At 63.3% G+C, this 227,225-nt stretch overlaps 10 protein-coding genes and 1 long non-coding RNA gene across 12 annotated transcripts in view; 6 read left to right on the forward strand and 5 right to left on the reverse strand.

Moving 5' to 3' along the window:
* The window catches only part of KIRREL3 (kirre like nephrin family adhesion molecule 3), a 474,640-nt gene extending 471,865 nt beyond the window's left edge, over positions 1-2,775 (forward strand). For both annotated transcript variants that reach the window (XM_054176072.1, XM_054176071.1), the window contains 2 exons: positions 124-210; positions 2,330-2,775. In XM_054176072.1, coding sequence (XP_054032047.1) covers positions 124-210; positions 2,330-2,773 — 531 coding nt within the window. In that variant the 3' untranslated portion in view covers positions 2,774-2,775. The remainder of the gene's footprint in view (positions 1-123; positions 211-2,329) is intronic.
* Positions 2,776-8,909: 6,134 nt separating this feature from the next.
* Positions 8,910-61,246, reverse strand: ST3GAL4 (ST3 beta-galactoside alpha-2,3-sialyltransferase 4). Its single transcript, XM_054176151.1, has 12 exons — positions 61,199-61,246; positions 37,019-37,088; positions 18,590-18,668; positions 16,986-17,055; positions 15,855-15,935; positions 14,484-14,581; positions 13,334-13,394; positions 13,103-13,198; positions 10,831-11,020; positions 10,572-10,715; positions 9,308-9,451; positions 8,910-9,017 (listed from the first exon to the last, which is right to left on the reverse strand). Exons 3-12 carry the CDS (start codon positions 18,603-18,605, stop codon positions 8,931-8,933), a joined length of 987 nt encoding a protein of 328 aa, XP_054032126.1. The 5' UTR covers positions 18,606-18,668; positions 37,019-37,088; positions 61,199-61,246; the 3' UTR covers positions 8,910-8,930.
* Positions 61,247-72,837: 11,591 nt separating this feature from the next.
* On the reverse strand, positions 72,838-92,795 carry DCPS (decapping enzyme, scavenger). Its single transcript, XM_054176011.1, is given in 7 exon segments — positions 72,838-73,113; positions 75,516-75,626; positions 78,727-78,840; positions 81,328-81,473; positions 89,885-90,053; positions 92,612-92,746; positions 92,748-92,795. Coding segments are annotated over 7 exon segments (999 nt in total).
* Positions 92,796-93,158: 363 nt separating this feature from the next.
* Positions 93,159-94,828, reverse strand: TIRAP (TIR domain containing adaptor protein; the record flags this gene model as incomplete). The annotated part of the gene is made up of 2 exons (XM_054176012.1): positions 93,159-93,570; positions 94,189-94,828. Coding segments are annotated over 2 exons (684 nt in total), but the record flags the coding sequence as incomplete, so codon positions are not given.
* Positions 94,829-96,870: 2,042 nt separating this feature from the next.
* LOC128898873 (uncharacterized) lies at positions 96,871-102,642 on the reverse strand. Its single transcript, XR_008463007.1, has 3 exons — positions 102,497-102,642; positions 97,062-97,129; positions 96,871-96,926 (listed from the first exon to the last, which is right to left on the reverse strand). It is a non-coding gene; the product is annotated as an uncharacterized LOC128898873 (long non-coding RNA).
* Positions 102,643-102,866: 224 nt separating this feature from the next.
* FAM118B (family with sequence similarity 118 member B) lies at positions 102,867-123,620 on the forward strand. Its single transcript, XM_054176013.1, has 8 exons — positions 102,867-102,982; positions 109,145-109,224; positions 117,770-118,022; positions 118,367-118,594; positions 120,332-120,460; positions 121,591-121,876; positions 123,266-123,327; positions 123,426-123,620. Exons 2-8 carry the CDS (start codon positions 109,154-109,156, stop codon positions 123,618-123,620), a joined length of 1,224 nt encoding a protein of 407 aa, XP_054031988.1. The 5' UTR covers positions 102,867-102,982; positions 109,145-109,153.
* A 1,560-nt stretch (positions 123,621-125,180) lies between these two features.
* SRPRA (SRP receptor subunit alpha) lies at positions 125,181-139,659 on the reverse strand. The gene is made up of 14 exons (XM_054176052.1): positions 139,468-139,659; positions 138,421-138,504; positions 135,749-135,912; positions 135,496-135,656; positions 135,237-135,390; positions 133,873-134,026; positions 133,611-133,717; positions 133,340-133,461; positions 131,453-131,539; positions 131,198-131,370; positions 130,136-130,349; positions 129,095-129,258; positions 128,044-128,142; positions 125,181-125,323 (listed from the first exon to the last, which is right to left on the reverse strand). Exons 1-14 carry the CDS (start codon positions 139,591-139,593, stop codon positions 125,195-125,197), a joined length of 1,938 nt encoding a protein of 645 aa, XP_054032027.1. The 5' UTR covers positions 139,594-139,659; the 3' UTR covers positions 125,181-125,194.
* Positions 139,592-152,305, forward strand: FOXRED1 (FAD dependent oxidoreductase domain containing 1). Its single transcript, XM_054176014.1, has 11 exons — positions 139,592-139,728; positions 140,931-141,088; positions 142,882-143,123; positions 143,224-143,334; positions 143,429-143,547; positions 143,651-143,745; positions 144,223-144,324; positions 144,401-144,474; positions 144,566-144,714; positions 147,359-147,488; positions 151,946-152,305. Exons 1-11 carry the CDS (start codon positions 139,592-139,594, stop codon positions 152,303-152,305), a joined length of 1,677 nt encoding a protein of 558 aa, XP_054031989.1.
* A 2,915-nt stretch (positions 152,306-155,220) lies between these two features.
* Positions 155,221-165,492, forward strand: EI24 (EI24 autophagy associated transmembrane protein). The gene is made up of 11 exons (XM_054176174.1): positions 155,221-155,330; positions 156,782-156,929; positions 158,179-158,324; positions 158,896-158,956; positions 159,970-160,036; positions 160,244-160,368; positions 161,257-161,376; positions 161,588-161,699; positions 161,776-161,887; positions 164,973-165,047; positions 165,180-165,492. Exons 2-11 carry the CDS (start codon positions 156,888-156,890, stop codon positions 165,367-165,369), a joined length of 1,050 nt encoding a protein of 349 aa, XP_054032149.1. The 5' UTR covers positions 155,221-155,330; positions 156,782-156,887; the 3' UTR covers positions 165,370-165,492.
* Positions 165,493-166,126: 634 nt separating this feature from the next.
* Positions 166,127-182,004, forward strand: STT3A (STT3 oligosaccharyltransferase complex catalytic subunit A). Its single transcript, XM_054176156.1, has 19 exons — positions 166,127-166,201; positions 167,424-167,507; positions 167,667-167,788; positions 168,084-168,144; positions 168,519-168,640; positions 169,702-169,847; positions 170,823-170,913; positions 173,171-173,277; positions 174,334-174,498; positions 174,762-174,942; positions 175,737-175,892; positions 176,001-176,092; positions 177,793-177,948; positions 178,062-178,250; positions 178,832-178,948; positions 179,064-179,166; positions 180,574-180,762; positions 181,695-181,810; positions 181,892-182,004. Exons 3-19 carry the CDS (start codon positions 167,701-167,703, stop codon positions 181,928-181,930), a joined length of 2,118 nt encoding a protein of 705 aa, XP_054032131.1. The 5' UTR covers positions 166,127-166,201; positions 167,424-167,507; positions 167,667-167,700; the 3' UTR covers positions 181,931-182,004.
* A 1,664-nt stretch (positions 182,005-183,668) lies between these two features.
* Positions 183,669-201,491, forward strand: CHEK1 (checkpoint kinase 1). The gene is made up of 12 exons (XM_054176067.1): positions 183,669-183,755; positions 186,398-186,621; positions 188,802-188,866; positions 189,914-189,983; positions 191,040-191,228; positions 193,785-193,889; positions 194,726-194,821; positions 194,905-195,013; positions 197,790-197,967; positions 199,073-199,204; positions 199,301-199,402; positions 201,375-201,491. The coding sequence occupies exons 1-12, from the start codon at positions 183,691-183,693 to the stop codon at positions 201,468-201,470; spliced, it is 1,431 nt and encodes a 476-aa protein (XP_054032042.1). The 5' UTR covers positions 183,669-183,690; the 3' UTR covers positions 201,471-201,491.
* Positions 201,492-227,225: the final 25,734 nt, after the last annotated feature.

Raw genomic sequence — 227,225 nt, forward strand, 5'->3', positions numbered from 1 at the left:
GCAGTGGCCCTGGGCACAGCCTCTCCCCCAGCCGAGTCCCCTGGGTGCCCTGGGGCTGGGGGAGGGGGGAGGGCTGGGGCTCCCCCCAGGGAGCTGCTGACCCCCAGCTGCCTCCTTCCCCAGATGGAGAGGGGGGAGTTCCAGCAGGACTCGGTGCTGAAGCAGCTGGAGGTGCTCAAGGAGGAGGAGAAGGAGTTCCAGAACCTAAAGGTGAGCTGGACCCCAGGGCCATGGCCTCCCCCTGCCCCTCTCTGTCCCATTGGCAGCTGCGGCTCTGAGCCCCCCCCGGGTCACTCCTGCAGCCCCTGGCTGAGGTGGTGGCAGCCTGAGGTGCTGGGCACCCTGCCCTGTGCCCACCATGGGGCAGGAGCAGCTTGGCCCTCACCCAGCTGCGCTTCTGCCGCTCCTGGGCTCCTGCTGTGTCCCCAGTCCCGGGCCAGGGAGGGTCTGGCCCCTCTGGGCTGCTTCTGTAGTCTGGAGAACAGGAGAATGGGGCAGGGGGGATGGAAGGAGCCCCCTGGGGCTGTGCCCCTGCTTGGGAGGCCCTGGGGGCATGAGGAGAGGCTTTGGGGCTGAGGGTCTGCTCCTGCACTGCTGGGAGAGGAGAAGGCTGCAGGCAGACCTCAGAGCAGCCTCCCAGTGCCTGAAGGGCTCCAGGAGGGCTGGGGAGGGACTCTGGACCAGGGGCCAGGCTGAGGAACAATGGCTTGGAGCTGGGAGAGAGGAGATTGAGAGTGGAGAGGAGGAAGGAATTGTTGAGAGTGAGGCTGGGGAGAGCCTGGCACAGGCTGCCCAGGGAGGCTGTGGCTGTGCCCTGCCTGGAGGTGCTCAGGACCAGGCTGGATGAGGCCCTGAGCAGCCTGTGCTGTGGGGAGGGGTCCCTGCCCATGGGACTGGCTGAGCTTTGGGGTCTCCTCCAACCCCACCCAAGCTATTCTGTGACTCTCTGAACACCCAAGCCCCAGGCTGGGCCTGGGGGCTCCTTCCTGAGGGGCAGCAGCAGGAGTTGGGCACAGAGGAGTGGTGGACACCAGGTTGGGTGGCAGCAGGGCACAGAGGAGTGGTGGGCACCAGGTTGGGTGGCAGCAGGGCACAGAGGAGTGGTGGACACCAAGGGTGGATGGCAGCAGGGCACAGAGTGGTGGACACCAGGGTGGGCACCAGCAAGGCACAGAGGAGTGGTGGGCACCAGGGTGGGCACCAGCAGGGCACAGAGGAGTGGTGGACACCAAGGGTGGATGGCAGCAGGGCACAGAGTGGTGGACACCAGGGTGGGCACCAGCAAGGCACAGAGGAGTGGTGGGCACCAGGGTGGGCACCAGCAGGGCACAGAGGAGTGGTGGACACCAAGGGTGGATGGCAGCAGGGCACAGAGTGGTGGACACCAGGGTGGGCACCAGCAAGGCACAGAGGAGTGGTGGACAGCAGGGTGGACACCAGCAGGGCACAGAGGAGTGGTGGACACCAAGGGTGGATGGCAGCAGGGCACAGAGTGGTGGACACCAGGGTGGGCACCAGCAAGGCACAGAGGAGCGGTGGACACCAGGGTGGGCACCAGCAGGGCCCAGAGGCTCAGTGACCCCCAAGGGGGACACCAGCAGGACACAGAGGCGCGGTGACCCCCAAGGGGGATGGCAGCAGGGCACAGAGCAGTGGTGGACAGCAGGGGGGACACCAGCAGGGCGCCGAGGCGCAGTGACCCCCACGGGGGACACCAGCAGGGCACAGAGGCGCAGTGACCCCCACGGGGGATGGCGCAGGGCACAGAGGGGCAGTGACCCCCACGGGGGACACCAGCAGGGCGCCGAGGCGCAGTGACCCCCACGGGGGACACCAGCAGGGCGCCGAGGCGCGGTGACCCCCACGGGGGATGGCAGCAGGGCACAGAGCAGTGGTGGACAGCAGGGGGGACACCGGCAGGGCACAGAGGCGCGGTGACCCCCACGGGGGATGGCGCAGGGCGCCGAGGGGCAGTGACCCCCACGGGGGACACCAGCAGGGCACAGAGCAGTGGTGGACAGCAGGGGGGACACCGGCAGGGCGCCGAGGGGCAGTGACCCCCACGGGGGACACCGGCAGGGCACAGAGCAGTGGTGGACAGCAGGGGGGACACCGGCAGGGCACAGAGGGGCAGTGACCCCCACGGGGGACACCGGCAGGGCACAGAGGGGCAGTGACCCCCACGGGGGACACCAGCAGGGCACAGAGCAGTGGTGGACAGCAGGGGGGACACCGGCAGGGCGCCGAGGCGCAGTGACCCCCACGGGGGACACCGGCAGGGCGCCGAGGGGCGGCGCTGACCCCCGCCGCGCTCTGCCCCCCCCGGCAGGACCCCACCAACGGCTACTTCAGCGTGAACGCCTTCCCGGAGCGCCGCTCGCCGCCCAGCCTCTCGCTGTCCGGCTGCCCGGCGGAGCTGCGCCCGGCCGCCAAGCAGCGGGTGCCCACGGGCATGTCCTTCACCAACCTCTACAGCACCCTGGGCGGCCAGAGCCGCCTCTACGACTACAGCCAGCGCTTCGTGCTGGGCATGGGCAGCAGCTCCATCGAGCTGTGCGAGCGGGAGTTCCAGCGCGGCTCGCTCAGCGACAGCAGCTCCTTCCTGGACACGCAGTGCGACAGCAGCGTCAGCAGCGCCGGCCGCCAGGACGCGGCCGCCCTGTCCGACAAAGCCAGCAAGGCCTCCGCCTCCTCCTCCCACCACTCCCACTCCTCCTCCCAGAACTCCGACCCCAGCCGCCCCCTGCAGAGGAGGATGCAGACGCACGTCTGAGACACCCCCCCCCGGGGGAGCTCCGGCTTCGGGGAGCCGCCGGAGGGCGATTGGATGCCCAGGATGCTCCACAGCCTCCCAGGGGGATGCAGAACCTCGGGAGGGGGCTTGAGACCCTTCAAGGGTTGGTTGGGACCTTCTCTGGATGCTCCACAGCCTCCTAGGGGGATGCAGAACCTCGGGAGGGGCTTGAGACCCCTCAAGGGTTGGTTGGGACCTTCTCTGGATGCTCCACAGCCTCCCAGGGGGATGCAGAACCTCGGGAGGGGGCTTGAGACCCTTCAAGGGTTGGTTGGGACCTTCCCTGGATGCTCCACAGCCTCCCAGGGGGATGCAGAACCTCGGGAGGGGCTTGAGACCCTTCAAGGGTTGGTTGGGACCTTCCCTGGATGCTCCACAGCCTCCCAGGGGACTGCAGAACCTCGGGAGGGGGCTTGAGACCCTTCAAGGGTTGGTTGGGACCTTCCAAGATATGCTCCAAGGGATGCTTGGGAACCTCCAGAGGGTGTTTGGGACCTTCCCCGGATGCTCCACAGCCTCCCAGGGGGCTGCAGAACCTCGGGAGGGGGCTTGAGACCCTTCAAGGGTTGGTTGGGACCTTCCCTGGATGCTCCACAGCCTCCCAGGGGGCTGCAGAACCTCGGGAGGGGCTTGAGACCCTTCAAGGGTTGGTTGGGACCCTCCAGAGGGTGTTTGGGACCTTCCCTGGATGCTCCACAGCCTCCCAGGGGGCTGCAGAACCTCGGGAGGGGGCTTGAGACCCCTCAAGGGTTGGTTGGGACCTTCCCTGGATGCTCCACAGCCTCCCAGGGGGCTGCAGAACCTCGGGAGGGGCTTGAGACCCCTCAAGGGTTGGATGCCCCACAGCCTCCTAGGGGGCTGCAGAACCTTGGGGTGGGGGGGGGGAGGCTTGAGACGCTTCCAGGGTTGGTTGGGAGCCTTCAAGGGATGCTCAGAGCCTTCTGGGATGTTTGGGAACCTCTGGGGGTGCTCAGGATCCTTCCAGGGTTGGTTAGGACCTTCCAGGATATGATCCCAGGGATGCTTAGGAACTTCCAGAGGGTGCTTGGGACCTTCCCCGGATGCTCCACAGCCTCCGAGGATGCTTGAGAACCTCTGGGGGTGCTCAAGACCCTTCCAGGGTTGGTTGGGACCCTCTAGGATATGCTCCAAGGGATGCTTGGGAACCTCCAGAGGTTGGTTGTGGCCTTCCCTGGCTGCTCCACAGCCTTCTAGGCTGTTTGGGAACCTTGGGGGGTGTTTGAGACCTTTCCAGGGTTGCTTGGGACCCTCCAGAGGGTGCTTGGGACCTTCCCCAGATGCTCCACAGCCTCCTAAGGGGCTTCAGAACCTCTGTGGGTGCTCAGGACCCCTCAAGGGTAGGTTGGGACCTTCCAGGGTATGCCCCAAGGGATGCTTGGGAACCTCCAGAGGGTGTTTGGGCCCTTCCTGGCTGCTCCACAGCCTTCTAGGATGCTTGAGAACCTCTGGGGGGGTTTGAGACCCCTCCAGGGTTGGTTGGGACCTTCTAGGCTATGCTCCAAGGAACACCTGGGAACCCCCAGAGGATGTTCAGGACCTTCCCTGGCTGCTTGGGAACCTCTGGGGGTGCTCAGGACCCTTCAGGGGTTGGTTGGGAACTTCCAAGGGATGCTCAGAGCCTTCTGGGATGCTTGAGACCCTTCAAGGGTTGGGGGACAGCTCCCAGGGGGTGCTCCAAGGGACACTTGAGACCCTCCTGGGGATCCTCCTGGGTTGCTTGAGAGCCTCCAAGGGATGCTTGGGACCCTCCATGGAAGCTCAGAAGCCTGTGGGGACACTTGGGAGCCTCTGCAGGAGCCCCAGGGGCCCTGGGCATGCTTGGGACCTGCTGAGAGGTGCTCAGGACCCTCCCAAGGGGTGCTTGAGACCCTCTGAGGGATGCTCAGGACCCTCTGGGGACACTTGGGACCCCCTGGAGGTTACTTGGGATCCTCTGAGGGATGCTCAGGACGTGCTGTGGGATCCCCCTGTGTGATGCCCAAGCCCCTCCAGGGGATGCTGGGACCCTCTGGGGGACACTCAACTCCCCCCCCCAGGGTCACTTGGGTCCATCCAGGGGTGCTCAGGCCCCTCGGGGGGCGCTCGGGACCCTCCCCTGTGGCGCTAGGACGCCGGCAGCCGCCGGGAGCGACAGTGGCAGGAGGTGGGGCCCAGGACCCCGCCCCAGGTGGAGCTGAGGGGTGGGGTCCGGCCAAGCATCATTCCCCTCCCCTCCTTCTCCTCTCCCTGGTACATGCAAAGCACAACCCCCCCGAGGCCGCTCCGAGCCCTGGGGCCCTGCCCGGAGCCGAGCCCGGAGCCAGCCCTGAGCCGAGCCCGGAGCCAGCCCTGAGCTGTGCCCGGAGCCAGCCCTGAGCCGAGCCTGGAGCCAGCCCGGAGCCAGCCCTGAGCCGAGCCTGGAGCCAGCCCGGAGCCAGCCCTGAGCCGAGCCCGGAGCCAGCCCTGAGCTGTGCCCTGAGCCGAGCCCGGAGCCGAGCCCGGAGCCAGCCCTGAGCCGAGCCCGGAGCCAGCCCTGAGCCGTGCCCGGAGCCGAGCCCGAAGCCGTGCCCGGAGCCCGGAGCTGAGCCCGGAGCCAGCCCGCAGCGGCCCCAGGCAGCCGCTGGCCTCCCGCTGCCCTCCCCCGGCCCCTTCCCTCCCTTCGTGCTGTTCCGTGTCCATACTTATCGAGTCCGTGGGGGGGGGTTCGGGGGTCCTGCCGGGCGGGGCGGGGCCGGGGGGGGGGGGGGGGAGCCGGGTGGGCTGGGGACCCCTCCCCCAGGCAGGGGCTCTCCGCGCTGTACGGCGGCGCCGCGCTCAATACAAAGGTGTTTGTCGCACGCCTGGGCTGGGGACACCGCCCGGGGGGGACACCGCCCGGGGGGGACACCGCCCCGGGGGGGACACCGCCCTGGGGACACCGCCCGGGGGGGACACTGCCCCGGGGGGGACACTGCCCCGGGGGGGACACCGCCCTGGGGGGGACACTGCCCCGGGGGGGACACCGCCCCGGGGGGACACCGCCCCGGGGGGGACACTGCCCCGGGGGGGACACCGCCCCGGGGGGACACCGCCCCGGGGGGGACACTGCCCCGGGGGGGACACTGCCCTGGGGACACTGCAGGGGGCGCCCGCGGGGGCCTCCCAGCCTCGCAGGCTGCGGCAGGAGGGGTCCCGGGGTGGGGACGTGAGTGGCCCCAGGGGAACTGAGGCAGGGGGCAGCCTGCAAGCCCCCACCAGGGGAGAGGGATGGGACACGGGGACAGGGCTCTGAGCCCAGGTGGCACAGGAGGACATGGGGGCAGGGCATGGGCTGGGGACAGGGGGACAGAGAGAGCTGGGGACAGGGGCACAGCATGGGCTGGGGGCAGCTGGGGACAGGGGGACAGAGAGCTGGGGACAGGGCATGGGCTGGGGGCAGCTGGGGACAGGGGGACAGAGAGCTGGGGACAGGGCATGGGCTGGGGGCAGCTGGGGACAGGGGGACAGAGAGAGCTGGGGACAGGGCATGGGCTGGGGGCAGCTGGGGACAGGGGGACAGAGAGCTGGGGACAGGGCATGGGCTGGGGGCAGCTGGGGACAGGGGGACACAGAGAGCTGGGGACAGGGCATGGGCTGGGGGCAGCTGGGGACAGGGGGACACAGAGAGCTGGGGACAGGGCATGGGCTGGGGGCAGCTGGGGACAGGGGGACAGAGAGCTGGGGACAGGGCATGGGCTGGGGGCAGCTGGGGACAGGAGGACACAGCTGGGGGCAGGGCATGGGCTGGGGGCAGCTGGGGACAGGGGGACAGAGAGCTGGGGACAGGGCATGGGCTGGGGGCAGCTGGGGACAGGGGGACACAGAGAGCTGGGGACAGGGCATGGGCTGGGGGCAGCTGGTGACAGGGGGACACAGAGAGCTGGGGACAGGGGCACAGCATGGGCTGGGGGCAGCTGGTGACAGGGGGACACAGAGAGCTGGGGACAGGGGCACAGCATGGGCTGGGGGCAGCTGGTGACAGGGGGACAGAGAGCTGGGGACAGGGGCACGGCCTGGGCTGGGGGCAGCTGGGCATCAGCACAGGGGCAGGGCCAGGCAATGTGGCAACCTGGGCTGGGGCAGCTGGGGACAGGAACCTGGGTATGAGTGCAGGGCAGGGGGCAGGGCCATGGGCTGGGGGGACAGGGACACAGAGCAGGAAGAGGCTGGGGGCAGGGGGCTGGGCATGAGCACAGGGACAAGGCCAAGGGCAGCCATGGGGCAGTTAGGGACAGGGATATGGTCAGGGACGCAGGCTGGGGGCAGCTGGGGCAGAGGAGAAAGGAGCACAAGGACAGGGGCTGGGACATCTGGGGACACAGGGGGGCAAGGGGATGGGGACAGGGGGTTGGGCAGGAGCTGGGGGCAGGGGCAGGGGAAGTTGGGGACATGGGGGGACAGCCTGGGACATCTGGGGCCATGGAGGTGCAAGGGGATGGGGGCTGGGGGCAGGGACAGGGGAAGTTGGGGACATGGGGACACAGGGCCTGGGACATCTGGGGACACAGGGGTGCAAGGGGATGGGGAGAGGGGGCTGGGCAGCAGCTGGGGGCAGGGGAAGTTGGGGACACAGGGGCAGGGGAAGTTGGGGACACAGGGGTGCAAGGAGAAGGGGGCAGGGGAAGTTGGGGACACAGGGGCAGGGACATCTGGGGACACAGGGGGGCAAGGGGATGGGGACAGGGGGCTGGGCAGGAGCTGGGGGCAGGGGAAGTTGGGGACACAGGGTCAGGGACATCTGGGGACACAGGGGGGCAAGGGGATGGGGGCAGGGGGCTGGGCAGGAGCTGGGGGCAGGGGAAGTTGGGGACACAGGGGGGCAAGGAGAAGGGGGCAGGGGAAGTTGGGGACACAGGGGCAGGGACATTTGGGGATGCAGGGGGGCAAGGGGATGGGGACAGGGGGCTCGGCAGGAGCTGGGGGCAGGGGAAGTTGGGGACACAGGGTCAGGGGAAGTTGGGGACACAGGGGCAGGGACATCTGGGGACACAGGGGGGCAAGGAGAAGGGGGCAGGGGAAGTTGGGGACACAGGGGCAGGGGAAGTTGGGGACACAGGGCCAGGGACATTTGGGGATGCAGGGGGGCAAGGGGATGGGGGCAGGGGGCTGGGCAGGAGCTGGGGGCAGGGGAAGTTGGGGACACAGGGCCAGGGACATCTGGGGACACAGGGGTGCAAGGAGAAGGGGGCAGGGGAAGTTGGGGACACAGGGCCAGGGACATCTGGGGACACAGGGGTGCAAGGAGAAGGGGGCAGGGCCAGGGGAAGCTGGGGACATGGGGACACAGCCTGGGACACCTGGGGAGCTGGGCCTGAGCAGAGGGGCTGGGCCATTAGGGGACACAGTGGGGACACCATCAGCCCCTCCCCTGGGGGGCTGACCCCCCCCCCAGGCCCCATCCCCACGCAGCCCTCCCCCCTCCCCCCATCCCCCCACGGCACAGGGCAGGCTGGGTGATAAATAATCATTAAATTAATTAAATTAAACTGCTCCCCCCTCCTCAAACTGGAAGGGGGGGAGGGGGGAGGGGGCTGGCAGAGCCCAGGGGTGCCCCCAGCCTGGGGGGGGCCGCCGTGAGGAGCCCCCCTCCCCCCACAACGCCAGCGCTCAGGCAGGGGAGGGGACCCCATAGAAACAACAACAGGAAGTTAGAAAAGGGGGAGGGGGGAATTAAATACCTGGGGGGGGGGGGGGAACACCAGGGCAGGGAGGAGGTGACACAGCCCCCCCCAAAGTCCTGCTCCCTGAGGGGAGGTCCCAGGACCCCCCAAAATCAGCCCCTCCTCGGGGCCGTCGTCTGCATTGAGAGCCCAGGGCCTGAGCTCGAGACACCCCCCCCCCCAAAGCCCCCCCAGGCCTGCTGGGAGGGACCCCCCCCAAGCTCAGAGGTCCTCTGGAGGCCCTGGGTAGCTTCAGTGCGTGGCTGGCAGGAGGTGACAGCCCCCTGGGGCTCCCAAAAGCCACCCCCACAGCCGTGGGGACCCCCAGGCCAGCGTGGGGACCCCCAGGCCAGCGTGGGGACCCCGGCCCCGCCGGCTCCAGGAGCCCCCCCGGGGGACAAGCAGCCCTGTGCTTGGCAGGTGCCCTCCAGCGGGGGGCGCTGCGGGGGGCAGAGGCCTCAGAAGTAGGTGAGGTTCTTCACCAGCCCCAGCTCCAGCATCCTCTTGATGGCCACGGCCTCGTGGGACACGTTGTGCTCCGAGGCCTGCGGGGGACACACAGCGGGACAGGGCCACCCCTGCCGGCCCCCAGCCCCAGCCTGCCCCTGCCCCTGCCGGCAGGAGCCCCTCACGGGGGGGGGGGACACGGCCCAGGCTCAGCCCCCGGGGCCGCAGGGCCGCAGGGAGGCTCCGGCCAAGCACCACCCCGAGGCCGGAGCTCAGCCCCCGGCGGCGCCCCCGAGGGGACCCCGGCAGGGCACTGAGCACAGCAGCGCTGCCCCCCCCCGGGGCTGGCACCACCCCAGGGGGGGCAGAGAGCAGGGGAGCAGCTTACAGCCATGGACTTGAGGGTGATCTGCTCGTAGTAGTGGATGGTTTGCTTCTTGTTGGCGGAGTCAGGGTAGCCGAAGCCTGCGATGTGCACCAGGTCACAGAGGTGCAGGGCCAGGGTGATGGCCAAGAGCCCTGTGGTTGGCTTCTGCAGGGGGGCACAGAGAACACACAGCACAGGCAGCTGGCACAGCCTTGCAGCAGCTCCCCCAGCACCGAAGGCTCAGCGCCAAACCCTGGCCCTCAGCACCACCCCCAGGGAGGGAGACTCCAGCCCTGCCCTGGGCAGCCCCTGCCAAGCTTTGGGAACCCTCCCAGGGCAGAAAGATCTCCTGAGAGCCAGCCTCAGCCTCCCCTGCTGCAGCCTGCAGCCATTGCCTCTGCTCCTGGCCCTTGGCACCAAGGAGCAGAGGCTGCCCCCTCCTCGCTCCAACCTCCCTGCAGGCAGCTGCAGAGAGCAAGGAGGTCTCCCTCAGCCTCCTCTGCTCCAGCCTCAACCCCCCCAGCTCCCTCAGCCCTCCTCCAGCCCAGGGGCTCCAGGCCCTTCTGCAGCCTGGCTGCCCTGCTCTGGGCAGGCTCCAGCCCCTCAGTGGCCTTCCTGCAGGGAGGGCCCAGGGCTGAGCACAGCCCTGCAGCTGTGGCCTCCCCAGTGCTGAGCACAGGGGGATGGTCACCTCCTGGCCCTGCTGCCCACCCTGCTTCTGCCCCAAGCCAGGAGGCCACTGCCCTGCTTGGCACCTGGGCACTGCTGGCTCCTGGGCAGTGACTGCCACCCAACCCCCCCAGGGCCCTCTCCAGGCTGCAGCTTTCCAACCACACCTCCCCAGGTCTGGAGCCAGGGGCAGGCCCTGGCCCTTGGCCTTGCTGAGCTTCACCCAAGGAGGCTTGGCCCAGGGCTCTGACCTGCCCAGAGCTGCAGCTGCACTGAGCTCAGAGGGAGGGGGAGCAGCAGAGGGAGGGGGAGCAGCAGCCCAGCACCTGCCCCAACACTGCCCCCAGCCCCTGCCCCAGCCCCTGCCCCAGCCCCGCCCCCAGCACCACCCCCAGCCCCTGCCCTGTCAGCCCCTGGCACCCTCCTGGCACCCCCCTGCCCCCAGCCCCCAGCCCCTGCCCTGTCAGCCCCTGGCACCCTCCTGGCACCCCCCTGGCCCCAGCCCCCAGCCCCTGCCCTGGCAGCCCCTGGCACCCTCCTGGCACCCCCCTGGCCCCAGCCCCCAGCCCCTGCCGCCCCTGGCACCCTCCTGGCACCCCCTGCCCCCAGCCCTCACCTGCTTGGCCTTGCGTGGCTGCTTCATGGGCAGGTGCAGCAGCTTGGCAGCAGTGACCTCCATGTAGTAGGGGTTGAGGATCCTCACCTGCTGCGGGTTGGCCTCCCAGATCAGGGGGGGCTGCTTCCAGAAGCCCTTCCTCACCTGCAGGAGAGGCCCAGGGCTGTGCCAGGCAGAGCAGCAGGGCCCAGCCGGGGGGGTGGGGGGAGGTGGGGGTCGGGCACCAGGCCGGGCTGGGAGCAGGCTGCAGGCCTCCTACCCTCTTCTTGTCGTTGAGGATGGCCTCCATCCACTGGAAGTCCATGGGCTTGAAGGGCACCAGCACCAGCAGGGTGTCAGGGTTGTTCTCGGCCCGGGGGTCGAAGTGGGCAGACTCAGGGTAGAAGAGGCGCAGGGTGGTCTTGGAGCCCACGTCCTGCTCGTAGCCATGCACAGGAGCATTGTTCAGCCTGCCCCGGGGGGGGACACAGGGATGTCACAGGGGCAGCCCCACGGGAGGGGGCAGCGGGGGGCAGGGGGAGGCAGTGCAGAGCAGGGGGAGAGGGAGGAGCTGGGGGAGGAGCAGGGGGGAAGAGGGGAGTGGCAGGGGGGAGAGGAGAGAAGGGGACAGTGGGGGGCAGTGCAGAGCAGGGGGAGAGGGAGGAGCAGGGGGGAGTGTGGGGATGGGGGGACACAGGGGACAGTGGGGGGCAGGGCAGGGGGAGAGGAGGAGGCAGGGGGCACAGTGCAAAGTAGGGGGGGAGCGGGGAGCAGAGGGCAGCAGGGGGCAGTGGAAGGCAGGGGAGCAGCAGGGTGGGACAGGGGTGAGCAGGGGGTGGGTGGCACAGAGAGGAGCAGGGGGAGCAGGGGGAAGCAGGAGGGGGCGAGGTGGGCAGGAGGACCATCAGGAGGAGGCAGGAGGGGGCAGGGAGGGCGGGGGGGCAGTAGGGTGGGACAGGAGGGAGTAGGGGGTGGGGAACAGCAGGAGAGGGCAGAAGAGAGCAGGGAGGGCAGGGGGGGCAGCAGGAGGGGATGAGGAGGGCAGGGGGCAGCAGCAGGGGTCAGGGCAGGCAGAGGGCAGCAGCAGGGGTCGGGGCGGGCAGGGGGCAGCAGCAGGGGTCGGGGCGGGCGGGGGGGGCAGGGGGCAGCAGCAGGGGTCGGGGCGGGCAGGGGGCAGCAGCAGGGGTCGGGGCAGGCAGGGGGGGCAGGGGGGCAGCAGCAGGGGTCGGGGCGGGCAGAGGGGGCAGGGGGCAGCAGCAGGGGTCGGGGCGGGCAGAGGGAGCAGGGGGGCAGCAGCAGGGGTCGGGGCGGGCGGGGGGCAGCAGCAGGGGTCGGGGCGGGCAGGGGGGGCAGCAGCAGGGGTCGGGGCGGGCGGGGGGGGGCGGGGGGCAGCAGCAGGGGTCGGGGCGGGCAGAGGGGGCAGGGGTCAGCAGCAGGGGTCGGGGCGGGCAGGGGGGCAGCAGCAGGGGTCGGGGCGGGCAGGGGGGGCAGGGGGGGCAGCAGCAGGGGTCGGGGCGGGCGGGGGGGGCGGGGGGCAGCAGCAGGGGTCGGGGCGGGCAGGGGGGGCAGGGGGGCAGCAGCAGGGGTCGGGGCGGGCAGGGGGCAGCAGCAGGGGTCAGGGCGGGCGGGGGGTCAGCAGCAGGGGTCGGGGCGGGCAGGGGGAGCAGGGGGGCAGCAGCAGGGGTCGGGGTGGGCGGGGGGCAGCAGCAGGGGTCGGGGCGGGCAGGGGGGCAGCAGCAGGGGTCGGGGCGGGCAGGGGGAGCAGGGGGGCAGCAGCAGGGGTCGGGGCGGGCAGGGGGGGCAGCAGCAGTGGTTGGGGTGGGCGGGGGGGCAGGGGGGCAGCAGCAAGGGTCAGGGCAGGCAGGGGGCAGCAGCAAGGGTCAGGGCAGGCAGGGGGCAGCAGCAGGGGTCGGGGCGGGCGGGGGGCAGCAGCAGGGGTCGGGGCGGGCAGGGGGCAGCAGCAGGGGTCGGGGCGGGCAGGGGGGCAGCAGCAGGGGTCGGGGCAGGCAGGGGGGGCGGGGGGCAGCAGCAGGGGGCGGGGCGGGCGGGGGGCAGCAGCAGGGGTCGGGGGGGGCAGGGGGGCAGCAGCAGGGGTCGGGGCGGGCAGAGGGGGCAGCAGCAGGGGTCGGGGCGGGCGGGGGCCAGCAGCAGGGGTCAGGGCGGGCGGGGGGTCAGCAGCAGGGGTCAGGGCGGGCGGGGGGGCAGCAGCAGGGGTCGGGGCGGGCGGGGGGTCAGCAGCAGGGGTCAGGGCGGGCAGGGGGGCAGCAGCAGGGGTCGGGGCGGGCGGGGGGTCAGCAGCAGGGGTCGGGGCGGGCGGGGGGTCAGCAGCAGGGGTCGGGGCGGGCAGGGGGCAGCAGCAGGGGTCGGGGCGGGCGGGGGGCAGCAGCAGGGGTCGGGGCGGGCGGGGGGTCAGCAGCAGGGGTCGGGGCGGGCGGGGGGCAGCAGCAGGGGTCGGGGCCGGCGGGGGGCAGCAGCAGGGGTCGGGGCCGGCGGGGGGCAGCAGCAGGGGTCGGGGCCGGCGGGGGGCAGCAGGGGGCGCTCCGGGCCCGCACCTGATGACGACGTCGTAGCCGTCGATGGTGTCGCCCATGGAGCTGTTGCGCAGCCGGTGGCCGTTGCCCACCACCGCACACCGCCGGCACTTGAGGCTGCAGGGACAGGCTGCGGCTGCCGACAGCTTCCCCCCGGCCCCGGCCAGGCCTGCCCGGAGCCCCCTGCTCGCCGCAGGTCCCTCCCTCCCAGCCCGCAGCGAGGGGAAGGGTCCCGGCCGGCCCCAGCCCTACCTCTGGATGCTGTCGGGCAGGGAGTGGTGAGTGATGGAGAGCAGGCGCAGCAGCACGTCCTCTGCAAGGCCAGGGGGGAGAAGCTCAGCTCCTGCCTGCTGCAGGCTGCTGGGAGCTCAGCCCAGACCCCTCCAGACCTGCACACAGCCTCGGGGAGGGATCATTAAAGCCTCCCACAGAGGGCTGGGAAGGGACCCCCGGAGCTCATCCAACCCAGCACCCCCAGCAGCTTGCCCAGGGGCACAGTGCCCAGGGGGGGTTGGAAGCTCTCCACACCAGGACACTCCACAACCTCTCTGGGCAGCCTGCTCCAGGCCTCCAGCACCCTCCCAACAAACAACTTTCTCCTCCTCTTCCCCTCCAACCTCCTGGGCTCCACTCTCTGCCCACTGCCCCTTGGCCTGGCCCTGGGCACCACTCAGCAGAGGCTGGCCCCAGCCTCTTGCCCCCCAGGGGCCCTTCAGCTCTTGCTGAGCATTGCTGAGCATTGCTCTGGGGCTGCTCTGCTGCAGGCTCTCAGCCCCAGGGCTCTCAGCCTTGGCTCCTGCCAGAGCTGCTCCAGGCCCCTCAGCAGCTTCCCAGCCTCCCCTGCCCTCTCTCCAGCACTTCTCTGGCCCTCTGCCCCTGGGCAGCACACAACTGCCCCCAGGGCTCCAGAGGTGGCCTCAGCAGGGCAGGGCAGAGGGGCAGCACAACCTCCCTTGCCCTGCTGCTGCCCACACTCTTCTCCATGCCCCCAGCACAGCCTTGGCCTTCTTGGCCCCCAGGCCACCTTGCTGCTGCTGGCCAACTCCTTGGCCCCCAGCACTGCCAGCTGCTTCTGCTTGCAGCTGCTTGCCAGCAGCTTCCCCCTGCCCTGTGCTGCTGCAGGAGGTTGTTCCTGCCCAGGGCCAGGACCCTGCCCTTGCCCTGCTGCCCCTTCAGGAGGTTGCTCTCCCCCAGCTCTCAGCCTGGCCAGGTCCAAACCCAGACCCAGAGCAGGGAGAGGCACAACACAAGGTTCAACACTGCAGGCAGGGAGGACATGAAATGAAAGCAGCCCCCCCCAGAGAAATCCTGCTGGAGGTGGTGTTAGGAAGGGCTGAGGGGAGGCCCTGAGGCGCAGGGGGAGGATGGGGAGAGGGCAGGCAGCGCCCCGGGGAGCTCTCACCGCTTCCCTTGGTGCCGTAGGGCAGCTCGTAGGGCGAGGCAGGCTTCACCCAGAAGTAGTCTCTCAGCTGCAGGAACAGAGGCTGGGCCCTGGAGTAGCTGCCAAGGAGCAGAGGGGTGAGGGCAGGCTGGGGGCTCAGGGGGGGGATGGAGGGGGCTCAGGCTGGGGGCTCAGGCTGGGGGCTCAGGCTGGGGGCTCAGGCTGGGGGCTCAGGCTGGGGCTCGGGGGGTATGGAGGGAGCTCGGGGGGGGATGGAGGGGGCTCAGGCTGGGGGCTCAGGCTGGGGGCTCAGGGGGCATGGAGGGGGCTCAGGCTGGGGGCTCAGGGGGGGATGGAGGGGGCTCAGGCTGGGGGCTCAGGGGGGATGGAGGGGGCTCAGGCTGGGGGCACATGCTGGGGCTCAGGCTGGGGCTCGGGGGGTATGGAGGGAGCTCAGGGGGGGATGGAGGGGGCTCAGGCTGGGGTCTCAGGCTGGGGATCAAGGGGGCACAGGCTGGGAGCTCAGGGGGGGGATGGAGGGGGCTCAGGCTGGGGGATGGAGGGGGCTCAGGCTGGGGCTCAGGCTGGGGGATGGAGGGGGCTCAGGCTGGGGGATGGAGGGGGCTCAGGCTGGGGGCTCAGGCTGGGGCTCGGGGGGTATGGAGGGAGCTCAGGGGGGGGATGGAGGGGGCTCAGGCTGGGGGCTCAGGCTGGGGATCAAGGGGGCACAGGCTGGGAGCTCAGGGGGGGGATGGAGGGGGCTCAGGCTGGGGGCACAGGCTGGGGCTCAGGCTGGGGGATGGAGGGGGCTCAGGCTGGGGCTCAGGCTGGGGGATGGAGGGGGCTCAGGCTGGGGGATGGAGGGGGCTCAGGCTGGGGCTCAGGCTGGGGGATGGAGGGGGCTCAGGCTGGGGGATGGAGGGGGCTCAGGCTGGGGGATGGAGGGGGCTCAGGCTGGGGGCTCAGGCTGGGGCTCGGGGGGTATGGAGGGAGCTCAGGGGGGGGATGGAGGGGGCTCAGGCTGGGGGCTCAGGCTGGGGGCTCAGGGGGGGATGGAGGGGGCTCAGGCTGGGGGCACAGGCTGGGGGCTCAGGCTGGGGGCTCAGGGGGGGATGGAGGGGGCTCAGGCTGGGGGCTCAGGCTGAGAGCTGGGGGCTCAGGCTGGGGGCTCAGGCTGGGGATCAAGGGGGCACAGGCTGGGAGCTCGGGGGGGGATGGAGGGGGCTCAGGCTGGGGGCACAGGCTGGGGGCTCAGGCTGGGGGCTCAGGGGGAGATGGAGGGGGCTCAGGCTGGGGGCACAGGCTGGGGGCTGGGGGCTCAGGCTGGGGCTCAGGCTGGGGGCTGGGGGCTCAGGCTGGGGCTCAGGCTGGGGGCTGGGGGCTCAGACTCACTTCCCGATCAGCTGCGCAGCCTTCCTCTGCACCTCGCCCCGGGGACAGGAGGTTCTGTTGTCTGCCACTGGGAAGTAGAAGCTGGCAGGGAGGAGCAGGCACAGGCACAGGGTCAGAGGGGCTGTGGCTGGGGAAGCCCTCAGGGGTCACCCAGCCCAGCCCAGCCCTTCTCTCACCCTGCCAAACCTCCCTCCCCTGGGGCTCAGCCATGGCCCTCAGCACCCTCAGCACCACAGATCTGTGGCTCAGGAACCCCCCCAGGGCTGCAGCCTCCTCCCTGGGCAGCCTGAGCCAGGCCTTGAGAACCCTTCCAGTCAAGAAGTTTCTTCTCCTGGCCAACCTGAACCTCCCCTGGGGCAGCCTGAGGCCATTGCCTCTCCTTGTCCTGTCCCTGGCACTAGGGAGAAGAGCCCAACCCCCACCTGGCTCCAGCCTCCTCCAGCTTCTCCTCATCCTCACTGAACCTCCTGGGCTCCACTCTCTGCCCACTGCCCCTTGGCCTGGCCCTGGGCACCACTCAGCAGAGGCTGGCCCCAGCCTCTTGCCCCCCAGGGGCCCTTCAGCTCTTGCTGAGCATTGCTGAGCATTGCTCTGGGGCTGCTCTGCTGCAGGCTCTCAGCCCCAGGGCTCTCAGCCTTGGCTCCTGCCAGAGCTGCTCCAGGCCCCTCAGCAGCTTCCCAGCCTCCCCTGCCCTCTCTCCAGCACTTCTCTGGCCCTCTGCCCCTGGGCAGCACACAACTGCCCCCAGGGCTCCAGAGGTGGCCTCAGCAGGGCAGAGCTCTGAGCATCAGGGGTTCAGGGGGGGTCTCCCGGGGGGGGTCTCCCCGGGGGCAGCTCTGCTCAGTGCCTTGCTCCCAGCTCATTCACCTGAGCCTGCAGCCCTGTGTCAGGAGGGGGCAGCTCCTCTCCTCCTCACGAAGCTCTCCCTCTCCTCCCCCGGCCCTGGGAGCAGAGTGGGGTCCTCCCAAGCCCCCAACCCCCCCAGTGCAGGCCACCCCCTGCCCAGCACACACCTCACACCGTGTGCCCCTGCCCTGGGGCAGCCACCAGGGCTGCTGCCACCTCCCAGGGGCCCCCAGCAGGAGGGCAGGAGGGCCACAAGGACAGCCCCCCCCCCCCCCAGGGCCCTACCTGTCCTCCCTGTAGATGGAGTACCAAACCATCACCAGGAACAGTGCCAGCACCCCCAGCAGCTTCCCTCCTGCGGGCCAGAGACAGGGGGGGAGGGGGGAGAGACACCATCAGGGCAGCTGGGATGTGGGTGCTGAGGACCTGCAGCCCCCCCAGGGTGTCCTGGCAGCTCACTGGGGACCTGCAGCCCCCCCAGGGTGCCCTGGCAGCTCACTGGGCACCTGCAGCCCCCCCAGGGTGCCCTGGCAGCTCGCTGGGGACCTGCAGCCCCCCCAGGGTGCCCTGGCAGCTCAGTGGGCACCTGCAGCCCCCCCAGGGTGCCCTGGCAGCTCAGTGGGGGCCTGCAGCCCCCCCAGGGTGCCCTGGCAGCTCAGTGGGCACCTGCAGCCCCCCCAGGGTGCCCTGGCAGCTCAGTGGGGACCTGCAGCCCCCCCAGGGTGCCCTGGCAGCTCAGTGGGCACCTGCAGCCCCCCCAGGGTGCCCTGGCAGCTCAGTGGGGACCTGCAGCCCCCCCCCAGGGTGCCCTGGCAGCTCAGTGGGGACCTGCAGCCCCCCCCAGGGTGCCCTGGCAGCTCACTGGGGCCTGCAGCCCCCCCAGGGTGCCCTGGCAGCTCAGTGGGGACCTGCAGCCCCCCCCAGGGTGCCCTGGCAGCTCACTGGGGACCTGCAGCCCCCCCAGGGTGCCCTGGCAGCTCGCTGGGCACCTGCAGCCCCCCCAGGGTGCCCTGGCAGCTCAGTGGGGACCTGCAGCCCCCCCAGGGTGCCCTGGCAGCTCAGTGGGGGCCTGCAGCCCCCCCAGGGTGCCCTGGCAGCTCACTGGGCACCTGCAGCCCCCCCAGGGTGCCCTGGCAGCTCACTGGGGACCTGCAGCCCCCCCCCCCAGGGTGCCCTGGCAGCTCACTGGGGACCTGCAGCCCCCCCCCCCCAGGGTGCCCTGGCAGCTCACTGGGCACCTGCAGCCCCCCCAGGGTGCCCTGGCAGCTCAGTGGGCACCTGCAGCCCCCCCAGGGTGCCCTGGCAGCTCACTGGGGGCCTGCAGCCCCCCCCCCAGGGTGCCCTGGCAGCTCACTGGGGACCTGCAGCCCCCCCCCAGGGTGCCCTGGCAGCTCAGTGGGGACCTGCAGCCCCCCCCCAGGGTGCCCTGGCAGCTCACTGGGCACCTGCAGCCCCCCCAGGGTGCCCTGGCAGCTCACTGGGCACCTGCAGCCCCCCCAGGGTGCCCTGGCAGCTCAGTGGGGGCCTGCAGCCCCCCCAGGGTGCCCTGGCAGCTCAGTGGGGACCTGCAGCCCCCCCAGGGTGCCCTGGCAGCTCAGTGGGGACCTGCAGCCCCCCCAGGGTGCCCTGGCAGCTCAGTGGGGACCTGCAGCCCCCCCAGGGTGCCCTGGCAGAGCTGTGGAGCTGTCCCCCCAAAGCCTCTGCAGGCAGCAGCAGGATGCTGTGCAGCTCCAAGCTGGGGCAGGAACCCCAAAGCCTCCTCCCCCCCTCCCCCCCAGCTGTGCCCTGGCCAGGGCCCAGCAGCATCCTGCCCCCAGCAGCCGGCTGCGCCCCCCCCCGGCCCCCCCGAGCCGCAGGGGAAGGGGCGCTGGGGGTCCCCCCGCACTCACGGCACTTGTTGATCATCTTCCTCAGCAGCAGAGGCTTCAGGCCAGGGCCGGAGCGCTCATCGCGGCTGCCGCGGCGCCCCTGCCGGCAGGGGGCAGCACTGCGGGCAGCCGGCACGGACCCTGCCCCCAGGGCAGCTCCCCCAGCACCCCCCCCCGGACAGCAGGGTCACCCCCAAACAGCAGGGACCCCCCCAGACAGCAGGGACACCCCCAGACAGCAGGGACCCCCCCAGCCAGCAGGGACCCCCCCGGACAGCAGGGACCCCCCCGGACAGCAGGGACCCCTCCGACCAGCAGGGACACCCCCAGACAGCAGGGACCCCCCCCGGCCAGCAGGGACCCCCCCAGACAGCAGGGACCCCCCCAGACAGCAGGGACCCCCCCGGACAGCAGGGACACCCCCCCAGACAGCAGGGACACCCCCCCAGACAGCAGGGACCCCTCCGACCAGCAGGGACACCCCCGGCCAGCAGGGACCCCCCCCGGACAGCAGGGACCCCCCCGGACAGCAGGGACCCCCCCAGACAGCAGGGACCCCTCCCCGGCCAGCAGGGACAACCTCCCCCCCGGCCAGAGCAGGACCCCAGCAGCCAGCAGGGACCCCCCAGCCAGCAGCGACCCCCCCCGGCCAGCAGGGACCCCCCCCCGGCCAGCAGGGACACCCCCAGACAGCAGGGACCCCCCCCCGGCCAGCAGGGACCCCCCCCGGCCAGCAGGGACCCCCCCCCGGCCAGCAGGGACAACCCCCCCCCGGCCAGAGCAGGGACCCCCCCTGGCCAGAGCAGGGACCCCAGCAGCCAGCAGGGACCCCCCCCGGCCAGCAGGGACCCCAGCAGCCAGCAGGGACCCCCCCCGGCCAGCAGGGACCCCCCCCGGCCAGAGCAGGGACCCCCCCTGGCCAGAGCAGGACCCCAGCAGCCAGCAGGGACCCCCCCGGCCAGCAGGGACCCCCCCCGGCCAGCAGGGACCCCCCCTGGCCAGAGCAGGACACCCCCAGCCGGGACACCCCCAGCCAGAGCAGGACACCCCCTGTCCAGCAGGGACACCCCCCCCAGCCAGCAGGGACCCCAGCAGGGACCCCCCCAGCCAGAGCAGGACCCCTCCAGCCATCAGGGACCCCCCCAGCCATCAGGGCCCCCCCTCAGCCAGAGCAGAGCCCCAGCAGGCCCCCTGCAGGCAGAGCAGGACCCCCGCAGGCCCCCTGCAGGCAGAGCAGGACCCCTGCAGGCCCCCTGCAGGCAGAGCAGGACCCCCGCAGGCCCCCTGCAGGCAGAGCAGGACCCCTGCAGGCCCCCTGCAGGCAGAGCAGGACCCCCGCAGGCCCCCTGCATGCAGAGCAGGACCCCTGCAGGCCCCCTGCAGGCAGAGCAGGACCCCTGCAGGCCCCCTGCAGGCAGAGCAGGACCCCCGCAGGCCCCCTGCATGCAGAGCAGGACCCCTGCAGGCCCCCTGCAGGCAGAGCAGGACCCCTGCAGGACCCCAGCAGGCAGCAGGACCCCTGCAGGCCCCCTGCATGCAGAGCAGGACCCCTGCAGGACCCCTGCATGCAGAGCAGGACCCCTGCAGGCCCCCTGCATGCAGAGCAGGACCCCTGCAGGACCCCTGCAGGCAGAGCAGGACCCCTGCAGGCCCCCTGCATGCAGAGCAGGCTGCTGAGGGCCGCAGGGGTCTGCCCTGCGGTGCCGCCGGGGATGCAGCCCCCAGCCCCTCTCTGCTCCCTCACCCCGGAGCTCCCTGCCGAGGCCCAGCCCTGACCACCCCGGCAGGGAGGCCTCCCCCTGCCCTGCCCCTTCCAGCTGGTTCTGGAGCCAGGTCATAGCCTCCCAGCATCACTCAGGGCTGGAAGGGACCCCAAGGCTCAGCCAGTCCCAAGCCCCCTGCCATGGGCAGGGACACCCCACACCAGATCAGCCTGGCCAGAGCCTCATCCAGCCTGGCCTTAAACACCTCCAGGGCTGGGGCCCCAACCCCCTCCCTGCACAACCCATCCCAGGGCTTCACCACTCTCATGGGGAAGAACTTCCTCCTCCCCTCCAGCCTGACTCTCCCCACCTCCAGCTTCCTTCCATTCCCCCCAGTCCTATCCCTGCCTGAGATCCTGAGCAGTCCCTCCCCAGCCTGCTTGGAGCCCCCTGCAGATCCTGGGAGGCCACAATGAGGTCACCTGGGAGCCTTCTCTTCTGCAGACTGAACAGCCCCAACTCCTTCAGTCTGTGCTCACAGGAGAGGTGCTGCAGCCCTCTGCTCATCCTCCTGGCCCTGCTCTGGACACCTTCCAGCCCCTCCAGAGCCTTCCTGGCACAGAGGCTCCAGAGCTGGCCCCAGAGCTGCAGCTGTGGTCTCAGCAGAGTGGAGCAGAGGGGCAGAATCCCCTCCCTGGCCCTGCTGGCCACACTTCTCTTGCTGCAGCCCAGGCTCTGCTTGGCTCTCTGGGCTGCAAGTGCTCCCTGCTGGCTCCTGCTGAGCTTCTCCTCCCCCAGCACCCCCAAGGCTCTCTCCTCAGGGCTGCTTTCCAGCCAGTCCCTGCCCAGCCTGGATTTGTGCCTGGGATTGCCCTGCCCCAGCTGCAGGACCCTGCCCTTGGGGGGTTGGATGGTGCCCAGCTCTGCAGCCTGCCCAGCTCCCTCTGCATGGATCCCTTCCCCCCAGCCTGCCCAGCTCCCTCTGGATGGATCCCTTCCCTCCAGCCTGCCCAGCTCCCTCTGGATGGATCCCTTCCCTCCAGCCTGCCCAGCTCCCTCTGCATGGATCCCTTCCCTCCAGCTCCCCCTGGATGGATCCCTTCCCTCCAGCCTGCCCAGCTCCCTCTGGATGGATCCCTTCCCTCCAGCCTGCCCAGCTCCCTCTAGATGGATCCCTTCCCCCCAGCCTGCCCAGCTCCCTCTGGATGGATCCCTTCCCTCCAGCCTGCCCAGCTCCCTCTGGATGGATCCCTTCCCCCCAGCCTGCCCAGCTCCCTCTGCATGGATCCCTTCCCTCCAGCCTGCCCAGCTCCCTCTGGATGGATCCCTTCCCCCCAGCCTGCCCAGCTCCCCCTGGCTGGATCCCTTCCCCCCAGTTGCCTGCTGCCCCACACAGCTTGGTGCCATCAGCAGCCCTGCTGAGGCTGCACTCAGTGCCACTGTCCCTGGCCCCCCCAGAGATGCTGAACAGGACTGGTGCCAAGGGCACACTGCTCTGCCCCACAGCCAGCAGCAGCTTGGGCTGCAGAGCTCCTGGGAGGCAGGGCAGAGCCTCCCCAGGAGCCACCTGAGCTGAATCCATTCCAGGAGGAAACAAAACTGAGTTTAAAAGGAAACCCAAAGAGGCAAAGAAAGCCCCTGGGGGGTGGGGGGTTTCCAACCCCAAACCCCCAAAGCAGCTCCCAGAGGGTGTTTGAACCCCAGCCCTGGCTCCAGCAGCCAAGCAGCACCACCCACTGCAGGCAGGGACCCAGCCCCAGGGCAGGCAGAGAGGGACAGGAGCAGCCCAGGGGCTCAGAGCATCACCTCCTGAGGCACCTCCAGCACTTCCCTGTCCCCCACCCCAGGAGGGAAGGGGCAGCCCAAGGCCAGCCAGGGGGGCAGGGGGGCTGTGTCCCCCCTCCAAACCCTCTCCCTCCTGGGCTAAGAACCAGGAGCTGTGGTGGAGCCTCCCCGGGGCCACCCCAGCCCCATCCCAACAACAAGGTGGGGAGGGGGCAATGAACTTACCAGGTGGGAGAGGTTTGGGGTCCCTGCTCCCCCCAGGATGAGCCTCACCCTAAGGCCAGCTCAGAGCTGAGCCCTGAGCTGCTGCTCGCTGGGGCTGGGCAGAGGCTGAGGAGGAGCCCAGTGCCCAGGCAGGGGGAAGGAGCACACCCAGCCTGGGGAGGGCATTCCTGGGCACCCCACCCTGCCCAGCCAAGCACCCCAGCGAGCCTGGCACCTGCTGGCCTCCCCCAGCACAGGAGGAGCCAGGAGCAGAGAGAGAGGGAGGAGGAGAAATGGCAGCCAGGATGGTCCTGCAGGGCAGGCTCTGCCCCCCTGGGCAGGGAGGGCAGCTGGGGGGGAGAGGGGCAGCCACAGCAGGAGGAGAGCAAGGGGGAGGCAGGGGAAGCCTCACAGGGGGCTGGGGACAGGGTGGGGATGGGGATGGGGGCAGGGATGGGGATGAGGGAGGGGACAGGGAAAGGGATAGGGACAGAGATAGGGACAGGGGTGGGAGCAGGGAGAGCAGTGGAGGAAGGGATGGAGGCAGGAATGGGGATGGGGAAAGGGATGGAGACAGGGACAGGGGTGGGGGCAGGGATGGAGAAGGAATGGGAACAGGAATGGGGATGGAGAGGAGGGTGGGGATGGGGACAGAGATAGGGACAGGGGTGGGAGCAGGGAGAGCAGTGGAGGAAGGGATGGAGGCAGGAATGGGGATGGGGAAAGGGAGAGGGATGGAGGAAAGGATGGGGATGAGGATAGGGAGAGGCATGGGGCTGGAGGTGGGGACAGGGGAGAGGGATGAAGAAGGGGCCAAGGAGAGGGGAGGTGGCCCCCCAGGCATGTGCTGTCTCCCCCTGCACCACTTCCCCTCCTGACACAAGGCCACCAAAGCCTCTCCCAGGGAGCTGCCCAGGCTCAGGGAAGGGATGCAGGACCCTGCCCCCCACCCTGGATTTGCCCCCTGGCTCCTCCTGTGTCCCTGCTCCTTGAGTCCTCCCAGCCTGGGGGGGTGAAAGCCAGGAGCAGACCCTGGTGGGGGGCAAGGAGGGGAAGGCAGGCAGCAGGCTGTGCTGGCTCAGGGGATTTGAGTTCATCTCCAAGCCACCCCAGTGCCTGAGGTGAAATCTGTCCCCTGGGGTGGGGGCTGGGAGCTGAGCAGCTCCTGCTCACCCTGCCTGGGCACTTTCTGGGTGCTGGGAGCCAAACTGAGCAGCAAATTCCCCTCCCAGCTCTGCCCTGGGTGCCACAAGGCCCAGCCCAGGGCAGCTCCTCTCACCCCAGCAGCTTGAAAGGCTGGGGGCAGAGGGGGGGGGGGTGGGGAAGCTGCTGCCCCCCCCCCGGGGGTGGCTTTCAGATGCCAGCTGTGAATCACTTCATTTCCTGCCTGTTAACTGTGCTGGGTGCTGAGCTGGTGCCCAGCCTGGAGGGCACAAGCTGGGCCTGGTGCAAAACTGCAGCTGAGGCAGGCAGGGGGAGGAAGGTTCTGCAGCAAAGCACTCAGGGAATGTTAAGCACAACACAGCACACCCAGGCTGCACCCATCCAGCCCCAGCCCAGCACAGCCTGCACCCATCCAGCCCAGCCCAGCACAGCCTGCACCCATCCAGCCCAGCCCAGCACAGCCTGCACCCATCCAGCCCCAGCCCAGGCTGCACTCCCCCAGCCCCAGCCCAGGCTGCACCCATCCAGCCCAGCACAGCCTGCACCCATCCAGCCCCAGCCCAGGCTGCACCCATCCAGCCCAGCCCAGCACAGCCTGCACCCATCCAGCCCAGCCCAGCACAGCCTGCACCCATCCAGCCCCAGCCCAGGCTGAACCCATCCAGCCCCAGCCCAGCCCAGCCTGCACCCATCCAGCCCCAGCCCAGGCTGAACCCATCCAGCCCCAGCCCAGCACAGCCTGCACCCATCCAGCCCAGCCCAGCACAGCCTGCACCCATCCAGCCCCAGCACAGCACAGCCTGCACCCATCCAGCCCAGCACAGCACAGCCTGCACCCATCCAGCCCAGCCCAGCACAGCCTGCACCCATCCAGCCCCAGCCCAGCACAGCCTGCACCCATCCAGCCCAGCCCAGCACAGCCTGCACCCATCCAGCCCCAGCCCAGCACAGCCTGCACCCATCCAGCCCAGCCCAGCACAGCCTGCACCCATCCAGCCCAGCACAGCCTGCACCCATCCAGCCCAGCCCAGCACAGCCTGCACCCATCCAGCCCAGCCCAGCACAGCCTGCACCCATCCAGCCCAGCCCAGCACAGCCTGCACCCATCCAGCCCAGCCCAGCACAGCCTGCACCCATCCAGCCCAGCCCAGCACAGCCTGCACCCATCCAGCCCCAGCACAGCCTGCACCCATCCAGCCCAGCCCAGCACAGCCTGCACCCATCCAGCCCAGCCCAGCACAGCCTGCATCCATCCAGCCCCAGCCCAGCACAGCCTGCACCCATCCAGCCCCAGCCCAGCACAGCCTGCACCCATCCAGCCCCAGCCCAGCACAGCCTGCACCCATCCAGCCCAGCACAGCACAGCCTGCACCCATCCAGCCCCAGCCCAGCACAGCCTGCACCCATCCAGCCCCAGCACAGCACAGCACAGCCTGCACCCATCCAGCCCAGCCCAGCACAGCCTGCACCCATCCAGCCCCAGCCCAGGCTGAACCCATCCAGCCCCAGCCCAGCACAGCCTGCACCCATCCAGCCCAGCCCAGCACAGCCTGCACCCATCCAGCCCAGCCCAGCACAGCCTGCACCCATCCAGCCCCAGCCCAGCACAGCCTGCACCCATCCAGCCCCAGCCCAGCACAGCCTGCACCCATCCAGCCCAGCCCAGCACAGCCTGCACCCATCCAGCCCCAGCCCAGCACAGCCTGCACCCATCCAGCCCAGCCCAGCACAGCCTGCACCCATCCAGCCCCAGCCCAGCCCAGCCTGCACCCATCCAGCCCAGCCCAGCACAGCACAGCCTGCACCCATCCAGCCCCAGCCCAGCCCAGCACAGCCTGCACCCATCCAGCCCCAGCACAGCCTGCACCCATCCAGCCCCAGCCCAGGCTGAACCCATCCAGCCCAGCACAGCCTGCACCCATCCAGCCCAGCCCAGCACAGCCTGCACCCATCCAGCCCCAGCACAGCCTGCACCCATCCAGCCCAGCCCAGCCCAGCACAGCCTGCACCCATCCAGCCCAGCCCAGCACAGCCTGCACCCATCCAGCCCCAGCACAGCCTGCACCCATCCAGCCCAGCCCAGCCCAGCACAGCCTGCACCCATCCAGCCCAGCCCAGCACAGCCTGCACCCATCCAGCCCCAGCCCAGGCTGAACCCATCCAGCCCCAGCCCAGCACAGCCTGCACCCATCCAGCCCAGCCCAGCACAGCCTGCACCCATCCAGCCCAGCCCAGCACAGCCTGCACCCATCCAGCCCCAGCCCAGGCTGAACCCATCCAGCCCCAGCCCAGCACAGCCTGCACCCATCCAGCCCAGCACAGCCTGCACCCATCCAGCCCCAGCCCAGCACAGCCTGCACCCATCCAGCCCCAGCCCAGCACAGCCTGAACCCATCCAGCCCCAGCCCAGGCTGAACCCATCCAGCCCAGTACAGCACAGCCTGCACCCATCCAGCCCAGCACAGCCTGCACCCATCCAGCCCAGCACAGCCTGCACCCATCCAGCCCAGCACAGCCTGCACCCATCCAGCCCAGCACAGCCTGCACCCATCCAGCCCCAGCACAGCCTGCACCCATCCAGCCCCAGCCCAGGCTGAACCCATCCAGCCCCAGCCCAGCCCAGCCTGCACCCATCCAGCCCAGCCCAGCACAGCCTGCACCCATCCAGCCCAGCCCAGCACAGCCTGCACCCATCCAGCCCAGCCCAGCACAGCCTGCACCCATCCAGCCCAGCCCAGGCTGCACCCATCCAGCCCCAGCCCAGCACAGCCTGCACCCATCCAGCCCCAGCCCAGCACAGCCTGCACCCATCCAGCCCCAGCCCAGCACAGCCTGCACCCATCCAGCCCAGCCCAGCACAGCCTGCACCCATCCAGCCCCAGCCCAGCACAGCCTGCACCCATCCAGCCCCAGCCCAGCACAGCCTGCACCCATCCAGCCCAGCCCAGCACAGCCTGCACCCATCCAGCCCCAGCCCAGCACAGCCTGCACCCATCCAGCCCAGCCCAGCACAGCCTGCACCCATCCAGCCCAGCCCAGCACAGCCTGCACCCATCCAGCCCAGCCCAGCACAGCCTGCACCCATCCAGCCCAGCCCAGCACAGCCTGCACCCATCCAGCCCCAGCCCAGCACAGCCTGCACCCATCCAGCCCCAGCCCAGCACAGCCTGCACCCATCCAGCCCAGCCCAGCACAGCCTGCACCCATCCAGCCCAGCCCAGCACAGCCTGCACCCATCCAGCCCAGCCCAGCACAGCCTGCACCCATCCAGCCCAGCTCAGCACAGCCTGCACCCATCCAGCCCCAGCCCAGCACAGCCTGCACCCATCCAGCCCCAGCCCAGCCTGCATCCATCCAGCCCCAGCCCAGGCTGCACCCATCCAGCCCAGCCCAGCACAGCCTGCACCCATCCAGCCCAGCACAGCCTGCACCCATCCAGCCCAGCACAGCCTGCACCCATCCAGCCCAGCCCAGCACAGCCTGCACCCATCCAGCCCAGCCCAGCACAGCCTGCACCCATCCAGCCCAGCCCAGCACAGCCTGCACCCATCCAGCCCAGCCCAGCACAGCCTGCACCCATCCAGCCCCAGCACAGCCTGCACCCATCCAGCCCAGCCCAGCACAGCCTGCACCCATCCAGCCCAGCACAGCCTGCACCCATCCAGCCCAGCCCAGGCTGCACCCATCCAGCCCAGCACAGCCTGCACCCATCCAGCCCCAGCCCAGCACACCCTGCACCCATCCAGCCCCAGCCCAGCACAGCCTGCACCCATCCAGCCCCAGCCCAGCACAGCCTGCACCCATCCAGCCCAGCCCAGCACAGCCTGCACCCATCCAGCCCAGCACAGCACAGCCTGCACCCATCCAGCCCAGCACAGCACAGCCTGCACCCATCCAGCCCAGCCCAGCACAGCCTGCACCCATCCAGCCCAGCACAGCACAGCCTGCACCCATCCAGCCCCAGCCCAGCACAGCCTGCACCCATCCAGCCCAGCCCAGGCTGCACCCATCCAGCCCAGCCCAGCCCAGGCTGCACCCATCCAGCCCCAGCCCAGCACAGCCTGCACCCATCCAGCCCCAGCCCAGCACAGCCTGCACCCATCCAGCCCAGCCCAGGCTGCACCCATCCAGCCCAGCCCAGCACAGCCTGCACCCATCCAGCCCAGCCCAGCACAGCCTGCACCCATCCAGCCCAGCCCAGCACAGCCTGCACCCATCCAGCCCCAGCACAGCCTGCACCCATCCAGCCCAGCCCAGCCCAGGCTGCACCCATCCAGCCCCAGCCCAGCACAGCCTGCACCCATCCAGCCCAGCCCAGGCTGCACCCATCCAGCCCAGCCCAGCACAGCCTGCACCCATCCAGCCCAGCCCAGGCTGCACCCATCCAGCCCCAGCCCAGCACAGCCTGCACCCATCCAGCCCAGCACAGCCTGCACCCATCCAGCCCAGCCCAGCACAGCCTGCACCCATCCAGCCCCAGCACAGCACAGCCTGCACCCATCCAGCCCCAGCCCAGGCTGAACCCATCCAGCCCCAGCCCAGCACAGCCTGCACCCATCCAGCCCAGCCCAGCACAGCCTGCACCCATCCAGCCCAGCCCAGCACAGCCTGCACCCATCCAGCCCCAGCCCAGCACAGCCTGCACCCATCCAGCCCCAGCCCAGCACAGCCTGCACCCATCCAGCCCCAGCCCAGGCTGCACCCATCCAGCCCCAGCCCAGCCTGCACCCATCCAGCCCCAGCCCAGCACAGCCTGCACCCATCCAGCCCAGCCCAGGTTGCACTCCCCCAGCCCCAGCCCAGCACAGCCTGCACCCATCCAGCCCAGCACAGCACAGCCTGCATCCATCCAGCCCAGCCCAGCACAGCCTGCACCCATCCAGCCCAGCCCAGCACAGCCTGCACCCATCCAGCCCAGCACAGCACAGCCTGCACCCATCCAGCCCAGCCCAGGCTGCACCCATCCAGCCCAGCCCAGGCTGCACCCATCCAGCCCAGCACAGCACAGCCTGCACCCATCCAGCCCAGCCCAGCACAGCCTGCACCCATCCAGCCCCAGCCCAGCACAGCCTGCACCCATCCAGCCCAGCCCAGCACAGCCTGCACCCATCCAGCCCCAGCCCAGCACAGCCTGCACCCATCCAGCCCAGCCCAGCACAGCCTGCACCCATCCAGCCCCAGCCCAGCACAGCCTGCACCCATCCAGCCCAGCCCAGCACAGCCTGCACCCATCCAGCCCAGCCCAGCACAGCCTGCACCCATCCAGCCCAGCCCAGCACAGCCTGCACCCATCCAGCCCAGCCCAGGACAGCCTGCACCCATCCAGCCCCAGCCCAGCACAGCCTGCACCCATCCAGCCCAGCCCAGCACAGCCTGCACCCATCCAGCCCAGCCCAGCACAGCCTGCACCCATCCAGCCCCAGCCCAGCACAGCCTGCACCCATCCAGCCCCAGCCCAGCACAGCCTGCACCCATCCAGCCCCAGCCCAGCCTGCACCCATCCAGCCCCAGCCCAGCACAGCCTGCACCCATCCAGCCCAGCCCAGGCTGCACCCATCCAGCCCAGCCCAGCCCAGCCTGCACCCATCCAGCCCAGCCCAGCCTGCACCCATCCAGCCCCAGCCCAGCCTGCACCCATCCAGCCCAGCCCAGCACAGCCTGCACCCATCCAGCCCCAGCCCAGGCTGCACCCATCCAGCCCAGCCCAGCCCAGGCTGAACCCATCCAGCCCAGCCCAGCACAGCCTGCACCCATCCAGCCCAGCCCAGCACAGCCTGCACCCATCCAGCCCAGCACAGCCTGCACCCATCCAGCCCCAGCCCAGCACAGCCTGCACCCATCCAGCCCAGCACAGGCTGCACCCATCCAGCCCCAGCCCAGCACAGCCTGCACCCATCCAGCCCCAGCCCAGCACAGCCTGCACCCATCCAGCCCCAGCACAGCACAGCCTGCACCCATCCAGCCCAGCACAGCACAGCCTGCACCCATCCAGCCCCAGCCCAGCACAGCCTGCACCCATCCAGCCCCAGCACAGCACAGCCTGCACCCATCCAGCCCCAGCCCAGCACAGCCTGCACCCATCCAGCCCCAGCCCAGCACAGCCTGCACCCATCCAGCCCCAGCCCAGGCTGCACCCATCCAGCCCCAGCCCAGCACAGCCTGCACCCATCCAGCCCAGCACAGCCTGCACCCATCCAGCCCCAGCCCAGCACAGCCTGCACCCATCCAGCCCCAGCCCAGCACAGCCTGCACCCATCCAGCCCCAGCACAGCACAGCCTGCACCCATCCAGCCCAGCACAGCACAGCCTGCACCCATCCAGCCCCAGCCCAGCACAGCCTGCACCCATCCAGCCCCAGCACAGCACAGCCTGCACCCATCCAGCCCAGCACAGCACAGCCTGCACCCATCCAGCCCCAGCCCAGCACAGCCTGCACCCATCCAGCCCCAGCACAGCACAGCCTGCACCCATCCAGCCCCAGCCCAGGCTGAACCCATCCAGCCCCAGCCCAGGCTGAACCCATCCAGCCCAGCACAGCCTGCACCCATCCAGCCCAGCCCAGCACAGCCTGCACCCCCCCAGCCCCAGCCCAGGCTGCACCCCCCCAGCCCCAGCCTGCACTGGAGGAGAGCTCAGCTCCAGCAGCAGCAGCCCTGACCCCCAGCCCATGGAGGCTCCTGGAGGCAGGGAGCTGTGAGTGCCCCGAGGGGAGCAGGAGGTGGGGGGAGGGCAGCCAGAGGCTGCTGCAGCATCCCTGCAGCCCTCAGAGCTCCACAGCACCACAGCCTCCTGGCTGCCCCCAGCCTTGCCAGCAGAGTGAGATCCAGCACTCAGCCTGAAGGCCTCTCCCAACCTGCTGAATTCTGTTCTGTTCTCTTCATGGAAGGCCAGAGCCCAGCATGGGGCTGGGGAGGGACCCCCGGAGCTCCCCCAGCCCAGCAGGGCTCCCCCAGCAGCCTGCCCAGGGGCACAGTGCCCAGGGGGGGTTGGAAGCTCTCCACACCAGGACACTCCACAACCTCTCTGGGCAGCCTGCTCCAGGCCTCCAGCAGCCTCCCAACAAACAACTTGCTCCTCCTCTTCCCCTCCAACCTCCTGGGCTCCACTCTCTGCCCACTGCCCCTTGGCCTGGCCCTGGGCACCACTCAGCAGAGGCTGGCCCCAGCCTCTTGCCCCCCAGGGGCCCTTCAGCTCTTGCTGAGCATTGCTGAGCATTGCTCTGGGGCTGCTCTGCTGCAGGCTCTCAGCCCCAGGGCTCTCAGCCTTGGCTCCTGCCAGAGCTGCTCCAGGCCCCTCAGCAGCTTCCCAGCCTCCCCTGCCCTCTCTCCAGCACTTCTCTGGCCCTCTGCCCCTGGGCAGCACACAACTGCCCCCAGGGCTCCAGAGGTGGCCTCAGCAGGGCAGGGCAGAGGGGCAGCACAACCTCCCTTGCCCTGCTGCTGCCCACACTCTTCTCCATGCCCCCAGCACAGCCTTGGCCTTCTTGGCCCCCAGGCCACCTTGCTGCTGCTGGCCAACTCCTTGGCCCCCAGCACTGCCAGCTGCTTCTGCTTGCAGCTGCTTGCCAGCAGCTTCCCCCTGCCCTGTGCTGCTGCAGGAGGTTGTTCCTGCCCAGGGCCAGGACCCTGCCCTTGCCCTGCTGCCCCTTCAGGAGGTTGCTCTCCCCCAGCTCTCAGCCTGCCCAGGGCTCCCTGGGTGCCAGCACAGCCTGAGGGCTCTCAGCCACTGCTCCCAGCTCTGTGCCAGCAGCAACCTGCCTGAGCCTCCACTCTGAGCCTTCAGCCAGGTCCCTGCTGAAGATGCTGAACAAGACTGGGCCCAGCCCTGGGGCACAGCAGGAGCTGCAGGCCTCCAACCAGACCCTGCCCCACATCCCACAGCCCCTGAGCTGTGTCTCTCAGCCACTCTGCCCCCATCCCAGGGAGGGCTGCAGGCAGCTCTGCACCACCCCAGCCATGGGTTCAGCCCAGGCCTTCTCCTCCCCTGCTGAGCCCTGGGGCTGGGGGAATCCCAGGTGTGTTCAGCTCCCCACGCTGGGCAGAGGCTCCCAAAGCCTCTTGCTTTGATGTCTGCAGCTCCCCAGCGCCCCAGGCTGACTATCAGCACCGCACAAAGGGCTTCAAAGCAGCACCCCCCAGAGCCAGGCAGGCAGAGCCTCAGCCCTGGCTGGCTGCAGAGGCTGCTCAGGCTGCAGCTCCTCCTGGAGCCTCTCCCCTGGCCCTGGGCTGGGCTCCCACCCTGTGCTGGCAGATGCAGGCCCAGCCCTCCTGCTGCCTGGGGTGACCCCAGAGGGTCCTCTCCCTCTGTCCCCATCCATCCCCATCCCCCCCTACCACCCTGCTGGCTCCACTCAGGCTCTCAGTGCCACAGAGCCTGCAAGCAGCAGCAGCCAAGCTGCCCCCAGCCCACCCCTGGGCACCCCCCACCAGCAGCCAGGGAGCAAGGACAGAGGGGGCAGAGCCCATGCCAGAGTGGGTGCTCAGGGACCCCAGCTGCCAAAGCAGGCCTGGGCCAGCAGAACAGGCTCTGGCAGCTCCTGAGGCTCTCCTGCTGCCAGGGCAGCCCTGGGCAGGGACAAGCAACAGAGACAAGGCCAAGAGAGCTCTGCCATGCCCCCAGCAGCCCACCCCAGGGGCCCATGGCGGGGAGAAGGATGAGCCTGGAGTGGTTCCCCCCCCAGACCACCCCTGGATGGCAACAGGGGCACAGCTGGGTGCCAGGCAAGGCAGGGCTGCAGAGCAAGCCCATGGGATTCAGGCCTGGCAGCAGGAGCCAAGGGGAGAGGGCAGAGCTGGGATCAGCCCAGGGGGATGAGCACCTGCCTGGAGCCCTCAAGGCAGCACAGGGAACCCTGCAGGGGCAAGGAGCATGGTGCAGAGCCCCCTGAGAGGACAGCCCCCAGCAGCAGCCCCCAGGGAGCAGCTCCCAGCCCTGGGATCTCCCAGCCCCCAGGGAGCAGCTCCCAGCCCTGGGATCCATCAGCCCCCAGGGAGCAGCTCCCAGCCCTGGGATCTCCCAGCCCCCAGGGAGCAGCTCCCAGCCCTGGCATCTCCCAGCCCCCATCCCAGGCCTGGTCTCCCTGCAGGAGCCTGGGGCCACATCCTGCCCAGGCAGAGGCTCTCCTGCTGGGGCTGAGTGCCCCCTGGGGGCAGCCCCCCCCCGGAGCTGCAGCCTGGCCCTGGCAGGGCAGCACATGCAGTGCAGCCCTCAGGCTGGCACCCAGCCCCTGCCCAGCCCCCTGCTGCCAGCCCTGCTGCCCAAGGAGCACTTCCAACCCCTGCTGGGAAAGCACAGCAGCCCCCCCAGCCAGGGGCACAGCACCCACAGCCCACCCTGCTCAGCACCAGGCTCCATCCAGGGCATGGGCACCCAGCCCCTGCCACCTGCACCCTCCTGGGCCTGCCCTGGCTGCCCTCAGAGGCCCTGGAGAGGATCCTTCCTTTGCCTCCTGCTGAGGGGAGGGTGGGCAAGGACCTTCATGAGCCCAGCCCTGAGCCAGCCCTGCCAGGGCACTGCCAGGCCATGGCCTCAGCACCACAGCCCCAGGGCCTCCAAAGCCCTCCAGGGATGGGGACTGCCCTGGGCAGCCTGGGCCAGGCCTGGGCAGCCCTCAAGGGGAAGAAATTTTTCCTCATGGCCAAGCTGAACCTCCCCTGGGGCAGCCTGAGGCCATTGCCTCTTGTCCTGTCCCTTGTTCCCTGGGAGCAGAGCCCAAGCCCCAGCTGGCTCCAGCCTCCTTGCAGGGAGCTGCAGAGAGCAAGGAGGTCTCCCTCAGCCTCCTCTGCTCCAGCCTCACCACCCCCAGCTCCCTCAGCTGCTCCTCCCCAGCCCTCTTCCCCAGACCCTTCCCCAGCTTCCTTGCCCTTCCCTGGCCCTGCTGCAGCCTCTCAAGGAGCTGCTGGGAGCCAGCAGCCCAGAGCTGAAGGCAGCACTGCAGGGGTGGCCTCAGCAGTGCCCAGCCCAGGGGCACAATCCCTGCCCTGCTCCTGCTGCCCACAGCATTGCTGCTGCAGGCCAGGCTGCTGGTGGCCTTCTTGCCCAGCTGGGCACCCCCTGGCTCCTCTGCAGCTGCTGGCACCCAGCACCCCCAGGGCCTTTGCTGCTGGGCACTTTGCAGCCCCTCTGCCCCAGCCTGGGGAACTCTTGGGGTCCGGCACCAGGGGATTCTGCCCCTCTGCTCCACTCTGCTGAGACCACAGCTGCAGCTCTGGGGCCAGCTCTGCAGCCTCTGTGCCAGGAAGGCTCTGGAGGGGCTGGAAGGTGTCCAGAGCAGGGCCAGGAGGAGGAGCAGAGGGCTGGAGCTGCTCTGCTCTGCAGACAGCCTGAGAGAGTTGGGGTTGTGCAGGCTGCAGAGGAGAAGGCTCCCAGGAGACCTTCTGGTGGCCTTCCAGGAGCTGCAGGGGGCTGCAAGCAAGCTGGGGAGGGACTTTGGAGGGGGTCAGGGAGGGATAGGGGTCTGGGACACCTCTGAGGGGGGCAGGAATCAGGCCTGGGACAGAAAGCCAGCAATGGGCACTGGCAGCTGAGCTGCCCTTGGCCTTCTGGGCTGCCAGTGCCCATTGCCAGAGGTGGAGGGAGAGGATCCTGCCCCTCTGCTCTGGGGTGTGAGGGAGGGACAGGACTGGGGGGGATGGAGCAGAAGTAGAAGTGGGGAGATTGAGATTGGCTGTGAGGAAGAAGTTGTTGCCCAGGAGGGTGGTGAGAGCCTGGCCCAGGCTGCCCAGGGAGGTGGTGGAAGCCTCCTGCCTGGAGGTGTTTGCAGCCAGGCTGGAGGTGGCTGTGAGCAACCTGCTGTGGTGTGAGGTGTCCCTGCCCATGGCAGGGGGTTGGGATGGCTGAGCCTTGAGCTCCCTTCCAGCTCTGGCAGCTCTGTGGTTCCACATCCAGCACAGGGTGCAGCTGCTCCTTGCTCCTCTCAGCTCACTCCCAGGCACTCTCATTGCCTCTGCTGGCAGCAGCCACACTGAGCTCCAGCTGGCTCTGCCCCTTCTCCTTTTCCCCTCCTGCACTTCCTGCCCCCCTTCTGCAGGTCTGGAACTCCTCTTCTTCTCCTGAGTTCCATCCAAAGCTCCCTGCTCAGCCAGGCTGGGCTGCTTCCCCCTCCATCTCACCTTTCAGCCTCCTGAAGTGCATCCAGGGACCCCTTTGCCCTCCAGATTTGCCTCCCAGGGGACTCTCTCCACCCAGGGACTGCTTCCTCTCCTCCACTGCCAGCTGAAGTCCCCCACAAGAGCCAGAGGCTGACCATGGAGAGGCCTCTCCCAGCTGCCCACAGAGTGTTCCTTGCCCTGCCTCTCCCCCCCTGCTTGGCTGAGCAGCCCAGCCAGGATCAGCAAGGAACACATCAACCCTCCAAGCTCTCAGCAGCAGCACTCAGCCCCAGGCCAACCCAAACACTCCTGGGCTCAAGCAGGAGAGGTAGCTCCAAGGGCATCCCAGGCATGCAGGAACCTGGCCAAAGCTTTCTGAGAGGGGTGAAGGACCACTCCTGGGGGGCTCAGGAGCCTCCAGGAAAGCTCTTCCCCACAGCCAGGATGAGCACAGCCTGGGGGCACATCCCCAGAGCACATCCAGGCTGCTCCCAGCTGTGGTTTGGGTGCCCTCAGTGGCAGCAGCTGGCTCAGGCCAGCCCTGCCACCATCCTCTCTGCTCCTTGCAGCAGGGACACAGGGATGGGCCTCAAGCCCCCTCCTGGGCCCCCAACCCAGGGGTGGCCTGGGGCACAGCTGAGCCTCTGGGGTAACCCCATGCCCCCAGAGGGGCTGCAAGGCTCCTCCTTGGGGGGTCACAGAACGGGGTGGGGGTGGAAGGGACCCCTGGGGCTGATCCAGTCCAACCCCCCTGGCCAGCTAGGACAGCCCCCCAGGGCCACCTCCAGCAGGGGCAGGAGCTGTCACTGACCCTGGGGAAGGCCACCAGCCCAGTGCCACCCTGCTCTCCAGGGCAGGGAAGGGACCTCCCTCTCCTCCTGCCAGAAGAGTCCCTTCAAGGCCCTTTCCTGCTGGCTGCAGCTCACCACAGCCCCAGGAGGACTGAGCCCCCCCTGGGGGGACAGCCAGGGGGGCTGGGCAGCCACCAGCACTCATTTTACATCCCTTGGAGCCCCCCAGCACCGACCCAGCTCCCCCCCTCCTCCTGCCTGTCCCTTTTGCTGCCACTGTCACCTCCTGGCTGTGCTCAGCCAGGGGCTTCTCCAGGGACCACCCAGGGGACAGCAGCTTGGGTCTGCCCCCCCAGGAGCAGCAGAGGGGAAGGCAGCAAGCTGGGGGGGGGCTGGCAGGGAGGAGGCAGCTTCCCCCTGCTGCCCTGGCAGAGGGCACAGCACATCCCCAGGGGGCATCCAGTCCCTGGAGTGGGAGCTGAGCAGCCCAGGGAGGTGCCAAGGAGCCCCCTGAGGTGCTGCAGCACATCCCCAGGCCCAGCTGCAGAGGAGTGAAGGGATCTGAGCTGCCCCTCAGGCAGCTCCCATCCTGGGAAGGGTCAACTGCCAGGGTCCCATTTGGGTGGCTGAAAGCCACTGCCCAGTGGCTGTGCCCTCTGCAGGGCTCCAAGTGCCACCTTAAACCTCTCCCCACAGCAGCCCTGTGGTTTCCTCTCCATTTCCTCCTCAGCTCCTGGGGTGCACCAGCAAAGGGGCAGGGCCCAGGCAGGGCTGAGGGCAGGGTAGCTCCAGGGTAACCCCACCCTTGGGGCTGGGCTGCCACCCTCACCTCCTCCACCCTAAAACCCCCAGGGTGCAGCCATCAGGTAGCTGGAAACCCCCTCCCCTCCCCTCCCCTCCCCTCCCCTCCCCCTCAGGAGGACAACCTGCTCCAGCCCTGTGCAGCCCTCACTCCTCCTGACCCCATCAGCCACCTGGGACACAGGAGCAGAGGAGGTCAGGGGCTGGAAGGGACCTCTGGAGAGCTCCCAGCCCAACCCCCTGCTGCCAGAGCAGCAGCACAGAGTCCAGCCCAGGTCACACAGAACACATCCAGGCAGGGCTGGGAAGGCTCCAGGGAAGGAGACTCCACAACCTCTCTGGGCAGCCTGCTCCAGGCCTCTGGGAGCCTCCCAGGGCAGAAGTTCCTCCTCCTGCTGAGCTGCAACCTCCTGGGCTGCAGTTTCCATCCCTTGCTCCTTGGCCTATGCCAGGGTGCAGCTGAGCAGAGCCTGGCCCTGTGCCCTCCCTCCTGACCCCCAGCCCTCAGCTCTTGAGAGACATTGATCAGATCCCTCTCAGCCTTCTCCTCTGCAGCCTGAGCAGCCCCAGGGCTCTCAGCCTCTCCTCCCCAGGCAGTGCTGCAGTCCCTTCAGCATCCTTGCAGCCTCCCTTGGCCTCTCTGCAGCAGATCCCTGTCCCTCCTGAGCTGGGGAGCCCAGAGCTGGAGGCAATCTTGCAGGGGAGGTCTCAGCAGGGCAGAGCAGAGGGTGGGGAGAAGCTCCCTGGCCCTGCTGGCCACACTCTGAATGCCCCCCAGGAGCCCCTTGGCCTTCCTGGCCCCCAGGGCTCATTGCTGCCCCAAGGAAGCTCAGCTCAGGCAGATCTTCCCCGGCAGAGGCTCAGAGCAGTCCCAGCTGGGCGGTCAGCAGCCAGCAGGTCACAGCTACTTACTGTCCTTCCTCTTGGCCCAGGCAGAGCAGGCAGGAGCTTGGTGGGATCTAGGAGGCCATCCTCTCTTCCCCTGGGAAAGGAAGGACATCCTCAGGACCAGCAGCAGCACCCAAGGGCTGCCTCCTCCAGCAGCCAGCCACCTCCAGACGACCCCGCGGGTCCCTGCGGACCCCTGCCCGGGCAGCCCCGGGGGGGAGCAGGGAGCCATGGAGTGGCCCAGAGGAGGGCTGCTCCTCACAGCCACACACCTCCTCCCCCAGCACCAGCAGCACCCAGGGCAGGGCTGCCAGCTGCTTTTAAGGAGGAGGAGGAGGCAGCAGCGAGGCTGAGAGGCCACAGCTCACCGCAGGCTCCCCAGCACCTCCTGACCTTCCCCAGCAGCAGCCCTGCTGGGAGGCTCTGGGCCAGGCAGGGAGCAGCCATGCCCTGTGCCCTGCTCCCCCTGGGGTGCTCTCAGCCCCTCCTGCCTCCCCACACAGGCCACTGCCCAGGCCCACCCCTCCAGCATCCCCCTTCCCAGAGCCTCCTGAGCTGCACAGCCTTGCCCCGGCCTGGGGGAAGCAAAACCTCTCTGCTGAGCAGCAGAAGCCTCCTGCTGGGCTGCCCTCCAGGAGCCCACTCCAGGAGCAGCTTCAGCCTGGCTCAGGGCAAGGCAGGGGGAGGCAGGACCAGCAAAGCCCTTTCCACAGCTGGTGCTCAAGCCCTGGCACGGAAGATGCTCCCAAGGGGAAGCTCTGAGGGCTTCCTCTCCTCTTCCCCCTCCCCCAGCTGGGAGAAGTGAGAGAAGCTGGAGGCTGCTGCAAGCCTGCTCAAGGCATGGCTCAGCCTTGGCAGCCTGCTGATTTTAACCACCAGGCCCCTCCAGGATGGTTTCTCCTCTGATCAAGGCTGGCTGCCTCTCCCCAGGGCTCTCCTGAGGTGGCCAGGGATGGCTCCTGCCCCCTCCAGAGCAGCTCTGCCTCCTGCCTCCACTGTTAGCTGAGGGCCACCAACAGCCAAACCAGATCCACCTGGAGCTGCCCTGCAAGCCCCAGCAGCTCACTTGCCTGCACCAGGGTCTTGCCAGCAGCCCTGAAGCCACCACAGCATCCAACACGAAGGAGTAACCTCCTGAGGAACCACCAACAGGGCCACAGGAGCCTCCAAGGAGGCTGAGCTCCCCAGGGGGCTGCTGCTGAAGCACTCCAACATCAGCCCCTGCCCATGCAGACGAGGAGGAGGATGGTTGGAGCTGCCTGGGGGTGGGCAAGGAGATGTCTCCTCCCCAGGAGGACACCACAGCCCTGGCTGAGCAGGAGACCACAACCCTTCCAAGCATGCCACTCTCCCACCCCGGGCCTGGCCTGGAGCTGGTCTTTCCAGCTCCACTGGCAGAGCCAGGAGCTGCATCCCTGCTGCTCCCCCAGGAGAGCTGCTCCCTCACCATCATTCCCAGCTCAGGGTCCAGGCATCCACCAGGTCAAGAGCTGCCATCCCCACCAGCTCAACCCAGCTGGCAGCTGATCCCAGCAGGAAACCAACATCCCACACCCCAGAGCCCTCAAAACCGCTCCACAAGCTGAGTTTTGCTCTTCTTCCCCTCCCAGGCTCCTGCCTCAGTTTCCCCTCCTGCCCTGTAAGTGATTCCAGGGAGAAAAGGGCACCTTGTGCTTGCCCCTGGGCCAGGGTGGAAAGGCAATCCCTCAGGATGCTGCTGGCTTTGAGTGGGAGCCAATGAAGCCCCCAAAGGCTCCATCATCCCTTCCCTGATTTCAAGGCTGAACCCAGGGGCTCAGCCCTGTGGCACAGGCAGGAGGGGACACACAGAGGGTAGGGGTGAGCCACCAAACCCCTCCCCTCCACCACCCTGGACTGGACCTGCTGGGGGGGGGGGGGGGGAGTTAAAGAGGAAGGGGAGAGGAGCAGCATGGTGGACAGGAGATGGAGATGGAGACCTGGTGCAAGGCAGCTGCCTGCCCATCTGCCCCTCCACTGCCAGCCTCAAACCACCTCCCAAGGTGGGGAGAGAGCAGAGGCTGGGCTGGGAGGGGAAGGAAGCCCAGGGTGAGCTCCCCCTGCTCTGGAGCAAACCTCCCCCCCGGGTGCCAGCCAGGGGCTGCCGAGCCTGGCACACCGCTCACGGCGCCGCCGGGCACCGCCAGCATTCCGGGGAGGGGGGGGGGACAACCCCAACTGCTTCCTGCTCAGCCTTGGGAGGAGCAGTTCCACGTGGGGTGAGCTGGAATTCCATGTGGGATGAGCTGCAATCCCCTGTGGGATCAGCTTGCTGCTGGAGGAGGTTTCCCTGCTGACCTTCACCCCAGTAAGCCAACGGGCAGCGCCGGGCAGTGCTGGGGAGGCCACCAGCAGCAGAGGAGCTGCTGGGGGGGAAGGTGGAGTCAATCAAGAACTTAAACACACAACAATGCCACCCCTCCACTCCCAAGCCATCCCAGGCAATGCAAAGCCCCTGCCCCAGCTGCAGGCACCAGACCTAAACCTCCCCAGCTGCTATGGCAGGAGGAGCACCCCCCAGAGACCCCCCCCAGGAGGAATGCAGGTGGTGAGAGACACAGAGCAGGAACCAGCACTGTGGCCAAGCTGGGATGGTCAGCATCACCCCCCCAGGCCTAAAAAGGTCTGTTTTGGGGGTCAGCATCACCCCCCAGACCTAAAAAAGGTCTGTTTTGGGGGTCAGCATCACCCCCCCAGGCCTAAAAAGGTCTGTTTTGGGGGTCAGCATCACCCTCCAGGCCTAAAAAGGTCTGTTTTGGGGGTCAGCATCACCCCCCCAGGCCTAAAAAGGTCTGTTTTGGGGGTCAGCATCACCCCCCAGACCTAAAAAAGGTCTGTTTTGGGGGTCAGCATCACCCCCCCAGGCCTAAAAAGGTCTGTTTTGGGGGTCAGCATCACCCTCCAGGCCTAAAGAAGGTCTGTTTTGGGGGTCAGCATCACCCCCCCAGGCCTAAAATGGTCTGTTTTGGGGGTCAGCATCACCCCCCCAGGCCTAAAAAGGTCTGTTTTGGGGGTCAGCATCACCCTCCAGGCCTAAAAAGGTCTGTTTTGGGGGTCAGCATCACCCCCCCAGGCCTATAAAGGTCTGTTTTGGGGGTCAGCATCACCCTCCAGGCCTAAAGAAGGTCTGTTTTGGGGGTCAGCATCACCCTCCAGGCCTAAAATGGTCTGTTTTGGGGGTCAGCATCACCCTCCAGGCCTAAAAAGGTCTGGTTTGGGGGTCAGCATCACCCCCCCAGGCCTATAAAGGTCTGTTTTGGGGGTCAGCATCACCCTCCAGGCCTAAAGAAGGTCTGTTTTGGGGGTCAGCATCACCCTCCAGGCCTAAAATGGTCTGTTTTGGGGGTCAGCATCACCCCCCAGGCCTAAAGAAGGTCTGTTTTGGGGGTCAGCATCACCCTCCAGGCCTATAAAGGTCTGTTTTGGGGGTCAGCATCAGCCTCCAGACTAAATAAAGCCTATTTTGGGGGTTCAGCTTCAACCACAAGCCTAAAAATATTCTACTTGGGGGTTCAGCATCACCTTCCAGACCTAAAAAAGCCTCTTTTAGGGTCCAGCTTCACCTTCCAGACCTAAAAAAGCCTATTTTGGGGTTCAGCATCACCCTCCAGGCCTAAAAAAGTCTATTTTGGGGTTCAGCTTCACCCCCCAGGCCTAAAAAAGTCTGTTTTGGGGTTCAGCATCACACTCCAGACCTAAAAAAGCCTATTTTGGGGTTCAGCTTCACCTTCCAGACCTAAAAAAGCCTATTTTGGGGCTCAACTTCACCCACTAGGACTAAAAAAGTCTGGTTTGGAGTTCAACACCATCCACCAGGCCTAAAAAAAGTCTATTTTGGGGCTCAGCTTCTCCTTCCATAACTAAAAAAGCCTATTTTGGGGTTCAGCATCACTCTCCAGGCCTAAAAAAGCCTCTTTTGGGGTTCAGCTTCAACCACAAGCCTAAAAATATTCTATTTTGGGGTTCAGCATCACCTTCCAGGCCTAAAAAAAAAGCCTATTTTGGGGCTCAGCTTCTCCTTCCAGACCTAAAAGAAACTATTTTAGGGTTCAACATAACCCACCAGACCTAAAAAAAGTCTATTTTGGGGTTCAGCTTCTCCTTCCAGACCTAAACCAACCAATTTTGGGGCTCAGCATCATCTTCCAGGCCTAAAAAAAGCCTATTTTGGGGTTCAGCATGACCCAGCAGACTTTAAAAAAGCCTATTTTGGGGTTCAGCTTCAACCACTAGGCCTAAAAAAGCTATTTTGGGGGCTCAGCTTCAACCAAAAAAAGCTATTTTGGGGTTCAGCATCACCCTCCAGACCTAAAGAAGCCTCTTTTGGGGCTCAACTTCACCCATTAGGACTAAAAATGCCTGGTTTGGAGCTCAACACCATCCACCAGATCTAAAAAAGTCTATTTTGGGGCTCAGTTTTACCCCACTAGATCTAAAAGAAGCTATTTTGGGGTCCAGCTTCAGCCTCCAGACCAAAAAAAGGCCTATTTTGGGGCTCAGCTTTACCTTCCAGACCTAAAAAAGCCTATTTTGGGGTTCAGCATCACCCAGCAGACTTTAAAAAAGCCTATTTTGGGGTTCAGCATCATCTTCCAGGCCTAAAAAAGCCTATTTTGGGGTTCAGCATGACCCAGCAGACTTTAAAAAAGCCTATTTTGGGGTTCAGCTTCAACCACTAGGCCTAAAAAAGCTATTTCGGGGGCTCAGCTTCAACCAAAAAAAGCTATTTTGGGGTTCAGCATCACCCTCCAGACCTAAAAAAGCCTCTTTTGGGGCTCAACTTCACCCATTAGGACTTAAAATGCCTGGTTTGGAGCTCAACACCATCCACCAGATCTAAAAAAGTCTATTTTGGGGCTCAGTTTTACCTCACTAGATCTAAAAGAAGCTATTTTGGGGTCCAGCTTCAGCCTCCAGACCAAAAAAAAAGCCTATTTTGGGGTTCAGCTTCACCTTCCAGACCTAAACCAGCCTATTTTGGGGCTCAGCATCATCTTCCAAGCTTAAAAAAGCCTATTCTGGGGTTCAGTTTCAACCACTAGAGCCTAAAAAAGCTATTTTGGGGTTCAACATCACCCTCCAAGCCTAAAAAAAAGCCTATTTTGGGGCTCAACACTCTCCACCAGACCTAAAAAACTCTATTTTGGGGTTCAGTTTTACCCCACTAGATCTAAAAAAAGCTATTTTGAGGTCCAGCTTCAACCTCCAGACCAAAAAAAAAGCCTATTTTGGGGTTCAGCTTCTCCTTCCAGACCTAAACCAGCCTATTTTGGGGCTCAGCATCATCTTCCAGGCCTAAAAAAGCCTATTTTGGGGTTCAACATCAGCCACCAGACTTAAAATAGCCTATTCTGGGGTTCAGCTTCAACCACTAGGCCTAAAAAAAAAGCTATCTTGGGGCTCAGCTTCAACCAAAAAAGCCTATTTTGGGGTTCAGCATCACCTTCCACACCTAAAAAAGCTATTTTGGGGCTGAGTCTCTTCTGGCCCCTGTGAAGGGGATCACAGTCCTGGTACCACCCAGTCTCTGCTGTTCTGGAAGCCAAGGGGGGGCACTGGTGGTCTCCACAGCTACTTTCCTCCAGGGAGGTGATGGAGAACCAGTTACCCACAACTGCTTGGAAACAACTGAGGCCATTTACTCCAGCAGCCCTGGCCTGAAGGAAGAAGCCCTGGATAAAGGCAGCCCACAACTGGCACACTGATGGAAGCAGCTTTGTGATGCAGGGAGAAAGCAGAGCTGAGTATGCTGCAGCTGGAAGGTGTCCAGAGAAGGGCAAGGAGGCTGGGGAGGGGTCTGGAGCACAGCCCTGGGAAGAGAGGCTGAGGGAGCTGGGGTTGCTTAGCCTGCAGATGAGGAGGCTCAGGGGAGACCTTCTTGCTCTCTGCAGCTCCCTGAAGGGAGGTTGGAGCCAGCTGGGGGTTGGGCTCTTCTCCCAGGCCCCCAGCAGCAGAACAAGAGGACACAGTCTCAAGCTGTGCCAGGGGAGGTTCAGGCTGGAGGGGAGGAAGAAATTCTACAGAGAGAGAGAGAGATTGCCCATTGGGATGTGCTGCCCAGGGAGGTGGTGGAGTCACCATCCCTGGAGGTGTTTAGGAGGAGACTTGATAGGGTGCTTGGTGCCATGGGTTAGTTGATTAGGTGGTGTTGGGTGAGAGGTTGGACTTGATGATCTCTAAGGTCTCTTCCAACCTGGTTAACTCTATTCTATTCCATTCCATTCTATTCCATTCCATTCCATTCCATTCCATTCCATTCCATTCTTCCATTCCATTCCATTCCATTCTATTCCATTCCATTCCATTCTGTTGAAGAGGTAATCAGGTTCATTCTATTCTATTCTATAGAGGAGAAGAGGTAACCAAGGCAGAAGCCCTGCCAAGAAACACCTCTGCTCAACAGGCAGCGATGAGAGCCCTGACCAGAGCCCTGGAGCTTCCCCGAGGGAGATGTGCAAACACAGGGGCTGACTCCAAGCATGCCTTTGGGGTGGTGCATGCCCAGGGAGCCATTTGCAAAGCAAGAGGACTGTTGGCATCTCAAGGAAAAGCTATCAAACCCGTGGGAGGGATACTGAGGCTGCTGGCAGCAGTGCAAGAGCCAAGCAAGGCACTGCAAAGCACCCCAAAAAGGGAACGCCGGGCAAGAGAGGCAATCCACTGGCAGGTGAAACGGCTCAAAGGGTGGCCAGGGAGGGGAGGAAGGTGGCAGAGTCTGCTTTGATGCCAGAGGGTAAACTGTCAGTTGAGCCAAAGGAGCCAGAAGCTGTGTACAGCACAGAGGATCAGACATTACCCAAAGATTAATTAGGGCTTAGGATAGGAAAGGGCTGGGCCAGGACACCGGATGGGAAGCTCATCACACCCACTAACCTCCTCTGGGCTCCTGTTCAGGTGGAACATGCAAAGACTCACTGGGGAACAGAAGCCCTGTGTGGAAACTTGGTTCAGGAGTGTCCAGCATGAAAGTCATACAGCACAGCAGAACAGGTAACCCAGCAATGTGAGCGTGGCTTAAGGCTAAGCCCGAGGTAAGGAGAGGAGTTAGCCTGGGCCAGGTTAGCAAAGGAAATGATCCAGGACAGCAATGGCAAGTGGATGTCACTGAGCTCCCAAGAAAGGGGGGATCCAGGTACCTGTTGGTACTCCCTGACACCTTCTCTGGCTGGCCAGAAGCACTTCCCTGTCGCACAAAGAAAGCAGCAGAGGTTACTACAGCAGTGTCACAAGAGAGGATACCTCGCTTTGAGGCACCTCCTGCTGTTGCCTCAGGCAGGGGACCTCAGTTTGTGGCCAAGGTGGTACAAGCAGGTAAAATCTTAGGGGTTGGTTGGCAACTCCACACCCCCTATAAGCCACATTCAAGTGGAGAAGTGGAGGAAATGAACCATTTCATCAAAAGGCAGACAGCAAAAATCAGGCAGGAAGCAGCAAACCTTCCTTGGCCACAAGCATCACCAAGGGCCCTGCTGCAAATTCAAACTGAGCAAAGGACAAAGGAAGGGTTGAGCCCATTTGCAATCCTCTCTGGAAGACCTTTTGCAGTAGGAGCTATGGACCCCTGTGAACCAGGGCAATGCAGAGAGGCAACGTTGAACAAGTAAGGTCAGCAGCTTTATCAGAACCTGAGCACTGTTATCAAACAGGTGACAGGAACCCATGGGAGAGGGCTAGACAGAGCAGGCCACGGTGTGGAGCCCACAGACCATGCCAGACCTCTTTCAGAGACCCCCTCTGGAGCCCAAGTGCACAGGACCATCTCAGGTGTTCCTGACATCCTTCACAGCCATTGAAATCGAGGAACAAGCTGCCTGGATCCACCACACCTGAGGCAAGAGGACCTCAGTGGGAGAAGGGAAACTCGAACCCCAGGGCCCCCTGAAGCTCAAGCTCTGTGGATAACTCTGGCCTGGTGGTTGGTGAATACTGTTGAGGGATCAGAGAATCAATAAGGCTGGAAAAGACCTCAGAGCTCATCAAGTCCAAGCTGTCACCCAACACCTCCTGACTCAGCCATGGCTCCAAGTGCCACATCCAACCCCCTCTTGAACACCTCCAGGGATGGGGGCTCCACCACCTCCCTGGGAGGGGAAGGCAGTCTGTATTTAAATGCTAGCCAGGAACTGGCTTTGCAAGCTAATCTTTCTAACTGTGGGGCTTGGGGGCCACCAGTCTGGGTGACTACATCTGACAGTGGTTACCAAAGCTGGGAAAGGTGGTTCAGAAGCCATTGCTCAGCAGCTGACATCCAGCTGGCAGCCAGGCACCAGTGGTGTGCCCCAGGGAGCAGTGCTGGGCCCCAGCCTGAGCAATATCTTCACTGATGATCTGCAGGAGAGGATGGAGTCCAGCAGCAGTGAATGTGCAGAGGACAGCAAGCTGGGGGCAGGAGCTGAGCTGTCAGAGGGCAGCAGAGCTCTGCAGAGGGACCTTGCCAGGCTGCACAGCTGGGCAGAGGCCAACAGGATGGCATTGAACAAGTCCAAGTGCCAGGGGCTGCACTTTGGCCACACCAACCCCAGGCAGTGCTGCAGGCTGGGGGCAGAGTGGCTGAGAGCAACCAGGCAGAGAGGGACCTGGGGGGAGTGGTGGAGAGCAGCTGAAGAGGAGGCAGCAGTGTGCCCAGGGGGCCAAGAAGGCCAAGGGCATCCTGGCCTGCAGCAGGCAGAGTGTGGCCAGCAGGAGCAGGGAAGTCCTTGTGCCCTGTGCTCAGCACTGCTGAGGCCACCCCTGGAGTCCTGTGTCCAGCTCTGGGCTGCTCAGCTCAAGAAGGACATTGAGAGACTTGAAGGTGTCCAGAGAAGGGCAAGGAGGCTGGGGAGGGGTCTGGAGCACAGCCCTGGGAGGAGAGGCTGAGGGAGCTGGGGTTGCTTAGCCTGCAGAAGAGGAGGCTCAGGGGAGACCTTCTTGCTCTCTGCAACTGCCTGAAGGGAGGTTGGAGCCAGCTGGGGGTTGGGCTCTTCTGCCAGGCACCCAGCCCCAGAACACGAGGACACAGTCTCAAGCTGTGCCAGGGGAGGTTTAGGCTCGAGGTGAGGAGAAAGTTCTTCCCAGAGAGAGTTGTTAGCCCTTGGGATGTGCTGCCCAGGGAGGTGGTGGAGTCCCTGTGCCTGGAGGTGTTCCAGAGGGGCTTGGATGTGGCACTTGGAGCCATGGTTTGGTCATGAGCTCTGTGCTGCCAGCTTGGACTTGATGATCTCTGAGGTCTCTTCCAGCCTTGGGGATCCTGTGGTGCTGTGATACATGGTGCAGGATCTGCAGGAGGAAGTCTGTGAGTGGTGTCCATCCAAACCAGGCTGGGTCTGGATATCAGCACAGCTGCAGTGGAAGGGGGCTGTGCCTTGGTTAACACCACTTAGAATCACAGAATCAATAAGGTTGGAAAAGGCCTCAGAGCTCATCAAGTCCAACCTAGCACCCAACACCTCCTGACAACTAACCCATGGCTCCAAGGGCCACATCCAATCCCCTCCTGAACACCTGCAGGCACAGGGACTCCACCACCTCCCTGGGCAGCACATCCCAAGGGCCAATTCCTCTTGCTGGGAAGAACTTTCTCCTCACCTCCAGCCTGATCCTCCCCTGGCACAGCTTGAGACTGTGTCCTCTTGTTCTGGGGCTGAGTGCCTGGGAGAAGAGCTCAACCCCCAGCTGGCTCCAACCTCCCTTCAGGCAGTTGCAGAGAGCAAGAAGGTCTCCCCTGAGCCTCCTCTTCTGCAGGCTTGTTGCACTTCCAGAGGTAAGTCAGGGCAAATTAAAACTGATGTACAAAAACTATGGGAACAAGGGAAAGAGAGGTGAGCAAGGATGACACATCACATGGATATTCAAACCTCTGGGAAGAACTGACCTCATGGATGCCCAACATTGCCTGGCTGCTGGTAGGAATTGTAATCACCATCATATTAATAGTATTAGAATAGAATAGAATAGAATAGAATAGAATAGAATAGCATAGCATAGCATAGCATAGAATAGAATAGAATAGAATAGAATAGCATAGAATAGAATAGAATAGAATAGAATAGAATAGAATAGAATAGAATAGAATAGAATAGAATAGAATAGAATAGAATAGAATAGAATAGAATAGAATAGAATAGAATAGAATAGAATAGAATAGAATAGCATAGAATAGAATAGACCAGACCAGACCAGACCAGACCAGGTTGGAAGAGACCTTCAAGATCAAGTCCAACCCATCATCCAACACCACTTGATCAACTGACCCATGGCACCAAGCACCCTATCAAGTCTCCTCCTAAACACCTCCAGGGATGGGGACTCCACCACCTCCCTGGGCAGCACATCCCAATGGCTAACAACTCTCTCTGGGAAGAACTTTCTCCTCCCCTCCAGCCTGAACCTCCCCTGGCACAGCTTGAGACTGTGTCCTCTTGTTCTGCTGCTGGCTGCCTGGGAGAAGAGCCCAACCCCCACCTGGCTCCAACCTCCCTGCAGGGAGTTGCAGAGAGCAAGAAGGTCTCCCCTGAGCCTCCTCTTCTGCAGGCTAAGCAACCCCAGCTCCCTCAGCCTCTCCTCCCAGGGCTGTGCTCCAGACCCCTCCCCAGCCTCCTTGCCCTTCTCTGGACACCTTCAAGTCTCTCAATGTCCTTCTTGAGCTGAGGAGCCCAGAGCTGGACACAGGACTCCGGGGGTGGCCTCAGCAGTGCTGAGCACAGGGCACAAGGACTTCCCTGCTCCTGCTGGCCACACTCTGCCTGCTGCAGGCCAGGCTGCCCTTGGCCTTCTTGGCCCCTGTGAAATCCTTCTGCCACCCTTAGCCAGAGAACCTCAGTGCAGATGGGAAGCTCCTGGATTTGCTGTGCAACACCAACCCCCCCCTGGCACTTCAGCCATGACTTACAGCACTGAAGCCTCTGGGGGGGCACAGGGGGGGAGGGATCCCTGTGTCCAGCGCTGTCAGCACAGCACAGCACAGGAAACTGACTGAGGTTCTCCTCCCTCTCTACATCAACACCATCCACCTGACCTAAGAAAGGCTATTCTGGGGCTCAGCTTCACCCACTAGACCTAAAAAAGCTTTTTTTGGGGTCCAGCTTCACCCTCCAGGCCTAAAAAAGCCTCTTTTGGGGTCCAGCTTTACCCTCCAGGCCTAAAAAAGCATCTTTTGGGGTCCAGCTTTACCCTCCAGGCCTAAGAGAGACTATTTTAGGGTTCAGCATCACTTTTCAGCCCAAAAAAAAAGCCTATTTTGGGGCTCAACTTCACCCACCAGGCCTAAAAAAGTCTATTTGGGGGGTTCAGCTTTACACACCAGACCTTAAAAAGTCTATTTGGGGGTTCAGCTTTACACACTACACCTTAAAAAGCCTATTTTAAGGTTCATCTTTACCCTCCAGACCCAAAAAAAGCCTATTTTGGGGCTCAGCATCACACTCCAGGCCTAAAAAAGTCTATTTGGGGGTTCAGCTTTACACACTACACCTTAAAAAGCCTATTTTGGGGTTCAGCTTTACCCTCCAGACCCCAAAAAAGCCTATTTTGGGGCTCAGCATCACCCTCCAGGCCTAAAAAAAGCCTGGTTTGGGGCTCAGCATCACCCACCAGACATAAAGCAAAACTATTTGGGGGCTCAACACCATCCCCCAGACCTAAAAAAGTCTATTTGGGGGTTCAGCTTCACCTTCCAGGCCTTAAAAAGGTCTATTTTGGGGCTCAGCTTTACCCACTAGACCTAAAAAAGCCTTTTCTGGGGGGTTGCCATCACCCACCAAGAGCTAAAAAGGTTTATTTTGGCAACCAGCTTCACCCAACAGACCTAAAAACGTCCATTTTGGGGTTCAGCTTTACCCTCCAGAGCCAAAACAGCCTCTTTGGGGGCTCAGCATCACCTGTCAGGCCTAAAAATGCCTCTTTTGGGGTTCAGCTTTACCCTCCAGGCCTAAAAAAGCCTCTTTTGGGGCTCAGCTTCACCTTCCAGACCTAAAAAAGTCTATTTTGGGGTCCAGCTTCACCCACCAGGCCTAAAAAAGACTATTTTGGGGTCCAGCTTCACCCACTAGGCCTAAAAAAGTCTATTTTGGGGTCCAGCTTCACCTTCCAGACCTAAAAAAGTCTATTTTGGGGTCCAGCTTCACCCACCAGACCTAAAAAAGTCTATTTTGGGGTTCAGCTTTACCTTCCAAGCCTAAAAAAGCCTCTTTTGGGGCTCAGCTTCACCCTCCAGGCCTAAAAAAGACTATTTTGGGGTCCAGCTTCACCCTCCAGACCTAAAAAAGTCTATTTTGGGGTCCAGCTTCACCCACCAGGCCTAAAAAAGTCTATTTTGGGGTTCAGCTTTACACACTAGACCTAAAAAAGTCTATTTTGGGGTTCAGCATCACACTCCAGGCCTAAAAAAGTTTATTTGGGGGTTCAGCTTTACACACTACACCTTAAAAAGCCTATTTTGGGGTTCAGCTTCACCCTCCAGACCCCAAAAAAGCCTATTTTGGGGCTCAGCATCACCCTCCAGACATAAAGCAAAACTATTTTGGGGCTCAACACCATCCCAACAGACCTAAAAAAAGTCTATTTTGGGGTTCAGCTTTACCCTCCAGAGCCAAAACAGCCTCTTTGGGGGCTCAGCATCACCTGTCAGGCCTAAAAAAGCCTGTTTGGGGGTTCAGCTTCACCCACCAGACCTAAAAAAGCCTCTTTTGGGGTTGAGCTTTACCTTCCAAGCCTAAAAAAGCCTCTTTTGGGGTTCAGCTTTACCTTCCAAGCCTAAAAAAGCCTCTTTTGGGGTTCAGCTTTACCTTCCAAGCCTAAAAAAGCCTCTTTTGGGGTTCAGCTTTACCTTCCAAGCCTAAAAAAGCCTCTTTTGGGGTTCAGCTTTACCTTCCAAGCCTAAAAAAGCCTCTTTTGGGGTTCAGCTTCCCCCTCCAGACCTAAAAAAGTCTATTTTGGGGTTCAGCTTCACCCTCCAGACCTAAAAAAGACTATTTTGGGGTTCAGCTTTACCCTCCAGAGCCAAAAAAGCCTCTTTTGGGGGCTCAGCTTCACCCACCAGGCATTAAAAAAAAACAACCCTATTTTTGGGCTCAAAACCATCTACCAGACCTAAAAAAAAGTTTATTTTGGGGCTCAGCTTCAGCCTCCAGAACTAAAAATGTCTATTTTGGGGTTCAGCATCACCCTCCAGGCCTAAAAATGTCTATTTTGGGGTTCAGCATCACCCTCCAGGCCTAAAAATGTCTATTTTAGTGTTCAGCATCACCCTCCAGGCCTAAAAAAGTCTATTTGGGGGTTCAGCTTTACACACTACACCTTAAAAAGCCTATTTTGGGGTTCAGCTTTACCCTCCAGACCCAAAAAAAGCCTTTTTTGGGGCTCAGCATCACCCTCCAGACATAAAGCAAAACTATTTTGGGGCTCAACACCATCCCAACAGACCTAAACAAGTCTATTTTGGGGTTCAGCTTTACACACTACACCTTAAAAAGCCTATTTTGGGGTTCAGTTTTACCCTCCAGACACAAAAAAAGCCTATTTTGGGGGCTCAACTTCACCCACCAGCCCTAAAACTATTTGGGGGCTCAATACCTTCCACCAGACCTAAAAAAGCCTCTTTTGGGGTTCAGCTTCACCCTCCAGACCTAAAAAAGCCTCTTTTGGGGTTCAGCTTCACCTTCCAGACCTAAAAAAGCCTCTTTTGGGGTTCAGCTTCACCTTCCAGACCTAAAAAAGCCTCTTTTGGGGTTCAGCTTCACCTTCCAGACCTAAAAAAGCCTCTTTTGGGGTTCAGCTTCATCTTCCAGGCATAAAAAAGCCTCTTTTGGGGTTCAGCTTCACCTTCCAGACATAAAAAAGCCTCTTTTGGGGTTCAGCTTCACCTTCCAGACCTAAAAAAGCCTCTTTTGGGGCTCAGCTTCACCCTCCAGACCTAAAAAAGCCTCTTTTGGGGTTCAGCTTCACCCTCCAGACCTAAAAAAGCCTCTTTTGGGGTCCAGCTTCACCTTCCAGACCTAAAAAATGTCTATTTTGGGGTTCATCTTCTCCCACCAGACCTAAAAAAGCCTCTTTTGGGGTCCAGCATCCCCCAGCCCTCCCTCCCCACGCAGCTGGGGCACCACACTGCTTTCTCCCTGCCTCCCTCCCTCCCTGCCCCCCTTCCCCAGGAGCTTCGTGCCCCCTCCAGCACCAGACCCTTGGCTCCCCCCACCCCACCAGCCCAAGCAGCCAGGAGGAGCCGTGGGGGGCAGGATTTTGGGGGCCAACCCCCTTCTGGTCTGGGCCCCCCCGGGGCAGGGGCTGCCCCCTCCCGGCGCAGCGGCAGCTCCGTGCTGCCGGGCTGGGGAGGGCTCTGCTCTGCTCGGCGGGGGCTGGGGTCTGCTGCGGTGCCTTTTCTCTCTTCCCCTCCTCTGTTCCGAGTTGGGTTCTCGGGCAGGGATGAGCCTGAGGACTTCCCGGCCCTTGGCTGGGCTCCTGCTGCCCTGCCCAAGCCTTAACCCCTGCGGCGCTGCACCTCCCGCAGCGCTCAGCTCCACCGCCTGGCTCTGCCTCCGTCCTGCACCGCCACGACCCGCCCTGGCCACTTCCCCCTCCCCCCTTCCTTCCTTCCCCCCTTCCCTCCCACTTTTCCCCCTTCCTCCCTCCCTTCCCCTCCACTTTTCCCCCTCCCTTCCTCCCTTCCCCCTCCACTTTTCCCCCTCCCTTCCTCCCTTCCCCCTCCACTTTTCCCCCTCCCTTCCTCCCTTCCCCCTCCACTTTTCCCCCTCCCTCCCTTCCTCCCTTCCCCCTCCACTTTTCCCCCTCCCTCCCTTCCTCCCTTCCCCCTCCACTTTTCCCCCTCCCTCCCTTCCTCCCTTCCCCCTCCACTTTTCCCCCTCCCTCCCTTCCTCCCTTCCCCCTCCACTTTTCCCCCTCCCTCCCTTCCTCCCTTCCCCTCCACTTTTCCCCCTCCCTCCCTTCCTCCCTTCCCCCTCCACTTTTCCCCCTCCCTCCCTTCCTCCCTTCCCCCCCCACTTTTCCCCCTCCCTTCCTCCCTTCCCCCACTTTTCCCCCTCCCTTCCTCCCTTCCCCCCTTCCCCCCCACTTTTCCCCCTCCCTTCCTCCCTTCCCCCCCCACTTTTCCCCCTTCCTTCCTCCCTTCCCCCCCCACTTTTCCCCCTTCCTTCCTCCCTTCCCCCTTTCCCCCCCCACTTTTCCCCCTCCCTTCCATCCCCCCTTGCCCACTTTTCCCCCCTCCCTCCCTTCCTCCCTTCCCCTCCCTTTTCCCCCTCCCCCCTTCCTCCCTTCCCCTACCACTTTTCCCTCTCTCTTCCTCCCTTCCCCCTTTCCCCCCCCGACTTTCCCCCTCTGGTGCTCTCCTCCATCCCCACCCTGGCTGGGGCTGGATCCACGATCCCACCCCCTGCACCCCATGCCGGGGGGGGTTGGATGATCCCCAGAGCCTTGCAGACACCAGGGTGGAGCTTAAACACCCAGCCAGGGAGGGGCTGTGCTCCACCACGGGGGGCAGCAGCAGGACTCCAACTTCCAACCATCCTCAGCCCTCACTCAGCACCCTCCTGACTCAGTTTCCCCTCATTTGGGGTTCAACATCCCCCTCAGGACCTAAAAGCACCAATTTGGGGTTCAGCATCCCACTCCAGACCTGAAAGTGCCAGCCCTGGGGTTCAGCATCCCCCTCCAGACCTAACTAAGCCAATTTTGGGGCTCAGCACTGCCCACCAGAGCTAAAAGAGCCATCTCTGGGGTTCAGGAGCACCCTGCAGACATAAAAGAAACCAATTCTGGGGCTCAGCACCACCCTACAGATAGAAAAAGCCAATTTTGGGGTTCAACATCCCCCTCCAGACCTCAAAGCACCAATCTGGGGCTCAGGCTGCCCCTCCAGCCCAGCTCATCCCTGGTCTAAAGGAAGCCTCAACCCGAGCCCCTCCTCCCCTTCTCCCCCTCCATGGCAACCTCTCAAGCAGCTCAACCCCAGGAGCAGGATGCAAGGGGGGGGCCCAGAGGCCAAGCTGTGGCCAGCAGCAGCAGCAGGCTGTGGGCTGGGGGGGCCAGCAGCAGCAGCAGCAGGCTGGGGGGGGGCAGCAGCAGCAGCAGGCTGGGGGGGCCAGCAGCAGCAGCAGGCTGGGGGGGCCAGCAGCAGCAGCAGGCTGGGGGGGGGCCAGCAGCAGCAGCAGCAGGCTGGGGGGGGCCAGCAGCAGCAGCAGCAGGCTGGGGGGGGCCAGCAGCAGCAGCAGCAGCAGGCTGGGGGGGGGCCAGCAGCAGCAGCAGCAGCAGGCTGGGGGGGGGCCAGCAGCAGCAGCAGCAGGCTGGGGGGGGGCCAGCAGCAGCAGCAGGCTGGGGGGGGCCAGCAGCAGCAGCAGCAGGCTGGGGGGGCCAGCAGCAGCAGCAGCAGCAGGCTGGGGGGGCCAGCAGCAGCACCAGCAGCAGGCTGGGGGGGCCAGCAGCAGCAGCAGCAGCAGGCTGGGGGGGCCAGCAGCAGCAGCAGGCTGGGGGGGGCCAGCAGCAGCAGCAGCAGCAGGCCGTGGGGGCCAGCAGCAGGCTGGGGGGGCCAGCAGCAGCAGCAGGCTGGGGGGGCCAGCAGCGGGCGGGGGGGGGGCCACAGGCGCAGGCTCGGGCGGCTCAGCCCTGCCGGATGCTGCGCTGCGGAGCGGATCCGGCCGGGAGGGGAGGGCTGGAGGGGCAGGCAGGAGCAGCAGGGCCAGCATCTGGAAGCCATTGGAGGCTGCGGAGCCTCTCCCAGGAATTCCAAGGGCGTGAGCTCAGGTTGAAGCCTCCTCCGGAGCGCTGGGACTGACCAAACCCAGAGCTCAGCACTTCCTCGCTGCCAGCCCAGCGCCGGGCAGCTCCCAGCCGGGCAGCTCCCAGCCCGGCAGCTCCCAGCCGGGCAGCTCCCAGCGCCGGGCAGCTCCCAGCGCCGAGCAGCTCCCAGCGCCGAGCAGCTCCCAGCCGGGCAGCTCCCAGCCGGGCAGCTCCCAGCGCCGGGCAGCTCCCAGCGCCGGGCAGCTCCCAGCCCCGGGCAGCTCCCAGCGCCGGGCAGCTCCCAGCGCCGGGCAGCTCCCAGCCGGGCAGCTCCCAGCGCCGGGCAGCTCCCAGCGCCGAGCAGCTCCCAGCGCCGAGCAGCTCCCAGCCGGGCAGCTCCCAGCGCCGGGCAGCTCCCAGCGCCGGGCAGCTCCCAGCCCCGGGCAGCTCCCAGCGCCGGGCAGCTCCCAGCCCTGCAGCTCCCAGCCCTGCAGCTCCCAGCCCTGCAGCTCCCAGCCCTGCAGCTCCCTGCCCTGCAGCTCCCAGCGCCTGGCAGCTCCCAGCGCCGAGCAGCTCCCAGCGCCGAGCAGCTCCCAGCCCCGGGCAGCTCCCAGCGCCGGGCAGCTCCCAGCCGGGCAGCTCCCAGCCGGGCAGCTCCCAGCGCCGGGCAGCTCCCAGCCCCGGGCAGCTCCCAGCCCCGGGCAGCTCTCAGCCCCGGGCAGCTCCCAGCGCCGGGCAGCTCCCAGCCGGGCAGCTCCCAGCCCCGAGCAGCTCCCAGCCGGGCAGCTCCCAGCCGGGCAGCTCCCAGCGCCGGGCAGCTCCCAGCCGGGCAGCTCCCAGCCCCGAGCAGCTCCCAGCCCCGAGCAGCTCCCAGCCCCGAGCAGCTCCCAGCCCCGAGCAGCTCCCAGCCGGGCAGCTCCCAGCCCCGGGCAGCTCCGAGCCGGGCAGCTCCGAGCCGGGCAGCTCCCAGCGCCGGGCAGCTCCCAGCCCGGCAGCTCCCAGCGCCGGGCAGCTCCCAGCCGGGCAGCTCCCAGCCCCGAGCAGCTCCCAGCCGGGCAGCTCCCAGCCGGGCAGCTCCCAGCCCCGAGCAGCTCCCAGCCCCGAGCAGCTCCCAGCCGGGCAGCTCCCAGCCGGGCCCTACCTGCCCTGGGCGGTGGGGCTCGGGGGGGTCTGGATCAGCCCTGGAAGAGCTCCAGAGAAGAGGAGAAACAACTGCAGAGGCTCGGTGACAGCACCCTGCAGGCGTGGTGTGGGCAGCAGAGCCCTGCCCCGCGCTGGGCGCTGCACCCCCAGCCCCCCCGGGACCACCCTGTCCCACCGCCCGGCACCCCGCACAGGCACAAGGGCAAATGGCCTCAGGCTGCCCCAGGGCAGGCTCGGGTGGGACATGAGGAACAATTTGTTCCCCTTGAGGGTTGTGCAGGCCTGGCCCAGGCTGCCCAGGGCAGTCCCCAGCCCTGGAGGGGGTTGGAAGCCCTGGGGAGCTGGCTCAGCGGTGCCTGGCAGGGCTGGCTCAGGGCTGGGACTCTTCGAGGACTGAGATCATCTTAAAGGTCTCTTCCAAGCACAGTGACTCTGTGATTCCATGATTCCACCCTGCAGGGTGGCAGGGAAGAGCCAGGGGCTGCTGCCATCCCAGCTCACAGGGAGGGGTCCCTCACAAAGGCCCTCTCCAGCCACCCTGCGGCACAAGGGGCAGCAGCACCCATGGGTGCCCCATCCCAAGCCTGCAGGTGTCCCCCAGCCACCCTCTGCCACCCGCAGCAGGGGCACAGGCAAGGCTGCCTGCTCCATGTTTCTCCTCCATGCCCTTTGGCACAGAGATGGAGACCTCACAGCCAAAGACACCCAGGGGCACACCAAACCCACCTGGACATCGCCTAATTAACTGCTCCTTAATTAACAGGAACCAGCCCAGCAGCAGCCAGGAGGCCCCAGGTGCCCCAGCAAAGCTGGGCCTGGCCCTCTCTGGGCCAGAGGAGGTTCTCCAGCAGCAGGACCCAGCAGGAGCTGCAGAGGTTGGCACCCTCCAAACCCTCCTGCCCCCAGGCCACTGCCCTGGCCCCCAGCTCCCAGGGCAGGAGCTCTCTGTGCCCTCCACAGAGTCACAGCAGGATGGAAAAGCCCTCAGAGCTCATCCAGACCAACCCTGCTCTGACTGAGGCCAAGCCTCAGCACCACAGCTCTGCCTCCCTGAAACCCCTCCAGGGATGGGGGCTCCACCACTGCCCCAGGAGCCTGGGTGGCCAAGACAGTCCTCAAGGGGAAGAAATTGTTCCTCATGTCCCACCTGAACCTCCCCTGGGGCAGCCTGAGGCCATTGCCTCCTGTCCTGTCCCTTGTTCCTGGGAGCAGAGCCCAAGCCCCACCTGGCTCCAGCCTCCTTGCAGGGAGCTGCAGAGAGCAAGGAGGTCTCCCTCAGCCTCCTCTGCTCCAGCCTCACCACCCCCAGCTCCCTCAGCTGCTCCTCCCCAGCCCTCTTCCCCAGCCCCTTCCCCAGCTTCCTTGCCCTTCCCTGGCCCTGCTGCAGCCTCTCAAGGTGCTGCTGGGAGCCAGCAGCCCAGAGCTGAAGGCAGCACTCCAGGGGTGGCCTCAGCAGTGCCCAGCCCAGGGGCACAATCCCTGCCCTGCTCCTGCTGCCCACAGCATTGCTGCTGCAGGCCAGGCTGCTGGTGGCCTTCTTGCCCAGCTGGGCACCCCCTGGCTCCTCTGCAGCTGCTGGCACCCAGCACCCCCAGGGCCTTTGCTGCTGGGCCCTTTGCAGCCCCTCTGCCCCAGCCTGGAGCCTTGCTGGGGTTGTGGTGAGCCAAGGGCAGGACCCAGCCCTTGGCCTTGCTGAACCTCATCCCCTTGACCTTGGCTCATCCATCCAGGTCCCTCTGCAGGTCCTCCTGACCCTCCAGCAGACCCCTCCCAGTTCAGCCAGGTGCCTGAGGGTGCCCTGCTCCCCTTGCCCAGAGCACTGGCAGGGACCCCGAGCTGTGCTCCCAGGAGCTGGGTGGTCCCCACGCGGCTCCCACCCGGGCACGGCAGCGCTGCCAGCCCTGGAGCTCAGCAGCCTCCAGCAGACACTGAGACACAGCCTGGAGAGGATCCACAGCCTGCACCAGCCCCAGCCCATCCCCAGGATCTGCCAGAGCAGAGCCAAGCCAGGCTGGGGCAGCTCCCACTCCTGGCTCACCGCATCCCACCGCCCAGATCTGCTTCGCTTTGCCCCGGGGAAGCTCCTCCAGCCCAACCCCAGCCACATGCACAGGGCCAGCAGCTGCAGACCACAGAGACTAGCACCGACCAGGCCTTCCCCCTCCTCCCCTCTTCCCTCCCAGGCAGCCTCAGGATGTTCCCAGAACAGCTCAGCAAGCAGCAGGACGGTGGCCAGGGGAAGGAGAAGCCAGCAGTGGCCAAGCGTGAGAGGAAAGGGAGAGGAGGTTTGGAGCTCCAAGAGCAAAAACTGAGCCAGGAGCTGCAGAGAGAAGCCTGAAGGCAGCAAAGGATTCCCTCTGCTCCCTGCAAAACCAGCAGTGGAGCAGAACCAGCAGTGGGGAGCTGGAGATTGGCTGTGAGGAAGAAGTTGTTGCCCAGGAGGGTGGTGAGAGCCTGGCCCAGGCTGCCCAGGGAGGTGGTGGAAGCCTCCTGGCTGGAGGTGTTTGCAGCCAGGCTGGAGGTGGCTGTGAGCAACCTGCTGCAGTGTGAGGTGTCCCTGCCCATGGCAGGGGGCTGGGGCTGGCTGAGCCTTGAGGTCCCTTCCAACCCTAACAGCTCTGTGATAGTGTCCCAAACAGTTCCCCCCAGGGAGGTGGCAGAGTCCCCACCCCAGGAGGGGTTTAAAAGCTGCCTGGCTGTGGTGCTGAGGGCCCTGGGGCAGGGGTGGGCTTGGGAGCTCTGGCTGAGGGGTTGGGCTTGATGAGCTCAAAGCTCTCTGCCCTGATCAGAGAACCACAGAAGGGTGGAGGTTGGAGGGGACCTCTGGAGCTCATCCTTGCCCAACCCCCTGCCCAAGCAGGACCAGCCAGGGCAGGTCCCACAGCAACACATCCAGGTGGGGTTGGAAAGCCTCCAGAGAAGACTCCAGAACCTCTCTGGGCTCTCTTCCAACCCTGGGCTGCCCAGGGAGGTGGTGGAAGCCTCCTGCCTGGAGGTGTTTGCAGCCAGGCTGGAGGTGGCTGTGAGCAACCTGCTGTGGTGTGAGGTGTCCCTGCCCATGGCAGGGGGTTGGGAGCTGGCTGAGCCTTGAGCTCCCTTCCAGCCCTGGGCAGCTCTGTGGTTCTCAACAGCTCTGATTCTATCCCACCAGGGACCCCCAGCCTCAGGGGAACCCCAGGTTCATCCACCAGCCCCATGGGGACCCCATCCCAACCAAAGGTTGGGATGGGGTCCCCATGGGGCTGGTGAGTGAACCTGTGGTTGGGATGTGGAGAAGGCTCAGCCCCCTCCTCCTCCTCACACAGCCACCCAGCTACACCCCCAAAGCCTCATGGGCAAAGCTCTTGAGGACCTCCAGCCCAAACCAGCCCCAAGGTGCTGGGAGGCTGAAGCAGCAGGACCAGAGCCAAGGGAAGGGAGTTTGAGAGGTGGCCAAAGGATTGCTTCGGGATCCAAGCCTGAGGACCACTGCACCCCACTCCCCCCCCCAAAGCCAGGTGTGTGTGGAGGGCCCCAGGGCTGGGGGTCCCACAGGCTGGCTGGAAAGTGTGGGGATGGCACAAGCTGAGGAGCTCCAGGCTTGAAGCATGGCCCCTGCAGAGCTCAAATGGCCTTCAAGGGCTGCTGCCAGCCCTCAGGTGGAGCAGGGCCCAGGAGGATGTCCTGGGGGCCATTATGGTCCCAGCTCTGGAGGGACACTCGAGCCACAGCTCACTGACTTCAGGGAGGGCTTTGGGTTGGGAGAGAAAGGTCATCCAGTGAGCAGGGACACCCCCAGCCAGGGACACCCCCAGCCCCAAGCAACCTGCCCTGCCCTGCTGCCAGCCATGGGGCAGCTCCACCTCTCTGGGCAGCCTGGGCCAGGCTCTCCCCAGCCTCAGGCTCAACCATTTCTCCTTCTCTCCCCTCTCAAGCTCCCTCTTTGCCTTCCCAACCATCCCCCCTTGGCCTGGCCCAGCAGGCCCTGCTCCAACCTCTGTGCCCAGCTTGCTTCAGGTGCTGGGAGGCCACCAGAAGGTGTCCCTGGAGCCTTCTCCTCTGCAGGCTGCCCAAGGCCAACTCTCTCAGCCTGGCTCCCAGCAGAGGGCTTCCAGCCCTGCCAGCACTGCTGTGGCCTCCTCTGGCCCTGCTGCCCCAGCTCCCTGCCTGTGCTGTGCTGAGGGCTCCAGAGCTGCCCCAGCCCTGCAGGGGGGGTGAGCAGAGCCCAGCAGAGGGGCAGAATCCCCTCCCTGCCCCTGCTGCCCACCCTGCTGGGGCTCAGCCCAGGCTGGGGCTGGGCTGGCAGCGCTGGGTGCCGGCTCCTGGCCAGCTCTGCACCCCCAGCACCCCCAAGGCCTTCTCCTCAGTTTTCTGCCTGTCCCCCTTCAAGGCCACAGTAAGGTCTCCCTGGAGCCTTCTCCTCTCCAGGTTGATCTCTGTGGTCCACAGCCAGATCCTCCTCCTGTGCTTCCACCTCCAGAGCCCTCAGCCCTCCTCCTCCCAGGGCTCAGAGCCCTGCTGGAGCTGCTCTGTTCCATCCTCGCCTGCAGCTGCAGGAGCAATCAGCCCTCCAAGGATGGAGCTAATTAAGGGAAGGTCAGGGAAGGTCCAGGAAAGCTCCATGATCCCATCCCAGAGCCTGGAATGCTGTCAGGAGCTCACCAGAGGTTGGACACGTCGTTAGGAGACAAGGTAGAGGAGGACAGGAGTGCCAGTGCCAAGGCTGAGGGTGGCAGCTCCTGGGCTGAGTCCACCTCTGCTGGAGCCCCTGGCACCTGCCAGGCTGGGATCTGGAGCCTGCTGTGGAGAGCTGGGACGCAGTGGGGATTGTGCTGCACCTGGCAGAGCCCCAGTGCAGGCTGCCTGCACCCCGAGCTCCAGCCCCAGAGCTGGGAGCAGCCTGGGCCCTGCCCCTGCCCCGAGCCCAGGGAGGAGGCTCCCTGTGCACACCCGAGGCCAGCAGCTCCGTCCCCACCCAGGGCTCTGTGCCCATCCTGTGCCACCCTGCCCCGGAGAGCCGCAGAGCTGGGGACATCCCTGCCCCACCACCAGCCCCTCCAGCTCCAGGAGCAGCTGGGGAGGCAAAGCCCCAGCAGAGAGCCCAGGCCAGGCCTGCCCAGCAGCTCCACCACCAGCTCAGCTCAAGGAGCAGGGGCACCAAGCAGCCTGGCAGCATCCCACCGGGCAGCAGCACCACAGGGGCATCGCTCTGCACACCCGGGGGCAGAGACAGGCCCTGGCCAGCAGGGAGGCTGAGGGGCAGGAGAGGCCCCGGAGGAAGATGTGCCTTAGCTGAGCCTTAGCTGAGCCTTAGCTGAGCCTTAGCTGAGCCCTAGCTGAGCCTTAGCTGAGCCCTAGCTGAGCCTTTGTTCCTTGCCTCCCAGACCAACACAGCCGGCAAGAGTTCCTCTCCTGCCGCCCTGGGGCACTGCTGTGGCCTGGGAGCCAGCCCGGCCCATGGGAGAGGGCAGCTCGGGCACACAGGGCAGCCCGGGCTGGGATGCCCCAGTCCCACACCCGGCGGCTCCCATCCAGCCCGGGCAGGCTGCCCCCCGCCCCTCTGGCATCGCCAAGCCGGGGGAGCGCTGCCAGCAGGCAGCCAGGGCCCGATGCGGGATGGGGAAGGGAGGAAGGCTCCGAGCGCCGATAGATCATCGCAGCTGCCGATGGGACACGGCCCCCCCCGGGCCCCCCCTCCCCGGCAGCGTTTGCCCTCCCCGACACCATCCCCTTCCCACCCCCCCAACCCAGGGACCCCCCAGGAGGGCTTCGGGGGGGGTCCCAGGGTGGGGTCTCCCTCCCGGGGGGTGGCCGCGGGCAGGAGCTGTGCGGGGGCCCGGGGGGGGATTTGTTTGGGCAGGGATGGGTGCGGGGGGGGGGGGCCGGCAGGAGCCTGGGGGGGCTGTGCCGGGCGAGGGAAGCCTCATTAATTACACTGATTAGAAAAACACTAATTAACGACACCCCCACCCCCCCCGCCAGCGGCTTTCTGGCGTTCGGCTCTCCAGGGCACCGACACCGCGGGGGGGGGCACGGAGAGGGGCTCCAAGCTTGGGTAACGGGGGGGGGGTCCCCCTGTGACCCCAGTCCGAGAGGGTCTCCTCCTTTTACCCCGAATTTGCGCCCCCTCCATGCAAGCCCTGCCCTGCTCTGCCGCCGGCCCAGCGCAGACCCCCCCCCTCAATCCCACCCCGCCAAGAGCCCCCCCAGGCTTTCCGCTCGCACACCCCCCCCCCCCCCACAGCCCCCTCCCCTTCCTGCTCGGCCCCCAGCCCTCAAACCGCTCCGCGGCCGGATTCGGGGAGGGGGAGGGAGCACAGCACACAGCCACGGGACCCCCCCCCGGCAAAGCCGCAGACTCACCATGGGGCGGACGCGGGGGAGGCCCCGGCGGCGGGGGGGTGCGGGGGTCCGGGGTGCGGGATGAGGGATGCGGAGCCAGCCCGGGAGCGGCGGCGGGGGGGGGGGGGGCGGGGGGGGGCGGCCACGCGTGCGCAGAGCGCGGGAGGGGCGGGGGAAGGAGGAGGGGAAAAGCATCCTGAGACCCCCCCCCCCATGGCCGGGAGGGGACAGCCCCTGCCCGGCACAGCCCCCCGATCGCAGCCCCCCCCCCCCCCCCCCCAGGCTGGGAGCAGCCCCCCAGCCCGGGCACAACTGTCCCCCCCCCGGCACGGATCTCCCTAAAGCCAGCCCAAAGCGGAGCAGCCAAGTTGGGTCCTGCCCGTGGGGCTGGAGAGAGCCTGGGGGGCAGCAGCAGCCCCCCCGCAGCGGCAGAGGTGAATGCCCAGGAGCTGCAGAGCTGCCCCGGGAGCCGCAGCGATGCCTGAGGAGCAGCTCCCCGCAGCCTGCAGGGACTGCACCGGGCTGGAGGGGACCCTCGGGGCTCATCTTGGCCCCACAGGATGGAGCTTCCCCACTGCTGAGGTCACAGAAACCCCAGAGTGCAGCATGGGGCTGGGGAGGGACCCCCGGAGCTCCCCCAGCCCAGCAGGGCACCCCCAGCAGCCTGCCCAGGGGCACAGTGCCCAGGGGGGGTTGGAAGCTCTCCACACCAGGACACTCCACAACCTCTCTGGGCAGCCTGCTCCAGGCCTCCAGCAGCCTCCCAACAAACAACTTTCTCCTCCTCTTCCCCTCCAACCTCCTGGGCTCCACTCTCTGCCCACTGCCCCTTGGCCTGGCCCTGGGCACCACTCAGCAGAGGCTGGCCCCAGCCTCTTGCCCCCCAGGGGCCCTTCAGCTCTTGCTGAGCATTGCTGAGCATTGCTCTGGGGCTGCTCTGCTGCAGGCTCTCAGCCCCAGGGCTCTCAGCCTTGGCTCCTGCCAGAGCTGCTCCAGGCCCCTCAGCAGCTTCCCAGCCTCCCCTGCCCTCTCTCCAGCACTTCTCTGGCCCTCTGCCCCTGGGCAGCACACAACTGCCCCCAGGGCTCCAGAGGTGGCCTCAGCAGGGCAGGGCAGAGGGGCAGCACAACCTCCCTTGCCCTGCTGCTGCCCACACTCTTCTCCATGCCCCCAGCACAGCCTTGGCCTTCTTGGCCCCCAGGCCACCTTGCTGCTGCTGGCCAACTCCTTGGCCCCCAGCACTGCCAGCTGCTTCTGCTTGCAGCTGCTTGCCAGCAGCTTCCCCCTGCCCTGTGCTGCTGCAGGAGGTTGTTCCTGCCCAGGGCCAGGACCCTGCCCTTGCCCTGCTGCAGCTCCAGGACCCTGCCCTTGCCCTGCTGCAGCTCCAGGACCCTGCCCTTGCCCTGCTGCAGCTCCATGCTGTTCCTCTCCCCCAGCTCTCCAGGTCACTGTGTGGTCCCCAGGACAAAGCCAGCTTGTCCTGGCCGTCAATCCTCCCATTCTCATCGCTGGGGAGCAGACGCTGCCGGCCTGGCCCAGGCCATCCCCTGCTGCTCTGCTAATTGCTGTCTGGCTCCTGCTTTGTGCTGCTCACCCTTCTGAGGGGCATTTCGGCCACGGGGTCGCTCTGCCCCGGGGGGAGAGCTCTGCCCAGGGGGGCTGAACCCAACCCCAGCCCTGCCGCTGGGGCAGTGTCTAACTCCCATCATCGATCTCCTCTCTGAAGAGCTCTGGACCAGAGCTGGTCACAAATCCTCTCCCCAGGCAGCCCGGAGAGGGTTTTGTGCCCTCCTCCTCTTCTCCAAATTGCTCATCGGGCTGAATTAATCCAATTAGCTCTCGGCTAATTAAGCCCTGGGGCAGGCTGTGTCCCGAGCAGTGACTAATGACCCAGCCCAAGCTGCCAGCGCTCCCCGGGGGCACCCAACACCTTCCCGGGGCTGGGCTTGCCCGGCGCAGCTGCTGGAGCTGTGCTGCCCCTGGCAGCTCCTTGCTGCCCCTTGGGAGGTCCCCAGCCTGGGTGGCAGGAGGCAATGCAGCATGAGGAATTGGCTGGGGACCTGCTGAGCCACTTGGACGCTCCCAAGTCCCTGGGACCGGATGGGATCCATCCCAGGGTGCTGAGAGAGCTGGCAGAGGAGCTGCCAAGTGCTCTCCATCATTGTCCTCCAGCCCTGGCTCACTGCAGAGGTCCCAGGGGACTGAAACTGGCCAAGGTGGTCCCCAGCCACCAGAAGGCTTGGATGGAGGAACCTGGAAGCTCCAGGCCTGGCAGCCTGAGCTCAGTGCCAGGGAAAGTGATGGAGCAGATTATCCTGGGGGCAATAACTGCACCTGCAGGGTGGCCAAGGGCTCAGGCCCAGCCAGCAGGGATTCAGGCAGGGCAGGTCCTTTCTGACCAACCTGAGCTCCTTCCATGCCCAGGGGACTCCTGGGGGATGTGGGGCAGGCTGTGGATGAACTCTGCCTGGACTGCAGCAAGGCCTTGGCCACCATCCCCCACAGCCACCTCCTGGCCAAGCTGTCAGCCCCTGGCTGGGACAGCAGCTCTGAGCTGGGTTAGGAACTGGCTGGAGGCTGAGCCCAGAGAGTGGTGGTGAATGGTGCCACAGCCAGCTGGCAGCCAGGCACCAGTGGTGTGCCCCAGGGCTCAGTGCTGGGCCCCAGCCTGTTCAATATCTTCATTGATGATCTGGAGGAGGGGATGGAGTCCAGCAGCAGTGAATGTGCAGAGGACACCAAGCTGGGGGCAGGAGTTGAGCTGTCAGAGGGCAGCAGAGCTCTGCAGAGGGACCTTGCCAGGCTGCACAGCTGGGCAGAGGCCAACAGGATGGCATTGAACAAGTCCCAGTGCCAGGGGCTGCACTTTGGCCACACCAACCCCAGGCAGAGCTGCAGGCTGGGGGCAGAGTGGCTGAGAGCAGCCAGGCAGAGAGGGACCTGGGGGGAGTGGTGGAGAGCAGCTGAACAGGAGGCAGCAGTGTGCCCAGGGGGCCAAGAAGGCCAAGGGCATCCTGGCCTGCAGCAGGCAGAGTGTGGCCAGCAGGAGCAGGGAAGTCCTTGTGCCCTGTGCTCAGCACTGCTGAGGCCACCCCTGGAGTCCTGTGTCCAGCTCTGGGCTGCTCAGCTCAAGAAGGACATTGAGAGACTTGAAGGTGTCCAGAGAAGGGCAAGGAGGCTGGGGAGGGGTCTGGGGCACAGCCCTGGGAGGAGAGGCTGAGGGAGCTGGGGTTGCTTAGCCTGCAGAAGAGGAGGCTCAGGGGAGACCTTCTTGCTCTCTGCAACTGCCTGCAGGGAGGTTGGAGCCAGCTGGGGGTTGGTCTCTTCTCCCAGGCAGGCAGCAGCAGAACAAGAGGACACAGTCTCAAGCTGTGCCAGGGGAGGTTGAGGCTGGAGGTGAGGAGAAAGTTCTTCCCAGAGAGAGTTGTTAGCCCTTGGGATGTGCTGCCCAGGGAGGTGGTGGAGTCCCTGTGCCTGGAGGTGTTCCAGAGGGGCTTGGATGTGGCACTTGGAGCCATGGTTTGGTCATGAGCTCTGTGCTGCCAGCTTGGACTCGATGATCCTGGAGGTCTCTTCCAGCCTTGGTGATTCTGTGACACCTGGAGCCTGCCCCAGGGGTGCTCAGCCCTCCTGAGGCTCCTCTGAGCGGGACACAACCCAGGGGTGGGATGAGCCCCCCCAGAGCCCAGCACCAAGGCCTCCTGGAGAGCAGAGCCAGGCAGGGCAGCTGCCATGGGACACGTGGAGGAGGAGCAGCTCCCCGAGGCTGGGTTTGCACCTCCAGGAGGGCTTCATTCTGCTCTCAGTGCTGGAGATGCTGCCCCAGGCTGTGAGCAGCTGCTGGAGCCCAGCACCCTGGCATCAGCCCCCCAGGAGCAGCCTGGGAGCTGAGGGCAGCTCCTGGGGAGTGAAGCTGTGCAGCCTGTGCCTGTTGTCCTGGGGACAGGTCAGAAACAGAGCCCTGGGGGGGGGTCCTGCAGTGCCAGCTCCCACCTGGCTCTGCTCATGGTGCTCAGAGGCAGGAAACCTGCTGGAGAGCCACAGAGACCCCAGGCTCTGCAAGTGCCTGCAGCAGACCCCTGCTGCCCCCCCTGGAGCTGCAGCCCCTGCTCATTGTCCCTGGGACTGTCTGCCAGCTGCTGGCAATGAAAGGAGCCTTAGGCAGGTGGCAGCCTGGCCTGGCACCGGGGTGGCACTGACCCCTGGGGGCATGGAGAAGAGTGTGGGCAGCAGCAGGGCAAGGGAGGTTGTGCTGCCCCTCTGCCCTGCCCTGCTGAGGCCACCTCTGGAGCCCTGGGGGCAGTTGTGTGCTGCCCAGGGGCAGAGGGCCAGAGAAGTGCTGGAGAGAGGGCAGGGGAGGCTGGGAAGCTGCTGAGGGGCCTGGAGCAGCTCTGGCAGGAGCCAAGGCTGAGAGCCCTGGGGCTGAGAGCCTGCAGCAGAGCAGCCCCAGAGCAATGCTCAGCAATGCTCAGCAAGAGCTGAAGGGCCCCTGGGGGGCAAGAGGCTGGGGCCAGCCTCTGCTGAGTGGTGCCCAGGGCCAGGCCAAGGGGCAGTGGGCAGAGAGTGGAGCCCAGGAGGTTGGAGGGGAAGAGGAGGAGAAAGTTGTTTGTTGGGAGGGTGCTGGAGGCCTGGAGCAGGCTGCCCAGAGAGGTTGTGGAGTGTCCTGGTGTGGAGAGCTTCCAACCCCCCTGGGCACTGTGCCCCTGGGCAGGCTGCTGGGGGTGCCCTGCTGCAGCAGGGGCTGGCCTGGGTGAGCTCCAGAGCTCCCTTCCCACTGACACCATGCTGGGATCTGGGATCCAGGCTCACCCTTGCCCAGCTCTCTGCCTTCCCACAGACACTTTGCAGGGTGCAGCCTTCCCCCCTGTGTCCTCTCCTCCCGGGGCAGGCAGGGACAGCTCCACCCTGGGCTCCCTGTGTCCTCCCTGCTCCCAGAGGAGCTGGCTGATGGCAGGCAGCATCTCCTGCAGTCTCTGAGGAGAAATGAGTCCTCCAGACAGATGGTTTGTGGAAGATGTGCTGCTTGGTCGTCTGTCACAGCCCTCAGGTTCTATTTTCAAGACAGTTTGGGTTGGGTTTTTTTAAAGCCTAAAGAAGATGGAGGCTGCCTGGGAGGGTCCTGGATGTTAACCATCTGCAGTCCTGGGCTGGCAGAAAACAGCTCCCAGGGAAACAAAACACTCTGGTATCAAACCCCCACAGACCCAGCATGGGGGTGGGGAGGGACCCCTGGAGCTCAGCCAGCCCAAGCTGCAGGCCTCCAACCAGACCCTGCCCCACTGCCCACAGCCCTCTGAGCTCTAATTCACCACTTTCCCCTCAGCAACTTCCTATGCAGGGAGGCAGAGAGCCAGGGGACAGCCAACCTCGCTGGCCACATCCTGCAGCTGCTGCACTGTGAGCACAGGAGGGCTGTGGAGCAAGGCCCAGACTGCCCAGGCAGCTGCAGCAACCTCCTCAGCAGGTCTGGGCAGAGAACAGAGCAAAGGCTGCTGCAGGCAGCTGTGCCCTGGGAGCTGCTGTGTGCCCTGGGAGCTGCACTGTGCCCTGGGAGCTGCTGTGTGCCCTGGGAGCTGCTGTGTGCCCTGGGAGCTGCGCTGTGCCCTGGGAGCTGCTGTGTGCCCTGGGAGCTGCTGTGTGCCCTGGGAGCTGCGCTGTGCCCTGGGAGCTGCTGTGTGCCCTGGGAGCTGCACTGTGCCCTGGGAGCTGCTGTGTGCCCTGGGAGCTGCACTGTGCCCTGGGAGCTGCACTGTGCCCTGGGAGCTGCTGTGTGCCCTGGGAGCTGCGCTGTGCCCTGGGAGCTGCTGTGTGCCCTGGGAGCTGCGCTGTGCCCTGGGAGCTGCTGTGTGCCCTGGGAGCTGCGCTGTGCCCTGGGAGCTGCTGTGTGCCCTGGGAGCTGCACTGTGCCCTGGGAGCTGCTGTGTGCCCTGGGAGCTGCACTGTGCCCTGGGAGCTGCACTGTGCCCTGGGAGCTGCTGTGTGCCCTGGGAGCTGCACTGTGCCCTGGGAGCTGCTGTGTGCCCTGGGAGCTGCGCTGTGCCCTGGGAGCTGCTGTGTGCCCTGGGAGCTGCGCTGTGCCCTGGGAGCTGCTGTGTGCCCTGGGAGCTGCTCTGTGCCCTGGGAGCTGCTCTGCCCTGGGAGCTGCTGTGTGCCCTGGGAGCTGCTGTGTGCCCTGGGAGCTGCTGTGTGCCCTGGGAGCTGCGCTGTGCCCTGGGAGCTGCTGTGTGCCCTGGGAGCTGCACTGTGCCCTGGGAGCTGCTGTGTGCCCTGGGAGCTGCTGTGTGCTCTGGGAGCTGCACTGTGCCCTGGGAGCTGCTGTGTGCCCTGGGAGCTGCTGTGTGCCCTGGGAGCTGCTCTGTGCCCTGGGAGCTGCTGTGTGCCCTGGGAGCTGCGCTGTGCCCTGGGAGCTGCTGTGTGCCCTGGGAGCTGCACTGTGCCCTGGGAGCTGCTGTGTGCCCTGGGAGCTGCTGTGTGCCCTGGGAGCTGCACTGTGCCCTGGGAGCTGCTGTGTGCCCTGGGAGCTGCTGTGTGCCCTGGGAGCTGCGCTGTGCCCTGGGAGCTGCTGTGTGCCCTGGGAGCTGCTGTGTGCCCTGGGAGCTGCTCTGTGCCCTGGGAGCTGCTGTGTGCCCTGGGAGCTGCTGTGTGCCCTGGGAGCTGCGCTGTGCCCTGGGAGCTGCGCTGTGCCCTGGGAGCTGCGCTGTGCCCTGGGAGCTGCTGTGTGCCCTGGGAGCTGCACTGTGCCCTGGGAGCTGCTGTGTGCCCTGGGAGCTGCTGTGTGCCCTGGGAGCTGCACTGTGCCCTGGGAGCTGCTGTGTGCCCTGGGAGCTGCTGTGTGCCCTGGGAGCTGCGCTGTGCCCTGGGAGCTGCTGTGTGCCCTGGGAGCTGCTGTGTGCCCTGGGAGCTGCGCTGTGCCCTGGGAGCTGCACTGTGCCCTGGGAGCTGCTGTGTGCCCTGGGAGCTGCTGTGTGCCCTGGGAGCTGCGCTGTGCCCTGGGAGCTGCGCTGTGCCCTGGGAGCTGCGCTGTGCCCTGGGAGCTGCTGTGTGCCCTGGGAGCTGCTGTGTGCCCTGGGAGCTGCACTGTGCCCTGGGGAGCTGCTGTGTGCCCTGGGAGCTGCTGTGTGCCCTGGGAGCTGCTCTGTGCCCTGGGAGCTGCTGTGTGCCCTGGGAGCTGCGCTGTGCCCTGGGAGCTGCGCTGTGCCCTGGGAGCTGCGCTGTGCCCTGGGAGCTGCTGTGTGCCCTGGGAGCTGCACTGTGCCCTGGGAGCTGCTGTGTGCCCTGGGAGCTGCTGTGTGCCCTGGGAGCTGCGCTGTGCCCTGGGAGCTGCGCTGTGCCCTGGGAGCTGCTGTGTGCCCTGGGAGCTGCTGTGTGCCCTGGGAGCTGATGTGTGCCCTGGGAGCTGCACTGTGCCCTGGGAGCTGCTGTGTGCCCTGGGAGCTGCACTGTGCCCTGGGAGCTGCTGTGTGCCCTGGGAGCTGCTGTGTGCCCTGGGAGCTGCGCTGTGCCCTGGGAGCTGCGCTGTGCCCTGGGAGCTGCTGTGTGCCCTGGGAGCTGCTGTGTGCCCTGGGAGCTGCGCTGTGCCCTGGGAGCTGCTGTGTGCCCTGGGAGCTGCGCTGTGCCCTGGGAGCTGCACTGTGCCCTGGGAGCTGCTGTGTGCCCTGGGAGCTGCTGTGTGCCCTGGGAGCTGCTCTGCCCTGGGAGCTGCTGTGTGCCCTGGGAGCTGCTGTGTGCCCTGGGAGCTGCACTGTGCCCTGGGAGCTGCTGTGTGCCCTGGGAGCTGCACTGTGCCCTGGGAGCTGCTGTGTGCCCTGGGAGCTGCACTGTGCCCTGGGAGCTGCTGTGTGCCCTGGGAGCTGCGCTGTGCCCTGGGAGCTGCTGTGTGCCCTGGGAGCTGCGCTGTGCCCTGGGAGCTGCTGTGTGCCCTGGGAGCTGCTCTGTGCCCTGGGAGCTGCTCTGCCCTGGGAGCTGCTGTGTGCCCTGGGAGCTGCTGTGTGCCCTGGGAGCTGCGCTGTGCCCTGGGAGCTGCTGTGTGCCCTGGGAGCTGCGCTGTGCCCTGGGAGCTGCTGCTGTGCCCTGGGAGCTGCACTGTGCCCTGGGAGCTGCTGTGTGCCCTGGGAGCTGCTGTGTGCCCTGGGAGCTGCACTGTGCCCTGGGAGCTGCTCTGTGCCCTGGGAGCTGCTGTGTGCCCTGGGAGCTGCGCTGTGCCCTGGGAGCTGCTGTGTGCCCTGGGAGCTGCTGTGTGCCCTGGGAGCTGCGCTGTGCCCTGGGAGCTGCTGTGTGCCCTGGGAGCTGCGCTGTGCCCTGGGAGCTGCTGTGTGCCCTGGGAGCTGCACTGTGCCCTGGGAGCTGCTGTGTGCCCTGGGAGCTGCGCTGTGCCCTGGGAGCTGCTGTGTGCCCTGGGAGCTGCACTGTGTGCCCTGGGAGCTGCCTGTGTGCCCTGGGAGCTGCTGTGTGCCCTGGGAGCTGCTGTGTGCCCTGGGAGCTGCGCTGTGCCCTGGGAGCTGCTGTGTGCCCTGGGAGCTGCGCTGTGCCCTGGGAGCTGCTGTGTGCCCTGGGAGCTGCACTGTGCCCTGGGAGCTGCTGTGTGCCCTGGGAGCTGCTGTGTGCCCTGGGAGCTGCACTGTGCCCTGGGAGCTGCTGTGTGCCCTGGGAGCTGCTGTGTGCCCTGGGAGCTGCGCTGTGCCCTGGGAGCTGCTGTGTGCCCTGGGAGCTGCGCTGTGCCCTGGGAGCTGCTGTGTGCCCTGGGAGCTGCGCTGTGCCCTGGGAGCTGCTGTGTGCCCTGGGAGCTGCTCTGTGCCCTGGGAGCTGCTGTGTGCCCTGGGAGCTGCTGTGTGCCCTGGGAGCTGCGCTGTGCCCTGGGAGCTGCGCTGTGCCCTGGGAGCTGCGCTGTGCCCTGGGAGCTGCTGTGTGCCCTGGGAGCTGCTGTGTGCCCTGGGAGCTGCGCTGTGCCCTGGGAGCTGCGCTGTGCCCTGGGAGCTGCGCTGTGCCCTGGGAGCTGCGCTGTGCCCTGGGAGCTGCTGTGTGCCCTGGGAGCTGCTGTGTGCCCTGGGAGCTGCTGTGTGCCCTGGGAGCTGCGCTGTGCCCTGGGAGCTGCTGTGTGCCCTGGGAGCTGCTGTGTGCCCTGGGAGCTGCTGTGTGCCCTGGGAGCTGCACTGTGCCCTGGGAGCTGCTGTGTGCCCTGGGAGCTGCGCTGTGCCCTGGGAGCTGCGCTGTGCCCTGGGAGCTGCTGTGTGCCCTGGGAGCTGCGCTGTGCCCTGGGAGCTGCTGTGTGCCCTGGGAGCTGCACTGTGCCCTGGGAGCTGCTGTGTGCCCTGGGAGCTGCGCTGTGCCCTGGGAGCTGCTGTGTGCCCTGGGAGCTGCGCTGTGCCCTGGGAGCTGCTGTGTGCCCTGGGAGCTGCTCTGTGCCCTGGGAGCTGCTGTGTGCCCTGGGAGCTGCGCTGTGCCCTGGGAGCTGCTGTGTGCCCTGGGAGCTGCACTGTGCCCTGGGAGCTGCTGTGTGCCCTGGGAGCTGCTGTGTGCCCTGGGAGCTGCGCTGTGCCCTGGGAGCTGCGCTGTGCCCTGGGAGCTGCGCTGTGCCCTGGGAGCTGCTGTGTGCCCTGGGAGCTGCTCTGTGCCCTGGGAGCTGCTGTGTGCCCTGGGAGCTGCACTGTGCCCTGGGAGCTGCTGTGTGCCCTGGGAGCTGCGCTGTGCCCTGGGAGCTGCGCTGTGCCCTGGGAGCTGCGCTGTGCCCTGGGAGCTGCTGTGTGCCCTGGGAGCTGCACTGTGCCCTGGGAGCTGCTGTGTGCCCTGGGAGCTGCTGTGTGCCCTGGGAGCTGCTGTGTGCCCTGGGAGCTGCTGTGTGCCCTGGGAGCTGCTGTGTGCCCTGGGAGCTGCGCTGTGCCCTGGGAGCTGCTGTGTGCCCTGGGAGCTGCGCTGTGCCCTGGGAGCTGCTGTGTGCCCTGGGAGCTGCTGTGTGCCCTGGGAGCTGCGCTGTGCCCTGGGAGCTGCTGTGTGCCCTGGGAGCTGCTCTGCCCTGGGAGCTGCTCTGCCCTGGCCATTCATCACTCAGGGCAGTTGAACATCTCTGCTGCTGCCCCAGCTGGCTCCTGCCCACCCCAGCAGCCACCAGATCTGCTGCCTGTAGTCCTCCCCAGCCCCAAACCCTCTCAGCAGCCAAGAGCTGGGGGAGCAGCAGTGTGCCAGGCCTGGCTGAGCAGAAACCAGAGCCCTTCCTGGCACCAGGAGCTCATCAAGTTTTCAGAGGTTGTTGTCCAGAGGAGAAGTGGTTCCAGGCTCCCTCTCTGCCCAGAGCCTGGGGCTGCCCCTGCCCAGCAGCAGCTCTCAGCAGGCTGTGGTGTGAGGAGCATTGGAAGCAGTGGGGAAGAGGCTGCTGCCTCCCTGGGAGAGGAAGAAAACCTCCCAGAGAGCTGGAGGGCTCAGGAGGCTCTCAGCCAGCACCCAGGAAGCCTTCCACAGCCCTCCCCTGCCCCCCCTTGGCAGCAGCAGGAGCAGCCTGCAGCAGTGCAGGGGGGGTTGGCAGCTGCCTGTGTCAGGGAGGGGCTGCCCCTCCGGAGCAGCTCAGTGAAGCAGGGCAGAGGAGATGGCTCCGGGGCCTGGAGCAGAGGCAGCAGGGCTGGGGGGGGGGAGGAGGGCTGAAGAATCTCCTGAAGCTCTTCATCTGGGAGAGAAAAAATCCTCCAACAGCTTCTCCCTGTCCCAGCGGAGTTGCAGCCCAGCCTGGCCTGGGCTGAGCCCCAGCAGGGTGGGCAGCAGGGGCAGGGAGGGGATTCTGCCCCTCTGCTGGGCTCTGCTCACCCCCCCTGCAGGGCTGGGGCAGCTCTGGAGCCCTCAGCACAGCACAGGCAGGGAGCTGGGGCAGCAGGGCCAGAGGAGGCCACAGCAGTGCTGGCAGGGCTGGAAGCCCTCTGCTGGGAGCCAGGCTGAGAGAGTTGGCCTTGGGCAGCCTGCAGAGGAGAAGGCTCCAGGGACACCTTCTGGTGGCCTCCCAGCACCTGAAGCAAGCTGGGCACAGAGGCTGGAGCAGGGCCTGCTGGGCCAGGCCAAGGGGGGATGGTTGGGAAGGCAAAGAGGGAGCTTGAGAGGGGAGAGAAGGAGAAATGGTTGAGCCTGAGGCTGGGGAGAGCCTGGCCCAGGCTGCCCAGAGAGGAGTGAAGGGAGGCTCTGTGAGGGACAGGGAGTTTCCTCCACCTTTGGTGCTGGAGCAGAGGGGCAGGGACAGAGCCTCCTGGAGTCAGTTTGCTTGGGGAGGAGCTCTGAGAGTCCTGGAACGGTCTGGAAGGGGCCTTGAAGGTCAGAGCGAGGTGGAAGGGACCTCAGAGAGCATCCAGCTCCGAGCACCCAGCCCAGGCTGCTCAGGGCCTCATCCAGCCAGGCCTGGGTCACCCCCAGGCAGGGGCCAGCCACGGCCTCCCTGGGCAGCCTGTGCCAGGCTCTCCCCACCCCAGCAGCCCCAGCACCACCCCGCCCCGCGCCCCCCAGGCGCCGCGGCTGCAGCGCGGAGCAGCAGCGCGCAGCAGCAGCAGCAGCCCCGGCTGCCACGGCGACCACCGCAGGAAAACACGGCGAGGGGAGGGGAAGGGGGAAGGGGGGAGCAACACCACCACAAAACCACCAGGACCTCTGTAAAAGCCCCCAGCCCCCCCCTCCCCCCCCCAGGGAGGGCTTTATTGCGGCGGGAGGCGGCCGGCCTGGCGGAAGCGCTGCAGCAGCGGCTCGCCGGCGCGCAGCGGGAAGCTGAGCGCGCGCTGCTGGTAGTAGCGGGGCCGCAGCTGCAGGTTGTCGATGACGTCGGGCAGCAGGTGAGCCCTCTCCACGCCGCTGCCCGCCGCCTCCAGCCCCAGCGCCGTGAAGTGGACGTGCAGGTGCTGGTAGGAGGGCTGGTAGTGCAGGAAGACGCGGAGCCGGCAGGCCGGCACGCCGAAGCGCCGGCGGATGGCCTCCTGCGGACACAGCGCGCGGGCAGCCGGGGGGCAGGGCAAGCAGCGGCCCCAGCCGGCTCACAGGGAAAGGAGAGGAGGTTCCTGCTCCCTGCAGCCTGCCAGGGGGGGGAGGGAGGGGAGGGCAAAGCTCTTCCCCCCCGGGCTCGGGGTCCCCAAAGCTCAGTGCTGGGCCCAGGGCTCTCCAAGGGCTCCATCGATGACCTGGGTGAGGGCATCGAGGCTGCCTCAGGAGCCCGCAGGGGGCACCGAGCTGGGTGGCTGTGTTGAGCTGCTGCAGGGTTGGAGGCTCTGCAGAGGGACCTGGGCAGGCTGCAGGGAGCAGCCAAGGCCAAGGGCATGAGGCTCAACAAGGCCAAGGGCTGGGTCCTGCCCTTGGCTCACCACAACCCCAGCAAGGCTCCAGGCTGGGCCAGAGGGGCTGCAAAGGGCCCAGCAGCAAAGGCCCTGGGGGTGCTGGGTGCCAGCAGCTGCAGAGGAGCCAGGGGGTGCCCAGCTGGGCAAGAAGGCCACCAGCAGCCTGGCCTGCAGCAGCAATGCTGTGGGCAGCAGGAGCAGGGCAGGGATTGTGCCCCTGGGCTGGGCACTGCTGAGGCCACCCCTGCAGTGCTGCCTTCAGCTCTGGGCTGCTGGCTCCCAGCAGCACCTTGAGAGGCTGCAGCAGGGCCAGGGAAGGGCAAGGAAGCTGGGGAAGGGTCTGGGGAAGAGGGCTGGGGAGGAGCAGCTGAGGGAGCTGGGGGTGGTGAGGCTGGAGCAGAGGAGGCTGAGGGAGACCTCCTTGCTCTCTGCAGCTCCCTGCAAGGAGGCTGGAGCCAGGTGGGGCTTGGGCTCTGCTCCCAGGAACAAGGGACAGGACAAGAGGCAATGGCCTCAGGCTGCCCCAGGGGAGGTTCAGGTTGGGTGTTAGAAGAAACTTCTTCCCTGGAAGGGTTCCCAAGGCCTGGCCCAGGCTGCCCTGGGGGGTGGCTGAATCCCCACCCCTGGAGGCAGAGGCAGAGCTGTGGTGCTGAGGCCATGGCTGAGCCCCAGCCTGGGCAGACAGTGTTGGATTCTATGACCTCTGAGGTCTTTTCCAACCACAGCTCCATGGTTTCAGCCCCTCCAGGGCTGCAGCCATGCCCTCAGTGCCCTACTTTCTCCCCCCCATGCCAGGAGGTGCCCTCTGCTCAGCTCCTGTTTCCCTCTGCCCTGGCAGCCTGGGCTCCTGTTACCAGCTGCTGGAATTACAGCTCCTGCAGCTCCCCAGCCCAGCCCCAGCCCCAGGCCAAGCTCCTGCAGCTCCCCTGCCCCAAGGCAGAGAACTTTCCACACCCCCAGCAGCTATCAGCATCATCTGCAGCATGGGGCTGGAAAGAGCCCAGCAGGGGCAGGGGCTGCAGGGGCTGGGAAGGAGGTCAGCAGCAGGAGGGGGCAGTGGGATCCAGTGACCCTCCCAGGGCTGCAGTGCCAGCAGGCTGCAGTGACACTGCCAGGGGACAGCATCCAGCCAAGGGAGCTCAGGGGCTCCAAATGAACCTCCTGAGCTTCAACAAGGCCAAGGGCAAGGTCCTGCAGCTGGCTCAGGACAGCCCCAGGGCCAGCCCAGGCTGGGGCTGAGGAGAAGGCCTTGGGGGTGCTGGGGGTGCAGAGCTGGCCAGGAGCCGGCACCCAGCGCTGCCAGCCCAGCCCCAGCCTGGCCTGGGCTGAGCCCCAGCAGGGTGGGCAGCAGGGGCAGGGAGGGGATTCTGCCCCTCTGCTGGGCTCTGCTCACCCCCCCTGCAGGGCTGGGGCAGCTCTGGAGCCCTCAGCACAGCACAGGCAGGGAGCTGGGGCAGCAGGGCCAGAGGAGGCCACAGCAGTGCTGGCAGGGCTGGAAGCCCTCTGCTGGGAGCCAGGCTGAGAGAGTTGGCCTTGGGCAGCCTGCAGAGGAGAAGGCTCCAGGGACACCTTCTGGTGGCCTCCCAGCACCTGAAGCAAGCTGGGCACAGAGGCTGGAGCAGGGCCTGTTGGGCCAGGCCAAGGGGGGATGGTTGGGAAGGCAAAGAGGGAGCTTGAGAGGGGAGAGAAGGAGAAATGGTTGAGCCTGAGGCTGGGGAGAGCCTGGCCCAGGCTGCCCAGAGAGGTGGAGCTGCCCCATGGCTGGCAGCAGGGCAGGGCAGGTTGCTTGGGGCTGGGAGCAGCCTGCTGTGCTTGGGGATGTCCCTGGGGGCTGCAGGGGGCTAACCTGGAGGAGCTTTGGGGGTCCCTTCCCACCCACCCCACCCCATGACTCCCAGGCAGGGCTCCCCTCCAGTCCCTGAGCCCAGGGCAGCTCTCCCACCGCCCAGCTGCCCCAGTGTGAGGCCTCTGAGGTGGTGGTGCCCAGGCAGCTGCCAGGGCTGGGTGAGCAGGGGCTGGGCAGGCAGCAGAGCAGCCCTGGGCCTCACCTGCCCTTCAGTCAGGATGGTCCTCAGCAGGGGCAGGTGCTCAGCAGTGAGGTCCCGCAGCGAGCGCAGGTCTCGGCGCCGCACCAGGGCGATCAGGTAGAGATCCTCCAGCTGCAGGGACAGGAGGGTGGCAGAGTGACACAGAGCAGCACCAGGCGCTGCAGGCAGCAGCTGCAGCTCCCCAGGCACTGCAGGCAGCAGCTGCAGCTCCCCAGGTGCTGCAGACAGAACTGCAGCTCCCCAGGCACTGCAGACAGAACTGCAGCTCCCCAGGCGCTGCAGACAGAACTGCAGCTCCCCAGGCGCTGCAGACAGAACTGCAGCTCCCCAGGCACTGCAGGCAGCAGCTGCAGCTCCCCAGGTGCTGTGGGCGGCAGCTGCAGCTCCCCAGGCACTGCAGACAGCAGCCACAGCTCCCCAGGCACTGCAGACAGAACTGCAGCTCCCCAGGTGCTGTGGGCGGCAGCTGCAGCTCCCCAGGCACTGCAGGCAGAACTGCAGCTCCCCAGGCACTGCAGGCAGAACTGCAGCTCCCCAGGCACTGCAGGCGGCAGCTGCAGCTCCCCAGGCGCTGCAGACAGCAGCCACAGCTCCCCAGGCACTGCAGACAGCAGCCACAGCTCCCCAGGCACTGCAGGCAGAACTGCAGCTCCCCAGGCACTGCAGACAGAACTGCAGCTCCCCAGGCACTGCAGGCAGCAGCTGCAGCTCCCCAGGCACTGCAGGCAGCAGCTGCAGCTCCCCAGGCACTGCAGGCAGCAGCCACAGCTCCCCAGGCGCTGCAGGCAGCAGCCGCAGCTCCCCAGGCACTGCAGGCAGAACTGCAGCTCCCCAGGCACTGCAGACAGAACTGCAGCTCCCCAGGCACTGCAGGCAGCAGCTGCAGCTCCCCAGGCACTGCAGGCAGCAGCTGCAGCTCCCCAGGCACTGCAGGCAGCAGCCACAGCTCCCCAGGCACTGCAGACAGAACTGCAGCTCCCCAGGCGCTGCGGGCGGCAGCTGCAGCTCCCCAGGCGCTGCAGACAGAACTGCAGCTCCCCAGGCACTGCAGGCAGCAGCTGCAGCTCCCCAGGCACTGCAGGCAGAACGCAGCTCCCCAGGCACTGCAGGCAGCAGCTGCAGCTCCCCAGGCACTGCAGGCAGCAGCTGCAGCTCCCCAGGCACTGCAGGCAGAACTGCAGCTCCCCAGGCACTGCAGGCAGAACTGCAGCTCCCCAGGCACTGCAGGCAGCAGCTGCAGCTCCCCAGGCGCTGCAGGCAGCAGCTGCAGCTCCCCAGGCACTGCAGGCAGCAGCTGCAGCTCCCCAGGCACTGCAGGCAGAACTGCAGCTCCCCAGGCACTGCAGGCAGCAGCTGCAGCTCCCCAGGCGCTGCTGGAAGGAGCAACTGAGCCCAGCCCAGGCTGGGCTGAAGCCACTCTGAGATGTGCTCAGCTCAAAGCACCACTGCTGGAGCCTGGGCAGAGGAGCTCAGAGCCCTCTGGAGCCTGGGCAGCAGCCTGGGGGGATGCCAGGCTCAGCCCCTGGGGGGGGGAGGATGCCAGGATCAGCCCCTGGTGGGGGGGGGGATGCCAGGCTCAGCCCCAGCCCAGCTGCAGCCCAGGTGCTGTTCCCTGGCTCAGGGCAGCCCTGCTGGGCCCTGGCTGGGCCCTGGCTCAGCTCCCTGGCCAGAGGCAGGCAAGGCCCTGCTGGCCCCAGGGGTGAGGGCTCCCTGGGCAGGGAAGAGCTCCAGAGGATCCTGCCCAGCATGCAGGGAGCTGGCAGCAGCTTGGCAAAGCCTCTGCTCCAGAGCAATCCAGCACCACAGCACCACAGGATCCCCAAGGCTGGAAGAGACCTCAAAGCTCATCCAGTCCACGCTGGCAGCACAGAGCTCATGACCAAACCATGGCTCCAAGTGCCACATCCAATCCCCTCTGGAACACCTCCAGGCACAGGGACTCCACCACCTCCCTGGGCAGCACATCCCAATGGCTAACAACTCTCTCTGGGAAGAACTTTCTCCTCACCTCCAGCCTGAACCTCCCCTGGCACAGCTGGAGACTGTGTCCTCTTGTTCTGCTGCTGGCTGCCTGGCAGAAGAGCCCAACCCCCAGCTGGCTCCAACCTCCCTGCAGGCAGTTGCAGAGAGCAAGAAGGTCTCCCCTGAGCCTCCTCTTCTGCAGGCTAAGCAACCCCAGCTCCCTCAGCCTCTCCTCCCAGGGCTGTGCTCCAGACCCCTCCCCAGCCTCCTTGCCCTTCTCTGGACACCTTCAAGTCTCTCAATGTCCTTCTTGAGCTGAGCAGCCCAGAGCTGGACACAGGACTCCAGGGGTGGCCTCAGCAGTGCTGAGCACAGGGCACAAGGACTTCCCTGCTTCCCTGCTCCTGCTGGGAGCCCCCCAAGAGCAGCAGGGCCTGGGGGAGGCAGGGTGGTGCTGGCACAGCCCCAGGGGTTGTGTCTCCCACAGTCCCAGCTGAGCTAAGCCCTTCCCAGCCTGGGGAGGGAGAGCTTGGAGCTGGTCCTTGGGCTGGGAAGCAGCTCAGAGCTCCTCCTCCACCAAAGGACCCAAAGAGCCTTCCCCTGCCCCAGGGGAGCCCCAGGGCAAGAAGGGAAGCTCTGAGGACAGGGAGCTGCCTCCAGCCTGGGCTCCTGGGGGGGCTCCTGGAGGATGGACATGGAGAGAGCCTGCTGGAACCAAGGGGCTGGGAAAGAGCTCTGAGATCCATGGAAGGGGTCTGGAGGATCACAGCAAGGCTCAGGGGGAAGGGACCTCAGGGATCACCCTGTTCCAAGCCAGTCCCATGGGCAAGGTCCCCTCCCCCCAGCCCAGGCTGCTCAGGGCCTCATCCAGCCTGGCCCTGAACACCTCCAGGCAGGGCACAGCCACAGCCTCCCTGGGCAGCCTGTGCCAGAGTCTCCCCAGCCTCTCTCTCAACAATTCCTTCCTCATCTCCACTCTCAATCTCCTCTCTCCCAGCTCAAAGCCATTGTTCCTCATCCTGGCACTCCCAGCCCTTGTCCAGAGTCCCTCCCCAGCTCTCCTGCAGCCCTTCAGGCACTGGGAGGCTGCTCTGAGGCCTGCCTGGAGCCTTCCCCAGGCTGCACAGCCCCAGCTCCCCCAGCAGGGGTGGCAGTGGGTGAGCTGTGGAGCTCCCTCCCAGCCCAGCCCGTTCTCTGTTTGCCCCCAGGGCTGCAGCCCCCCCGGGGGGGCAGGGAGCAGCAAACCAACCTGGCTCAGGTTCCACTTGAAGTCTGGGAGCAGCACGAAGCCGTTGCAGGGGTCTGGGTTCTCGTGGATGATTCTCTCAGCCTCAGCTTTCTTCTCCAGGATGTTGTACACCCACTGCAAGAGCAGCACACAGCCCTGAGCCAGCAGCACCTCCTGCACAGCCAGGGAGCACTGCACTGCTCCCAGCCTGGGGGGCTGCTGTCCCCCTGCCCCTCACATCCTGGGCTCAGCTCTGGGCTGCTGGCTCCCAGCAGCACCTTGAGAGGCTGCAGCAGGGCCAGGGAAGGGCAAGGAAGCTGGGGAAGGGTCTGGGGAAGAGGGCTGGGGAGGAGCAGCTGAGGGAGCTGGGGGTGGTGAGGCTGGAGCAGAGGAGGCTGAGGGAGACCTCCTTGCTCTCTGCAGCTCCCTGCAGGGAGGCTGGAGCCAGCTGGGGCTTGGGCTCTGCTCCCAAGGCACAGGACAGGAGGCAATGGCCTCAGGCTGCCCCAGGGGAGGTTCAGGTGGGACATGAGGAACAATTTCTTCCCCTTGAGGGCTGCCCAGGCCTGGCCCAGGCTGCCCAGGGGTGGTTGAATCCCTACCCCTGGAGGTGCTTCAGAGGCAGAGCTGTGGTGCTGAGGCCATGGCTGAGCCTCAGCCTTGGGAGGGTCAGAGCAGGGCTGGGCTGGAGGAGCCTCAAGGCCTTTCCCACCCAGAACAATTCTGTGACTAACCAGAACATAAGAAGCCCTTCCCCAAGGCCCTGCTTCTGCCCAGCTCTCCTCTGGCTGAGCAGTTCCTTGCTCCATTACCCTCAGCAGGCTCCACCAGGCCCCTCCAGGCTTCAGCAGCAGTGTGCAGGCACCCCCTGACCCCACTGCCTGCAGCAGGTTCTGCTCTCAGGCCACAGCTGGAGCTGAGGGCAGTGAGCAGAGCTGGCTCAGCCCAGCAGAGCTCCACTCACCCCCTAAGAGGATTTGGAGGTAATTCCCCCAGCCCTAAGCCAGAGCTGGCTGGAGCTGGAGCTGCTGCCAGCACTGAATCCCCCCCAGGCTGCATCCCACCCCTTCACCTCCCAGGCTGCACTGAAACCTCTGAAGCCAGGGCTGGGAAGGGAGCTTGGCTGGGGCTGTGCTGTCACAGGGAAGGAGCAGAGCTGCTGGCAGCCTGAGGCTGGATGTGGCTGCAGCTGCTGGCAGCAGAGCCAGGGCTGTGCTTGCTGGGGCAGGGCACATCTGCTGCCCTCCTGGCTGCTCAGAAAGCAGCTCCTGCCTCTTCTTCCTCCACAGCTCAAGCTTCAGCCTCCAGACTGCCCCTGCCCCCTGCTCTGCTTAGCCCCAGCAGCTCCTCCTGCAGCACCAAGGCCCAGGCAGGCACCTGGGGAAGGAGGAGAAGTGTCCCAGCATGGAGAGCTGCAGCAGGGAACAGGCAGTCTGGCTCCAAGGCTGAGGGTGGCTGCAGAGATGGAGAAGGATGCCCCAGGGGACAGGGCAGAGACAGCAGGGCAGGGTGGGGGCACAGGGGAGGGTTGGGGGCACAGGGGAGGGTAGGGGGCACAGGAGTCCTCTCCAGCACCACTGAAGGTGCCCCAGAGGGCAGCTGGGCTCCAGGCAGTGCAGCAGGGAAGGGAATGTGTGCAGCAATGCAGACTGCAGCAGCAGGAACAGGTCCTGAATGGGTCCTGGAAGTGCTCTGGGTGGAAGAGTCCTTCAAAATCAACAAGTCCAACCCTGAGCCCTGCCAGGGCACCCCCAGAGCATGGCCTCAGCACCACAGCCCCAGGGCTTCCAAACCCCTCCAGGGATGGGGACTGCACCTCTGCCCTGGGCAGCACTGCCCTGGCTCCTCACATCCAACCTGAACCTCCCCTGGGGCAACCTGAGGCCATTTCCTCTTGGGAGCAGAGCCCAAGCCCCACCTGGCTCCAGCCTCCTTGCAGGGAGCTGCAGAGAGCAAGGAGGTCTCCCTCAGCCTCCTCTGCTCCAGCCTCACCACCCCCAGCTCCCTCAGCTGCTCCTCCCCAGCCCTCTTCCCCAGACCCTTCCCCAGCTTCCTTGCCCTTCCCTGGCCCTGCTGCAGCCTCTCAAGGTGCTGCTGGGAGCCAGCAGCCCAGAGCTGAAGGCAGCACTCCAGGGGTGGCCTCAGCAGTGCCCAGCCCAGGGGCACAATCCCTGCCCTGCTCCTGCTGCCCACAGCATTGCTGCTGCAGGCCAGGCTGCTGGTGGCCTTCTTGCCCAGCTGGGCACCCCCTGGCTCCTCTGCAGCTGCTGGCACCCAGCACCCCCAGGGCCTTTGCTGCTGGGCCCTTTGCAGCCCCTCTGCCCCAGCCTGGAGCCTTGCTGGGGTTGTGGTGAGCCAAGGGCAGGACCCAGCCCTTGGCCTTGCTGAGCCTCACTCCCTGGCCTCAGCCATGGATCCAGCCTGGCCAGGCTCCTGAGCAGAGGGCTCCCAGCAGCTGGGAGGGTGTAGGCTGTGGAGCTGAGAAGATGCTGAGAGAAGAACCAGGAGGGAGCCAGGGCCAGAGCAGTCCTGAGCCCTCTGCTCGCCCCTGGCCCTCAGAGCAGAGCCCTGGGAGCCGAGGCTGTGGAGGGAGGAGACTGAAGGCGCCCCTGGGGGCCGTACCTGCAGGCTGAGGCTCTGCTCCTGCAGGAAGGGCAGGGTGATGTCCTGGTAGTCCTGCCAGGTCTCTCGGACCAGGAACACCTCCTGCCGCAGGTACTTCTGCAGGTGCTGCTGGCTGGCAGGGAACACCACCGTGGCCTTCAGCTCTGCAGGCAAGCACAGGCTGAGCGCCACAGACAGCGGCACCGGCGCCCCCAGCACCCCCAGGGGAGCCCCCGGAGCCCCCTGCGCCCCAGGGGAGCCCCCGGAGCCCCCTATGACCCCAGCACCCCTTGTGCCCCCAGGGGAGACCCCAGGGGAGCCCCCTGCACCCCAGGGGAGCCCCCTGCGCCCCCAGCACCCCCTGTGCCCCCAAGGGAGCCCCCAGGGGAGCCCCCGGCACCCCCCGAGCCCCCAGGGGAGCCCCCGGAGCCCCCTGCGACCCCAGCACCCCCTGTGCCCCCAGGGGAGCCCCCAGGGGAGACCCCAGAGACCCCAGGGGAGCCCCCGGCACCCCCTGTGCCCCAGGGGAGCCCCCGGAGCCCCCTGCAACCCCGGCACCCCCTGTGCCCCAGGGGAGCCCCCGGAGCCCCCTGCGACCCCAGCACCCCCTGTGCCCCCAGGGGAGCCCCCAGCGCCCCCTGCGACCCCAGGGGAGCCCCCGGAGCCCCCAGAGCCCCCTGCGCCCCCAGGGGAGCCCCCAGCGCCCCCTGCACCCCCAGGGCAGGGCAGGAGCACAGAGATGCTGCCCAGGGCAGAGCAGGAGCACAGAGATGCTGCCCAGGCTGCCCCAGGGCAGGGCAGGAGCACAGAGATGCTGCCCAGGCTGCCCCAGGGCAGAGCAGGAGCACAGAGATGCTGCCCCAGGGGCAGCCCAGGCTGGGGCTGAGGAGAAGGCCTTGGGGGTGCTGGGGGTGCAGAGCTGGCCAGGAGCCGGCACCCAGCGCTGCCAGCCCAGCCCCAGCCTGGCCTGGGCTGAGCCCCAGCAGGGTGGGCAGCAGGGGCAGGGAGGGGATTCTGCCCCTCTGCTGGGCTCTGCTCACCCCCCCTGCAGGGCTGGGGCAGCTCTGGAGCCCTCAGCACAGCACAGGCAGGGAGCTGGGGCAGCAGGGCCAGAGGAGGCCACAGCAGTGCTGGCAGGGCTGGAAGCCCTCTGCTGGGAGCCAGGCTGAGAGAGTTGGCCTTGGGCAGCCTGCAGAGGAGAAGGCTCCAGGGACACCTTCTGGTGGCCTCCCAGCACCTGGAAGGGGCTTCCAAGAGAGCTGGAGAGGAGCTGTGCACAAAGGCATGGAGGGGAGCCCAGGGCTGAAGGCTGCTGCCTGGAAGCAGCAGGCTGGGAGCAGATTGCTGCCCAGGGCTGGGGCAGCTCTGCACAGGATGTCCTGAGCTGGGGAGGCTCCAAGCCAGAAGTGTTGAAGGCCAGGCTGGATGGAGCCTTGAGCAACCTGCTGTGCTCATGGCAGGGGCTGGGTGCAGATGATCCAAGGTCCCTCCCAGCCCGGCCCAGGCTGTGATTCCATGGCCTGGAGCCTAGCCAGGCAGCCTACAAAGCTCTCTTTGTTCCTCAGGGCAGCACTCAGCCTGGCTTGAGGCTTCCCCCCCTTAATTTGTCCTGGGCCTGGCTCTGTTTGCTTTGGGTTCTCTGCTCAGTTGGTGCTGCCCAGCCCAGGAGGCTCTCTGCCTCTGCACTGCAGGCCCAGCCCAGCTGCAGAACACAGCACAGTGCTGCCAGGGGGGAAAGGGAAGAGCCCAAAGCCCCCTGGGCTGCTTCCCCCCAGCCACACAGCCACCCAGGGCTGCCCTGCCAGGGCTCCAGGGGCAGCAAAGCAGAACTGGGGCTGCTCCACTCCCCACCCCCACAGCCCTGGGGGAGCCCAAGAGGCCAGAGGGGCAGAGGGCCCCAGGCTCAGCCCCCCCCAGCTGCTTTTGGTGCTGCAGAAGTGCAGCAGGAAGCCCTCAGGCCGGGGTGGGGGTGGTGACCACAGCCCCTGGCTGCAGAGGCCCCTTCCCAGCTGGCCCAGGTCAGGAGGTGCTGCTGGGCAGAGCCCCTCTGGCTGCTTCAAAGGCTGCTGGGGGAGCAGAGGAACCCTCCCTGTGCAGCTGGGGCTGAGCAGCAGCTGTCTGGGAGGGCAGAGGAGAGGAGAGGGGCAGAGGCTCTGCTTCCCTTGTGGCTGTTTCCCTTCCTGAGGTCTCATGGAGCCCAGAAGGCCCCAGCCAGGCCAAGGAGCAGAAGCCAGCAGGGCCAGAGGAGCTGCTGGATGGATTCTCAGAGCCTGACCCTCCTGAGGGGCTCAGGATGCAAAGCCCTGGCTGAGGCTGGGGCCATGTGCAAGGCTCACCACAGAGTCCTTCCCTTGCTGGCTCCACTGGGAGAGCTCCTGGCAGGCTCCAGGGGCTGGGGGCAGCTCAGCCCAGGCTGCAGGAGCCCCTGCAGGCACAGTGAGGGTTGGGGGCTGCTGCTGTCTGAGGCACAGCAGCTGCCTTGCTGCTGAACACCAGCCCAGGGAGGCCTGGGGGTGCTCTGGAGGGCAGCAGTGGAGGCTGAGGAGGCAGAGGAGGCTGGGGGCTGCTCTCCAGCAGCAGGCAGCTCAGCCCCAGGGGATGCAGCACACCTAGGGGAGAAGGAAGCTCAGGCTGGCCCAGGACAGAAGCTTCTCCCCTCTCCTGCTCAGCCCAGGACACAAACCCACAGCTCAGGGTGGGGAGAAAGGGGCTGGAGGCAGCAGGAGAGGATGCAGCCAGCTCCTGCCCCCAGCACAGCAGAGGGCAGGGGGCACAGACCCTGTGCAGCCTCTGCTGAGGCCCTGAACCATTCCACAGCAACCTCCCAAGGCTGAGGAGTGCCCAGGGGGAGCTGAGGAGTGCCCAGGGGGAGCTGAGGAGTGCCCAGGGGGAGCTGAGGAGTGCCCAGGGGGAGCTGCTGAGCTGCCCCCTGCCTGCCTCCAGCCCTGTCCTGGAGCCCTGCAGCTGCCTGGGAGAGCCTTAGGCAGGTTGGGAGCCAGAGGAGAGCAGAGGGCAGGCAGCAGCAGCTCTGAGGCAGGGGGGAAGCTGAGCTCTGGCTTGCTCCCTGCTTAATGGCTCAAGGCTGGGCTGCAGGAAGGGCCAAGCCCAGGGAAGGGCAGGAAGAGTCACACTGTGCTCTCAGGGAAGCTTTCTTCCCCGCTGGAAGGCTGCACACAGCCCTGTGCTGCCTCCCCAGCCCCAGCAGCCTCCTTCCAGGAGCCCCAGGACACAGCCTCCCCCTGCCCTGCTGGCCCCAGCTGCTGTTGACACCAGCACAGCCCTTGCAAGGAAACTCACTCAGAGCAGGGCCCAGCCCAGCCCCAAAGGGGCCCCAGCCAAAGCCCAAAGGAAGGGCTGAAGCCTGCAGCAGCTCCCAGCCTGCTGCCAGGGGCTGCCCAGCCTGTTGCCAGGGCTGCCAGAGCCTGCCCAGCCTGCTGCCAGGGGCTGCCCAGCCTGCTGCCAGGGCTGCCAGAGCCTGCCCAGCCTGCTGCCAGAGCCTGCCCAGCCTGCTGCCAGAGCCTGCCCAGCCTGCTGCCAGGGGCTGCCAGAGCCTGCCCAGCCTGCTGCCAGAGCCTGCCCAGCCTGCTGCCAGAGCCTGCCCAGCCTGCTGCCAGGGCTGCCAGAGCCTGCCCAGCCTGCTGCCAGAGCCTGCCCAGCCTGCTGCCAGGGCTGCCAGAGCCTGCCCAGCCTGCTGCCAGAGCCTGCCCAGCCTGCTGCCAGGGGCTGCCCAGCCTGCTGCCAGGGGCTGCCCAGCCTGCTGCCAGGATGTGCCAGGGGTTGCCCAGCCTGCTGCCAGGATGTGCCAGGGGCTGCCCAGCCTGCTGCCAGGATGTGCCAGGGGCTGCCCAGCCTGCTGCCAGAGCCTGCCCAGCCTGCTGCCAGGGGCTGCCAGAGCCTGCCCAGCCTGCTGCCAGGGGCTGCCCAGCCTGCTGCCAGGGGCTGCCAGAGCCTGCCCAGCCTGCTGCCAGAGCCTGCCCAGCCTGTTGCCAGGGCTGCCAGAGCCTGCCCAGCCTGCTGCCAGGGCTGCCAGAGCCTGCCCAGCCTGCTGCCAGGGCTGCCCAGCCTGCTGCCAGGATGTGCCAGAGCCTGCCCAGCCTGCTGCCAGGATGTGCCAGGGGCTGCCCAGCCTGCTGCCAGGATGTGCCAGGGGCTGCCCAGCCTGCTGCCAGAGCCTGCCCAGCCTGCTGCCAGAGCCTGCCCAGCCTGCTGCCAGGGCTGCCAGAGCCTGCCCAGCCTGCTGCCAGGGGCTGCCCAGCCTGCTGCCAGGGCTGCCAGAGCCTGCCCAGCCTGCTGCCAGGGCTGCCAGAGCCTGCCCAGCCTGCTGCCAGAGCCTGCCCAGCCTGTTGCCAGGGCTGCCAGAGCCTGCCCAGCCTGCTGCCAGGGGCTGCCCAGCCTGCTGCCAGGGCTGCCAGAGCCTGCCCAGCCTGCTGCCAGGGGCTGCCCAGCCTGCTGTCCCTGCAGGCCTTTGGGGACAGTCCCTCTGCAGCCTCCTTGTAGCCCTTCAGGTACTGGGAGGTTGCTCTGAGGTCTGCCTGGAGCCTTCTCCTCTGCAGGCTGCACAGCCCCAGCTCCCTCAGCCTGTGCCCACAGCAGAGCTGCTGCAGCCTCTGATCATCTTTGTGGCCTCCTCTGGAGCCTCTCCAGCAGCTCCAGGTCCCTCTGGTGTTGAGGGCTCCAGAGCTGGCCCCAGCCCTGCAGGTGAGGTCTCCCCAGAGCAGAGCAGAGGGGCAGGATCCTCTCTCCAGCTCTGGCCACACTGCTCTGGATGCAGCCCAGGCTGCCCTTGGCCTCCTGTGCTGCCAGTGCCCATTGCTGGCTCCTGCCCAGCTGCTCCCCCCCAGCACCCCCAAGGCCTTCCCTGCAGGGCTGCTCTCACTCTCCTCCCCCCCAGCCTGGGGCTACCCAGGGTTGCCCTGACCCAGGGGCAGGACCTTGCCCTTGGCCTCCTTGAACCTCCTGAGGTTCTCCTCAGCACAGCTCTGCAGCCTGCCCAGGACCCTCTGGATGGATCCCATCCTGTCCTTCAGTCTCCCCAACCACAACCACTCAGCTGGGTGCCACCTGCTGAGCTGCCTCAGTCTCTCTGTGTCACTGATACTGAGCAGCACTGTCCCAGGGCAGAGCCCTGGGGGTCACCACTTGCCCCCTGTCCCCATCTGCACATGGAGCCTCTGGCTGTGACCACCCAACCAATTCCAATGGCATTCCACTCATCAGATCCCCCCCTGCAGCTCAGATCCCCCTCTCCAGCTCAGGACCCTCAGATCCCCCCCTCCAGCTCAGATACCCCCCTGCAGCTCAGGACCATCAGATCCCCCCCTGCAGCTCAGATCCCCCCCTGCAGCTCAGGACCATCAGATCCCCCCCTGCAGCTCAGATACCCCCCTCCAGCTCAGGACCATCAGATCCCCCCCTGCAGCTCAGATCCCCCTCTCCAGCTCAGGACCATCAGATCCCCCCCTGCAGCTCAGATCCCCCCCTCCAGCTCAGGACCATCAGATCCCCCCCTGCAGCTCAGATCCCCCTCTCCAGCTCAGGACCATCAGATCCCCCCCCTGCAGCTCAGATTCCCCCCTCCAGCTCAGGACCATCAGATCCCCCCCTGCAGCTCAGGACTGTGTGTGACCTGAGTGCTGAGCATGGAGACCAAGATCAGCCACAGTGACTTCCCCTCCTGCCTGGGTGATGGAGACATCTCAGTGGCAATTCCTTCCCCCTGGGCACTGCACCCCTCAGCCCTCTGCAGCTCAGAGCTGCTCTCCCAGCCTGCTCAGCCCAGGCAGGGGCTCCTTGCCTGCTGGCAGCTCCAACCAAGGTGATTTTGCTGGCAGAGTGGAGCTGGAGCTCCAGAGGCAGCAGCACAGAGCTCCAAGGAACCCCAAGGCCAGCAGGCTGCAGCTGCAGGGAGCCCCAGCTGCCAGTCCTGTGATGCCACCCTGGGGGAGCCCTGCAGGGGGCTGCTGGCCTCAAGCCCAGCACAGGGAGCTGAACATCTCCCCAGGGCACTGCAGTGGTGTCCTGGCACCTTCCTGAGCTGGAACTGTGGCTCTGCAACGCTGAAGGCTCTGACTGAGGCCTCAGGAGGAGCTGTGCAGAAGTCAGGCTGCTGGAGGCAGCTGAGCAGCACCTCCTGCCCCACAGAGCAGCAGCCTGGGCAGGGAGCCCCAAACATGCCCAGAGCTGCCCCCTGCCCTGCACCCTCCTGGCCCAGGCTGCCAGCCTCAGCAGCTTCAGTGTTCAACCTGATGCTCAGAGTGCTCCTGGAAGCACTGAGCTGGGGCTGATCACTGCACCCCCAGGGGGCAGATCCATGCCAGTGCTGAGCACAGCAGAGGACACAGAGCCACAGAGCTGCCAGGGCTGGAAGGGAGCTCCAGGCTCAGCCAGCCCCAGCCCCCTGCCATGGGCAGGGACACCTCACCCCACAGCAGGTTGCTCACAGCCACCTCCAGCCTGGCTGCAAACACCTCCAGGCAGGAGGCTTCCACCACCTCCCTGGGCACCTCTGCCCTGTGAGGAGAACCCAAGCTGACAGCAGGAGAGAGCCTCCCCTGCAGCCCCCCAGCCTGCTGCCCTCCCACTCAGGCACTCAGCAGCTTTCATAACCCAGAGGAGAGGCTCAGAAGCCAGAGGCCAGGTCCCCACCTGCCCAGGGCCCTGCAGTGCCAGCTGCCTGGGCTCCAGTGGCAGCAGGGCACAGGAGGTGACAGCCTGGAATGGGAATCCTTGAACAGAATGAGTTGGGTGGAAGAGAACTTCAGAGTCCAACCAGAGCCCAGCCCTGCCAGGGCACCACTGAGCCAGGGCCCTCAGCACCACAGCTCTGAAACCCCTCCAGGATGGGGACTGCACCTCTGCCCTGGGCAGCCTGGGCCAGGCCTGGACAGCCCTCAAGGGGAAGAAATTGTTCCTCATGTCCAACCTGAACCTCCCCTGGGGCAGCCTGAGGCCATTGCCTCTTGTCCTGTGCCTTGGGAGCAGAGCCCAAGCCCCACCTGGCTCCAGCCTCCTTGCAGGGAGCTGCAGAGAGCAAGGAGGTCTCCCCCAGCCTCCTCTGCTCCAGCCTCACCACCCCCAGCTCCCCCTGGATCCCACTGCCCCCTCCTGCTGCTGACCTCCTTCCCAGCCCCTGCAGCCCCTGCCCCTGCTGGGCTCTTTCCAGCCCCATGCTGCAGATGATGCTGATAGCTGCTGGGGGTGTGGAAAGTTCTCTGCCTTGGGGCAGGGGAGCTGCAGGAGCTTGGCCTGGGGCTGGGGCTGGGCTGGGGAGCTGCAGGAGCTGTAATTCCAGCAGCTGGTAACAGGAGCCCAGGCTGCCAGGGCAGAGGGAAACAGGAGCTGAGCAGAGGGCACCTCCTGGCACAGGGTGGGGAGGAAGTAGGGCACTGAGGGCATGGCTGCAGCCCTGGAGGGGCTGAAACCATGGAGCTGTGGTTGGAAAAGACCTCAGAGGTCATAGAATCCAACACTGTCTGCCCAGGCTGGGGCTCAGCCATGGCCTCAGCACCACAGCTCTGCCTCTGCCTCCAGGGGTGGGGATTCAGCCACCCCCCAGGGCAGCCTGGGCCAGGCCTTGGGAACCCTTCCAGGGAAGAAGTTTCTTCTAACACCCAACCTGAACCTCCCCTGGGGCAGCCTGAGGCCATTGCCTCCTGTCCTGTGCCTTGTTCCCTGGGAGCAGAGCCCAAGCCCCAGCTGGCTCCAGCCTCCTTGCAGGGAGCTGCAGAGAGCAAGGAGGTCTCCCTCAGCCTCCTCTGCTGCAGCCTCACCACCCCCAGCTCCCTCAGCTGCTCCTCCCCAGCCCTCTTCCCCAGACCCTTCCCCAGCTTCCTTGCCCTTCCCTGGCCCTGCTGCAGCCTCTCAAGGTGCTGCTGGGAGCCAGCAGCCCAGAGCTGAAGGCAGCACTGCAGGGGTGGCCTCAGCAGTGCCCAGCCCAGGGGCACAGAGCAGCTCCTCTGCAGAGCACAGCTCCACATTCAAGCTGAATCTTGCAGGCAGGAACAGCCTCCCAGGTGAGCTGACACTGCAGAGGTTTCAGCTGCCCTTCCTCACCCTTCCATGAAGGCACCAGCAGCTGGCTGCAAACAACCAAGTGATGCCCAGCTGCTCCTCAGCTGGGAGAAGTTGCTGCCCAGGAGGGTGGTGAGAGCCTGGCCCAGGCTGCCCAGGGAGGTGGTGGAAGCCTCCTGCCTGGAGGTGTTTGCAGCCAGGCTGGAGGTGGCTGTGAGCAACCTGCTGTGGTGTGAGGTGTCCCTGCCCATGGCAGGGGGCTGGAGCTGGCTGAGCCTTGAGCTCCCTTCCAGCCCTGGCAGCTCTGAGGCTCTGTGATTGTAAGAAGGTGAAAGGAGGCAGCAGCCAAAGCCTCAAGGGAAGAAGTCAGCTGCAGAGCTGCCCCAATCCCCTCAGCTGCTCCCCTCAGCCACACTGCTACAGGCAGGTGCAGCAGCAGCTCCTGCCTGCCTCCCTGTGGCCTCCCCTCCAGAGCCAACCCAGCCACCACCACTGGCCCACAGCCAAGCCACAGAGCGCCCCCCAGGCCCCCCTTCCCCCCCCAGGGGATGCCAGGAGCACTGACCACTGAGCTCTGGGGGAGGATAGAGGTGGTAGGTGCTGTAAATGTCGTTGTGCATCTGCAGCTCCAGCTTGGTGTGCTTCTTCAGCAGCTCCAAGAGCTTCTCCTCCTGGAAGGGAGTCTTCTCCAGGATGATTACAGCATCTGTGGCCTCTCCAGAGGCATTGGTCACCTGGGAGGACACAGCTCTGAGCACACTCAGATCCAGTGCTGGGCAGAGTTTGAGGCCAGGAGCTGAGTGGCTGCAGCCAGGGAGCACAGAGGACATCCTGCAGCAGCTCAGCTCTGGGCAAGCCTCCTCCCAGCCCTGCCCCCAGAGGGACCTGCCCTGAAGCACAGCAGGAATCTGCTCCCCAGCAGGGAGCTGAGGTGGCTTTGTGGGGGCAGCACAGGAGGTGGGCAGTGTCTCAGCCCCCCTGCTCCTCCCCAGGTGCTCCCAGTGCCCACAGCACTGATTTCATCCCTCCCAAGGCAAGGTGGGGCAGTGCCTGGGGGCTGGGAGGCACAGGAAGAGGGCAGAGGCAGGCCCAGGGGGGTGCAGTTTAGGGGCTGGGGGAGCTGCTGCCCTGCTCCCAGGAACCACAGCCTGAGGGTTTGTGGGGTACAGGGTGTGCAGCACCCCCCCAGATCACTCAGGACCCAGGCAGAGCCTCCCTGCACACCACATGGGGAGAGCAAAGGGCTCCCCTCGGGCTGCCAACCCAGCCTCACTCACAGGGCAGAGCCCTGGGCCCAGGCTGTAACCCAGGGACCACCAACCCATGGCCCTGAGACCTGAGCTGCAGCTTCAGGCTTCCCTCTCCCAGTACCACAGAGCATGGGAGGCTGGAAGGGACCTGCAGAGATCCTCCAGTCCAAGCCTGCCAGAGCAGCATCCCCCAGGGCAGGCTGCACAGGGATGCAGCCAGGTGGGGCTGGAAAGGCTCCAGAGGAGACTCCACAACCTCTCTGGGCAGCCTGCCCCAGGCCTCTGTCACCCTCATTGGAAAGAAGTTTCTCCTCATGCTGAGCTGAAATCTCTGTTCCAGCTTGTTCCTGTTGTTCATTATCTTATTGCTGTGCACCACCCAAAGGAGCCTGGCCCCCTCCCCTGGCCCCCTCCCCTGGCCCCCTCCCCTGGCCCCCCAGCCCTCAGCTCTTGATAGACATTGATCAGATCCCTCTCAGCCTTCTCCTCTCCAGACTCAACAGCCCCAGGGCTCTCAGTCTCCCTCCACAGGGGAGATGCTCAAGTCCCCTGAGCATCCTCCTGGCTCTCCCTTGGCCTCCCCCCAGCAGGTCTCTGTCTCTCTTGAGCTGGGGAGCCCAGCACTGGGCACAGGATTGCAGCTGTGGTCTGAGCAGGGCAGAGCAGAGGGGGAGCAGAACCTCCCCAGCCCTGCTGCTGGCCACACTTCCCTTGCTGCACCCCAGGACCCCATTGCCTCCCTTGGCCCCCAGGGCACTTTGCTGTCCCCTGCAGACCTTGCTGCCCACCAGCACTCCAAGGTCTTTCTCCATGGAGCTGCTCTGCAGCAGGGCAGCCTCTAAGCTGTCCTGGTGCCTGCTGCTACTCCTCCCCAGGTGCAGGACCCTGCATTGTCCTCATTGAACTCTGTGAGGTTTGCCTGCAGCCAGCACTCAGCCTGCCCAGGCCATGTTGGATGGCAGCACAGCCTGAGGGGTGTCAGCCACCCCCAGTCTGGTATCACCAGAACTTGCTCAGGGAGCCCTCAATGCCCTCAGCCAGGTGGTTGATAAAGATACTGAACACAGCTGGACCCAGCACTGGTGCCTGGGGGGGGGGGAGAGGAAGGGGGGGGGGGGGGGGGGAAGAGGAGGAGGGGGGGGGGGAAGGGGGGGGGGGGGGGGGAGAGGAGGAGGGGGGGGGAGAGGAGGAGGGGGGGGGGAGAGGAGGAGGAGGGGGGGAGAGGAGGAGGGGGGGGAGAGGAGGAGGGGGGGGGGGAGAGGAAGGGGGGGGGGAGAGGCAGGGGGGGGCGAGGAAGGGGGGGGGCGTGGAGGAGGGGGGGGAGAGGAAGAGGGGGGGGGAGAGGAAGAGGGGGGGGAGAGGAAGAGGGGGGGGAGAGGAAGAGGGGGGGGAGAGGAAGAGGAGGGGGAGAGGAAGAGGGGGGGGAGAGGAAGAGGGGGGGGAGAGGAAGAGGGGGGGGAGAGGAAGAGGGGGGGAGAGGAAGAGGGGGGGGGAGAGGAAGGGGGGGGGGAGAGGAAGGGGGGGGGGAGAGGAAGGGGGGGGGGAGAGGAAGGGGGGGGGGAGAGGAAGGGGGGGGGGAGAGAAAGGGGGGGGGGAGAGAAAGGGGGGGGGGAGAGAAAGGGGGGGGGGGAGAGAAAGGGGGGGGGGAGAGGAAGGGGGGGGGGAGAGGAAGGGGGGGGGGAGAGGAAGGGGGGGGGGAGAGGAAGGGGGGGGGGGAGAGGAAGGGGGGGGGGGAGAGGAAGGGGGGGGGGAGAGGAAGGGGGGGGGGGAGAGGAAGGGGGGGGGGAGAGGAAGGGGGGGGGGGAGAGGAAGGGGGGGGGGGGAGAGGAAGGGGGGGGGGGGAGAGAGGAAGGGGGGGGGGGGAGAGAGGAAGGGGGGGATAGGAAGGCGGGGATAGGAAGGGGGTTCCCGATGCGGGACCGGGGGCGCCCTGGCCCCGTCCCGCCGCACGGCGCCGCCCCCGGGGCGTGGCCGGGGCGTGGCCCGGCTGGGCGGGCAGCATGGCGCCGGCCAGGCCCGGCCCCGCCGTCCATCCGCGGTACCTCCCCGTGCAGGAACACGGCCTTCTCCCGCGCCGACTCCCGCAGCACCTTCCGCAGGCGCAGCTCCGCCAGCGGGAAGGGGGCGGCGGCGGCCCCGGCCCCGTCGTGCGGCCTGGCGCCGGCCGCCTCCTCCTCCCCCCTCCTCCTCCTCCCGCTTCCTCTTCAGCTGTGGGCCCTCCGCCATGGCTGCCCCGCGCCCGCCCGCCCCCGCGCCTGCGCCGCGCCGCCCGGCGCCCCCTGCCGGCCCGGGGGTGCCACAGCGCCCCCTGGCGCCTCGGGGGTGCCCTCCCCCCGCCCCGGCGGCGGCTCGGAGGCGCGCCCCCGCTCCCAGCAGCCCAGCTCCCAGCGCCACCACCCTCGGGGGGTCTTCTCCCCGCCACAGCCCCTCGGGACGCGCAGAGGGTGGTGGCATCGCCCCCAGCCCCGCCTGGAGCTGCCTCTGAGCCCCGTGGTGCCCACAGGGATGACCCCCCCCCAAGTCGGTGTCACCCTCCCCTGGGCTGCTCCTGACAAACTCCACAACACAAAGGGATTATAAAACCCAAGACATCAGAACTTCTGCATCTTCACAGCCCCAGATCCACGTTCCTCCTCTTCCTGCCCATGCAGCAGGCACTAGGTCAGCTTACTGGGGGGCTGCCCTCGCCCCTCTGAGCTTAGTGTTTGCCTGATGAGCAGCATGGACCTGCCGAAGGCTGTCCCCACCTGCACCAAGGCAGTTTTGGCACCAGCATGGTAGTGGTGGCATCACCAGCTCCACACCACTGTGTCCACATGGGTGTGGTAACCTTCTTGTCTTCAGCTCCAAGCTCTGGTCCAAGCAACTTGTCATCTTCCCCATGGTCCATTGAGATGTGGCCACATCCTGAACTGGGGGTGAGAGCAGCACAGCACCCGGGGAGATGGTTCCCAGCACTACTCTGAGCTGCTGCTGGAGCTCCGGCACAGCTCCTGGAGGTCTGTAGTGGACAACAAATTCACCATGAGCCAGCAGTGTGGCCTGGTGGCCAAGAAGGCCAATGGTGTCCTGGGGGGCACGGAGACAAGTGTGAGGAGCCAAGGCTGAGAGCCCTGGGGCTGAGAGCCTGCAGCAGAGCAGCCCCAGAGCAATGCTCAGCAATGCTCAGCAAGAGCTGAAGGACCCCTGGGGGGCAAGAGGCTGGGGCCAGCCTCTGCTGAGTGGTGCCCAGGGCCAGGCCAAGGGGCAGTGGGCAGAGAGTGGAGCCCAGGAGGTTGGAGGGGAAGAGGAGGAGAAAGTTGTTTGTTGGGAGGCTGCTGGAGGCCTGGAGCAGGCTGCCCAGAGAGGTTGTGGAGTGTCCTGGTGTGGAGAGCTTCCAACCCCCGCTGGGCACTGTGCCCCTGGGCAAGCTGCTGGGGGTGCCCTGCTGGAGCAGTGGGCTTGGGCTGGCTGAGCTCCAGAGCTCCCTTCCCACCCCCAGCACAGAACTCTGCTTGCAGACGAGCCCCATCAGCCACCAGCTCACCTGCAGCCTCCACTGCCTCCCTGAGCTCACGACTCCCCTCCCTTCCCACAGCCCCCCCAGGGGCCACCTGCCCTCCGCCCCCAGCACACTCACAGCGCACTACAGTGTCCCTGATCTGCCTGAAGCCGCTCTCCTTCAGGGCCATGTAGATGTAGTAGAGGTTCCTCAGCTCCTTGGGGTAGTCCTTCCTGTCCACGTCCTTGAGGACGGGGATGGCCCTGCCGGCGGCCAGGGGCGCCTCGGCCAGGGCCTGGTGCATCTGGAAGTGGCAGCAGGGGTCGCGCAGGAAGCCGGGGGTGATGAGCAGCAGCCAGCAGTGGCTGTCGCGCACGGCGTCGCACAGCTCGCTCAGCAGCGCGCCCCCCGGCGCCGCGTCCCGCAGCCCCAGGAAGCAGCGCAGGGCCTGGGGCTGCGCCTCCAGGTAGGACACCAGCTCCAGCACCAGCTCCAGGTCCCCCTGGCTGTGGCAGATGCAGAGGTCGTAGCTCTTGGCCCAGCGGGCGCTGCCCGAGGCGCTGATGTCCGGCGCGGGCGGCGGGGCCCTGCTCGGGCTGGCGCCGGAGGGGCGGCTGAGGCTCTGGGCAGAGGAGGAGGAGGAGGAAGGTGAGGAGGAAGCAGAGCGGCTGCTGCTGAGGCTGCTCTCCCCCGAGCTGGGCTTGGGCTTGTGCAGGAGCCGCCTAAACCAGCCTGTGGAGTTGGAGAGACCACGGTGAGGTCTGGAGCAGGGCTCAGCACCCCGCCGGGCTCCTCGAGGTGCTTGTGTGACTCAGGAGGACACCTCCAGGTGGGGGATCCCACCCTGGCCCCCCCAAAACAAACCCCACAGCTCAGGACACCTCCAGGTGGGGGATCCCACCCTGACCCCCCCAAAACAAACCCCACAGCTCAGGACACCTCCAGGCGGGGGATCCCACCCTGACCCCCCCAAAACAAACCCCACAGCTCAGGACACCTCCAGGTGGGGGATCCCCCCTTGACCCCCCAAAACAAACCCTACAGCTCAGGACACCTCCAGGTGGGGGATCCCACCCTGACCCCCCCAAAACAAACCCCACAGCTCAGGACACCTCCAGGTGGGGGATCCCACCCTGACCCCCCCAAAACAAACCCTACAGCTCAGGACACCTCCAGGTGGGGGATCCCACCCTGACCCCCCCAAAACAAACCCCACAGCTCAGGACACCTCCAGGTGGGGGATCCCACCCTGACCCCCCCAAAACAAACCCCACAGCTCAGGACACCTCCAGGTGGGGGATCCCACCCTGACACCCCCCCAAAACAAACCCCACAGCTCAGGACACCTCCAGGTGGGGGATCCCCCCTTGACCCCCCAAAACAAACCCCACAGCTCAGGACACCTCCAGGTGGGGGATCCCACCCTGACACCCCCCCAAAACAAACCCCACAGCTCAGGACACCTCCAGGTGGGGGATCCCACCTTGACCCCCCAAAACAAACCCCACAGCTCAGGAGGACACCTCCAGGTGGGGGATCCCACCCCGACCCCCCCAAAACAAACCCCACAGCTCAGGACACCTCCAGGTGGGGGATCCCACCCTGACCCCCCCAAAACAAACCCCACAGCTCAGGACACCTCCAGGTGGGGGATCCCACCCTGACCCCCCCAAAACAAACCCCACAGCTCAGGACACCTCCAGGTGGGGGATCCCCCCTTGACCCCCCAAAACAAACCCCACAGCTCAGGAGGACACCTCCAGGTGGGGGATCCCACCCTGGGCCCCCCAAAACAAACCACACAGCTCAGGAGGACACCTCCAAGTGCAGGGATCCCACCCTGACCCCCCCAAAACAAACCCCACAGCTCAGGACACCTCCAGGTGCAGGGATCCCACCCTGACCCCCCCAAAACAAACCCCACAGCTCAGGAACACCTCCAGGTGGGGGATCCCACCCTGACCCCCCCAAAACAAACCCCACAGCTCAGGAGGACACCTCCAGGTGGGGGATCCCACCCTGACCCCCCCAAAACAAACCCCACAGCTCAGGACACCTCCAGGTGGGGGATCCCACCCTGACCCCCCCAAAACAAACCCCACAGCTCAGGACACCTCCAGGTGGGGGATCCCACCTTGACCCCCCAAAACAAACCCCACAGCTCAGGACACCTCCAGGTGGGGGATCCCACCCTGACCCCCCCAAAACAAACCCCACAGCTCAGGAGGACACCTCCAGGTGGGGGATCCCACCCTTACCCCCCCCAAAACAAACCCCACAGCTCAGGAGGACACCTCCAGGTGGGGGATCCCACCTTGACCCCCCCAAAACAAACCCCACAGCTCAGGAGGACACCTCCAGGTGGGGGATCCCACCCTGACCCCCCCAAAACAAACCCCACAGCTCAGGACACCTCCAGGTGGGGGATCCCCCCTTGACCCCCCCAAAACAAACCCCACAGCTCAGGAGGACACCTCCAGGTGGAGGGATCCCACCCTGACCCCCCCAAAACAAACCCCACAGCTCAGGACACCTCCAGGTGCAGGGATCCCACCCTGACCCCCCCAAAACAAACCCCACAGCTCAGGACACCTCCAGGTGGGGGATCCCACCCTGACCCCCCCAAAACAAACCCCACAGCTCAGGACACCTCCAGGTGGGGGATCCCACCCTGACCCCCCAAAACCAGCTCACAGCCACTCAAACCTTGGCTAGTGCCCCAGCCCAGATGGTAGCCCCCCCCAGGGAGCTGCCCCCGGTGTGTGGAGGGCAGCAGCGCTGGAGGGGGCGGCGTGGAGGGGCTGTGCCCTCCCACACTCACCAGCCATGGCGGGCAGGGCGCCGCTCAGCTGCCGATCGCTGCCCTGAGGCTTCTCCTGCCAGCAGAACACAGAGCTGAGGAGAGCAGGAAGCAGCTGCAGGCAGGTCTCAGCATCTCAGAGGGGTCAGGAAGGAAGGCTCTGACCTCCAGCAGGGCTGGAAGCTGCTTGTCACCACCTCTGGGTACTCACCTGCAGCGAGCCAGGCCAAGAGCCAACGGGCAGCAGAGACCTTCATTCCTGGCAGCAGGGAGAGGATCCTGTGGGAGGGAGGAGCAGGGATCAGCTGCTGGTGAAGGCAGACTGGGTGATACCTGCTGCTGTGTCCCTCTGCCCCTGGGCAGCACAGAGCTGCCCCCAGGGCTCCAGAGGTGGCCTCAGCAGGGCAGGGCAGAGGGGCAGCACAACCTCCCTTGCCCTGCTGCTGCCCACACTCTTCTCCATGCCCCCAGCACAGCCTTGGCCTTCTTGGCCCCCAGCACTGCCAGCTGCTTCTGCTTGCAGCTGCTTGCCAGCAGCTTCCCCCTGCCCTGTGCTGCTGCAGGAGGTTGTTCCTGCCCAGGGCCAGGACCCTGCCCTTGCCCTGCTGCCCCTTCAGGAGGTTGCTCTCCCCCAGCTCTCAGCCTGCCCAGGGCTCCCTGGGTGCCAGCACAGCCTGAGGGCTCTCAGCCACTGCTCCCAGCTCTGTGCCAGCAGCAACCTGCCTGAGCCTCCACTCTGAGCCTTCAGCCAGGTCAGTGATGAAGATACTGAGTAAGACTGGACCCAGCCCTGAGGCACAGCAGGAGCTGCAGGCCTCCAACCAGACCCTGCCCCACTGCCCACAACCCTCTGAGCTGTGTCCTTCAGCCAGGTCTCAACCCACCCCACTGCCCACTCACCCACCCACGCCTCCTGAGCCTGCCTGGGAGGATGTTCTGGGCCATGGTGCCCAAGGCCCTGCTGAAGTCGAGGCCGACCCACGGAAGTGAAACTGTCCAGAGCTGAGCCCCAGCCAAACCTCAGGCAGGGAGGGAGAGCGGTGGGGAGGAGGTCTGGGAGCTGCCTACCTGGGGGGCAGGAGCTGGGCGCTGGAGCAGGGCAGGAGGAGGCATCGGCCCCCGGGAGCGGCCAGGAGGAAGCTCTGAGCCCACCTGGGTGGGGAAGGAGAGGCTGAGAGCCTGATGGGAGCCGCAGCGAGAGGCCAGGCACAGCCATCCTTACAGCTGCCCCATGCCAGAGCAGAACCTGCTGGAGCAGTCCAGGGCGCAGGGGAAGCCCAGGGGGCAGCGCAGAGCCCCCCGAGGCCCTGCCGGCAGCTCCCGGCTGCACCTGGCCGTGCGGAAGCGCCGGGAGAGGGAAGCTGCCCCGGGGCCTCCCTCCCACATCCGCCAGCAGCAGCCAGCAGCAGCCAGCAGCAGCCAGCAGCAGCCAGCCCTGCCCGCAAGCCCTGCCCGCTCCTGCCCAGCCCTGCCCGCAAGCCCTGCCCGCTCCTGCCCAGCCCTGCCCGCTCCTGCCCAGCCCTGCTGCCCTGCCCGCTCCTGCCCAGCCCTGCCCGCAAGCCCTGCCCCGCTGCCCTGCCCGCTCCTGCCCAGCCCTGCCCGCAAGCCCTGCCCCGCTGCCCTGCCCCGCTGCCCTGCCCGCCCCTGCCCCGCCGCTGGCATAACCACAGCCGGCTCCACCCCCGCTGCGGCAGCCGGAGTCACCAACCGAGCCTTCATCTGCCCCCAGACCCCCTCCCGGCTCCCCCTTCCCAGGGCTCATCCTCTCGGCGCCCCCCGCAGCCATGCGGCACAGCTCCATCCACCGGCTCCGGACAGGGCTCCGGCTGCACAACGCAGCGCTGCTGCCACCGCCCGCTGCTGCCTTCGTCCCCTCTTCATCCCCGACCCCTCCAGCAGCCGGCGAGGCCCCAGTGCCAGGCGGCTCCCCCTGGGTGCCCTGCGGGGCCTGGACGGGAGCCCGAGGGCAATAGGCTCCAGGTGAGTCTCGGGGCAAAGGAGAGCAGACCTGGGGCAACCCGCAGGGACCCCGAGCGGTTCCGTGCCCGCCCAAGCCGTGGGCAGGGGGCTGCCCGTGGCAGGGGGCTGCCCAGAGGAGGTGCCCCCCCGCCGCTTCCAAGCCTGGGGCACCACACGGCTGAGCTTCGAGGCGGGCACCGAACCCTCTGCCCAGCGCCGCGATGCCAGGGCGGCTGAGCTGGAGCACAGCACGGAGCCGAGCCGGGAGCCGTGCCACAGCCGCTACGGCACCGAGAGGAGGGTCCCGGGCCCCCGGGGGATCCAGCCCCGGCGCCCAGCACGGCCCTCCCCCCGCCCCCCAGAGCCCTCGCCCGGAACAACGGCAAAGCTGCCCTGACCCACAGGCACCTGCGGAGCCTCCGGACCCCCGCGGAGCCCAACCCCAGCGCTCACCCGGGAGCAGCTGCAGGGAGAGCATGGAGCAGGGCTGGGCACTGCCTCCCTGTGCACTCTGGAGCAGGCTGATGGCAGTCACACAGCCCCAGAGCAGCTGCAGGGGGAGCATGGAGCAGGGCTGGGCACTGACTGCCTCCCTGCGCACTCTGGAGCAGGCTGATGGCAGTCACACAGCCCCAGAGCAGCTGCAGGGGGGAGCATGGAGCAGGGCTGGGCACTGCCTCCCTGTGCACTCTGGAGCAGGCTGATGGCAGTCACACAGCCCCAGAGCAGCTGCAGGGGGAGCATGGAGCAGGGCTGGGCACTGCCTCCCTGTGCACTCTGGAGCAGGCTGATGGCAGTCACACAGCCCCAGAGCAGCTGCAGGGGGAGCATGGAGCAGGGCTGGGCACTGACTGCCTCCCTGTGCACTCTGGAGCAGGCTGATGGCAGTCACACAGCCCCAGAGCAGCTGCAGGGGGAGCATGGAGCAGGGCTGGGCACTGACTGCCTCCCTGTGCACTCTGGAGCAGGCTGATGGCAGTCACACAGCCCCAGAGCAGCTGCAGGGGGAGCATGGAGCAGGGCTGGGCAGGGACTGCCTCCCTGTGCTCTCTGGAGCAGGCTGATGGCAGTCACACAGCCCCAGAGCAGCTGCAGGGGGAGCATGGAGCAGGGCTGGGCAAGGACTGCCTCCCTGCGCACTCTGGAGCAGGCTGATGGCAGTCACACAGCCCCAGAGCAGCTGCAGGGGGAGCATGGAGCAGGGCTGGGCACTGCCTCCCTGTGCACTCTGGAGCAGGCTGATGGCAGTCACACAGCCCCAGAGCAGCTGCAGGGGGAGCATGGAGCAGGGCTGGGCAGGGACTGCCTCCCTGTGCACTCTGGAGCAGGCTGATGGCAGTCATACCCACCCCATGCACACCTCCCCAGGTTGCTGCACCTCCAACCATGACACCAACTACGAGGTTCCTCACCTTGGAGAGCTGGTCCAGGACCCCCCAGAGCTGGGTCCTCACCGCTGCCCTGGTGGGGAGACAGCAGTGCTCGCCCGGCTCGACGCGTTGGTGGAGGAGAGGGTCAGTGCTTGGCACCCCCCACCCCCATTCTGGGGCTGCTTCACCTCCCCACATCCCAACCACATCCCTGTTGTCCTCACCCAGGCCTGGGGGTGCAGCTTCAAGAAGCCTGAGGCGGCTCCCACCTCGCTGAGCCCCAGCACCACCATCCTCAGCCCCTACCTGGGCTGCCTGTCTGCCTGCACCTTCTGGTGGAGGCTGGAGGAGGGCTACCAGGGGGTGAGGTGGCACCTCTGGGTTGGGGGTAGACAAAACGACAGGAGCCAGCCCGGCTGGAGGTGGTGATGCTGCTGGGGAGCACTCCCAGCCCCCAGTCTCCCTGGGAGGGCAGCTCCTCTGGGGGCAGCTGTCCCAGGCGGCCGGCGCCGGCGCTCTGAAACCCAACCTGCCTGCAGGTGGCCTGGGATGACAGCCCCAGCACCTCCACGCCTGCAGGGAGGTATTTACCTCAGGGATAACCCCACCAAAAGCGTCCCCCTGCCCCCCCAAACCCCGAGAGCCGCCCCCCGGGCCGGACACCGTCCTGGACGCCGGGAGGAGGCAGCGGCGCAGCCAGGGCTGGACCCAGCGCCTCGCCCGGCACGCTGCCGCCGGCTTCCTCACCCGGGCCGACCTCTGGGCCTCCTGGGAAGAAGGGCTGAAGGTCAGCAGATCGCCCCTGATGCCCACCAAGCTCCTGGGGGACCCCATGCCCGCAGCACGGCCGTGCCCGGCAGGTCTTTGAGGAGCCTCTCCCGGACGCCGACTGCGCCCTCAGTGCCGGCTGCGGGGCAGTGCCTCCTGCCACCGCCCGCGGCTCTCGGCAAGGGGGCAGGCAGGGACGGAGCCTGCACTCGCCAGGCTCCAAACCCAGAGCCCTGTGACACTGGGGGTGGCCTCCCCGCTGGCTTTGACCCCTGCCCCTAGGGAACACCTCCCCCTCCTCAAGGATATCCCCTCCGAGTACATCTACGAGCCCTGGAAGGCACCGATGGCCGTGCAGGAGGGGCAGGCTGCTTGGTGGGCACCCATTGCCCCCTGCCCAGCCTGGAGCACAGGGCAGCGAGGAAGAGGAACCTGGAACACATGAGGACAGCCCTGCCCAGAGAGGGAACGAAGCCGAGAGGCGAGGAGCTGCTCCTGCAGCCCTGCCCAGAGAGGGAACGAAGCCGAGAGGCGAGGAGCTGCTCCTGCAGCCCTGCCCAGAGAGGGAACGAAGCCGAGAGGCGAGGAGCTGCTCCTGCAGCCCTGCCCAGAGAGGGAACGAAGCCGAGAGGCGAGGAGCTGCTCCTGCAGCCCTGCCCAGAGAGGGAACGAAGCCGAGAGGCGAGGAGCTGCTCCTGCAGCCCTGCCCAGAGAGGGAACGAAGCCGAGAGGCGAGGAGCTGCTCCTGCAGCCCTGCCACCAGCCCAGCTGCCTCCCTTTCCTCCAGGCACCAAGCAGGAGCCACCAGCCAGCCCCTCGCAAGGGAAAGCCAGGACCAAGCGACGCTGAGCCTCACAGGGACGCCCAGGCAGCTGCCAGCTATGGGTCACACATCACTTGTTCTGTTTTGACCCCAGAACTGCCAACTGTGCGGCTGCCACCACCCCAAGAATCAACTCCCCACCCCGCAGCGTGTCCCAGGGGAGAGCAACGCAGTGTGACTCAGCACCACCGCGGAACCCCTGAGCTGCTGGGCCGTGCCCCAGAGGCAATCACCTCACAAACCCCAGGCCCTGAGGGGTTTCACCCCACAAGACCACCGCCCCCACCCCTGCCTCGGCTGTAGTATCACGGCTATCATTAAAGGGAGCAGAGTAATTAAGCGAGCCCAGCTCGGGTCACGCCACCCGGAGCCACCAGCAGCTCCAGGCTGAAACCCGGGGACAGCACAAACACTTCTGGCAGTGGCAGGAGAGGGGCGCCTGGGGCTTAGTCCATTGCCCGTGGACAGGCAGGAAACAGACCGAGGACAACGTGGGCACAAAGCAGGGTCAAAGGCAAGCCCTGGCAAGGCGCTGAGGTGAGGAAAAGCTTAGCCTGTGCCTAACCACACCATCGACACGCTGCGTACAGAGCCAGCACCCAGCGAGGCAGAGCTGCCCTGAGCGCCAGACGCCAGCTGCTCCTCCTGCACAGCCCCAAAGGCCCCCGAACGCCATCCTTCGAAGCACCGAGGCGGTCAGAGGAGGCCAAGCGCTGCTCTTGTTACCTCGGAGGGCTGCAGACGCCGCTTCAGAGACATGAACCCACGCCAGGGAAGGCCCCCGGGGAGGGGGGCACAGCCTCACCCGGAAGGTCAGAGGCCACAGGCCAGCAGCAGCCTCCTCAACAAGTGACCAGGGGGGTTTCACTCATTGCCACCCGAGCGCCAGGCCGGCTCCGGGCCGGCAGCCATCGGCAGCGCAGCCTGACAGCCTCCCGCCCCTGCAGGCACGCCGCGCCTGCGCGGCGCACGCCCCTGCCTCCCTTTATAGCCGCGCAACATCGCGAGATTACTGCGGAAACCTCGCGCATGCGCTTTTCCCCCAAACACTCCTGCTGTCAGCCGGTGGAGGCGGGCAGATAGGGGAGGGGCGATGCCGTGAGCAGAGATTGGCCCCGCCCGGCGGGGGGGCGGGGCTGAGCGGGCGGTGCCTGCGCGGGGGGCGGGGCGTTCCGCGGGCGTCGCCTCGTGGGGCCGGGCGCGCGGCGCCGGGTGAGTGGCGGAGGGGGCGCGCGCGTTGCCATGACGACGGCGGGCGGGGGTCGCGCGCGCGCTGGGGTGGGGGGGGGTGTCGGTGTCCGCCGCCATGTTGGGAGGGGTCGGGAAAGGCCTGAGGGGAGCGGCGGGCACGGAGCCTCCTTGGGCCCCGCTCCCCCCTGCCGGGCTGCCTGCAGGGCGAAAGAGCCGCGGGTGGGCCCCAGGCGGGGAGGGAAACGGGGGGGTGGGGGCCCTGGAGGGCGAGGGGGCCGGGGGCAGGGCGCTCAGGACCGGCGTGATCCCCATGAGGCCTCCCAGGGAGCCCCCTCCCCCCGCTCCATTTTCTTGGACGCTGCCCCGCAAGGGAGGCTCTGGGGAGGAGCAGCTGAGGCGCCTGGGGGCGTTCAGCCTGGGGGAGAGGAGGCTGAGGGAGACCTCCTTGCTCTCTGCAGCTCCCTGCGAGGAGCCGGGGGGGTTGGGCTCTGCTCCCAAGGGGCAGGAGAAGAGGAAATGGCCTCGGGCTGCCCCAGGGGAGGTTCAGGTTGGCCATGAGGAACAAGTTCTTCCCCTTGAGGGCTGTGCAGGCCTGGCCCAGGCTGCCCAGGGCAGAGGTGGAGTCCCCAGCCCTGTGTGGCCTTGGCACTGCAGGGCCTGTGGTGGTGCTGGGTTGGCTCTTGGGCTGGATCTTGAAGGTCTTTTCCAACCTGCGTGATTCCACGAGCCTCAGCCTCCTCCTTGCTTGCTGATCCGTCCTGTTCTGGCTTCTCCCTCACTCCCTAGGGTGAGGGGGTGAGGAGGGGGCACAGCCGAGGGCAAAGGCAAGGCCTGGAGGTGCTGCTGGGCCCCCCTGCCGGTGGTGCCACCCCCAGCCCAGCAGCACCTCCAGGCCACTCTGCTTTCCACTCTGGGCCAGCCAGCCCTGCCTGCAGAGCCACTGCCTCAGGGCTGCCCCACAGCCTCTTCCTCCGGGGCTTGGATCAGGCAGGGTGAAGCCAGCCTACATCTGAGCCCCCAGCCGGCTCCTGCCTGGCTCTGGGGGGACACAAACCCCTTCCAGGCTTTGCTGGGGCACTGCCCCTGGTTTCTCCTGACACCAGTGGGGGGCAGAAGCCCATGGGGGACTGCAGCATGAAATAAAAGCCTCTGATGCATTGGAAGTGGCAGCTGAGGAGCTGCATCTTGTGTGGCAGGAGCAGGAGGGTTTCCTCCTTGTCTCTGCAGCTTGTCCTTTTCTAGGCCACTCTGCATGAGCCATGGGGAGCTGCTCCAATTGCAGCTCCCATGTGGAGGAGCAGAGCTTGGGAAGCAGCCAGGAATGGCTCATTAGTGGCCTTTGAGAGTCCCCTGGCTGAAATGTAGAGAGGCTCAGAGGCATTTAGGTTGGAAAAGACCTTGGAGAGCATCGACTCTGACTGCAATAAACTGTTCTAAAGGACAGCCAAATGTTTGCCTTCTGCCAGCATCTTAAACCCTCTGGATTTATCCAGGAGATCTGAGTTACAGCCTCCCTGCTAGCAGCTCTCAGCCCTCAGGGAGCTAAAAATCACCGAGGAGCAGTGGATTTGGGCTTGCTTCTTTGTGTAGTTTAAGGAGGCTGCTCCAGAGGAGCTCCTCAGCCAGCAGTGAGCTGGAAACACAGCTCTGAATTCTTCAGCTTGGAGCTTTCAGGTCCAGCTTGCAGCTGTAGCTTTACTTAGAAGCATAGAGTGGGTTGGAAGGGACCTGCCAAAGGTCATTAGTGCAACCCCCTGCAGGCAGCAGGGACATCCTCCCCTGGAGCAGGTTGCTCAGAGCCTGACCTTGAATACTTCCAGGGCTGGAGCCTCAACCACCTCCCTGGGCAGCCTGCTGCAGCCTTCCAGCAGCCTCCTGCTGCAGAACTTGTTCCTCACCTCCAATCCCAATCTGCTCTGCTCTCATCCCAAACCATTGCCTCTGCTGCTGTCCCTGCAGGCCTTTGGGGACAGTCCCTCTGCAGCCTCCTTGTAGCCCTTCAGGTACTGGGAGGTTGCTCTGAGGTCTGCCTGGAGCCTTCTCCTCTGCAGGCTGCACAGCCCCAGCTCCCTCAGCCTGGCCCCACAGCAGAGCTGCTGCAGCCTCTGATCATCTTTGTGGCCTCCTCTGGAGCCTCTCCAGCAGCTCCAGGTCCCTCTGGTGTTGAGGGCTCCAGAGCTGGCCCCAGCCCTGCAGGTGAGGTCTCCCCAGAGCAGAGCAGAGGGGCAGGATCCTCTCTCCAGCTCTGGCCACACTGCTCTGGATGCAGCCCAGGCTGCCCTTGGCCTCCTGTGCTGCCAGTGCCCATTGCTGGCTCCTGCCCAGCTGCTCCCCCCCAGCACCCCCAAGGCCTTCCCTGCAGGGCTGCTCTCACTCTCCTCACCCCAGCCTGGGGCTACCCAGGGTTGCCCTGACCCAGGGGCAGGACCTTGCCCTTGGCCTCCTTGAACCTCCTGAGGTTCTCCTCAGCACAGCTCTGCAGCCTGCCCAGGACCCTCTGGATGGATCCCATCCTGTCCTTCAGTCTCCCCAACCACAACCACTCAGCTGGGTGCCACCTGCTGAGCTGCCTCAGTCTCTCTGTGTCACTTCACCCCCAGGGATCTTCCCCCTCCCCCTGCTGCTGCCCCTCTGATGGCAGTTGAGGAGGGTTCTGTGTCCCTCCTCTTCCCAGCTCCATCAGGGGATGCTCCTGGGGGGGTCCTTTGTGAGGTGCTGGCTGTGGGGGTGCAGGGCCCAGGCTGGGTGCTGGCTTCAGCAGCTTCTTGTTGCTTTCTCAGCCCCATAGCTGCCAGTCCCCAGATCCAGCTGCTCAGCCTTGGGGGTTTGATCCCTTTGCAAGCCTCAGCTTCAGGCTCAGCCCAGCAGATGTTGTCCTTTGGTCCCTGCAGCCAGCCTCAGTCTCTCTGTGTCACTGATACTGAGCAGCACTGTCCCAGGGCAGAGCCCTGGGGGTCACCACTTGTCACCTCTCTGCACCTGCACATGGAGCCTCTGGCTGTGACCACCCAACCAATTCCAATGGCATGCACTCATCAGATCCCCCCCTGCAGCTCAGATCCCCCCCTCCAGCTCAGGACCATCAGATCCCCCCCTGCAGCTCAGATCCCCCTCTCCAGCTCAGGACCATCAGATCCCCCCCTGCAGCTCAGATCCCCCTCTCCAGCTCAGGACCATCAGATCCCCCCCTGCAGCTCAGATCCCCCTCTCCAGCTCAGGACTATCAGATTCCCCCCTGCAGCTCAGATCCCCCTCTCCAGCTCAGGACCATCAGATCCCCCCCTGCAGCTCAGATCCCCCTCTCCAGCTCAGGACCATCAGATCCCCCCCTGCAGCTCAGATCCCCCTCTCCAGCTCAGGACCATCAGATCCCCCCCTGCAGCTCAGATCCCCCCCTCCAGCTCAGGACCATCAGGTCCCCCCCTGCAGCTCAGGGCTGTGTGTGACCTGAGTGCTGAGCATGGAGACCAAGATCAGCCACAGTGACTTCCCCTCCTGCCTGGGTGATGGAGACATCTCAGTGGCTGCCCAGGGTGGTTCTGCAGGCTGGGAGCTGCTGCTGGCTGAGCTGTGTGCTGGAGAGCTCTGGCTCTGCCTCTCCTTGGTGTGCTCCTGGGGGTGTTTGGCTTCAGCTGGGCTCAGTCTCTGTTTTCCAGGTGGCTTTGCAGAGGTTTTGGCTGTGGTTTATGCAGGGGATTGTGCTTGGGGGTGGTGGTTAAAGATAGGAGGTCCTAACCTGCAGCCCAAAGGCTCTGGGGTCAGTGAATGATTCTCTGGTGTGCAGGGGAAGGAGAGCACCAAAAGCCTGTGCAGGGAGCACAGTGCTGTTGGCACAGGTGAGGGGGCAGCTGAGCCAGGAGCCTGCAGAGTTTGGTGCTCCCTTCTCCATGGTCTGAAGAGCTGGAAATGGGTTCCCTGCATCTGGAGGAGGAGGACTGGAGAGAGGCTTTGTGCCTGCAGGGCAGTGCCAAGCTCTGAGGTGAAGCTGAGTTCTGTCTCCCTGGGCAGCAGAGCAGCAGGTTTGGGTCCCTTGGCTGAGCCTCCAAGGCTTGGCCATAAGGGAAGCAGGAGCAGACTGGACCCTGGCCTGCAGTTCCTGCTTTGTGGCTGTCTGCACTGACCAGCAGTGGGAGGGGGAGCTCCTGGCAGCAGGCAGCCAGGTCTGGGTCACTGTGGTTCTGAGGAGTGGCATTTGCTACCATCTGAATCACTTTTAGACCTTCAGAGGTCCTTAAAACCTGACTGGAAGACTCAGTTCCTGCTGCCTGGAGTGCCAGGAGCGGGGAGGATGCTGGGGGCAGTGCCCAGGTGAAGCAGAACAGAAGGCCTCACCCTGGGGCTGTGGACAGGCTTGAGAGGAGAACCTCTGGATATAAACTTCAGTGAGAGCTGGGGGAAGGCTCTGCCCTCATGGGGAGGTTTTGCCTTTGGGGCAGAGGGGCTGCAAAGTGCCCAGCAGCAAAGGCCCTGGGGGTGCTGGGTGCCAGCAGCTGCAGAGGAGCCAGGGGGTGCCCAGCTGGGCAAGAAGGCCACCAGCAGCCTGGCCTGCAGCAGCAATGCTGTGGGCAGCAGGAGCAGGGCAGGGATTGTGCCCCTGGGCTGGGCACTGCTGAGGCCACCCCTGGAGTGCTGCCTTCAGCTCTGGGCTGCTGGCTCCCAGCAGGACCTTGAGAGGCTGCAGCAGGGCCAGGGAAGGGCAAGGAAGCTGCTGTGAGGGTGCTGGAGGCCTGGAGCAGGCTGCCCAGAGAGGTTGTGGAGTGTCCTGGTGTGGAGAGCTTCCAACACCCCCTGGGCACTGTGCCCCTGGGCAAGCTGCTGGGGGTGTTCTGCTGGAGCAGGGCCTGGCCTGGGTGAGCTCCAGGGGTCCCTTCCCACCCCCTCCATGCTTGGTGTGATCTCAGCCTGCCAAGGTCGTTCCAAGCCCCTGGGTCTGGGCCAGCTCAGCTTTTCCTTGGCAGGAGGCAGCATCCCAGAGCCCCTGCTGGGCTCTGCAGTGCAGCTGGCAGGGAGCCCCGGGGACAGGCTCTGCTCCTCGGAGCCTTTGGAGCAGCAGAGTGGGAGGAGAGGCTGTGCCGGCAGCGCTGCTGCGCTCACGTCCTGCTGAAAGAGCTCTCAGCAGAGAGCTTCCTTCCCAGGGGCCCTCAGCCCGCTGCGGGGCTGGCCGGGCTGCCTCCGCACCCGGCAGTGAGCAGCTGCTGCTGGCTTCCCATGGCCGGCAAGCAGGGGTGGCTGCAGCCCGGCCCTGCCCAGCCCGGCCCTGCCCAGCCCTGCCCCACGCAGCCCTGCCCTGCCCCTCACAGCCCCGCCCCACGCAGCCCCGCCCCACGCAGCCCTGCCCTGCCCTGCCCCACGCAGCCCCGCCCAACACAGCCCCGCCCCTCACAGACCCGCCTCTTGCAGCCCTGCCCAGCGCAGCCCTGCCCCTCACAGCCATGCCCAGCACAGCCCCGCCCCACACAGCCCTGCCCCACGCAGCCCTGCCCCTCACAGCCATGCCCAGCACAGCCCCGCCCTACACAGCCCTGCCCCACGCAGCCCTGCCCCTCACAGCCATGCCCAGCACAGCCCCGCCCCACACAGCCCTGCCCCACGCAGCCCTGCCCAGCGCAGCCCTGCCCCTCACGGTCCTGCCCCACACAGCCCCGCCCCACACAGCCCCGCCCCTTGTAGCCCTGCCCCACACGGCCCTGCCCCACACAGCCCTGCCCCACACGGCCCTGCCCCATAGAGCCCTGCCCCATAGAGCCCTGCCCCACACAGCCCTGCCCCACACGGCCCTGCCCCATAGAGCCCTGCCCCACACAGCCCTGCCCCACACAGCCCTGCCCAGCCCAGCCCTGCCCTGCCCCTCACAGCCCTGCCCAGCCCAGCCCTGCCCTGCCCCTCACAGCCCTGCCCTGCCCAGCCCTGCTCTGCCCCTCACAGCCCTTCCCAGCCCAGCCCTGCCCCTCACAGCCCTGCCCAGCCTGGCCCAGCCCAGCCCCACACCTGGCTGTGCTTTCTTCCAGCTCCCAAGAGAGCTGCTGAGGCCTGGGCCAAAGTCCAGAGCCCAGAGCGCTGCTGCCAGCCCAAAGGTGATCTCTTGCAGATAAGGAGCCCATGTGGAGGGCTGCTGGACACAGCCCTGCTGCCCCTCCTGCTGCCCCTGTGCAGTGACTTTGCCTGTGGTGCTTTGTCCCCTAGAGACCCTGGATGGCTTCCACGGTGAGCCTGCCCAGAGACAGCTTGCTGGAAGATGGGATGCCCCCTGCCAAGAAGCCCAGGTAACCCCCACCCCCCTCCAGGGAACTGCTGCCTCCTCTTCCCAGCACCCTGCACCGTTCTTGGGAGGGCAGGAGGCTGAGCACCCTGCCCCAGCAGCCTCTCTGGTTGCTGATCCAAGCAGAGCTGCCCCTGGCCACGGCAGAACCTCCTCTGCCGCTGGTTTTGGTTAACCCCTCAGGCAGGAGGTGCAGAGCTGGCTCCTCCCTGAGCTGGCTCTGTGGGTTTGGTCTGTGCTAAGCCCAGCTCAGCTCCTGCCCAGGTGTAGGTCACTCAGGTGTGGTGCTGTGCTCCTTCACCTGAGCTGGATGTGGGTTCCCATCCCTGCAGCTCAAATGAAGCTGATTTTGGTGTTACAAGGCTAAGGATCTCCACTCTGCAGGCTTCCCATAGCCACCTCAGGGCATAGCCAGGCTTCCTGCCTCCCCTGGCAGCAGAGGCTCAGCACTCAGGGCTCTGAGGGCCTTGTCCTCACTGCTCTGCTTTAGGCCTGACTTCTGGAGGGCTGGAGCAGAGCTGCAGGGGGGCAGGCCAGGTCCCAGGGTTGGGCTGTGTCTGTGGGATGAGCAGTGAAGAGGCTGGGAGAGCATTCTCCCCTGGCTCAGGGCAGCTGGGCAGAAGCAGGTTCTGTGTCAGGGTGGGAACAGAATGTCCCTCCCAGAGGTGTCACCAGGGAGCTGGGCCTGGGCTCCTGGGGCTTCCTGTGGGCTCCAGCCCCAGCTCTTCATCTGTCCTCTTTGCATGGCTCTCATGAGCTCAGTAGGCTCACAGCTAATGTATTCTTTGGGGGTAGGTGAGGCTTGCAGGCTCACAGCAAACCCCTTCATCACCTCCTCAGGAGGTTCACTGCTCTGTGGTGCTGAGGGAGGGCAAAGCTCCCTCTGTGTGGGGCTGGCTTCCTTCCCCTCCTGCTGGCAGAGGCAAACCCAGGCCCTGCAAAGGAGCTGCCCCTGGGCTGCTGCTGCCACCCTCTGCTGTCCTCTGCACCAGAGGAGCAGCTTGGCACCGGGCAGGCCATGTGTGGTGGCGAGAGAAAGTTCAGTTCCCCCCCCACACAAAGAAACCACGGCTAGCTCAGTCGGAGAAGCGGAGGTGAGTTCAAGCTATCTTTACAAGCAGGGTGAGATGCAGAGAATACACACACAGCATACAGTGTTGACAATATGTACAGAAATCCACAGCAAAGAACATCATACAGAACAAAGCTTTCCCTCCTCCAGCCAGGAGGGTCCCCCCCCTGCACCCCCTCCCTCCCCCTACCTCCCTTTTTCCCCAAAAAGGGTTAGAGAGGGAGAAAAGGGAATTATTAAGGAGGGAACTCTGTTAGCTCGAAGCGTAGGCAAGAATTGGTTTCTTATCTGTTAGCTCAAGGTCAACTCCATCCAGCACAGCTGCTGCTCTGAGAGAGACAGGCTGATAAAAGACAGACTGAACAGACTGAGAGTCACACTGAACTAAAACTTAAAGCTGCATTCTACCAATCTGCCAAGGAAATGTGTTTGGAACATCTTGTTTTCATTTTGGTACCGAAACATTCAGGCAGAGTGTCCCAGCACTGTCCCTTTCCCCCCGGCACAGCCTCGAACGGTCACACTCCACCCCTTCTGAACCTTTTCATTGGCTGTTCGCACTGGCCACCCAATCTCACACCATAGCCACAGTTTGTAGGTGAAGCTCATCGTCCGTTCCCGCTGTCCTCAGGTGTAGATGATTCAGAAGTCCAAGAAAAAGCAGGAAACAAGAAAATGGAAAACAGTTTGTCTCCTCACAGGCAAAGCACAGAAAGGGACACAGGGACTCGCAGGTGACTCAGGGCTCTCAGGGTTCGCGCACCGTAGATTCCTCATGCATTCTTCCTTTGGGTGTGATGCAGCTGTACAACACTCTGAAATTAAACTCCCTCAGCTTTTCTCTGTGGAATACACTGAATTTCACCATTCTCTTGCATTACCCAATAAGTGTGACCAGGACCTGCAGCTGAAACCGGCCCTCGGACAGGTTTAGCCTCTCCTGAGGGCGAAAACACCCAAACAGTTTTACCTAACAGATTCTTTTCTCTAACAAAAGGAACCCTATCACCTTCTACCTTCTGTAGCAGATCTGAATAGACTAGACTAGACTAGACTAGACTAGACTAGACTAGAATAGAATAAACCAGGTTGGAAGAGACCTTCAAGATCATCGCGTCCAACCCCTCAACCAATCCAACACCACCTAAACAACTAACCCATGGCACCAAGCACCCCATCAAGTCTCCTCCTGAACACCTCCAATGATGGCGACTCCACCACCTCCCCAGGCAGCCCATCCCAATGGGCAATCACTCTCTCTGTGTAGAACTTCTTCCTCACATCCAACCTAAGCCTCCCCTGGCGCAGCCTGAGACTGTGTCCTCTTGTTCTGGTGCTGGCTGCCTGGGAGAAGAGACCAACATCTGTCTGCCTACAACCTCCCTTCAGGTAGTTGTAGAGAGTGATAAGGTCACCCCTGAGTCTCCTTCTCTCCAGGCTAAGCAACCCCAGCTCCCTCAGTCTGTCCTCACAGGGCATGTGTGCCGGCCCAGCTCGGTTCACTGAACCTCTACTATTCACCAGCCAGGTTGCTTGTGCTAAATGTTTCTCCCAGTTTTTCAAAGCTCCACCTCCCATGGCTCTGAGAGTGGTCTTCAACAAACCGTTGTAGCGTTCAACCTTCCCTGCAGCTGGTGCACAGTAGGGGATGTGGAATATCCACTCCATGCCTGCTCTTTGGCCCAGCTCTTCACAAGGTTGTTTTTGAAGTGAGCTCTGTTGTCTGACTCAATCCTCTCTGGAGTTCCGTGTCTCCACAGGATCTGTCTCTCCAGACCCAGAATGGTGTTGGGTGCAGTTGCATGTGGAACTGCATAAGTTTCCAGCCATCCGGTGTTTGCCTCTACCATAGTAAGCACGTACTGCTTACCAGAACGAGAACGTGGTAGAGTGATGTAGTCAATCTGCCAAGCTTCACCATACCTGTACTTGGACCATCTGTCACCATACCACAAGGGCTTAATTCAATTTGCCTGCTTGATAGCAGCACAAATGTCACAGTCATGGATGACTTGTGTGATGGCATCCATGGAAATGTCTATGGATCTGTCACGAGCCCATTGGTATGTTGCATCTCTGCCTTGATGTCCTGATGAATCGTGAGCCCACCGAGCTAAGAATATCTCACCTCGGTGTTTCCAGTCGAGATCAAGTTCAGAGTCCTTGTCTACTTGAGAAACTCTTGCAGCTAGATCTGCCTGATGGTTGTGCTGCTGTTCCTCAGTAGCTTTGCTCTTAGGAATGTGAGCATCAGTGTGTCTCACCTTCACTGGAATTCTCTCGATTCGATCAGCAATGTCTTGCCACAGTTCAGCTGCCCAGATGGGTTTTCCTTTCCTCTGCCAGCCATTCTTTTTCCAGTTCTTTAGCCAACCCCATAGAGCATTGGCTACCATCCATGAGTCGGTGTAGAGATAAAGCTTTGGCCATCTCTCACGTTCAGCCACGTCGAGAGCTAGCTGGACAGCTTTTACCTCTGCAAACTGACTGGATTCTCCTTCTCCATCCTTCGCCTCTGCAACTCGGCGTGTTGGACTCCACACGGCAGACTTCCACCTTCGCTTGTTCCCGAAGAGACGACAGGAACCGTCTGGGAACAAAGCATACTTCTTCTCATCATCAGAAAGGTCATTGTAAGGAGGAGCTTCCTCAGCACGAGTTACTCTCTCCTCTGGAGGTTTAGCACAGTTGGTATCTTCAGGCCAACTTGAGATCATCTCCACCAGACCAGGTCTTTCAAGATTTCCCATTCGAGCTCTCTGTGTTATCAGGGCCATCCACTTAGACCAGGTGGAATCTGTAGCATGATGTGGTGTGGAACCCTTGCCTTTGAACATCCAATTCAAAACTGGTAATCTGGGAGCTAAGAGAAGCTGTGATTCAGTTCCAGTCACTTCAGAAGCTGCTTTCACCCCTTCATAGGCAGCTAGAATCTCTTTCTCTGTTGGAGTGTAATTAGCCTCTGAACCTCTGTAACCTCGACTCCAGAAGCCAAGAGGTTGTCCACGTGTCTCACCTGGAGCTTTTTGCCACAAGCACCAGGTTGGACCATTGTCACCTGCAGCCGTGTACAAAATGTTCTTAATGTCTGCACCATCTCGGACAGGTCCCAGACCCACTGCTTGAACTACCTCTTGCTTTATCTGGTCAAAGGCTGCTTGCTGTTCAGGTCCCCAGTGGAAACTGTTCCTCTTTCGAGTCACATCATACAGAGGTTTCACAACCTGACTGTATCCAGGGATGTGCAGTCTCCAAAATCCCACTATCCCCAAGAAACGTAGAGTTTCTTGCTTGTTCGTGGGATTTGCCATGGCAGAGACTCTGTTTACCACATCCACTGGAATGTGTCGGCGTCCATCCTGCCACTGCACTCCCAGAAACTGGATCTCTGTGGTAGGACCTTTCACCTTGTCTCTCTTGATGGCAAAACCAGCATTCAGGAGAATGTCCATGATTTTGTTACCTTTCTCCAAGACTTCCTCAGCAGTTTTACCCCAGATGATGATATCATCGATGAACTGGATGTGTTCTAACACTAACTGGATGTGTTCTAACACTAACTGGATGTGTTCTAGCACTTAGAGGATGGCCAAGGGCTCAGGCCCAGCCAGCATGGGTTTAGGAAGGGCAGGTCCTGCCTGACCAACCTGATCTCCTTCTATGATCAGGTGACTGCCTGGTGGATGTGGGCAGGCTGTGGATGTAGTCTACCTGGACCTCAGCAAGGCCTTTGACACCGTCCCCCATGGCAGACTCCTGGTCAAGCTGTCAGCCCCTGGCTTGGATGGGAGCACACTGCGATGGGTTAGGAACTGGCTGGAGGCTGAGCCCAGAGAGTGGTGGTGAATGGTGCCACAGCCAGCTGGCAGCCAGGCACCAGTGGTGTGCCCCAAGGATCAGTGCTGGGCCCTGTGCTCTTCAACATCTTTATTGATGATCTGGAGGAGGGGATGGAGTCCATCAGCAGTAAATGTGCAGAGGACACCAAGCTGGGGGCAGGAGTTGAGCTGCTGGAGGGCAGAGAGGCTCTGCAGAGGGACCTGGACAGGCTGGGCAGATGGGCAGAGGCCAAGGGCAGGAGACTGAACACATCCAAGTGCCAGGTTCTGCACATTGGCCACAGCAACCCCAGGCAGTGCTACAGGCTGGGGTCAGAGTGGCTGAGAGCAGCCAGGCAGAGAGGGACCTGGGGGTGCTAGTCGATGGTAGACTGAACATGAGCCTGCAGTGTGCCCAGGCAGCCAAGAGGGCCTATGGCATCCTGGCCTGCATCAGGAACAGTGTGGCCAGCAGGAGCAGGGAGGTCATTCTGCCTCTGTACACTGCACTGGTTAGGCCACACCTTGAGTCCTGTGTCCAGTTCTGGGCTCCTCAGTTTAGGAAGGAGGTTGAGCTGCTGGAAGGTGTCCAGAGAAGGGCAACAAAGCTGGGGAGGGGCTTGGAACACAGCCCTGTGAGGAGAGGCTGAGGGAGCTGGGGTTGCTTAGCCTGGAGAAGAGGAGACTCAGGGGTGACCTTATTACTCTCTGCAACTCCCTGAAGGGAGGTTGTAGACAGACGGATGTTGGTCTCTTCTCCCAGGCAGCCAGTACCAGAACAAGAGGACACAGTCTTAGGCTGCGCCAGGGGAGGTTCAGGCTGGAGGTTAGGAAGAAGTTCTATACAGACAGAGTGATTGCACATTGGAATGGGCTGCCTGGGGAGGTGGTGGAGTCGCCATCATTGGAGGTGTTCAGGAGGAGACTTGCTGGGGTGCTTGGTGCCATGGGTTAGTTGTTTAGGTGGTGTTGGATTGGTTGATGGGTTGGACACGATGATCTTGAAGGTCTCTTCCAACCTGGTTTATTCTATGTATTCTATTCTATGTATTCTATGTGTTCTGGAGCACCACCTTCCTCCAGAGCATCGTGGATCACTGCATGACAGATGCTGGAGCTGTGGATCCAGGCCATCGGCAGCCTGTTGAAAGTGTACTGGATTCCTCTCCAGGTGAAAGCAAACTGAGGCCTGCATTCCTCTGCTATGGGAATAGAGAAGAAGGCATTAGCAATGTCTATGGTAGCATACCATTTGGCCTCTTTGGATTCCAGCTCATACTGGAGTTCCATCATGTCTGGTACTGCTGCACTCATAGGTGCAGTTACTTCACTCAGGGCTCGGTAGTCCACTGTCAGACGCCAGTCTCCATTCGGCTTTGGCACAGGCCACACTGGGCTGGTGAAAGGTGAATGAGTTTTGCTGATGACTTTCTGACTCTCCAACTGACCAATCAGATCCTGAATGGGCAACACAGAGTCAGGGTTGCTTCTGTATTGTCTGGGATGCACAGGCTGAGAAGCAACCGGCGACTTGATGTCCTGAATCTTGTGCTGTCCCACAGCTGCAGGTTCATCAGAAGGCTCAGGTCTAGCAGACAGCTTCAGCTTTTGTCCTTCAGTTTCTACAGAAGCTACTCCAGAAGCCCATTTGTAACCCTTAGGGCCCTTGAAACGCCCTTCTCTCAGGAAATCAGTTCCCAGAGTACAAGGTTATAGACAGTCTCACAGTCTCACAGTATAACTAAGGTTGGAAGAGACCCCAAGGATCATGGAGTCCAATCTGTCTCCACAGACCTCATGACTAGACCATGGCACCAAGTGCCACATCCAGTCCCCTCTGGAACACCTCCAGGGATGGGGACTCCACCACCTCCCTGGGCAGCACATCCCAATGATGAACGACTCGCTCAGTGAAGAACTTTCTCCTCACCTCCAGTCTAAACCTCCCCTGGCACAGCTTGAGACTGTGTCCTCTTGTTCTGGTGCTGGGTGCCTGGGAGAAGAGCCCACCCCTTCCTGGCTACAGCCACCTTTCAGGTAGTTGTAGAGGGCAATGAGGTCACCTCTGATCCTTCTCTTCTCCAGGCTAAGCAACCCCAGCTCCCTCAGCCTCTCCTCACAGGGCTGTGCTCAAGGCCTCTCCCCAGCCTTGTTGCCCTTCTCTGGACACCTTCAAGAGTCTCGGTGTCGTTCTTAAACTGAGGGGCCCAGAACTGGACACAGGACTCAAGGTGTGGCCTAACCAGTGCTGAGCACAGGGCACAATGACCTCCCTGCTCCTGCTGGCCACACTATTCCTAATGCAGGCCAGGATGCCATTGGCCCTCTTGGCCACCTGGGCACACTGCTGGCTCATGTTTAGGCAGCTGTCAATCAGCACCCCCAGGTCCCTCTCTGCCTGGCTGCTCTCAGCCACTCTGCCCCCAGCCTGTAGCTCTGGTTGCCGTGGGCGAAGTGCAGCCCCTGGCACTTGGACTTATTAAATGCCATCCCATTGGCCTCTGCCCATCTGTCCAGTCGGTCAAGGTCCCTCTGCAGAGCCCTTCAGCCCTCTAACTGACTAACATCTGTTCCCAACTTGCTGTCATCTGCAAACTTGCTGCTGACTGACTCAATGCCCTCATCCAGATCATCAGTGAAGATGTTGAAGAGGCTGGGGCCCAGCACTGCTCCCTGGGGCACACCACTGGTGCCTGGCTGCCAGCTGGCTGTGGCACCATTCACCACCCCTCTCTGGGCTCAGCCTCCAGCCAGTTCCTAACCCAGCTCAGAGAGCTGCTGTCCAAGCCAGGGGCTGACAGCTTAGCCAGCAGTTTACTGTGGGGGACGGTGTCAAAGGCCTTGCTGAAGTCCACATAGACTTTCTTGAAGGCACAGCCTCAGACGGCCACAGCGTGGTGAGCAGGAGCTCAGCACCCAGTGAAAGGCAGTGGGGGTGCTGAGGGGAGGAAAATGGGAAGGGGGAAGGAGAAGGGAGCCCCACAGCCCTTCCAGGAGGCCCTTGGATCAGCTGGGCTTCCAAAAGGTTGGCCTCCAGCATCCAGCCCGCATTGGAGGTGTGACAGGGATGAGATCTCTGCAACAGAACTGTTCTGCTGGGGGCCTGCTCAGCTCAGAGGGGCCTGGAGGTGGGAAGGGGCTTCTCCAGGGCAGGAGGAACCTTCTCTTCCTTCTTTCTGTGCTGGGATAAGTGGGCTGCTGTCTTGGGCACCTTCTTTGAACCAGGAGCAGTCACAGTGGGTTTTGCTGCCCATGCTGGCTCTGCACAGCCAGTGCTGGGGTTCCAAGCTGCTCACCACACCTTCCCCCCCACCTCCAGTCTCTCTGCTGGCCTCCTGGTGAGGGAGGTCCACAAAGCCTCCCTTGTTCCCTCTGTAACTGGAGCAGCTTTGCTCAGGAGTGCCCCAGGGTGGAGCTGACCACCCCCAGGAACTGCCTCCATCACCAAAGAGGTTCTGATCCCATCCCTTCTAATCCTGGGCAGTTGGGATGTTGATGTGTGGAGCTTGAGCATCCCAGTGGACAGCTCAGTTCAACATCTAGCAGGGGGTGCCCCCTTGTCCTCAGCTTGCATCTCCCCTGCCCCAGGACCTCTCCCCAGCCCCAGGACCTCTCCCCACCTGTGCTGGTACCTCCTGTGCCTCTGTCTCCTCTCACAGGAAGCTGTTGCCAAGCCTCAAAACCAAGAAGCCTCAAGAACTGGTCCTGGTGATTGGGACAGGCATCAGTGCAGCAGTGGCTCCCCAGGTCCCAGCTCTCAAGTCCTGGAAGGGCCTGATCCAGGCCCTCCTGGATGCTGCCATTGACTTTGATCTGCTGGAGGATGAGGAGAGCAAAGGCTTCCAGAAGAGTCTCCACGAGGACAAGAACTTGGTGCACCTGGCCCACGACCTCATCCAGAAGCTGTCTCCAGTGAGTGCTGTGGGTCAGTGCCAGCAGCCCAGCCTGAGCCTGGGGCTTGGGAAGAGACAGCCTGGGGGCTCTGCTGGGCCTCCAGCTCCAGCAGGGCCTCTGCCTGCAAGGCACCGCAGGAGCCTGGGCTCCTGAGGCCTCTCTCTGCTCTGGGGGATGGCACTGTGGGTCTGGTGGAGAGGAGCTGTGGAGGGGCTGGAGGAGGGTGTGGGAGGGAGGTCCTTCAGCAAGCACTGCCCAGGCTCAGCCCCAGGCTCAGCCCCAGGCCCAGCCCCAGGCTCAGCCCCAGGCCCAGCTCCAGCCCCAGCCCCAGGCCCAGCCCCTCCGCCGCTGTCTCCCCGCAGCGCACGAGCAACGTCCGCTCCACCTTCTTCAAGGACTGTCTGTATGAGGTCTTTGATGACCTGGAGTCCAAGATGGAAGATGCTGGCAAGCAGCTGCTGCAGTCTGTGCTCCACCTGATGGAGAATGGGGCCCTGGTCCTCACCACCAACTTTGACAACCTGCTGGAGCTCTATGCTGCTCACCAGGGCAAGCACCTCGAGTCGCTCGACCTGACTGATGAGAAGAAGGTAGAGATGGAGACTGTGGGGAGGGCTGAGCTGGGACAGGGACACTGGTGGCTGGGGGAGGTGTCCTGCACATGGGGATTGAGCTGCTCACCTTGGCCAAGGCCAAGGGGATGAGGTTCAGCAAGGCCAAGGGCTGGGTCCTGCCCTTGGCTCACCACAACCCCAGCAAGGCTCCAGGCTGGGCCAGAGGGGCTGCAAAGGGCCCAGCAGCAAAGGCCCTGGGGGTGCTGGGTGCCAGCAGCTGCAGAGGAGCCAGGGGGTGCCCAGCTGGGCAAGAAGGCCACCAGCAGCCTGGCCTGCAGCAGCAATGCTGTGGGCAGCAGGAGCAGGGCAGGGATTGTGCCCCTGGGCTGGGCACTGCTGAGGCCACCCCTGGAGTGCTGCCTTCAGCTCTGGGCTGCTGGCTCCCAGCAGGACCTTGAGAGGCTGCAGCAGGGCCAGGGAAGGGCAAGGAAGCTGGGGAAGGGTCTGGGGAAGAGGGCTGGGGAGGAGCAGCTGAAGGAGCTGGGGGGTGGTGAGGCTGGAGCAGAGGAGGCTGAGGGAGACCTCCTTGCTCTCTGCAGCTCCCTGCAAGGAGGCTGGAGCCAGGTGGGGCTTGGGCCAAGGAACAAGGAACAGGGACAAGAGGCAATGGCCTCAGGTTGTCCTGGGGGAGGTTTAGGTTGGCCATGAGGAACAATTTTTACCTCTTGAGGGCTGTCCAGGCCTGGCCCAGGCTGCCCAGGGCAGAGGTGGAGTCCCCACCCCTGGAGGGGTTTCAGAGCCCTGGAGCAGTGGTGCCCTGGCAGTGGTTAGTGGCTGGACTTGGTGACCTTAAAGATCTCTTCTGTGGCTCTCAGTGATGCCAGGCCCCCAGCAGAGGCTCTGGGGTTGGTGGTGGCCAGCAGAGGAGTGCAGCTGAAGGTTTGTTCCTCAAGCACTGCGCTTGGTGGCTGCCACCCACGGCTCAGGAGCAGCCCTGGAGCCTGGCATTGCCTCAGTTCCTGTCCTTGGGGCTTCTGGCCTGGCTCTGCTGAACCACCTCACTCCCACACAAGATGTTTCCAACCCATGCAGGAGGCTGTGTCAGACCCAAGGCTGCCCTTCCCATTCTCCCAACAGGCTGGGGGGTGATTTCCATCCTGGGGTTTCCAGGCTGCAGCCTTCAAAGCTTCCCTCCTGCCCCCAGTCCTCCTGAGACATCTGCTGGCACCTGCTGGGCTACTGCCACCCTCCTTCAGCCATGCTCTTGGGTTGCTGCTGCTCCCTTCACACAGCTGCCCTCTTCCTGCCCCACTCAGGAGCAAACCCAGGCTGTGAGCCCTTCAGCAGCTGCCCCCCTCAGCTCAGCAGCTCTGCTGGGGAGCAGCTCTGCTGGGGAGCAGCTCATCCTGTTTGCCTCAGCCTCGGTGCCCTGCAGCTCTTGGTCTCCTTCCATCCTGAGGCCTCTCTGTGCTCCCTGGTTCCTGCCTGACCTCTTACTCTCTGTGGCTGGAGGTGCTTTCAGGGTTACAAATAAGCTTCTAATTCCTGCAAGCTTAAACGAGCTGAGGCCTCCAGGGAGGAAACTGAGACCTTCAGAAGTGGCTTTCCAGAGGGCAGGTCAGATGCTGAGGGCCCCCAGGGCTCCCCAGAGCCTCGAGGGACCGAGGAATACAACCCTGCAGCCCGGGCCAGCAGGCTGAGCGGCGTGGGGGTGGTGTGGGAAGCAGCCAGCACGCCCCCGGTGACCTCGGTGGAGGGGTTTGTGTGGTGCAGGTGCTGGAGTGGGCGCAGGAGAAGAGGCAGCTGAGCGTGCTGCACATCCACGGCGTGTACACCAACCCCAGCGGCATCGTGCTGCACCCGGCCGGCTACCAGAACGTGCTGCGGAACACCCAGGTGATGGTGAGAGCCGAGCCCTGCCGGGCCACGGGGCACAGGGCAGGCTCTGCTGGCACCAGGCACAGCTGGCCAGGATGAGAGCTGGGGGACAGCAACCTCCTGAAGGGGCAGCAGGGCGAGGGCAGGGTCCTGGCCCTGGGCAGGAACAACCTCCTGCAGCAGCACAGGGCAGGGGGAAGCTGCTGGCAAGCAGCTGCAAGCAGCAGCAGCTGGCAGTGCTGGGGGCCAAGGAGTTGGCCAGCAGCAGCAAGGTGGCCTGGGGGCCAAGAAGGCCAAGGCTGTGCTGGGGGCATGGAGAAGAGTGTGGGCAGCAGCAGGGCAAGGGAGGTTGTGCTGCCCCTCTGCCCTGCCCTGCTGAGGCCACCTCTGGAGCCCTGGGGGCAGTTGTGTGCTGCCCAGGGGCAGAGGGCCAGAGAAGTGCTGGAGAGAGGGCAGGGGAGGCTGGGAAGCTGCTGAGGGGCCTGGAGCAGCTCTGGCAGGAGCCAAGGCTGAGAGCCCTGGGGCTGAGAGCCTGCAGCAGAGCAGCCCCAGAGCAATGCTCAGCAATGCTCAGCAAGAGCTGAAGGGCCCCTGGGGGGCAAGAGGCTGGGGCCAGCCTCTGCTGAGTGGTGCCCAGGGCCAGGCCAAGGGGCAGTGGGCAGAGAGTGGAGCCCAGGAGGTTGGAGGGGAAGAGGAGGAGCAAGTTGTTGTTGGGAGGGTGCTGGAGGCCTGGAGCAGGCTGCCCAGAGAGGTTGTGGAGTGTCCTGGTGTGGAGAGCTTCCAACCCCCCCTGGGCACTGTGCCCCTGGGCAGGCTGCTGGGGGTGCCCTGCTGGAGCAGTGGGGTTGGCCTGGATGAGCTCTGGGGGTCCCTTCCCATCTCTCCACGCTGGGGGTCAGGACTGTCCTACTGCCTTGCAGGGCTGGGAGGTACCCAGGCAGAGACTGAGCTGAGTTTAAAGGCCAAGCCTCACACAGGGGTGCGGCAGTGCCCCAGGGCTCTCAGCCTTTTCTCCCCACAGAGGGGCTGCAGCCCCCTCAGCATCTTCCCAGCCTCCCTTGCCCTCTGCAGCGGTCCCTGGGGCGCAGAGGCAGCTGTGTGCTGAGCAGGCTGCCCCTGGGCCGACACTAAGCAGCTCTTTCCCTCTCTTCAAGCGGGAGATTCAGAAGCTCTATGAGAATAAATCATTCCTGTTCTTGGGCTGTGGTTGGACTGTTGATGACACCACGTTTCAGGCCCTGTTTCTAGAGGCTGTCAAGCACAGGTCAGACCTGGAGCACTTCATGCTGGTGCGGCGGGGCGACGTGGCGGAGTTCCGGAAGCTGCGGGAGAACATGCTGGACAAGGGCATCAAGGTGGTGTCCTACGGCGAGGCCTACGGCGACCTGCCCGAGTACCTGCGGCGGCTGGCGGCCGAGATCGCGCTGCGGGGGCAGGCAGGTAGGGCAGGGGCTGCCCCGGCTGCAGCTGCCCCATGCGACCCAGAGGCTGCCCCCGGCTGCAGTGGCCCCATGCGACCCAGGGGCTGCCCCGGCTGCAGCGGCCCCGCGCGGCCCAGGGGCTGCCCCCGGCTGCAGCAACCCAGGGGCTGCCCCGGCTGCAGCGGCCCCGCGCGACCCAGCGGCTGCCCCGGCTGCAGCAACCCAGGGGCTGTCCCGGCTGCAGCGGCCCCGTGTGGCCCAGCGGCTGCCCCGGCTGCAGCAACCCAGGGGCTGCCCCGGCTGCAGCGGCCCCATGCGACACAGGGGCTGCCCCGGCTGCAGCAACCCAGGGGCTGCCCCGGCTGCAGCGGCCCCATGCGGCCCAGGGGCTGCCCCGGCTGCAGCGGCCCCATGCGGCCCAGGGGCTGCCCCGGCTGCAGCAACCCAGGGGCTGCCCCAGCTGCAGCGGCCCCACGCGACCCAGCGGCTGCCCCCGGCTGCAGCAGCCCAGGGGCTGCCCCGGCTGCAGCGGCCCCATGCGGCCCAGGGGCTGCCCCGGCTGCAGCGGCCCCATGCGGCCCAGGGGCTGCCCCGGCTGCAGCAACCCAGGGGCTGCCCCGGCTGCAGCGGCCCCGCGCGGCCCAGGGGCTGCCCCCAGCTGCAGCAGCCCCACGTGGCCCAGGGGCCTGCAGGGCCTTGGGGTGAACCCTCTCAGGTCACTGAGTCCAGCCCAGCCCTGCCAGGGCACCCCCAGAGCATGGCCTGAGCACCACATCCCCAGGGCCTCCAAACCTCTCCAGGGATGGGGACTGCACCTCTGCCCTGGGCAGCCTGGGCCAGGCCTGGGCAGCCCTCAAGGGGAAGAAATTGTTCCTCATGGCCAAGCTGAACCTCCCCTGAGGCAGCCTGAGGCCATCGCCTCTTGTCCTGTGCCTTGGGAGCAGAGCCCAAGCCCCACCTGGCTCCAGCCTCCTTGCAGGGAGCTGCAGAGAGCAAGGAGGTCTTCCTCAGCCTCCTCTGCTCCAGCCTCACCACCCCCAGCTCCCTCAGCTGCTCCTCCCCAGCCCTCTTCCCCAGACCCTTCCCCAGCTTCCTTGCCCTTCCCTGGCCCTGCTGCAGCCTCTCAAGGTCCTGCTGGGAGCCAGCAGCCCAGAGCTGAAGGCAGCACTCACCAGTGCCCAGGACCTGAGCTTCAGCATGCCCAGGAGCTCACTCATAAGCCACACCAGGGGGGTGAAAGAATCCACTCTGCTCACCAGAGCTTGCCTGGCACCTGGCCTGAGGGTGAAACCCAGCCAGGATGGCAGTGTGGGAGATGAGTCAGTGCAGGCTCTTCTCCCCCATGGTGTCCCCGTGCCTGGGCAGTCACCTGGGGATGGCCTTTCCACCTGCTCTCTCCTCGCCCTAGGTGTGCCCAGGGAGAGCCAGCAGCTGAACGGCTCTGCCAGTGGCCAGGCTGAGCTGCAGCTGGCAGGTAAGAGCCTGGGGAGCTGCCAGGAGTCAGTGCCCAGGGCCCTGCAGTGCCCAGGGCCCTGCAGTGCTCAGGGCCCTGCAGTGCCTGCCCACAGCCTCTGCTTCCCCACAGGAGGAACCACCTGAGCATGGCCTCAGCCCCGGACCTGTGCCAGCGCCGCGGGGGACTCCCTGGGACCGACCTCACCCCGAGCAGGTCCCAGGCCTGTGTGGAAGCCCAGAGCCACAGGGAGCAGGGGGCCAGAGGCCAGAGCCAGGAGCTCCTGGCATGGACACCTGGTGTCACGTAGCAGTCTTCTTCTGGAGGTGGCAGGGGGTGGTGTCCCTCAGGGAGCTGCAGCCTCCTCTGCTCCCCTGCCTAGGGCTTGCTAATTTGTACTTGGGCTCAGCCCCCCAAGCCTCCTCTTTTGTACTGAAGCTCTCCAGTTTTCTAGCCCTATCTTTATACAGCTTTTGTATGGGAACCTGGCATTAAAGCCCTCTCACCTCTGCTGCTGACTGACTCACCCCACCCCCACCCCAGGGCACCCCCAGGCACCAGCATAGGCTGGGGAGTGGTGTTGGAACAGCAGCTGCAAGCAGAAGCAGCTGGCAGTGCTGGGGGCCAAGGAGTTGGCCAGCAGCAGCAAGGTGGCCTGGGGGCCAAGGCCAAGGCTGTGCTGGGGGCATGGAGAAGAGTGTGGGCAGCAGCAGGGCAAGGGAGGTTGTGCTGCCCCTCTGCCCTGCCCTGCTGAGGCCACCTCTGGAGCCCTGGGGGCAGTTGTGTGCTGCCCAGGGGCAGAGGGCCAGAGAAGTGCTGGAGAGAGGGCAGGGGAGGCTGGGAAGCTGCTGAGGGGCCTGGAGCAGCTCTGGCAGGAGCCAAGGCTGAGAGCCCTGGGGCTGAGAGCCTGCAGCAGAGCAGCCCCAGAGCAATGCTCAGCAATGCTCAGCAAGAGCTGAAGGGCCCCTGGGGGGCAAGAGGCTGGGGCCAGCCTCTGCTGAGTGGTGCCCAGTGACTCCTTGGACTGGAGGAGCTCCAGAGCTCCCTTCCCACCCCCATTCCAAGGCCAGCAGCAGCACACAGAGCACAAATTCCCAGGTTTATTTGGGTATAAATTAGGTCTGGAGCAGACAGCAGGGGGGTTGGGGTTATTGCACTGCAGCACACAGCTACAAGCCAGGGCACAGAGCTTGGTGTTGTCCCGTGGAGCACTTCAGGCTGGGCTCAAGAGGCACTCGAGAAGGTTGGAGGAGGGGGGAGAAAGGTTGCAGGAAAGCAGCAAGCAGCCACCAGCAGCTTCCAGCATCAAGTGGGGGTTTGTCTCCTGCTCTGCCAGGAGGTAAAGCTGAGGCCAGCAGGCAGCAGGACGCTGCCTTGCTGCAGAGCAGGCAGCTGCAGCTCTGCAGCTCCTGCCCAAACGCTGCTCCAGAGCCCCAGTGGTGACCAGCAGGGACCTTAAGGCAAGAGAGCAGCTCCCAGTTTTGGTTTCTCAGCTTGGGTGGAGCTGCCCCCAGCAGCAGTTTGTGCAGGCAGAGCCAAGGCTGCCTCCCAGCAGCGCTGCCCCTGCTCCCCCCTGCCCTGATCTCAAACCTTCAAAGCAGCTCAGAAATGCCTCCAAGCCCCCCAAGGGCAGCAGGCGCCTGCTCTGCCCACCCCCCCCGTGCAGCAGGAACAAGACAAAGCTCTGGGCTCAGCCTCCCCGGGGGGAGCCGGCGTCGCCTCGGCCAGGACGGAGGAACCCAGGGCGAGAGCTTTCTCCTGGGGACCGGAACCGCTCCCCAGCAGTGGCTCCTCGGCGCCGCCCGTCCCTGCCCCTGCTCTGCGCCCCGGGAGGGAGGAGGTGGGGCTGGGGGAAGCAACTTCTGCCGCGGGGCGAGGCCGGCTCTAGGCCTTCATCAGCGCGGCCACCACGGCCTTGGCGTTGAGGCTGCGCAGGTCGCAGTAGGTCTGCCCGGTGCCCACGAAGACGATCGGCTTGCTCGTGATGTAGGTCATGGAGATGGCAGCACCCACCTGCGGAGCAGGGCACACGGCCCCCCTCAGCGGGCGGACCCCGCGGCCACGCCGACACCCCCCGGCCGCAACGACCCCCCCCCGGCCACGCCGACACCCCCAGCCGCAACGACCCCCCCCCGGCCACGCCAACACCCCCCAGCCACACTGATCCCCCCCAGCCACGCTGGCACCCCCAGCCACAACGACCCCCCCCCGGCCACGCTGACACCCCCCAGCCGCAACGACCCCCCCCGGCCACACTGACACCCCCCGGCCGCAACGACCCCCCCCCGGCCACGCTGACACCCCCAGCCGCAACGACCCCCCCTGGCCACACTGACACCCCCCCGGCCACACCGACCCCCCCCCGGCCACGCCGACACCCCCGGCCGCAACGACCCCCCCCCCGGCCACGCCGACACCCCCCAGCCACACCGATCCCCCCCTGCCACACTGACACCCCCCAGCCACACCGATCCCCCCCTGCCACGCTGACACCCCCCAGCCGCACCGACACCCCCCCAGCCACGCTGACACCCCCCAGCCACACCAACCCCCCCCCGGCCACGCTGACACCCCCCAGCCACACCAACCCCCCCCCGGCCACGCTGACACCCCCCAGCCGCACCGACACCCCCCCAGCCACGCTGACACCCCCCAGCCACACCAACCCCCCCCCGGCCACGCTGACACCCCCCAGCCACACCGACCCCCCCCCGGCCACGCTGGCACCCCCAGCCACACCGACCCCCCCCCGGCCACGCCGACACCCCCCAGCCGCACTGATCCCCCCCCCGGCCACACTGACACCCCCCGGCCACGCTGACACCCCCAGCCACACCGACCCCCCCCCCGGCCACGCTGACACCCCCCCCGGCCACGCCGACACCCCCCAGCCGCACTGATCCCCCCCCCGGCCACGCTGACACCCCCCGGCCACACTGACCCCCCAGCCGCACCGACCCCCCCCAGCCACGCTGACACCCCCCCCGGCCACGCCGACACCCCCCAGCCGCACCGACCCCCCCCGGCCACGCTGGCACCCCCCGGCCACGCTGACACCCCCAGCCGCACCGACCCCCCCTGGCCACGCTGACACCCCCCAGCTGCAACGACCCCCCCCCGGCCACACTGACACCCCCCAGCCGCACCGACCCCCCCCGGCCACGCTGGCACCCCCCAGCCACACCGACCCCCCCCCGGCCACGCTGACACCCCCAGCCACACCGACCCCCCCCGGCCACGCTTGACACCCCCCAGCCACACTGACCCCCCCCGGCCACGCTGACACCCCCCAGCCACACCGACCCCCCCCTGGCCACGCTGACACCCCCCAGCCGCACCGACCCCCCCCGGCCACGCCGACACCCCCCCAGCCACGCTGACACCCCCCAGCCACGCCGACACCCCCCAGCCACGCCGACACCCCCCAGCCACGCCGACCCCCCCCGGCCACGCCGACCCCCCCCGGCCACGCCGACCCCCCCCCGGCCACGCCGACCCCCCCAGCCGCAACGACCCCCCCCGGCCACGCTGACACCCCCCAGCCACACCGATCCCCCCCAGCCACACTGACACCCCCCAGCCGCACCGACCCCCCCCCCGGCCATGCTGACACCCCCCAGCCGCACCGACCCCCCCCCGGCCATGCTGACACCCCCCAGCCACACCGACCCCCCCCCGGCCACGCTGACACCCCCCAGCCACACCGACCCCCCCCGGCCACGCTTGACACCCCCCAGCCACACTGACCCCCCCCGGCCACGCTGACACCCCCCAGCCACACTGACCCCCCCCGGCCACGCTGACACCCCCCAGCCACACCGACCCCCCCCTGGCCACGCTGACACCCCCCAGCCGCACCGACCCCCCCCGGCCACGCCGACACCCCCCCCGCCACGCTGACACCCCCCAGCCACGCCGACACCCCCCAGCCACGCCGACACCCCCCAGCCACGCCGACCCCCCCCGGCCACGCCGACCCCCCCCGGCCACGCCGACCCCCCCCGGCCACGCCGACCCCCCCAGCCGCAACGACCCCCCCCGGCCACGCTGACACCCCCCAGCCACACCGATCCCCCCCAGCCACACTGACACCCCCCAGCCGCACCGACCCCCCCCCGGCCATGCTGACACCCCCCAGCCGCACCGACCCCCCCCCGGCCATGCTGACACCCCCCAGCCGCACCGACCCCCCCCCCCGGCCACACTGACACCCCCCAGCCACACCGACCCCCCCCCAGCCACACCGACCCCCCCCAGCCACACTGACACACCTCAGCCATGCGGACCCCCGCAGCCATGCCGACACCCCCAGCCACACCGACCCCCCCCAGCCACACCGACCCCCACCCCAGCCACAGACACCCCCCAGCCACGCCGACCCCCCCCCAGCCACACCGACACCCCTCAGCTACAGACACCCCCAGCCACACCGACCCCACCCCCCAGCCACACCAACCCCCCCCAGCCACATGGACCCCCCTGGCCTCACTGATACCCCTCAGCCACAGACACCCCCAGCCGCACCGACCCCCCCAGGCCACACAGACACCCCTCAACCACACGGACCCCACCACAGCCACACGGACACCCCCCAGCCGCACCGACACCCCTCAGCCACGGACACCCCTCAGCCACGGACACCCCCCAGCCAGGGACACCCAGGCCGGGCATGGCAGCGCCCCAGGCCCCGGCAGCGCCCCAGGCCCCGGCAGGCTCCCCCCGGGGCTCCTCACCTTGTCGTCGATGGTGTCGAACTTGGTGAGGACGATGCCGTCGATGAGCCGCGGGGTCTGGGCCATGGAGTGATCAGCCAAGGCCTTGTTGAACTTCACCTGAGGGAGACAATGGATCCCAGGGACAGTTGTGGTGCTGCCACTGGCCAGGTGGAGAAGCATGGAAGGGGTTGGGTTGGAAGGGACCTCGAAGCTCATCCAGTTCCAAGCCCCTGCCGTGGGCAGGGACACCTCCCGCTGGCCCAGGTTGCTCAGGGCCTCATCCAGCCTGGCCTGGGACACCTCCAGGCTTGGAGCCTCCACACCTTCCCTGGGCAACCTGTTCCAGTGTCAGCACCCTTGGGGGGAAGAATTTCTTCCTAATGTTCAATCTCAATCCAGCTTCTTCCACTTTGATGCCACCAGCCCTGGGCTGTCACTCCATGCCTTTGTCCAAAGTCCCTCCCCAGCTCTCCTGGAGTCTCCTTCAAACCCTGGAAGGTGTCCCTGGAGCCTTCTCCTCAGCAGGCTGCCCAAGGCCAACTCTCTCCCCTCTCAAGCTCCCTCTTTGCCTTCCCAACCATCCCCCCGTGGCCTGGCCCAGCAGGCCCTGCTCCAACCTCTGTGCCCAGCTTGCTTCAGGTGCTGAGAGGCCACCAGAAGGTGTCCCTGGAGCCTTCTCCTCAGCAGGCTGCCCAAGGCCAACTCTCTCCCCTCTCAAGCTCCCTCTTTGCCTTCCCAACCATCCCCCCTTGGCCTGGCCCAGCAGGCCCTGCTCCAACCTCTGTCCCCAGCTTGCTTCAGGTGCTGGGAGGCCACCAGAAGGTGTCCCTGGAGCCTTCTCCTCTGCAGGCTGCCCAAGGCCAACTCTCTCAGCCTGGCTCCCAGCAGAGGGCTTCCAGCACTGCTGTGGCCTCCTCTGGCCCTGCTGCCCCAGCTGCCTGCCTGTGCCGTGGGCTCCAGAGCTGCCCCAGCCCTGCAGGGGGAATCTCAGCAGCTGGAACCCACAAACCCAACAGAACTGAGGCTCCCCCTCCCCATACCCTCCAGGCCCCCTGGGCTGGGTGCTCACCAGCTGGTCCACAGCCTCGTTCCCCACCAGCGCTTCCCCCACGAAGAGCACCAGGTCCGGGGCGTTGACGGCGATGAGCTTGGCCAGCGCGGCCATCAGGGGAGCGTTGTCCTGCATGCGGCCAGCGGTGTCCACCAGCACCACCTCGAAGCCCTGGTTGCGAGCTGGGCAGGCACAGGGGCACAGAGTGTTAGGGGCTGGAAGGGACCCCGAGAGATCATCCAGACCAACCCAACCCCTGCCTGAGCAGGACCTAGAGCAGGTCACACAGCAACACACCCAGGTGGAGCTTGAGCATCTCCAGAGACAGCTCCACAGCCCCCCCAGGCAGCCTGCTCCAGGCCTCTGTCACCCTCACAGGGAAATAATTCTTCTTCCTGTTCCCATGGCACTTCCTCTGCCTCAGCTTCCACCACTGCCCCTTATGCTGGCATTGGATCAGAGGATGTCAGAGGTTGGAAGGGACCCAAAGGGATCTTCCAGTCCAAGCCCCTGCCAGAGCAGCAGCACAAAGTCCAGCCCAGGTCACCCAGGAACACATCCAGCCAAGGATGGGAAGGCTCCAGGGAAGGAGACTCCACAACCTCTCTGGGCAGCCTGCTCCAGGCCTCTGGGAGCCTCCCAGGGCAGAAGTTCCTCCTCCTGCTGAGCTGCAACCTCCTGGGCTGCAGTTTCCATCCCTTGCTCCTTGGCCTATGCCAGGGTGCAGCTGAGCAGAGCCTGGCCCTGTGCCCTCCCTCCTGACCCCCAGCCCTCAGCTCTTGAGAGACATTGCTCAGATCCCTCTCAGCCTTCTCCTCTGCAGCCTGAGCAGCCCCAGGGCCCTCAGCCTCTCCTCACCTACTCATCCTTGTAGCCCTCCACTGGACTCTCTCCCTGTCCCTCTTAAACTGGAGAGCCCCAAACTGAATGCAGCACCCAGCAGAGCCTGGCTCCAGCCCCTGGGCACTCGCCCTGTAGATACTGACACACGGAGGCAGCATGAGGCAAGCAGCTCCCCCTGGCCGGTGCAGCCCAGCCCCCGCCCCGGCCCCCACCCACCGTAGGCGATGGCCTCCATGGCGATGCCGGCGGCGTCCTTGCCGTAGCCCTTCTCGTAGAGCTGCACCATGGTCCTGCCGCCGTGGCTCTGCGGCGGGTGCAGGGCCAGCAGGCGCCGCGTGTGTGTGCGCAGCTGCTCCACCGCCCCCGCCCGGAAGGTGTCGCAGGCTGCGATCAGCACACTGAAGCCATTCTCGATCAGCCAGAAGGAGATCTGCAGGGGCCAGGGAGAGCAGGGAACTGCCAGGGCTGGAAGGGACCTCGAGGCTCAGCCAGCCCCAGCCCCCTGCCATGGGCAGGGACACCTCACACCGCAGCAGGTTGCTCACAGCCACCTCCAGCCTGGCTGCAAACACCTCCAGGCAGGAGGCTTCCACCACCTCCCTGGGCAGCCTGTGCCAGGCTCTCACCACCCTCCTGGGCAACAACTTCTTCCTCACAGCCAACCTCAACCTCCCCACTTCCAGTTCTGCTCCATCCCCCAGGGATCCAACACAGAACTTGTTTGCTGCCTTTGGGTTCTCCTGCAGATCACAGGATCACCTGCTGGGAAGAGGCCTCAGGATCACTGAGTCCAACCATCCCCTAACCTCTCCTGCACACAGCTCTCAGTTTGGCTTTGAAACACCTCCAGGGATGGGGACTCCGCCACCTCCCTGGGCAGCCTGGGCCAGTCTCTCACCACCCTCACAGAATCAGCCAGGCTGGAAGAGGCCTCCAAGATCACCAAGTCCAACCAATCAGCCAACCCTAACCAGAGCATGGCACTGAGTGCCTCGCCCAGGCTTTGCTTAAACACCTCCAGGGACACAGACCCCATCCCCTCCCTGGGCAGCACATCCCAGGGGCAATCTCTCTGTCTGGGAAGAGCTTCTCACTCAGACCAAGCCTAAACCTCCCCCTGGCGCAGCTTGAGGCTGTGTCCTCCTGTTCTGCTGCTGGTGGGGGAAGAACTTCTTCCCAACATCCCATCTGAGCCTCCCCACCTCCAGTTTGGCTTCGCTGCCCCGCGGCGCCGTGCCCCACGCCCTCGGCAGCCCCGGCCCGGGGCAGGGCCCGCACCTTGGCCAGGTTGGTGGACTTGCCGACGCCGTTGACACCGCAGAAGGTGACGACGTAGGGCCGGCGGCGCCGCCGCGCCTCCAGCACGTCGCGCAGCACGTCCACGCGGCGCTGCGGCTGCAGGATCTGCACCAGGGCCTCCTGCAGGGCCTGCTTCACCGTCGAGGTCACCGCTGGGGAGGAGCGGAGGGAAGCGCTTGGGGGGCGCCCCGGCAGCCCGGGCCGCAGGCAGGGGGGCAGCGGGGGGGCACTTACTGGTGAAGGTTCCCATGACCTTCCCTTCCAGCTTCTTGGCCACCGACTCGCAGAGCTGCAGCGCGATCTCCGCTGCCACGTTCTTGGCTTCGGGGGGCAGGGGGCGGGGGTTACCCAGCAGCAGCCGGGCAGGGAGGAGTCACCGTGCAGGACCCCCACCCGACCAGGCCCTCGGCCCCATGTGGATGGACGAGCCCAGAGCTGAGGCAGGAACCCACCGCAGCTCCTCTGGGCAAGAGCAGCTCGAACCACGGCTGCCCCCCCACCCCCTGGCTGCACCCCCACCCCCCGGCTGCCCTTCCACCTGCCACTGCCCCCCACCCCCTGGCTGCCCCCCCACCCCCTGGCTGCACCCCCACCCCCTGGCTGCACCCCCACCCCCCGGCTGCCCTTCCCACCTGCCGCTGCCCCCCGCAACCGCCACTGCCCCCCACCCCCTGGCTGCACCCCCACCCCCCGGCTGCCCCCCCACCCCCTGGCTGCACCCCCACCCCCCGGCTGCACCCCCACCCCCCGGCTGCCCTCCCATCTGCCGCTGCCCCCCACAACCACCACTGCCCCCCACCCCCTGGCTGCACCCCCACCCCCCAGCTGCACCCCCACCCCCTGGCTGCCCTCCCACCCCCTGCTGCCCCCCACAACTGCCACTGCCCCCCACCCCCTGGCTGCACCCCACCCCCCGGCTGCACCCCCACCTGCCGCTGCCCCCCACAACCGCCACTGCCCCCCACCCCCTGGCTGCACCCCCACCCCCCGGCTGTCCCCCACCCGCCGCTGCCCCCCGCAACCGCCACTGCCCCCCACCCCCTGGCTGCACCCCCACCCCCCGCTGCCCCCCACCCCCCGGCTGCCCCCCACCCGCCGCTGCCCCCCACCCCCTGGCTGCACCCCCACCCCCCGGCTGCCCTCCCACCTGCCGCTGCCCCCCGCAACCGCCACTGCCCTCCACCCCCTGGCTGCACCCCACCCCCCGGCTGCACCCCCACCCCCCGCTGCCCCCCCCAACCGCCACTGCCCCCCACGCCCTGGCTGCACCCCCACCCCCCGGCTGCCCCCCACCCCCTGGCTGCACTCCCACCCCCCAGCTGCCCTCCCACCTGCCACTGCCCCCCACCCCCTGGCTGCCCTTCCCACCTGCCGCTGCCCCCCGCAACCGCCACTGCCCCCCACCCCCTGGCTGCACCCCCACCCCCCGCTGCCCCCCGCAACCGCCACTGCCCCCCACAACCGCCACTGCCCCCCACCCCCTGGCTGCACCCCCACCCCCCGCTGCCCCCCGCAACCGCCACTGCCCCCCACCCCCTGGCTGCACCCCCACCCCCCGCTGCCCCCCACAACCGCCACTGCCCCCCGCAACCGCCACTGCCCCCCACGCCCTGGCTGCACCCCCACCCCCCGCTGCCCCCCGCAACCGCCACTGCCCCCAACCCCCTGGCTGCACCCCCACCCCCCGCTGCCCCCCACAACCGCCACTGCCCCCAACCCCCTGGCTGCACCCCCACCCCCCGCAACCACCACTGCCCCCCCACCCCCCGCTGCCCCCCGCAACCGCCACTGCCCCCCACAATCACCACTGCCCCCCCACCCCCTGGCTGCCCTTCCACCTGCCGCTGCCCCCCGCAACCACCACTGCCCCCCCACCCCCTGGTGCCCCCCGCAACCGCCACTGCCCCCCCATCCCCTGGCTGCACCCCCACCCCCTGGCTGCCCCACATGATTGCTGCTGCCCCCCCACCCCCCGGCTGCCCCCCCAACTGCCACTGCCCCCTGACCTCTTGGCTGCCATCCACCTGCCATTACTCCCCCACCCCCAGCTGCCTCCCCTACCCCAGGCCCTGCTCCAGGAGCCCCCTCAAGCCAAGCAGCTCAGAGCAGAGCCAGACCTACCAATCAAGTGATCCTTCATCTTCTCCAGAACGGGGTCCATGTCCTCCCTGGTCAAGCTCTTGGAGCCCACCAGGCCCTTCAGCATGCCAAACATGCCCCCCAGGCCCCCTCCCTTCTTTGCACTGTGGAGAAGCAGAGCAGCTACCTTCAGGCAGGAGAAGCCAGATGCAGTCAGAGCCCACCACAAGCCCAGTTTGTCCCAGCCATGTTACTGGTTAGACTGGAAGGAGAGCCCCAGGAGAGACAGGAAGGAGCTGCAGGAGCCTCTAACCTGGGCTTGGAAGGGTTCTGAGCGACCTTCTCCTCCTCAGCTTCATCCTCACTCTCATACTCCAGGTCGTAGAGGCGGCCGGGCTCCCGGTTCTGATCCCCCAGCGCCTGGCAGGGGGCAAAAAGTCACAGCCTGGGAGTCAGCTGGAGAAAGTATCCTGCACAGGCCACTGCCAGGCAGCACCTGAGCCAGCTGTGGAGCCCAGGCCCTGCCCAGCTGCTGCCAGAGGCAAGGGCCCAGGCGGCCGTGGGCTCCCACTCACGGTGGCGCGGTCGAAGTCCTCGGCCGGCGCGGCCTCGGCGCTGCCGTTGGTGGCAGAGTTGCTGTAATCCAGAACTTTGGCATTGGAGTTGCCCAGGTCCCACACCCTGGGCTTCTTCCCCTTCTCCTTCTGGGCCTCAGGCTTGGGAGATTTGCTGAAACAGAAGAGCAGGAGCAGGCTCTGCTCAGTGCAGGGAAGCCACAGCCATGGCCACAGCCCCTTGGGAGCTGGCAGTGAGCAGCACAGACTGCAGAAGGCAGAAACTGAGGTGATGGTGAGAGCTGAGTCTGCCTGCTCTGAGCTTGGAGCCCTTGCCTAAAGCCAGGTGTTGGTGTCCCTTGGCAGCCCAGAGAGCTGGAGGAGAGGAACAGCATGGAGCTGCAGCAGGGCAAGGGCAGGATCCTGGCCCTGGGCAGGAACAACCTCCTGCAGCAGCACAGGGCAGGGGGAAGCTGCTGGCAAGCAGCTGCAAGCAGAAGCAGCTGGCAGTGCTGGGGGCCAAGGAGTTGGCCAGCAGCAGCAAGGTGGCCTGGGGGCCAAGAAGGCCAAGGCTGTGCTGGGGGCATGGAGAAGAGTGTGGGCAGCAGCAGGGCAAGGGAGGTTGTGCTGCCCCTCTGCCCTGCCCTGCTGAGGCCACCTCTGGAGCCCTGGGGGCAGTTGTGTGCTGCCCAGGGGCAGAGGGCCAGAGAAGTGCTGGAGAGAGGGCAGGGGAGGCTGGGAAGCTGCTGAGGGGCCTGGAGCAGCTCTGGCAGGAGCCAAGGCTGAGAGCCCTGGGGCTGAGAGCCTGCAGCAGAGCAGCCCCAGAGCAATGCTCAGCAATGCTCAGCAAGAGCTGAAGGGCCCCTGGGGGGCAAGAGGCTGGGGCCAGCCTCTGCTGAGTGGTGCCCAGGGCCAGGCCAAGGGGCAGTGGGCAGAGAGTGGAGCCCAGGAGGTTGGAGGGGAAGAGGAGGAGAAAGTTGTTTGTTGGGAGGCTGCTGGAGGCCTGGAGCAGGCTGCCCAGAGAGGTTGTGGAGTGTCCTGGTGTGGAGAGCTTCCAACCCCCCCTGGGCACTGTGCCCCTGGGCAGGCTGCTGGGGGTGCCCTGCTGGGGCAGGGCCTGGGCTGGCTGTTTTCCAGCCCCCACCCTGCTGGGCTTCTGTCAAAAGCAGATTTGGACTCTCCAAGGCCCAAGTTGGGTTTCTGGGTCTGCCAGGGCAGGGATCAAGCTCTGGTACCCCTCCAGGACCTTCTTCCCAGCACACAAGGATATAAGTGAAGGGAAAGCACAGTGCAGGTCTGCCTGTCCCTGGGGGTCACCAGAAGGAGAGTCAGCCATGGCTGAGGGGCAGCAGGAGGAGCAGCTCTGGGGGGGTGGCTGTGGGTACCTGGATTTCTCCGCAGCCTTCTTGTGCCTCCTGAAGAACTCCTCCCGGTTCTTCTGCAGGATTTCATCCTTGGTCAGCTCCTCCTTGTCCCCAGCTGCTGGGGGCTGCTTCTCACCTGCAGAGGCCTTCCCAGGGGCTGCGACAGCCTCAGCTCCTGAGAGAGAGAGAGGCCCCAGGTGAGCCCAGAGCAGGGCCTGGCTGCTGGGGACAGCGCCGGCCGGGCCCCGGGACACCTCCTGTGCCCCCTCCCCACACCCACCCTCCTTCCTGGAGCCTTTGCTCTTCTTGCTCCTGGCCTTCTCCTTTGGTTTCTCCCCTCGGGTCTCTATCATACACTTGACAGTCTTCTGCGACTTCAGAGACTGCTCAAACGTCTTCATCACCGTGGGGGGTCGCACTCTGCTGCTCTCCTCCGCGGCCCTGGGGGGAGGGCAGCCCTCAGCCTCGGCCGCCGCCGGGCCGGGGGGGAGGGGCGGCGGCGGGGCGGGGCGGCGGCGGGGCGGGGCCGGTACCGGAGGAGGCGCAGGAAGTCCTCCCTGAAGTCGAAGGTGCCCTGCAGCAGCCCCAGGGCTCCCTTCTGCTGGAACTCCGTGCGGTACTTGTCGCGGAACTCCCTGTGCACGTCGTCGATCAGCTTGTCCACGTAGGTCAGCGTCAGGATCTTCTGGAAGCCCACCTGCAAGGCAGGGCGGGCTGGGGGCGGGCTGGGGGGGAGGGCTGGGGGGGCAGGGCCTGGCAGGTGAGGAAGGGAAAAGCTTCCCCGGCAGGGGGCAGAGGAAAAGCTTCCTCCCCTCAAAGGGCAGAGGAAAAGCTTCCCCCCGCAAAGGGACAGAGGAGAAGCTTCCCCCCCAGGCAGGGAGCAACAGAGGAAGAGCTTCCCCCCCAGGCAGGGGGCAACAGAGGAAGAGCTTCCCCCCCAGGCAGGGGGCAACAGAGGAAGAGCTTCCCCCCCAGGCAGGGGGCAACAGAGCAAGAGCTTCCCCCCCAGGCAGGGGGCAACAGAGCAAGAGCTTCCCCCCCAGGCAGGGGGCAACAGAGCAAGAGCTTCCCCCCCAGGCAGGGGGCAACAGAGCAAGAGCTTCCCCCCCAGGCAGGGGGCAACAGAGCAAGAGCTTCCCCCCCAGGCAGGGGGCAACAGAGCAAGAGCTTCCCCCCCAGGCAGGGGGCAACAGAGCAAGAGCTTCCCCCCCAGGCAGGGGGCAACAGAGCAAGAGCTTCCCCCCCAGGCAGGGGGCAACAGAGCAAGAGCTTCCCCCCCAGGCAGGGGGCAACAGAGCAAGAGCTTCCCCCCCAGGCAGGGGGCAACAGAGCAAGAGCTTCCCCCCCAGGCAGGGGGCAACAGAGCAAGAGCTTCCCCCCCAGGCAGGGGGCAACAGAGCAAGAGCTTCCCCCCCAGGCAGGGGGCAGAGGAAGAGCTTCCCCCTGGGCTCAGGACCTCCTCTCTAACCTGCAGCTCTCTACCTTCAGCAGCCCTCAGGCTGTTTCCATCCCCACTCCCCTTTCAAATCCTCTTCACAAGGAGAACCAAACCTGTCCCAGCTGCAGCAGTGACAAACAAAGGCAGGTGGCAGCCAAGCCAGGAAGGGCCAGGATGGCTCTGCCCTTATCTCTGGGGCTGTGTGGGGTCAGAGATAAGAAAGGGGAGAGCAGGAAAATGGTCCCTAAAGGAACAGGGATGGAGGTGGGCTGGGAGGGAAAAAAACCCCAGCTGCTGGGCAGGCCCAGAGGGTGGTGGGGAAGGGAGTTAGATCTACTGGAGCTGCTCACAGTGGGGGTCCCCAGGGCTCAGTGCTGGGCCCAGGGCTCTCCAAGGGCTCCATCGATGACCTGGGTGAGGGCATCGAGGCTGCCTCAGGAGCATGCAGGGGGCACCGAGCTGGGTGGCTGTGTTGAGCTGCTGCAGGGTTGGAGGCTCTGCAGAGGGACCTGGGCAGGCTGCAGGGAGCAGCCAAGGCCAAGGGCATGAGGCTCAACAAGGCCAAGGGCTGGGTCCTGCCCTTGGCTCACCACAACCCCAGCAAGGCTCCAGGCTGGGGGCAGAGGGGCTGCAAAGGGCCCAGCAGCAAAGGCCCTGGGGGTGCTGGGTGCCAGCAGCTGCAGAGGAGCCAGGGGGTGCCCAGCTGGGCAAGAAGGCCACCAGCAGCCTGGCCTGCAGCAGCAATGCTGTGGGCAGCAGGAGCAGGGCAGGGATTGTGCCCCTGGGCTGGGCACTGCTGAGGCCACCCCTGGAGTGCTGCCTTCAGCTCTGGGCTGCTGGCTCCCAGCAGCACCTTGAGAGGCTGCAGCAGGGCCAGGGAAGGGCAAGGAAGCTGGGGAAGGGTCTGGGGAAGAGGGCTGGGGAGGAGCAGCTGAGGGAGCTGGGGGTGGTGAGGCTGGAGCAGAGGAGGCTGAGGGAGACCTCCTTGCTCTCTGCAGCTCCCTGCAAGGAGGCTGGAGCCAGCTGGGGCTTGGGCTCTGCTCCCAAGGAACAAGGCACAGGACAAGAGGCAATGGCCTCAGGCTGCCCCAGGGGAGGTTCAAGTTGGACATGAAAAGCAACTTCTTCACTGAAAGGGTTCTCAAAGACTGACTGGCCTAGGGAGGTGGCTGAATGCCCATCCCTGAGACACTGGGAGGCCACAGGGATGTGGAGCTGTGGGACATGGAGTTGGCAGTTAGAGAAGGGTTGGACTGGGTGAGCTCCAAGAGCTTTTCCAATCAACTCCACGATGCTAATGAGATTTAATCCTGCCACAGATGGCTAAGTCAGTCCCTACCACCACTGAGAGACACCAAGAGACACCCACCCACCACAGCCCACCAGCCTGGCTGCACCAGGGTCAGCCCTCAGCCCCCGAGCCCAGCTCTGCACCACCCTACCCCCACCAGCCAGCGTCCTGGCGAGGGCAGAGCCAGCCCCACCTCACCCACGCTGGGAGCTGCTGGCACAGGTAGGAAGAAACCAAGGTGCCAAGCCAAAGCCTCTGGAGGTCACAGAGGCCCTGCTGCTGCTCCTCTTCCCAGGTGCAGGCAGCACAGCCTCTGTGCCACGTCGCCCTCCGCTCCCCGGGAGGCTGCCGAGAGCCTCGGCCCCTGGCAGGGCACCAGGCAGGCTCCTGCCCACCCAACCCACGCATGAAGAGCCCATTCCTGGGGGTCAGCCTCCCCCACTCTGTGCCTGTGGGGGCTGGGGGAGGTCACTCACCACAAACACCAGCTCAAACTGGTTGTCCAGCTTGTACTTGAGCGTGAGGGCTTCATGGGTGAAGGAGTTGTTGCCACCCCGCTCCTAAGGGAGAGAAGCCATCAGCAGGGGGGGTGCCAGCAGCAACAACCAACCCCCCACTCCCATCCAGTCACTCCCCTCTCCCCCAAAAAGCAGTCCAGCACCCCTTATAGGAGCTCAAGCCCACCCCACAGGGCAGGTGGTCCCATCCTGCCTCTCCAAAATGGGTCAGTTCCTCCCCCCATGTCTCCCTGCCCCCCCCAGCAGATGGTCCCCTCCATCCTCTGCCCCCCCAGGCAGGTGGTCCCCACCACCCCCTCTTCCTCAGGCAGATGGTGCTGACTGCTCCCTCCTCAACTAGATGGCTCTAACTGCCCCCCAGCTCTGACAGCCTGTCCCAGCCACCTACCCCCCCCAGGGGAATGGTTCCACAGCCCCACAGGGATGGACCCAACTGCTCCTCCCTACCTCAGCTGCGTGCCTGTCAGCCCCAGCAGGCAGATGTTCCCAGCTGCCTCCCCTACCTCAGGCAGATGGTCTGGCCTGTCGCTTCCTCCCCAGCCAGATGTTCCCAGCTGCCCCCGTTCCCAAGTGCCCTCGTTCCCAGACAGATGTTGCCAACCGCCCTCCCTCCCCAGATGTTCCAAGCTGCCCTCGTTCCCAGATGTTCCCACCTACCCTCGTTCCCAGACAGATGTTCCAAACTACTCCCTCTTCCCAGACAGATGTTCCCAAATATCCCCGTTCCCAATGTTTCCAACTACCTCCGATCCCAGACAGCTGTTCCCAGCTGCGCCCCCCGCCTCAGACAGATGGTCCTGCCCAGATCCCCCCACCAGATGGTCCTGCCCGTTCCTCCCTCCCCAAGCAGACGATGCCAACCGCCCCCTCCCCCCGCCAGGCGTTCCGGGGCATCCCCAATTCCCAGACAGATGAGTCCAGCTGCCCTCCCCCAGCCCCCAGGCAGCCGGTCTGCCTGTGTCCCCCCCTCCCTCAGGCCGCCGGTCCCGGCCGCCCCGCCCGCACCTGGAGGAGGACGGAGCGGATGAGGGCGTTGACGGGCGCGGTGGCGGCGGCGGCAGGCCCGCGGACGCCCTGGAAGCACCAGAGGACGAGGCCGCCCTTGCTGAAGATAGTGAAGAAGTCGAGCATGGCGGCGGCGGCGCCGGGCCCGGCTCCGCGCACACGTCGCACTGCCCCCAGCGCTTCCGCCGGAAGTCGCCGCCCATTGGCCGAGGGGGCGGAAGAGGGGCGGGGCGGCGGCGGGCGAATGGGGACGCGGGGCAGGTTATGAGAGATGGGGAGGGGAGAGGGCGGGGGGGGAGAGGAGGGGGCGGGGGGGGAGAGGAGGGGGCGGGGGGGGAGAGGAGGGGGCGGGGGGGGGAGAGGAGGGGGAGGGGGAGGCGGCGGCTGGGTCCAGTGGAGGCCCTCAGGGGTTGGTGCTGGGAGCAGAGCTGTGCAGGATCTTCATCAGAGACCTGGCTGAGGGCACAGAGGGCACTGCCAGGCAGGTTGCTGGTGACACCAAACTGGGAGCAGTGGGGACAGCCCTCAGGCTGTGCTGCCATTCAGCCAGGCCTGCACAGGCTGCAGAGCTGGGGGGGAGAAAGGGAAGGGAATCCAACAAGGGCAGGGGAGAGTCTGGCAGCTGGGGAAGGACAACCACATGGAGCAGGAGAGGTTGGGGACTGAGCTGCTGGAGAGCAGTGCAGGGGAAAGGTGGTCAGAGGGATGCCCCTGAGCCAGCAGTGTGCCCTGGTGGGCAAGAATTGGCCTTCTTGGCATCCTGGGCTGCAGGAGAAGGGCTGTGGGGAGTGGGTCAGAGAGGTTCTCCTGCCCCTCTGCTCTGCCCTGCTGAGGCCACAGCTGGAACCTTGTGTCCAGCTCTGAGCCCCTCAGCTCCAGCAGGACCTCAGGGAATTGTTTGAGAGAGTCCAGGGCAGAGGCACAGAGCTGCTGCAGGCAGTGGAACCTCTCCTGTGAGCACAGCTGAGGCAGCTGGGGCTGGGAGCTGGGAGCAGAGCAGCCTGAGGGCTGCCCTCAGTGCTGGGGATCAAGCTGTGCAGGGCTGGAGCCAGGCTCTGCTCAGGGCTGGCCAAGCACAGCACAAGGGGCACTGGGGGCAAGCTGGAGCAGAGGAGGTGCCAGGGGCACAGGAGGGAAACTTTGTCCCTGTGAGGCTGCCAGAGCCTGGGGCAGGCTGCCCAGAGAGGTTGTGGAGTCTGCTCTGGAGCCTTTCCAACCTCCTGGATGTGTTCTGTGAGCCCTGCCCTGGGTGCCCTGCTCTGGCAGGGCTTGGGCTGGGGGAGCTCCAGAGGTCCCTTCCAGCCCCTCCCACGCAGCGGGTCCGCGAGTGGGCGTGGTCACGACCGGGGGTGGGTGTGGCCAGACATCCGGGGACGTGTCCAGGCCTCTGGGGGCGTGTCCAGGCCTCTGGGGGCGTGTCCAGGCCTCTGGGGGCGTGTCCAGGCCTCTGGGGGCGTGTCCAGCCGCGGCATGCTGCGCCCGGGGCACGTTCGGAGCCTTCTCGGGAGGGCCAGAGCCGGGGTCCCCCCGGGGGGCTCCCTATGGGGGTCCCTGCCCCCTCGGGGGGCTCCTGGCCGGGCCCTCCGCGCCTCAGTCCCGCTCCGCGCCGACATCTTCCGCGGTGAGAGGCGGAGTGGGGGTTCCTCGGAGCCCCCGGGCGGGGGTTGGGGGTCACCGGGGGTCCTTGGAGGGCGAGAGGGATTTTTGGGGTACTAGGGGGGGTTCTGTGGGGATTTGGGGGTCACGGGGGGCGGTGGAGGATACGGGAAAGAATTGGAGGGGTGCTGTGGGAATTCTGGGGGTCGCTGCGGGGCGAGGGCACTGTTGGAGGGGTCCCGGGGAGATGGGGGTCCGGCGGGATCGGGGGGGTTACGGCGAGAACTGGGGGTGCCGAGGGCAATGGGAGGGTGGTCTGGGGGTGCTGGGGGAATCGGGGGGGGATCTCTGAGGATCTGGGGTCATGGGGGGTGTTGGAGGGCACTGGGGGGAATTGGGGGAGGGGGGCTGTGGGAATCTGGGGGGGTCACTGTGGGAGTTGGGGGGTCTTGAGGGGAATTGAAAGGGGATCTGTGGGGGTCCAGGGGGAACTGGGGGATTCTGGAGGGAAGTAGGGGGGACTTGAGGGGGGTCAGTGGGTGGATTTGGGGTGCAATGGGGGTGCCTGTGAGGATTTGGGGGGGTCCCAGGGGGCATTTGGAGGTCCCAGGGGGTCATGTGCGTGGGGGTGCCTATGGGGATTTGTGGGGGGGGTCATGGGGGTTATTGAGGGGAGTCACTGGGGGACCCAGAGGGGGAATGAGGCTTTCTGTGAGGATTTGGGGGGTCACAGGGAACGTTGGGGGTCACCATGGGAAAGGGGGCATGGGTGGGAATGAGGAGAGGGTGTATGGATGGGGGGGAGGGGGTCGTAGAGGGTTCCAGAGGCGCTGGAGTGGGTCCCTGGGAAGTGGGGGAGTTCTCAGAGGGGAATCGGGGGTGGGGCAGAGGGGTGCCCTGGGGAGCCGGGGGGGGAGGGTGGGCTGAGGGTCCTTGAGAGTACTGGGGAGGGTCCAGGGGAAACTGGAGCAGGGGTCAGGGAAGTCCCAGGGGTCTGGGGGTTCATGTCCCAGGGCCCAGAGGGAGATCTTGGGGGCACCCAGGAGGGACTGGTGGTGATCCCAGAGGCCCTGGAGGAGTCCCAGAGATTCCTGGGGGATTCCAGAGGACTTGGGGGGGGGTCCTGGGAGGGCTCCCAGAGAGGCACGGGGAAGGCACTGGGAGAACTGGAGCCAAACCAGGGGTCACAGAGGATGCTGGGGAGCCCTCAGTGGTGACTGGGGAGGTCCTGAGGGATCCTGCTGGGGGGGGCTGCCAGGCCTGGGAGGGAGCAGCGCTGGCAGCCCCCCACCCCCACCCCCCCTCAGTATCCCCCCAGAGCTGGGACAGGGTCTGGAGCCAAACCAGGGGTCACAGAGGATGCTGGGGAGCCCTCAGTGGTGACTGGGGAGGTCCTGAGGGATCCTGCTGGGGGGGGCTGCCAGGCCTGGGAGGGAGCAGCGCTGGCAGCCCCCCACCCCCACTCCCCCTCAATATCCCCCCAGAGCTGGGACAGGGTCTGGAGCCAAACCAGGGGTCACAGAGGATGCTGGGGAGCCCTCAATGGTGACTGGGGAGGTCCTGAGGGATCCTGCTGGGGGGGGCTGCCAGGCCTGGGAGGGAGCAGCGCTGGCAGCCCCCCACCCCCCCTCAATATCCCCCCAGAGCTGGGACAGGGTCTGGAGCCAAACCAGGGGTCACAGAGGATGCTGGGGAGCCCTCAGTGTGGGGAGCCCTCAGTGGTGACTGGGGAGGTCCTGAGGGATCCTGCTGGGGGGGGCTGCCAGGCCTGGGAGGGAGCAGCGCTGGCAGCCCCCCCGCCCCCCAATATCCCCCCAGAGCTGGGACAGGGTCTGGAGCGCCTGGGTCAGACCCTGAAGGATCAGATGCCGGCGTTGAAGCCGGGGGGCTGGGGGGACTGGACGCCCCCGGGGGGCTCCCCAGGCCCCCACCCCCCCGAGGAAGCCGACGTGGTGGTGGTGGGGGGCGGCGTGCTGGGCTGGTCCGTGGCGTACTGGCTGAAGGCGCTGGAGGGGCAGCGGCACGGCATGAGGGTGCTGGTGGTGGAGAGGGACCCCACGGTGAGAGACCCCCGCGCCGGGCCGGGCCGGGCCGCCGCCCCGGGGGGCTGCCCCTGCCGGCAGCCCGGCTGACGCTGGGGAGGGGGCTCCGCTCCCGCAGTACTCGCAGGCCTCCACGGTGCTGTCGGCGGGGGGCATCCGGCAGCAGTTCTCGCTGCCAGAGAACATCCGCATGTCGCGATTCGCCGCCGCCTTCCTGCGCCGCATCGACGTCAGTGCCGCTCGCCGGGGGGCGCCGGGGGCTCGCCCGCGCCGGGGGGCGCCGGCCCCGCTCACCGCCGTGCCCCTTCCCCCCCCCCCCCCAGGAGTACCTCGGGGTGCCCAACGAGCCCCCCATCGACATCCAGTTCCAGCCCTCGGGGTACCTCTTCCTGGCCCCCACGGAAGCTGCTGCCAGGCTGGAGGCCACCGTCCGGCTCCAGAGGTGGGGGACGCGCAGAGCCCCCCCGCTCGGGGTGGGGTGGTTTGGCGCGGGGGGGAGGGGAGGGTCTCAACCTGACCCTCCCTCTGCCTGCTGCTGTCCCCAGGGAGGAAGGGGCACAAGTGGCACTGCTGTCCCCAGCCCAGCTGAAGGAGAGGTTCCCCTGGATCAACACGGAGGGGGTGGCTGTGGCCTCCTATGGTATGGGGGTGGTGTGGGGACCCCCCCTCAGCACTCACCCCCATCCAACCCTTCATCCCTATCCTCATCCCCATTCTCAGTCTCCTCCCCATCATTATTGCCACCCTCATCTTCATCCCTGTTACCCACCTCATCTTCATCCCCATGCTTCTCCTCCTCCTCCCCCCATTCTCCTCTTCATTCCCATCTCCCCCTCCATCTTCATCCCTGTCCTCCTTCTCCTCCCCATCCTCATCCTTCTGCCTCATCCCCATCCCTGTTCCCTTCTTCACTCCCATCTCCACCCTCCTCATCCTCCTCGCCCCCATCTCCATCCACATCCTCAGTCCCATTTTCATCCTCCTCCCACCCCCCGTGGGTGACTCCTGGCTGCCAGCTGTGCTCTGGGGGGAGGCTCTGGGGGGCTGCTCTGGGGGGAGGCTCTGGGGGGGCTGCTCTGGGGGTAGGCTCTGGGGGTGACTCTCTGCTCGCCCCCAGGTCTGGAGGATGAAGGTTGGTTCGATCCCTGGACCCTGCTCAACGCCTTCCGCCGCAAAGCCACCTCCCTGGGGGTCCACAGCTGCTGCGGGGAGGTGCGAGGTGAGGAGGGGGCAGGTACCCCGCTGTGGCCCCCACCCCACAGCCCCCAGGGCCCCCCAGCTCACCCCCCCTGAAGGCTTTGTCACCTCAGCCAGGGACGTGCCGCCGGGGGGACCGCCGCCGACGTCCGCACGCATCAAATACATCCACGTGAGCGCTCGCCTGGCCCCCACCCCGGGGGGGGGGGGGTCCCCACGAGTGCCCCTGACCCCCCCAGGGTCCTCTGTGTGTCCCCCCCCAGATCCACACGCGGGACAGCCTGGAGTACCAGCCCGTGGCTTGCTCCATCGTGGTGAACGCCGCGGGCGCCTGGGCCGGGCAGCTGCTGGAGCAGGCAGGGCTGCCCCGGGAGCTGCGGCAGCCCCCCCTGCCCATCCAGCCCAGGAAGAGGTGAGCGGGGGGGTGGGGCTGTCACGGGCTGGGGGGCACATCCCAGCACCCACCATCTGTCCTCAAGGCTGGGGGTGAGCCCCTCGGTGCTGGGTTTGGGGTGCCACAGTGTGGGGGGGGCACATCCTGGCACCCACCAACCCTCCCTCAGGCTGAGGGAACCCCTCGGTGCTGAGTTTGGGGTGCCACAGTGTGGGGGGGCACATCCTGCAGCCACCAACCCTCCCTCAGGCTGGGGGAACCCCTCAGTGCTGGGCTTGGGGTGCCACAATGTGGGGGGCACATCCTGGCACCCACCAACCCTCCCTCAGGCTGAGGGAACCCCTCAGTGCTGAGTTTGGGGTGCCACAGTGTGGGGGGGCACATCCTGGCACCCACCAACCCTCCATCAGGCTGGGGGAACCCCTTGGTGCTGGGTTTGGGGTGCCACAGTGTGGGGGGGCACATCCTGGCACCCACCAACCCTCCATCAGGCTGGGGGAACCTGTCAGTGTCTGGTTTTGGGGTGCCATAGTTGGAGGGGGTCACATCCTAGCACCCATCTCTCATCTTCAGGGCTGGAGGGGTGAACCCCTTGGTGCTTTGGTTCAGCTGGGGTCCCCCCAACAGCTTCAGGGCTGGAGGGGTGAACCCCTGGATGCTTTGGTTCAGCTGGGGTCCCCCCAACAGCTTCAGGGCTGGAGGGGTGAACCCCTGGATGCTTTGGTTCAGCTGGGGTCCCCCCAACAGCTTCAGGGCTGGAGGGATGAACCCCTTGGTGCTTTGGTTCAGCTGGGGGCACCCCAACAGCTTCAGGGCTGGAGGGGTGAACCCCTTGGTGCTTTGGTTCAGCTGGGGTCCCCCCAACAGCTTCAGGGCTGGAGGGGTGAACCCCTTGATGCTTTGGTTTAGCTGGGGGGGTCCCCAACAGCTTCCACACAGCGCTCAGGAAATGGCAGAGCTGTGAGTGGGGACGGGCCAGCAGTGCCACCTGGGCACAAGGGCAGACCTGGGCCTGCTTGGCAGCATGGGAGGCAAAGTGCCTTGGCAGGCAGCCTTGGAGGTGCAGGGAGTGCAGGGAGGTTGGACCTTGCTCAGGGGAAGTCCAAAAGGCAGAGGGACAGGTCCCATGTGCCTGGAGCTGAGCTGGCAGGGAAGGGCCTGGCTGGGCACAGAGCTTTGGCTGTGCTTGGGGGGCAAAGGACAGCTTGTGAGAGCAGCCCTGCAGGGAAGGCCTTGGGGGTGCTGGGGGGGAGCAGCTGGGCAGGAGCCAGCAATGGGCACTGGCAGCACAGGAGGCCAAGGGCAGCCTGGGCTGCATCCAGAGCAGTGTGGCCAGAGCTGGAGAGAGGATCCTGCCCCTCTGCTCTGCTCTGGGAAGACCTCACCTGCAGGGCTGGGGCCAGCTCTGGAGCCCTCAACACCAGAGGGACCTGGAGCTGCTGGAGAGGCTCCAGAGGAGGCCACAAAGATGATCAGAGGCTGCAGCAGCTCTGCTGTGGGCACAGGCTGAGGGAGCTGGGGCTGTGCAGCCTGCAGAGGAGAAGGCTCCAGGCAGACCTCAGAGCAACCTCCCAGTACCTGAAGGGCTCCAGCAGAGCTGGGGAGGGACTGTTCAGAAGAGGCAATGGGGGAAGAAGGGGATAGGACCAGGGGCAATGGCTTGGAACTGGAGCAGGGCAGAGTTAGGTTGGACACCAGGAGAAAGTTCTGCACAGGGAGGATGGGGAGACCCTGGGACAGGCTGCCCAGGGAGGTGCTTGAGGCTTCATCCCTGGAGACACTCAAGGTCAGGCTCAACAAGGCTCAGAGCAGCCTGCTGCAGTTAGAGATGTCCCTGCTCCCTGCAGGGGCTTGGATTAGGTGAGCTTAGAGTTGACCTTGGCTGACAGTGCCTGAAGATGAGCCAGGGGGTGCCCAGCTGGGCAAGAAGGCCACCAGCAGCCTGGCCTGCAGCAGCAATGCTGTGGGCAGCAGGAGCAGGGCAGGGATTGTGCCCCTGGGCTGGGCACTGCTGAGGCCACCCCTGGAGTGCTGCCTTCAGCTATGGGCTGCTGGCTCCCAGCAGCACCTTGAGAGGCTGCAGCAGGGCCAGGGAAGGGCAAGGAAGCTGGGGAAGGGTCTGGGGAAGAGGGCTGGGGAGGAGCAGCTGAGGGAGCTGGGGGTCCCTGGAGGGGTTCAAGAGGGGATTGGACGTGGCACTTGGTGCCATGGCCTAGTCATGAGGTCTGTGGTGCCAGGTTGGACTTGATGATCTTTGAGGTCTCTTCCAACCTTGGTGATTCTGTGAGACTGTGTTCAGCCTGGAGCAGAGGAGGCTGAGGGAGACCTCCTTGCTCTCTGCAGCTCCCTGCAAGGAGGCTGGAGCCAGGTGGGGCTTGGGCTCTGCTCCCAAGGAACAGGACAAGAGGCAATGGCCTGAGATAGTGCCAGGGGAGGCTTAGGTAGGGCTGCCCCCCTTGCTGCTTTGTTTTGAGGGGGTCACAGCTGGGGGTGTCACATCCCAGCACCCACCTCCAGTGTGACACCCAGCCCTTCAGTGCCATTTTTCAGTGGGCACAACCCCCCCATCCCTATTCCCCTCCATTTAGCAGAGTGTGTGTGTGGGGGGGGGGTGCACCCTTCCCCTTACACGTTTTGGGGGTGCCCCCTGGGACCCCCCCAGGTATGTGTTCTCCTGGCACTGCCCCGACGGCCCCGGCCTCTCCTGCCCCTTCCTCATCGACACCTCCGGAGCCTATTTCCGCCGGGAGGGCATCGCTGGCAACTACATCGGTGGCATGAGCCCCACTGAGGTGAGCCCCCAGGGGGGTCCCCTGCCTTATTTACCCCCAAAATGTATCATTTAATCCCCCTAATTTATTACTTAACCCCTCTCAATGTATTATCTCCCTCCTCATGCATTACTTAACCCTTCCAACGTCATTTACCCCCTCCCTGATTTACTGTTTCACCCCCGAGTGATTATTTAACCCTTTCAGTTTATCCCTTAACCCCTTCATCTATTAAACCTCTTCATTACTTATCCCCTTCAATTACTATTTGACCCTTCCAGTTTATTAGTTAACCCCTTTAGTAGTTAACCTCTTAATTATTTAACTCCTTTATTAACTCCTTTATTATTCAACCCCCACTCATTATTGGACTCTTTCAGTTTAACCCCTTAATTATTCAACCCTTCATTACTTAACCCCTTAATTATTCAACCCCCTTAATCATTTAACCCTTCATTACTTAACTCCTTAATTATTTAACCCTTCATTACTTAACCCCTAATTATTCAACACCCTTAATCATTTAACCCTTCATTACTTAACTCCTTAATTATTTAACCCTTCATTACTTAACCCCTAATTATTCAACCCCCTTAATCATTTAACCCTTCATTACTTAACTCCTTAATTATTCAACCCCCTCAATTATTTAACCCTTCATTACTTAACCCCTTAATTATTCAACCCCTTAATTAACCCATCATTCCGTAACCCCTTAATTATTCAACCTTAATTATTCAATCCTTCATTACTTACCCCTTAATTATTTAACCCCTCATTACTTAAACCCCTAATTATTCAACACCCTTAATCATTTAACCCTTCATTACTTAACCCCTAATTATTCAACCCCCTTAATTATTTGACCCTTCATTACTTTACTCCTTAATTATTCAACCCCCTCAATTATTTAACCCTTCATTACTTAACCCCTTAATTATTCAACCCCTTAATTAACCCATCATTCCGTAACCCCTTAATTATTCAACCTTAATTATTCAATCCTTCATTACTTACCCCTTAATTATTTAACCCCTCATTACTTAAACCCCTAATTATTCAACACCCTTAATCATTTAACCCTTCATTACTTAACCCCTAATTATTCAACCCCCTTAATTATTTGACCCTTCATTACTTTACTCCTTAATTATTCAACCTCCTTAATCATTTAACCCTTCATTACTTAACCCCTAATTATTCAACGCCCTTAATCATTTAACCCTTCATTACTTAACCCCTAATTATTCAACCCCCTTAATTATTTGACCCTTCATTACTTTACTCCTTAATTATTCAACCTCCTTAATCATTTAACCCTTCATTACTTAACCCCTAATTATTCAACGCCCTTAATCATTTAACCCTTCATTACTTTACCCCTTAATTATTCAACCCCCTTAATTATTTAACCCTTCATTACTTTACCCCTTAATTATTCAACCCCCTTAATTATTCAATCCTTCATTACTTACCCCTTAATCATTTAACCCTTCATTACTTAACCCCCTAATTATTCAACACCCTTAATCATTTAACCCTTCATTACTTTACCCCTTAATTATTTAACCCTTCATTACTTAACCCCTAATTATTCAACCCCCTTAATCACTTAACCCTTCATTACTTAATTGCTTCATTATTCAACCCCCTTAATCATTTAACCCTTCATTACTTAACCCCTAATTACTCAATCCCCTTAATCATTTAACTCTTCATTAATTCCTTAATTATTCACCCCCCTTAATTATTTAACCCCTCATTACTTAACCCCCTAATTATTCAACCCCCTTAATTATTCAACCCTTCATTACTTAACCCTTTAATTATTCAACCCCCTCAATTACTACTTGACCCTTTCAGTTTGTTATTTAACCCCTTATTATTTAACCTCCAAGCATTAAACTCTTTCAGCTTATTAATCTAACCCATTAATTATGTAACCCCCCAATTACTGACCCTTCCAGTTTATTATTTAACCCCTTTACTATTTAACCCCTTTACTATTTAACCCCTTTATTAACCCCCAACTCATTAATTCACCCTTTCAGTTTATTACTTATCCCCTGAATTTATTTAACCCCCCCAAATCATTAATCCTCTCATTATTTAACCCCTTATCATTTGAGCCCCCCAGTTACTATTTGACCCTTCGAGTTTATTACTGAACCCCCAATCCCTATCTGACCCTTTCAACTTATCTGACCCTTTCAATTTATTCAACCCCTTATTATTTAACCTCTCAACTACTTAACCCTTTCAGTTTATTAACACCCCCCAGCAATTTCACCCTTTATTGACCTCTTTATTACCTAACCTCCTTGAGTATTTAACCCTTCCAGTTTATTAGCCCCCAATAATTAGACCCTTTATTCACCTCTCAATTATTTCACCCTTCATTATTTCCCCCCTCCCAAATTATTATTCAACCCTTTCAGTTTATTACTTAACCTCTTATTTAACCCTTTATTATTCCACCCCTTATTATTTAACCCCCCCCCCCCCCCCAAATCATTATTTGAGCCTTTCAGTTTATTGCTTGACCCCTGGATTTATTACTTGACCCCTTCATTTTTTACCCCTTAATGTACCATTTACCCCTCCAATCACCATCTGACCCTTTCACTTTATCACTGAACCCCCTGGTTTATCACTGAACCCCTTGATTTATCACTGAACCCCTTGATTTATCACTGAACCCCTTGATTTATTACTGAACCCCCTGATTTATCACTTAAACCCCTGATTTATTACTTAACCCCTTATTATTTTGCCCCTTAATTTATTATTCCCCCCCCCAAATCATTATTTGAGCCTTCCAGTTAATTGTTTATCCCAATTTATTACTTGACCCCCTTATTATTTAACCCCTTACTCTTTAACCTCTTATTTACCCCTCAAAATCACTCTTTGACCCTTTCAGTTCATTACTTAACAGCTTATTATTTAACCCATTATTTTACCCCTTAATTTACTTATTTACCCCTCCAACCACTCTTTGACCTTTCCAGTTCATTACTTAACCCCTCATTATTTAACCCTTTATTATTTTGCCCCCCCCCAAATCACTATTTGACCCTTTCAGTTTATTACTGAGCCCCTCATTACTTGACCCCTTGATTTATTACTTAGCCCCTTAATTACTTTACTCCTTATTATATTATCCCTTCAGTTATTATTTATACCCCAAAATCACTATTTGAGCCTTTCAGTTTATTAGTTGACCCCTTAATTTATTAGGTGACCCCTTATTAGTTGACCCCTTATTATTTCTCCCCTTCATTTATATATTTACACCCCTCCCAAATCATTACTGGGGTCACCCTTATCAGTTGACCCCTTGATTTATTACTTGACCCCTTGATTTATTACTTGACCCCTTGATTAGTTGACCCCTTGATTAGTTTACCCCTTATTAGTTGACCCCTTGATTTATTAGTTGACCCCTTATTAGTTGACCCCTTATTAGTTGACCCCTTGATTACTTGACCCCTTGATTAGTTGACCCCTTATTAGTTGACCCCTTGATTTATTACTTAACCCCTTGATTAGTTGACCCCTTGATTAGTTGACCCCTTATTACTTGACCCCTTGATTTATTACTTGACCCCTTATTAGTTGACCCCTTATTAGTTGACCCCTTATTAGTTGACCCCTTATTAGTTGACCCCTTGATTTATTAGTTCACCCCTTGATTTATTAGTTGACCCCTTGATTAGTTGACCCCTTATTAGTTGACCCCTTATTAGTTGACCCCTTGATTTATTAGTTGTCCCCTTATTAGTTGACCCCTTTATTAGTTGACCCCTTATTACTTGACCCCTTATTACTTGACCCCTTGATTTATTAGTTCACCCCTTGATTTATTAGTTCACCCCTTGATTTATTAGTTGACCCCTTATTAGTTGACCCCTTATTAGTTGACCCCTTATTAGTTCACCCCTTGATTTATTAGTTCACCCCTTGATTTATTAGTTGACCCCTTATTAGTTGACCCCTTATTAGTTGACCCCTTGATTTATTACTTGACCCCTTATTAGTTGACCCCTTGATTTATTAGTTCACCCCTTGATTTATTAGTTGACCCCTTATTAGTTGACCCCTTATTAGTTGACCCCTTGATTTATTAGTTGACCCCTTATTAGTTGACCCCTTATTATTTCACCCCTTATTACTTAACTCCTTACTATTTCTCCCCTTCATTTACATATTTCCCCCCTCCCAAATCATTGCTGTGACCCTTTCAGTGTATTCCTTAACCCCTTCATTGATAGGCAGTATGAGTAATAGGTGATTTATAGGCAATTAAGTAGGAGGTAGTTGATAGGTAATTAATGTATCATAAATACAAGTACTATTAATGTATTCCTTAGCCCCTTATTATTGCATCCCTTATTATTTAACCCTTTCTTTGGTTGTTTAAAAACAACCTCCCCTTCCAACTCCTCATCCGAGCCCCTCCCAACCCTGCCCCCCAGGACGAGGAGCCAGACCCCGGCGACCTCTCTGTGGACCACAGCTTCTTCCCGGAGCGGCTGTGGCCGCTGCTGGCCGCCCGGGTCCCAGCCTTCGCCGCCCTGCGGCCCCGCAGCTCCTGGGCGGGCTACTACGACTACAACTGCTTCGACCAGAACGGGGTGCTGGGCCCGCACCCCCGGCTGGAGAACTTCTTCGTGGCCGCGGGGTTCAGCGGGCACGGCCTGCAGCACGCCCCCGCCGCCGGCCGGGCGCTGGCCGAGCTGCTGCTGCGCGGCCGCTACGAGAGCCTGGACCTGGCGCGGCTGGGCTGCCAGCGCCTGCTCGACGGCAGCCGCCTGCGGGAGGACGGCGTCGTCTGACCGCCCGCACCGCCCGCACCGCCCGCACCGCCCGCACCGCCCGCACCGCCCGCACCGCCGCGCTCTCACCGGGGACACCGCCGGGAGGAGGCGCGGGGGGACTGCTGGGGGGCTGGGACACACCATGGGGGGGACTGGGACTGCCGGGGGGCTGGGACACACCATGGGGGGGACTGGGACTGCTGGGGGGCTGGGACACACCATGGGGGGGACTGGGACTGCCGGGGGGCTGGGACTGCTGGGGGGCTGGGGCACACCATGGGGGGGACTGGGACTGCTAGGGGGCTGGGACACACCATGGGGGGGACTGGGACTGCTGGGGGGCTGGGACACTGCTGGGCTGCGAGGGGATGGGACTGCAGGGTGCTGAGACTGCTGTGGGGCTGAGACACACCATGGGGGGGACTGGGACTGCTGTGGGGTTGGGACACTGCTGGGCTGCGAGGGGATGGGACTGCGGGGTGCTGAGACTGCTGTGGGGCTGAGACACACCATGGGGGGGGACTGGGACTGCTGGGGGTCTGGGACACGCTGCTGGGGGGGAGTGGGACACGCTGCTGGGGGGGCTGGGATACGACTGGGGGATACTTGGGGGACTGGGACACACTGCTGGGCTGCGGGGAGGCTGGGATGCTGCCGGGGGGCTGGGATACTGCTGGAGGGGGCTAGGACACACTGCTGGGAGGCTGCGACACTGCTGGGGGGCTGGGACGTGACTGGAGGACACTTGGAGGACTGGGACACATTGCTGGGGGGCTGAGATGCTGCTGGGGAGACTGGGACGCGCTGCTGGGGGGGCTGGGATACGACTGGGGGACACTAGGGGGACTGGGGGGCACTGCTGGGCTGCAGGGAGGCTGGGATACTGCTGCGAGGCTGGGACACTTGGACTGGGACGTTACTGGGGGACACTTGGGGGACTGGGACACACTGCTGGGAGGACTGGGATACGACTGGGGGACACTTGGGGGACTGGGACACACTGCTGGGGGGGCTGGGATGCTGCTGGGGGGGCTGGGATATGACTGGGGGACGGGGGACACTTGGGGGACTGGGGGGCACTGCTGGGCTGCAGGGAGGCTGGGATGCTGCTGCGAGGCTGGGACACTGTTGGGCTGGGACGTTACTGGGGGACACTTGGGGGACTGGGACACACTGCTGGGAGGACTGGGATGCTGCTGGGGGGGCTGGGATATGACTGGGGGACACTTGGGGGACTGGGACAGGCTGCTGGGAGCACTGCTGGGCTAGGGGGAGGCTGGGACGCTACTGGGGGGCTGGGATACTGCTGGGGGGCTGGGACGTGACTGGGGGACACTTGGGGAACTGGGACATGCTGCTGGGGTGACTGGGACACACTGCTGGGGGCGCCACTGGGCTGCGAGGGGGCTGGGAGACTGCTGGGGGGACAGGGGCATGGACATGTAGGAAATGGAGATGGCAGTGGGACCTCTCTTGACTCTTCAACTACCCCCAGACCCCTTCCCAGCTCCATCTCAACCCCTTCCCACCCCCTTCCTGTCCCCTGCCCCAGGCTGGTGCTGCTGCCCTGCAGGAATAAACTGGACAGCTGCTGCGTGCTGGGGGTTGTGTGGGGGAGGTGGGGACCCTCCCAGTTTCCCCCCAGCTCACCCAGTTCAGTATCACTCCTGTGCCACAGTTATCCCCCCAGTGTCCCCATTTCACCCCAGTATCTCTCATGCCCTCCCCCCAGTGCCCCATTTCACCCCAGTATCTGTTGTGCCTTCCCCACCCCAGCGTCCCCACTGTTCCCCCAGGGTCTCTTATTGCCCCCACATCCTCAGCCCCCCCTGCCCCACTTCCAGTATCCCCACTGTCCCCTACCCCAGTGCTCCCATTATCCCCCTCCAGTGCACCCAGGCCCACTGTCACTGTTACCACCCCAGTGCTCCCCTTAATCCCCAGGGTCCCCACACTGCCCCCCAGCCTCACTATCTCCAGTGTCCCCACTAGCCCCTGTTCCCCCCAGTGCCCCCCCCATCTCCAGTGTCCCCACCAGTCCCTATTCCCCCCAAGGCCCCAATTATGTTCCAGCACCCCCAGTCCCAGTGGCTCTGTTGTGTCCCCCTTGCCTCCAGCCCCAGGGCCTTCATTATCCCATGCTGCCACCCCAGTGTCACCATTACCCCCATGCCCCACTGCCCCCAGTCCTGGTGCCCATAGTATCCCCATTGTCCCCCAGTAGCCACCAGTGTCCCCAGTCCCAGCAGCTGTTATCCCCTATTACCCCCAGTATCCTCTTTGCTCTCTCAGTATCCCCTCTGTCCCCCCAGTATGCCACTCCCCCCCATCCCCCCCAGTATCTCCATCACCCCCTGGTGTCCCCACTGCCTCCCATTTATTCCCAGCAGCCCCCATTAGCTCTCAACATTCCCTTTGCCCCCAGTATCCCCATTGTGCCCCAGTAGCTTCCTTTACCCCCAGTATGCCCTCAGGACCTCCTACCCTGTATCTCCACTACCCCCCAGCATCCCCCATTACCTCCAGTCCCAGTTCCCAGCCTCCCCTCTATCCCCCATTACCCCCCAATATCCCTTATTACCCCCCACCATCCCCTGTTATCCCCCATTACCTCCCCACTATGCCCCATTACCCCCCGCCATCCCCTATTACCCCCATTACCCCCCGCCATCCCCTATTACCCCCACTATCGCCCGTTATCCCCTATTACCCCCCATTGTCCCCCGTTATCCCCTATTACCCCCCATTGTCCCCGGGCACCCCGACTGCCCCTCAGCCCGTTTTGGCGCCCCCTAGCGGGGCAGTTATCGCCTGCCTGCCGCCAGCAGCAGCAGCGTTCGCGCATGCGCAGTGCTGCACCGGGGGGGGGTGGACGGGCCTCGGCGCATGCGCAGCGGCGGGACGTGGGGGGCGCGCCGGCAATGGCGGGAGGGGGGCGGGCCCGCGGCTGCGCGGTCGCGGCGCATGCGCGGTGCTGTGGCGGCCGGGCCGGCGGGAGCTGGGCCCGCCTGCCGCCCCCTGCGCCCCCGGCCCGCAGCCGCCGGTGAGTGAGCGGGCCCGGGGGGGAAGGAGAGCCCCAGGGCCGGGGTGGGATCAGCCCAGAGGGAGCTGTGCGCCCCTCCCCGGGGGGGATGGCCGGAGTCGCTGCCGGGAGCCGGGAGGGCAGCCCTGGGGAAGCCGTGGGGCGGCTCTGAGGTGAATTTGGGTCAGAAGGTGTCCGTGTCGCAGCGCTGAGGTCAGTGCGGGTCCTGATGACCCGGGGGGCAAGCCTCGGGTACTTGCGGGTGCGAGGGGAAAGCCGGAGGTAATTTTGGGTACGGAGCCATCCGAGGGGGCAGCGCTGAGGCAGATTTGATTCCGAAGGTATCTGCTGGGGGTGGCTGAGAGGAGTCTGGGTCTGGGGATGTCCGTACGGCAGCCCTGAGGGGGTCTGGGCTCCGGGGAGGTCCCCGGAGCGAAGCTGAGGTGGTTGTAAGCCCCAGGGGAACTGTGTGGCAGCCCGGAGGTACGTTCGGATCCGGGAGGGTCTGTGGAGCAGCACTGAGGTGAGCGCACTCCTGGGAGGAGCTGAGGCAGCCCGGAGGTGACTCTGGGTCCGGAGGGATCTGCGGACGAAGCCTGAGGTCACTGGGGGTCTGGGATTGTGTGTGGGGCACCCCTGAGGTAAATGTGGCTACGAGGGGCAGTCCTGAGGTACGTTCGGGTGCAGAGGGCCCCCTGGGTGCCCGGGGACCCCAGCCCCGCGTGGGGGCTCCCCGCGGGTGACGGCACAGCAGGCAGGGCTCAGCCGCAGGCAGCACCATATGGCAGCGGGGGGCAGCTGTCTTTAGCAGGGATGTTCCCCTGCCTGAAAGGGTGCTGGGAAGCAGCTGCCTGGAACAAAGCACAGGCTCCTTTCTGCCTGTTGTTTCTGCCGGGGCTCTGCCTCCCTAGGCTCGATCTTGGGGTGATTAAAGCCGATGTTAATAAAGCTGGAGGCCACTTCTGCTTCCCTGCGTTTCCTCCAAGCTGTTCTGCAGGAGCAGAGTTCACACCCAGCAGGTTTGCTCTCAGAACAACCAAACCAAAACCCCCTTCTTGCTTTCTGTCTCTCTTTTTTTTTAACCATTGTTTTTAGTTGCCTGTGCCCTGCACAGTGGGTACAGAGCAGCAGCCATGCTGACAAGTCAGGGCTTGTGACAGCAGCCAGCTCCAGAGCAGGTAGCTCCAGTCTTGGAGCAGATGGAATCCTGCTGGAACAGCTTCCCTGACCTTTATTAGCTGCTGATTTATTTTTGTTAGTATTATTGCTATTTCTGTGGCAGTCTGCAAGCAGCATTGTGGCACAGGAGTTAGCAGGATGGATCCCTTCTCTGGCTGCTGGGCTGCCTGGTGGGGGGCAAAGGATGGTCAGGAAGCCTGCTGAGCATCTCCAGGGTGTTGATGGAGGTGGTGCTCACAACAGAGCGATGCTGCAATGCCTGCTGTGCTCCATGGTGTTTTCTCTCTCCACAGGCTCCATCCATTTCCCATCTCTCCAGGATGAGAGAGGTTTGGGGTCGGCTTTTCCCCTCTCCCTGTAGTTGATAGTTTGGGAAGCAGAGGTGATGCTGGAGGCGAGATGGCAGACAGCGTGAAAACCTTCCTTCATGACCTCGTCAGGGTGAGTCTGCCAGCTCCTCCTCTGCCTCCTGCACAGAAAGCAGAGCAGGAAAAGGGGCTCTGAGGGCTTTTTTCAAGCAGAGGTAGCTGTAGGCCAGTTCCTTGGTCACATTTGATGTGGCTTCGTGGGGTGTGTTGCTGCCCAAGTGCTCTGTGGGACGGTTTCACCCCCCCGAGCTGGCTGTTGGGTCTGGCACAGAGGGCTCAGCGCTCCTCTGGTGGTTCAGATACCCTTGTGGCATCAAAATTCCTCTGAGGGAACAGGCTGAGAGAGTTGGGGCTGCTCAGCCTGGAGAAGGGAAGGCTTCCAGGAGATCTTAGAGCAGCATTCCAGTACCTGAAGGGAGCTACAGGAGAGCTGGGGAGGGACTTTAGGCAAGTGTTTGGAGTGCCAGGATGAGGAACAATGGCTTTGAGCTGGGAGAGGGGAGACTGAGACTGGAGATGAGGAGGAAATTCTTGACACTGGAACAGGCTGCACAGGGAGGTTGTGGAGGCTCTAAACCTGGAGGTGTTCAGGGCCAGGCTGGATGAGGCCTTGAGCACCCTGAGCTAGTGGGAGCTGTCCCTGCCCGTGGCAGGGGGTTGGCACTGGATGATCTTTAGGGTCCCTCCCAGTCCAAACCATTCAATGAAAACTGCTTCTGTTGGGGGCAGAACTCCACTTACTAGACCATCATGTGGTCACCTGGGTGGTGACACCATCCTGGCTCCCACTTGGTGTCCTGTGGTCATCACTTTGGAGTGAAATTGTGGCAGTTGTGGTTGCAGTGTCATCTAGAGCTGCAGACATCTGCTTGTGGAGTACTTTTCCTGGAGGCTTTTAAAGTGGGGAGTAAGGAAGAGGCTTCCAGGCACTTCCCTCCTGAGAGGTTTGCAGGGCTGTGGTTTCTGGGCCACATCTGAGATACTTCGTAGAATTCCACCTTGTTGGCCAGGAAGGTGCTGGCAGGGGATGGAGGCCTTCCTGCCAGGCAGGAAAAAGGCTGAAAGAGAGTCTCTGGCTCTTGCCAGGGAGATAACTAATGGAGACTGGCTGAGAAATCCCAGTTCTACACCCAGACCATCCTGGTGTGCCTCGGGGTGCTGGAGGGTCTGGTGCCCTAGGCCAGTGGGCCATGGGAAGCAGGCGGTGGTGCTGCTCCAGGCTTGGCTCTGGCATCCCTATCTTGGGGAGGGGTTTTGGTGGCCTGGGTTGACCACCTCCTCCTCTCACTGCAGAGCATGATGGCTTCTCCTGGTTTCCACAGGGAATCAAGGACTCCATCTGGGGCATCTGCACCATCTCCAAGCTGGATGCCCGGATCCAGCAGAAGAGGGAAGAGCAGAGGCGGAGGAGAGCGAACAGCGCGCTGGCCCAGCGGAGGTTTCACATGGAAGAGAAGAAGCAAGAGAAGTGAGTCTCCTCCCCTTCCCCAGAGGTGCCTGCAGCTCTGCACCTTCCCTTGAGGAATAATTTATCTTTGGGGGGTCCAAATGGTTGTATTTTGATGGTTTTCCTTGGAGCCAAGTCCCTTTGTGAGCAGAGGACTGGGGAAGTCCCACAGAGCTCCGTGCCCATAGGCTGCAAACAGAGCAAAGCCAAACCCCCCCCGAGCTGAAACAGCCTCTCCCAACAGCAAAAAGCAGCTGAAACCTCCTAAGTTTATTGTGGAGGGAGTTTCAGGAGGACACAGCCTGAGATCTCAAATAAATCCTTAAAGTTTGGGATGAAAATTTGCCTTTCCTCCATTTCCATGCAAATATGAGGAGTTAATACAGCTCAGAGTCTCTCTGGCAGAGAGGCAGCTGGAGGCTTGCACTGACTGGCACCTGCTGCCAGTCTGGGAGGGGCTGCTTCCAGCATTCCTGTGCTTGGTCACTGGTGAGCTGCAGCATTCCTGCAGTGAGGAAGAGAGGCAGCTGGCACTCTTCAGGGGCTGTTTGTCCAGAACCTTAACATGTGTCTCTCCCACCTCCTGCGGCAGCGAACCGCGGATCGTGAGCAGGATCTTTCAGTGCTGTGCCTGGAACGGAGGGGTCTTCTGGGTGAGTGCCTGCTCTGTCCCTGCCCTCAGCCCTGGGAAAGCCTCTGCCAGCACCACTGGGGGCAGGCCCTGAACTCCCAGTCCTGGGACTGCACTGGGACACAGTTTGGGTACAGACTCCCTGCTTTTGTGATGGATTCTTGTGAAGGAAGCTCCTGAAGGTGCAGCAGGGCAAGGGCAGGGTCCTGACCCCGGGCAGGAACAACCTCCTGCAGCAGCACAGGGCAGGGGGAAGCTGCTGGCAAGCAGCTGCAAGCAGAAGCAGCTGGCAGTGCTGAGGGCCAAGGAGTTGGCCAGCAGCAGCAAGGTGGCCTGGGGGCCAAGAAGGCCAAGGCTGTGCTGGGGGCATGGAGAAGAGTGTGGGCAGCAGCAGGGCAAGGGAGGTTGTGCTGCCCCTCTGCCCTGCCCTGCTGAGGCCACCTCTGGAGCCCTGGGGGCAGTTGTGTGCTGCCCAGGGGCAGAGGGCCAGAGAAGTGCTGGAGAGAGGGCAGGGGAGGCTGGGAAGCTGGTGAGGGGCCTGGAGCAGCTCTGGCAGGAGCCAAGGCTGAGAGCCCTGGGGCTGAGAGCCTGCAGCAGAGCAGCCCCAGAGCAATGCTCAGCAATGCTCAGCAAGAGCTGAAGGGCCCCTGGGGGGCAAGAGGCTGGGGCCAGCCTCTGCTGAGTGGTGCCCAGGGCCAGGCCCAGGGGCAGTGGGCAGAGAGTGGAGCCCAGGAGGTTGGAGGGGAAGAGGAGGAGCAAGTTGTTTGTTGGGAGGGTGCTGGAGGCCTGGAGCAGGCTGCCCAGAGAGGTTGTGGAGTGTCCTGGTGTGGAGAGCTTCCAACCCTCCCTGGGCATTGCAACATAGCAGGAAGTGCTGGAGTGTAGGTTTGGGCTTTAGAGATTCCTGGTCCTCAGTGTGTGTGAAGGAACCTCACAAAGTTTAACCAGGGAGCTGCCTTCTGGTGGGTGGTTCCAGGAGCAGCAAACCCAAGCACCCAACAGCTCACCAGCCTCTCCCTGTTGCTTTCCCCTCAGCTTAGTCTCTTCCTGTTTTACCGAGTGTTCATCCCGGTGCTGCAGTCGGTCACGGCGCAGATCATTGGTGAGTGCCTCCTGCTGGCCTCTCCGGGGCACTGCAGGCTCCCTGGGGTGGGAATCTTCTTTGGAAGACCAAAGGTTGGTGTTGGAGGTTTCTCCTCATCAGAAGCTCCCCATGGTGTGGAGAAGCCCCACTGGGAAGTATTTGTGATGTGTAAGGAGGAGGCTCCTCCACCGCTCCCTGACGCTTCCCCCCGTTTACCACCCCCAGGTGACCCTTCCCTGCACGGCGACGTCTGGTCCTGGCTGGAGTTCATCCTCACCTCCATCTTCAGTGCTCTCTGGGTCCTTCCCCTCTTTGTGCTCAGCAAGGTTGTCAATGCTATCTGGTTTCAGGTAGGGATGGGATTTTTCTCTTCCATTTCCTCTTTGGAATTGCCTTTCCTTCAGTTCCCTGTTTCTCTTTGGGATGTCATTGCCTTCAGGCCCCATTTTCTCTTCAAGACTTCTCTGTCTTTGGAATTTCATTGCCCTCAGCCCCCTTTTTCTCTTTGGAACTTCCTTTTGCTCTTTGGAATTTCAGCTCACTCAGCCCCCCATTTCTCCTTATTTCCTCTTTTCCTCTTAGGATTTTTCATTCCCTCTTCAGAATTTCCTTCCTCTCAGGCCCTTTTACCTCTCTGGATTCCCATCCCATGCAAGCCTCATTTCTCTTGAATTTCCTTTTACTCTTTGGAATTTTCTTTCTCTTGAAGTCCTTTTCCTCTTTGGATGTTCAGCTCCCTTGAGTCCCCATTTTTCTGGAGTTCCCTTTCCCTCAAGTCCCTTTTCCTCTCTGGAATTCCCTTTTCCTCAACCCCTTTTCATGGTATCATAGAATTATTAGGGTTGGAAGGGACCTCAAGGATCAGCCAGTTCCAACCCCGCCGCCATGGGCAGGGACACCTCACACTACAGCAGGTTGCTTGCAACCAGATCCAGCCTGGCCTTAAGAACCCCCTCCTCCTCCTCTCTGGGGTTCCCTTTCCCTTGAGCCCCTTTTCCTCTCTGGAGTTCCCTTTTCCTCAAGCCCCTTTTCCTCTCTGGAGTTCCCTTTCCTTCAAGCCCCTTTTGCTCCCTGGAATTCCCTTTCCCTCAAGCCCCTTTTGCTCTCTGTAATCCCCTTTCCCTTGAGCCTTTTCCCCCTCTGCAGTTGCCTTTCCCTCAAGCCCTTTTTCCTCCCTGGAATTCCCTGTCCCCTCTGTGCAGTTGCCTTTCCCTCAGGCCCTCCCCATCTCTTCCCAGGACATTGCAGACCTGGCGTTCGAGGTGTCGGGCAGGAAGCCGCATCCCTTCCCCAGCGTCAGCAAGATCATCGCCGACATGCTCTTCAACCTGCTGCTGCAGGCTCTCTTCCTCATCCAGGTGAGCTCCCAGCCTGCTGCTGCAGGCTCTCTTCCTCATCCAGGTGAGCTCCCACCCAGCCTGCTGCTGCAGGCTCTCTTCCTCATCCAGGTGAGCTCCCACCCAGCCTGCTGCTGCAGGCTCTCTTCCTCACCCCGGTGAGCTGCCGGCCGGGGGGCCGCGGGTCGCCGCCTCCCCGGCCCCAGCGCCTCTCCCTGCTTGGTACCCGCAGGGAATGATCGTCAGCCTCTTCCCCATCGACCTGGTGGGGCAGCTGGTGAGCCTGCTGCACATGTCGCTGCTCTACTCGCTCTACTGCTTCGAGTACCGCTGGTTCAACAAAGGTGAGCCGAGCGCGCCCCGGGCGCAGGCCGCGGCGCCGCCCGCGCTCCTCCCCAACGGCTTCTCCCTCCCCGCCAGGGATCGAGATGCACCAGCGGCTCTCCAACATCGAGAGGAACTGGCCCTACTACTTCGGCTTCGGCCTGCCCCTGGCCTTCCTCACCGCCATGCAGTCCTCCTACATCATCAGGTGAGGCCATGGCGGGCCTGAGCTCGGCCTGACCCTGCCGGCGCCCAGGGGGCGCTCGGGGCCCTTCCCTCGGCTGCCCTTGGGCTCAGTTGGGTTCATTCTCTTTGGGTTTGGGTTAGTTGGGGTTGGTTCATTTATTAATGGTGGTTTCTGCCCCTCCTTGGCTTCCTCCATGCCCTGCCTTGGCTCTTTGTCTTTGAGTTACTTAGAGTTGGTTCATTAATGATATTTTGTGCCCTTCCTTGGTTCCCTTCATGCCCTGCCTTGGCTCTTTCTGTTTGGGTTGGTTTGAGTTGGTTTATTTGGTTATGGTATTTTGTGCCCCTCCTTGGCTCCCTCCATGCCCTTCCTTGGCTCTTTCTCTTTGAGTTAGTTAGGGTTGGTTCATTTATTAATGGTATTTTGTGCCCCTCCTTGGCTCTCTCCATGCCCCTCCTTGGCTTTCTCTCTGCCCCTCTTTGGCTCCCTCTGTGCCCTCCTTGGCTCTTTGAGTTAGTTAGAGTTGGTTCATTAATGATATTTTGTGCCCTTCCTTGGTTCCCTTCATGCCCTGCCTTGGCTCTTTCTGTTTTGAGTTGGTTTATTTGGTTATGGTATTTTGTGCCCCTCCTTGGCTCCCTCCATGTCCTTCCTTGGCTCTGTGTCCTTCCTTGGCTCTCTCCATCCCCCTCCTTGGCTCTGTGTCCTTCCTTGGCTCTCTCCATGCCCCTCCTTGGCTCTGTGCCCTTCCTTGGTTCCCTTCATGCCCTGCCTTGGCTCTTTCTGTTTGGGTTGGTTTGAGTTGGTTTATTTGTTTATAGTATTTTGTGCACTTCCTTGGCTCCCTCCATGCCCTTCCTTGGCTCTTTCTCTTTGAGTTAGTTAGGGTTGGTTCATTTATTAATGGTATTTTGTGCCCCTCCTTGGCTCCCTCCAGGCCCTTCCTTGGCTCCCTCCAGGCCCCTCCTTGGTTCTTTCTGTTTGGGTTAGTTTGAGTTGGTTTATTTGTTCATGGTGTTTTGTGCCCTTCCTTGGTTCTTTCTATGCCCTTCCTTGGCTCTGTGTCCTTCCTTGGCTCTCTCCATGCCCTTCCTTGGCTCTTTCTGTTTGGGTTGGTTTGAGTTGGTTTATTTGTTTATGGCATTTTGTGCCCTTCCTTGGCTCTTCCTGTTTGGGGTAGTTAGGGTTGGTTCATTTATTAGTGGCATTTTGTGCCCCTCCTTGGCTCTTTCTCTTTGGGTTAGTTAGGGTTGGTTCATTTATTAAGGGTATTTTGTGCCCTTCCTTGGCTCCCTCCATGCCCTTCCTTGGCTCCCTCCATGCCCCTCCTTGGCTCTGTTTGGGTTAGTAAGGGTTGGTTCATTTATTAGGGGTATTTTGTGCCCCTCCTTGGCTCTGTTTGGGTTAGTTTGGGTTGGTTCATTTATTAGTGGTATTTTGTGCCCCTCCTTGGCTCTGTTTGGGTTAGTTTGGGTTGGTTCATTTATTAGTGGCCTTTTGTGCCCCTCCTTGGCTCTGTTTGGGTTAGTTAGGGTTGGTTCATTTATTAGGGGTATTTTGTGCCCCTCCTTGGCTCTCTTTGGGTTAGTTTGGGTTGGTTCATTTATTAGTGGTATTTTGTGCCCTTCCTTGGCTCTGTTTGGGTTAGTTAGGGTTGGTTCATTTATTAGTGGTATTTTGTGCCCCTCCTTGGCTCTGTTTGGGTTAGTTTGGGTTGGTTCATTTATTAGTGGTATTTTGTGCCCTTCCTTGGCTCTCTTTGGGTTAGTTAGGGTTGGTTCATTTATTAGTGGTATTTTGTGCCCCTCCTTGGCTCTGTTTGGGTTAGTTTGGGTTGGTTCATTTATTAGGGGTATTTTGTGCCCCTCCTTGGCTCTGTTTGGGTTAGTTAGGGTTGGTTCATTTATTAGGGGTATTTTGTGCCCCTCCTTGGCTCTGTTTGGGTTAGTTAGGGTTGGTTCATTTATTAGTGGTATTTTGTGCCCCTCCTTGGCTCTGTTTGGGTTAGTTTGGGTTGGTTCATTTATTAGTGGCCTTTTGTGCCCCTCCTTGGCTCTCTCTCTGCCCTTCCTGTGCTCTTCTAAGTATTTTGTTGTTTTCTGCCATTCCTTTGTTGACTTTGATGATGTCCTTTCGTCTTGCATTATTTTGATGAGATGTTCAGGCTGCCACTTTGGTCCTTTCATTGCATTCATGCTCTTTTGGGGTATTTTATGTTGTTGCTTTAAACAGATCCCACTCTGGTGGGATTTGAGTTTGTTTAGTTTGAATTTGGGTGGGTTTTTTTGGGTGTCATTTGGTTATATTTGGTTGTTTGAAGTTAATTTAATCACTTTGATTATTTTAGTTAACTTTAAATAGGTTATTTACCTTTTTTTAAGGCTCTTCTGTGGGGATTCCATTCTGTTCTGATCATTTATGGGGTTTGGTTCATTTTCTGGGGGGTTTATGTTGTCATAACTTCATTTTTCCAATGTACTTAATGAGGTTTTGTTACTTTGGGGCCTTTTATGTTGTGCTTTGGTTCGTTTCTGCTTGGCTTTGCTTTACTCCTGATGGCTTTGGTTCATTTCTGCTGGGGTTTTGGTTAACTGTTCATTATTTTCCTGAATTGATGTTAATTTATGTTGCCACCTTCTTAATTCCATGTTTTGCTGCCTTATTTTGTCACTCACTGGACAGTTTTTGTTCTGTTAGTGTCCTAATTGATGTTAACTTTGTGTTTCCTTAATTCACCTGAATTTCAGTTGGGGTTTGAGTTACTTTCTGTTACTTTTCATTTCATGTTGATTTTGTTTCCTGGGTTCTTTTTGTTTGGTTGTTTGAATTCACTGCAGTTTATTTGAGGGGATTTTCAGTTGTTTTACCTTTGTGGCTTCTCTTTTTCATTTCAGGAGGCTGTGTGTTGCTTCATCTGGCACTTGAATTCATCCTGGGGGGATTTAGTGGCCTTTAGTGCTAGTTTGTTGCTTTCTGTTCTGTTCTCCTATTTCCTGGGTTTTTTTCCTGTACTTTCATCTTCCTTCATGCCCTTGTGTTCTATTTTTTGATGTTTTATGGCATTTTCAGCCCTTTTCAGCTGTTCTCTGGTGTTTTCTCCCTCCAGCGGTTGTCTCTTTTCCATCCTTTTCCCTCTCTTCATCATCAGCGCCAACGAAGCGAGGACCCCCGGCAAGACCTAGTGAGTATCCACCCCTTCCCCCCATTAACCCCAGCTCCCCCCATTTTACCCCAGAACTCCATCCCCCCCACGCCATTACCCCTGGAGGGGTGTTTCCCGGCGGCGGGAGCTGACTGCTCTCTTCCCTTCCAGCCACTTCCAGCTCCGGCTCTTCTCCCTGGTGGTTTTCCTCAGCAACCGGCTCTTCCACAAGACCGTTTACCTGCAGTCCGCCCTCGGCGGCCCTTCCTCCTCCGCCTCCTCCTCCCCCCCGGCCGAGCGCCTCCTCTCCCCCCAGCCCTCCCCTGCCAAGCACACGGCAGCAGCTGCACAGGGGCACTGAACCCCTGCCCAGCCCCGGGGAGAGGCGACACCCGCCCGGGCGTCGACGTCACTTCTGCCTCTTCCCACCCTCTCGCGGCGGAGATTTTGGGGGGAAAGCCGGTGTTTTTGTCACCCCTCTGCCCGCCCCCAAGGGCCGGCTGCTCCTTTTCTAGCGGACTTTTTCTACGACGCCCGCCCCGTGCCATCTCCCCCCTACCCCTCCCTCCGTGCATGTACCGTAGGGCCGACGACGTAACCGGTGACGCCCCCGGCGGCGTCCCCACACGACCCCCGTTTGGATTTTTGGGCCGGTTTATCAACTTTTCTCTAGTATTTTCACACGGAAGCATTAAACGGAGAAATCACGGTTCGCAGCTGTCCTGCGCCTGCCCCCGTCTTTCAGCCGGGCCGGTGGGGTCTCCCTGGTGTCTTTATGACGTCAAAACACCGCCGGTCTGCCGCCGGGGAGCCCCAAATCCTGCCCCCACTCCCCGCGGCCGCTGCCTGCCCGGGGCGGTGCCCACGTGGCACCACTCACGTGGCGGGGCCGGCCCCGCTTCCGCATCCGCTCACGTGACCCTGGGGCCCCCCCAAGCCCGGACGGACACGTCACGGCTCGCTCGCGGCCGGTCCCGCCTTCCCCGCGCTCCGCCAGTGGGGAGGCGCCGTGGGCAGTGCGTCCCGCCCGGCTAGCGTCTGAGCGCCCGGCGCCGCGGCCAATGAGCACCGCCGCCTCCAGAGTGGCGTCCGTGTGAACCAATGGAGAATGGGTGGGGCGGAGCCACGGCGGCGGGCAAGGGCGGCTGCGCGGGGCGGATGGCCGGGGCGGCGGGGCCCAGAGCGGCGCCCGGGTGAGGGCCGCGGCCCGGGGGGTGGTTCCGGGCTAGGTGGCGGCTCTCTGGTGCTGAGGGGGGCCTGGGTGTAAGAGGTGGGGTCCTGTGGGCTCCTTAGGCCTGTGGGGTGAGGGGGTTCTGGGGTGCCCGGGCCTGTGGGGTGAGGGAGCTGGGGGCCCTTAGCCCTGCGGGGTTCTGGACTGCCCGGGCCTGTGGGGTGCGGAGACTGATTACAGAGTTCTTGGGCCTTGTGGAGTTGGGGAGCTGTGGGGTTATGGGGCGCCCGGGCCTGTGGGGTGTGGGAGCTGTAGCGTTGGGGGGGTGTCCGGGTCTGCAGGGTGCTGGAGTCCGGGGTGCCTGGTGCAGCGGGGTGCCTGAGCTTGTGCGTGAGGCACTGGTGCTTGCCAGGGGCTGGAGAAGCCAGAGGGGATGTGGACCTGTGGGGTGCCATGGGCTTGGGAGTGCCCGGGAGGACTGAGGGGTGGCGAGGGCTTATGGGGGGTTGCAGTGGGAGGTGAGGTGCAGCACGGGCAGGGCTTGTGGAGGGCACGGAGAAGCTCATGGGGGCTGGTGGTGAGAGTGAGGCCATGGACCACAGCTCTTCCTCCTCACCCCCGGTATCTGGGAGGGTGCTGTGGCATTGCTGGGTGTCCCCAGCACCCCGGGAGGTGCCTGCCAGGGCTGTCTCAATGGGGTTGCTGGTGGCACTTCCATCCCCAGGGGGTAGTTGCAGCCTGGGGTTCTTTCTGCGCCGCTGGCGCCGGACGCGTGCGAGGCACAATCGCTTTCAGGTCACAGGAAAGCTCTCTCCAGGCCTTGTCTGGATTTTATCTCTAAATCTCAGCTCTGCCCTGCCTGGGTGCTGCAGCTCAGAGATGTGAGCTGTGGGTTCAGCCACTGCTTCTGGGGCTGAACCTGTGGGCAGTGGTGGAGGAATTGGGCTGCTTTCAGGAGTGGAAAGGTTTCATCCCATTCCTTCTCGTCCAGCTCTAGGACTTGGCTGGTTCCTGATGCAGGGAGGTTCAGATAAAGAGCCAGGGTGCAAGCAAAGCTGGTTTACTGCTGGTCCCCATTAGCATTCCATCTTTTAACATAACTACTTCCAATTGGGAGCAGCCATGAGCTGTCCAAACCTCTGTGTGAGAGAACAGCCTCAGTTCTTGGTGGTTTCCATGGGCTCTTTTTTTCCTGCATCACTTGGAGGTTTTGCTGGACCTGATGTTTGGGTTTGGGTTTGCAGAGGAACAGAGGCAGCCACGGCCCTGCAGAAGTTGTGGTCCTTGTGAAAGAAGAACCTCAGCTGAGACCTGAGGCAACTGTTCAGGTGAGGGTGGGAGGGAAGGGGGGAGGCACAGGGTGGCCAGAGCAGCTGGTGGGGCTGGAGGAAGGGGGTGTTCAAGGTCTGATGTCATGAAACACTTTGGAGATGTGGTGGTGCTGGGAGCTGGCTCTGTTCCTGAGCACCCTCCCTGTTGCTTCCCAGGGGTTCCAGCTCAGCCTCCCCCTCTGATGTGAAGATGACCAAGTTGGGCTTTCTGCGGCTCTCCTACGAGAAGCAGGACACACTGCTCAAGCTGCTCATCCTCTCCATGGCAGCTGTGCTCTGTAAGTCCACATCCTGCTGTGTCAGCCTGGGGGACAGCTGCTGGTGCCCTCACAGAGGGACCTCAGGCAGGAGCCACTCTGCTCTTTCTGCTTTTCTCTTCTAGCTTGTGAAGCTCTTGGCTGCTTTAGGTGACCATTCCCCTCCCTTCCCCTTGAAAGCTCCCATTGTTAACCTCCCCAGTGAGCAGTAGAAACCAGAAGCAGTTTCAGTCTCTCAGAGCAGATGACAGAGCTGGTTTAAAGTCCCCCTGAGCCAGAGCTGGGGCTTCACTCTGCCTTCTCTCCCTGCTCCCAGCGTTCTCCACCAGGCTGTTCTCCGTCCTGAGGTTCGAGAGCGTCATCCACGAGTTCGATCCGTAAGTGCCAGCTCCTCCTGCGCCTGGGCTGGTGGGGGCAGGGTGCAGCTCAGTCCCCACAGGGGGTGGGGGTGGGTTTCACTCAGGTTTATCTCCTTCCAGACCCCAAATCCACTTCTTAGCTCCCAGAACTGTTCCTGCAGCCTGGGTCTCAGCAGTCACCCAGCAGCTGCGGCACAGAGGGGAGAGGGCTCCTGACCCCACTTGGTGCCTACGTTCCAGGGACCTCCACCTTTGCAGTGCCCCTTTTAAACGCCCCCAGGAGGAGGGAGGAGTTTCTGCAGCACCCCAGGGAGGCTGCTTGGTTTCCCCAAGGCTTGTTGAGGCCCCTGGCTGTGAGCTGGGGAGGTGTTCAAGGCTGCTTGCTGTCGCAGGTACTTCAACTACCGCACCACTCGCTTCCTGGCAGAGGAAGGCTTCTACAAGTTCCACAACTGGTTTGATGACCGAGCCTGGTACCCCCTGGGCAGGATCATTGGTGGCACCATCTATCCAGGTAAGCTGGAGGGCTTCTGCTGAACCAAAACGTGCCTCATGGAGAGAGGTGGGCTTGGGAGCAGAGCAGAGCTGTGAGTGCCAGCTTGGGAGAGCAGGGAGTATCCTTGAGGCATCATAGGATCAGTCAGGGTTGGAAGGGACCCTAAGGCTCAGCCAGTCCCAACCCCCCTGCCATGGGCAGGGACACCCCACACCAGGTCAGCCTGGCCAGAGCCTCATCCAGCCTGGGCTTAAACACCTCCAGGGCTGGGGCCCCAACCACCTCCCTGCACAACCCATCCCAGGGCTTCACCACTCTCATGGGGAAGAACTTCCTCCTCCCCTCCAGCCTGAATCTCCCCACCTCCAGCTTCATTCCATCCCCCCAGTCCTATCCCTGCCTGAGATCCTGAGCAGTCCCTCCCCAGCCTGCTTGGAGCCCCCTGCAGATCCTGGAAGGCCACAATGAGGTCACCTCAGAGCCTTCTTTTCTGCAGACTGAACAGCCCCAACTCCTTCAGTCTGTGCTCACAGGAGAGGTGCTGCAGCCCTCTGCTCCTCCTCCTGGCCCTGCTCTGGACACCTTCCAGCCCCTCCAGATCCCTCTTGTCCTAGGGGCTCCAGAGCTGGAGGCAGTACTCCAGGTGGGGTCTCACAGAGCTGAGCAGAGGGGCAGAATCCCCTCCCTGGCCCTGCTGGCCACACTTCTGCTGCAGCCCAGGCTCTGCTTGGCTCTCTGGGCTGCAAGTGCACACTGAGAGCTCCTGCTGAGCTTCTCCTCCCCCAGCACCCCAAGGCTCTCTCCTCAGGGCTGCTTTCCAGCCAGTCCCTGCCCAGCCTGGGCTGCAGCTCTTTCCTAGAAAGACTTCTGGCTGCTCACTGGTGGTGAGGTGCTGGAGCAGGTTGCTCAGGGGGGTTGTGGATGCCCCCTCCCTGGAGACGTTCAAGGCGGAGCCCGCGGCAGGGGCTTGGAACTGGATGATCTTCGAGGTCCCTTCCAGCCCATTCTGTGAATGCCAGGCTGAAGAGTGGGAGCAGGCCAAGGGCACCCCAGTGACAGCTGTGGCTTGTGTCCTCCAGGCCTGATGATCACCTCGGCAGCCATCTACCACGTGCTGCACTTCTTCCACATCACCATCGACATCCGCAACGTCTGCGTCTTCCTGGCGCCCCTCTTCTCCTCCTTCACCACCATCGTCACCTACCACCTCACCAAGGAGCTCAAGGCAAGGCCCGGGGGGCGGGCTGGGCCGGCTGCAGCCCCTGTCGGGGGGGGGCCGGCTGCAGCCCCTGTCGGGGGGGGGCCAGCTGCAGCCCCTGCTGGGGGCCGGGCCGGCTGCAGCCCCTGCTGGGGGGCAGGCTGGGCTGGGCTGGGCCGGGCCGGCTGCAGCCCCTGCCTGGGGGGCAGGGTGGGCTGGGCCGGGCCGGCTGCAGCCCCTGCTGGGGGGCAGGCTGGGCTGGGCTGGGCTGGGCCGGGCCGGCTTGGCTGCAGCCCCTGCTGGGGGGCAGGCTGGGCTGGGCTGGGCTGGGCCGGCTGCAGCCCCTGCTGGGGGGCGGGGCGGGCTGGGCTGGGCTGGGCTGGGCCGGGCCGGCTGCAGCCCCTGCCTGGGGTGGGGGGGCCGGCTGCAGCCCCTGCCCAGTGGGGGGGGGGGGGGCCGGCTGCAGCCCCTGCCCAGTGGGGGGGGGGGGGGGCCGGCTGCAGCCCCTGCCCAGTGGGGGGGGGGGGGGGGGCCGGCTGCAGCCCCTGCCCAGTGGGGGGGGGGGGGGCCGGCTGCAGCCCCTGCCCGGGGTGGGGGGACCGGCTGCAGCCCCTGCTGGGGGGCAGGCTGGGCTGGGCTGGGCCGGGGGGGGGGCCGGCTGCAGCCCCTGCCCGGTGGGGGGGGGGGCCGGCTGCAGCCCCTGCCCGGGGTGGGGGGGCTGGCTGCAGCCCCTACCCGGGGTGGGGGGACCGGCTGCAGCCCCTGCTGGGGGGCAGGCTGGGCTGGGCTGGGCTGGGCTGGGCCGGCTGCAGCCCCTGCCCGGGGTGGGGGGCCCGGCTGCAGCCCCTGCCCAGTGGGGGGGGGGGGGGGGGGGGGGGGGGCCGGCTGCAGCCCCTGCCCGGGGTGGGGGGGCCGGCTGGGCTGGCTGCAGGCAGGGCTGGCTGCAGGCAGGGCTGGCTGCAGGCAGGGCGCCCCAGGCTGATGTCTCTCCCCGTGCTGCAGGACGCGGGCGCAGGGCTGCTGGCGGCAGCCATGATCGCCGTGGTGCCAGGGTACATCTCCCGCTCCGTCGCCGGCTCCTACGACAACGAAGGTGAGCTGGGGGCAGGGCAGCAGGGGGGCAGGGCAGCAGGGGGGCAGGGCAGCCTGCAGCCACCCAGGGCAGATCCAGCCTGCAGGAGGTGGAAGCTCTTCTCACCGAGGTTGCCCAGGGAGCTGGCAGATGCTCCGCGCAGGGGAGGTGCTGCAGCCTGCTCACGGCGCAGAGCTCTCTGCTGGCTTCGTGGCCCCCAGAGGTCCCTGCCCAGCACAGCCTGCAGAGGAGAAGGCTCCAGGGACACCTCAGAGCTGCCTGCCAGGACCTGAAGGGATCCTGCAGGAAGGCTGCAGAGAGACTTTTCCTGAGGGGGTCTGAGACAGGACAAGGAGGAAGGGTTTGGAGCTGAGGCAGAGCAGGGTTAGAGTGGAGCTGAGGAAGAAGTTCAGCAGGACGCAGCTGAGCCTCTGGCCCAGGCTGCCCGGGGAGGCTGTGGCTGCCTCCTGCCTGGGGGTGTTCAGGGCCAGGCTGGATGAGGCCTTGAGCAGCAGAGTGCAGCTGAGAGGTGTCCCTGGGCATGGCAGTGGGGTTGGGAGAGCTGATCTCTGAGCTCCCTTCCAACCTGAGCCATTCCATGGGGCTGGGATTTTAAGGCTGTTGGGTGCTGGGAAATGCTGGCAGGGACTCTGCAGGACATGGAGAAAAACCTCCTGCTTGCAAACCCAGCTGCCTGGAGGTTGCTCTCACCTCCATGGTTGAGAGGAGAGAGTTTTCCAGCTCCAACCCTCAGTGTCCTTGTTTCCAAATCAGAAAGGGCTTTGCCACCTCCACAGACTCTGCTTGGTGCCAGAGCTGCTGCAGCTCTCCCCCACACTTTTATCTCCACCCTGGGACTGGCAAGGGCAGGGCACTGCTCCCAAGCATTCTCCTTCAGAAGCTCCTGGCACAGAGCTTGGCTCAGTGCCCTCTGCACTGGGTATAAAAGTGGCTGATGGCTGGGCCCAGGGAGTGGTGGGAATGGAGCTGAACCTGGCTGGCACCCAGTGGTGTCCCCCAGGGCTCAGCTCTGGGACCTGCCCTCTTTGATGTCCTTATCCATGACCTGGGAGAGGGCATTGAGGCTGCCTCAGTCTGCAGGTGGCACCGAGCTGGGTGCCTGAGTCCATCTGCCAGAGCCTAGGGAAGCTTTACAGCAGGACCTGGGCAGGTCAGAGCCATGGACCAAGGCTCCTTGGGTGAAGCTCAGCAAGGCCAAGGGCCAGGGCCTGCCCCTGGCTCACAGCAGCCCTGTGGGGAGCTCCAGACCTGGGGAGCTGTGGTTGGAAAGCTGCAGCCTGGAGAGGGCCCTGGGGGGGTTGGGTGGCAGTCAGTGCCCAGGAGCCAGCAGTGCCCAGGTGCCAAGCAGGGCAATGGCCTCCTGGCTTGGGGCAGAAGCAGGGTGGGCAGCAGGGCCAGGAGGTGACCATCCCCCTGTGCTCAGCACTGGGGAGGCCACAGCTGCAGGGCTGTGCTCAGCCCTGGGCCCTCCCTGCAGGAAGGCCACTGAGGGGCTGGAGCCTGCCCAGAGCAGGGCAGCCAGGCTGCAGAAGGGCCTGGAGCCCCTGGGCTGGAGGAGGGCTGAGGGAGCTGGGGGGGTTGAGGCTGGAGCAGAGGAGGCTGAGGGAGACCTCCTTGCTCTCTGCAGCTGCCTGCAGGGAGGTTGGAGCGAGGAGGGGGCAGCCTCTGCTCCTTGGTGCCAAGGGCCAGGAGCAGAGGCAATGGCTGCAGGCTGCAGCAGGGGAGGCTGAGGCTGGCTCTCAGGAGATCTTTCTGCCCTGGGAGGGTTCCCAAAGCTTGGAAGGGGCTGCCCAGGGCAGGGCTGGAGTCTCCCTCCCTGGGGGTGTTGCAGCCCCGTGTGGAGCTGGTGCTGAGGGACAGGGTTTGGTACTGAGCCTTCAGTGCTGGGGGGAGGGCTGGGCTGGGGGAGCTGCAGGGCTCTGCCCATGGCATGGCTTCTGGGAATCTTCCTGTTGGTGCCCAGAAGATGATTCAGATTCCTCTCCCACAGCTGGCACCCTGTGGAGCTGTGCAGGCAGGTGAGGAGGTGTGGCTGGAGGCAGCCTCGAGGCTGTTACCTGCAGCACAGCACCAGCAGGGTGCTGATTCCATCCAGGAGCCCTTGGCCCAGGCTTGACTCCGTGTTCCATCTTCTGATGGAGCCACAGAAGCTCCTCTGTGGCCATTGTGGATGCAGCTGAGTGCTCTGGTGCACCCCAGAGGTGATCTCACTGGGGGCTGGGGCCTTGCTTTGACCTCTCTGTCTCCTCCCACCCAGGCATTGCCATATTCTGCATGCTGCTGACCTACTACATGTGGATCAAAGCTGTCAAAACTGGCTCCATCTACTGGGCTGCCATGTGTGCCCTTGCCTACTTCTACATGGTGAGAGCCTCTCCTGCCACCCAGGGCTTTAGGGCTCTGAGGACCAGAGCTCTGCATGTGGGCACCAGAAATATGTGGTGTGAGCTTCCCATGTCCTGATGCTCTGGGAGGGAGAACCTCAGCAAAGGGCTTGGTGTGGAGAGGGAGCAGCTGTGGGATTTGTCTTAGTGATGGTTTATGTTCTGCTGCTATCCAGGGAGCCCTGGGCAGGCTGAGAGCTGGGGGAGAGCAACCTCCTGAAGGGGCAGCAGGGCAAGGGCAGGGTCCTGGCCCTGGGCAGGAACAACCTCCTGCAGCAGCACAGGGCAGGGGGAAGCTGCTGGCAAGCAGCTGCAAGCAGCAGCAGCTGGCAGTGCTGGGGGACAAGGAGTTGGCCAGCAGCAGCAAGGTGGCCTGGGGGCCAAGAAGGCCAAGGCTGTGCTGGGGGCATGGAGAAGAGTGTGGGCAGCAGCAGGGCAAGGGAGGTTGTGCTGCCCCTCTGCCCTGCCCTGCTGAGGCCACCTCTGGAGCCCTGGGGGCAGTTGTGTGCTGCCCAGGGGCAGAGGGCCAGAGAAGTGCTGGAGAGAGGGCAGGGGAGGCTGGGAAGCTGCTGAGGGGCCTGGAGCAGCTCTGGCAGGAGCCAAGGCTGAGAGCCCTGGGGCTGAGAGCCTGCAGCAGAGCAGCCCCAGAGCAATGCTCAGCAATGCTCAGCAAGAGCTGAAGGGCCCCTGGGGGGCAAGAGGCTGGGGCCAGCCTCTGCTGAGTGGTGCCCAGGGCCAGGCCAAGGGGCAGTGGGCAGAGAGTGGAGCCCAGGAGGTTGGAGGGGAAGAGGAGGAGCAAGTTGTTTGTTGGGAGGCTGCTGGAGGCCTGGAGCAGGCTGCCCAGAGAGGTTGTGGAGTGTCCTGGTGTGGAGAGCTTCCAACCCCCCCTGGGCACTGTGCCCCTGGGCAGGCTGCTGGGGGTGCCCTGCTGGAGCAGGGCTTGGACTGGGTGATCCAACCTGTCTGTGGTCCCTGGAAACCCAACCCTGCCACATGTGCCCTGTGCAGCCCTGGCACTCATGGTCTCCTCTCTCAGGTCTCCTCCTGGGGGGGCTATGTCTTCCTGATCAACCTCATCCCCCTGCACGTCCTCGTCCTGATGCTCACCGGCCGCTTCTCGCACCGCATCTACGTCGCCTACTGCACTGTCTACTGCCTGGGGACCATCCTCTCCATGCAGATCTCCTTTGTGGGCTTCCAGGTGGGGACCAGAAGGATTTGCAGCCTCAGGGGTGGGCATTTCATGGCTGATAACAGCACAGCAGCCTCTTGGCTCCTGCTTTCTCTTCTCACCTTCACCACTGCCGTGACAAGTGGGTGGTGGCTTCTAGGTCCAGCTCTGCTCTCTTGCCACCTCTGGCTCTTGGAGGTGCTGGATGAGTTTGAAAGCTGCTGGGAGCCTTCCCCACTCTCAGGCCCAATGCAGCTCTTGTTCTCCTCCCCCTCTCTCTCCCCTGCCTGCAGCCTGTCCTCTCCTCGGAGCACATGGCCGCGCTGGGGGTCTTCGGCCTGTGTCAGATCCATGCCTTTGTTGACTACCTCCGGAGCAAGCTGAACCCCCAGCAGTTCGAGGTCCTCTTCAGGAGTGTCATCTCCCTGGTGGGCTTCATCCTCCTCACCATTGGGGCTGTGCTGATGCTCACAGGTAGGCCAAGGTGGTGCTGAGGAGGAGGGTGTTTCGCTTTGCCTGGCTCCATTGCTTTGAGGAGCTCCTCGCTGTCCACTCGTGTCCCTGCCTGTGCTGTGAGCGAGGCAGCAGCAGTAAGAGCTGGGCCTGGGGTGAGGGGACTGCAGTCTGGGATCTTCAAGGGTTTGAGGCTCCATCTCAAATCCTGGGGTCAGGTTTGGGCCTCTCACTTCCAGCAGGACCTTGAGAGGCTGGAGCAGGGCCAGAGAAGGGCAAGGAAGCTGGGGAAGGGTCTGGAGAAGAGGGCTGGGGAGGAGCAGCTGAGGGAGCTGGGGGTGGTGAGGCTGGAGCAGAGGAGGCTGAGGGAGACCTCCTTGCTCTCTGCAGCTCCCTGAGAGGAGGCTGGAGCCAGGTGGGGCTTGGGCTCTGCTCCCAAGGCACAGGAGAAGAGGAAATGGCCTCAGGTTGCCCCAGGGGAGGTTCAGGTTGGCCATGAGGAGCAATTTCTTCCCTTTGAGGGTTGTCCAGGCTGCCCAGGGCAATGGTGGAGTCCCCATCCCTGGAGAGATTTCAAGCCCTGGAGCTGTGGTGCTGAGGGACCTGGTTTGGTGGTGCCCTGGCAGGGCTAGGTCAGGGTTGGCCTTCTTCAGGGTCTTCCAACTGAAACCATTCCGTGGCAGAAGGTGCTGGGAGAGAGCCTCCTGCTGGGGCTGCAGAAGCTGCCAGTTGGTTGATGGCAGCAAGGAGATGTGAGGACCTCTGGGTGCTCTCTGGTGGACCCTAACCTGCTGGCTCTTTTCTCCTCCTCCCAGGGAAGATCTCCCCATGGACAGGACGCTTCTACTCCCTGCTGGATCCTTCCTACGCCAAGAACAACATCCCCATCATCGCCTCCGTCTCCGAGCACCAGCCCACCACGTGGTCCTCTTACTACTTTGACCTCCAGCTCCTGGTCTTCATGTTCCCAGGTGAGCCCCAGGCCCATCCCCTCGTGGTCCTTAGCTCTACCAGCTGGTTGTAGCTGGGGGAGGAGGCTGCTGAGCTGCCCCTGACCTGCCTCTCCCTGCTCCCCGCAGTTGGTCTCTACTACTGCTTCAGCAACCTCTCGGACGCTCGCATCTTCATCATCATGTACGGGGTCACCAGCATGTACTTCTCTGCTGTCATGGTGAGGGCCACCAGAGGCTTCTCCTTCTGAACCCAGGCTGCCCAGGGAGGTTGTGGAGCCTCCTTCTCTGGAGCCTTTCCAGCCCCATCTGGATGTGTTGCTGTGTGACCTGTGCTGGATTCTGTGGCCCTGCTCTGGCAGGGGCTTGGACTCGATGCTCTCCTGAGGTCCCTTCCAACCCTTAGCATCCTGTGAACCCCCTGATGGTCCTTCTTCAGCCTTGAGCTGGCTGAAGCATCCATGAGGCTTCTCTCCCTGCCTTCAAGCTGGCCCCTTGTGGGGCTGGGGGAGTGTGGCACTGCAGAGCTCTTTGGCTGTGGTGCCACTTGCTTCCCTCAGGCCACCACTGGGGCCCCTCCAGGCCTCCTGTAGCTCCCAGACAAACTCTCCATGACCTATCCTCAGCCAGCTGCTGCTGAGCCCTTTCCACTCTTGCTCCACCACCCCAAGCCCTAGGTGTTGCTGATTCCTGGTGTGGAGGCACTGGCTGAGCCTTGGCTTTGCCCAGGGCTGTGAGTCAGAAGGGCACTTCTGCCCCCTGGGCCAGCTTTGAGGTCTGCAAGAACTTCCCTCAGGGGAGATTCCAATGGGTTCCAGAAGGAAATGCTCCCCTGTGAGAGCAGTGAGGATCTTGGGATCATCTCCCAAGGGCAGCAGTGGATGGCTCAGTTGGAGGACTCAGCTTGCCAGGCTGCTGGGGCAGCTCTCTGCAGCTCCATCACCACCTGGAAAGGTTGCACCAGGTGACCCTTGGGGTCCCTTCCAGCCTGGCTCTCTGTGGATGGTGGCACCCACCGAGACCCCCTCAGCCATGGCTTGGTCTTGAGGTTGGCTTTGAGGGCTGGAGTTAGGGATGGGATTTCACTGCCCTTTCCCCTGGGCTTTCCCTGCAGGTTTCTCCTGCTGGGGCCGGGAGCTGCCTCCCTCCCTCCCTCGGGCCGGGGCCAGGAGCTGCCTCCCTCCCTCCCTCCCTCCCTCTGGCCAGGGCCGGGAACTGCCTCCCTCCCTCCCTCTGGCCAGGGCCGGGAACTGCCTCCCTCCCTCCCTCTGGCCAGGGCCGGGAGCTGCCTCCCTCCCTCCCTCCCTCCCTCCCTCTGGCCAGGGCCGGGAGCTGCCTCCCTCCCTCCCTCCCTCCCTCCCTCCCTCCGGCCGGGGCCGGGAGCTGCCTCCCTCCCTCCCTCCCTCCCTCCCTCCCTCCAGCCGGGGCCGGGAGCTGCTTCCCTCCCTCCCTCCCTCTGGCCAGGAGCTGCTTCCCTCCCTCCCTCCCTCTGGCCAGGAGCTGCTTCCCTCCCTCCCTCCCTCTGGCCAGGAGCTGCTTCCCTCCCTCCCTCCCTCTGGCCAGCACCGACCTCCCTCCCTCCCTCGGGCGGTAGCTGCCTCCCTCCCTCCCTCCTTCCCTCTGGCCGGGGCCAGGAGCTGCCTCCCTCCCTCCCTCCCTCCCTCCCTCCCTCTGGCCTGGAGCTGCCTCCCTCCCTCCCTCCCTCCCTCGGGCCTGGAGCTGCCTCCCTCCCTCCCTCCCTCCCTCCCTCCCTCGGGCCTGGAGCTGCCTCCCTCCCTCCCTCCCTCCCTCCCTCGGGCCTGGAGCTGCCTCCCTCCCTCCCTCCCTCTGGCCTGGAGCTGCCTCCCTCCCTCCCTCCCTCTGGCCTGGAGCTGCCTCCCTCCCTGCTGGCGGGGCTCAGCGCTGCCTCCCTGTGCCGCAGGTGCGGCTGATGCTGGTGCTGGCGCCGGTGATGTGCATCCTGTCCGGCATCGGCGTCTCCCAGGTGCTCTCCACCTACATGAGGAACCTGGACATCAGCCGCCCCGACAAGAGGAGCAAGAAGCAGCAGGACTCCACCTACCCCATCAAGAATGAAGTGAGTGCTGGGGCAGCCTGGCAGGGGGCAGAGGCCTCCTCGTCCCCCCGGCCCCGAGGGCCGCAGTTGGACGTCCCCTGCCCTCCAGCGCTGACCTCCCTTTGCTCCCCCAGGTTGCCAGCGGCATGATCCTGGTGATGGCTTTCTTCCTCATCACCTACACCTTCCACTCCACCTGGGTGACCAGCGAGGCCTACTCCTCCCCCTCCATCGTGCTGTCTGCCCGCGGGGGCGACGGCAGCAGGATCATCTTCGACGACTTCAGGGAAGCTTACTACTGGCTGCGGCACAACACGCCCGAGGTGAGCCCCCACGGCCTGCTGGCCACCAGGCACTGCCCCCACAGCAGCCTCTTGAGGCTGCTGAGGGCCTGGCACAGGCTGCCCAGGGAGGTGGTGGCAGCCTCCTGCCTGGAGGTGTTTGCAGCCAGGCTGGAGGTGGCTGTGAGCAACCTGCTGCGGTGTGAGGTGTCCCTGCCCATGGCAGGGGGTTGGGACTGGCTGAGCCTTGAGCTCCCTTCCAGCCCTGGCAGCTCTGTGATTCACTGCTGGTAGGACTTAGTGGCTGGAGAGTTGCCCAGCAGAGCAGGACCTGGGGCTGCTGCTGGGAAGCCATCTGAATGTGAGCCAGCAGTGTGGTTAGGTGGCCAAGAAGGCAAACAGCATCCTGGCCTGGATCAGCAAGAGTGTGGCCAGCACTATCATCCAGTTCCAACCCCCCTGCCATGGGCCAGGGACACCTCCCACCGGCCCAGGTTGCTCAAGGCCTCATCCAGCCAGGCCCTGAACATCTCCTGGGAAGGGGCATCCACAACCTCCCTTGAGGCTGAGCCTGGAGGTCCCTTCCAGCCCTGACGATTCTCTGGCCCTGTGTTTGGGTGCAGGATGCCAAGGTGATGTCCTGGTGGGACTATGGGTACCAGATAACTGCCATGGCCAACAGGACCATCCTGGTGGACAACAACACCTGGAACAACACACACATCTCCCGTGTTGGGCAGGTGGGGCCTGCCCTCCCCTCCCCCAGCCCTCCCCCAGCCCTCCCCCAGCCCTCCCCCAGCCCTCCCCCAGCCCTGCTGGGGCAGCACCTGGTGTGCCTGACACTGTCCTCTGCAGGCCATGGCGTCCACAGAGGAGAAAGCCTACGAGATCATGAGGGAGCTGGATGTCAGCTACGTGCTGGTGATCTTTGGAGGCCTCACTGGGTACTCATCTGATGGTGAGAGCTGGGCAGAGCCTCCTGGAGGGGGTGGTGGTGGTGCAGGCATCTCCAGGACAGCTCCTGGAGGAGCAGAGTCCACCTCCAGCTAGGGTTGTAAAGGGGCAATGCCACCACAGTGCTCCTCTCTGGGAGCTGCACAGACCTTTTGTGGGCTCCCCCCAACTTAGCTCCTTGCTCTTGGCCCTTCAACTCAGCTCCTGGTGCCTGGGCCCCCAGCCCAACTCACAGAATCAGCAAGGTTGGAAAAGACCTCAGAGATCATCAGGTCCAACCTATAGCTCCTCAGTGCTGGGCCCCAACTCTCCCAGTGCCTGAAGTCAAATCCTTGCTCTTGGCCCCCTGGCAGCCTTTTGCTCTTTGCCTTCCAACTCAGCTCATTGCTTCTGGCCTCCCAGTTCAGCTCCTTGGTCTCTGTCCCCCACCTCAACCTCTTGAGCCCTCAGTTCGATCCCTGCTCTTCATCCCCCAGCTCAGCTCAGCTCCTTGTTCTGGGCCCCCACTTCAACCCAAGCCCTCACTCTTGGCCCCTCAATTCCTCCCCTGCTCTTGGACCCTGAACTCAACAGATTGAGTTTGGGGGGTGGGGGAAGGGCAAGGAGATGAAGAGCAGAGTGAGGAGTTGACCTGGGGGTCAACCTCTTTGGCCCCTGACCTAACCCCTCACTCTTGGCCCCCAAATCAACCCCTCCCTCTGTTGTTCATCTCCTTGTGGGGAGGGCGAGAACTAAACTCAATCTGTTTTGGGGGGGCCACAGAGCCAGGAGTTGAGGCCCCTCTTGATTCCTGGCTCTCAGCACCCACCTTCACTCCTCCTTGTTGGCCAAACCCCCCTTCATTCCTGGCTCTATGGCCCCCACCCCCCCATCTCCTGGCTCTTTGGCCCCCTCATCCCTGGCTTTCTGCCCTCCCCGGCTCTCTGCTGCCCCCCTCCCCTCCCTCCCCTCCCCTTCACCCCTGGCTCTCTGCTGCCCCCCTCCCCTCCTTCACCCCCGGCACTCTGCTGCCCCCCTCCCCTCCCCTTCACCCCTGGCTCTCTGCTGCCCCCCTCCCCTTCACCCCTGGCTCTCTGCTGCCCCCCTCCCCTCCCCTTCACCCCTGGCTCTCTGCTGCCCCCCTTCCCTCCCCTCCCCTTCACCCCCGGCTCTCTGCTGCCCCCCTCCCCTGCCCCTCCCCCCCGGCTCTCTGCCCCTCCCCTCCCCCCCCCCGGCTCTCTGCCCCTCCCCTCCCCCCCCCGGCTCTCTGCCCCTCCCCTCCCCCCCCCGGCTCTCTGCCCCTCCCCCCCCCGGCTCTCTGCCCCTCCCCCCCCCGGCTCTCTGCCCCTCCCCCCCCCGGCTCCCTGCCCCTCCCCCCCGGCTCCCGGCCCCGCTCCGGTCTCCGCGGTGACGGCGGGCTGGGTGCCTGCAGACATCAACAAGTTCCTGTGGATGGTGCGGATCGGCGGCAGCACGGACACGGGCCGGCACATCAAGGAGCACGACTACTACACCCCCACCGGCGAGTTCCGCGTCGACCGCGAGGGCTCCCCGGTGCTGCTCAACTGCCTCATGTACAAGATGTGCTACTACCGCTTCGGGCAGGTCTACACCGAGGCCAGTAAGTGCCGCGGCCCCTCCCGGGCCCCAGGGCACCGCCGCCGGTGGGGCTCAGCTGAGACCCCTGCAGGCTGTGAGGCCATTCTGAGAGCTGGCAGAGAGGAACCTGCTGAGGCTCAGCCAGGAGGAGAGCAGAGTCCTGCAGCTGGGCAGGAAGAATCAGCTGCAGCAGCACAGCCTGGCGGGGGATCTGCTGCAGAGCAGCCCCAGGGAGAAGCAGCTGGGAGTGCTGCTGGGCAGCAAGCTCTGCATGGGGCAGCAGTGTGCCCTGGGGGCCAGGAAGGCCAAGGGGGTCCTGGGGGGCATTCAGAGTGTGGCCAGCAGGGGCAGGGAGCTTCTCCTCCCCCTCTGCTCTGCCCTGCTGAGACCTCCCCTGCAAGATTGCCTCCAGCTCTGGGCTCCCCAGCTCAGGGGGGACAGGGAGCTGCTGCAGAGAGGCCAAGGGAGGGCTGCAAGGCTGCTGAAGGGACTGCAGCACTGCCTGGGGAGGAGAGGCTGAGAGCCCTGGGGCTGCTCAGGCTGCAGAGGAGAAGGCTGAGAGGGATCTGATCAATGTCTCTCAAGAGCTGAGGGCTGGGGGTCAGGAGGGAGGGCACAGGGCCAGGCTCTGCTCAGCTGCACCCTGGCATAGGCCAAGGAGCAAGGGATGGAAACTGCAGCCCAGGAGGTTGCAGCTCAGCAGGAGGAGGAACTTCTGCCCTGGGAGGCTCCCAGAGGCCTGGAGCAGGCTGCCCAGAGAGGTTGTGGAGTCTCCTTCCCTGGAGCCTTCCCAGCCCTGCCTGGATGTGTTCTGTGTGACCTGGGCTGGATTCCATGGTCCTGCTCTGGCAGGGGCTTGGACTGGAAGCTCTCCAGAGGTCCCTTCCCGCCCCTAACCTCCTGTTCCCTCTGCTCCTCTGCCTCCCCTCTCTCCTGTACCTTGTCCCCTCCCAGAGCGACCCCCGGGCTACGACCGGGTGCGGAACGCCGAGATCGGCAACAAGGACTTTGAGCTGGACGTGCTGGAGGAGGCCTACACCACAGAGCACTGGCTGGTCCGAATATACAAGGTACTGCCCCCCCCCGAGCCCCCCCAAGGGGGGGCAAGAAACCTCAGCCCCCAGCTGAGCTGCCTGCTGTTTGCCCCCCAGGTGAAGGACCTGGACAACCGTGGCCTGTCGAGGACGTAGAGGAGGCTCCGGCTGTGCCTGCACTGAGGCCTCTGCCTGTGAAGCAGAAATCCAGGGGGGGCTGAGGGTCTGGGTGGGGTTTTTTCTTTGGGGGGGGTGGGGAGAGAATGTTGGGGGGTTGTTTGTTTTGTACTGTTTCTAAGTGCAGGCAGCAGGAGGCTGTCCCTGCCCCTCCCTGCCTGTCCCTGCCTGCCAGGAAGTGATTTTTATACTCGCACAGCGTCGCCAAATCGCAATCGGGGGGAGGGGAGGGGGGGGGGGGTCGTGATCAAGGTGGGTGACAATGAGTGACAATTACAGAGAAAGAGCCCTGTGGGGGGGCTTTGCCCCAGTCTCTGGCACTCTGCTGCTTTGGGGGTGGAAAAATGGACCCCAGGCGTGGCTGGGTCCTGCTGCGAGGGCTGGAGGGGAGACCCAGGAGCTGGGGGAGGGGACCCCCAGGAGCTGGGGGAGGGGACCCAGGAGCTGGGGGAGGGGACACCAGGAGCTGGGGCAGGGGACACCCAGGGATCAGGGGAGAAGGGGTCCAAGGGTCTGGGGGGGGGGAAGAGGGAGAGGCAGCGGCACACCCATGGGCCTGGGGAGGCACCCATGAGGGTCTGGGGAGAAAGGATCCAGAAGTTCGGGGAGGGGGACAGGGAGAGGACAGCCAGGGGCTTGGAAGGGGGAACGCAGGAGGTTAGGGAGGGGAACAGCCAGGAGCCTGGGGGAGCAGAGGCCGGGGGGGGACACCCAGGCAGGGGGGAAGGGGATAGCAGCACGGCAGGGGTTGGACACCCATGGGAACAGCCAGGAGTGTGGGGGACACAGCCCCCAGAGTCTGGGGCTGCACCTAGGAATGTGGGGACAGCCAGGAGGTCTGGGGGGAGGACCCCAGCACTCTGGGAAGGGACACAGAGCGGGGACCCAGGGGGTCTTGGGGGGAGGAGGGACAGATGACCCCCCAGGAATTTGAGGTGGGGAGGACCCAGAGCAAGAAGGGAGCAGCCAGGGAGAGCCCCAGGAGTTTAGGGGGGCACCAAGAAGTCCAGGGGTGGACTCGGGAGAGGGGGGACCCCAGCTTGGGAGGGGGGCTCAGGAGTGCAGATCCTGGTCCTGGGCGTTCATGGGGTTCAACCATGGAGGGGGGACACACAGAGGAGTTTGGGGGGCTTGGGGACACGGGTGGAAGTTTGGGTCAGGAGGACCTAGGAGTCTGGGGGGGTCCTATGAGTTTGAGGGGACACAGGAGTGTGGGGGAGGGTCCCAGGAGGTCAGGGACTGGGGTCTGGGGGGACCCAGATGTTCGGGGGGGGGCACCAGGAGTGTGGGACAGGATCCAGGATTGCAGGAGGGGCATCCAGTGGTGGGGGACAGCGAAGCGCTCCAGAAGGACCCCAGGAGTCTGGGGAGGGGGGAGGGGTACCCCGGAGCTTGGGGAGGGGGGGAGGGGTACCCCGGAGCTTGGGGAGGGGCAGGAGGGGTTGCTCAGGAGCTGAAGGCCGGGGGGCACCCATGGGGGGCACCCATGGGGGGCACCCAGGCCTTTGGTGCAGGGCCTGAGGAGCTCAGGGGTGGGCACCTGGGAGCTCGGGGGAGGAGGCGGAGCCCCCAGGCTTGTGGGAGGGGCCAGAAGGGGCACGCCCGGTGGGGGCGGAACGGGAAGAGGCGGGAGCGGAGGCGCTGCGCGCGCAGGGCGGGGGCGTGTCCGGGGCGTGTCCCAGTGGCGCCGGCGGGAAAAAACAGCGGGGCGGGTGCCAGCCGTGCCAGCGGTGCCGGGCATGGCGGTGCCCTTCGTGGAGGACTGGGACCTGGTGCAGACCCTGGGCGAAGGAGCCTACGGGGAGTGAGTGCGGGGCTGGGGGCGGCACGGGAGGGTCCCAGCGCGGCTGTGCCCCACACACCCCCCCCCCGCCCGTCTGCTCCCCGCCCCCTGCGTGCCCGCTCCCTGCCCCTTGTGTGCCTGCCCCCTGCGTGCCCGCTCCCTGCCCCTTGTGTGCCTGCCCCCTGCGTGCCCGCTCCCTGCCCCCTGCGTGCCCGCTCCCTGCCCTCTCCCTGCCCCCTGCGTGCCCGCTCCCTGCCCCTTGTGTGCCTGCCCCCTGCGTGCCCGCTCCCTGCCCCTTGTGTGCCTGCCCCCTGCGTGCCCGCTCCCTGCCCTCTCCCCGCCCCCTGCGTGCCCGCTCCCTGCCCCTTGGGTGCCTGCCCCCTGCCTGCCCCCTCCCTGCCCCCTGCGTGCCCTCTCCCTGCCCTTTGTGTGCCCCCTGCGTGCCCCCTTCGTGCTTGCTCTGTGCCCCTTGCGTGCCCACTCTCTGCCCCCTGTGTCCCCTTTCCCTGCCCCTTCTATGCCCGCTGTGTGCCTGTTCCCTGCCCCTTCTGTGCCCGCTGTCTGCCCACTGCTTGGCTGCTCCTTGCCTGTCATATGCTCTTTGTGTGCCTGCTGCATGCCCTGTGTGCATCTCTCGTGTGCCAGCTGCTTGCCCCTTATGTGCCCACTAACAGGCTGCTGTTTGCCTGGTGCATGCCCCTTGTGTGCCCACTGCTTGGTTGCTGTTTGCCCATTGCTTGCCCCTTGTGCGACCCCAACTTGGCCTTTGTGTGTCCCTTGTGTGCCCTTTGCTTGCCCCCTGCTTGCCCACCACATGCCCAGTCCTTGCCTGCTGCATGGCCACTGCATGCCCTGTGTATGCCCTCTGCTTGCCCACTGTCTGCTCCCTGCTTGCCCACTGTTTGCCCTGCATGTACCCACTGCTTGCCTGCTCCTTGGCCGTTGTGTGTCCTTTGTGTGCCCATTCTTTGCCCACTGCCTGGCAGTTGCATGCCTCTTGTGTGCCCAGTGCACAGCTGCTGTTTGCCCTGTGTGTGCCCACTGCATGCCCACTCTGTGTTCCCTGCTTGACCATCACATGGCCCTTTTATGGCTCACTGCTTGCTTAATAGTGCCCCCTGCATGCCTACTGTGTGCCCTGTGCGTGCCCACTGGGCTCCTGCTGTGTGCTTATTGCTTGGCTGTTGCATGCCCACTGGGTGCCCACTGTGTGCCCACTGTGTGCCTGCTGTGTGGCTACAATCACTAGTTACTGACTGCCCCCTGCCTGGTGGTTGCATGCCCTGCGTGTGCCCACTGCTTGACTTGTGTGTGCCCCCTGTTTGTGCCATGCCTCCTGTACCCACTGCATGCCCACTGTCTGCCTGCTGCTTGCTCATGGCAGGCCTTGCTTATGCCCACTGCTTGGCTCTTGTGTGCCCTTTGTGTGCCCACTGCTTCCCTACTGCTTGGCTGTGCCATGCCCCTTGTGTGCCCACTGCTTGACTATCACATGCCCACTGCTTGCCCCCTGTTTGCCCACTGCTTGGCCCTTATGTGCCCACTGCTTGCCTACTCCTTGGCTATCATGTGCCCTCTGTTCACCTGCTGCTTGGTCATGACCAGGCCTTGCCTATGCCCTCTGTTTGACTGTGCCATGCCCCTTGTGTGCCCACTGTTTGATTATCACATGCCCTCTGCTTGTCCCTTGTTTGCCCATCGCTTGTCTGTGCCATGCCCCCTGTGTGCCCACTGCTTGACTACCACATGTCTGCTGCTTATCTGTTGTGTGCTCCTTGTGTGCCCTCTGCTTGCCCTTTGTTTGCCCACTACTTGTCTGTGCCGTGCCCCTTCTGTGCCCACTGCTTGCCCATTGTGTGCCACTTGTGTGCCCACTGCTTGCTCACTTCCTGCCCACTTCCTGGTTATGTGCCCTCTGCTTGACCCTAGCTTGCCCACTGCTTGTCTGTGCCATGTGCCATCTGTGCCCACTGCTTAACTATCACATGCCTGCTGTTTGCCTACTGCTTGGCTGTTGTGTGCCCTTTGCTTGCCCACTGCCTGGCTGTTGTGTGCCCCGTGTGTGCCCACTGCTTGCCCACTGCTTGGCTGTTGTGTGCCCCTTGTGTGCCACTTTTGTGCCCACTGCCTGGCTGTTGCATGCCTCTTGTGTGCCCACTGCTTGCCCACTGCTTGGCTGTTGTGTGCCCCTTGTGTGCCACTTTTGTGCCCACTGCCTGGCTGTTGCATGCCCCTTGTGTGCCCACTGCTTGCCCACTGCCTGGCTGTTGTGTGCCACTTTTGTGCCCACTGCTTGGCTGTTGTGTGCCCCTTGTGTGCCCACTGCTTGCCCACTGCCTGGCTGTTGCATGCCCCTTGTGTGCCCACTGCTTGCCCACTGCTTGGCTGTTGCATGCCCCTTGTGTGCCCACTGCTTGCCCACTGCCTGGCTGTTGTGTGCCACTTTTGTGCCCACTGCTTGGCTGTTGTGTGCCCCTTGTGTGCCCACTGCTTGCCCACTGCCTGGCTGTTGCGTGCCCTCTGCTCGTCCCCTGTCTGCCCACCGCTCGCCCGCGCCGTGCCCCGCGCCGTGCCCCCGCTTTGCTCTCGCCCCGCACAGCCCCTGCCCGCCGGCGGCGTGCGAGGGCCGCCCTGTGCCCGCTGATGCCCCGTGCCCCCCGCAGGGTGCAGCTGGCCGTCAACCGCCGGACGGAGGAGGCGGTGGCGGTGAAGATCGTGGACATGAAGCGGGCGGCGGAGTGCCCGGAGAACATCCGCAAGGAGATCTGCATCAACAAGATGCTCAACCACGAGAACGTCGTCAAGTTCTACGGGCACCGGCGGGAGGGAGCCACCCAGTACCTCTTCCTGGAGTACTGCAGCGGGGGAGAGCTCTTCGACCGCATCGGTGCGGCCCTGCCCCGCCCTGCCCCGCCCGGGGCGATGCGGGCCCGCCCCAGCCGCTCGCCGCTCGCTTCTTGCTTCGCTTGTTGCAGCCCTTTGCACGTTGCAGCTCTTTGTGCACTGCTGCTCTTTGCACGTTGCAGCTCTTTGTGCGCTGCTGCTCTTTGCACGTTGCAGCTCTTTGTGCTCTGCTGCTCTTTGCACGTTGCAGCTCTTTGTGCGCTGCTGCTCTTTGCATGTTGCAGCTCTTTGTGCGCTGCTGCTCTTTGCACGTTGCAGCTCTTAGTGCGCTGCTGCTCTTTGCACGTTGCAGCTCTTAGTGCGCTGCTGCCCTTTGCACGTTGCAGCTCTTTGTGCACTGCTGCCCTTTGCACGTTGCAGCTCTTTGTGCACTGCTGCCCTTTGCACGTTGCAGCTCTTTGTGCACTGCTGCCCTTTGCACGTTGCAGCTCTTTGTGCGCTGCTGCTCTTTGCACGTTGCAGCTCTTTGTGCGCTGCTGCTCTTTGCACGTTGCAGCTCTTTGTGCACTGCTGCCCTTTGCACGTTGCAGCTCTTTGTGCGCTGCTGCTCTTTGCACGTTGCAGCTCTTTGTGCGCTGCTGCTCTTTGCACGTTGCAGCTCTTTGTGCGCTGCTGCCCTTTGCACGTTGCAGCTCTTTGTACGCTGCTGCTCTTTGCACGTTGCAGCTCTTTGTGCGCTGCTGCTCTTTGCACGTTGCAGCTCTTTGTGCGCTGCTGCTCTTTGCACGTTGCAGCTCTTTGTGCGCTGCTGCTCTTTGCACGTTGCAGCTCTTTGTGCGCTGCTGCCCTTTGCACGTTGCAGCTCTTTGTACGCTGCTGCTCTTTGCACGTTGCAGCTCTTTGTGCGCTGCTGCTCTTTGCACGTTGCAGCTCTTTGTGCGCTGCTGCTCTTTGCACGTTGCAGCTCTTTGTGCGCTGCTGCTCTTTGCACGTTGCAGCTCTTTGTGCGCTGCTGCTCTTTGCACGTTGCAGCTCTTTGTGCGCTGCTGCTCTTTGCACGTTGCAGCTCTTTGTGCGCTGCTGCTCTTTGCACGTTGCAGCTCTTTGTGCGCTGCTGCTCTTTGCACGTTGCAGCTCTTTGTGCGCTGCTGCTCTTTGCACGTTGCAGCTCTTTGTGCGCTGCTGCTCTTTGCACGTTGCAGCTCTTTGTGCGCTGCTGCCCTTTGCACGTTGCAGCTCTTTGTACGCTGCTGCCCTTTGCACGTTGCAGCTCTTTGTGCGCTGCTGCTCTTTGCACGTTGCAGCTCTTTGTGCGCTGCTGCTCTTTGCACGTTGCAGCTCTTTGTGCGCTGCTGCTCTTTGCACGTTGCAGCTCTTTGTGCGCTGCTGCTCTTTGCATGTTGCAGCTCTTTGTGCGCTGCTGCTCTTTGCACGTTGCAGCTCTTTGTGCGCTGCTGCTCTTTGCACGTTGCAGCTCTTTGTGCGCTGCTGCCCTTTGCACGTTGCAGCTCTTAGTGCGCTGCTGCTCTTTGCACGTTGCAGCTCTTTGTGCGCTGCTGCTCTTTGCACGTTGCAGCTCTTTGTGCGCTGCTGCTCTTTGCACGTTGCAGCTCTTTGTGCGCTGCTGCTCTTTGCATGTTGCAGCTCTTTGTGCGCTGCTGCTCTTTGCATGTTGCAGCTCTTTGTGCACTGCTGCTCTTTGCATGTTGCAGCTCTTAGTGCACTGCTGTTTGTTGCAGCCCTTCATTTGCACATCATAGCAGATTCTCTGCACATTGCAGCTCTGCACGTTGCAGCTCTTTGCACACTGCAGCTCTTTGTACACTGCTGCTTTTTGCATGTTGCTGCACTTTGTGCACTGCTGCTCTTTGCATGTTGCAGCTCTTTGTGCACTGCTGTTTGTTGCAGCCCTTCATTTGCACATCATTGCAGATTCTCTGCACACTGCAGCTCTGCACGTTGCAGCTCTTTGCACAGTGCTGCAGCTCTTTGCACAGTGCTGCAGCTCTGCATGCTGCAGCTCTGTGCACGCTGCAGCTCTGCACATTGCAGCTCTTTGCACGCTGCTGCTCTTTGTCTTTCCATTTGCACATCACTGCAGATTCTTTGCATGCTGCTGTTCTTTGCACGTTGCAGCTATTGATCTGCATGCTGCAGTTCTTCACATGCTGCAGCCCTTTGCACACTGCAGCTCTTTACAGCCTTCTTGTTCCCTGGGCACAGAGCCGGATGTGGGCATGCCGGAGCCGGAGGCACAGAGGTTCTTCCAGCAGCTGATCGCCGGCGTGGTGAGCAGGGGGTGCCAGGGTGGGGCTGGACTGGGGGGTCCCCAGGGCTCAGTGCTGGGCCCAGGGCTCTCCAAGGGCTCCATCAATGACCTGGGTGAGGGCATCGAGGCTGCCTCAGGAGCCTGCAGGGGGCACCGAGCTGGGTGGCTGTGTTGAGCTGCTGCAGGGTTGGAGGCTCTGCAGAGGGACCTGGGCAGGCTGCAGGGAGCAGCCAAGGCCAAGGGCATGAGGCTCAGCAAGGCCAAGGGCTGGGTCCTGCCCTTGGCTCACCACAACCCCAGCAAGGCTCCAGGCTGGGGGCAGAGGGGCTGCAGAGTGCCCAGCAGCAAAGGCCCTGGGGGTGCTGGGTGCCAGCAGCTGCAGAGGAGCCAGGGGGTGCCCAGCTGGGCAAGAAGGCCACCAGCAGCCTGGCCTGCAGCAGCAATGCTGTGGGCAGCAGGAGCAGGGCAGGGGTTGTGCCCCTGGGCTGGGCACTGCTGAGGCCACCCCTGGAGTGCTGCCTTCAGCTCTGGGCTGCTGGCTCCCAGCAGCACCTTGAGAGGCTGCAGCAGGGCCAGGGAAGGGCAAGGAAGCTGGGGAAGGGTCTGGGGAAGAGGGCTGGGGAGGAGCAGCTGAGGGAGCTGGGGGTGGTGAGGCTGGAGCAGAGGAGGCTGAGGGAGACCTCCTTGCTCTCTGCAGCTCCCTGCAAGGAGGCTGGAGCCAGGTGGGGCTTGGGCTCTGCTCCCAAGGCACAGGACAGGAGGCAATGGCCTCAGGCTGCCCCAGGGGAGGTTCAGGTTGGACATGAGAAGAAACTTTGTGACCGAAAGGGCTCTCAGACCCTGGCCCAGGCTGCTCAGGGAGGTGGTTGAATGCCCATCCCTGGAGGTGTTTCCCAGAGGCAGAGCTGTGGTGCTGAGGGCCGTGGCTCAGCCCCAGCCTTGGGAGGGTTAGGAAGGGCTTGGACTGGAGGATGTCTGAAGTCTTGTTCCAACCCAAGCCCCTCTGTGACTCCGTGGTCCCTGCTGGAGCTCCCAGCACTGCTCTGAGCCTGCTCTCCATCCCCAGGTCTACCTGCACAGCATTGGCATCACCCACCGGGACCTGAAGCCAGAGAACCTCCTGCTGGATGGGCGAGGTGGGGGCTGGGGGCACTGGCACTGCCCTCCGCAGCCTGCTGGAGCTGGGGGCTGCCTGGGGGTGCAGTTGGGCTGCTGTCTAATTGGGGTGTCTGATTGGGGTGTTTGATTGGGGTGCCTGATTGAGGTGTCTGATGGGGGTGTTGTTTAATTTGGGTGCCTAATTGGGCTGTTGGCTGATTGGGGTGCTTAATTTGCATGTCTGATTGGGGTGTGGTCTAAGTGGGGTTTCTAACTGGGGTGTTTGATCGGGATGCTGTCTGACTGGGGTGTTGTGAGGACTAGTGGGGGTGTCCTGTCAGGGTGTTGATTGATTGGGGTGTTGTCTGATCAGGGTGTTGATTGATTGGGGTGTTGATAATTGGGCTGTTGTCTAAGTGGTGTTTGATCAGGGTGTTTTCCAGTTGGGGTGTTGTCTGATCATGGCATTGCTTGATTGGGGTGTTGCTTGATTAATCAGGGTGCTGTCTGGTGAGGGTGTTGATTGATTAATTGGGGTGTTGCTTGATTAGTCAGGGTGCTGTCTGGGTGTTGATTGATTAATCAGGGTGCTGTCTGGTCAGGGTGTTGCTTGATTAATCAGGGTGCTGTCCGGGTGTTGATTGATTGATTGGGGTGTTGCTTGATTAATCAGGGTGCTGTCTGGGTGTTGATTGATTAATTGGGGTGTTGCTTGATTAATCAGGGTGCTGTCTGGTCAGGGTGTTGCTTGATAAATCAGGGTGCTGTCTGGGTGTTGATTGATTGGGGTGTTGCTTGATTAATCAGGGTGCTGTCTGGGTGTTGATTGATTGATTGGGATGTTGCTTGATTAATCAGGGTGCTGTCTGGTCAGGGTGTTGCTTGATTAATCAGGGTGCTGTCTGGGTGTTGATTGATTGGGGTGTTGCTTGATTAATCAGGGTGCAGTCCGGTGGGGGTGTTGCTGGATTGAGGAATGGGGGTGTTGCTTGCTTAGTCTGTGTGTGTGGTGGGGGTGCTGATGGATGGACGGGGGTGTTGCTGAGCGGGGGTGCCGGTGCCGTCTAACGGGGGCGCTGCCGGGGCCGCCGCAGACACGCTGAAGATCTCGGACTTCGGGCTGGCCACGGTGTTCCGGCACCACGGCCGCGAGCGGCTGCTGACCAAGATGTGCGGCACCCTGCCCTACGTGGCCCCCGAGCTGCTGCGCTGCCCTGAGTTCAAGGCGGAGCCTGTGGACGTCTGGGCCTGCGGCGTGGTGCTGACAGCCATGCTGGCAGGAGGTGGGGCGCGCCGGGGCGCACCGCGGGGCACCGGGGGGCACCGGGGGGAGGGGCTCCTGGGCAGCTCGCGGGGAGCTGTGGGGGTGGAGAGAGGGCTAAGGTGTGGGTGTGCAGGGGAGCACATGGGATCCACAGGGATCTACCTATGGAATGTACAGGGGAGCTCGTGGGATCCACAGGGATCTACCTATGGAATGTACAGGGGAGCTCGTGGGATCCACAGGGATCTACCTATGGAATGTACTGAGGAGCACATGGGATCCACAGGGATCTACCTTAAGGAATGTACTGAGGAGCACATGGGATCCATAGGGATCTACCTATGGAATGTACTGAGGAGCACATGGGATCCACAGGGATCTACCTTAAGGAATGTACTGAGGAGCACATGGGATCCATAGGGATCTACCTATGGAATGTACTGAGGAGCACATGGGATCCATAGGGATCTACCTATGGAATGTACAGGGGAGCTCATGGGATCCATAGGGATCTACCTATGGAATGTACAGGGGAGCACATGGGATCCACAGGGATCTACCTATGGAATCTACAGGGGAGCTCATGGGATCCATAGGGATCTACCTATGGAATGTACTGAGGAGCACATGGGATCCACAGGGATCTAGATATGGAATGTACAGGGGAGCACATGGGATCCATAGGGGTGGGTGTATGGAATGTACAAGGGAGCACATGGGATCCACAGGGATCTAGATATGGAATGTACAGGGGAGCACATGGGATCCATAGGGGTGGGTGTATGGAGTGTACAGGGGAGCACATGGGATCCACAGGGATCTACCTATGGAATGTACAGGGGAGCTCATGGGATCCATAGGGATCTACCTATGGAATGTACAGGGGAACACATGGGATCCACAGGGATCTAGATAGGGAATGTACGGGGGAGCACATGGGATCCATAGGGATCTACCTATGGAATGTACAGGGGAGCTCATGGGATCCACAGGGATCTAGATATGGAATGTATAGTGGAGCACATGGGATCCATAGGGATCTACCTATGGAATGGACAGGGGAGCACATGGGATCCATAGGGATCTACCTATGGAATGTACAGGGGAACACATGGGATCCACAGGGATCTAGATATGGAATGTATAGTGGAGCACATGGGATCCACAGGGATCTACCTATGGAATGTACAGGGGAGCTCATGGGATCCATAGGGATCTAGATATGGAATGTACAGGGGAGCACATGGGGTCCATAGGGATCTACCTATGGAATGTACAGGGGAGCTCATGGGATCCATAGGGATCTACCTATGGAATGTACTGAGGAGCACATGGGATCCACAGGGATCTACCTATGGAATGGACAGGGGAGCACATGGGATCCACAGGGATCTACCTATGGAATGTACAGGGGAACACATGGGATCCATAGGGATCTACCTATGGAATGTACAGGGGAGCTCATGGGATCCATAGGGATCTACCTATGGAATGTACAGGGGAGCTCATGGGACCCACAGGGATCTACCTATGGAATGTACAGGGGAGCTCATGGGATCCATAGGGATCTACCTATGGAATGTACAGGGGAGCACATGGGATCCATAGGGATCTACCTATGGAATGTACTGAGGAGCACATGGGATCCACAGGGATCTACCTATGGAATGTACAGGGGAGCACATGGGATCCATAGGGATCTACCTATGGAATGCACAGGGGAGCTCATGGGATCCACAGGGATCTACCTATGGAATGTACTGAGGAGCACATGGGATCCACAGGGATCTACCTATGGAATGTACAGGGGAGCTCATGGGATCCATAGGAATCTACCTATGGAATGTACAGGGGAGCACATGGGATCCACAGGGATCTAGATATGGAATGTACAGGGGAGCACATGGGATCCATAGGGGTGGGTGTATGGAATGTACAGGGGAGCACATGGGATCCATAGGGGTGGGTGTATGGAGTGTACAAGGGAGCACATGGGATCCACAGGGATCTACCTATGGAATGTACAGGGGAGCACATGGGATCCCTAGGGGTGGGTGTATGGAATGTACAGGGGAGCACATGGGATCCACAGGGATCTAGATATGGAATGTACAGGGGAGCACATGGGATCCATAGGGGTGGGCATGGGGATGCCTGGAAGGATGTGAGGGGCCCCTGTGAGGTGCTGGGGGGGAATGGGTAAGGTGGGGAAGGGGCTCCTGTGGGGTATGGGGTGGGAATGTATGGGATGCATAAGGGGAGGGATGTGTGGGAGGCTCAAGGATGTCCCTGGAGGGCTGGCAGGGGTGTGGAGAGTGGGGGGGATGGCCGAGGGCTCCTCTGGAGCTCAGAGCAGGGTGTGGGGTGTGCACGGGGGGGGCACGTATGGAATCCATAGGGGGAGATGCTGGGGGTGGGGAGGGGCTATACAAGGAGCTGGGGGGGTGTATGTGAAGCATGTATCTGAGCTGCAGGAGGGATGTGCATGCGATGCCAACCCTGCTGTGCCAACCCTCCTGTGCCACCTCTGCTGCATTCCCCACGGGCACTAACCCTGAGGGCTTCCCCCTGGCAGAGCTGCCCTGGGACCAGCCCAGCGACAGCTGCCAGGAGTACAGCGACTGGAAGGAGAAGAAAACCTACCTGCCCCCCTGGAAGAAGATCGACTCTGCTCCTCTGGGTGAGCACCCAGGGCCCACCAGTGCCCACCAGTGCCTGCAGCTGCTGCCTACAGCAGCCCTGAGGAGAAGGCCTTGGGGGTGCTGGGGGTGCAGAGCTGGCCAGGAGCCGGCACCCAGCGCTGCCAGCCCAGCCCCAGCCTGGCCTGGGCTGAGCCCCAGCAGGGTGGGCAGCAGGGGCAGGGAGGGGATTCTGCCCCTCTGCTGGGCTCTGCTCACCCCCCCTGCAGGGCTGGGGCAGCTCTGGAGCCCTCAGCACAGCACAGGCAGGGAGCTGGGGCAGCAGGGCCAGAGGAGGCCACAGCACTGCTGGCAGGGCTGGAAGCCCTCTGCTGGGAGCCAGGCTGAGAGAGTTGGCCTTGGGCAGCCTGCAGAGGAGAAGGCTCCAGGGACACCTTCTGGTGGCCTCCCAGCACCTGAAGCAAGCTGGGCACAGAGGCTGGAGCAGGGCCTGCTGGGCCAGGCCAAGGGGGGATGGTTGGGAAGGCAAAGAGGGAGCTTGAGAGGGGAGAGAAGGAGAAATGGTTGAGCCTGAGGCTGGGGAGGGCCTGGCCCAGGCTGCCCAGAGAGGTGGAGCTGCCCCATGGCTGGCAGCAGGGCAGGGCAGGTTGGTTGGGGCTGGGAGCAACCTGCTGTGCTTGGGGATGTCCCTGGGGGCTGCAGGGGGCTGCCCTGGAGGTGTTTAAGTCTGGGTGAGATGAGGCCTTGAGCAGGTGGAGGTGTCCCTGCCCAGGGCAGGGGGGTTGGAGCTGGGTGGTCTTCCAGAGCCCTTCCAACCCAAAGCACTCTGTGGCTCTGTGACCCCTGAAGGTCTCTTCCCTCCCCTCCCTCTCCCCAGCCTTGCTGCACAAGATCCTGACGGAGAGCCCCACGGCCAGGATCACCATCCCTGACATCAAGAAGGATCGGTGGTACAGCAGACCCCTCAAGAAGGGTAAGGGGGTCCCGGGGGACAGCCCCCAGCCCCGGGCCCGGGCCCGGGCCCGCGGGGGTCATTGTTTGTCTCTGTGGCCGCAGGAGTGAAGCGAGCTCGAGTGCCCCCAGGGGGCGCCAGCGACTCTCCCGGAGCCCTCTCCAAGCACATTCGCTCCGACACTGACTTCTCGCCGGTGAAGAGCACCCTGGGGTGAGCCAGGGGAACCCCTCCTGCCCTCCCCCACACCTGCAGCCTGGGGCTGGCACAGGGCCCACGCTGCTCTGCTGCTGCTGCTGCTGCTGCTGCTGCTGGGGCTCTTGGGGACGCTGCCAGCAGGATCTCCCCTGCAGCTTGGCACAGTGCATGGTGCTGAGCCGTGCATGGTGCTGAGCCGTGCATGGTGCTGGGCCGTGCATGGTGCTGGGCCGTGCATGGTGCTGGGCTGTGCATGGTGCTGAGCCATGCACAGAGCTGTGTATGGTGCTGGGCTGTGCATGGTGCTGGGCCGTGCACAGAGCTGTGCATGGTGCTGAGCCGTGCATGGTGCTGAGCCGTGCATGGTGCTGGGCTGTGCATGGTGCTGAGCCATGCACAGAGCTGTGCATGGTGCTGGGCTGTGCATGGTGCTGGGCCGTGCACAGAGCTGTGCATGGTGCTGGGCTGTGCATGGTGCTGAGCCGTGCATGGTGCTGGGCTGTGCATGGTGCTGAGCCATGCACAGAGCTGTGCATGGTGCTGGGCCGTGCATGGTGCTGGGCTGTGCATGGTGCTGGGCCGTGCATGGTGCTGGGCCGTGCATGGTGCTGAGCCGTGCATGGTGCTGGGCCGTGCACAGAGCTGTGCATTGTGCTGGGCTGTGCATGGTGCTGGGCCGTGCACAGAGCTGTGCATGGTGCTGAGCCGTGCATGGTGCTGGGCCGTGCATGGTGCTGGGCCGTGCATGGTGCTGGGCCGTGCATGGTGCTGAGCCGTGCATGGTGCTGGGCCGTGCACAGAGCTGTGCATTGTGCTGGGCTGTGCATGGTGCTGGGCCGTGCACAGAGCTGTGCATGGTGCTGAGCCATGCATGGTGCTGAGCCGTGCATGGTGCTGAGCCGTGCATGGTGCTGGGCTGTGCATGGTGCTGAGCCATGCACAGAGCTGTGCATGGTGCTGGGCCGTGCATGGTGCTGGGCTGTGCATGGTGCTGGGCCGTGCATGGTGCTGGGCCGTGCATGGTGCTGGGCCGTGCATGGTGCTGAGCCGTGCATGGTGCTGGGCCGTGCATGGTGCTGGGCCGTGCATGGTGCTGAGCCGTGCATGGTGCTGGGCTGTGCATGGTGCTGAGCCGTGCATGGTGCTGGGCCGTGCATGGTGCTGGGCTTTCTAGGCTGGAACACTGAGCACATTGGAGGTCTCTGCACCTCTTGGGACTCTGGGTAGTTGCAGTTCTTGGATGTTGCAGCTCTTGGCGTGTTGCAGCTCTTTGCATGTTGCTGTTCTTTGCGTGTTGCTGTTCTCTGCATGTTGCAGTTCTTGCTTTGCTTGTTGCAGCTCTTTGCATGTTGCAGCTCTTCATTTGCACATCATTGCAGATTCTTTGCACACTGCAGCTCTTTGCACACTGCTGTTCTTTGTCTTTTCATTTGCACACCATTGCAGGTTCTTTGCACGCTGCTGTTCTTCACACGTTGCAGCTCTTGATTTGCACCTTGCAGCTCTTCGCATGCTGCAGCTCTTTGCACACTGCAGGGCTTTACACGCCCCAAGTCTCTGCATGCTGCAGGGCTTGACACACTGCAAGACTTTACACCTTGCAGAGCTTGGCAGGGTGCAGGGTTTGGGCAGCACAGAGCTCTGCCTGCTGCTGGGCTTTGCACCCTGCAGGGGGTTTGTGCTTTGCAGTTGTTTGCACCTTGCAGGGCTTTGCACGCTGCAGTTCTGTGCATGCTGCAGGGCTGTGCACCCTGCAGAGCTCTGAGCAGTGCAGGGCTCTGCATGCCACTGGCCTTTACATGTTGCAGGGCTCTGCACCTTGCAGGACTCTGCACACTGCAGGCATTTGCACTTTGCAGTTCTTGGCACGCTGCAGGGCTCTGCACCTTGCAGGGCTCTGCACCTTGCAGGGCTCTGCACCTTGCAGGGCTCTGCACCTTGCAGGGCTCTGCACCTTGCAGGGCTCTGCCTGCCCCAGGAGTGTCTGCAGTGTAGGGCTTTGCACGTTGCAGCGCTTCACACTGCCACCAGGCTGCCACCAGGCCGCCACCAGGCCTTGCACAGTGCAAGGTGTTCAGTGCCCCCAGATTTCACATGTTGCAATGCTTTGCATGCTGCAGTTCTTCACATGCTGCTGGGCTCTGCAAGTTGCAGTTCTTTGCACAGTTGCAGGCCTGTGCATGCCACTTCTCTTTAGCTGTGGCAAAGCTTTTCACTTTGCAAGGATTTGCTCTGCCTCTTCTTCACACACTGCAGGGCCTTGCCTGCTGCAAGCCTTGGCTGCATGTGGGGCTGTGCAAGGCTGCAGGCTTTGCATGCCACCAGGCTTTGCACACTGCAGCTCTTTGCATGCTGCAGACAGAAGTCTTCTGCATGCCGCAGCTCTGTCTCTGCAGGATGCAACTCTTTGCAGGATGCAACTCTTTGCAGGATGCAACTCTTTGCAGGCTGTAGCCCTTTATTTGCAGGCTGCAGCTCTTTCTCTGCAGGCTGCAGCTCTGTGCAGGCTCTTTCCCCTGTGCTCTCACACAGGGCTTTGGTGGCAGCCATGTCCCAGCCTGTGCTTGCCCTGCCCGTGCCCACAGCACCCCTGCCCCTGCCCACAGCACCCTGCCCCTGCCCACAGCACCCTGCCCAACCCCAGAGCCAAGCAGTTCCCACATCCCAACCCTCCCACCCGGTTCCCATCTCACCCAAACTCATTCCTGTCTCATCCAACCTCATTCCCCTGGCACCTGGCAGTCCCTGCTCTGCTCTGCATCCCTCAGCTCCTCTCTCCCCTGCCCTGCAGGGAGGACAGGATGAGCTACTCCACATCGCAGCCGGAGCCTGGCACCGGGGGCACACTGTGGGACAATGCAGCCACCAGCATCGACCAACTGGTGCAGGGCATCAGCTTCTCCCAGCCTGCCTGCCCTGAGCACATGCTGGTCAACAGCCAGCTCCTGGGCACCCCAGGATCCTCCCAGGTCGGTGTGGTTTTCATCTCAGGGGTCAGGACTGGGTCCAGTCTCGTCCAACATCTTCATCAGAAGGCTCAGAGTGGAGGCTCAGGCAGGTTGCTGCTGGCACAGAGCTGGGAGCAGTGGCTGAGAGCCCTCAGGCTGTGCTGGCACCCAGGGAGCCCTGGGCAGGCTGAGAGCTGGGGGAGAGCAACCTCCTGAAGGGGCAGCAGGGCAAGGGCAGGGTCCTGGCCCTGGGCAGGAGCAACCTCCTGCAGCAGCACAGGGCAGGGGGAAGCTGCTGGCAAGCAGCTGCAAGCAGAAGCAGCTGGCAGTGCTGGGGGCCAAGGAGTTGGCCAGCAGCAGCAAGGTGGCCTGGGGGCCAAGAAGGCCAAGGCTGTGCTGGGGGCATGGAGAAGAGTGTGGGCAGCAGCAGGGCAAGGGAGGTTGTGCTGCCCCTCTGCCCTGCCCTGCTGAGGCCACCTCTGGAGCCCTGGGGGCAGTTGTGTGCTGCCCAGGGGCAGAGGGCCAGAGAAGTGCTGGAGAGAGGGCAGGGGAGGCTGGGAAGCTGCTGAGGGGCCTGGAGCAGCTCTGGCAGGAGCCAAGGCTGAGAGCCCTGGGGCTGAGAGCCTGCAGCAGAGCAGCCCCAGAGCAATGCTCAGCAATGCTCAGCAAGAGCTGAAGGGCCCCTGGGGGGCAAGAGGCTGGGGCCAGCCTCTGCTGAGTGGTGCCCAGGGCCAGGCCAAGGGGCAGTGGGCAGAGAGTGGAGCCCAGGAGGTTGGAGGGGAAGAGGAGGAGCAAGTTGTTTGTTGGGAGGCTGCTGGAGGCCTGGAGCAGGCTGCCCAGAGAGGTTGTGGAGTGTCCTGGTGTGGAGAGCTTCCAACCCCCCCTGGACACTGTGCCCCTGGGCAGGCTGCTGGGGGAGCCCTGCTGGAGCAGTGGGGATGGGCTGGGGGAGCTCCAGAGACCCCCAGCGCTGCGCTGCTCAGGGTGCAGGTTCGGGGGGGGGCTGCAGCTCGCAGCGCTGCCAGCAGGGGGCGCAGCTCCCCAAGGTTTTGCTGTCTCCGAGCCGGGGGCTGGGGCTGGATCCTGGCGGGGTCCTGAGCCTTGCCCCTGTGCTTTGCCCCCGCAGAGCCCCTGGCAGCGGCTGGTGAAGCGCATGACTCGCTTCTTCACCAAGCTGGACGCCGATGGCTCCTACCGCGCCCTGCAGGAGGCCTGTGAGAAGCTGGGCTACGGCTGGAAGAAAAGCTGCACCAACCAGGTAGGGCCGGGGGGGAGCAGCCGCGGGGCTGCCGCCCCCAGGGACCTCCCCTCCCACAAACAGCTGGAGGGGCTGCCGCTGCTCTCTGCTCTGCAGGTCACCATCTCCACCACGGACAAGAGGAACAACAAACTCATCTTCAAGGTGAACCTGGTGGAGATGGAGAGCAAGATTCTGGTGGATTTTCGCCTCTCCAAGGTGAGCAGGGGAGGAGGGGTGGCAGGGGTGGGTGCAGGGTGGCTGCAAGGGGACGTGCAGGGTGGGGGCAAGGTGACCCAGGACCGTGTGAGGTGAGGCAGAGCCATGCAAGGAGGTGGAGGACCGTGCAGGATGGGTGTGAGGCGATGCAGGATGGGTGTGAGGTGGTGCAGGACCGTGCAGGATGGGTGTGAGGTGGTGCAGGACCGTGCAGGATGGGTGTGAGGCGGTGCAGGACCGTGCAGGATGGGTGTGAGGCGGTGCAGGACCGTGCAGGATGGGTGTGAGGCGATGCAGGACCGTGCAGGATGGGTGTGAGGCGATGCAGGTCTGTGCAGGATGGGTGTGAGGTGGTGCAGGACCGTGCAGGATGGGTGTGAGGTGGTGCAGGACCGTGCAGGATGGGTGTGAGGCGGTGCAGGACCGTGCAGGATGGGTGTGAGGCGATGCAGGTCTGTGCAGGATGGGTGTGAGGTGGTGCAGGACCGTGCAGGATGGGTGTGAGGTGGTGCAGGACCGTGCAGGATGGGTGTGAGGCGGTGCAGGACCGTGCAGGATGGGTGTGAGGTGATGCAGGACCGTGCAGGATGGGTGTGAGGTGGTGCAGGACCGTGCAGGATGGGTGTGAGGTGATGCAGGATGGGTGTGAGGTGATGCAGGACCGTGCAGGATGGGTGTGAGGTGGTGCAGGACCGTGCAGGATGGGTGTGAGGCGGTGCAGGACCGTGCAGGATGGGTGTGAGGCGGTGCAGGACCGTGCAGGATGGGTGTGAGGTGGTGCAGGACCGTGCAGGATGGGTGTGAGGTGGTGCAGGACCGTGCAGGATGGGTGTGAGGTGATGCAGGACCGTGCAGGATGGGTGTGAGGTGATGCAGGATGGGTGTGAGGCGGTGCAGGACCGTGCAGGATGGGTGTGAGGTGATGCAGGACCGTGCAGGATGGGTGTGAAGCGATGCAGGACCGTGCAGGATGGGTGTGAGGTGGTGCAGGACCGTGCAGGATGGGTGTGAGGTGGTGCAGGACCGTGCAGGATGGGTGTGAGGTGATGCAGGACCGTGCAGGATGGGTGTGAGGTGGTGCAGGACCGTGCAGGATGGGTGTGAGGTGGTGCAGGACCGTGCAGGATGGGTGTGAGGTGGTGCAGGACCGTGCAGGATGGGTGTGAGGCGGTGCAGGACCGTGCAGGATGGGTGTGAGGTGATGCAGGACCGTGCAGGATGGGTGTGAGGGGGTGCAGGACCGTGCAGGATGGGTGTGAGGTGATGCAGGACCGTGCAGGATGGGTGTGAGGCGGTGCAGGACCGTGCAGGATGGGTGTGAGGTGGTGCAGGACCGTGCAGGATGGGTGTGAGGGGGTGCAGGACCGTGCAGGATGGGTGTGAGGTGATGCAGGACCGTGCAGGATGGGTGTGAGGTGGTGCAGGATGGGTGTGAGGTGATGCAGGATGGGTGTGAGGCGGTGCAGGATGGGTGTGAGGTGATGCAGGACCGTGCAGGATGGGTGTGAGGCGATGCAGGACCGTGCAGGATGGGTGTGAGGTGATGCAGGATGGGTGTGAGGCGGTGCAGGACCGTGCAGGATGGGTGTGAGGTGATGCAGGACTGTGCAGGATGGGTGTGAGGCGATGCAGGATGGGTGTGAGGGGGTGCAGGACCGTGCAGGATGGGTGTGAGGTGATGCAGGACCGTGCAGGATGGGTGTGAGGTGGTGCAGGACCGTGCAGGATGGGTGTGAGGTGATGCAGGATGGGTGTGAGGTGATGCAGGACCGTGCAGGATGGGTGTGAGGCAGTGCAGGACCGTGCAAGGTGGTGCAGGACCACTCAAGGTGGGCACTGTGTGGTTCAGGCCCAGGCAGGATGAGCACTGGTGCTGGAGGACCGTGCAGAGTGGGCACAAAGCAGTGAGAGATGGGTGCTGGGTGGGTGCCAGGCGATGCCAACCTCTGCTCTTCACCCTCCCCCCGCGCAGGGCGACGGCCTGGAGTTCAAGAGGCATTTCCTGAAGATCAAGGCCAAGCTCAGTGACATTGTCAGCACCCAGAAGGTCTGGCTGCCCCCCACCTGAGCCCCTGCACCCTCTGTGCCACTCCCTTCCTCCTCTTCTTCCTCTTCCTCCACGTTTTGCGTTTTAAAGGTTCAATAAAGTCCTGGGGATGCTTCGCTGTGAGGAGCAGCCTGTGATGGAACCTACCCTGCCATGGCCAAGGGAGGCTGCTGGGGTGGCCCCAGGGGTGCACCCAGGCTGCTGTGGGTGCAGCATGGTCGTGGGCTTCATTTGGGGGTGGGGGGTGGGGGGGGGGTCGTTCACCTTGAACCCTACCCTGGTGCAGTGCTGCTCAGCCAGCTCCAGCCCCACTCTGGGAGCTCTGCTGAGCTGTGCAGCCCTAAACTAGCTCCCCCCCCCCCCCCCCCCAGCTCCCCCGGGTCTGGGGGCTGGGCAGACCCCCCCCCTCCTTCCCTGCCCTGTCTGAGGGCAGCAGCTGCCCTCATTTTCCAAGCTCTCTAATTACTTTTGGGAAGGCCCTAACGAGCAGGGAGCTGCCAGAGGCTGTTAGCGCTGGAGCGAGAGAGGAGAGCTGAGGATTAACCCTTCCCCACCCCACCCCCCCCCCCCAAAAAAAGAGCATCCCCCCCAAAAAGTGACCCCCCCGGGGGGCAAACCCTGCAGGGCAAACCCTGCAGGGCAAACCCTGCAGCATCTCCCTGGCTGCCACACCTGCGGCAGTGCTGCGTTCCCAGGCTGGGAGCCGCTTTGGCTTCCTGCTTCCCCCCCCCCTTGGTTTCCTAAGGCATTTTGCCTGGGTTCTGGGACCCCCCCCAGCCCCCTCCCCACCCTCTGCACAGCAATTAGCGGCGATTTTTTAATTGCATTTCCATCCCAGCGCCGCGGAGCAGGACCCTGGCAGCAGGCGAGGGGGAAGCAGGGAGCCAGGGAGCCGCCGCCGCCGCCGACCTTGTTTTGCTTTTCAAGTGGGATTAAGGGCTTGGAATTGTCCCCGAGAGCAGCGATTGCAGCGGGGGGGGGGGGGGGAGGGGGGCCATAAATAGGCCGAAAACAGCAGTTTCTGGTTCACTCCCCCCAGGAATTTGTATTTCGAAGAGGGGAAAGGGAAAGAAACCAAACCGAAAGTTGGGAAAGCTTTGGGAATCCCTCGGGAGTGAGTCCGGGGGCAGGAGAGGCTGCACACAGCCCGGGGCAGGAGGGAGCCCTGCTGGGGCAGGAGGGAGCCCTGCCGGGGGCAGGAGAGGCTGCACACAGCCCGGGGCAGGAGGGAGCCCTGCCGGGGGGGCAGGAGGGAGCCCTGCTGGGGCAGGAGGGAGCCCTGCCGGGGGCAGGAGAGGCTGCACACAGCCCGGGGCAGGAGGGAGCCCTGCCGGGGGGGCAGGAGGGAGCCCTGCTGGGGCAGGAGGGAGCCCTGCTGGGGCAGGAGAGGCTGCACACAGCCCGGGGCAGGAGGGAGCCCTGCCGGGGGGGCAGGAGAGGCTGCACACAGCCCGGGGCAGGAGGGAGCCCTGCTGGGGCAGGAGGGAGCCCTGCTGGGGCAGGAGAGGCTGCACACAGCCCGGGGAGCCCTGCCCGGGGGGAGGAGAGGCTGCACACAGCCCGGGGCAGGAGGGAGCCCTGCCCGAGGCAGGAGAGGCTGCACACAGCCCGGGGCAGGAGAGGCTGCACACAGCCCGGGGCAGGAGGGAGCCCTGCTGGGGCAGGAGAGGCTGCACACAGCCCAGGGCAGGAGGGAGCCCTGCTGGGGCAGGAGGGAGCCCTGCTGGGGCAGGAGAGGCTGCACACAGCCCGGGGAGCCCTGCCCGGGGGGAGGAGAGGCTGCACACAGCCCGGGGCAGGAGGGAGCCCTGCTGGGGCAGGAGAGGCTGCACACAGCCCGGGGCAGGAGGGAGCCCTGCCCGGGGGGAGGCAGCAGCCAGGCTGGGGGCAGGGAGTGTGCCCCCAGCTCCCTGCGGGAAATGGGGGCTCGGGGGGGGGTCACCAGGAGCCTTTTCCCTGGGGATGCATCGGGGAAGGCTCCAGCAGCCTGCAGCATCCCCTGGGAATTCCCTCCAACAGTAATGGGTTAGGAGCAGAGGGAGGGTCGTTTGCTGCCCAGGGAGCAAAGGGTGATCAGGAGATCCTGGTGCCAGGGAGGGAGCCAGGTGGCTGAAAGCAGCTATTGTGTGGCCCCACCGGGGACAAGGGACTCCCGCGGCTGCAGAGTGCTGCAGCCTGCAGCCACAGCCTGCAGCCACAGCCTGCAGCCGCAGCCTGCAGCCGCAGCCTCCAGCCGCAGCCTCCAGCCAGCTCCAGCAGCTCCCAGGTCGGGGGAGGGTGGAGGTGAGATGGAAGGATAGGGATGGAGATCAGGAGTGTGAGGTGGAGGATGCAGAAGTGTGGCCAGCAGGGCTGGGGAGGTTCTGCTCCCCCTCTGCTCTGCCCTGCTCAGACCACAGCTGCAATCCTGTGCCCAGTGCTGGGCTCCCCAGCTCCAGAGAGACAGAGACCTGCTGGGGGGAGGCCAAGGGAGAGCCAGGAGGATGCTCAGGGGACTTGAGCATCTCCCCTGTGGAGGGAGACTGAGAGCCCTGGGGCTGTTGAGTCTGGAGAGGAGAAGGCTGAGAGGGATCTGATCAATGTCTATCAAGAGCTGAGGGCTGGGGGGCGAGGGGAGGGGGCCAGGGGAGGGGGCCAGGCTCCTTTGGGTGGTGCACAGCAATAAGATAATGAACAACAGGAACAAGCTGGAACAGAGATTTCAGCTCAGCATGAGGAGAAACTTCTTTCCAGTGAGGGTGACAGAGGCCTGGAGCAGGCTGCCCAGAGAGGTTGTGGAGTCTCCTCTGGAGCCTTTCCAGCCCCACCTGGCTGCATCCCTGTGCAGCCTGCCCTGGGGGATGCTGCTCTGGCAGGCTTGGACTGGAGGATCTCTGGAGGTTCCTTCCAGCCTCTCATGCTCTGTGGTACTGTGATGCAGAGGGGGGATGGGGATGGAGGAGGAGGCCTCAGGATGCAGATGTGGGATGTGGGAGTCAGGCTCTAGAGGCCCTCATGCAGGATGGAGAATTCAGAGGTGGGATTCTGGATGAAGATAGGGTTCAGGATTTAGGATGGAGATGAGCTGAGGGCTGGGCTGTAGGTGCAGGGTGCAGATGTAGGACAGGATTCAGGACATAGCTGCAGGATGGGGGATTCAAGATGTAGGAGGTGGGATGGAGGATGCAGATGGGATATCGATTTGGGATGAAGATGGAGGATGGAGGACTCAGGATGCAGAGGTGGGATGCAGGGTTCAGGATGCAGATGGAGTCTGTGGGAGGGAGGATGCAGCTGGGATGCAAGATCTGGGCTGTAGGTGCAGGATGGAGGATTCTGGATGCAGATTTAGGGTGGGAGATGCAGGATTCAGGACACAGGATCCAGGATTTGGGATCTAGCTGCAGGATGAAGGGTCTCCAGGATGCAGATGTAGGACATCCATCCAGGAGGTAGATGCAGAAGGGAGGAGTTAGGATGCTGCTGTGGGATGGAGGATTCAGGATGCAGAGCTGGAACACAGGATGTTGAGGCAGGATGCAGATGGGATGGAGCTGTGGGGTGGAGGACTTGGGATGCAGAGATGGGCTGTAGGATTTAGGATGCAGACATGGAGGATGCAGGACCTCAGTATACAGAGGAGGAACAGAGGTATGGGGATGCAGGTGCAGGATTCAGGATGCAGCTGGGGATCACAGGAGGTAGGATGTAGAAGCAGGGTGGAGGACTTAGGGCACAGATGCAGGATGCCCAATGCTGGGCACAGGAGAGGGGCTGCAGAAGCAGCATTTGTGCTGCAGGGGGGGTTAGGATGCAGGGTGCAGCATTTAGGCTGCTGATCCAGGATGTGAGACACAGGGTTCAAGATGCAGATGAAGGCTTCCAGACACAGATGCAGAACACACAAAAGAGGCTGCAAAAGCAGGGTCTTGGCTGCAGTTGTAGGACACAGGGCATGGGATGGAAGGGCAGAAGCAGGATTTGGGATGCAGAGATCGGATACAGGGTAGGCAATATGGGAAGTCAGACTTTAGCATGTCAGGTACAGGGCATGGGATGCAGAAATAGGAGGTTGGGATGCAGAGCTGGGCTGCAGGGCGCAGGAGGTTGGCTGCAGGAGCTGGGCTGCAGGGCGCGGGAGCTGGGCTGCAGGGCGCAGGAGGTTGGCTGCAGGAGGTGGGCTGCAGGGTGCAGGAGCCTGGGCTGCAGGGCGCGGGAGCTGGGCTGCAGGGTGCAGGAGGTTGGCTGCAGGAGGTGGGCTGCAGGGTGCAGGAGCCTGGGCTGCAGGGCGCGGGAGCTGGGCTGCAGGGCGCAGGAGGTTGGCTGCAGGAGGTGGGCTGCAGGGTGCAGGAGCCTGGGCTGCAGGGCGCGGGAGCTGGGCTGCAGGGTGCAGGAGGTTGGCTGCAGGAGGTGGGCTGCAGGGTGCAGGAGCCTGGGCTGCAGGGCGCGGGAGCTGGGCTGCAGGGTGCAGGAGGTTGGCTGCAGGAGCTGGGCTGCAGGGCGCAGGAGGTGGGCTGCAGGGCGCAGGAGGTTGGCTGCAGGGCGCAGGATGTTGGCTGCAGGAGCTGGGCTGCAGGGTGCAGGAGCTGGGCTGCAGGGCGCAGGAGGTTGGCTGCAGGGCACGGGAGCTGGGCTGCAGGGCACAGGAGGTTGGCTGCAGGGTGCAGGAGGTTGGCTGCAGGGCACAGGAGGTTGGCTGCAGGGCACAGGAGGTTGGCTGCAGGGCGCAGGAGCTGGGCTGCAGGGTCCAGGAGCCTGGGCTGCAGGGCGCAGGAGGTGGGCTGCAGGGCGCAGGAGCTGGGCTGCAGGGCGCAGGAGCTGGGCTGCAGGGTCCAGGAGCCTGGGCTGCAGGGCGCAGGAGGTTGGCTGCAGGGCGCAGGAGGTTGGCTGCAGGGCGCAGGAGCTGGGCTGCAGGGCTCAGGAGGTTGGCTGCAGGGCGCAGGAGCTGGGCTGCAGGGCTCGGGAGCTGGGCTGCAGGGCGCAGGAGCTGGGCTGCAGGGTGCAGGAGCTGGGCTGCAGGGCGCAGGAGCTGGGCTGCAGGGCGCAGGAGCTGGGCTGCAGGAGGTGGGCTGCAGGGCGCAGGAGCTGGGCTGCAGGGCACAGGAGCTGGGCTGCAGGGCACAGGAGGTTGGGCTGCAGGGCGCAGGAGGTTGGCTGCAGGGCACAGGAGGTTGGCTGCAGGGCGCAGGAGCCTGGGCTGCAGGGCGCAGGAGCCTGGGCTGCAGGGCGCAGGAGCCTGGGCTGCAGGGCGCAGGAGCTGGGCTGCAGGGCGCAGGAGGTTGGCTGCAGGGCGCAGGAGCTGGGCTGCAGGCTGCAGGAGCTGGGCTGCAGGGCGCAGGATGTTGGCTGCAGGCTGCAGGAGCTGGGCTGCAGGGCACAGGAGGTTGGCTGCAGGAGCTGGGCTGCAGGGCGCAGGATGTTGGCTGCAGGAGCTGGGCTGCAGGGTGCAGGAGCTGGGCTGCAGGGCGCAGGAGGTTGGCTGCAGGGCACGGGAGCTGGGCTGCAGGGCACAGGAGGTTGGCTGCAGGGCACAGGAGGTTGGCTGCAGGGCGCAGGAGGTTGGCTGCAGGGCGCAGGAGCTGGGCTGCAGGGCACAGGAGGTTGGCTGCAGGCTGCAGGAGCTGGGCTGCAGGCTGCAGGAGCTGGGCTGCAGGGCGCAGGAGCTGGGCTGCAGGGCACAGGAGGTTGGCTGCAGGCTGCAGGAGCTGGGCTGCAGGGCGTAGGAGGTTGGCTGCAGGCTGCAGGAGCTGGGCTGCAGGGTGGAGGAGGTTGGCTGCAGGCTGCAGGAGCTGGGCTGCAGGGCACAGGAGCTGGGCTGCAGGGCGCAGGAGCTGGGCTGCAGGGCGCAGGAGCTGGGCTGCAGGGCGCAGGAGCTGGGCTGCAGGGTGCAGGAGGTTGGCTGCAGGGTGCAGGAGGTTGGGCTGCAGGAGCTGGGCTGCAGGGCACGGGAGCTGGGCTGCAGATGCAGGATGAGAGAGGCAGAAGTAGAACTTGGGCTGCAGAAGGCAGATTGTGGCTCTAAACACATATGGGATGTGGGCTGTGAGGTGGGAAATGCAGCATGGGCTGCAGCAGCAGGGTGCAGCAGCAGGGTGCAGCAGCAGGGTGCAGCTATGGGCTGCAGGGGCAGGCTGAGGCAGGGCCCAGCCCCGCAGCACCGCAGCCACGCTCCCCCCGAGCCGGGCAGCGCGTGCAACCAGCCAGGAAATGCAGATTTCCAAGGGAAAAAGAGGGCTTTGGAATCTCATATTGGGATCCAGAGCTCCTTCCCCATCTGGGAGGCAGAGCCTGGCTGCGTGGCCACATCTGCCTGCCAGATGTGCCGGGGAGGGGAAGGGAGCTGCCGCGGATGGGGAAGCGCCGGCTCCGTGCCGGCAGCGGCTGGGAGCGCAGCGGTCCCGGGGCACCTGCACCGCAGAGCGCCGGGAGGGGGCTGGGAGGGGGCTGCGGGGGCTGGGCAGGGCCACTCCAGCCCCACTGCTGCTTTTAATTGCAATCAAGCTTTGGTGATGCGCTTGGGGGGTGCGGGGGGTCTCAGCCCACTCTGGCCCAGCCAGGAGCCACTGAGGTCCTGGCAATGGGGCAGGAGCCGGGATGCAGATGCAGGATGCAGGGTTGGGGGGGCAGGAGGTGGGATGCAGATGCAGGATGCAGGGTTGGGGGGGGCAGGAGGTGGGATGCAGATGCAGGATGCAGGGTTTGGGGGGCAGGAGGTGGGATGCAGATGCAGGATGCAGGGTTTGGGGGGGCAGGAGGTGGGATGCAGATGCAGGATGCAGGGTTGGGGCAGGAGCTGGGATGCAGATGCAGGATGCAGGGTTGGGGGGGGCAGGAGGTGGGATGCAGATGCAGGATGCAGGGTTTGGGGGGCAGGAGGTGGGATGCAGATGCAGGATGCAGGGTTTGGGGGGGGACAGGAGGTGGGATGCAGATGCAGGGTTTGGGGGGGCAGGAGGTGGGATGCAGATGCAGGATGCAGGGTTTGGGGGGGCAGGAGGTGGGATGCAGATGCAGGATGCAGGGTTTGGGGGGGCAGGAGGTGGGATGCAGATGCAGGATGCAGGGTTTGAGGGACAGGAGGTGGGATGCAGATGCAGGGTGGGGGGGGCAGGAGGTGGGATGCAGATGCAGGATGCAGGGTTTGGGGGAGCAGGAGGTGGGATGCAGATGCAGGATGCAGGGTTTGGGGGGGCAGGAGGTGGGATGCAGATGCAGGATGCAGGGTTGGGGGGAGCAGGAGGTGGGATGCAGATGCAGGGTGCAGGGTGTGGGGGGCAGGAGGTGGGATGCAGATGCAGGATGCAGGGTTGGGGGGAGCAGGAGGTGGGATGCAGATGCAGGATGCAGGGTTTGGGGGGGCAGGAGGTGGGATGCAGATGCAGGATGCAGGGTGGGGGAGGGCAGGAGGTGGGATGCAGATGCAGGATGCAGGGTTTGGGGGGGCAGGAGGTGGGATGCAGGGTTGGGGGGAGCAGGAGGTGGGATGCAGATGCAGGATGCGGGGGGGGGCAGGAGGTGGGAGGCAGATGCAGGATGCAGGGTTGGGGGGGCAGGAGGTGGGATGCAGATGCAGGATGCAGGGTTTGGGGGGGGCAGGAGGTGGGATGCAGATGCAGGATGCAGGGTTTGGGGGGCAGGAGGTGGGATGCAGATGCAGGATGCAGGGTTTGGGGGGCAGGAGGTGGGATGCAGATGCCGGATGCAGGGTTTGGGGGGCAGGAGGTGGGATGCAGATGCAGGATGCAGGGTTTGGGGGGCAGGAGGTGGGATGCAGATGCAGGATGCAGGGTTGGGGGGGCAGGAGGTGGGATGCAGATGCAGGATGCAGGGTTTGGGGGGCAGGAGGTGGGATGCAGATGCAGGATGCAGGGTTTGGGGGGGGCAGGAGGTGGGATGCAGATGCAGGATGCAGGGTTGGGGGGGGGACAGGAGGTGGGATGCAGATGCAGGATGCAGGGTTTGGGGGGGCAGGAGGTGGGATGCAGATGCAGGGTGCAGGGTTGGGGGGGCAGGAGGTGGGATGCAGATGCAGGATGCAGGGTTTGGGGGGGCAGGAGGTGGGATGCAGATGCAGGATGCAGGGTTTGGGGGGGCAGGAGGTGGGATGCAGATGCAGGATGCAGGGTTTGGGGGGCAGGAGGTGGGATGCAGATGCAGGATGCAGGGTTTGGGGGGCAGGAGGTGGGATGCAGATGCAGGATGCAGGGTTTGGGGGGGCAGGAGGTGAAATGCAGATGCAGGATGCAGGGTTGGGGGAGCAGGAGGTGGGATGCAGATGCAGGATGCAAGGTTTGGGGGACAGGAGGTGGGATGCAGATGCAGGATGCAGGGTTTGGGGGGCAGGAGGTGGGATGCAGATGCAGGATGCAGGGTTTGGGGGGCAGGAGGTGGGATGCAGATGCAGGATGCAGGGTTTGGGGGGCAGGAGGTGGGATGCAGATGCAGGATGCAGGGTTGGGGGGGGAAGGGGGTGGGATGCAGATGCAGGATGCAGGGTTGGGGGGGCAGGAGGTGGGATGCAGATGCAGGATGCAGGGTTTGGGGGGGCAGGAGGTGGGATGCAGATGCAGGATGCAGGGTTTGGGGGGGGACAGGAGGTGGGATGCAGATGCAGGATGCAGGGTTTGGGGGGGCAGGAGGTGGGATGCAGATGCAGGATGCAGGGTTTGGGGGGGGCAGGAGGTGGGATGCAGATGCAGGATGCAGGGTTTGGGGGGGCAGGAGGTGGGATGCAGATGCAGGATGCAGGGTTGGGGGGGGGCAGGAGGTGGGATGCAGATGCAGGATGCAGGGTTTTGGGGGGGCAGGAGGTGGGATGCAGATGCAGGGTGCAGGTTTGGGGGGGCAGGAGGTGGGATGCAGATGCAGGATGCAGGGTTTGGGGGGCAGGAGGTGGGATGCAGATGCAGGATGCAGGGTTTGGGGGGGGCAGGAGGTGGGATGCAGATGCAGGATGCAGGGTTTGGGGGGCAGGAGGTGGGATGCAGATGCAGGATGCAGGGTTTGGGGGGCAGGAGGTGGGATGCAGGGTTGGGGGGAGCAGGAGGTGGGATGCAGATGCAGGATGCAGGGTGTGGGGGGCAGGAGGTGGGATGCAGATGCAGGATGCAGGGTTGGGGGGGCAGGAGGTGGGATGCAGATGCAGGATGCAGGGTTGGGGGGGCAGGAGGTGGGATGCAGATGCAGGATGCAGGGTTTGGGGGGGCAGGAGGTGGGATGCAGATGCAGGATGCAGGGTGGGGGAGGGCAGGAGGTGAGATGCAGATGCAGGATGCAGGGTTTGGGGGGCAGGAGGTGGGATGCAGATGCAGGATGCAGGGTTTGGGGGGCAGGAGCTGGGATGCAGATGCAGGATGCAGGGTTTGGGGGGGCAGGAGCTGGGATGCAGATGCAGGATGCAGGGTTTGGGGGGGCAGGAGGTGGGATGCAGATGCAGGATGCAGGGTTTGGGGGACAGGAGGTGAGATGCAGATGCAGGATGCAGGGTTTGGGGGACAGGAGGTGAGATGCAGATGCAGGATGCAGGGTTTGGGGGACAGGAGGTGAGATGCAGATGCAGGATGCAGGGTTTGGGGGGACAGGAGGTGGAGATGCAGATGCAGGATGCAGGGTTTGGGGGAGCAGGAGGTGGGATGCAGATGCAGGATGCAGGGTTTGGGGGGGAAGGAGGTGGGATGCAGATGCAGGATGCAGGGTTGGGGGGGCAGGAGGTGGATGCAGATGCAGGATGCAGGGTTTGGGGGGGGCAGGAGGAGGGATGCAGATGCAGGATGCAGGGGGGGGGAGGAGGTGGGAGGCAGATGCAGGATGCAGGGTGGGGGAGGGCAGGAGGTGGGATGCAGATGCAGGATGCAGGGTTGGGGGGGCAGGAGGTGGGATGCAGATGCAGGATGCAGGGTTTGGGGGGGGCAGGAGGAGGGATGCAGATGCAGGATGCAGGGGTGGGGGGAGGAGGTGGGAGGCAGATGCAGGATGCAGGGTGGGGGAGGGCAGGAGGTGGGATGCAGATGCAGGATGCAGGGTTTGGGGGACAGGAGGTGGGATGCAGATGCAGGATGCAGGGTTTGGGGGGAGCAGGAGGTGGGATGCAGATGCAGGATGCAGGGTTTGGGGGGCAGGAGGTGGGATGCAGATGCAGGATGCAGGGTTTGGGGGGGCAGGAGGTGGGATGCAGATGCAGGATGCAGGGTTTGGGGGGGCAGGAGGTGGGATGCAGATGCAGGGTGTGGGGGGCAGGAGGTGGGATGCAGATGCAGGATGCAGGGTTTGGGGGGGCAGGAGGTGGGATGCAGATGCAGGATGCAGGGTTTGGGGGGACAGGAGGTGGGATGCAGATGCAGGATGCAGGGTTTGGGGGACAGGAGGTGGGATGCAGATGCAGGATGCAGGGTTTGGGGGGGCAGGAGGTGGGATGCAGATGCAGGATGCAGGGTTTGGGGGGGCAGGAGGTGGGATGCAGGGTTGAGGGGGCAGGAGGTGGGATGCAGGGTTGGGGGGAGCAGGAGGTGGGATGCAGATGCAGGATGCGGGGGGGGGGCCGGAGGTGGGAGGCAGATGCAGGATGCAGGGTTGGGGGGGCAGGAGGTGGGATGCAGATGCAGGATGCAGGGTTGGGGGGGCAGGAGGTGGGATGCAGATGCAGGATGCAGGGTTGGGGGGGCAGGAGGTGGGATGCAGATGCAGGATGCAGGGTGGGGGAGGGCAGGAGGTGGGATGCAGATGCAGGATGCAGGGTTTGGGGGACAGGAGGTGAGATGCAGATGCAGGATGCAGGGTTTGGGGGGCAGGAGGTGGGATGCAGATGCAGGATGCAGGGTTTGGGGGGCAGGAGCTGGGATGCAGATGCAAGATGCAGGGTTTGGGGGGCAGGAGCTGGGAGGCAGATGCAGGATGCAGGGTTTGGGGGGCAGGAGGTGGGATGCAGATGCAGGATGCAGGGTTTGGGGGGGCAGGAGGTGAAATGCAGATGCAGGATGCAGGGTTGGGGGGAGAAGGAGGTGGGATGCAGATGCAGGATGCAGGGTTGGGGGGGCAGGAGGTGGGATGCAGATGCAGGATGCAGGGTTTGGGGGGCAGGAGGTGGGATGCAGATGCAGGATGCAGGGTTGGGGGGGCAGGAGGTGGGATGCAGATGCAGGATGCAGGGTTTGGGGGGAGCAGGAGGTGAGATGCAGATGCAGGATGCGGGGGGGGGCAGGAGGTGGGATGCAGATGCAGGATGCAGGGTTGGGGGGGCCGGAGGTGGGATGCAGATGCAGGATGCAGGGTTTGGGGGGGGCAGGAGGTGAAATGCAGATGCAGGATGCAGGGTTGGGGGGAGAAGGAGGTGGGATGCAGATGCAGGATGCAGGGTGGGGGGGGCCGGAGGTGGGATGCAGATGCAGGATGCAGGGTTGGGGGGGCAGGAGGTGGGATGCAGATGCAGGATGCAGGGTTTGGGGGGCAGGAGGTGGGATGCAGATGCAGGATGCAGGGTTGGGGGGGCAGGAGGTGGGATGCAGATGCAGGATGCAGGGTTTGGGGGGGGCAGGAGGTGAAATGCAGATGCAGGATGCAGGGTTGGGGGGAGAAGGAGGTGGGATGCAGATGCAGGATGCAGGGTTGGGGGGGCAGGAGGTGGGATGCAGATGCAGGATGCAGGGTTGGGGGGGCAGGAGGTGGGATGCAGATGCAGGATGCAGGGTTTGGGGGGGACAGAAGGTGAGATGCAGATGCAGGATGCAGGGTTGGGTGGGACAGGAGGTGGGATGCAGATGCAGGATGCAGGGTTTGGGGGGCAGGAGGTGGGATGCAGATGCAGTATGCAGGGTTTGGGGGGGCAGGAGGTGGGATGCAGATGCAGGATGCAGGGTGTGGGGGGCAGGAGGTGGGATGCAGATGCAGGATGCAGGGTTTGGGGGGCAGGAGGTGGGATGCAGATGCAGGATGCAGGGTTTGGGGGGCAGCAGGTGGGATGCAGATGCAGGATGCAGGGTTTGGGGGGCAGGATGTGGGATGCAGATGCAGGGTGCAGGGTTTGGGGGGGCAGGAGGTGGGATGCAGATGCAGGGTGCAGGGTTTGGGGGGGCAGGAGGTGGGATGCAGATGCAGGGTGCAGGGTTTGGGGGGCAGGAGGTGGGATGCAGATGCAGGATGCAGGGTTTGGGGGGCAGGAGGTGGGATGCAGATGCAGGATGCAGGGTTTGGGGGGCAGGAGGTGGGATGCAGATGCAGGATGCAGGGTTTGGGGGGGCAGGAGGTGGGATGCAGATGCAGGATGGAGGGTTTGGGGGGGCAGGAGGTGGGATGCAGATTCAGGATGCAGGGGGGGGCAGGAGGTGGGAGGCAGATGCAGGATGCAGGGTTTGGGGGGCAGGAGGTGGGATGCAGATGCAGGATGCAGGGTTTGGGGGGGGCAGGAGGTGGGATGCAGATGCAGGATGCAGGGTTTGGGGGGCAGGAGGTGGGATGCAGATGCAGGATGCAGGGTTTGGGGGGCAGGAGGTGGGATGCAGATGCAGGATGCAGGGTTTGGGGGGGCAGGAGGTGGGATGCAGATGCAGGATGCAGGGTTTGGGGGGGCAGGTGCAGGATGTGAGACTTTGCAGGATGTGGGTACAGGTGCAGGACCCAGAGTGCAGATGCAGGGCTCAGGGAGAAGTTGTGGGATGCAAGAAGTGGGATGCAGGGTGCAGGATGCAAGAAGTGAGGTGAATGGTGCAAGGTGCAGGACTTGGGATGCAGGATGCAGATGTGGGCTGCAGGACACAGGTGTGGGGTGAAGGGTACAGATGTGGGATGCAAGATGAAGCCAGGGACTGCAAGATGCATCCAGGATCGACAGCGCTGCACCACCCAGAGCAGACAAAAGCAGCAGGAGTGCTTCCTCACTTAGTTTTTGGGGGGCAGCTGGGACTTTTCCTGCTCCCAGCAAGCCTTGGGGATCTCACAATCCAATGGGATTGCTTCTGGCTGCAGCTCCTCTCATTTCTGAGCTGCTCCCAGCAACTTGGTGTCTCCAGGAGAGCAAATATCCATCCGAGCTGGAGCCATTCCAGCCCAGAACACCCAAATCCATCATTTCCCTTCCTAAATCACCATCTCCCTCCTTTCTCCTCTGCACTTCCCAGCAGGGAGGTGCCGGGGGGGGGGGTTGGATTTTTCACTCAGGAGCTAGTTGAGCTCTGGCAGAGCCGTGGGGGCAGGCTCGGGACGGCTGCCACGTTCCTAACAGCAAGAATGCAGAGGAGGCTGCTGCGGAAACTCCTGCAGAACCCCTGCCAGCCAGCACCCAGGGCAGCAAGCCCTCCTCCTTCTGACCCTGTGCCCCACTCCCCTTTCATCAGGCAGCTGAGTGCTGAGCTCTTTGAGTGCCCGGAGGATGCTGCAAGGTAGGGCTGGGCAGCAGGTTTGGCCCTGGGGTCCTCTTGTCAGCTGCAGGGATGGGGTTTGGAGGGAGACAAAGCTGGAACTTGCAGGTTGGTTACCGAGGGAATTATTTGCAGGCTGCAGGGGGAATTATTTGCAGGCTATAGAGGGAATTATTTACAGGCTACAGAGGGAATTATTTGCAGGCTACAAAGGGAATTATTTGCAGGTTAAACCCTGGGCTGCTTAGCTGAAACCCTGCAAACCTCCTGCCAAAGCAGGGCCCTGGCCCCGTGGCTGCAGCCCGGCGGTGCTGCTGGGGCCATGGGTGAGAGGCCCCATCGGTGCCTCTCGGCCAGCAGGAAGGAGAGGGAGAAAAATGCTTTAAAAAGGTAAAAAAAAAAGAAGAAGAAGAAGGAGAAAAAAAAGCAAAGCAACAAAACCAGCTCCAAAGCAGGGAGGCTGAGGTCATTTTTTTGGCGAGGAAGTCAGCTCCTTCCAAATGCCTCCGGGTTGGGTTTAATATCAGCAGAAACATTCTTGGGTAGGGTGGGGAGAAAGCTCTGCTCTGGTCGGTGAGAGAGGACCCCCCAAAACACCCAAAGTGCCCTGAAAACACCCAAAGAAACCAAAATACCTTAAAAATAAACCCCAAATGGTCTAAGAGAGAAACCCTGATGCACCCTAAGCCCCCCCAAGTAGCATTAAAAAGAAGCAAAATATCTTGGGGGAGGGGAAAAAAAGCCCCAAATACCCTAAAAGCACCATCAAAAATGCCAAACAGCCTAAAAAAGGTTCCAAAAGACCTTAAAAAAGCTCCAAAATGCCCTAAAAAAGTTCCCAAATACCTTTAAAAAGTTCCAAAATGCCCTAAAAAAAGTTCCAAAATGCCCTAAAAAAGTTCCAAAATGCCTTTATAAAGTTCCAAAATGCCCTAAAAAACCCCAAAATACCTTAAAAAAGCTCCAAAATGCCCTAAAAAAGTTTCAAAATACCTTTAAAAAGTTCCCAAATACCTTTAAAAAGTTCCAAAATGCCCTTAAAAAGTTCCAAAATACCTTTAAAAAGTTCCAAAATGCCCTAAAAAAGTTCCAAAATACCTTTAAAAAGCTCCAAAATGCCCTTAAAAAGTTCCAAAATACCTTTAAAAAGTTCCCAAATACCTTTAAAAAGTTAAAAAATGCCCTAAAAAAGTTCCCAAATACCTTTAAAAAGTTCCAAAATGCCCTAAAAAAGTTCCAAAATACCTTAAAAAAGCTCCAAAATGCCCTAAAAAAGTTCCAAAATACCTTTAAAAAGTTCCCAAATACCTTTAAAAAGTTCCAAAATGCCCTAAAAAAGTTCCAAAATGCCTTTTAAAAGTTCCAAAATACCTTTAAAAAGCTCCAAAATGCCCTTAAAAAGTTCCAAAATACCTTTAAAAAGTTCCAAAATGCCCTAAAAAAGTTCCAAAATACCTTTAAAAAGCTCCAAAATGCCCTAAAAAAGTTCCAAAATACCTTTAAAAAGTTCCCAAATACCTTTAAAAAGTTCCAAAATGCCCTAAAAAAGTTCCAAAATACCTTAAAAAAGCTCCAAAATGCCCTAAAAAAGTTCCAAAATGCCTTTAAAAAGTTCCAAAATGCCCTAAAAAATTCCAAAATACCTTCAAAAAGCTCCAAAATGCCCTAAAAAAGTTCCAAAATGCCTTTAAAAAGTTCCAAAATACCTTAAAAAAGTTCCAAAATGCCTTTAAAAAGTTCCAAAATGCCCTAAAAAAACCCCAAAATACCCCTAAAAAAACCCCAAATACCCCAAAATACAAAAAAAACCCTAACCAAAATCCCTAAGTTCCTTATGACCCCCCCCCAATACTCCAAAAAAACCCTCAAAGCACCCTAAAAAACACCCAAATGACCTAAAAAAACCACCCCAAAAGCACCCTAAAAAAAACCAACCTCCAAACCCAAAGCAACCTAAAAATCTCCAGGATGTGATTTAAACCCCCCCCCCCAAAACCCTCCAAAATACCTTGGAAAAAGCAAAAAGCAACCTAAAAAACCTCCAAATGACCTAAAAAGACCTCCCCAAAACCACCCTAAAAAAGCCCCAACCTAAACATCTCCTGAATGTCATTAAAAAACCCCCAAAATCCCCTGGAAAAAAAACCCTCCAAATACCTTAAAAAAAGCTAAGCCACCCTCACATCATTTGCAGCTACCATTAAAAGGCATCAACCCCCCCCCAGAAAGCCCTGAGCACCCTGTCAAAAACCCCAAATCCCCTCAAAGAACTGCCCCTCCTCCACCAGAAAGACCCTAAAAAGCACCCAAGTGCCCTTAGAAAAACCCCAAACCAGCCTAAAACACCCCCCCCAAAAATTCTAAGATGCCACAAAAAACCCCAAAACACCCTCAAGAAAACCCCAAAAATACCTTAAAAAACCCTGAATGACAACACCAACAACTCCCACCCCCCCCACCCCCCAAATGCCATTAATAAGCCAAACAAAACACCCTGGGGAAAAACCCAAATGCCCTAAAAATCCCCCCAAAGCACCCTAAAAAAACCCCAAGTGAGCTAAACCCACCCAAAGCACCCTGAGAAGCCCCCAAGCATTAGTCCAAAAATCAACAATACCCTTTAAAAGCCCCCAAAAGATGCTGCCAAGCACCCAGAGTACCCCAAAGCCCCCAAATACACTTAAAAAGCACCCCCATGGCCCCCCCCAAATCCCCCAAGCACTCTAAAAAACCTTGAAAAACCCAAATCCCCCCTCAGATACCCTAAAAAAACCCCAAACATCCTAAATGAACCCAAAATGCCCTGAAAAAGCTGAAAAGACCCTAAACAAACCCAAAATGCCCTGAATAAACCCAAAACATCCTAAACAAACCCAAAATGCCCTGGAAAAGCTGAAAAGACCCTAAACAAACCCAAAATGCCCTGGAAAAGCTGCAAAGACCCTAAACAAACCCAAAATGCCCTGAATAAACCCAAAACATCCTAAACAAACCCAAAATGCCCTGGAAAAGCTGAAAATACCCTAAACAAACCCAAAATGCCCTGAATAAACCCAAAACATCCTAAACAAACCCAAAGTGCCCTGAAAAAGCTGAAAAGACCCTAAAAAATCCCAAAATGCCCTGAATAAACCCAAAACATCCTAAACAAACCCAAAGTGCCCTGAAAAAGCTGAAAAGACCCTAAACAAACCCAAAATGCCCTGAATAAACCCAAAACATCCTAAACAAACCCAAAATGCCCTGGAAAAGCTGAAAAGACCCTAAACAAACCCAAAATGCCCTGAATAAACCCAAAACATCCTAAACAAACCCAAAGTGCCCTGAATAAACCCCAAATGCCCTGAATACACCAAATATACCCCAAACCCCCTAAACCACCCTAAACCCATCAAAATGCCCTAACCCCCCCCCAAAGCACCCTAAAGAAACCTGAAATGCCTTAGAAACCATCACCAAATGCCCTAAACAAACCCAAAACACCCTAAAAACCCCAAAACAGCCTAAACGAACCCAAAATGCCCTAAACAAACCCAAAATGCCCTAAACAAACCCAAAATGCCCTAAAAAAAACTCAAAAATGCCCTAAAGAAACCCAAAATGCCCTAAAAAAACCCCTCAAAAATGCCCTAAATGAACCCAAAATGGACTAAACAAACCCAAAATGCCCTAAACAAACCCAAAATGGACTAAACAAACCCCAAATGCCCTTAAAAAAACCCACAAATGCCCTTAAAAAAACCCAAATGCCCTAAATAACCCCAAAACGTCCTAAACATACCCAAAATGCCCTAAACAAACCCAAAATGGACTAAACAAACCCCAAATGCCCTTAAAAAAACCCGAAATGACCTAAATAAACCCAAAATGTCCTAAACATACCCAAAATGGCCTAATAAACCCCCAAACATCCTAAACAAACCCAAAATGCCCTAAACAAACCCAAAATGGACTAAACAAACCCCAAATGCCCTTAAAAAAAACCCAAATGCCCTAAATAAACCCAAAATGGCCTAAACAAACCCAAAACGCCCTAAAAAAACCCCAAATGCCTAAAAAAAAACCAAAAAAAGCCCTAAAAAACCAAAAAATGCCCTAAACAAACCCAAAATGCTCTAAACAAACCCAAAATGCCCTAAAAAAACCCCAAATGCCCTAAACAAACCCAAAATGTCCTAAACAAACCCGAAATGCTCTAAACAAACCCAAAACACCCTAAAACCCACAAAAACGCCCTAAAAAAACCAAAAAATGCCCTAAACAAACCCAAAATGGTCTAAATAAACCCAAAATGGCCTAAACATACCCAAAATGCCCTAAACAAACCCAAAATGCTTTAAACAAACACAAAATGCCCTAAAAACCCCAAAATGCCCTAAAAAAACCCAAAACAGCCTAAATAAACCCCAAAAGGCCCTATATAAAGCCCAAAATGTCCTAAACAAATCCAAAACGTCCTAAACATGCCCAAAATGCCCTAAATAAACCCAAAATGCCCTAAACAAACCCAAAATGCCCTAAACAAACCCAAAACGCCCTAAACAAACCCCAAACGCCCTAAAAAACACCAAAATGCCCTTAAAAAAAGCCCTAAAAAAACAAAAAATGCCCTAAACAAACCCAAAATGCCCTAAACATACCCAAAATGACCTAAACAAACCCAAAATGTCCTAAACAAACCCAAAATGCCCTAAACATACCCAAAATGCCCTAAACAAACCCAAAATGGCCTAAACAAACCCAAAATAGACCGAATAAACCCAAAATGGCCTAAACAAACCCAAAACGCCCTAAACAAACCCAAAACGCCCTAAAAACCCCCAAAATGCCCTAAACATACCCAAAATGCTCTAAACAAACCCAAAATGCCCTAAAAAAACCCAAAACAGCCTAAATAAACCCAAAACGCCCTAAACAAATCCAAAATGCCCTAAACATACCCAAAATGCCCTAAATAAACCCCAAACAGCCTAAATAAACCCCAAAATGCCCTAAAAAACCCCAACATGTCCTAAACAAACCCAAAACATCCTAAACATGCCAAAAATGCCCTAAACAAACCCAAAATGGACTGAATAAACCCAAAACGCCCTAAACAAACCCCAAACGCCCTAAAAAACACCAAAATGCCCTAAAAAAAACCAAAAAAGCCCTAACAAAACAAAAAAAGCCCTAAAAAAACAAAAAATGCCCTAAACAAACCCAAAATGCCCTAAAAAAAATCAAAATGCCCTAAAAAAACCCCAAATGCCCTAAACAAACCCAAAATGCCCTAAACATACCCAAAATGCCCTAAACAAACCCAAAATGGCCTAAACAAACCCAAAATGCTCTAAACATACCCAAAATGGCCTAAACATACCCAAAATATCCTAAACAAACCCAAAATGCCCTAAACAAACCCAAAATGCCCTAAACAAACCCAAAATGGTCTAAATAAACCCAAAATGGCCTAAACATACCCAAAATGCTCTAAACAAACCCAAAATGCCCTAAAAACCCCAAAATGCCCTAAAAAAACCTAAAACAGCCTAAATAAACCCAAAACGCCCTAAACAAACCCAAAATGCCCTAAACAAACCCCAAACGGCCTGAAAAGCCCTCAAACACCCCAAACAACCCCCAGATGCCCTAAACAAACCCTAACTGCCCTGAGTAAACCTGCACTACCCTAAAACCCCTAACCCCCCCTAAAACCCCAACCAAAATACCTTAACCACCCCCCAAGCACCCTAAAGAAACCTCAAGCACCCTCGAGACCATCCCCAAAACGCCCTAAATAGCCCCAAAACGCACTAAAAGAATCCCACCACCTGTGCACCCTCCCAAAATGCACTAAACCCCCCTGAATAAACCCAAAATAACCTAACCCCCCCCCAAAGAAGCTCAAACGCTAAGGGGCTGGGAAGCTGCTGAGGGGCCTGGAGCAGCTCTGGCAGGAGCCAAGGCTGAGAGCCCTGGGGCTGAGAGCCTGCAGCAGAGCAGCCCCAGAGCAATGCTCAGCAATGCTCAGCAAGAGCTGAAGGGCCCCTGGGGGGCAAGAGGCTGGGGCCAGCCTCTGCTGAGTGGTGCCCAGGGCCAGGCCAAGGGGCAGTGGGCAGAGAGTGGAGCCCAGGAGGTTGGAGGGGAAGAGGAGGAGAAAGTTGTTTGTTGGGAGGGTGCTGGAGGCCTGGAGCAGGCTGCCCAGAGAGGTTGTGGAGTGTCCTGGTGTGGAGAGCTTCCAACCCCCCCTGGGCACTGTGCCCCTGGGCAGGCTGCTGGGGGTGCCCTGCTGGAGCAGGGCTAGGGCTGGGGGAGCTCTGGGGGTCCTTTCCCACCCCTCCATGCTGGGATCTGGGATCCTTGGGCTGCAGCAGTGATGGTGCTGGGGGCCTGCACCCCGCTGAGATGGAAGGAATCAGTGCAGCAGAGTAGGAGGGAGAGAAGCATCTGGAGGATTCCCATCCCTGCGAGGGAGGCCCAGGGGCAGGTCCCCTCCCTGCTGGCACATTCCTGCCCTCAGTGATATTTACACCACGGCACCAGGAGGAATCCCAGGGGCTGGAGCCCTTCCCGCTGGATGGCAGCCGGCTGCCGTGGGGCTGAGCCTAGCCCTGGGCTTTCCCCCGACCCTATCAACCTGTTCCCATCTGCTCCTCACCTCTGGGACCCCTGCTCCTTCCAAAGGGCATCAACAACCTTCCCCAGCCCAGCACCCAGCAGGTCTGGGATGCCCCTTGGGGCAAGGCTGGCAGGGGCTGGCACCTGCCCCCCTCGGGTGGAGGCTTTGGTGTGGAACCAGCCCAGGGCCACCTCTGCTCCTGGCAGTGGCACTGGGAGGTGACTCAGAGCGTGGAGCCTGCAGCTCATGGGAAGATTGCAGCGTGCAGGGAGGTCTGCAGCACACAGGGACAGCTGTGGTGCATGCAGGGAAGCTGCAGCCCACGAGGATGTTTGCAGCATGCAGGGAAATCTGCAGCCCACGAAGATGCTGCTGTGCATGGGGATGTTTGTGGCAGGCAGGAATGTTTGCAGCATGCAGGGCTGGTCACAACATGCAGGGATGCATGGAGATATTTGTGTCCCACAGGGATGCTGCAGCCCATGCAAAGTTTTGTGGCATGCAAGGTTTGCAGCACACAGGGATGCTTGCAGTGCTTGAGGATGTGGCAGTGCAGGGTGGGGTATTTGTGGTGCATGCAGAGGTGCTGCAGCCCATGAGGACGTTTGTAGCACACAGGGATCTTTGCAGCAGCACACAGGGATCTTTGCAGCCTGCAGGGATCTCTGCAGCAGCACACAGGGATCTTTGCAGCCTGCAGGGATCTCTGCAGCAGCACACAGGGATCTTTGCAGCCTGCAGGGATCTTTGCAGCAGCACACAGGGATCTTTGCAGCCTGCAGGAATCTTTGCAGCAGCACACAGGGCTCTTTGCAGCCTGCAGGGATCTCTGCAGCAGCACACAGGGATCTCTGCAGCCTGCAGGGATCTCTGCAGCAGCACACAGGGATCTTTGCAGCCTGCAGGAATCTTTGCAGCAGCACACAGGGCTCTTTGCAGCCTGCAGGGATCTCTGCAGCAGCACACAGGGCTCTTTGCAGCCTGCAGGGATCTCTGCAGCAGCACACAGGGATCTCTGCAGCCTGCAGGGATCTCTGCAGCAGCACACAGGGATCTTTGCAGCCTGCAGGGATCTTTGCAGCAGCACACAGGGATCTTTGCAGCCTGCAGGAATCTTTGCAGCAGCACACAGGGCTCTTTGCAGCCTGCAGGGATCTTTGCAGCCTGCAGGGATCTTTGCAGCAGCACACAGGGATCTCTGCAGCAGCACACAGGGTTGCTGTCAGCCCAGGGGAGTGTTTGCAGCCCTTGGGAATATTTGCAGCAGCTTGCAGGGATTCTTGTGGCCCACAGGGATGCTTGCAGCATGCAGGGATGCTTGCAGTGGTATTCAGGGATGCTTGCAACACATGGGGATGTTTGCAGCATGCAGGAATGATTGCAGCACACAGGGATTTCCAGCCCATGAGGATGTTGCAGTGCATGCAAGGATGTCTGCAGCATGCAGGGGTGCTCATGGCACGCAGGGATATTTGCAGTGCATGGAGATATTTGTGTCCCACAGGCATGCTGCAGCCCACACAGAGGTTTGCAGCACACAGGAATGTTTGCAGCAGCAGGCAGGGATGCTTGTGGCCCACAGGGATGTCTGCAGCACACAGGGAAGTTTGCAGCCCTGAGCAATGTTTGCAGCCCACAAGGATGTTGCAGCACATGAGAACAGTTGCAGCATTCAGGGATGCTGTCAACACACTGGGATGCTTGCAGCAGGCAAGGCTGCTTGCAGCAGCATGCAGCTCGTTGCAGTATTTGCAGCAGGCAACAACCTTTGCAGAGCATGGAGACTGTTGTGTCCCACAGGGAGGATCCCAGGAGGATGCTGCAGTGCACAGGGATATTCCTCTCAGGCAGGGCTGTCTGCAGCACAAGATGTGTGCAGCAGCACCTGGGGGGTGTGCAGTGCATGGAGATATTCGCAGCACACAGGGATGTGTGCAGCACACAAGGATGTTGAAGCACATGAAGATGTTTGCAGCTTGCAGGGATGCTTGCAGCACACAGGGATCTTTGCAGCATGCAGGGCTAGTTGCAGTGCGTGGAGATCTCAGTGGTGCAGAGGGAGATTTGCAGCCCATGAGGATGCTTGCAGCTCCTGGAGGTGGTTCCAGCAGGCAGGGATGTTGGCAGCAGCAGGCAGGGATGTTGGCAGCAGGCAGAGTGGTTTGCAGCAGGCAGGGATGTTGGCAGCAGCAGGCAGGAATAGCTTGCAGCAGGCAGGGATGTTGGCAGCAGGTAGGGTGGTTTGCAGCAGCAGGCAGGGATGTTGGCAGCAGCAGGCAGGGATGTTGGCAGCAGGTAGGGTGGTTTGCAGCAGCAGGCAGGGATGTTGGCAGCAGCAGGCAGGGATGTTGGCAGCAGGCAGGGATGTTGGCAGCAGCAGACAGGGGTGTTGGCAGCAGGCAGGGATGTTGGCAGCAGCAGGCAGGAGTGTTGGCAGCAGCAGGCAGGGGTGTTGGCAGCAGCAGGCAGGGATGTTGGCAGCAGGCAGGGATGTTGGCGGCAGCAGGCAGGGGTTTTGGTGGCAGCAGGCAGGGGTGTTGGCAGCAGTAGGCAGGGGTGTTGGCAGCAGGCAGGGATGTTGGCAGCAGCAGGCAGGGATGTTGGCAGCAGGCAGGGATGTGGGCAGCATGCAGGAATGCTTGCAGCATGCAGGGATAGCTGCAGTGCACTGGGATGCTGGTGGAGCACAGGGATGGTGCAGCACAGAAGGAGGTCTGCAGCATGCAGGAACATTTGGAGCACACAGGGATGCCTGCAGCATGCAGGGATGCTCACTGCACACTGGGATGTTTGGAGCACACAGGGATGCCTGCAGCATGCAGGGATGCTCACTGCACACTGGGATGTTTGGAGCACACAGGGATGCCTGCAGCATGCAGGGATGCTCACTGCACACTGGGATGTTTGGAGCACACAGGAATGCCTGCAGCATGCAGGGATACTCACTGCACACTGGGATGTTTGGAGCACACAGGGATGCCTGCAGCATGCAGGGATGCTCACTGCACACTGGGATGTTTGGAGCACACAGGGATGCCTGCAGCATGCAGGGATGCTCACTGCACACTGGGATGTTTGGAGCACACAGGGATGCCTGCAGCATGTAGGGATGCTCACTGCACACTGGGATGTTTGGAGCACACAGGGATGCCTGCAGCATGCAGGGATGCTCACTGCACACTGGGATGTTCGGAGCACACAGGGATGCTCCCAACACTGGGAATGTTTGCAGCACACAGGCAGTGTTTGGAGCATGCTGGGATGCCTGCAGCATGCAGGGATGCTTGCAGCTCATGAGGATGTCTGGAACACACTGGGTGTATGGAGCACACAGGGAATGTCTGGGGAACACTGGGAATGTCTGGAGCACACTGGGATGTTTGGATGTAAGGAGCACACAGGGAATGTCTGGAGCACACTGGGAATGTCTGGAGCACACTGGGATGTTTGGAGCACACTGGGAATGTCTGGAGCAGACTGGGATGTTTGGAGCACTCAGGGAATGTCTGGAGCACACTGGGAATGTCTGGAGCACACTGGGATGTTTGGAGCACACTGGGATGTTTGGAGCACTCAGGGAACGTTTGGGGCACACTGGGATGTTTGGAGCACACTGGGATGTTTGGAGCACACTGGGAATGTCTGGAGCAGACTGGGATGTAAGGAGCACACTGGGAATGTCTGGAGCACACTGGGAATGTCTGGAGCACACTGGGATGTTTGGAGCACACTGGGATGTTTGGAGCACACTGGGAATGTCTGGAGCACACTGGGATGTTTGGAGCACACTGGGAATGTCTGGAGCACACTGGGATGTTTGGAGCACTCAGGGAATGTCTGGAGCACACTGGGATGTTTGGAGCACATTGGGATGTTTGGAGCACTCAGGGAATGTCTGGAGCACACTGGAGCACACTGGGAATGTCTGGAGTACACTGGGATGTTTGGAGCACTCAGGGAATGTCTGGAGCAGACTGGGATGTTTGGAGCACACTGGGAATGTCTGGAGCACACTGGGATGTTTGGAGCACACTGGGATGTTTGGAGCACACTGGGAATGTCTGGAGCACACTGGGATGTTTGGAGCACTCAGGGAATGTCTGGAGCACACTGGGATGTTTGGAGCACACTGGGATGTTTGGAGCACACTGGGAATGTCTGGAGCAGACTGGGATGTTTGGAGCACACTGGGATGTTTGGAGCACTCAGGGAATGTCTGGAGCACATTGGGATGTTTGGAGCACACTGGGATGTTTGGAGCACACTGGGAATGTCTGGAGCACACTGGGATGTTTGGAGCACTCAGGGAATGTCTGGAGCAGACTGGGATGTCTGGAGCACACTGGGAATGTCTGGAGCACACTGGGATGTTTGGAGCACACTGGGAATGTCTGGAGCACACTGGGATGTTTGGAGCACACCGGGAATGTTTGGAGCACACTGGGATGTTTGGAGCACTCAGGGAATGTCTGGAGCAGACTGGGATGTTTGGAGCACTCAGGGAATGTTTGGGACACACAGGATGCCTGCAGCAGGCAGGGATGTTGGTAGGGGTGGGGATATTGGTGTCCCACTGGGATACCTGCAGCCCACCAGATGTTTGCAGCTTATGGAGCTGCATGAAGCTGCTTTGTAGGAGCCAGGGACACCCCCTACACCCCACACCCCCCTTCCTCTGCCTCAGTTTCCCCTTCCCCATGGATCACTCCATGCAGGGCCTGGCTGGGAAAGCTGCCTGGTGGCTGCGCCTTGGGCGCCTGGAGAGCTGCCAAGGGCGTGGGGGAAGCGCTGGGGGCTGCTGCTGGCCAGATGTGATAAGGAAAGTTTGGGCTGGAGAAGGGGAAGGAAAAGAGGAGGGAAATATGGCAGAGCCAAGCAAATTCCTTGGCAAACCAGAGCGAGGCACTGGCCCAGGGAGCACACAGCCTGGCACCAGCCACACTCTGATAACAGCTCCAGGGGGGAGGAGGAGGAGGTGGTGGAGAGATGGTGATGGGGACCCAGCAGCTGCATCACTGCACAGCCATCAGCAGGGAGTGTCCAGAGAAGGGCCTGGAGCCCCTGGGCTAGAGGAGGGCTGAGGGAGCTGGGGGGGTTGAGGCTGGAGCAGAGGAGGCTGAGGGAGACCTCCTTGCTCTCTGCAGCTGCCTGCAGGGAGGTTGGAGCGAGGAGGGGGCAGCCTCTGCTCCTTGGTGCCAAGGGCCAGGAGCAGAGGCAATGGCTGCAAGCTGCAGCAGGGGAGGCTGAGGCTGGCTCTCAGGAGATCTTTCTGCCCTGGGAGGGTTCCCAAAGCTTGGAAGGGGCTGCCCAGGGCAGGGCTGGAGTCTCCCTCCCTGGGGGTGCTGCAGCCCCGTGTGGAGCTGGTGCTGAGGGACAGGGTTTGGTGCTGAGCCTTCAGTGCTGGGGGGAGGGCTGGGCTGGGGGAGCTGCAGGGCTCTGCCCATGGGATGGATTCCGGGATTCTGTGCCTCAGTTTCCCCACACCCTGCAGGCACTGAGTGGTTTGAGGGCATCTTGAGGGTGCTGAGGGTGGGCAGAGGGTGGGAAGGTTGCGTTCAGCGCCTCGGAGGGGTTAAGCAGGGCGCTGTGCTCCAGGCTTTATCCAAACCACATGTGTGCTCCTCCAGCCCAGTTATCTGGGATATTTCCTGCGTGTTTGCTCCTATGGCAACCAGCCCAGCATGAAAGACCTATTTAGTGGGCCTGGGGAGAAGGAGCAGCCATCTGGTGTCAATTTTGGAGGCTCTCCATCCCCTCTGCCTGTCTCCAGTTCTTCCTCCATCACGGTTTTGGCTCTCAAAGGGTGCCCACCACGGGCCGGGGCCAGCCGGGGTCAGGGATGGGTGC

Source organism: Dryobates pubescens, chromosome 34 (genome assembly GCF_014839835.1).
Source record: "Dryobates pubescens isolate bDryPub1 chromosome 34, bDryPub1.pri, whole genome shotgun sequence".
In the NCBI taxonomy this organism is placed as follows: Eukaryota; Metazoa; Chordata; class Aves; order Piciformes; family Picidae; genus Dryobates; species Dryobates pubescens.

Coding starts and splice junctions, on each gene's coding strand:
- ST3GAL4 (XM_054176151.1), bottom strand. Junction 13,395..14,483: donor CTACGGCACCAAGGGAAGCG/GTGAGAGCTCCC, acceptor CTGGCCTTGCAG/AGGACGTGCTGCTGCGCCTG. Junction 11,021..13,102: donor GGCTACGACGTCGTCATCAG/GTGCGGGCCCGG, acceptor CCCCCGGGGCAG/GCTGAACAATGCTCCTGTGC.
- FAM118B (XM_054176013.1), top strand. CDS start 109,154: ATGGCTTCCACGGTGAGCCTGCCCAGAGACAGCTTGCTGGAAGATGGG. Junction 118,595..120,331: donor ACCTGACTGATGAGAAGAAG/GTAGAGATGGAG, acceptor TGTGTGGTGCAG/GTGCTGGAGTGGGCGCAGGA. Junction 123,328..123,425: donor GCCAGGCTGAGCTGCAGCTG/GCAGGTAAGAGC, acceptor GCCTGCCCACAG/CCTCTGCTTCCCCACAGGAG.
- FOXRED1 (XM_054176014.1), top strand. CDS start 139,592: ATGGCGGCGGCGGCGCCGGGCCCGGCTCCGCGCACACGTCGCACTGCC. Junction 139,729..140,930: donor CGAATGGGGACGCGGGGCAG/GTTATGAGAGAT, acceptor GGGCGTGTCCAG/CCGCGGCATGCTGCGCCCGG. Junction 147,489..151,945: donor GTGGCATGAGCCCCACTGAG/GTGAGCCCCCAG, acceptor CCTGCCCCCCAG/GACGAGGAGCCAGACCCCGG.
- SRPRA (XM_054176052.1), bottom strand. CDS start 139,593: ATGCTCGACTTCTTCACTATCTTCAGCAAGGGCGGCCTCGTCCTCTGG. Junction 135,913..138,420: donor AGTTTGAGCTGGTGTTTGTG/GTGAGTGACCTC, acceptor CCTGCCTTGCAG/GTGGGCTTCCAGAAGATCCT. Junction 135,657..135,748: donor GACTTCCTGCGCCTCCTCCG/GTACCGGCCCCG, acceptor CCCTCCCCCCAG/GGCCGCGGAGGAGAGCAGCA.
- EI24 (XM_054176174.1), top strand. CDS start 156,888: ATGGCAGACAGCGTGAAAACCTTCCTTCATGACCTCGTCAGG. Junction 156,930..158,178: donor TCCTTCATGACCTCGTCAGG/GTGAGTCTGCCA, acceptor TGGTTTCCACAG/GGAATCAAGGACTCCATCTG. Junction 161,888..164,972: donor CAGTCCTCCTACATCATCAG/GTGAGGCCATGG, acceptor TTCTCCCTCCAG/CGGTTGTCTCTTTTCCATCC.
- STT3A (XM_054176156.1), top strand. CDS start 167,701: ATGACCAAGTTGGGCTTTCTGCGGCTCTCCTACGAGAAGCAGGACACA. Junction 177,949..178,061: donor CCTACCCCATCAAGAATGAA/GTGAGTGCTGGG, acceptor TTGCTCCCCCAG/GTTGCCAGCGGCATGATCCT. Junction 179,167..180,573: donor CACTGGGTACTCATCTGATG/GTGAGAGCTGGG, acceptor GGGTGCCTGCAG/ACATCAACAAGTTCCTGTGG.
- CHEK1 (XM_054176067.1), top strand. CDS start 183,691: ATGGCGGTGCCCTTCGTGGAGGACTGGGACCTGGTGCAGACCCTGGGC. Junction 183,756..186,397: donor GGCGAAGGAGCCTACGGGGA/GTGAGTGCGGGG, acceptor TGCCCCCCGCAG/GGTGCAGCTGGCCGTCAACC. Junction 195,014..197,789: donor CCGGTGAAGAGCACCCTGGG/GTGAGCCAGGGG, acceptor CCTGCCCTGCAG/GGAGGACAGGATGAGCTACT.